We start from the raw sequence: 288,358 nt of genomic DNA, 5'->3' as shown, positions 1-288,358 counted from the left end.
TGATAAAACTTGAATGAAATACCAAATCAGACCAGACAACAGAAAAACTCTGCCCGAACCAGCACATCCAGTTGGTCAGGTCAGGCCAGCCCTGTTGATAACTTTTATTAGTAAATAACTTAGTGGCTAGACTGTAGCACAGGTACATTACGTATATATTAGCTGTGTCTCAATTCAGGGGCAGCATTCTTACTGCATTTGAAAACCGATGAGACTAGGTGTCCCATTACAAAGTCTCCTTCAACAAATCCTTTCCTGGGCAACAAAGATTCGTACAAAGCCTTGGATCCTTTGGATCCTATCCCAAGATTCATATGCCTCAGCGGTGAAAGCAAACAACACCGGCACAGAGCCACTTTTTACTTTTAGGTATTGTGTTTCGGTCCAGACTTAGCTGACAGTAAAATTATTAAAACCACAAGCCTTAAAATGTCAAGTTTTTGTGAAAAAGTTGTCAACATTGCAAGGCAACAGAAGCTACCCTCTGTGATGCCATGGTAACAGCTGGAGATGCACCGTGTAAATCGTAAAGACTAAAGTCAGTTCACCCTTTAGTGTTAACAAAAGGGGCACACTTTCGTTTATCATGTCTTCTTAAGGATTGCAGCTATAGTCTGTTTATCCACTGTATTTGACGAATAAAATACACAGTAGTGTAGTAGTGTTGTTTTTGGCGGCCTGTTTTGATTTTAGTTTTAGTCTAGTCTTTGTGCCAAACTGTCATTTTAGTTTTTATTAGTTTTAGTCACGTTCATGCTCTTTTTTGTTTTTTGTTCAAGTTTTAGTCGACTAAAACTCTGAGCATTTTAGTTTTATTTTAGTCAGAATAACCCATGACTATTTTCATCTTTTAGTTACCTTATAGACTCAAGAAGACATCCATTACAGACATGGAAGATGCTCTGCTTAACTATTTATTTTCGGTTCCCACACACTATATTAAGCAGATATTTTCGAGGAACCCACTTTACACTTTCCCTCACACATACAAACAAATACATATAGTATACACGCAAAAGTATTCATACACACACACATACACACGTTAGTCTCAGTGGTTTGACGATCCGCGGCTGCCGGCCATCGGCCCCTTTCTTTGTGTCAGACGTCGTTAACACTAACCCACCGCAGCTGCATCCTCTACTAAATAATGCCGTGAGTGGGGATTGAGGAAGTGACGTCGCTGCCTAGGAAACAGAAATACTGCAAAATAATAACGTGACTAAACATTATAAAGTTATTTTGTCTCGTCTCGTTTTGGTCAACAAAAATTAGCTAGTATTTGCTAGTTTTTGTTTTGTAAACCACATTTAGTCTCATTTTTATTCGTCAACAATATTGCATTATATTTTATTATAGTTATCGTCACATGACCACCATTTACGTTTCGTCTCGTTTTCGTCACATGATAAAGGTTCGTTGACGATGACATTTCGTCATAATTTTCGTTGATTGACCTTTACTGTGTTGTGTGTAGGAATGTATACTACTGGTTCCTAATTGGGTCAGTACCAGGGTGCCGTTAAGATTCTGGACAAACAATACTGTTATCGATACTTTTTGAACATCTACCTAACCATCGTGTAATTATGACACTACCGCGACAGAAGCCTGTCAGTCTGCCGTCTGACACACCACCTCCTGTCGTGAGTGCGTATAGTTTGTTTGAGGGGAGGGAGGAATAAGTGGAAGTGGAGCAACTAGACCTGGCAGCTAAAATGACGGTGAACGTGTGGTTAATGAGACGAGCTCGGACCCGTCAGTTCGCCGTGTTGGGTCGTCATGTGTTCAAAGCCTTGCACCGGACACCCAGCAAAGTACTGTGATTAGTGTTGGAGGCGGAGGGTTGAGTGTCCAGTAGAGCAGCAGGTGAGTAAGGAGACAGAGGAGGCTCCAGCAGCATCATGTCTGCTGCTGTGAGGAGCAGAGTGGAGTCAGAGCGACGTGATGATACGACGCTATGTAGAGGAGAAAACTCTGACTGTGAAAACACTGCTGCTTGTGTCGTTTATTCTGCGGTAACACGTCTATGTTGGCTCGTCTACGGCGTGAAGAACATGCGCTAAGGATCCTGTAGATGCAGCGTTACAGTTACAGTGTGTGTCTGTGTGTCATCGCTGTACACAGACACAAAAGCACACACAGGGTGCAGCGTCAGAGCAGTGAAGTGAAACAATAATCTGCAGATCACTTGAGCTGAGTCAGAGCAATACAACTTTAAGAGTTAAAAAGCTAAATATTCATCAAGAACCATAGAAGGAGATCCTATTTTATCATGATGATGACAGATGTAGATGTACAGCTACCTAATCCCTCTCACTGCAGGTTAACTGTTGACTTGCAAAGGGTTTAAAAGGCAGGTGTTGAGACAGCTTCCCTGCTGTCAGTTTTTTGATGATGTTGATGTTGCTGGTGTTACCCCCCTTTTGGTAATTTAGTCTTTTAACATCTTGTAACACTAAATTACATTTTGTAGTATCGATAAGAGTATCGATAAGTATCAGTACCGATAAGGAGTATCAGTAGGCCTATCGATAAAATCCTAACGACATCGCTTGTTGTGTGTGACTCGTTACTGATGTGTGTGTTTGTTCATTTCATAATAAGTGTATTTGACTATCCCTGTTAAAGAAGGGGGAGAAATTACAATACACTTGTTGATACACAATTAAAGGTGACCTTGAAAGAGGAAAAAAAGCTCATCATTGTTGAAATGTTTTATGTAGACATTACTTTTGTAACAATGGAAAGAGAGGAGAGAAATGGAAGTCTCACCTCTAAACTTTCATTTATGGTTGGGGCAACAGCGGAACAAGTCACGAGGCGGGCACATGATCTACAATAGTTGCACTGGTCCGGCCAGTGGGGTTGGGGGGTGCTATTAACTATTATTGCTATTATGATCATCAGTGCCCCATTGCTGTGGGCGTGTGTGTGTTGTGAACACACGCGGGCGTCCCAGGCCCGTGTCAGCGTGTCCAGCCGTTGTTTTAAAACAACAGCAACAAAAACCCAAAACATACTCATCACAGTGCCGGGCCCCTCTGGACCCCAGGCTGGGAGAGTACCACCCTTCCAGCCCCCATTGAAGCTCCGCCCCTGGGTTGGGGAACCAAAGGGGTTGTGCAAATTAAATGGAACTTGAATTTAAGAATCATTTTACAATGTATCAGTAAGGCTGCTCTCAATTTATTATATGGATAGATGTGCACTGCTGTATTGTTCCTATTGCATCACAGTCATACACTCAATAAAGGATTCACTCTTGGTGCTATTTCCATAGCAGACAATTGTGATTCCCCTTTGCGCTGAAAAAAAAGTGGCTTTTTTTTTTCTCCTCACCTACCATATTTTTTACAAATAGTCATTCGCTTTGAAGGTGCCAACACAAAGGCCTTTCGGTCAAAGTGCTTTTTTCTAATTTCTCTGTGGTTTAAACTAATTCGTTTTTCAACATCCTCTTGTTGATGATGATGATGATGATGATGATGTTGATGATGATGATAATCATTGTGCATAACAACCTTGGCAAGGAGAAAGCCATCATCATCATCAGCCTGACCTTCACAGAACGAAAATGAGATACAATAGCCTTGATTCTGAGCACACACTTGCTATCAAAGCCCCAGATCTATTTTGAGTGACATATCATTCATGTGGGAGTGTCAATGTGCAGATTGTAGGTGATGCAAGCAGTCTGCAATACATACTTTCAGTCCTTTGCTCGAACTGAAGATTTACAAACAACATAGGCCTCCAATGTGGTTCACTGATTGTGTCCATTTGCAGGATTTTCCCAAAATTCATTATGCAACACACGTTGTAAGCACCTCAGTAAAACCAATGTAAATACCCTTGTCAGATTTGTCAGTTCATCAGCTCAACACAATCAACAGCAATCACAACAGACACTTCACACAAAGGTTTGGAGTTATGCTGCATATGGCTTCTGTGACCACCAGAGGGTTTTGGAAGTGCAGCTGTTTTGTTTGCATCTTCAGGGATTAGCTGTACAAGGAGAATTTTGATTACCAAAGTCATCTCACCACCATGTACATCATTATCTATTTGTGAACACTGACACATGAGTGATGACTGTATAACATTAAGAGAATATTTTGGATTCATTTTGATCTCATGAATATTAACTCGAGAATTCTTCTGTTTTATATGCACGCCTCGTCAGTGCGCCTCCTAAGGAAATGCATCTGAATCAATCACAATACCGATTTTTTTGTGGAAAATATCTGCATTTGCAGATTGAATGACCTAGTTGGAAATGTTTTATCAGAGCTGTCACTGACATACATAAAAACATGAGCAGGTACCATTATGCAGCAGAAAGCTGTGGCTATTTTATCCCAGGGTATGCTGCACAATAAAGGTGGCCAAAAACAGAGAGTCATTTTTGGCCATCTGTCTCAATCCTCTCAGCAGATAATAACATTAGCTGTTGTTATTAGGCATTACACCAAGCCACTTTTAACACTATACGTGCACTTTACGGGGTTACACTGACGTCCGCTGGCCATGCCTACAGCAGAAACCTGAATGATTCAGAGAGCCTAGAGCTTGAAAGAGGTGCTAGGGCATTAAGGATTATACTCATTTATTGCCGGTGTGGTTGTTGATATTTTACCAACCCACCTGCCAACAATTGGAAGCATGTATTAATTTATTCAGCTATTCCCCCTCTTAGGCCTCATTTGGGGTATTAATTAAAATTTGTTCTCGCCTAATTCCTTTGAATTCATTCACAGTTTTCTTTCTTCTGCTTTCATGACAGCAGACTTTTCACTTGTTGTTACACGTTTGTTTCTTCTGTTTAACCCCAATGTCTTTCTCGTCAAACAAAATGTTTTTCATTGATTTCAGTAAAAGCCCATTAAAGATAAGATCGCCCATCTTTGAATGGCATTTAGGATACGACCTTGAACATTGCTGTTGGGACCTCAACCACATGTTTCAAACAAAGGACAATAAAACCAGCTAAGAACAATGGATTCGCGCCAACAGCAAGCCGTCACAAATCACACTTAGGCGCGATTCCACCCAGAAGTTCAAACACCGGCCTCCCATTAGTCAACACCTAGCCAAACTCGAGGGAACCCCCACGAATCCTGGTGACGTCAGCGAAAGTTTAATTGCCACTGCGTTGCCCCACTCCATGCTTTTTCAGGTGTGACGAGTTGCTGCAAGGAGCTCCGACTTTACCCAATGAGTTACTAAAGGGGAGCAACTTCAAACGTTGGAATTTCTTAGACCTAGGCCGCAGTTCTTAGCTTGCTGGACAAGACGGTCCCGTGAACACATCACTCCCGTCCTCCACTCTCTCCACTGGCTCCCCATCAAACAGCGCATCAACTTCAAGATACTCCTCCTCACCTTCAAAGCCCTCCACCACCTGGCCCCCCCCTACCTGTCTGACCTCCTCATTCCCCACCGCCCCACCCGTGCCCTCCGATCCTCCTCCACTCTCTCCCTGACAACACCCATATCTAAACTCAAATCTTTCGGCGACAGAGCCTTCTCCCGTACTGCACCCCAACTCTGGAACTCTCTCCCCCCATCTGTCCGCGACTCACCCTCACTCCCCACATTCAAGTCCCGGTTAAAAACATACCTCTTCTCCCAAGCCTATGACCTCCCCTACCCATAGCCGGTCTCTCCATCACCTCGCTCATTAATGTGTCACTGTGTACTGTCTCTCCCTCGTCTCCCCCTGTATGTCTCTACCCTGTTTCTTTTGTGTCTTTGTAAGCGTCTTTGGGTTATTGAAAAGCGCTATATAAATTAAATGAATTATTAATTATTATTATTAAGTAAACTGTCTCAAGTTTCATTTGAAACACCCGGATCCCATGGAGACCGCCAAGCAACCCGCCGCTCCCCCTCAGACGTAACGTGAAGATTGCCTTTCTTCACGAGACGACAGACCCCGCCGAGGACCTTGCTTTGTTTCCTGAGTTAACTCCACTGGCCCTCCATCTCTGCCACCCTTCCTGAGGACGACCAATTTATCCCGCTGTAGGACGCTACAGTCAGGTCAACAGACCTATTCAGTGTTGGTGTTCTATCGATTTCTGCTACTTGTCGCAAACTGCTACTTTGTGGTTTTGAGCATGTGCAGAGCCAAGCTTCATTTCCACGCCCATATTTTTGTTCGTTTCAAAAAAATATGGGCTTATCAGTCCACGCTGTTGTTAACGGTTGTTGTTGTTGAATGAGTTGTTGTTGTTAAAATGGTATGTCTAAATATGCTGCCATTCATCCTACAGTGGCAGTGAGGTGATCTTACATGAATGCATAGAGTAGCGGGAGCATTATTTGATAGGATGTTATTGGACTATCAAAATATGCTGCCACTGAAATAAGTTCCATTGCACTTTTTGTACATCAGACACCTTTTTATTAGACCAAACACAAACACACACCCTGCATATATAAGCTTTATTTAGAGTGTATGCCTGCGGGACTGTTCTTTATCTTTATCTTAGTAACCTTTTCTGAACTTGAGTGTGTACTATCCATGATTTGTAATAAATGCCCATGAACTAAAGTAGGAAGTTGTTCCATGATCATTTGTGTGCATTCTATTGTGACGATAAAGCTGGTTATCAGGGTCTGTGCTAGGCCTTACACCTTCATATTTAATTGATTATTGAATGATTATTGTGAATGTTTACTAATCTAAGAGATTCCTATCATTGAGACTGATAATTGAGACTGATAGTTTAGTCATTGATCCCTGCCCCGAAATTGTTTGTGGTTTGGTTTGTTCTAATAATCTAACTCTTCTGTTAACTGGTAATTATCGATCTCTATAAGTTAATTTCCCTATTAACCCCAATCAGTAATTCTAATGAGTTAATTTCTCTATTAACTTCAATAATTAATAATTAGTTGACTTATTGTTAATGCTTAATAATTATCTACCAAACTTCCATGGTAATTCCCATCATTGCTCTATGAGGTTTTCACATACAAGACTTTATTTTTGTGAGTAAAAAACTGCCCTGACCCTGACCTGACAATTCTTAAAGGCTTGAGGGAAGTAAATGTTTTGATCATTCAGGTTCACTGAAGAGAAAGTAGAGACAGGTACAGTACAGTACTATACTGTTGTAACTGGTGAAAACTTTAATGCCAGGGATGAGCAGCTCAGATAATTAGGTGCTGAGTCATTAATATACAGTATAGACCAGTCCAACAATCCGTTGTGTAACGATTGAGCCAATCTGTTGCATGGAGCAAATGGGTAGCAAAAATATGTCGGAGAAGAAATTCTGGTTCTAAAGACCTTTTATGTGTCAGATTTATACAACATGTCATTGAGATTCAGACTAAAGTCTATGTCCTTCTGTTTTGGTTCTTACAGACTAAGTGGTGACTAAGAAGGGAATGTTTGATATCATCTGCTGAAGAAATGTAGAAGGCAGAAGAAAACCCACAACAATTTCTATTCACATGTTACTTTTACATCTATCATCTTTTTGTAATGTAAACAACAAACAAAGCCTTTGTTCATTACAAGTCCACTCATAAGTCCACTCACAGGTGATAAAGAAATTGAATGGGCTTCTACACTGATGCCTTATTTGGTAAATCTTTATCACACTGGAAGCTATATAAGCTGTTCCTGTCTGGGATGTCCCTAAGAGCAAAATGTGCATTGCACTTCCTCTGACTTTGCACTCCAGTGATTGGAAATACCACATAATATCACTGTTATGAAAATGTATAAAGGAAACTGGGGGTAACTGTCACAGTACTTTTGTCCAGATAAGAGGGTTTTGACTAAATACAGAGGAATTGAGCCATTGTTTTTCAATAATCAGTCATTTTATTTGGCTGATGGGACAGTTTATACTGGAAAACACTGAGAAGGGGATATAAGCAGTTCAAGGGATGTTTTACAAAAGACATTTTACACTATTAGCAGGCAAGCTAATCAGTCTAACCAAAGTAATAAACATTTTTATAAATATATTACGGGGGGAAAAAAGGTTGTCACTTTAGACACAACAGATTATTATTCACGTTGATAACAACATCATGATGGAGACAAAGTGAGGCGCTTTATTTTCATCACACATAAGTCAGTGAAGTTGTGATAACAAGCCTCTGGGAAGACACATCTTCATGGTAAACTCCTCAAAATTGCTGCCAGCTAAGTATCTCTGTGCCAAACACTTACAGTAATGCTGAGGTTTGCCCTTTGGGAAATGTACAATTAATGAAAGGTTACATCACTAAAGACAACAGCAGGTGTAATGGAGCAGAAATTGTTAGAAATGTTCATGGTTGGTAAAGTGAATAAATGCTGCTCTAAATAAAGCTTCTGTAAGTGTCTCAGTGAAGAACAACAAGGAGACACTGTCAAAATAAAAAGAAACACTTAAACAGCCCACTGGCCTGGAAATGTGTAGCTTTTCAATTTTAATTAAATTCTATCAGAAAGTATTTTTACCAAAAATCAATGAATGTTAAGTAGTCATTCCTATCAGATCACTCACATATTAATTAAAGTCAACCGATATTTCTATCAATCACTCTCATTTAAAAGTTCTGAAATCCCACATGAGTGCGCACACACATACACACACTTTATGATTGGTTAATGGTTTATATGTTGCATTTTCATGCACCACCACTATTATTGAAGGGTGGAGCTAGACAAATTTAGACTGACAATGAAAGCAAAAATGTTAAGGTTAATCACAGTCAGCAGTCAGTTTCTTCAGCAGATGTGACAGGTATGATAATGCTGATATGATGAAAGCTTTGGACAAGAAGTAACTTACACACTGCTGCTGTCTGACGGTGACCACCAGTGTGGATGTGAAAGTGCTGTGTGAAGAGACATCAATGTACTGTACACAGCCAAAGTTCATTTAAAGTAGCTATATTAATCCTAATGAGGAGGATACAGTCTTTTTTTCTGGACTCTACCTCTGAAAGGAACAGCTCTACCTTGCACTCTCTTTGAGGCCAACCCTTCTCTCTGTTTTTTTATTTTTTGTGCCATTTTTTGAATAGATGTAGCCCAAGTGTATTTATACTCATTAGCAAATTAAATACAGGACACAGAGGTGAGTGTGTATGTGTACGTGCTTGTGCACTTTCACATTGATTGAAAGGATAAAGAAAAAAGCCATGGGATCCTATATTGTACTTATCTTTTACTTTAAAGTTAATCATGTAGGCTATTTTAAGCAAGGCTTTGTATACATCATACTACAGTACTTATGCCTCAGTTTTTTCTTCATAGTCAACATTGGAACCCATTCATTAATACTTTTAATTCACACTTAGAAGAAAGTTAATTTTGTTAAATGAGAAAGTGAATTAGCTACTACTTATACTCTTACTTAATACAGATGGAGCCACACTGGAGGCTTTTGAATGGCTTCCACTATATGATATGCTTCTTGTCGTTTCCCATAGTTTATTATGTGTTGTGTCATTTACCATGACAGGCAAAATAATTTATAAATGATTCAGTTGCTCTGAATTGTTGTTTAAACTCTTTTAGGGGGTGTCTTATTTAGTCAGACCCCAATTCTCCCATAATGCATGTTATGCTGTCTTTATGGAAAGAAAACTAACATGTGTGTACTGTTGAATCAAGCCATATCAACCTTACACCTTATTCTGAGCTTTGACTAAACGCATCAACCGATCATGTTGCATGGAAAGGAGGTCACAACCCTACACAATACCGTGACAACAACTTTGTCTCTCACCATCTTGTCTGGCTTGACACGAACATTACAAAGACAACGAAATGAAAGACAGTGTGTGGTGAAGCATCGCCGAACAGCTCAGCTGTCAGGATAGTGATCAGATAGTGAGCTGCTGTGTTGGAGGTAGAGGAGTTGGTGACAAGATGACAGTGGTGCAGCCGGTTTGGCTAACATAAACCAACGACACTACGCACTGTGCCGTTCTGATGATCCGCTTTATTTATTTATTTGCGGCTGCATCAACCAGCAGCCGTAGTGGTATTTGCCCACATTGCCCTATGGCCAATCCCTCACTGGCTAGAACTGTTAGTGCTGCACTAACACATGGAAAAGTTTTGTTAATCTGCATCAACAAGCTGTGAGAAATTTATTTTCATAATATTTCATATATTTTTTGTTTATTTGAGAATATTTTATTTATTGGAAAGGTAATTTTATACATATTTAGTTAATTCTTTGTTAATAGTTTATATAACTTATTACCAGGCAGCACTTTACAACAGTGTTCTATTTTTTTTTTTTTTTCATATTTTGTATGATGTTACGATAATTACATTTGACTAAAATGTGTAAATTGTTGGTTTACAAAAGTTCTTCATAAAAATGAAGCAAATCTATGTTTTGCATTTTGTTCTCATACTGTACGGAAAATGAACCGAACCATGACCTCAAAAATGAGGTATGTATCCAACCGTGATTTTTGTGTATTGTTACACCCCTATTGGTTTATAATTGTGGCGTCACATATTTGCATCATGTCTTATATCTGTCATTTGTGTAAGGGCCTTAAAGCTGGTAAAAGAGTAAATTAAGGACTCAAATGTACAACTTGAAGACATGAGCAGAATTCAGAGGAAACAGTGTTGCCAATAAGTTCATTGCGCAGGTAGACAGCCAATGATACAGGCAGATAAATCTGGCACAGAGCAGATAAAGTCAAGGTCAGAAAAACTTGCTAGGATCATTAATTAAACCAGGAATCTTATACTCAAGGGAATAATGCTGGAACAGTTGACTCAAAGGACAAAGACGATCTGACAGAGGAAAGGGAAACACAAAGACTAAATACACTAGGGAGGAAAGAAAATCAGTGCTGGATTGATGATCACACAGGCGCGAAACACAAATCTGTTACAAGAGGAGAGTTGAGTAAAACAAAACAATGCATGAGTTACCAAAAAAACATGACATGACAGTAAAGATTTGGTTGAGAAGTTAGGTACTAAATTCTTTCTTGTGTAGCCTATACAATCAAACAAATAAGGATACATTTTGGATCACTTCAAAATTAGAAAGCTAAATGTTCAGTTTCTAAGCTGTTTATCGACTTGTGTAAACCCTGATCATGATAACGAGGTGAATTCAGAACTGATTCAACACTGTTTGGCATCACTGTGATTAATTATTGCGTTTTTTGTTCTGTTTGGAACCAGAAACACAGCCCCACATGGTGATGAATCTACACAGAGCCGCTCTTCTGTTGTGTTGGAAAAAGCGGACCCAAAGCTTCACAAGCCAACTTACCCGCCCGCTCAGCAGGTAGGTTCATGGCTCCATCCCCAAGCCTCTCTCTAATCTCCCAGTAATACAGCTTGAGTCATGATAAAACAGCTCTGATGGAGGCAAATCCTGTTATCCAGAGGGGGGTCGGTGGTGGAAGGAGTGGCGGCCTTTGTTACAGGTGGTGGATGAGTTCAAGAAATGAACTCAAGTGTGGATTTCAGGATTAAACACCAGCAAAGTATCTAAGAGGTGACACAAGCACTTCGTATGTCTGCATGTCCTTGTGCACATATAGAACAGACTATTTTTTGCTTCTCTGTCTCTTTGTCTCTCTTGCTGACAGGCCCATGTTTCATACATGAAAGCCTAAGAGCACGAGTGGAACACAGATTTTTAAGCCAAGGAGGTTGTGTCCTAATGGAAATGCATTTCAGCAGCAGCAACACCTCATCTTCTATATTGCTTTTTCATTGAAAAGAGGAGCTCTTTGAGTAGAGGTATACAGCTTTTGTAGCCTTTTGTTCCAACAGTCTCATTTTTCAGAAGGACACATTAGCCCTTTATCCTTTAGAGAAACGCTGGCATATTATTTCTCCCTTATCCCATTTCATATGAGTCCCTCGCATTCAGATCTAGTAAAAAGAGATATGTGGAAGGTATTATGCAATCCTTCTTTTTTGTGTAAATCTAGAGGGATAGGTCATCGTTTCTTGTACACTTTAGTTTTGTTTCTTATTTGTTATTGTGTTGCAGATGAATTTTTAATCACATATGCTGGAGTCCATTAGGCATACAGTACAGACATGGACCAAAACCCACAATTGTCACTGAAATAACTTTAAAATAAGGTTGTCAATCAATAAAAATAAAAAAAACTAATTAATCTCACAATTTTCTGTAATTAATCGCGGATAATTGATCAACACATTAATTGTATTTGTCCACCTAAGACTGAAGCTTATAACGAATATTTATTAATGTTAAATCATTAATGTAGAATAAACACAAAGAAAGACTAATTTAATGGCTTTCTTTAAACTTTGAACACAGTTTCTCTCCTGTGAAGTAAACACTTGGCACAAAAAAGGCACCTTGGTTATATCCTCCAACAGAAATAATAACAAAACCCAGGTCTACATGTGTTGAAGTGATAGACTTTATGGTTGAAGTGCAGGTTGAATATCAAAACCATCAAGACCACTCTAGACCGCTTCTGTGCATGCGCCAACATTTTCTTTTTCCTTTTTTTCCCAGCTATGGCAGTTTTTCATGCTAAACATTTTTCTTGTATTCTTCAAGATGACAGGGATAAAAAAGAAAAAAAGAAACACTGTTAACGTTTAATGGAAAATGTTGTATTTGTATATCAACTAGAAGACCAGCAACCTTCCAAATGTCTTTTTGAGAATATAATATATAAAATATATTGGGTTTTTTCCCCCCACCTGTCTGCAGGTATTCCTTTGAGGATCAATACAACCCTGACAACCTTGACCACTAAGGCAAGGCAACCTGTATGTAGCCTGAGAGGTGAAAAAAGTGCTGAAAGCACTCACTACAACAATGGCCGCTTCTCTTTAGCTCATGTTCTTCAAGCACAGGCTAATAACTGAGGGCTCAGGTGTTCTTTTCTCCACTGGTGGCTGTACAGTACGGAGTTCAGAGAAACATCAGTGAGAAAATCAACCTTAAACTACTGGGGTACAGTGATTGGATGGTAAATACCTTTGTGATGGAGCAGGAGCAGGTTACACAACTGAATGAATCTTAAATACATTTTGATGACAATTGAAGATGAGTACTCTAAGACATTACATGTGTATTACATGAAGAAAAAGAGTAAGAAAGACAAACAAAGGAGGGAGGAGAGAGATAACTATTCCTAATGGAGCCTGATTGCACTGGCTCAGTCTGTTCAATTTCTGTAGCTGGAAGCTCTTTGATAGCCTATGATTATCCATGGGCCCTGCCATTCACTGACACAGGCTGCAGGCCAACCAATTAGCCTTTGGCCTGCAGAAAGCATTGCTCCGGCTGGTTTTGTTGTGGTGTAGTTATCTACAATAGCTAGCAGTGAAACCCCCACTTATGGTGTCAAGAGGCTGTTTGGTTCTTTTATACAGCCTGACACCACTGATGAGCTATGACTGCCGGAGAGTCACGACCGCAAATGCAGAACAAACAGGATGATAGCACGCCTTGTCAGTCAGCTATCCCCCCAGTCAGTCTGATTTATGGTATGCAGAGTGACTTGTTAGGTTATCTCTTAAAATCTTTTATAGGAATGAATTGACATATTTCCTTTACCTCATTTGAAGGCAGTTTTTATATATATATACATACACTAACACACATGTACTGTAGACCTGCATTTTGAAACCAAGTGGGGCTGCATTTTGAGAGATTTGAAATATCTTCAGATAAATCAGTGAGGAAAATGGTTTATCACTTTAATCCAGTTGTGGCACAAAAATGAAAAGCAGCTTACATTAAACATAATTGTTTGTATCATTTGTGATTTTTCTTTTTACAGTAATCCTAGATCAAATATTGTATTTGTATGCGTGCTGTTTGATGGAGTGAGCTTGAAATGAAAATGTGTCACCTGTTCCATAATCCTTGACCGGGAGGGGGGTTAATCCCTCGCCATTAAAAATGCAGACAACAAGAGGAGCAGAAAGGGATGGATAAATGCTGGAGGAGAATGAGAGGAAGAATTCCACAATATATGACTTAATTCTGAGGTAATAATGACCTATGATGATTGAGCTATTGTAGTGTTGTCTCTCTTTATTTCTTTTTTTTCTTATCCCAAAGCTCATACGCACCATCACAAGTATCATGTTATTAGCTTCCTCTTTTGACTCTGCGTCCGCCGAGAACGTCCGAGATTAGTCTTGGATCGGCGCTCAATGTTGCTCCCTTCTGTGGCCAATTTGTATTCACTCGACAGCAGTCTTACAAGTAAAGGCACAGAAGAAACAATTAGAGCTATAAAAGCTGATAGCTTGGGGCTCTGCAGACCAACTCTACCATTACTGAGTTATTAGATCGTGAGGGTTGTGGGGGGGGTGGGGTTAGGGGAGGGTGGCTTTAAATGACGGTATGGGTCTAGAGGAGACAGAGATAGGGATTGAAAAGCAATGCAGGGAGAGGAGAGGCAAAGGTTGCAAAAAAAAAAAGAAAAAAGAGAGAAGAAAAGGAGACGTGAGGAAAGGTGAAGAGAAATGAAAATAAAAGACAAACAGTGCAGAAGTGAAGTGGGGCTTGTCTAACAGTGGGATATACTGGGAATATGAGGCAGGTTGAGATGAGGATAACATGACAGATCAAGGGATGAACTAAGTGAAGCAGCACACAAGTGACTGCAGACAAAGAACAGCTGTTGAGCAACTTGTTTCACATGAAAAACCTCAGAAGAAAAGAGAACAGAGAGTGGAACAATGTAAAGGAGGGGAAGAAAGGAGAGGAGACATTTGTTGACTCTGAGATGTTCATTTTGTTTATTTGTTTCAAGTAAATTAAATATGCACTGTAGTACAGTATGTCTACTCTAGGATCTGTGGCCCAGTTCCCATCCGACCCCTCACAGACTCACTGACTTAGAGGCGCGTTCACGGGAAGTCCGTGAGTGTGTGAGGGCTGTTCCATTGTCAGATCAAGTCAGTGAATGAGTGAATGAGCCCTTACTGCCACCTTACCGTAAGTCAGCACCAATGCTGACTTTGGGTAAGCAAATTACCCACAGTTCATAGCGTTGTGAAGTGAAATACAGGGGATGCCGTCGGAACACGAATGTTTAAAAAAAAAAAGTAAATTAACACACGTAGCCAGAGCAAAATACAAATTAAGTAAGAAGCCTTCACTGTGTAGCTACATTATGTGACTACATGATTATGTCAAATACATACACTCAAAGTTGCAGTTACTGCAAGTGCCCTCAGATTTATTTGCAAAACTGCTTACAGTATAAGGCAGTAAAGGCACCAAGATAAAGACACCCATTTCTTCCAAGAATAGGCAGCAGTTGGGAGTTTGGGCAAATTTATTGAGCAGCAAAGTTAGAGCTTTTTTCAAGTGACCCTCAGTCTTAGATAAAAGTTAATTCTTCCCCTCCATCCCACTGAGCAAAGAGACGTCCAAACGACGTCTTTTCTAAGTCATTTTTGCACGTCTAATATTGGTCCCCTGAAGGTGCAGACTGTTACTCCAGACGACGTCTTTTTCCGACGTCTAATGAACGTCCAGTATTGACGTCCACAGGACCGCCGTATAAGGGCTATTTGTTGTCCAAATGTGGTCATTATAGACGTCTTTTCTGCGTCAAAATTTAAACCGACATCCACTGAACGTCCACAGGACCGCCGTATGAGGGCTATTTGACGTCCAAATGTGGTCGTTTCGACGTCTTTTTTGCATCAAATTTAAACTAATTTTAGACTTCGTTTTTATACTGCTTCTAGGCTCTGTGCATAACTGTAGTCCCATTTCAGAAGGTGTCGGACTGTTCCAGTTCACTTTCCTATAGCTTCATTTGGTTTTCTCAGCAGCAGATTACCTGGAAATGCATGCAAAGGTGTAATGCATTTCCAGTTCAAACCTGCTGCTGAGCCAGATGAAGCTACAGGAAAGTTAACAGGAAACAGATCCTCCACCTCCTGTAAACATATGGGACTACAGTTATACACAGGTTTACCAATAATAAATAATAAATCACAATTCAATCCCCATTCATTTATTTCCATCTTTATTTTCTTAATCACTGGCACAAACATGTCATTCTAATAAAGTTATTGGTATCTGTTGAAATTAATACTGCTGGTAAAATACTAATAAATACATAAAGTTACACAGCCCACCTTGCTTGGGTCTGTGGCACAACAACAAATATAACACAATAAAAATTAAAGTGATAAACTCAATGTGTTTTGAGAAGAATTACAAATCAGAACCAACTACTGCATACTTAACACAGAAAATACATGTACAAAAGTGATACAAAACTGTGACAAGATTCTCCACAATGGATAATCAGTCCTGGGTGACTGCTGTGTATCCCTCTCCTCCAGCATGTGTCTTTATGAAGTCCTCTCTGGCTGTGTCATCAAAATGTATGCCTCCATCTGCACAAGAAGAAGAAGAAGACAAATAATTAGAAATATGCAAAGACAACCTGCAGCCTGTGTCTCCACTACCAATACTGGATTCATACAAAACCATATGTCATAAGATATGACATATGGGCTTACCTTGTATTGCTCTATAAACCTTTGTCTTCTCCCTTGATATTAGATGTCACCATCAGGTCATTAGTGAAGAGCCTATAGGGGAAAAAAACATTTATAAATAAATGTGAATGATACAGTGCTTTGCAAAAGTATTCATACACCTTGAACTTTTACTTTACACATTTTGTCATGTAACAACAGCTTTAATTTATTTTATTGGGATTTTATGTGATAGACCAACACAAAGTAGGCTAGCGCATAAAATTGTTAAGTGGATGAAAAATACGTGTGGTGTTACAGATTTTTTTTTTTTAAATACATGCAAAACTCTGGTGGAAACTGCACAACACACCATCTTGACTGTGAAACAGCACCCAGGAAGAGTAGCTAGTGGAAGCTTGTGTGAATGACAGAGCCCAGGAGGAGCTCCGTACAGCAACTGTTAGCACTGTTAGCTGTCCTGGATGCTAGTGAGTGCAAGCAGTGGATGCTATCCGCTAGCCCGATGCTAAGAAGGTGCACGCCGCAGCGCGTCTTGTGTGAACGACACATTAAAATGGGCGCCGGAAAGAAACTGACACTATAAATGCATACAGTAAACATAAAATCAACTAAACCAACCGAACTTACCTTCCACTTAGTGGAAAACGATGTTGTTGTAACCAAGGCGTTATGTTGACCACAGTCTGCTTCTGCAGGAGAAGAAACGCGCCAGTTGCTTGGTGTATTTCCTCAGCCAACCAGAGTGGCGTTTGCTGGTGCCTCAGCCAATCAGAGTATGATCACATGCTGCCTCAGCCAATCAGAGGGCCTTTGACTAGTTTAAATAATAAAGGCTCTTATCAAAGACTGTTCAAAATTATATTTACTTCTCCCTACTCTTATGAACCATGATCGGGTGAAATTATTTTCTGAAGCCATAATCTCCCACAAATTTCATTTCAAAATATATTAATTAAAATATTAATTAATTAATTAATTAATTGAAATAAAATGAAATGAAATTGAAAAAAAAAACAGTAGGAAAAACAAAGATGTAAAATAACAAATCACATGTACTCAAGAACAACAATGTCTTGAGTTTAAATTGAACATAGAAGAGATGTCTACAATGCCCACATTTGGACGTCATCTGGCGTAACAGTCTGCACCTTCAGGGGACCAAAATTAGACATATAAAAATGACGTAGACAAGACGTTGTTTGGACGTCTCTTATAATGTTTAATCACAAACAATATATATTCGTATTTATTAATCATGTTGATAACAATATTGTTATTTGTCCACTACTACTATTACTAAAACTACTACAATCATTAATCATGTCAATTTCCTGCACCTGTCTTAGACGTCCAAAAAAAGTGACCAAGCCTGACGTCCAAATGTTTAACTGCATATTGACGTCCAAGTGGGGTCATGATTAGACGTCCAAATAGTGGACCTAGTTTGGACGTCGTTTAGGCGTCCAGAATTGGTCTTGGACCGACGGACGCAATATAGACATGATCTGCACGTCCATCAGACGTCCAATGTTTGGTGGGATAGTCCACACTACTTGACTCACACTTTGGAACGCATTTATACGACTTTAACGGGTAGGAAACTCTATTCAGTGTTTTTAAACCTCATCTACCTCAATTCCAGCCTGCAATTTACTCAAATCCCAGAATAAAAGAGCTAATAACCACAGGTATGATTACCAAAGTCAATGTCTGCTACTTTGTCTGTTGCCTTTTTTGTGTGCACACTTAGTCAAGACTGAACTAAAAAAAAAAAAAGTAGGAAAAAACTGTGAGTGTGTGTTATTCAAATAAACAATTAGCCATGACACATGCAGTATACTTAAAGTAATAGATTGTACTTGGATGCTCATTACCTCAAATTTATTGTGATGTCAGTAAGATGACTGTCTGATGCTTGTGACACTTTTCATTTTTTCCTTGCGGTAATGTAGGTAATGCATGGAGTAATTTGTGGTGAGTGATAGGATGCCATTACCTTTTTGGCTCTCCATCATGCACACTCTTGTTTTGCTTTCATACCATATGCCCACAACAGCAGAGATGATCGGGTTCAGGTTTCTTCAACTGTAAATGGAGTGCTGCCATAACAGCCATTACCCTGTTGTTCAGTCTTCCATGTGATACTTCACAGCCTTAATTACAATCCATCGGCTGCTTGTTGGAGAAATACAGACCACCCAATCCAGTTAAGTATAAGGGGTACAAATTGTGATTACTTGATAATAGACACTGTTAAGTCTGCTCCATTAACCACCGCCATTTGCATAAACAGGAGCTTGCTGACCATAAATTGCAATAGTTTTGCTGAGCTCCTTATTGGGGGAATATCTTTTGTGCTCTGCATTCACTGCTCTCACCTAAGCCAACTGAAAATAGAAAATTGTGTAGGTACTAGGGATGTAACGATAATAGAGGATAATATAATGATAAACCATGTAAAATTCCTGATGGTTAGTACTACAGTTTCAAATTTAAAGCAGAAGTAAGCGATATTTTTGTGTTAATATAAGTCTTAAATAGTTATATCTTCCGACGGCAATCACTTACATAGAGTGTTTGGTCTGAAACACGGGTCTGTCAGTCACTCTGCTCTGCTCTGAGCCGAGGAGAAAACTTTTCTTGTATCCTACAAGTTTTATCCAATGAGGAGAGAGAACGGCATGAAGGGCTGTGTGTGCAGCCCATTATATTAACGGTGCAGCCAAGGGATGCGCGTGAATGTGGTGACGTAGGGACGAGGACCAATAGATCCATGACGAGGGCGGGGGCTGCTAACTCCATCGGCTGACAAGAAGTTATGGTGCGTTCAGGGCAGCCCGTAACTCGTGTTTTTTCCGACCTGTGAAGTCGTACCAGTTCGATCTGGTACGAGTTCACGGGTCGGAAGTTACGAGTGGCCGTTATAGTGACTTTCACAGGTAAAACAGGTGCAACAGGTCGGAAAAACACGAGTTATGGGTTGCCTGGAACGCTACAAAGTCGTAAGTCGTGACTTGAAGCTGTAACTTACGGTTTCAAAAGCCTGCCTGGAACGCAGCATTAGCCCAAACGACCGGATCGCTTACTTCTGCTTTAAATGATCGTTAAAATCGTGATTGATATTTGAAAAACTCATGGTGATACTGCTCATTTCCTGGGGAAGCAGCAGCATGTAAACGGTTAATCAACTATTGATGATAAGAATTTAATCGATTAAATTAAATTAAATTAATTGCAGTTAATTGATCCTTTTCCACTGGAGTTTTTCTGCTAAATGACAACAAGCAAAGCCGACAAAATGTAGCGGGATCACTGTTTAAAACGTGTGTGCAGCGCACTGATCACAAAAGGGAGAGAGGAGGTGAAAAGAGACAACAATGTTACTGTTACCTGTTGTATACTGACCTCAGGCGTAAAACGCCGCCGACCAGTGAGTAACGAGTCAAAAAGCTGCTGACACTGATCACTGCCTGAAGAGTTTGAAAGTAGCCTATAACTTAATGAATGCAGCTCAAACCGACCCGGTGCCTCAGCACGGCGACCAAGCTTTGATACACCAGATCCGCGCCAGACAACGTGAATTTTAGGTTGCTAACGGAGCTTAATTAAAAAAGCTGAGAACAGCTGAACAGCTGTGATAATAATAACCATGATAATTTTGGTCACAATAACCGTGATATGAAATTTTCATATCTTTACATCTCTAGTAGGTACTCTAAATTGTCATGGAGACTCTGAATATGCAGTCGATTAACATTTTGTAGTTTGAAAGACTTTATTTTACTTGACAATTATTTTTCTGTTTTTGTGTGAGGACTTGGCTAGGCGTGGCTAGGCTAGTCTGTGGGCAGATGTCCCTGTGATGGCACCACTGCCATGTAAGATACAGACATGAAACTTTACAAGTGCATTTGAGCTTAAAATGAAGACTGATTTTGAAGATATGGTCCAAACAGACTTCAACATATCAGCTGCTAGATCCCATCACAATATGATATTTTTCTTTGTTTGTGTCCATACTATGGTTCTGTACACAGAAAGCACATCCCAGCCCTACTTGAGCAAAATAAAACTTTACTGCAGCTTTAAATATGAAACAGTGATAGAATAATTACAGACCAAAGCTTATGAATAAATTAACCATTGCTAAATGCAAAATTGAGTAGTAGTTTTCACATTTACAACTGAATGCAGATGAGGCACCACCTTCTGACATAATCAATATAGATAGACAGAGGGCTGCACTTTGTAAGTATTTTATATGAACAATGACATAAGAGCATGACATGTAAATTAAATGAAAAAGGATCTTGAGTCACTGAAAGGCCCTTTAGATATCTACAAGATATGAGACAAAAAATCCAAATTAGCATGGGCAAACAGTGCAGTAGTATCCGTGTCACTCAGGGACTGATGAATTATTATTGTATGCTTTGCCTCCCTACACTCTCTATCAGTATCTGGTTAAGGCAGAAGCCAGAAAACATGGCTGAACAAATGGTGTGGAGTTTTTATCTTGTAGGAAAACAAAACTTTCTTTGTTTCAAATCTGTGAGGTAATTTACAACCACACATCTCCTGCTTTATTTCTACCTGCTCAGTTGGCCTTGCAGCTCTCAGCCTCACCTTACCCTCTGGGACAATCTGGAGGAAAGCTTAGAGTAGCTCATTTTAACAATGTTTGGCTTCACCTTTTATTCCCCATCCCCTTGTGTCCTGCATGCAAGCCGAGTCAAAATAACACTGCTGGAAATCAGGTAAAGGCAATATCCCGGGGATACAGTTAGGGACGCTGTGTGTGGTGTTTTAACTCTGAAATAGCAGTTCACTCTAAGCACAGTACCTGAGTACAAGACAGTCTCTCTATGGGAAAGACAATCTGCTGAAACAAAGGCATATATACAGTCAGTAGACTTTAAATGAATTTATTGAGGCTGCAACAGTGGTTTGTTTTAAATAAATCTAACAGAGCTGTTTAATACCAATTATTATTGCTTTTGCAGGCTTGAATATTCATCAGCACCATCTCTTGGTTACATTGTTAGGCTTCCTTTCCATGAAAAGTTTGGTTTTGCACTTATTATTTCAGTTTTAACTCTCATTTGTCCCTTTCCATGACTGAACACTTAGTATCTGTTCTATGTTGAGCAGTTCTATGTGTATCTTTACTACTGGCTAGACTGAGGATGATTATGTGACCCAGGACTTCAGATTCTTCATTCAAACACTGTTAGGTTTAGGGTATGCAGTATGCAGCTATACAACACTATAACTTAAGTGCTAAATTTATAATACATTATGTCCACACTTGTAATACTTTATAAACCTTGGTATGAGTTCTTATATATGATTATACATCATTATGATGACATATGAAGCATTATAAATGCATTATAATGTCTTGTGCATGTTCTCCTAATGCATTATAAACTAGACCTTCATAGAAAGTGTTACCGAATTTTCATTCTGATCGGAGAAATGCACCAAACCGACTGAGAAAAACTGTAATATCTGGTAGACACTCTAACTCTGTCTCTTGTTCTCACTCCCACAGTTCACCTGGGCCTGACTACATCTGCCTTTTAATTGCCTGTGTTTCAATCCCTGCAGTGAAATTCAACACCTCATTAAAGCCTTCGGCAAAACCTGAATCCTTAAGGGAAGAGCAGGCAATTAAAGGGATTTTGGCATGGAGTTCCTGTTGGCTGATTTATTGATTGGCAAACTGTGGTTGGTTATTTGTGTTTCTCACACGTGGCCTTTTTTATTTTTGAGAGGTATGTCTGTCAGTGCTGTCATTTATTAAAGCAAAATGACAACTAGTCAAGTGACAAGGTTGTAAAATACAGTGGGTTGTCTTGTGGAATACTGGTGTTTTCATTTAGCATATCAACAACCTCCTGACTAACATAGACCACAGGTTTCCTGGATTGTTTAAGCAATATCACACAAGAGGGAGTGATCTGTGATTGTCCTCAGCACTCTGACCGAATCCCAGCTGTGCTGATGTTTACTTCAATATCACTCCCTATTAGAGACATTTTTGCATATTTTGTTTGATTATGATTATTATCATTGATATTATTGAACTGGAGCATATGAAGCATGATTATGTTCATGGTTTCATTAGACTGTTTGATAATTCATAGTTGTGATGAGCCATCTCCCAGGAAATGAGGACATAAAATGGGAGGGTGAGACAGGTGGCTCAGATGAGACAGGGGACAACGTAAACCAGATTTAGTCTGTGACTCAAGAGAGGCAGTGATTGTTTTTTATTGGAGCGCGTCACAACCACAGCGAACCCCTGCACAAAGAACAGCGACTAGAAGCCGGTTGCCGCAACACTATACCTCTCAGGTGATACTGGCTTTATACACAACAGTACAACAAGTACCTATCGCAATGTGATTTACTTGTTTAATTTGGCTACATTTACACAAATAGTTACGTAGCTGGACCGTTAAGTTACAAATAAACATTTCTCTGACCTGCACAATAGCTTGTTACATTGTCAACATGCTATCACAGGTGTGTGCTAAGTATCCAAGCTCATTTCCTTCCCATCATACTCTTCTGATGACCAGGGCCACACCTAATTTAAGTTCATCAGCACTATATTGGTACTCACTGAATGCCTCTCAAAGAAAAGACTTTATTTAGATATTGATTAAAGAAAGAATAAAGTCTAACCTCTTCTCACAGTCTTTTGCTCTAAAATTAATCTTAAAAGAAACATATTATAGAAATATATTATACTAGATTCCTGTGTCCCCAGCATTTGTTTTCAAATAACTTCCTTCCCATACTGAGGCTTTTTTGTCATAAACATTAAGTCTGACATCATAAAAAATACCTTAATTGGAACCAAAAAAGTCTTGTGTTTGAGAATGAGAAACAGAGCAGCATGTTTATAAAGTGGAGAGTATTTTTCATCGTGGTTTGTTTGCTGTTCCTGTGAGTCTGCAGCTCAGGCTTTAATTTGTGCTGAACCCTGGCAAAGATGATTAATGGAATTCCTATGCACTCGGATCGGTTCTCACAGGTGATTTAAAGGTACAATAATCCTGTACGATATTGCTCTGTGGTTTCCGGGCCATTAAAATAACACCAAATGTGTCAGAGGAACACAAACAGTTCATTTAAAACAGATTGTTGGCCTAGCGTGTGACTGGGACCCAGACGCCAGGGAGCTTTTGCTACGATGTCACTTCTCAGGCTGTTTGCATGGAAGAAAAATGGAAAACATTTAGTGTGGCTCATAGCTCAAATTTCCTGGATAATCTACACGCTTGCACATAAAGCATTGCCCTAGAGTAGCTGACCGTTCCTCAACAGCTTTGTGTTCCGGCATTTTTGCATGTTCTTGCTCGTGCAGGGAATTCTTTAAAAACGTTTCTCCCTGCAACCAGTAGCTAAGTGTTGTCCAGGGTAAACAGATTTTTGCACAAAGGAAAATACAGCATTTTACAATTGTCATAATAATTTGAAAAGCCATTACTCTTTGCCACCATGCATCACATATGTTATGCAGTGTTGTGCTTGTAAACACATCAAGGCTCACTGTAGACATTTTAAAACACGTGTGCATTGAAGATGTAATTGTACTGAATTACATGCTCTATCTGTACACATACATTTATTTATTTTCATTTAAAAAAGTTTTATGTGTATGTTAATCCCTGGACTTTCTTTGCCTAGTCGTATCTCCCCTTAGATTATGTTTATTTTGTGAGATTCAAGTAGCAATTTGGTTTTACTTCTTTCTCTGTTAAGCCCACCAGTGCAGTGTTTATGATATTTTTCATTATGTATTGGATTTCAGCTATTAGGCTACTGAGGACTAATTAATATTTAGACATGATTCGATTCAGCTCTATTATTTAGGAGCGCTGGTGCCTCTTACTGCTGTATGGATTGCATTAATACATTTTTAATCATTGCGTCAGATGTACAGACATTAGAAAAGAGTCAGCAAGGAAAAGGCCACAACTCCCTGCATGTCTCATTTTCTAAACTTTGGTGTTATCTTGGCACTTTTATTGTAAAATACTCTATTGACTGTTACAATACATGTAGTATAATTACATCCATACACTTAATTGATACAGAGTCTATACATAAATGAATAAATTACTGTCGCACAAGCATAACTCAGTGGGATAAAACCTGTATCCCTCTGCTCTTGCATGTAATGGAGTTGAAGAGAAGTGTCTGTCTCACACTTGGGACCTCCACTCAATTTCAGGAATCAAGATATATCCTAATTAAAGCACTTGCCACTGGTCATAATATTCAGAATAATTTACGTTCATCATTCTTCTTTTATGCCTTATTTTTCCTGCTGGGAATGATAGCAAGGCCTGGCAGTAGATATCTTCGTGGTGGGTACACATTTGTAATTCCTGTTTCAGACTCAGACTGAATCTCTGCCAGGCCTAGTTTCTGTTTGATCTATAAAATGTGGATGGAGAGGAGAGCTCGAGAGTGTCCCGCTGAGATTCATTTAAACCACAATAATACTCTGCAAGTAATTAGGAATCTTTGTTCAAGACAAAATACATTTTAACTTAATGCCATTCCTGCTCCGGAATTCCACATGCTGGTGTTCAGACCTTGGATCTAGGGGAATTCAGCATAACTGACTGGAGATTCACTTTTTACATCATATTTGAAATAGCTGAAGACATTTTTGCAGACAACTACTGGAATGTATTTGTTGTTCACATTAGGGCCTACCGATATGGATTTTTTGGGGCCGATGCCGATTACGATTATTAGGGGGGAAAAAATCCGATAATCGATTAATCGGCCGATTATTATTATTATTTTTTTATAAAGTTTTAAAATTTTATTAATTCAAGTAATATATCTACATATATTATATAATAGTCGACCAAGCACTGGTCGACCAAAATTTCATTGGTCGATTGGTCGCAGGAAAAAAAAAACTTTTGGAGCCTAAATATCCTAATGTTGGGGATGTTTTCAAAGGTACAAAGAAAAAGCAAGTCTTATTTCCTGCATTTTATTTCTGAAAATATCGGCGACAATCGGCGAGTTTTGGCCGATTACCGATTATTCTCAAATGGGCTATAATCGGCCGATTTAATCGGCTCGCTATATCGGTCGGGCCCTAGTTTACATTGGACTGGATTCAAGACATTCACATGACATCTGAATGCCTCATTATAATAATACCACTTTAACTTTCAGACAGAGACATGTTCTCCATGTTTGTAATGACATCACATATAGGCCTTCAGTATATCACAAAAATAACTCTTTGCAGCTCAGGTTGCATCTCTTGATGAAACTGACATTACTGGCCAAAGTTATACTCTAATATCTCCCATTGTTTCTCCAAATCACCACTTTATGTTACCAAAGTAACAAACTAAATCAGAAGTGTGTGGGGATATATGTCCCCTTCCCTTCTGGACTTAAAGTCTGTGTACATGGTCCCTGCTGAGAGTATTCAGTATTTCACACCCATATAAATCTGTACTCGACTTGACCTGACTTCGACTTGGCTGCTGCTGATGCCTCTCCCATACACACTCACTGCCCTTGACACTTCTCATTCTGAACTGTGGCCTGTGCACTGAAGAATACTGAAGAGACCAACTGGTGTATTCAGGGTACACATTAGTCTGTTTGCCTGTGGATATTACTCTGGATTTCTGCTACCAGTGGATTCTAATGAGACTCACTGATGTACTTTGATAGTTAGAGAAAATTCAATTTAAAATAATCAACAAAGTGTTGGTAGATTTTTGTTAATTTACTGTGAAAATACTAGACTGACTCACAATTACAGTATAGCATAATGCTCAGTACTGTAAACTAATTGTTATGAGTTATCTTGTGTTGAAAATAAACAGTGGCATATAGTGAAAATCAATCACATTTCTTTGAAGGTGCTTGAAACTTGTTCATGTACTCACTACTAGCACATTGTACAGTTTTACAGCTTTATCCACACTGGACAGTTTGCACTCAGTTGGGTGAATTTCCTCTGCGTATTTACTTTCCCTCTGTGTGGCCTCCAGTGAGTCCATTGCAATGAATTGATCTACCTTTGAAATGTTGCAGATACAACAAGTCCTCACATTGACTTCCGCTAAGAGTCTGTCACACTGTCACACACTATGTGTTACTGGCAGAAATATTTTCTAAAAGTAAATAATATTGACTGAGATATTGACTTATCAGACAAGTCTATGGGTTAACAGACACTAAATCCAACTAATGACCAAAGACAAATGAGCTGTTAGTCATTCTGCTGCTTAACCAGATCTCCAACATTTTTGCTGGCTGAGCTGGCTCCCTGCTGACATACAGTGTTTTGCTTCATTGCCACTATTTGTGTTTCTTTAGTTCCTATAATCAATATAAATTCATAAATCTGAACAGCTTTTGTCTCAAGACCCTTAAAGGAGAATTCCGTCCATTTTCTAAATAACGCTCTACAGCTCTAGGTCCTCGAGTGCTACCATAGGAAAAGTATGTGCAGCCCAGACCTAGCTCTCCTCCTAGCTGTGCAACATTGCAGTTAAACAGCGAAGTAATGGGGGCAGAACTTTATAACCGTGACTTTGGCCTCTATTATGCTCAAAATATTACTTTGCAACATCCACCAGTGCCTTACCACACAACACTGACTGTGTATAAACTCTGTTAATATGAGAAAGCAGTGCTACATGTATGTTTTTGTCATGTAGCTCTGCTGGCTTCCTTGGTAGACCTTAGTAGTCGACTGTCAAGCTCGGGACTGTTTACTGCTCCTCATCTGTATATTCTGGTTCGAATAAACACGCACAACCATCCAATTCAAAATGTTCCTCCATCTCTTCAACGTATTATATAATATTCTCCGTCTTCCACTTTCTGCACCGATGCAGACTGGGCATGCGCTGTTTAACTGCAAGTAGGAGGAGAGCTAGGACCTGGCTGCACATATTTTTCTCGGGTCTTTTCCTATGGTAGCCTACAATACATTGAAATTTTAAACACATGACAATAACATTAAGTTATATTTTCCTCTGGCTCACCTTTGCTCCGGCACTATGTGGGGAGAAGTAAATCACTCTGCAAAGCAGTGGTGTAAAGGGGAGATGCTACAGGTTGTGTGCTTTTGGCTGTCAAGCACTTACAACACTAGACACAGCTCTGAGAGAGCAGGCAGAGACAAAGCTGCTCAGTCAAAACAAAGACACTCTGCTAAGCCATTCTCAGACTGAAAGTCCTCCTTGTAAACTCTCTCAGACACCAAGAATGCACACATGCACGCACACACACAGCAATTGGTCACTCTTACATTCTGCTAGAGTTACTCATTATACAGTAAGTATAAGCAGTGGGGTAGTTTTGTCGGGTGGGAAGTGAAGGCAAAATCAAAAATCAAAAATTGTCGTATGTGCAATTTTCTTTAGCAAATTTCAGTTGAGTTAATAGTTTCTCAGCCATTTTTCTTGTGCCTAAAAATATTATTAGTCTATCTGTATTTGTTGGAAATTAATAACTGTTGTTGTTGCTGCAAGTAGAACATAATTCAAGTACATTTTTCCTCAGTTGTCATTTATTATGAAATGCAATCCTGTCCTGGACATAATGGCAAAAAAAAGATCTCAGATTCTCAGAGGGCAGAACTATGCCAAGAGCTCATTGCAGAATTGCAGTGTACTTATTGAAGTTTCATGTAGGTTTTACAGCAGCTAAGAAAGGGAAAAAGTTCTGTATATGTAAAGGGACCAAATTTATTTTGCTACTCCTTAACAATTTTCAGAGCACCAGCAAAGCACCTTAAAAACGAGCTTGTGTTACATAACCTTTATTTAATTCATACGGGCCTCTCCATCTGGTTCATTGTTTACACTGACCAATAGTGGACTAAAATAATAAATAATGAGGTTGAATGTGCTAGTAAATCTTGGTACCTTCTGAAACAGCCAGGTGAGCCATTTCCCACTGTTTCCCATCTTATGCAAAATGAAGCCAACCAGAAATTCTCACAAAAGCATATTTCAACAAAGAAAAGTGTAGGGCTGCCCCCAAATAGTCGACCAAGCACTGGTCGACCAAAAATCATTAGCCGACCAAAATTTCATTGGTCGATTGGTCGTAGGAAAAAAACAACAACATTTGGAGCCATGTCTTGTCAAAATTAAGTCAAAATCAATGACTGGGGCTTTTATTTTGAAGGGCCAGATACAGGAAGTCGTGACGTGACACTTTTTTGTTGTTGTTTTTTTTACACGGCACGGGTCTCTCTCGTATCACCGCTGTTTTCAACCATTAGCGGGTGCTGTCTGAGCCCCGGTCCCGTCCCACAGCGCTCACCGGTGGTCTTGCAGTGTCTCGGAGCGGATCCATGATAGTCCCCGCTGCAGTCAGAGACCCGCACCCATAGACATGTCTATGCCCGCACCGCTCCACGCCGCAGACCCCGCCTCAAGGGGGGGGGGTGGCGATTAGTCGACTAATCGCCATTAGTGACGACTAGTGGTCGACCAACAAAATCTTTGGTCGGGGGCAGCCCTGGAAAAGTGAATGTACGCTGAAGCTTAGTGTCTCCAAGCATGACCCAGACTTGGCCATAGCACCACTACTCAGACCTAGTTCATACTTGTGGCCAATTTTCCCCAGTGACCTATTGTGGTATTGCAGACACAAATCCTTTGTGGAACTGTAACCATTTTCTCAGAAGAAACAGCTTTCCTCAGGGCTCAGTTTCATAATTTGCTTATCACTCATGTGTGATAGTGTATGTGATCTGCAGGTGCCAGTAGTATCTCATCCCGACTGAATTCTGCTTGTCATCCGCTCGCAACACCATTCATTTTATTTTACGGCTCAGTGTGGTAAACGTTTAACTGCAACTTCAGCCTGGATGCCACCTGGATCAACACATTTCATTTGATATGCTCCACTATAAATAAGTAAATGACAAATAAGTCCTGGCAAGCAAAAATTGGAGGGACAGGGTATGTCACTTTAGGAGACGACAGCGCTGCATTGAAGGGTTGGCTTGAAATAGATGAATGCTCTTGGAGCTCAACCATGGAATAAAACCCTATAATACATCCATGAGCTCAACTCATGGTTCAGCTCCAATGAAGGTACTAATCCCGAATGTAACATGCATATAGCCACAGAGAGCAGTGAAAAATGGGTCTAAGGTATCACACAGGACATTTTGCATAACTAGAGCAGCACACAGCTTTAAGGAAAGGCATCCCATATGAACATGGTTTCAACAAAGAAAGAATGAAAATTATTCATAAAGCCTTAGTAATACCTTTATCTGACGAGTTATTATATATTTTACATAAAGGACCAGTTCCTCATTTAAAACGTGTCCAAAATGTGAAACTAAATTATTGCCTGGTTATGTTTTATTGTTGGAGATTCCAGATAATTTCATGACTCTAAAGCCTCTAATGATAACTAGTTTTAAAACATCTAAAAAAATTTTTTAAAAAAAGTTCAACACAAATTGACTTTAATCACAGCTGTAGCATTTACTTTTCTGATCTTTTTTGTTACCATTTGTATAAATTCATGGTTAGAGGACTTCCTCAGGACTTCCATTAAGTCCATAACATTCATGAACAGGATGGCCATCAAGCCCAGAGGCATGATGGGAGTAACACGACTGCACATTTTCAGTGGGCCATAACGTGGAAGTATCCCGGAAGCCAGAAATGTTTTTGGCATATGTGCCAAGCAAGCAAATTTAGTAGGATTGAGTGGACATCCTTTTTAGATCTTGCGTCATGTTTTCATTACACATCCATAGTCCATACTGAATAGGAGGAACCATCTGCAAAAACAAATCAAAGCCTGCGTGTGTGCTCATTTCTCAGCTGTGTACTTCATATAAATATTTTTTCTAAGGGCAGACTTCTACCTTCTGTCTTATCGCTGGTGAAATCATAATGAGTACAGGTGGATTCATATTTGGTTGACTGGGTTTTTTGCAGCTCTTGATTTTCCGACTTCCCTTCAGCTGTCTTTTGGAAGAGAGAGACAGATAGACAAACAGAAGGTTAAACAGATGCCAGATGTTTTAAAACATCTCTAGTGTCTTTGTGTGTGCGTTTTTCAATTGAAAGCCCAATTCCAAAACTTGCAATGGCAGCAAACATGTCCAAATTGAACAGATTATCAATAACCCACCTCTTAAAGAAGTAATGGCCACCTCTGCTCGCTCTGAAGGTGACTTTGTTTTCGTAATGGCTGTCACTAGGACCAATGTTGAAACTTGAATTGATTTGCAGTTATATTTTCCCCCTCTTGCGCTTAAAACCCATGCATCAGTTATTGCTGTATATGCTGATGCCAAGGTCATTTTGAACGTAAGAATGATAGAGTCTGACATTAGCCCCATTGCCTCTGAATGGGCAGATGCTTTGCTTCGGAAAGTAGGTTGCCAAGTGTCTGCTTTGATAACCCATCGGGGCTGGCTGAGAGGAGTTGGCAGGCTTGCGGTGGGAAACTCCCTGTGCGTTTACTCAATGTAGATAGACTGTGCTGCATTACCATTTAGAGCACAATGAACACACAACACTGTCCAGCTATATTTCACACACAGGCACACACACATCTGCTTGGAAGTGAAAACACTCCTTGAACATTTAACCTTAATACAGATACTTGGGGAACAGAGCACACATGTTTATATGGACATACTATGTTTTGATTTACCACTGATGATAAAGACTCATACAGGGTTTGCGATTTCAAAAGGCATGTGAAACTTATGGAGGCATGAAAACAGTCATGAACTGCTTTTTTTATATATAGGACCCCCACTGTTCTAACAATCCACTTAAAGGCCTTGCAAAAGTTAAGCAATGAAAAGAAAAGCGTTTGCCGAGTTATATGGCCAATTGTGATTTTTCATTATCCTTGGTTCATGATAGCCCACTTGCCAATCCACAGTAATTTTATTCCATCTGCCACTTTCAATAAAAGCTTAAAAGATTATTGCCTTTCTCCACTTCTAAAAAAATACTCATATATCATCACCTCTGCAGTTTCACAGTCAAGATAGTAGTGCATTCATATCAGCGGTTGTTCTACTCACTTGGGCTGCATAAGAACAGAGAGAGTTTGGCATTTAGGGCGTCATTTCCATTAATCCTGGTACACTCTTTGATGATTGTCAGGTTGGGTGTCTTGCCGCCTGTCGAAGTTTGTTCTTTTTATTCTTTTTATTTTCTTGTTTCCTTCATTGTACTTTTGTCTTACCCTACTCTACCCATCATGATCTTTTACACACGCACACACTCGGCCACTTCAGCTCATTTTATTTCAATTCTTTATCATTCTCACTCATTTGAAATGTTTTCCTCCTGCCCGCCCTGCTATAGGGTTAGACTACTGGGGGACATATTTGGTTACATTGGGCCCTCTCCTCTCCTTTCCTCTCCTCTCCTCTCCTCTCCTCTCCTCTATTTTGAACTGTCATCATTATCTGTTGCACCTTGTGGTTTGGCCTTGGTGTCTTGCACTCTCTCGTGTTTCCACAGATTCTCCAGAGCTCCATCCCTGTGCACCAACCACTGCCTGCATGCCCTTCGTCTCCACTCTGTCCCCCTGTGGTTGCTGACCTCCTTTGTTTCTGTAGTTAGTTGCAGTGAGTGAAGGGACAGACACACTGAGATCATAAGAGCTGACTGTTTTAGGCCTGGGCCTCTATGATGCCTGCAGGAGTCTCTGTTATTAATTTATTTCCACCCCTACACTAAATTCAACATTCAAACATTTGCTTTGTTAAACAGTGAATACACTATGGGAAAATAAAGAATTAGAATAATGTTTGAATGCTGTCCATTTTCTGTGAAATATCTTCAAAACATTCACTGACAATAGTACTTTCATTTCATTTTTTCTCTACATCTGCTCACGACAGCTAAAACAGGGCTTAGGTAAGTCAAAGTTGGAGTTAGTGTCACAGGATACAATGTTTTTGCTTTTTCAATATTTTGCAGAACCCAAGCTTTTCTGATCCTCAAGTGTTTTTGTATCCTGAACCGGCAACATTCACAGACCACAAATCTCTGTTGTTAAAGTCCTGTTGATCCATCATGACACCTGCCTACAACATGCCTATGGTTCAAGACCTTATTATGTTGAAGTATAGAAAAAATATGATCACCACAGTAAATGCACATTTTTCCCAACTAATTTGGCTAAATTATTTGGCAGTATACAAACAAACAATTGTACACATGGTATTGAAATTGTATTACTGGGCCATTTAGAGAAACATTGTGTGTGTGTGTTTTTTTTTACTTCCAGCTCTTAAAATAACTGTTTAGCTGCTTTCATTTTCTGTCACCTGACAGCTCTAATGTAACATCAGTAGAAAAGCTACAGTATGAACGATGTTAATATCAAGCAGTATGTGAACAGTGCTGACACAAAATTTTAAGATGTTGAAAAGTCCTTTGACCCTCGCTTCTCAATTTTTCTTTTGCTATCCAACTCTCTCTCTTACTGGTACAACTTATCTCGCACACAGGCTCACACGCATGCACACACACACACACTTTGTCCTTTCAACATTATTCCAACCTAAGCCTTTTAAAAGCAGCAGTTCTGGGCAGACATACGTATGTGCTGTTGTGTGCTGCAGGCTGTGACATTGAGATACAGATCTTTTGTTGTGTCAAATTAATTAGCTGGGCATAGTGCCTGCAACACAGAGTTTGACCCTGTGTGTGTGTGTGTGTGTGCGTGCGTGCGTGCGTGCGTGCGTGCGTGCGTGCGTGCAAAACCTTGTTATAAAATGTTGGGATGCTTATCTGTTGTGTTCCCTTACTTGGTTTACTCAGTATCTGCAATTTGAACTCACTATTTCTTCCTAAGGATCAGCTCTCTTGGCCTCATATATTTTACTGCTGCACCGACATTCAACCTATAACATATACTTGTACAGCCCATTTCAGATATGTGGTTATCTGTGAAGTTTTCCTGGCATTAGCTGGAGCAAAGCTCGAGAGGCTCAAAGGGAGGCTGGTCAGCCGTGTGGCCTAGCAGAGGGCACTGGTGTGTGGGTAAGAGGAGCAGGGAGACCGGGCTTGAGCTCTGTCTCTGGAGCTCACCACGGTGTTCCTACCCGTGCAGGGAAGCTACATAGTGCAGTTACAGCCGATGCGACCGATAGTGATGAACGAGCAGCAGCTGCAGCGACAACATCACACACGTTATATATAATGTGTGCACATTATTATACACGATTTTCACAATTTTCAAGCATAAAATCTGGCAAGGCTTAGCCTTCCCTAGCCTACATTACCCGCCGCCTATGGTTACCACAGAGGTAGGCCTATATGAGACTTGGGCATGTGCAATAAACAGTAATAAGTTCTTCAAATTTTCAAGTGTAAATCAACTTCCAGGATTTTTAATCAAATGTCACTGAGTTATTTTGATAAATACTCATGAGGTCACAAATTAAAGGGAGGCTGGGAAAAAGGTGAATTAAATTTCTATAGAGGTTGCCGTGTAAATGCCAGGTCACTGTGATAAAAATGAGTTTGCTTAGGGCATCATTTTTATTCACAGCACTGCTGATCTTTTCATATTTCCTCCACTTGTGCTCTCCAGAGAACCTCAAGCCTGTTAAACACATCTTTTATTTCTGTTCTCACTTCACGATCTCTTAGGTTTACAGAAACTGACTTGTAAAAACTAGAATTATATTATCTTGTATGCCTCTGCCACTTAGACTAATTGTCATAAATACTGTGTAAGGTCTTGGGTAATGGTTAAATTGTGTTTTCTGAAGTCAAACTGACCTTGACCTTTCACCAAATTCTAAAGTTTGTTCCTGAGTCCAAGCTTTTAAAAGTAAGGTAAAAGATCGAATCATGATACAGCCCCCTGCAACAACAATAACAACAGAAGACACCAAAGAACTTTGATTGAAAATGCCATGTACTTCAACTATGGCCACAACAATGGATCAAGTTCGACTTCCCACTGGCCTGTCATGCCCCATCCATATCCACTTAATCCTTTGTGTGGCTCATTTTATGGTGACCCTCCAGTGATGGTCTATAGTAGTGAGCAATAATAATCATGGTTATAGCAGAGGGGAATGAAAACAACGACATGGATGAGGTGGAGGTTGTCTTTTATTTGCTGCAAAGACCCGACTGCTCTCTGTAAGGTTCAGGTAAGACCAACATTATTAGAAAAGCTCAATAATGGAGGCAGGCCAGTGTCACTTGGATTTACAGGGGGCAAAGCCAATCATAACCAATTTAATCATACTTGTTTGTAGTCGCCTAGTGTGTGACATGTGTGTGTTCTCTGGCTGTGTGCTTGTGTGTCTTTGCCTCCTTGTCTTTATAATAGGATGCATGCTGAGTAATGCACCGATCCCTCTAGGAACAACATTTGAATCTTTGGTCTGACCCATCCATCTGTCACTCGCTCTGAGCAGACTAGGAATGTTGTTAGCTCATGAATCATGTTGAATAATATAATACACAAACCAGTCACAATACACTAGATTTACACCTGTTGCCCAGTGCATTGATGTCACAGCAAAACACTACAAGCGATGCCAGAAGAACAGCTGAGCCCTCAAATAACTCTGCTCCGGATGAAAGCATTCATGATAAGAATTTGATTAAGAATGCATTTGAACAAAAAACACACAATGAAGATACACTGATTCACCAATTTGCAATCAAAATGTCTATCACTGGCTAGTGCCACTGGAATACACAGAAGACAAGGATTCAAAACTAAAACGTATGTGCATGGTTATGAATGCTACACACGATGCAAGATCTTTCTTGTACCTTTCTCTTGTCTCTCCCGACACTCTTTATCTGATCTGACAATTAAATCAACCACCATATTGCACTTGTGTAAGAAACCTAATCTTAGAGTAGCCTTATTCTTCTTTTTTCTTTGCTTATCTTTCTCTGCCAACACAATCTGGCACGACTGCTAATTTCTGAATCAGCCTGGAGCAACACAATATCAAAGATATATTGTCGCCAGGATGCCTGCACTACAGGGAAGCCACCTCACTGGGAGAAACCAATCCGGTGATTTTTAACAGACCGATAAAGAGTCTTGAAGTAATTGTCATTCTTCAAAACTTTCTGTCTTTTAAGGTGTGTGATGGTGGAAGAGCAGCAGTAGGGGATGTATCTGCCTCTGCGACTGATAAGAAATGACTTTTAGAGAAACCTTGCGTGCTGACCAGTGGTGCTGCAAAGCAACGAGATGTTACTCAGTCACACAAACATATGCACTCACAAAAAAATACGTACACACATACAAGACTGGAGCAGCTTCACTGTTAGATTACATCTCCCTCTGATCTGGGGGAAGAGAGAAAAAAAAAACATCCCCTCCCATGGGCCGGGCGGTAAACAAAAATCACAAATGCTACACTGTCACACAACAACAAACAGACGATATCTGAGAAACCAAAGAGTCAAATTATTCTGAATCTCTCTGTTTTGGATCAGTATCAATCATTGCTGAAGTGATTATAGAGCGCAGATGGATGGGAGAGAGAGATTAGGTCAGAAAAGTAAAAGACTGGAGGAGAGATTTGATATGATAGGGAGAAAAAAAAGGAGACGGAGTTCAGCGAAAGCATGTGGGTTGATAATGAATGTAATCTGCATTTAAATGAAATCAGGCTATATGGGCATTCCTGATGTGATCTTATTAACTCTGAGTGAATACAGTATGGTATTTGGAGGGATACTTCATAGCTGCTGTTTGAGCAGGTGAGGGCACAGATGAACGTAGGCCACCTGCGCATACACAATTGTATAAAATAATTATATAAATAATTTAAATTGATATACTGTAAAGTGTAGGGATCAATGATCATTTTAATCTCATACTAAGTCAGAAGTGTAATAGTGGATACTGTCATTTAGTATCTTCGGTTACTGTACCTGAATCTGATCAATATCCCATTTATCCAGTTACTACATTGTTTAAAAAGCTGCAGAATTTGCATTTATTAGCTTCAGTTCTGGTTTTAATTGTGTAAAGTGTTTCTATCGATGAAAGCTGCAGTAGCTGTCAGCTTTTTCATAAAAAAACTGCATTCATCTGAAAAACAGACATGTATGCTGTGCTGAAGGTAAAAACCTGAGGGGAACCACTTAAAGTAATGAAAACACACTCTTCTGAGCTATAAGCTATTTATTCAAAGGGAACCAGCACTGATGCATTGTGTTGACTTTTCAACTCAATTCTTTTACAAAGACGGAAATCCTGTGATTCTCTGCTTTGTGCATTTACATCAAAATATCAATATTTCAATAATATACTGAATAAAGAGGCATGTGAAGAAGTTTGTATTTACATCTTGTGAGTGACTCTTCAAAGGAAATCTATCTGGCTTCAGGAAAATAAAAGAAATGAGATACCTACTTTATTGCATCAGTGTTGTATTTTTCTTTTGCCTCTTATATGCAACAGAATTTTTTTTTTCTGAACAGCTATGAGGGAGTCATGAGTGACAGTCCACAGCACTGAGGCCCAGCAGCTCTGAGATGATCAGCTTTATCAGGACCCATCTGATCAGACACTTGATATGTGAAGTTAACACCCAGATATTCAACAGTTTTTGATATAGGCACAGTAGATCACCATCTTGATACTTTTTTTTTTTTTTTTGTAGATGCTGTGGTACAGTAAGTGTCAGATAATATTAGTCTGCAACAAGGAGAAGCAGCATGCAGAGTGTAGACTACAGGGAAATAAAGTAAGTCTCATTTAATAGGCAACAGAGGCTTTACTGCAGGTTACACTCTTATTTAAAATTCATGAATATGTAAATTAGCCATGAATTTCTCTCCCAACAACAATACATTCATTAGGTCCTTTTTATCTTTAAAGAAAAAACAGTGTAGTATTAATTCTGCTCTTCTTGTATTAAGAACAATGTGCTTTTTTGTTGTTTAATTATTTATTGTAAATTACTCCCTAATTGTTTTTTAGCAATGGAACAGTTCAACCACTTATAATAAATAATGTCTTAGCCAAATCAAGAAAGGAGCTTTTGTTTCATGCTCTTTTAATTATCATGAGTAATTCATGTTTGTGATACATACTCTAATTTGTTAAAATAATAATGATCAGCCTCAGCTGTCTACAGAACAGAAAAAATGCATTTCACCCATTTTATAACGTCAATAAATAAAACAATTTTGGTCCACATAACATAGATTATCAATGAGAGGAGAAATCTTTGTGACCAGAATCCACTTCATTGTGAAGATGATATGCAGAAATTTATTAAATACCCTTTGTTTCAATTTCATTTTCATTTTTGATCCTTCGTTACTTTTGAGTTATTTATGTAAGTCAGATATTATTCCACAGTACAGGCATTTCACGAGATGAATGAAACCCCAAGTCTGACATCATTACAGCCGTCTCAATCAATCAGCACCTTGTTACCTTTTTGACAAACCCCCTCACTAACTGCTTGTTCCAAGAATGAAACATTATTCACTTATTGTCAAATTCTCCTGTTGTGCCTATTACTTACTGTAGCCTTTTGGTGTTTGGCTGGCGCTTATCAGAAGTCACCTCTATGCTCTCATCACCACAGAAACAAATTTTGAGTGAAAGAAATCTTTTCTTCTTTTACACACATATACTTACATTCCTGTAAAAGAGAATTCATTTGGTGCAAACAGACATAGTCTTAGTATTTCTTTGAATTTGTTCACAGTCAGGGTCATGACTTTATTTGTAATACAGTTTATGGGATGAAATCAATGTTTTCCTCTCCATACAGTGTTGTAAAGAGCTGTTTTCAGCATTACTCCGCATTAACTGCCCCTCTTTCGGTGTCTACATATCACCCCTGCAGGTTATACCAATTTTATTTTATTGCTCAGTCTTTCTCCATCACTCTTGAAAAACACATTCTTTCCTCATCAGAGCCTTAGTCTGTCTCACTGTCTTTGCCTGTCATCCCATTTCTCATACACATTCACAACCTCTCTCTCTCCCCCTCTCCCTCTGTCTTCTCTCGTTCACATTATAGCTCCTCTTCGCTCCTCACTCTGTGTAGTTGTCAATCAGTAAGAAGAGTCGGCCAGACTCACATCCTCAGAGGGTCACACAGAGAGGTCACTGTTGACAGCTTTGCGCTTGTTATCCAGAGCTGATACTGGGGACAAATTAAATCCCTGCAGTGATGGGAGTTGGTCAGAGGCTTCAGGTGTGGCTGTGTAGACAGTGAGGGTGGTCATATAAATCTATTGCCAGACAGAACATTTGATGGACAAACCAGAAAAAACAATGATCTTTCCCAAAGCTCTTCCATGCACAGCTATTGTACAAATACACAGCATACAGTCCTTTAACAACTGGAAGAAAACATTCTTCACCATTTAGATACCAACTAAAGAAATACAGCTCTTTCTTTTTGATTTGGGACAAAAATACTCTACTGATACCTGAAGGCTATTGATTATTCATTAGTTATCATTAATCATTACTCAAAGGAATTATTTAATGTGCACTGCAACACTATTATTGATCTAGTCTAATAAAGAGTATACCACATGCAGGCGGATACATCTTTTTAGGAGGAATGGGTAAAATTGCAAAACTCAAAACAATTTAATAGGGGTCTGAATCAGAGAATAACTCACAATACAATACAATCACGCTATGTTCCCAACAGTGAAACTGCAATACTTGATAGATCCGATGACGGTCACAATATCTGTGTAACCTAAGAAGGAATAACCCCCAAAAGGGGGATCAGATGTTATGTATCACTCACTTTGCATTGTGCTGTCAGTGTCAGAATCTGTCAGACAAGATGAAACAAAGTGCTTAACTTAGCTTAGTTTAACTCTATGACACACTTCATATTAAGTCAATGGTGGAATATTTCACTGTTATTTTAACGGTGAATTATCAAGAAGGAAATATGTGCCAACATATATAAGCACATGAAACATGTAGCCTACAACTGACAATGCACAGGCAGGGTGAGCTGAAAATGCACTTAGATGTTAGGATGAGGCAGGTGGAACATGACAATACAGCCTCAGAAGGTCAGAGCTTCTTTGTGACATGTTGGGTGTTGTATAACGTAGTCATGTATCATACTGTAGATGTCTCTTGCATGACACTCTGCAGAGACAGGCCTTTCTTACTACCTGGTGAATCCTTCACAGTGTTTCCATTGATCACCACAGTTTCATAAGAAACTGAGGCTCTATTCACACTTGTCATCATGCAACATAAAATATTTCTGACTCAATATGTGTGCGAATTGCATCATACAAGATATTCCCTTGTCAATATTTTGCCCCACATCTGCTGTTTAGACGACTGCAGCAGAGGTGTGAGTAAAATATAGAGAATCAATGTGAATAAGTTATAATTCTGAAATAAATTTTCAAACAAACACGTCAAGGTTTTTATGTTTTGATTAGTCATTTAACGACCTGTTTAAAGTAATTGGTCAATAAGGGAAAAAAGCACTGTTGTGACCTGTCACAGTTATTACATAATTGGATGATTCCAAAAGCAAGTGAAGGGTCTCAGCACACCTGAAGATGCAGGTGCGTAGGAGGAGGGCATAACCCAAAGTACAGAGTTCAGAAGAAGCTCCCGCACACTGTCTCACTCTCAATTAATTTATTGAGGCCTGATGAGACAGTGTGCGGGAGCTTCTTCTGATATATTAGTTATATTTTTCTTGTGTTCAGACAATGAAATCAAGAGAGATGTTACCTGCTTGACAGTTTCGACTGTGACTCCAGTCTTCCTCAGAAGCGTCATCCGACGTGTTACTGACGTGTCATTTATCAGCTGGTCGGTACAGCGGACCGACCACGCCCCCTCTGCCCTGGGTGGTCTCTGGAGCACGGAATCCCAGGTGTGCGAGAGAGTGTACGCCCCCTCGTCCCTGTTGATGGTGTCCCTCGGCCGCTTCCTGATCTCTATGGCCTCTTTTATCCAGCGTTTGAACTTGTTTGTTTCTGATGTGATGATTTTGCCTTTGTCCCAGTCCATGATGTGGTTGTTTCTTCTGCAGTGATCTGTGATTGCTGATTTTAGGTTTTCCTGTTCTGCTTTTTCTTTTTGTGTCCGTGTGTATCGTCCAGCTGTCTCTTTTTCGCATTCTTTTTTGTGTTCTTTTTGAGGAAGACTGGAGTCACAGTCGAAACTGTCAAGCAGGTAACATCTCTCTTGATTTCATTGTCTGAACACAAGAAAAATATAACTAATATATTTGAGAAAACAAAATGAACATAATTAATCTAGCTTCTTCTGATAATTGGATGATTGCAATCATTTGAGCTGACCGCAATCATTTTGCGCAATTGTTAAAATCGTTTCCATTAGGTGGGTTTACTGTAGCCTACATTTCGGGGTAAAGGTGTTCAGATAAGAAAATTGTATTTGATCCCACTATTGCTCCTAAAATTTGTGTAATCACTCATCTATCAGGCGATGTAGCCCAAACTTTGTGCAAAATTCTATTTTCGAGTAAATCCGGGGTGAGAGTGGGGACGTTGCAGATCCCTGCAGTCCAACACTTAGCCTATAGCAAGCTATAACGTAGCTAGCCTACTAGCTAACAGTTAGCTAAATTAGCTAAACACACTCACACTCATACACACACACCAAGCTGGACAACACTGTGTCCCGCCCGGTCCCGCCTGTATCCTGCCCACTCGATAATGCCTAATCAAATTTGTTTTCCTTACTTGTGTAAACTCGTACAGAAACTCGTGGAAGGAGGCAGGACAAACAGTCCAAACAGACAAACAGTCCCCCACCAGTTAGGATGCTATGGCCCGACCCCCCCGCCACAGTCTCCTTGCAAACCTGTGGGAAACACTGCTGATAAAACACGTCCGACTCCTCCTGGCAGCACAAACATTCAGTTTCAGTGGCCATGGGCAGGTAACTTCACTTCCCTTGATTGTTTTTGATCCTGTCGTCAGCACCTCACCAACACTGGTGTGCGCTCCCTTCCTGCATCTTAAATTAATCGTCAACTAAAATTTCACTATTGTGACAGCTCTAATTGTGTCTTTGTCTGCAGTTTCATTTACAACAAGATGATAAAGTGGACAATTTTTGGGTGACACTGGATCACTTACTATACTGCTCACAAAGTGGTGTCGGGGCCAAAATCTATTGAGTTCCTCTGTAACAAGATACTTCTGTGTGATTTAAAGGAAAATACTGAGAGTGATGGTGGTTCTGCCCATCAGAGTTGTTAAGATGTCATACTGTGAATATCTGCCCTTTCCTTTGATTTACCTCCCCTTCTATCTTAGAAACAAGTTTGTTTTGACAGCACTCAACAGCTGCCCTGAAGTATCTGAGGAAAACATTTCTCTTCCCAGAAGGAGGATGTAGCACAATCCAATAAGGTATGGAGGGACTGGAGGAAAGAAAACAGGACAGAGAGCAATGGGCGCACCATTAAGAAATAGCCCCTAAACTACATCTGACAATAGCCAAGATTGCACTTGAACCCAATTCATCGAGGTAAAGTGGCCATTTGAGGAGGTGTGGTGAGGAATTGGTGTCACTGGTTTGAAAGAGGAGAATACAGAGAGTCTGAGTTGTTTTTTTTTCCAATGTGTCATTCCATATGCTCACTGCTACGCATCCACACTGTGCTTAAAAAATCCACAGAATAAAGAAAAGCAAAACCCACGTATTGTATATGCACTTACACAACTCGCCAGCTGTATGCAGACTTGTGTGGACATATGCCAACAAAAGGAGGAAGCTGTGCAAGTTTCACTTTTGAAGTAGGGTATACTTAACCTCATGTTTACCTCCTGAGAAGCTTATGCTGGCAGGGATGCCAAAATCAGACTGACTCACTCAGCATTTCTCCATCAAACATTGCTACCAGCTTTATCTGAGTTCATTGCCAAAGTGTAGTTTCTAAAATTGATTTGTCCAGTTGCTAATGACCAGATCTTCGCTGAGTAAAGGCAATATAGCACTGAGACCTAAATTCAGCCAGCATATGCATCGCTTACACTCCTTTGAAAGAATTTAACTTGTGCTGCCATACCTGTAAATCCTTGACTCATGAATTAAGTCTAATCTAGGATCAGTCTGACCCAGCATAATGAAAGTAAGTCTCCTTTCCTGCAAAATACAATACATTGACACAGTGGTACTTTTAGCCAAATGCTAACATTACTATGCTCACACTGTAAACATTATTCTCAAGTGTTCATGCTCTTTGTTGTTAAACACATTCTTCCAAGTTTGGATACTTTATAGATCAAAGTGGTGGACAGACATTTCCATCTCAGCTAGTGTCATTTGAATTTAGAAGATCACAAATAAATTGATAAATGTTTTTTTTTTATGTTTATTAAAAGGGTAAAGAATTTGTGGTTGTGTGAGTGTATTACTATCTAAATAATTGTGTAGGTCTACTGTTCCTTCACACACATGCTCATGCATGCATTTGCAAGCGCACAAATTGCTGCCATGACACGAGCGTCCCTCCTTTTTTTATTTATTTTTTTCTATGCGAGTGTATTCCCTTTCATTTCACAGGCTCTGAGGCATAACAAAGACCAATGGAGCTAGTATATTGGCAATCACACAAATCTGCCGTCACCTCAATATTTAATGAGCTGAGCAAATTAGCCATACAAAGCAATCTATTGAGCCTTTCCTCCCCACTTTGCTGATACACACGCAGAGAAAAGCACCTCACAGAAAGCCTATTACAGCTGAACCAACACTTCTAACACTCGGGACTGGTGAGAAGTGTATTACACAGACAAATTTAGAGAGCTTCATGCACACACACACACATACACACACAAGGGGCAGGTTTGCAGCACACATTGCATTACACCATAGGTTTTTTGCTACATTCTGGCATCAAATGTCAGTTTGCCTTAACAAAGTACCTCAGAAACTGAAAACACTGACTTAATAACCAGCTCTCTTAATTCAGCTGTGTGAAAGAGAGATATTCTGAGAGATAACGATAATGGTTCCTTCAGTCAATCAAATAACATGAACCCTGATTAGTGATCCATGTGTGATGATGGAGCTCTGTGTTTCGTGACTGTTAATTAAAATGCAACCAGGACCTTGGCAAGCCTCTGACTCATAGAGTAAATTAATTAGCTTTTTAAAAACCTGGTTAAAGAAACATTTAACGGTGCTATACACACTGAGAGGAAATGGGATTGTGTTTGGTTTCAAGGTTTATTAGCCAATTGGTAGCTATAACATGCACCTACTGAGTGTGAACAACCAAGGCTTAAGACTGATTGTGTACAGAAATTGGTCCAATCAAGCCCTGGCTTACAGCCTAAAAAATTAAGTTCATTTAAATCAGTGTATTTAGCAAAACCGCTTCAGATACCAGACTACACTAATTAAACACTGACAAATATTGGTGCTCGTAATTGTACGATTGAGCAACTCACAAAATCTAATAAACACAATTTGATCTCTCTCTGAAACCAGAAAATGCCTTCATGATTACAATAGCTAATTTAAAAAAAAAATCACAGGGATAGCAGAACTGAAATAAACCTTAATGGGAAAATTAGGTGACAAGAATATTTTCTTTGTGCCAGACTGTGAAGCATAAGTTGTTTATGGTGTTTTCTCCATACTGTTCCTCTGTGTGAGCCTCTGTTTATGCAAAAATGACTGTGTGTCTAAGTAAGACTTGGGCATCTGGCGAAGAAATTCCTCTGTTTAATTACTATATCCCTATCTAAACAGCTACTCCATTTCAGTCTTCAGTGTAATCCCTGCACTCACTCAACTAAAGCTAATTCACATTGCTCAAGGGAGGGTTTCTCTCTCCCCCTCCACCACCCGCTCTCCCACTTTCTCTCACCTTTTATAGCATCTTAGGAATTGGGACCATTCTACAACAAGTCCTTGCAGTTATAGGACACTTTTTTTTCTTTTTCCCATGCCCTAGAGCAACACATGGAAGTGTTTTCTGACGTGATGCCCCTTTCTGGAGTCTGCAGTTTTAGGTATAAGGTAGTGAATTTACTGAGTTTAGGGAAACATTGTAGGGACCTATGTTGTCATGGTTACTATGACAAACACTTGATAGAGGTTCAGGAAATTAATATGGCTGCCAGAGGATTTGGTCATAATTATATCATAAGGCTTATGCCTTAGAGGGAATTTGCAGGAATGACTGATGTGGTGTCTATGGACAGAAAAGACAGAAAAAGACAGAGATGAAGAACAAAGTCCTTTCACTTGCACTCTGAAAACTGGCGATTACAATAAAAAAACATGTTGCCTTGAATTGGATACAGGTACAATCATCTCACCCTTTATGAACAGTGGGGGGGTCGCTGTGTGAAATACAGGGGTTTGCTGTATCCACTTTTTGATGGACCACTCATTATCATTTAACTTCAGGGCTGCAAGTGAGTCTCACTCCGCCCCGTGATGCAGGACTGAATGTTGAAAAATGTGCATCCTCTCTCTCAGTGTACACCTGCCTTTGAACAAATTACATACATTTTTCAAAGATGTGTAAAATTATATGGCAGAGGTTTGAAACTTTTGGTTTCATCGCTGCGTCTTCCTTTTGGCCTCTGCCCTCATCCTCATCTCTGTCTGGCACTCTTTTCTTACTCTGGCACCCTGTTTCCCTCTGCGCCACCCCAGTTCTTGGCGGTAGCCCTGCTCCCTGTCTCACCCATCTGTTTCCATTCATTAGGACAGGATTCGCCTCTCTGCTCTTCTGACACCTTTTCACATCGGGCTGCACAATGTAATTAAACAGGGTTTGGAGGGAATGATTTCTGAGCTGTAGCTAGCTCCTTCCTCTTCCATCCACTTTAACTCTGCCTCACTTGTTCTCATTGGGTGGAGACAGCAATGTGCTACTTTGATGAGGCACTGTGAACTTTCACCATGTGCCCCCATCTCATACATGTGGTAGCCCTCTTGTGTCATAGAAAAGTCCTGTTCTCCTGACTTCTTTTTGATGAGACTTAACAAATTCTCTCTTGCAGTGAAAAGTTTGTGTTTGCTTGTTTGTTTTTTGAATACTGCATTTATGTTACAGTAACAGATTGATACGACTTCTGCCAATGTATGCATGATTACACCAACAACTTCTTAAATCCAAATACTCTTCACCATTGCACTGCAAATACATCATACTACGCCCTCATCACTGACACACAAGTGGAGAAGGGACAATGTTTTATTTTTGGCTATAGAAGAGTTTATTCAGGTATAACTTATTAATGTATAACTGTCTGCTAAGTGTATTGAAGTAAATTATATTTTCACTGCAAGATAAAGGAATCCTTGCAGAAGAAATTAGCCATTTTTGGAGTGGAAATAGAGAAATGGTTTATTAAAGTCCTGACGTGAACATGGTCCACCCACACAGGTGTTTTCAGTTATTCTGCCTGATTTGCCTAATTGTGACTGTGTGGTCTGCACGAGTAACTGACATCTCTCTGGCTTTCCTTTAATTTCCTTACTTTTTTTGCAGTTGTTAATTGCTGCACCTGTTGTGATATGACAAGTTAATAGTTAATATTAATATTTAGTAATTATTTTTACAGGGCTGCTGGCACCGTGGTAAAACTGCTCACAAACTAACCAAAAACTACAACCACTTGCTGTGCATTATTTTGTTTTGTTTTGTTTTGCAATGAAATCAACTCTTAGGGGCCCTGCATTGCATTTGAATGGGGTCATTTTATAAGCTTACTTTATTTGGGAATATGGAAATTGCTGAAATACATTATTAACAGATGTAATATGTCCCACTAAATGAACTGATCCTGAGCACCTTTTGTGAAGAGAAGCTTTGTGGCAAAATCTAGTTTAATGCTTTTTCAATATTTCAACGGCTAAAGTGCTTATACAGTGCTTGCTTATTTTTAAAAATAACAATACCAAAATGGCAAATCAGATGCTATTTCAGCATGCAAAGCATTAACAATACACAGTGGGTGATTGTTGTGGATACAGCTGCACAAATTTGCTTTTTAAGTTAATCTTATAATGCTAGATGCTTTCTCTATCAGTAGCCACAATTCAAAAAATGTTTTACATTTGCCAGATATTCTTTTCTTTAATAACTTCAACATGTGATGTTGAATTATTGATTAGACAATTGTACCACATTAGAAAACTGTTCTGATTCCTGGCATCAGTGCATACATTTTGTATGGCTGTGTTTGCAGGTTCAGGTATCACACATACAAAGACATTTTGACTCTGTCTCAGTTGGAAATAATGAAATGATAAATGGTTAGAGTAACAATGGCTAATATCCATTTAGCTGCTTCAGCCTGATGTAACTATTATTATGAATGCTGATTCGCTGTCATACTGTCATGATCGACTATTAGTAGGCTAACACCTGGGTTTTAGCTACAATGACAGAATTATGAGCTTTAGTTGGTCTGACATAATATTTAGTTTGAGGGAAAGTCTCTCCATCCGACATGATTTCCATCATATTGTCAGAAGAAGGAACTTGCATCTCAAGTGAGATGTAGATAATGTAGGCTATAGTGAGGTTTAACCAGAATTCTGAACACATTATCCCACGTTTCACTTGTCAGCACTGTGCACAAAATGATCCCTCAAATGAATGCATTGGAGGTTTGGCAACTATATTATTATATGTTTATCTGCAACATTATGAGACGCCCTACACCCAGCCAATCCACACAAGCACAAACACACCTAGGGAGATAGAGGGATCAAGATTTAAGTGTATGAAACAGCAGAGGAAGAGAAAACGAAAGAGAGCGCTGGAACTGAGACTGAGTTAGGGTGAGTGACCTTGCCAGGGATCCACAGAAAGACAAACGCAGAGAAAAGCATATTTGTAATCAGACTCTGGGTGTTGAGGTGACTAGCAGCCAATACAACAGACTGGTGAGAAAGACTCCTGGGGTAGAAGGGCAGCTTGTGACCGTAGGAGGACTCTCTGACTTGATTTCTTCATCAGCAGGAGCCAGGGTCCCCTGACACATGGACACATGCAGCCGGCATGCACACATAATGACAGATATGCATGCATAGGCACATAACCACACACACACAAATTTGATTCCAAGTGAGGGTCTGGGACCTTGTGTCTGTGAGGCAACCCCTGAACTATCCATATGATCACTTGGATGTACCTGACATCTTTATTATTTTATTTAATTTTCTGCTCTTTTCTTGTATGTCTGAAGATCCTGTGACTTACATTACATTGTACCTAATAGTAATAGCCAATTAACTGCATATGAATGTTTTCAGTCAAAATAGGCTGCAGGCAATAATAACCATTTTATGATCCTGTTTCTCTCACATGCTGCTGCTGCTACGGTTTTTTTGGAATAAAAAATAAAATAAAATAAAAATGATTTCATAGATGAGAAAAAAAACTACTGATGCTTGTATCTGACTTATTGCTTAATAATTCAGTAACTGAAAAAGGAAGGCAAGTCATCTTCTGGCATCTCACATACTGGGTCAAAGTTCATTGTTACGAGGCAGTAGCATGAAACTAAACCAGAGGGAGACTGTTTTATCTACCCCTAAGTGCCTTTTCTCTTCTCTGGTGGGTCTAGGGACATGTGTGCACGTATGCATATAGTTATCCCAGGGGCTGACCTGACAGTTGGTTATCTTCTCTCTCCTTTGGCCTCCCTGTCACATACAGCACAGGGAGTGATGAGTGGCATTGGGAGTCCCTCAAGTAAACGATACAAACCATGCATTATGGATCTCCACGTAGGTAAACAGGACCCAGTGACCTTTTGGACCAACGGATAGGACAGCAGAGAAAAACTCCCACAGCCAAAGGGGAAGGGTGCTTTTATTTATTTTATTTTTTATTTCTGCAGTAGTTGTGCACCAAGGGGAGGGACTGAGAATATGGATTTGTATCTGGAACTCTTTCCACTGCCACTTAGGATGGATGGATGGATATATAGATAGATAGATAGATAGATAGATAGATAGATAGATAGATAGATAGATAGATAGATAGATAGATAGATAGATAGATAGATAGATAGATAGATAGATAGATAGATAGATAGATAGATAGATAGATAGATAGATAGATAGATAGATAGATAGCCTACTGCACAACTAAAAATATTGTCGCGACCCCCCAGTAATGTTCTTGTTATGATGTTTAAGTTCTGTGATTTCTGACTGACTATGAATGTGTATGGTAAGGGCAGGTAGCCAGTCCTGTGTGTGTGTAGGTGAGTGAGTGAGGAGGAGCAGAGGAAGAAGTGAGAGCTGTCAGATAAGTGTGTTATGTTGTAGTTACGTCGAGTCGGATGCTACAATATCAATAAAAATGTGTGCTTAACATAGACGTCGGACGCGAAAAAGCCGCGAAATGGAGCCGTTAACCGATTGTGTCAGATACACCAGAGTGTGCACCTCTGCGCCAGGCTCACGTGCTGCAGTGATTTGTGTTTATTCATTTTAAAGCAGAAGTAAGCGATCTAGTCGTTTTGGCTAACTTCCTGTCAGCAGATGGAGTTAGCAGTCCCCGCCCTCGTCCCTATGTCACCACATTCACGCGCATCCTTTGGCTGCACACACAGAGAGGACCGCCCCTTTATGCCGTTCTCTCTTCTCATTGGATAAAGGTTGTAGGATACAAGGAAAGTTTTCTCCTCGGCTCACAGCAGAGCAGAGTGACTGACAGGCCAGTGTTTCAGACCAAACACTCTATGTAAGTGATTGCTGTCGGAAGATATAACCGTTTAAGACTTATATTAACACAAATATTCCGCTTACTTCTGCTTTAACAGAGCGCGAGAGAGATTAACACACACATTCACACAGGCTACACACACATACGGGCTACACATACACATACCCACAGACACACAGCTGAGGGGTGGAGGCGGAGGAGAAATGTGCATCTGGTGGCGTGCCCCCCAGTGGGTGCTCAACCTGGTCAGTGGGTGCTCGAGCACCGGAGCACCCACGGAATCAGCGCCTATGAGTTTAGTAATATCTTATGCATTTATTCTGAACCATTGAAATTCTGTGATAAAACACACAAGCATTAGTATTTGTTATCAGATGTTCAAAGGAGATGGGTGAGCTTTGTACAAACCAGAGAACGGATTGGCGTCAAAATTTAATGGGACCATGACCCCAGAAATGAAATTTTGATTGGATTAATGTTGAAGTTCATTTAAACAGGTTTGAATTGTCTTCAGTTTCTTTGTGAGTGATGTGAAATTATAAATGATGTATGCCAGGTACAGACTTTTTTTTTTCTTTTTGTCTCTCAGATCCCAAGATTAATATATGCATCTATTTCTAGCATCCACAACAGCAGCTGAATTTCAGTTGTCAGTCTACGAGTCCCTGCTGGCATCCTGTTTCATGAACGTTGTGTGTGTGCTTGTTGGGATGCCTGGTCACCCCAGCAGCACTCATGGACCTACCTGGATCTCTGTAGAGAGTGGCAAGTGTTTACCTCTATTAAAATGTGATGTGAGCAATTACTGTAACTAGAGCTGGCTATGCTGCTGATTTATTCATGAATGCATGTTGAGCTACACAGCATGTCGGTTGTAAAGACTCAAATTAAAGTCAATAACAGTTTATCATACATACTTAACAAACCTTGACCTTGTTCTCTACCTCAGTTACCCCCTGTGAACAGCGTTGTTCCTTTGCAAATGTCACTCAAAGATATAGCCCAATTTCTCAACTTGTCTTTATTCCAAGTTATCCAAGCAAGAAAGCAGAGAATTGTAAAACTCCTGGAGGAGTTATAACTGGAAATTTAAAAATAAATAAAAGGTGATGTCAAATACAGGTGCAACTCATCTAAGGCTTTAAAATGGACCTGGACAAAATCCACATGGACTACTAACCCAGTTCCTAAAGATACACTAGTTTCTGGAGTAAATTTAGAACAGTGGGCCCCAGATTAGAATTACTGGTTAAAGAAAAGAAGCTAGCTGTGGGTATTTGTCATTGTCATCTGTGAAGAAGCCCCAGATCCTGGGGATTCATCATTGTTAGGTCAGACTCCAGTGGATGCACCTCCTGTACCTTTACCTAACAAAAAAGAGAAACAAAATTAATAACCCCCTGATTTAATGCGTCTATAGCACTTTCATCATGTTAAAGGGATAGTTCACCCTAGAATGATATTTCGCTCATTATCTACTCACCCTCATGTTGACTAAGGGCTGGGAGAAGTTTCAGATTCCTCCGTGGCTTCTCTGAGTTACAGGGGGTCTCGGCATAGCAGTGCATGTCCATATAACGGTTGCAAAGGGACACCGGAGCTCTTCGTAAAAAAACACACACAAAAAAACATCCAAATACCTCCATGATGCTCGTATGTAATGTCCGTCTTGTGCTGAAGCCCCAAATTGCGTAATTGTCCCGAAAAAAATTAAATAAGTCTATATTTTAAGCTTGTTTGTAGCGGAAGCTTCTCGAAGCTCCTCTTCCTGGTCCGTCCAAATCTCGCGTGATTCGCAGTAACTGCACTGACGCATGCTGACGCCGGCGCAAATCACGCGAGATTTGGACGGACCAGGAAGAGGAGCTTCGAGAAGCTTCCGCTACAAACAAGCTTAAAATATAGACTTATTTAATTTTTTTCGGGACAATTACGCAATTTGGGGCTTCAGCACAAGACGGACATTACATACGAGCAGCATAGAAATTTGGATGTTTTTTTGTGTGTGTTTTTTTACGAAGAGCTCCGGTGTCCCTTTGCAACCGTTATATGGACATGCACTGCTATGCCGAGACCCCCTGTAACTCAGAGAAGCCACGGAGGAATCTGAAACTTCTCCCAGCCCTTAGTCAACATGAGGGTGAGTAGATAATGAGCGAAATATCATTCTAGGGTGAACTATCCCTTTAACTACCACTCATGGATGTAGTGGAAAGTGAAGCCACATTTCAAATTTTAAAATAGCATCTATGAAAATCTCTTGGGCATTTTCTAGAGTTTACACTAGGGAGTACGCTCTCTTGTTCGGTCAGTGGCACTTGACAACACACACATCACAAAACTAATCCTACAACAGAAATGTAGTCACCATGGTAGCAACCATCAATGCACCCCCTACTCATGCTAGTTAGATGCAGTGCACAAAATTTTAAAGCAAGTCAACATTGTCACTTTGACATTAGCATTTAGCCACTATACACAACCACAGTGCAAATGTACAGTCTTAAAGAGTCACAACAGTCATTAGCAAGGTAGAGTATTGTTGCTCATGGGGCTAGAATAGAGCAAGATGGCCCGTACACACAGTGGTACCGGTATGGCCAACATACGAAAAAAGACACACACATCCAGCAGACACTGTGCGACATTAATAATCCGTTGGAGAAATGAGTCTGGGCACTTCACAGATTCATTTACAAACTTTTGAGTTCTCATTTAGTCTGAACCAGTTCCAGAGACTGTGAGACAAAACATTGTTCACTAGCCACTTCGGCTCTGCTGTTGTGACGCGCAGGAATGGAAAGACGCTGAAATCTGAAAATTGGAGCTCAATGAGCACTTTTGTCTTGCAACGTAATCTGCTCGTTTCTTTCATCCCTCCTTCCTTCAGCTTTGCTTTTCATCCCAGAATGACCTTTATGAATAATGAGGTGCTCCAAAGGTAACCGTGACAACGGGTCTACCTTGGAGGCGGCAAATAGGCACTGAGATAAAGTAATTCAACACCTGACAAGGAAGTGCTGTGTGTTCGCTTCATCCTCTGAACAGAGGGACGGAAGTCTGCTGATTAACGCTGACAGTCTGAAGAGCACATTGTGCCAGCGCATTAATAATAAACTCGCTTTTAGAGAAGGTTATATAGCCATGAAAGGAAGGTAAGATGTAGGAATGAAGGATGAGCGAGGGATGACAGCAGGGTTAAAAGATAACTTGGCTTGGTTTCACACACTTTATTTGCAGTGCTTGTCCTATTTAAAGGTCTTAGGAAGAAAAATTACTAATTTTTGGGTGCTAATTAGCTAATTTTTTTCAGCATAGAAGGATATTTTAGTATGTACAAAGTGCATAATTAATAAGCCAAGAAACTTAAATGGCTTCTGGGGTGTTCAGCATTAATTGCCTCTGCAAATTAACATATCCGCCCCATGATTTCTCCCACTGTGACTTTAACACTCCAGCATACTCAGTGAGAGGAAGAGGCCTCCTTAGAGGGGGACCAGAGAGCTAACCAACCTAAAAATTTCAAAACATGAGTCACAAACTGTATAGTTTAATCCTTGTCTATCAGAATGTTGTGTTTATTATCCATTATCTATTTCTTTGCTTTTCTTAAAAACAAAATGCTTTCAGATGTGTTTTTGTCTCTAGTATTGGTGTATGTGGACGTCAGAGTGTGATTTGACATTACGGTAGTGATAACAGTGATATGGTAAATGAAGCTGTTGTGGCACTGAACTGTAGGCTATTCAGTTAACATATGAATAGCAATGAGGAAGAAATGAATGAAAATTAATGGTCCTACCGCCTGCAGATTCCTACAGCGTAGGATCATATGAGGGCAGGCTTCTAACTGCTTTCTGCACTGTGCACTTCAAGACACATTGAAATAGATCCACCGACTCCCACATAGTAATGCCTATATTATTAAAATACTTTATACTGGTATTTTATACTGATATATACTGGTACTTTATTTATACGGGTTTTCCCTAGATTAATACTAATGAAATAGTATTTGTTTTATTACGTATGATTCTGCAAGAACCACTGTTTCTGGAATCATAGCCCTAAAGTATTTTGGTCTTATTTTTATCTAATATTTTGCATATCTCATGTACTGATTTGTTCAATAAGTCACATAACTCTTCTAAGATATTCTAATCCATTCACATCGAGATATCAAAAAATATTTACTGCCATGACAGTTTGGGTTAGAACTTGTGCTTTGAACTGTGTGTGCCAAATGTGACAGGCCAATGTGCTAGCTCAGTGGGTGCCATTCCCCCAGTGTCAGATGACCAGGTTGTGAATCATTGATCTGGGCAAATCAATAGTCAGCATGTCCATCCCCCGTCCACACTCAGTGGGTTGCCATCTGTGTGTGTGTCCATATCCTGTCCGAAGTCATTGCAGGAGCCCATCAGCAAACACCAGGTGGCTGCCATCTGGGTCCTGTCGCTTAACACACAGCATGGTCTCTATGTAGGAGAGTGTCGTATGTATGCATGTGTTTTCCAAGATAGAAACTGACCATTAAATGTCACATTTGTGAGAGTGTATCAGCAACTTGGTGACTGTGCTGTGTAAAAGTGTTGTTGAATTGGTTCGGTGCCTGCATGTAAAAACACAGGGTGTGGTTTGTTTGTGCAGAAAGGTGAAGAACAGTGCCAGTTGACCCGTTCCCCAGTTCTGAAGAAGGTAGGGTGATAATAAAGTGACAAGGTGTTTGTAGTCTTGGCATGCCACTATAATGGTAGCTCAGCTGGCATTGAAACATAGGCAGGATTCAGCCTGTGTGCGTGTTTTGCACACAGTGTATAAACATGGAAGTGTTAGTGCGTTGGTGTGTGCTTCTGACACTTCTTGACTATCCTCTTTTCACTCTTCAGATTCACACAGCTTTTTTTATGTGTGGGCTTGAGTCATGACACTCATTACAATCATTGCACATAAACTCATATTTTGCTGCCGGAAAGGGGACAAACTTATCTCAAAGTTGGTCAGTAAGTGTTAATTTAATATTCTTTGTGCCTTAACTTTGTTTCAAAAGGTACTGCAATGAGAAATTCACATGCTGCACTTCTGAACTCCCTGGTGTGTTTACAAGGCCATCCTAAAGCTCGCCCACTTTAAACATCACATGGTGCACAAATACATTTTTGGCAATTATAGCTTTAAAAGTATGAGACCTACATTTTATATTTTTGTAGACTGCAGATTGGTTCAGCACCTGCATGCACAGGAAGATCTAAGAAGCATCCAATGATTTGTGTCTTCCCAATGCATTGAGGTTCACAATTTGTTGCTCTCACCTGAACTTCTAAATCAGGCTTTACTTTTTACGCACAACTTCTACCTCCCAGGCTTGGATTGAAAGATGCAACTCAAAGCCATCTTTGTCCTCAAAGACAGTACCCTTCCTCCCCTGCATCCAAATTTTCAGAAAAAAAAAGGTCCAGCCGGTGACGTAACCAAAGTTGGATGTCCTGTGCCCTGCAGGTTCTCCTTTAATGATGCAGTGTTGGCACAGTCCTATGCATAGGTAAACAAAAAATAACATTTATAGTAAATAGTTATCTTTATTGCCAGTACGTGCATCTACTCTGCATCACACCACTGTTAATCCCACCTTGTGACTCTTTTTTTTATGTCCCTTTCCTCCAAAGTAAAAGAATGAAGCCTCAGGGAGTTAAGATACACTGCAGTGAACTAAGATGAGTTTTATCTATGTCCAGTGTCTTCAAAACAGGTTTTAGACCATTGCATAAATCAGCTCGAGGCATGCAGAAATACTATTGAGAACCTCCACTAAGCCCGTTTCAAAAAGTATGTTTCAGGAGGAAATAAACTAAACAAAATATAGCCTGATGAAGCCCACTGGGCGAAACGCGGTGCTTTACTTTTACTCTTAATAATAAATCAGTGTTGAAATGACCACATTGTGTGTGGTGGAACTCCTTCCTTTCTTCATAAACAAAATATAACTTTATTTAAAGTTCAATACATTTAGGTGTAAAGTTAGATCTGTACTGCTATAATGTAAGTGTGTGTGTGTGTTTTAAGAAAGTAGAATTAATGTGTACTATTCGCAAAGCCATAAGTTGTGTTGTCAGTAAGAATCCAGCTCCTGGATATAATTTGATTTCCGTGTGTGTTTTATAAGCAACCCATGAGCCATTGTACACACCCTCTCTGTACGATTTTCCTCACTGCAGCATCTATCACTGCCACAACCGACAGGAACAATGCACCATGCACACCCCTGCTCTGCTTGCGTATGCCTGCCTGAATACATACATATACAGCGCATATGTGTCCATGTGGGTTTAGGCGTTTTCAAGTACACGCATTAACAATCATGTACATACATACAGTGTGCATGTGCAGGCTTTGTCCTACATCCCCAAACAGTTGCTACTATCTGCTATCAGGGTAACAGTTACACAGGATGCACTGTGGAGCTGAAAAGTAAACACACTGTGAAAGTCCCTTGGTAAAACTAGCAGTGGCCATACATCACAGGAAACTGACCTGGAATCTTTTTTTTTTTTTTTAAAGACAGATTTGGGTGCACAGGCGAGCGTTGTTTCACCACTAAATGGAAAGGAGATGAAGCTCTGGGCTGAACTGTGATTACAGCATTTTCTTTGAGTTTCTTTTTGAGTACACAAATAGTAATACAATACAGTTAAACACTGACAATGCTACTCTTGCAGTGATAGTCTCTCAAAGCAAAGCACAATAGCATACTGATGATAACATACAGTCTCCTCTGTCCTGTAATTGTTGGTTCATCCTTAGGAGGACTTATGAGGCTCTCAGTATGGCAGTGTTGGTCCGTTTGTCTACCATTTTGGCTCTCTAATGGGCTTCAGTTTCACGCTGGGTTTTTTTTCTCCATTTTGCTGTTGTGAGTTGTTTGGGTTATTCTCTCTTTTCTATTCAGCGTGTCTTTCTAAGATGACCTCTATTTACATTTCCATGGCTGAGTAGGTCTGCCTGTCCTTCCTACTGAGTCTAAGAGGATTGTACACTGCCTATCTGTTTTTCTAAAAAAAAAATGGCATGCAGATACTTCACATGCATATATGTACAATATGAGTGACTGTTTATGTGTGTGTACGTGTAGTCAGTAGATACTGTGTCATTTTTTCCAGTTTCACAACTGCCCTCCCCTATGAAGCTGAGATGACAGGGTTGTATGTCATCTCTCCTCTCGCCCTTCTTCAGGTGTCAAACTTGGACAGGAAGTCAGAGGATTTAAGCCCTGTGCTTCCTGCCATAGTATGACTCAGTTATCGTTCAAGCACAGCTGTTTCTGCTAAGAAGTGTTGTCATCCCCCCTGTTGTCAGTATCATTTAGATTTGGGTATCTGTCACACATGCTGATGCACTTCAACCACCATGAGTGCATTATGGAAATTTTTGCAGTATTCTTACAATGCACATGCACTTAACAATATACAATTTTGTTCCTGGAAAATTATGTTTCCATTGATTCATCATTGGTTGACATTTATGCTGAAAATAGTTGCAGCAAATGTCCATGACTTTCACTTGGAAGCTCAAGGTAACATTGTAGTGACGAAAATGCAACTGTGACATTGCACTTACCTCCAAAATCTGACTGGCATTTGTGCATTAAAAGCAACTGATTGCTCATAGCCACATGGAAAAGTAAGAGAGCAGTACAAGGACTATATAGTAATAAGGGGAACTTGAATGGTAAAGGCAACAGGGAATAAAGGTTAACATCACGTTAAGGGATGTGTAACATAATGCTTACCCTTTTGCAGGTTCAATTTTAGGAACATGTTTTGTTAACTTGCATAGGTCATGGTGTCAGGGATGAAGCAAGCTACTATGCTGGACTTGTATAGCAAAACAGAGTCAAGCTGAAAATGTTGCAGTGTTGTCACTTTCATTTAGAAACGCCATTACAGTTAACTATCCTATGCTTGAGTTTGCTTCTTGCCCTATGACACACTCTAATATGCCATACACACAAAGCTAGCATGCAACGTTTTGACAAAGTGATTGTGTCTGGACAGGGTTCATCACTGGCCATCAGAACCTAATGTTAAAACAGTTTGATGGGTTTCTTTTGTCTTTGTCGTGGTGCTGAATAAATATAGAGGCATTCAGGGACAGCTTTAGTGGTTAAATGCAAGTGTTTTTCTCACCTCCACCTCCTGCCTAGATCAAACTTTTCCTCAGGTGTTGCCAGCAGCCCTTTTAAGGCACGATTTGTTTCTTAGCTTTAAGTGAATGGGTTATCATTATCAGTATCAGGCAGGTCATTTAAAACTAGCACAAGGTTAATTAATTAATCAAGTTTAATGGAGGACCTTGAAGTCCCCCATGAAGAAATATATGTTTTATAAAGGCCTTAATGAATGTGACTTCACTGTTTGCCAGGAGTTTATTGATCGGAAAACCTCATTCTTTTTAAAGGTCTTAGCAAGTCACATTTTTTCTGGAACTATGTGGGATTAACTTGTCCTCTGTTTTATACTAAAGTAGATAACAGGTATAGGAGTTGGGTGTTTTTTTTGTTTGTTTTTTAAATCTAAATATGAAAATTGTTCAGGAAATTTGAGTAAAATATATTTGTAGCATAGTTAAATAAGGCATTACAATATTAACTGTTTTGACAGCTAAACTCATTTAACACATCATAATGCCCACAAGGACTGTAATTGTGTATCCAAATATCATTCCTCAAGCAGCACAATGGCTCTTAAACTCTGTTTGCAGTAGTTGTTATGGTATTTCTTTGAGTGCTCTTGGTTAAGTGATGTAATTTAGAAGTCTTAATCAATTTAACAGCTTCAATTAATCCTCTGTGCTTGAGAGGCTGTATTCCACAAACACATTTATGCTTAAATCAAGCACTTATATCAAGTAAAAAGTATATGAAGGTTTAGTCTCATCCTTCTCAAGGATGTTATTAGGTTCTGTGCTTATTTTTCTCTCTACATGTGTCACCAGTCACAATGCACCATTTTGTTTAAATAACTGTTGTAATATTAAAGACCGGGTAAACCAAAAATAATTATGTGTTTTGAGTTTATAATGCCACAGGAGAACATATTATTAACCACCCTATCATTGTTGGTGAATGAGCAAGTGTGGTATTTTCAATAATTTAAGGACATTTATAGATCACCCACGTTAATAGCATCATTGAGGACCCTTTACAGATAAACATTAACACACAGGCGAGTAAAAAAAACAAAAAAAAAAGAGTTGTCTACATTAATGTTTCAATCTACATTTTGTAATAAACAAATTATAAGTATAATTTGATATGACCAAGAAGACACCTAAAAACAAAAACACGGCCGTTTTCATCAATTTACAAGCAAGTGGGCAACACACATACATTGGAGTGAATGGGTTTTCTAGGCGCTTTTGCAATACCCATATCCTGCCAGTCGGGGCGCAAAACCCTTACCACGGGAGTCAATGGTGGTGTTGTTACTCTCTTTTCCAGTGCTCTAGTACAGCCTCTCTCAATTTCAAACCGTTTAACCATACTGCACAACCCAAAAATGGACACGTCGTCAAGAATGAAAAATAAAGTTTAAGCTAGCTTTAGCTTCAAGTGTCCTGACAGGAGGGGTGATACGAGGAGACAGTGAAGCTTCTCTGCTCCTGTCCAGACCACAGTCCATGACAAACTGCACTGCACTACACTGAAATAGATGCTTCATATTTTGGACCATCATCTGCAAACAGTATGGAAAGTATGTGTGTCCAAAACACACTTACTGTATCCTCTAACGATTGCCCCATAGTCATTCATGTTGTCAAATTCTGAATTTTGATACATCATTGTCTGTCCAGGTCATATAAACATCAAGACCAACCTGTTAATGACAGAGTCAGTTGGAGAACCTATGAGGATTTTTTTGGGACAAACAGCAGGATTGTAAGATGATGTATCATGTTCATGTAATCTTGCAATGATGCAAAGATGTGGAAACTTGTGTGGCTATCATTAAAGCTGTCAGTAGCAATTATCCATACCTAGAGCTATTAAAGTACCTTGTGTCAAGAGGTCTGTACCAAGGATGAGTGGATTAGATGAGGGCACTTCAGATGATGTGTGGTCATGTTGATGTGTTATGTGATAGCAGGATGCTCTAGTAGCTCTGTTTGGTTTTATGGTTTGTAATTATGGTGGATCAGTGGTGTTGTGAATCCAAAAATGAGTCTCTCAACAGGGATAATAAAGTATTTTATATCTTATCATAAGGTGCAATTGGATTTTTTGCAGTCACAGCATTTGTGGAGACGCCATAAAGAGTCTAATGTACTAGTTTAGTTTGCAGCACAATCATTTACACTTCTGTAGCAAAGCTAGAAAACACTATGAACATGCAATTAGTTTTTTACCATATTATCACACAACTAAGTTATGTTGAAATGTTGGCAAATCTCCAAAACCTCAGACTACATTCTCAATGTGTCATCCATCATGCGTCATCTGTACACATTTACTGTTAGTGCAGTACATTATTGCACTGCTGCACTATAATAATGCCTTAATCCTTGATTTACCACAATCTGCTTGGCCATGGATTTTACGTGCAGATTGTCTATAATTTAATTTTTTATGTTCAACAGCAAGTTTTTTTTTCAATTTATATATTTTTTTTATCATGTCTGCTCTTGGTCCAATATCATGAGGGGTAGGAGAAACCAAGTGTCACTCAGATGTTCCTACCTGTACACATGCAGTTTAAACAGAATCACTCAAACTGTGGTTTAAAAAGGAGAGAAAGAACCAAGTATACTGTCTCAGCACTATTATATGATGCCAATGTTGTTTGAGTTAGACAAATTGGTTCTCACTTCATTGACAGAGGTGCCACCAGTTCAGATATTTTGCAGATTTCGTAAATAGCTAATTAAGCCCTGATGGTAAGGAGACACACATCATCTTCGTTTAATCCACTGGCAGGCACTCACTTGTTTCATAAACACAAGAGAGCATCCCAGCGTGAAATGAAAAGGTGTTCTTACTGGTAAATGTTTGGTTTATATTCCATATTAGTATGCGGAGCATAATTAAAAATTAAAGCAAACTACCTGCACGTGGCCTGTCATAGTGAGTGTGCTGATGAAGCTGCGGTAAAGCATTGATTTTTAATTAGAAATTCCCAGGTGTGATATGAGCCATAACGTGAGTCTGATTAAATATGTTTCCTGATCAGCACATTTATTTTACATACCTTGTCATTTTAAATTTGATGCAATTAGCATTAGTATTAATAAATACGGTGGTTATGACAACATAGCATGTTACTATAAAGCAATTAGATGTTGCTTTAAGGTCCTATTCATTTCAACTGCTCATCCTACACCAGTAGTCTGATACAGTACATTATTCTTCTGGTTTCTTTACACCCATTCCCTTAATATGATTGTTAAAGTCTTGTGACAAAAAGGGGATCGGGGTAATGAGAAAATCATACTACGCCATCTAGCAAACACTATACATCACAGTAATCCACTTCCTGCATTATTTATGTCCTCATAGCTTTGGTGACAGTGTAGTGCTGGCGTAGCATTTAACCTTTACAGTCATTTCCAAACAATGGGCTCACTGGTTTGTTAAACCAACATGTTTCCATTCCACTATTTACTCATTAAATGTTATTTTTGTTTGTTAATATTGTTTGTTTTTTCCCTTCTTCTTAACAACTCTGTCTGGTCCTATCAAATACTCAGCTGGTTTGAATTTTCAAAAGCTGTTAAAATGGCCATAAATTTCAAGCATGTGGCTTAAAATGGGTAGGCTGTAACTTCAACAAATATTTTGTATAATGGTCCACTATGAATGAATTTGTCCCCCTTGATTTGTTTATTTGTGAGTGAGGTTTATTATGTTTGCTTTGAAAATTAGATTACTTTAAAAGGTTGCAGATTTGTATTGGCAGTTCCTGACATGGACAATAGTAATGATCAAAAGCTATAGTAAAGGTATATAATGTAATTCATAGTATTGTAATACTACACACATGTATTCATTTGTTCCACACGAGAGCTTTAGAAGGACAGGTTAGGATAGTAGGATTGTGACTGATTGAACAGCCTTATGTGTTTACTGCATTGTTTACCAGTATTAAATAAATCATGCAAATCTGAGCTTGCCAGTCACAGTGCAAGTATAGAAGGGAGCAAAAAAAAAAAGTATTTTGCTGATCTCCTCACACTAACACACATATCCATACAAGCGAACACATGTGCACATAAGCACATGCACAAGTGCAGTCAGCTGGAAAATCGTTTGGTGGTGACGAGCCATGTGTGCAAGGAGAGGCAGGTTGGTAGAGAGACGTAGAGTGAAAGAAAGCAGCGGCTGTCTGCTTAAATGCTGACAAATCCCTGACACTTAGACAGTCTGTTATGGATGGATTATAAAAGTGTTGATTCAAGATCACAGAGGTTTGCAAAACAGTGCAAAATCAAGAATCTATGCCTAGTATGTAAGAATTATCAGACACATATTTGCCAATTAGGGACCCCCTTGAAAATGAGATGCTACATCTGAAGGGGCTATCCTTTAATAAATTCAAATATGTTTTAAAAAGTGGCCTGTCTACTTTTGTGAACAACCAATCTGTGCTGTACTGTTTTCTATTAAAAAAAAACTAAAGAAAATGTAGGCTATTGCTTCATCAAAAGAAAAAAGACCAGGAAAAGCAGTTCACAATTTCATCCCTTTCAGTTTGTACTGTACCAGCGTTTTTGTTTTCTTAAAGTTGGCATATGCTTGAAAAAATAAGGCACCCAGTCAGTCTCACAGCAGTTTGTGGAATAGTCACAAAATGCAATCTATTGATTCTGCATACATGAATGCAAAATTTAAATAGCAACAAAATTTAAAGGGACGAGGAGTTTTGGAAAGCAAAGTGTTTTCATACTACATTTACCATTAGCCTCTGTGCGCACAGTGAAATTCTTGGACCGGCGCAAGACGGACGTCTTGCCAAGAATGTTTTCATTCATCAATAATGAAAGTCAGAGGTTCGAAGACGATCGCATACCGTCGTCGTTCCGACCATAAACGGCGCTTCGGCGGCGTTATTCCCATGACCCGCCAGGCAGTGTCCGCGAAACCGAAAGTAAGGAAACGCTGGTCGGCTCGCTCAGCATTTCCACCATTAATTAAAATAACAAAATAACGATAGAGACAAAACGATATATTTATCGAAAATGGAGCCATTAACGAGTGTGGGTAGCGTAGATTCATCCACATTAACGTGAGACTTTTTTATAACCAAATAGAAACTCCTCGTTGTCCCTTTAATTGATTGATTTGTGTGAGAATTTATCTTTTTCATTCAAAAATATATTTCCAATTGAATTTGTTTTGTTTGAAAGATGTGCTGCTGACTGTGACATTAGGAAAGCAATCAAACACAAAATCGAAAAATAGATTACATTTTGTTTTCTTCTGCATCAGAGCTAATGCATGTTAACAGGTGACTTAAACAAGTAACATATTTTTTTGTTGTTGTTTTGTTTGTTTTTTACTGTGAACATCCAAAAGGTTTCCCTTCACCCTGTTCATAAATAAAATAACCTGCATTTACTTTCATGACTCAAGCTTTCCTGAGTTGACTCACAGTTTTCTGGACAAAGTTATTACTATGAATGTTATGGAAGTCCATCCAGTGGTTGTAGAAACATTTTTTGTCAAAATGGTGCAAGAAGAGCTAAAAATACATGAAAACAGATTTGAATAACCAAATCCCTACTTGAAATAATACATAACACATACTATTGTTGGTCATCCTGATGGTTCTAAAATGACTCATCACAGTGTAAAAATCCTCTCATTTGCTGGCTACATTAAATCACCCTGTCAAAACAAGTCTTTGATAGTGTTGTCTCCCCTTTGTATGCTCTTTCAGAGATTTCTTGCTGGAGTTTGTTACAGAAGGAATGAAGCAGAATGGTGATTTTGTGATTTTTAATTAAGGCCGTTGGTTATGTCTTCGGCTTGATTATAACAGTGTGGCACAGCCCCGTTTGCGATGGAAGAAAGCAGCAGCTCCCTCACATCGCTTCTCATTAGAGACACTCCCGGGGCCTCATCAAAGATCTCCCGCCCTCCCTCCTTTCTGCCACTTCCCTCCCTCACTTCTTCCATAATGCGCCGTTTTCCCAGTACACTGCTCCCTACAGCTCCAGGACATGCTTAACAAACACACCAGCAAAACACTCCTCCTGATGCTAACTTTTCACCATTTTGCTCCACCACAGAAAGAAAATCACAGCAATTCTCTTTCACATGCAAAGTTCACTGTGGCTTCTTTGCCATTAGAAGAGTTTTTTCAGTGATGGATGTTTGATCTGTACAGCATGAAACAATATTCAGACTCTTTACTCGTGTAGTTCTAGGAAAATGGGCTTGGGGGAGAAAGGGATATACACTCAATTGGATGATTGGCATCGTAACTATGTTGTTTAGAGATGGTAAAACAAAAAAAGAGTGATAATCAGTTGATTAACTTGTTTGTGTCATCACTGACAGTGCTGCACAATAGACACATGATCTTCTGGGCGCTTCTCTTATTAACTGTTCAATAAGGAGGGACTGACTGAGAGGATTTGATATCTTTATTAAGAAATTGCTCACTCCCTCTTGTTCTCTGGTTTCACTGACGCATTAAAGGTCTGCAGGGCATCAAGTAATGCCTGGTCTATCTATTATTTACCACCTCAGTGCCAGTGTAGCATTACAGATGTTTCATGCAGGGTTAAATAGCCCAGCTGACTGGAGAACAGCTACCATTTTGAGCTGGTGAATTAGTTCAGTAACTACAGTCATATCTAGTTGAATGGCTGAATTTTGTACAGCTAAGATGTAACTTTTAACTATCATTTACAAGACATTTTGTTTTTCATCAGGTTTTGAGTCTTTAATCAGAAACAATGAGCTGAAAGACTGATAAGTCATTCTGTTTTCTTCACACGAACACACATGTGCCTGCATGTACACGCACAAGAATACCGCCAATGTGTAAATCAAAGAAATACTTAGAAGACGGTTGTGGAGCCAGTTGACATCATCACATCCTTTATGACGTCTGCCTCTGCATTAATGTGCTATAGTAAAAGTATTGCAATTTACTAGCATCGCTGTTGTTTACACGGTATTCAGATCTGCTACCCTTTCTTTTAGCTTATTAGTTGTGGATACTAATCTAGCAACAAATGGGCTGAGCATGGCAGGCTGTAAATGCTGCATAATAATGTTAATGCCAATTCATTTTGAAAGAGCCAATGAGGAAACTCCAACTGTCACAGGCCATTTGGCCAACCAATGGTGGAAATATGATCCCTCAGTCAGTCACTCAGGGGCATTTGCATTTATGTGGCCCACTCTGCTCTAGGGCTGGACGATTAATCGAATTTTGATCGTGATTACGATTTTGGCTTCTCACGATCATAAAAACACTGTAATCGAAGAAAAACGATTATTTTTTTGTCTATTGGTGTTTTATTCTGAAAAACACACATGCGCGCTTCCGCCCCCGCGCCTGCACTGCACTCCTCTCTCAGTAAATGCTGTGGACGAGTCCACTCGTGTGTTGACGGCGTTTAAAAATCAGCGCCAGTGAAGAGAGAGCAGCGGCCACCGCTCAGGACGAATGAACGGGAAATAATCGTGATTATGATTTTTGCAATAATCGTCCAGCCCTACTCTGCTCAAGTCCAGCCAAAAAAACAGGATGTGTGTGCGGAGCAGAGACAAAAGATTCAATACAATCCACCATTTTCATCGTTTGCAAGATTTGGGGAAAATTATGTCACCTAATATGCTGGTTATTCTGACATACTGTATTTTATACTATATTACATTGTTGAAGGACTGGACTTCTTTCTTGAATGCTAGCATAAACATATGATGCTGTTGTTAAACACTATTGGTGCCATTAGGAGTGGCAAAGCTGTGAAACTAAAGATTAATTTCAAAGACATACAGTTTAATTGCTCATTGTTGGTAAGATTATGACAAATCTGAGCCCCAGCTCCGCTGTGGCCAACAGTGGACTCAAACAGTTCAGTAAAATAATTTATTTTTCAGCTTGTGAAGCTGACAAAGTGGCTCAGTTCCCTTCATTTTTTTACTTTGCAGAGGGACAAACGAGTCACAATGGGAAAGGGCAGCTGAAGTATTATTTTTTTCATTATTCACGACTTCAGTGAGAAACATTAGTTATTGAGAAACATGGCTCATGGAATAACACCAAAGGGCTTAAGAAGCAGTACTTCATTCTGCAGGATATATGTTCCCTCTTTGACTTCCCCACCAGAAAAAAAAAAAAGCTGTAAGAGGAGAAAAATCACTACCAAGACTGATTTTTCCCACTGGTTTCTTTTGGTTTGACAGGACACCACGTACAAATTCTACAAAGGTCTACCCTGCCAAGGGCAAGCCCAAACATATAAACAAACATCTGTGGTTGGAAAACACCTTGCTACCACCAAGGCCAGCACCTAATGCAATCTGAAAATGAAAGAAAAAAAAAAAAAAAAACTGAAAACAAAATAAATAAATACAATCAAGCTAATTAAATGTAAACACGTGAGAAAATGGGACATCACACCAGGATTATATAAATTGCAACAATGAATATTGAGTTAGACCTCAAAGCACCTTCAATTTGTGTAGTGTAGTTTAGGGCAATCCCGATTATCATATTTAGAGAATCGATTATTCGCAGACATTAGCCCACGTCAATGAATAAAGCTATAGCTGACAGGACGTTATGGACGGAGAAAAAATAATAGTGGACGGAGATGGAAACATTTTATGATCAAACACATTCTACAGGAGAACAAACAGAAGATAAAAAAAATCACGGAGTAATGCAACAGCAAGTTGTTTACGTTTACTTCTCACTTATACACGGCTGTTATCACATTAGCGTGTAGTTCCCCATGATCTTGGAGAAAGAGCAGAGATGCAACGTGTCCCGATGTCATCGAGGGTTTGATATGTCAGTATAGTCAGAGCTAAATCGCTACAGATATCCAAAAGTATCATTTTAGGACTCATTCATTCATTCATTCATTCATTCGATACTCAAATCTCTGTGGTCATTCTCACCTGAGGTGCACATGGGAATAGTTGAGGTCACATGTGAGTTGTAAGGTCACGCTGCAGTCGTGTGAAAATTGTCTGTGTCACATGATTTTAAGTGTGAAGTATTGTGAAACCACCAGGGAAGGTACTGTATGTTGGAATGGCACGTTAGCAGCCATACTTGTTCAGGTTTTTTACCAAAAATAGCCTCTTAAAACTCAAGGGCAGAAAGAAAGGAAGAAAGAAAAAATTGAATGTCCAAGTCCACATAGAGTTTGCAGCACTTAGTGTTTAGGGAATTGTCGCACACAATGTGGCCTAATTATCTTCCATTCGGTAGTTTGGCTATAGGGTGAGACAGGACAGGAAAAATTATTTGGAAAAGGAGGAGGGAAGTTGCCAGCAAATAGATGGCAGAAAACATGGTAACCCATCCTTTATCCATGCCCCCCCCCCCCCTCTCCTTCTTTATATTCCTGTCTTCATTCACAGCAAATTGCTCTGAGACCCTTTAAAGCTCCTCCAGCAGAGCTCTCACCTGGGAACTGGCCCGGGTCTATGATCTATGCCTCATGCACTTCTAACTTTAAGTGTGTTGCCATCAGCTTGGCCAATTAAGCTTCTTGTTCCCCCAAAGTCCTGCCTTCCCCCTCACACTAGTCATTGGAAATGAAAATAAGGTAGAAGGTTTCCCCAATCCCCAGACGACAGAGGTGAACAGTCTCCTCAGGTCGGTGGCTGCTGTTGGACGTATCAAGCCTCTGATGTGGCTAATCTGGATTTTAAAGAGTAGAAATAATGCAACCCCAAAGAACACTGCCAGTTTTTCATGATATGAGGTTGATAAATGTCTTGTCCACTACCCTTGTCACTGCACGGTCTGCAGCTATCACAAGTCTAATTATGTACAATCCCAGGCCTTGCATGGAGATGGGAACATTACAGGATGCTGACATTAACCTCTTGAATACTAAAACCTTTACAGGTAAATTGCAGTCAAGCGCTAAGGGAAAGATGAGGTGCAGTAAGCATATTAAACTGCAGATTTTTAATGGTCTCCTCTGACACTAAGTTGGAATTCCATTTGTCCTGAAAGGAACACCTACAGCTCATTTTAAATATAAATATGAAGAAACAGACATGGGTATGGCCAAACCTGTTGTATGGTTAAATAAAATATGCATATTTCATTGATCTACACTGTGCCTTTGCTGATCTGTTGAGTCAGCTGAAGAAAAGCAGGGTTAGTGAAACTGAAAATAGGCCCCTCTGAGGGCAAAATACGGTGGTCTGCTTCACTCTCTGGTGATCTGTCTATGCTTTAATCTTACTGCGTCCTGCTGCTTATGAGAGCCTGGAGAATTAAATGTCCCCCTGTAATATAGGAAGTCGTTCCTACAGTTGTGGTCAGTGCAAGTTTAATATCATGTTTAAAGGAAACAAGACTAGTTTCAGCCTCGTATAAGTGCTGCTCTCTTACATGCACAGTAATTCAGTACAGCAGAATTTCCCATGAAGCTGCTCTCATTTACATGTTTTTCTGTTTCTGTTGTTAAACAGAAAGAGAAGAAAATTGATACATTAAAAAAAAAGTCTGAAAAACAGCCCATGAAGATCTGTAGCACTTCCAAGATGAAACTCTGAACTGCTGGAATCCAGATTTTATAACTGTCTGGCAAAATCACCAAAGGAAATGACTGAGTTGGGATTTCAGCTTTATTCACTCTTTTTGTAAAATGATCACTTAGCAAGAACTCAGGGGGCAATACAAGTGAGTCTCTTCTGGAGAAAGTTGTTAGATCTGTTGCTAGTTGGTAAAGTCAGTAAATGGGTCTGAAAGTTAGAGGAGAAAAAAAACAGCTAAAGCACCAAGTTGGAAGCACTGCTTGTTGACACTAAATCATTCTGAGAAATCAACGACAAATGAGGAAAGTTGGTAGCCTAGAAATCTAGACGCACCCTAGCGGCAGCAAATATATTTGCTCCGTAGGTGGGTCTAGAAACGAGCCATAGGAACTTTTTGAGTCTCGAACACCGTTTGTGTTCACCAATCACAGCGCTCTATCTGTTTAGAGAGTCGTTGGGAGGGCTTAACGCGATGACGACATACATTTTAATTGGCTTGTGAGGCTAACGTCATGCTCTATGCTCTGATTAGTCGTAGCGCTACCCTATTGTCAGAGCGATAGATATAACAGAGTGGCGACACTCCCATAGGACTCCGTTGTAAAAAATGGCGGGCCGACTTCCGGGTTATGGAGCCCTCAATAGTTCCAAACATTCCTCCCGCGGCGCTGGACCACGTCTGTTTCTATGGCTGCACAGCAAGAAACTACTGAGCTACGTTGACGAAATACCGACCAATTTTAAGTTATAAAGTGGTAATAATCTTTCCCAAGTACAGTAACCATGTTGACTTAACAAAATAAAAATTATTAGACTGATCGGTTCATTGAAAAACATTTATTTATTTACGTAACTGTGGTGATTTCAGTCCGTAGCCCAGAAGCAGCCCTGCTCACTTTTCATTCAAACAAACTAATGCCACTGCCACAGTTGTTAAATTTCATCAATGAGACCAACATTAATCTCTTCAAAATAATTTAACAAGCCAGCGGTAAACCTCTAAAAGCATGCGGATACGTTACTTGGCTCGTTTTCTCCGACGGGAGGACGGACGGTCGGCCCCGGCAGATCAGCTCAGTAGAGCGGCTGCTGCTGCTGTGACAGCCGCCTCCCCTGGTCCCCGGTCGGGGCTCACACAGACTCTGCACTTCTCCCAGAACAAACATCGGTGCAAGTTCCTAACAAACGTTATGAACTGACCACAGACTCCGGATTAAACGGTGACTTTCTTGCATGAACAAAATATTAAAACTGTGACGTGTTGACAGCGCTAAAGCCAGGTTTTGGCAGCTTTACTGTGGCTCGGTTGCCGCAAAATGGCGATATCGATGCTAATTTCTGTTAGCCCGTCTATGAGGTTTTGCATTATACGTTAGCATTAAGCTAGCGGGCTTTATATTTAGTTGTGATACTGGCTGTGTGTGTTTTGAACGTTGTTTCAAACTGTGTGGGTTTGATTGAACATCTTTTATGCTTAAATATATATATTCCCGCTTAATATATTGCTTTACTCCTCTTCTTATGCCATTTTTACTGTAGGGCAGGCTAATCTTCACTTTAGAGTGACAAATAAAACCTTGAAGCAAGAAGATTTTGCCTTTTGTTTGAAAACTGACATTGATGTACATACAGTAATTCAGTAACAGTTGTAAATATACCTTTGTACGGTTTATTTTTTAATATTTACCGTCCAAAAGCAAGCTCAGTGCTGTCTGTCCCATAGCAGAACATGACAGCGGCAGCCTCGTTTGGAACTATTGGGAGCTACATGAACCACGTGACCGCGCTGGCGGCGACATCAAAGGCTGTCGCCACTCTGTTATATCTATCGCTCTGCCTATTGTGTGCAGAGGCAGTTTGAAAGACAGCCTTCATCCCGCCCCCTGGATTGAGCCGAGGTCTACCGGTCGTTGCCAGACTATACATTTTAATGATATAGTCTGGCTTGTCAGGCTAGAAAGTTGGCACTCCAGCTGACCAATGTATGGTGTACATTTTAGGACATCCATCCTCTTTTTATATCATTTATATACTGTATTTATTTGTTGTTCACTTGTTTGTATGACCATTAATAACTGCCTTTGTACTGAAATTATTATTAGAAAAAAAAACTCAAGTGATAGGCTGTCAGAGTGACACATCTGATTGGCTGCAGATGATCCCCTCATAGAAAATGCATTTGTGAATCGGAGTCACATCAGTGGAGTCTCAAAACACAAATGCAGCGAAGTTTACAAATTAAAAGCACCTTGTTAATGCAGGTCCAACATATATCAACATATATTGTATATCAATGTAAGAAGCTCCAATTATGTATTTGATGAAGATTGCAAATACTTTTACTGAGGCCGTTTAGTCTGACGTCTTTTTTTCTGAGGCAGTTTAGTCTGATGCCTTTTGGTCCAATTACTTTTTTTCTGAGGCTGATTAGTGTGACATCTGACAGAGGTTTTCCTGAGACCGTATGCCTTTTCATTTAAGGTCTGACACTGAAGTCTGACACCTGAGGATGTCCTAAACCGTACCAATGGTGTAACCTTATCCTCAGTTGGCTGACAAATAGTATAACTCCATCACTCACTTAACTCTACGGGCTGGTCCTGCTTCTCTTCCAGACAAATAATGTAGAAAAGAAAGACAGGCAAGTCATGGGTCAGTTGGACCTGTCTGGGACTGGGAGCTTGATTTTTCTTAAACAATGTGATTTGTCAGTTTTTAAGTATGATTTGTTGAATTTCTCTGTGAATTTAAGTTTCTTTAACAAAAGCTGAGTGATATGAAAAAGATATGAAACACAAACTGCTGCAGAAACAGGCACCAAAATATATAATATAAATAAATCATATTACTATTGTGATTATTTAATTGGCCTTCAGAGAATGTATTCCAGCATTCAGTTATTCCTTAATGCATTACATTTTTTAATTGTCATGTTGTATTACTGTAGTATTAGCATTAGAAATGTCATTTACTATCTTTAGAGGTGTCATGGTTCGATCGCAGGGGCTTTGCAGAGCTCAGTGCTGCAGAACATCAAAGAAAGTCAATCATATCTCATAAAAAATTCATAGACCTACATTAGAACTCCCAGGTAAGAACTTGTGGATTATCTAGAGATGAAAATAGTACTTTGTGAGTCAGTTGAGACCAACTGTGTTTGGGTCTACATTTATTTATCCCATAATTTCTTAATGAGTTGAAAATATGCTATTAAGCACCTACAATCCTGTGGAAAATTTGAATTTTATCACATTGTAATATCGCACATTTATTTCCAGATGCATTCAGATTGCAATTTAGCTTTTAATAACAGAGACAGTGACTTTAGAGCTTACCATATTACTTTATAGGTTACTGAGCTGAAGATTGCTAACCAGGGCCATGGCAACGCAAAATTGAAAAGGATTACCTTTGAATTAAAAACTGATTAGTACATCAGTGAGCTCTTTACATCCAATCGGCCTTGTTGAAAATAAAGATAAGGCCAGTAAAGGTTGATTTATGGAGAAAGTAAATCTGATATACAGTAGAAGAAAGTTGGGCTTCATATTATTTTCAAAAAAAGAAGGCATTGATTTATTGGAAATAAAGGAGTCTAGTATGTGTTGAATGCTTCACTTTGGTTCAATACATTATACTTGCAGTAGACTGGTCCATGCTCATTGCAGCCTGCTGTGCATCATCATCATCATCAGGTGTTTTTATACTGTAACAGTGTTTTATTGTACAAACTATAGCCTAGGCCTATTTGTGGCTTGCCAACCAATTCTATTACTGTCACTCTACTACTAACTATTTTGTACAATATGAAACTTCTGAATACTACAACGCCAAACTTTTGCTTTATTAATTCTTTAGGGAAAAAAACACATTTTCCACAGCATGTGAAAATGTAATGTTTTCACATGTAGCAGTTCGGTCTTGTTTTAGATTTAAGCTGTCAGCAAACACATTTTGTATGCCATCCTTAATGGAGAAGAATGCAATATGGAAGAAGCAAGAGCTGTGGCCAAGATATATTATTTTTATGGTACTCTTGTGTGAGATCCTCACAAGATGTACCCTTTTTTATTCTATTCATAGTACTCATGTTCAAAAATATTATGTCCATAGACATACTGTACTAACATGGTGCAGTAGGAAATTCAGTTCACCATTTGCACTGTACGCCTTTGTTCTGAGCACAAGGGTTAGGATTAAATTGTGTGTAAAAATAATTTACTGTGGGATTTAATGTATAGTTTTACTAAAGTCTACCGTTTGTTCCTGCTTAACTGTCTGAAGCTACAGTATAATGCAGGTAAACCAAAAACTTCAGAATCTGACAGAAGATATAGAAAGAGCATCATGTCTCAAACTGTCACTATATGACCAAAGAATGCAACAGGTTGACATCTGTTCAAAATTTTAGGGTTTAATGATTTAGGGACATTCACAAATTTATAAGCTGTTCATCATAATGTGTGGCTTTCTGCTAATGTTATAATGAAGCCTATAGTACAGTATTATAATTATTTATAAATATATATATATATATATATATATATATATATATATATATATATATATATATATATATATATATATCATTTCACTAAACCTGATGTTCATCTTTTAGCCTCTGGTGAATTTTTTTTGTTGAATTTAATAAAGGAGGCTCTTTTGGTGTCATGTAGAAAAAACATATTGGCACAGAATAAGCTTTCCTTTACATGCAATATCCCATTTATTTCCTCCTCTTGCCTGCTCCCTTTGCTGCGATGTTCATTTGCACCCTGTAATTAACTCAGCATATCTCTGTCATGATGTGGAAATAAACCGCAATTTAGCTCCGAAGGCAATTTAAGTGTGTGTGCGGTGTGTGTGCGCGCAAAGGGGTAATGGTAAAACAAACGATAGCAAGAGGTTAATGGGAAGAGAATTAAAAGTGAGATTAGACACTGATTAGCTGGTATAGAACCAGATGAAGTGGAGAGAGAAGTAGAGAAAGAAGAGTTCTGAGATAAAGGTGTGATACACATTAAACTGAAAGAGAGACTGAATATGAGACACTGGATATAACCTAGAGAGCAAAGCGTATGAGTATAGATGAAAGCAGACATGGATGTAACTTGTGCAAATGGCATATTATGTATAAAAATTTAGTTGTGCTACATTTGTTTAACAAGAAGAAATTGTTGTTTTGAATAAGTGGACAAGATAAGGATGATGACATCATTAATGTGCAAAGGAAATTGGTGCTCGTGTAGGCTACATTATTCTCTGTGTATAACAAAACAGTCATTGTGTAAAGTGTTAGGATGGCTGGACCCAAATGCAAGACAACAGTCCAAGACAGGGAAATGCAATGCAAGTGTTTTCAATAAAACAAAGCCCAAACAAAAACACAAGAAAACCATAGGGAACCAAACACAAGAGATCCATCTCAGAAAAAGCAGGAGCAGCAACAAACAGGAAATCTAAATGCTGAAAACATGAGGGCACCAGGGCACAGAACAGAAAACTTCCTCAGTAACAAACAGACGAACTGCCGAAGACAAGTGGAAGCACAGAGACTAAATACTCAAAGAAAAAGGCAAGGTTAATTCACATACTGTATAGGTGAGACACAGGCGCGGAGACAATCAAGGAGGAAAGGAAATGCAAGAAAGGAGGTAGACACAAGTGACCCGTCACGGGAAAATATGACTCATTGGTCTTCATGAAAGTTTGGGGGTTTTGAGTTAAAATACTAAGGAATATGAAAATAATTCACAATAACAACATAATCATGATGTAGCCTGTCTATTTAATGCTATATTCAGGAAAGGGCCCTGAGGTCTTTCACTCAGATATACCAGACCAATATAGCCTACACCTAGTCTATAGCCTAGTTTATTATTTGTTGCTTTTAAAGTTTCAAAATATTTTGAAACAATATTTAACCCTTTTGAATCCAACTAGATTTCAGATGTGGCAGTAAAACTCCCCTTGGAAAATAACACACACATGCCCATATACACAGCAACTCAAATTTAAGTGACCTTCAAAAGAAATTAAACTACTACAGTATGTGGGCCGCACTCACACACACTAAACCAGCATGATAAACCAGGGTAACAGTACGCCTAACCACATAACAAGCCTGATGTAGAGCAATGATGGAGTGCAGCCCAAAAACTTATGGCTGGTTCAATCAAACAAGGGAAATAAAACAGCAATACCTCATTCAGGTGTTTGAATCCACTGTGCAGGGATGATGGTCCCTCAGCTTCAGAGGAGCAGGGAGGAGCAGGGTGGAGGCAGGTGTAGCGGGCATGGTCTCGGCAGTGCGGCCCAAACTGTGCTGCGCAGACCTCCAGTATAGTCCAGGGACATCAAGAAATGTCTTTATGACGTCGTTTCAGCTCACTACTTCATTTTCAAGGTCTCCACGTCAGGAACAATAAACTTTAGCGCCACTGGCGTAAGCTGTTGTAGCCAAATGTCCATCAGAGACGTTTTGTGTCCATTCACTTGGCTAAGTATGCTAACGAGACATGTTAGGCATGCTAATGAGCCGATATAAAACATGAACAACTCTGCAACACACAACAATAGAAGTAGGCTCAAAAATAAGAGTAGCAAAGCTATTGTTTACAGACTCCAATAGTGAGATTAAATACCAACACTTGTTTGCACTAACTGTCCACGCATGTTTTTTTTCTGTCGCGAATCTGACTATCCGTCAAGTTATCCAACATTAACGAAGGTTGTCACTTCCTGTTTTCACAGCTTCTATGACACAAACCACTTCCTTTTTAGAACAATGAACTCTTCAAAATAAAAGACTAATTTTAACATCCTCCTACCTCTGCACACCTTTAAACTGATTTAGCCTATAGCATTTTACGCTTTTAAGTAAACTTTAACATTTTGATCGTAACTGATAAGCTACATCATTTTAACATTTTAGCCTTTTTAAACTCAATGCAATCATGTAGGTAGCCTATCTGCCATCATATCATTTTAAACACTTATGATTATTTCGTAGCCTGCATGGTTACATTTCCTATTTGAAATAGCAAATAACAAAACTGATGCTATCAGGCATCTGTAATTGTTTATAGTGTGTTTTGTTTGTCTAGTGTTTTGGGAAATTAATTTGACTTCTAGGAGTCTAGTAAAGTGTAAAGCCTGTAACCGCACTGCAAAAAAAGAGAAAAAACATTACAATGAAAGAATACTGAAAAGGCAGATGAACTGATAAACTAATTATCCACTCAACATCTAATATCAACATTTACATTTTTAAAATCACGGTTTGTCTTCAGTCCTTACATTTTGTAGGCTACAGTAGGCTACAATGGTTTTCATCACCCTAAACAGTACTCATACAGTAGTAGCTATATATAGGCTATATATATGCATATATTATATTATTTTTTATTATTATTATTATTATTATAAACATGTCGATTCAGGAGGGTTTGTATGTGTCAGGGAAGACTTTGCGAATGCAATTGTTACTCAAAGTCTATATCCCAAGCATGCACAAACAAACACTGACAGAGCATGGTGTAAGTCTGAGTCCTCTTCATTTCCCACTTCATCCTAATAGGGACTGCTTTCTCCTGCTCATGTCCACCATTGAGACAGGGAGCAGGATCAAATGAATCCCACTGTGCAGTAGTTCAGTAGTTTGGAAGAAACATTCCCAGGTTGACTCAGATTAGTCAGCATGAGCACTGATGAAGTCCTCATTGTGGTTGAGTTACTGAGCCCATTAGTGGGGGACTGAAGGTAATTGACAAAATAAAGGAAATAAAAAAGATAGAGGGCTGTATTTTCATGCTGGCAAACGTCCAGTGTTAGTGCAAATGCTGGGAGGTTGGCAGTTGCTTTTTGTTGTCCCCATGACTGTTTGGTAATTTCGTGGATCTGAACAAACCTGTAGCGAAGCTGTGTCTCTGCAGGCAGTTCAATTGAATTTTGGATAACACTTCCGCCTGTGAAGTAGCCTACATACAGTAGGCTATGTCTTAAAGAAAGAAAAGGTTGTTTCTGCATGAACAGCTAGTAGCCTACAACCCTTGTAAATTTATCAAGCGTGACATGGTGTTTCAGTTATTAATAAAAAACATTTCAAGTTATGCTTAATGTTAGGAAACAGCCTCATGATTGAGTCTCAGTCTTATTCACTTGACATTAGGCTACTATATAGCTAGCATCTTCTGTTTGTGTATGCTGTTTCTTGACTTGTTAGCTTGCAAAGCAGTGGCTGACACACTGTTGTGCTCATGTAAATTCTGTATAGACAATTTTTCAAGGATGTCCTCCACACAAGCTGTTCACCGAAGTCAGGGGTCGGGATTGGTTCTGTAGGGAGACAATCGAAGAATCCCTCCCTGTGTGATGTAGACGGATTGTCAAAGCAACGAGGATAATTTGTATGAAAAGACAAGCCTTTAATCAGTTGTCTTACAATGGTTGTTGATAACGATTTTAGCTTGACAATGTAAACAATAAAGAGCTGAATTGAGTAAAGCACACCCAAATTACTTTATACCTACACTAAATATCAAAGCTACAATTTGAACTCTCACTCTAAATGCATTTGTAGTCATAATATTATCTATATTTGCGTCCTTGTATTGAATGAACATGACAAAAAGTGGAAAAAAAGAAATACATAAAATAAGCTTGAATCAAACCTCTTCATTTACTCATTTTCTGCCAAGTTGTATTTTTTATCAAGCACATCTGAACACAACCAGCCCCAAAGCAGGTTTGTTCGTCTGGTTCTATGCATGCAACCCTCTTGTTTGTTTTGCTGTTATCTTGTTTGTTGATGGGTTTTCTTTTTTTGTATTACCAGAACAAATTTAATTAGAGCTGAAGGAATACAAATCAGTATTCACCCACCAAATGCTATTTGGTCTCCTAATAAAGGACTTGGAGAGAGGAAGGAAAGAATTACAAATGTGTTTTCAAGAGCTGGAAAGAGAATTGCTTGAGGAATGTGAGTCTTTTAACAAATGAATGTAATTTTACAAACTGGCCCACTGTCCTTTTTATTCCCAAGATAGGAATAAAGAGGACAGGTTTTTTTTTCTTGTAATATTCAGACAATGTTTTTGATATCAGAGCACAAAACCCAGTCAAACCGATAGGCATTCTCTGATGTGGTTCTATTGATTTTTAGACAAATCGTTCAATCACGTTTTGAGTTTCAGTATTTTTTCTTCTCAACAAAAATACACTGCCCATCCATAAAAAAAGTCACCACTTGGATTTGACTAAGCTAATAGGTAAGAGCCTAAAATGTAAAAAGTTCTAGTCCCAAGCTTACATATTGTATGACACAATAACAGTAGTGCAGATTGTTTAGTGCTGAATTACTGTCCAATACTATACAGTACATACCTGTTCTCCCTACGAAATGTTTGAATAATTGATTTTACAGTGGTTCTCCCAACATTTAAAATTAGTTTGACAGATTTTGACAACTCAACAATGTTGTATGTACTGTAATGACTCAAACAATGAAATGAGGACTATTCATTTTACAGGGAATGACTAGCATTCTCATAAGTATAGTTCATTTTGACTGACTTGACATACTGTAAGCAAATGATAATGTTATAAAACAGCAGAGACTTGTATGAAAGCAACTGACACATGTCCAAAAGCGTTTGAGAAATTGCTACTATGATGTGCACAAATGACTAAATGTTGTGGAGGTTTAACTAATAGTTGAGAGAATTTAATTCTTATCTGAGAAAAGCAACTGAGGAAAAACTGTAACACAGCAATATTAGAATTTTGTGGATATTATATGAGGTTGATAAGAAGAAGATGTATAAAACTAAGCACAACACACCCTGCCGAGCTCCCCTTACTTTCAAGTCATTTCTTTTGTTTTTCTTTTTCTTGCCACCTTCAATTTTATGTGTATTACACTGCCACACTCAACACTTAATTGTGAAGGGTTTCAAGGGTTTGCTTATTCACACCCCTACTCCCAACGTGGTTTGGATATTAACAGAGTGTGGCTGAGTGTGTTTGCTTGTGAAGACAGAGAGCCTGAAAGCACAAGGCTTTATCAGGACAGGCTGCGAGTGAGACACAGTATTGTTACTTTGTTATGGCAAACAACCTCAAACAAAACCAGCCAACCAGGGGTTCTCCTTAGTGTCCATTATCGACAGGAAATGCATTAGTGTCAGTTCATGATGTTCAATTAATGTATATATTCAATGTAGTGCTGAAGGATCTAATGGGGTCCTTGATCCTTTACATAGCAGTGAATGTTTAGCTTGAATCCAGGCCTGATAATACAATAGATAATGATAGAAAATATACATAATGAAGGTGCTGATGATGTAATATGAAGGCTTTCCATCAAAACAAACCTTTAGTCAACATTGAAGAAAAAATATTCTTGCGATCAGGCAAAAAAACGCAAATCTGGTGAATATTTGATTAAAAAAACAACCTGTCATTCAGTTGGAGGTGGATATTAACAGAGATTCTGAGTTATCCTTGTATTAAGCTAAAGTGAGATTTTACACATCGGAACTAAAATAGATTCATGACCACATGGACTGAGTGCTGCTTCTCTCTCCAAAGAAGCTAATCTCAGCAGTCTTTTGAACTTCCCCTACCAGTTGGTTTACTCTGTCGACCTGACCCACAGTCTCCACTGTGTCTCTGAGGTGGTCAATCCTTTGATATCAGACAAATATACTGATTGACCAACTGGTGACTGATGCTTTCTTTTGCCTGAAAAGAGCGAATGAAGCAATAAGCGCACAGTAAAGACAGATCCAATACTGTATCTGCTGCTGGATGATTAGATAAAATGGTTTGATGTTGGCCATTGAAGCTTGTATGAATGCATTACAGCACACAACATGTAATGGAGCAAAGGTAGAAATAAAGATATCATTGTGAATACAGAAGGGGGAAAAACACTATTCTACCAAAACATACAATACACAAACAGACATGTGCACCACAATGTTTTTTCTTGCTTTCATGTCCAGAAACATTTCAAACAAAACAGTCTCCTCATCTCAGTCCAGCACTATCATGTTATTTCAGGCTATGCTACGTAGAGTGGCTTTACTTTCCATGTGGTGCTCACCTCAAGCCTCTGCCATATTTGCTGCTGTGTTCATCTGTGGATGATACCATTTCCAATTCATTATACCATGCTTTGTTTAAGAGGTTCCTGCAAATTTAATACCGTTTTGTTGTTTTGCTTTATTTTTTACCCCTTTTTTCTTCCCCCATCTCTGTATATCTTTGTCTGCTCTTACATGGGAGAGTATTTTAGAAAGCATGACTTTATCTCCGACCCTCTAATATACAGCCTGGATGCTTGGAGCTCTCCACTGCGTGTGTGTGACTGTGTGTGTTTCTGTTGGAGTCCTCTGTCTTCTGCCAAGTTGAGTTCGTTCAATTCATTAGCTCCCCACCAACGTACCCTGCTAAAACAAGCACAAGCGGTGCATGTTGTTTACTGTGTGACAATAGACAACAGACTCAATAAACGACCTGATTCAGCGAATAATCACGTTATCTCTGACATGTTGTGTCTTAGCCCACACCTTGTGAATTGGTGATCACAACTAGAATGAGTTGGGTAATGTTCTGCATTCAGCTTCATTTTTTTCTCAGTGTTGCCAATCTAACGACTTGGTTGGTAGATTCAGCAATTTTCAGACCCATTTGGTGACATTTATAACAGACTGTTATCAGGCCTGTGTCGTGGCTAACAGGCACCTTCCTCTGTTTTCTGCTCTGCTCATTGGGAGGCATAGATGCAGAACAATTCATTTAATCCACATGGAAAATTATAAACATAAATGAGTGTTGTCTGACAACAGAAACAGCAAAACATTTAAATGAGAACAGCTTTAATGGAAATACAGTATGAACCTATTAAAAAAAACTGTATTAATGAGTAGGAGAGTAGTATACATGTAAAGGGCCGAAACCACCATATCATTATGTATTCATATACTGTATTTGCAACATTTACTGACTTTTCAAGCAGGCTTAGAATAGCACCAAACAGTTAGGAGTCATAAGCCAAACTATGAGATGACAGTCCTAAATAAGCGGGCTTCTATTCTTCTAGCCAAACACTGCACATTTGTGTTTTGTTGCTACTGTTTTCATTTTACCATCACCCTGATAAAAAGAATTTAACATGTTCACTGCTGATTTTGCAAATTAGCACCAAACACAAACTTGGCATTTAGTCATAACTATGGGGATGATCATCCCAAAAGAGAAGTGCTTACAGCATCCTGAGGTCTGTGGCATTTGAGGAATTACTAAAGTTTTGAATGTCTGAAGATATGAAAATACTGTGGAGAGAGAGTTTTTTATTGCTTTTGTCCACATTATCAGCGGAATTTTCATTTTTTTTTATATTATCTCCTGCTCTCTTTGCACCTCCCCACCATTTCCCTCAATAAATTTGTACAAACCACCCAATTCTGAAACCCAAATAATCTGGTTCAACTTTCTACAGAGAGCATAGGCAATAAAGTGGGGACATTCACTGCTGTGTTTTTCTTCTTGCTCTGTGTCTACAAAATCTCCGTCGTCTTTGTGTGACTTTGTAACACTGAGTCTGGCAAAGCACTGAGCATGTAACAGAGAGAGCATTTTAATCTTTGCATTTTATTCCTAACCCAAACTCTGGGGTCTTGTTAGACAGCCAATTTCTCATCATTGTGGGGCCCTCAGCATCTTCACCACAAGAGTCTTTCACCCACCGGCACGCATGGGATTTTACTGAATTTTGTTGGTGCAGTTCAACAGCAGTGGTGCTAGCAGACAGGCGTTTTAGTTAAGTGGACAGAGAGAAGAAAGGATGCTGCTGGCAACACGGTACCTCCGTATGAAATGCAAGTCAGGTCTAGCCAGTGCCGTGCTCTGGCAGAGGACATCTCACCTAATAAAGTTCTAAGAAAGGAGGGCATGAGAGACAGAGAGGCAGAGGGAACAAGGCCAAGGGAGAGCCAGTACTCTGGAAAAATCCAACAGACCAGAACATGCAAAGGAAGTAGAGCTGAGAGCCTGGAGTGAAAGAAAGAGACGGGGGAGAGAGTAAGTGAGGAGGTTGGGGCTAATCAAGGCTTTTTCTGCATTTCAAATCATGCCTCCTTGGCGAAATGTGATGATTTGTATTGATAATTTATTTCAGTTTTTAGTGGATCTATTTTTCATTTCCCCTGCGGTTGACTTTCAGGTAATCGTAAAAGCTATACTTTCTGTCCAACTTTTCCAACAACTTTTCAATAACAGAACTGAAAGATAAGCCAGTCACATTGGTGATTGTATTAACTGTTATCTAGTTATTAGCACCATCAGAGAGCAAACATACTTAGTGCAATGTTCTCTATCTGGTCCATGCTGATGTGGACTACATAGTTTATACTGATTGTGCATGTTTGTGTGTGTGTGAGTGTGTGAGCACGTTTATGCATAGAGTGTGCAAACAGAGGAACAGATAAGCAGGCAATTCAGTGAGAGTGGGTATGGGACTAATTGGCCGGTAATGAAACCACTGGCTTAATTACTCACACAGATATTTAGCTTGTCTGAAGCAGAAATCAGGGTTGGAAAAATCCGCACAAGGTCAGAAACTCTGGCTACACTGCAGTGAACCCACCATTTGTAATCTATCTATCTATCTATCTATCTATCTATCTATCTATCTATCTATCTATCTATCTATCTATCTATCTATCTATCTATCTATCTATCTATCTATCTATCTATCTATCTATCTATCTATCTATCTATCTATCTATCTATCTAACCAGTCTCTACTCAAAAAAGAACACAACAGAACAAGAGCTTATTGTTGATTACAGTATTACTGTAATATTTATTAACTAGACTACTAAGTACAGTGTAAATGTCCTGTATAATATAATGAACTGCATGATCATTTGGCAATGGTGGTGGAGAATATGTTATGTATGACAGGCTATAACATTACAATATCTATGAATGAGATGTGATGATTACAGTAAATATTGTCGGATTTCCACATCAATCCGGTCATGAGAAAAATGTTGAGAGTGGGCCTACCCTGTAACTGAAGACCCTTGGATGGATTTCAAGCAGCTGACATGATGTGGTCGATGATCTTCAACAGCAAACTCTGGGTGGGATTTCCTGGAGGCATCATCCGTTACAGTGGAAAAGGATTCTGCCCGGTGTCTCAGTGGTTTGAGCTTTGGTTTTTTCTCTGCAGGCAGTTGTGGGTAAATCATTTTATCTGCCTGCGTCTTTGTTAGGTTGATGCAAATTAAACTCTAATGCTTTGGCTATAGAACTTTAGCAGGGGTTATCATACTTAACAGCTTCCTAACACAGCTGGAAACAAAAATGGGTGGACAGATGAGAATGAATCCAAATATTACGTAAGTATGGCCAAAACAATGAGCTGTGGGTAAACATACATGTACTCTGATTTACGTAAGTAGGTGGGCTAATAATGTTACACTGGTTGTTTATTTTTATGTTTATGAGTAATTTTGATTAAAATGAAAAAAAAAAAACATTTGATAACGGAAAACATTCCATATATAACCAATTGATACATTATTCATATATAAATATTGATTACTGCCACTTGAATTTTAATATGGAAACAAAAAAGGAAAAGTGTTGCACTGTTTTACTTTTACTGTATTACAGTTGAATATGTATGATACTAATGGATATCGATCTATTATATTGAAACACAGACATTGTAGTTTCTTGGGCAGAAATCCAAAAGTGATGTTTTTCCTGTTGAATAAGAAAATATATTGATGTTCCAAAAAAGGAAAAGTTTAGTAACAGCACAAGGTCACTGTTTAATTTGTACTCATAATCACTACCTGATGTAGGCCTATAGTCTGGTGTCTGCTAATTAAAGTGGTTGTAGTGGAAGAATTACTCTTCAATGCCTTAGGAGAGAACAAAACAATGCAGACTGGTAAATACTTGCCTCTGATGTGACCTCTACTCCACTACTGAGTACAGGACTGTATTTCTTTTAAAACCATTTTCCAGACGGCTTTGAGTAAGTAGGCAGGTAGGCAACACATCACACAAAATGTAAAGTATCTTTAGGATTACTGCAACGTATAATTACTAAATTCAAGTCCAAGTTGTGTGCTGCATCATTTAACCAAACAATGTATGGTTGAAAAATTTAGAAAAATAGCCAACTCCATCTTGAGCTACTATGTCTGATCATGATATCCCAATGAAAACATTTTAGTGACATACCAGTTCTATCCCCTGACCTTCAGTATCCACCCACATGCTCTTGAAGCACACTATACATAATAGCTTTTCAGAATCTTTTCTTTTTAAATGTTTTCCCATAACACAGATTCTCTAATGAGGACTCATTACAGTACATGTTAATATTTTACTTGTGTACAGCACTTTGTTCCAGCTAAGGCTGCTCTTAAAGTTGAGTTGAGATAATAACTGAATGAAATTGAAAGGAAATTTGTAAAAAACAAAACAAAAAAACAAATCAATAACAACAACAACAACAACAAAACAAAAACGCATTTATAAAGACACAAATTTCTGAATGAACATGACATTTAATGTGTGCAATGGTTTTCTTGGCCTATATGAATGGCACTATGTGAAAGGATGCGCATCAAGGCCCCTGTGTGAATTTAGGGTTCATAGCCTCTACCAACCGCTCTGGCTGTCTCACCCTATATTAAACACATATTTAAATTTTCTTAAGATTTAATTTATAGCCACTTACCTGACCCTGACCCTGACCCTGACCGTAACCCTAACCGTAAAACACAACTTCGCCTCAAAACTTTTCTGATTTTCTGACAAAAACATGGTCCACGCAAAATGAGTTGAACTAACCTGGAAGCCAATATTATTTGTAAATGTGCCACGCATCAGAACTGTGCTCTGAATGTTTTTGAAAATGGTTTTGAATGAAAGTTTTTTTTTTGGTCCTTGGCACGGATGGAGATAATGATAGTTTAACATTAGTAATCTTTGGGCAGCTGTGGTTCAGATAGTAGAATGGGTCATCAGGGTCTGTAGTTCAAAGTATCCTGGGGCAGGATACTAAATACCTTATTGGCCCCAATGTGCCACTGTTGTGTGTGATGCTTTATATGCTTTTAGTGGTCATTAAAACTAGAAATATGCTATAAAATGCAGTTATCCACAGAATCTTTCATTACACCACTTTTAATCACATTTGTATTCCTACAACTGGGTAAGACGCCATTAGGGAAAAATGTCTTCACTCTCTCTGCAGCTAAATTTAAGGAAGTGATCTCATCAGGACTTAATTCAATTCCAGATCTCAAAAGAACAAAGGACTTCTGCTCAAATTGATCATCTTATTGATAGTGCTGCAGACTCAGTGTAAATGATACCCAACTGTATTGCCTCCATAAGATAAGGAGGATACAAAGTTAATTGTACTACCAGTGGTAAATGGACCAGCCCGACTGATAGAGAGTCAAAACTGTAGGGATCCATGTAGGCTATTTCTACAACTATCCATAGCAATGGCTTAATGAGATTCTTTAAGGACCAAATTCAACCTCAATGGCACAAATCTATATAAATGATATATATATATATATAGACACCTTTTCTCACATCAACTTTTACAGTCAACCTGTCTCTTAGACCCAATCACTAGGCTGCTTAAGGACTTTCCCCCTTACTTAACACTTCTTTTTACTAGATATGAGGATGTTATTAACCATCACAACTGTTGCCAAGTGTTTCATGAGGAAATGTCCATAAATGAAGAGTTGTCTACCTGCTATGAGAAGTTCTTTGAGAATGTTTTTATTATGATTTTAAACTTAAAAATTAAAATTGACTTGACGTGACTTTAGCCTATTTAAAAGAGTTGGTAACTTTTTTTTTTTAGAAGTTCTGAGATGTCTAACGTAAGCACTCAGGGATGTTAAATTATTATTCATCTCAGATTAATCTGGCATAACAACAAACTAAAAGTAAAATGGACAGGTATTGTTTTGTTAAGCTAAATGTGATTAAAGCTTTTTCCTGTATGGGAGCAGTTTTTGTCTCTGTTTTTCTGAGTCAGAGAGTTTCTGCTTGACCTTGCCTATGCGGTACAGACTAATCGATAGCTGTGAGTATTACAGCAACGTGAATCACTTTCATTCCCGTTAGATGCCAAGAAACATCAGTATTCATAAGTAGACGTCATATTCCTGTGTATTTTGTAATCCAAATAAAATTGTGCTATTATCTATAGTTCATCCTTGTTCTTTTACCTTTGTCCTTTCTCCATATATCATTCAACGACATCGGAGGCAAATAATAAAAGTTAATATGGTCTTATGGAACAGTGGGTGTCCTACCAAATGCCACAAATTGCAACCTCACGGCCACATCAGGGAAAATATTATTAATAAAATATTATTATTAGATGCATTATCTGGGAACGAATGCATTTAGATAGTTTTGTGTCATCACAAACACCCCAAGACATCCTAAGAAAAAACAAACAAACAAAAAACTCACACCTTAAACCTTGTGGTGCAGGAGTTAATGTTAGGGGATCAAGCTCTTCTTCATCCATGAATTTGCACATACAGTAGTACTTCTTGCCAGCAGACCCATGCTGTGTTCCATAAAAGCCCTGAGACTTGGCAATCTAAGATGTGGGTATCTGTAACATCCTGTAAAATGAAAACATTGCTCAAAACTTCTCACTTAATTTCAGAGCTCGGAGCTATTAAAGGTCAGGAAACTTCTTAAACTGAGACCAGCCACTATTCATACTCAGACACCTCACTCTGTACATCATATATTTTTATACAGAAACGGGTGTTAAATGTTAAATGTCCTGACAGTGTAAAGCCAGAAGACTCTCTCATAAAACAGGTCATGATGGAAAGTCAACACATTTTACCTTGTGGGATAAGGTTTTGTAGGTTTCCTATCCTCAACCTCCTAATTAAGCCATGACTTCTTGGACAACCAGGATTATATCACTTGTGTTTAGTATTTGAACTGAATGAAATTGTAAGGGCAAAACTATTATTTAAATGTTTAATAATTAACTGTCATCAATACTGTCAATAAACACTGGTAGAATTAACTGAACAGTGTGGTCAGAACAGCACAATCAATCACTGTTGTCAAACCGAAGCAGAAGACTTGTCTTTTCAAGGAGAAACTCGAATGTCCTCTACACTGAATTATATGTCCCCTGTTCAACTCACTGTAATTGCTCTCAGAAAATCCCGTACACAATAGACTCTCTTCACTGAGTTAGACAAGGTCATAAACTTCCACAGTGATCTCACCTCTTCCAATGGTAAATATGGTACAAATTATAACTAAATTGTCATTTGACATCTCTTAGAAATTATTTTTCTATACAATTTAACTTTAATTGCACTAATTTTTGTAGGAAACGTAATTGCTGGCACTGCAATATCAGTAGCAGGCAGCTATATCAACACAAGGTGGATGTGGTGGACAGTTGGAAAGCACACACCCTGGTGGGTTGGACCTTAGGCTTAAGGAACAACTGGTTAATGTATAGCACATGCTATTAGTGTACAAAGGCACTTTTAACTATCTCTGTATTAAACCAAACCACTAGTGCATCAAATAAACATAATCAGATATTTTGGTGCAAAACTAATTTTCAGATATTGTGTATTCACTAACATTGTGGTCTTTCAGTTCAGAATACAAATAAGGCTTTTCAATGGTAGAAGCATCATAGTGATTTTCTATTTTCTTTTTTTCCTCACACTCTTGTCTCTGCTGCTCTACTGTGATCTATGCAGCCTGTGTGCTCCCAGATTTTTGTCTGCATTTCCATGAAATAATCTATGAGCTGGTTATAAAGGGCAATTACAAATGTTTATCTCAATTCATATCTTAATCTGTATTTACATAGATATCTCTTTTTATGGAATATAGTATGGAGGCAAACACAGTCATAAAACAGATGTGTGAAAGGAAAATACGGGAGATGTGACCTTTGTTGGATATTCTGGTCGTTCAGAGTCCTTTATAGTAAATCGTTCTCTTGAGACCCTGAAATATTTATCTGAACAATTCAACATTTTACCTTCAGATTTCTGCCCATGGAGGAAGCATTTAAAGAAGCCACAGAAGAGCAGCATTTGATGAATAATGCAAAGAGGACAGTCGTAAGGATGTAGAGTTTTCCCCCCCTTTCATACTCAGTGTGTCTAGAATAAAACTCATAAGATCTCTGGTGGCAGAATATCAAACAAATGGAATTCACTCTTCAGGCATCAGAGAACGTTTTCTCTGTAAGTTTGTCACTCCTTTGAGAGCTATGCACATGTTGAGGTGTGTGTTTAACACAAACCTCTCATCCATGAGATGCATTGACTTTCTCTTGAGAAAAGAAAGGATGAAAGTAGAAGGAGACGGAGGAAGGAAGAGAAGATCTGAGATGTAGTGCTGTATGTGCACACCTTGACATGTGAGCACTTACTGTAATCAGATTCTCTCCTCTGTTCTAAATCCCATGTTTGTATGAACTTGTGTTGAGAAGCAAAGTCTTTTTGGATCACAAATTCCCCAAATACCAAATATGTAGACGATTCACAAGCCATCTAGGTATTTTTGTCTGATGTACTGTGCAGCCATAAACAATCATCATCATTTTAGGTTTGAATATTTTACCTTCCAAGAAGTAGTGGAAAGGGATAAATACTGTATGACATGCTGTCATCAGCATGGAAAAGATGTTTCCATTGAGGTATCTTGAGATATTATGGGTCTTGACCAAATGTTACATTTCAACAGCTACTTTACTATTCTTATGCTGTATGTATATGCAAAGTAGCTGTTGAAATGTATATAATACACAATATTTCTAATAATTCAATAACACACAAACAAGGAGGCAATACTTCTTCTTGTGAATAGATTGTTGCTTGTAGGTCTGATATGACACTCGGAATCCCTCTGAATACACTATCTGTGTTTTTCAACAACATCACAAAATTCTGGATAATAAATCTGTTTTTCCATGCCACATGGCCATGGCCAAGCTTTGGTTTGGGTTAAAGCAGTACTAAAGAACTTTCAGTTTTGGTTGAGTTTGGCGGCGCCTGTGGACCAAAGCGGTAGTGTTTTGCCTGAAGGAAGACTCCATTTCCCATGAACACTAGCGTGAAGCCCTGTAAATATCCTGCATTAAAATTAACAGAAGACATCAAAACTAAGTTTCTGTTTCCAGTGGATCATTTCAAAGTGAAAACACAAACATAATCCATGCCAAAGTGCCGTTTTGCCTGTTCCCTCCTTGTTGTGACTCGCAAAAGTGAAAGTGAAAGTAAAGTGAGAGCAGGGTTCCTACCATGCTCCTCAAAGCTGCTTAGTGCCAGAGAAAGAGATACAGACCCCCTCAGACCACGACAGAGGTGTCATTCAACTTGTTGTAAGTCGATGTACTGTATCATCACAAAAGTTATGAAAATATTTTATGAAGGTTGAAAAGTTACTTAGTGCTGGTTTAAGAACAAAAAACAAAGCCAGGAGACTGTGGTTTAAATGGGGGGAAAAAAGTTATAGCTACAGTAAAAGACCAAAGGGCCAATTATGGTCACACTCACACTACAAAACATTGGAAACTTTATTGATCCAATCACCCACTCTTATGCACTTCAGTGCAAACAAACAAAATGTCTTTTTGTTGCACTAACTGAAACGATTGATGGGTCTTTCTTCATGGTAGGATAATCTATGTATATTTGCTTCATTCAAAGAAACAGGAACTCAAGAAGTTGCTTAGAGTAAAGCCTTTACTGGGATATGCCGAGTCTACTTTGTCGACACAAATGTTCATAAGGGAGCATCCTGACGTCATGGGATTTCTCTAGAGCAAAGCTCGATACTGTCAATAAAGAACCCAGGCGTGGCAGCAAAGCCCCTCTCTCCTCTTCATACAAGTGCAAGACGGCTGGAGTCACAGGCTCAGCAAGAAATCCCACCTCTCCAGTGTCACAAACAACAAATGAAGGAGAACAGCGCAGCTCTGTACCATTCAGCTGACACCCATCCATCCAGCGCTCCGCTAAGAGGCAGCTCAGTGCAGAAAGCACACGTTAATTAGACTTCTATCTGTACATTTTGGCTCTGCTTAAAGAAGAGAGAGAAATGGAGACGAAAGAGAGTGAAAAGAGAAGAGGAGCGCTTCTCTCACATCTGATGCTGTGTCTTCAAGCTGGCACCTGTTTTCTTTTTCACTCTCTGCATTGTTATATTAACTGTGTCTAATGAGGAAAATACACACAACAAAAATTTAAACGTAAGGGGAAAATAATGATGGAGTGGGCAAATTGCTTGTTTTATCTTTGTTTACATTTCTCTTTCTCTTGCCACAGTCGATGTATTTCTATATTCTACTAAATTCCATTCATGAGAGTGAGCAGTCATGTCTCAGATGGACCTTGAAGGTTATTCTGAGAGGAGGAAGCTCTCTCACCAGAGGTCAAAGGTCAAACCTACAGCAAATGTCTTGAGCAATAAATAGCTGAAAACCTCAACGATGTGACACCTATCGCTTCCTCCAGCTCTCCAGACTGAAGGAGGCAAGCTAAACAGGAACAGTCGACCACAGGAAGGTCAAAAGCAGACACATTTTTTAGACTTGGAGAGTATTTTTGTCCTGTGTCTATTTTCGTTGTGAAAGAACAGATATGGGAGACAGTGAGACAACAAAAGCTGAGGGAAAATTATAGAAAAGGGGAGAAACAGAAAAGCAAATCGCAAAGCACACATAGTGGCAGTGATAATGTCAGTGCAATTGAGAAGATAATCACACGCCCTTGGAGTGTAAATGAGTTCTGATTACTGCATTTGTTGTGATGGGATGACATTGTGGTGGCATCGCTGAGGTGTTAAAGGATGGGAGAAATCTATTTGTGTGAGTTCATTACACTTTTACACACATCTCACAAATTAGGCATGCATGAGCTGGCAGCCTTGGCAGTAAAGTCATTAGCAAGCAAGTGCTAAAATTTGTTTAGTAATTTATCAGTTCCGAAGAATTCTCATTCATTGCCGGGCGCCTTGCATCTACCACACGTGCTATCTATCAACTCCACATGAGGGTCGAAGCCAGACAAAAGACACACAAAACCGTTACAGTAATTGTTCACCCAAAAATCAATGACTACCTTTCCATAAAGAAAACACCAGAGACATTCATAACATAACACAGGAGACAAACATGAAGTTACCTGCCTTTATTCTAATAGAGGAGGGTAATCAGACAGTTAAATTTATGAATGTATGCAACACCATTCATAGTTTTATTTGTTAAGTAGCGCAAACATGTTGGTCTATTAGTCACATATAATGAGTGATAAAGTGTATGCAGTAATTATTATCTTTAGGCACCAGTAATTACCCCCCTGCTGTTGTGATGTATTTTCTAGTAAGAAAGGTCACACCAGGCAGCATCTTAGCCAGTCTCAGGAGACCTGACTTGAAACACTTTGTCAGCAGTGCACAAGTCTGTAGCTAAACCTATTAAGTCTCTGTAGCTAAATGTGACTTGGCATGAATGTTTTCTTTTCAATAATGCTTCCTCTGCTTGAAAAGGACTTGAAACAAATACGTTGTTGAATAGTTCAAAATGTGTTTACCCTGAGTTAGATTAGAAGATCAACACTGCTGCCACAAGCCACATAGCGTAGTTTAGCACACAGACTGGAAACAGTCTTACTAAGGCTACTTATTGCCACATTATATGATGCTTTGTTTAATCCATACAAAAATGTAAGTGTAAAAACAGCACAGTGAGGTCTTGTCACCATGGTGACAATAGAGACTCCAGGGAGTTACTGTTCAGCCAAGGTCATAGCTCAGCAAACACAACCTCGTGAAAAAAGACATCAAGAAAATGTATGAAATACAGTATGACTAAATTATTTAATTACTGAGGAAAGCTAATGAACTTTGAGCAACAAGTACAATAGGTGTCTTGTCTTTTTTCTTCTTTTTTTTTTACCTCTGACCAAAGCTGTCTTTCCTATCTAATTTTAGCTAACTGGGTGCTGGCTTTAGCTTCATATTACGTTTCATAACTCTCACTGACTATATCTTTAAAGTATATAAACATTCCAAGAGCTTCTGTAAAAAAGAAACCATACTACAATTTTTTTGGTTTCATTAATGTTTATTTATTACTTTCAGAGTCAAATTTCAAATATATTTTTCCTCTAAAATACTTCAGTACATGACAGAGATATACAACACCCAGCACTGGTTGCTACCCTTCTCCTTTTTCTTCCCATTAAAGGTGCATTTCACATATTTTGTTCCAAAGTGGATGGAGACATTGACTGCTGTACTCTGTAAAACCTCACAGTCCACACTTGTACTGTCGCTGTGACCGGTGCACTCTTTTCTGAAACTTACTTAATGCAAAGACAATGCTTGTCACAGTGAGTTACAATAGTTAGGTGAGTCCTAAAAGGTAATTTATAAAGTTTGAAGGCTTATCGCTTGCTGCTGTTTGGTGAAACAATTTGATGCCACAGCACACAGTACATCAACTTGTGTTGGTAAAATCTAAAAAAGTCCACTGTGACCCAGGGGTTCAGTCAAACTTGTGGATCACAACCAGGTGGAGTTTTTGAGAGAGCATCACCAGTTAAACATCAAATTAAATCAATGCCTTCATAAACTAAACCAACACTGTTTTGAACCTTCTTTTAGGAAATCAGGGCAAGGATCACAGCGTTTTGTGTAAAAGGTCATGATGGTCTAAAACCAAAGCTGTAATACCAAAAAAAGTAACACTACATTACCTGGGAGTGCTACCAGCACAAACACTGATTGTATCGCATTATCTCATGTCCAACAAAACGAAAAAAAAACGTGTTAACATGTTTCTCACTTTGCGTACTGTTCCCAGGCTAAATGCTCAATCTATTGCCCTGCATTGCTCAGTATATTGGCAGCTTTTACTGTTAAGCAGGGGACAGAGGCTGAGTGTGTTCAAACAGTCTCTCACAGATCGATTCTAATCAACACAGGACACATAGTATACAGTAGGTGAAAGATTAACAGTCACTTTGTCATGCCAGTTGTTATTTACCTGCATGGTAAGTGTGTTTGTATATGTACTGCGTGTGTGTGTGTGTGTGTGTGTGTGTGTGTGTGTATGTACTGTATGTATGTGTGTGTGTGTGTGTGTAGTTCTACGGGGGCTCAGTAAACACATGAAGAGAAAGCAGAAAGAGCCAGTGGAGACTTGTGTGACATACAGTAAATAGCATCTTTTCAGGAGACCACACTAAGTCACATTGCTTCACATTTAACCTGTGCTAGAAGGTTGCAACAGATTTCAAATGAAACATTATGGAGCAGATTGGTTTTCAGATTGTAAGTAGATTAACTGTGTCACCTGCCTGATAAGACAAAATCAAATAGCACAGGTCTCATTTCCATAACTAATTTGTATGGTAAACATTTACTTAGTTGTGTTGTCTTTGGTTTGCCTTTATCAACATCATTTAAAATTGAAAATTAAGTCTCCTAAATTAAATCTGGGGGGACCTTCCATCTACTTGCCGTACAGTCAAAATGGTTTTGACTTTTGGACAGTCTATTACATTTTAATTCTCTTCACATTTCTCAGTCAACTAATAAGGCCATTATGTTTGCTGGTTAAAAACTAAAGAACTGTACAGGTATTGGGTTCTCTTCTAAGTAACTGTAGACGTCTGGTTCTATTTATAGGTTTCAGATTCATCATATGTCTGGTCCTTGAAGTTAAGTCCTTCATTTGTGAATTAATATTCTAACTGGCAGTTGTGCTACAAATCCTGACCGTGCTTAAGCACTGCGTGATGATCAGTATGTGAAAGATGTGTGTTTGCTACCAAAACATGTCATCTAAGACAGTTTTGTTTTAAAGCTGATACAATTTATTTTATCTTGTTTTATTTCAGTGCTTCTGTAAATGTCATACTGTATTATATTAGCCGATGATGATGATAAACAAAGCATATGGTTTATTTTCCAAGGAAATAATGAATATCACTTAAATTAACAGTGAAGATTTCAGCATGTAGTTTTATTCTGGAAGATATATGCAAACCTCACTTTGGGCCCTCTGTAGTTATGGTGCATGATCATTATTAAAATGGTTTGTTTTACCATTGTTAAAAAAGTTATGAAAGTTGCTTGATTTACATTCTGTTGAAAACAAAGCTTCCCATTTACATGGTTATTTAAATGGAAAACAAGTGTTGCTTATGAGAGTCAAAGTTGACTGTGATGTGCCAGTATGGAAGTATTATTCATGTTGGTTAAAAAAAAAAAAAAGGTCCTCAATCATACAGGAGTAGATGAATACAATTACAGTGACTTTCCAATGCTGCCATACTGCCACATGCCCCATATTCAAAGCTTGTTGCTTCATCAGTCAACAACAACAATAATAATAGTAATAGAAAAGCTGAGCAATGATTTGGATAAATTGCATTTGCAAGTGTGTGTGTTACAAGTACATCTTGATATTCCGCTCTCAGGTGGGCACAATAATACTTGTGTTGTCATCAACACAACCACAACGAAAGTGCTTGTGTGTGTCAGTTATGGAAACAGAACAAAGGTTACAGACAATATATATATCTTAAGATTGCCTCGTTATTGTGTCTGTTCATTTGCAGCTGTCACACATCCAAATGCAATGACAACAATGGTTTTGTCCCCATTACTACAGTCACTGAAATATGAGGCAATATGATGCATGGTCTGACAGTTAGCATGATGAAATGTCATGCACATCAATGCTTAATAATATCTCTAAATGCCTTTAGTATGGGTAACATACTGACCTACAGTGAGCTGCTCTATAGTGCTGGATAATGTTATGATACTGTACAACTTAAGCTTGTATACATACCGCATATAGGCCATTCCCTTAGCCATATGAGCGGGTGGAATAATGCTTAAAACAAACACTTTTTTGCTATGGGGTGTTTAAGGAAAGTAACAGAAAGATTTTGAAAAGATTGTAAAAGTTGAAAATATGTTAAGCTTAACCTTAGAGTACTGCATATGATGAGGAAGATACATTTACAGGAAAGCATGTCACTCTGACTCTTGACTAAAATAGTTTGTATCAGCCTGCCACTATAGGTGCCTCATCAGACCAACACAGAGACATGATAACATATAGAAACCATTTCTGCAGTTATTTCTCTTTTTTACAGTAGGTTTTAAAGGGACTCCTTTGTTTTTATCATACACTACTGTCTGTGACATTTCAGTAAGATTTGTCAAAAATGTCTTATACACATTTGTGGGGTACTAAATGCTGGCAATGATGTTGTATTATGTCTTACACATACAGTGACCATCAGTGGCAGCTTAACATAGATATGAACTCCCACACTAGACTTGGCAAATCAAATAGGCACATCATTTCTGTGTTGTAATGTACTATTTATGACTGAACACTTACAATCTGAATGGACCAGGTTGAAGAAAACAAAAACGGACAAACAAAAAAACAAGCACAACGATAAACACAACACGAAAAGATAAACAAAATTACATGAGGTGTTGAAAAGACAGATTCACATGAAATGCATATGGTAATGATCAGCAACACAGGTGCATCAGTTACTGGAGCAGTGCGACTTGTGAATGTATCTTGTTAAAGTTGAAGCTTGATGCAGACAAACTATTTCCTGAATGATGAAAATGGCCAGATTCATAATTACACTGGTAATTATGAATCAGAAGTGAATAACAATGAGAGAAGTAGCCAGTATCATGTAGTTTGTAGCAGACGGAACTGCGATCTTAATGCAATTATAAACTATTGTATACAGATCTATAGATATGAGTATTGCTTAACTTTAACAATCATATCTATGTGATTATGAAAATTGTTTACACTACAGACATTCAACATTAATTAAACAATGACAGAGAATCTGATAAGCAATCCATACTGCACACCAGCCAAATACTGACAGTCTTCTCCAGATTTCGCTTATTAGTACATGAGAAATTCTTACATGACATTCAATAACCTGTAGAGAAAGAATCGCTCTCATTATATTTCCAACTGAACTCCAGGCTATTTTCTGCCGCCTGTAAAACACCACTTTTCATATTTCCTCATCAGAGACATGTCCAGCTACTTTGTTGTGGTTGATGACTCCAGACATCTGAGTCTTGATGTCTAGTGACGGGAAGATTATGAAAAGGGAGCAGAATTATGAAAATTGCATCTACGATCCGTGGTTTTTCCCCTTCTTTGTCACTCCCAGATAAGACATGCATTTGAGGCAGAGGGTGAGCTGAGAGCCAGACTGTGATGTCGGCGACAAGAACTGAGTGTGTGTGTGTTCAGTACTGTACTGTTTGTGCGAAGAAAAGTTGAGGTTTCTTTTATCCAGGTGGCTCGGGTCATCCTCTCATTTCCCTCCACATGCTCAATTTGGGCTCTGCACCACAAATCATCTTCTCTTCCTCTCGTAAATATTAATATAATACTTTATTATCCATTGCCTTTGACCCTTATAATGCCAAAAACAAAACAAAACAAGAAATCAAAATATCAAAAACATTGAGTAGGTCTGACAAATTGCAACATCACATAATAAGTAGAATAAAACCCAAAGGAACAGCAGAGGTTGTATAAACGTTGTGCTTCTTTAATTTCACTTTGTAAAGTCCTCCACTGTCCTCGTTGTGTTTTAGTTTAAACTTTTGTTATATTTAATATATATATATAGATAAATGTACACGTATAATCCGCACTGAGGTCCGTCCCTTGTGGCAATCAGAGGGCAAGCAGAGGCTACCAGGAGCACCCTTCCTTTTCCCGTCTGTTTCTTATTTGTCCTTTCCTCACCATTCATTTGCTTATTCATTCATTCATTGAGCAGTTTCTTTTGCCATCTGTCTCTTTGTCATTCAGTAGCTCCCGTGGTCTCAAAGATTGGGACAGAAGAGAGACAGTTTCTGTTTAAAAAAAAAAAAAGATTTTCCTCACTTTCTCTCTTTCACTTTCTTCCTGGAATCCCTGTTCCCTCGTTTTATTCCCTCAGGTCCTTTGTCATCTTTGGTAGAGTGTCTGACACTTTGGTGTGTCTTGGGAATCGGGTGGAGGGGCCGTCAAGGACTGCGATTTGAGGGAGTGGAGGCACATGGGAGAGTGCGGGTATAGACGAAGAGGGTTGACGAAGTAGAGGAAAAGGTGACAAAGTGACACGCTGACATGGATAATGTGAGTCTAATAAGATCAATAAGAGTTTTAAGTTCAACTGTTGTAGATCATTAAGTATGTTCTAAAATATGGTGTGAGCATCAGGTGGCTATACTGAATGTCTGGGAAGGACGTCAAAGAAAGGGGTGAAACTAGACAAAGGATTTATGTTACCATTCTATCTAAGCAAGAAGTATGAAATGGATGCATGGAGGATAGAAGGACAACAAGTGGAGACAGGAAAGTGGAGGAAAGAACAAGGTGAGGGGTAGAGAGAGAAGTAGAAGAGCGCGAGTCAGGGCAGTGTCTGTCAGCGCAGACAAGTGATGGTCTTGTTGGGAGTGCTCATCATCTGTAGAGGAGCGACAGGAGGCAGGAAAGGCCAAAGGTCAGCCAGCTGGCCAGTGGGAGTGAGTGTGATCCTCCGATCAGAACTGAAACAAAACAGGGAACACAGCTGTTTAATTGGGTTCTACATGAAAATAATAGTTGACAAATTTGTGCTACATCAGCCAATAAAGTCAAATGCATGTGAATGTGAGGCAGATTAACATACATATTTTTGAATTACTCATATAATTAGTGGCCTGCTGTGCAATTAGGGGTTTACACTACAGCAATCCCAGGTTAATTACTCTTTACTCACTGCATATATTTCATGTGCATTTTTGTATTTTATTTTCATGTGCATTTATCAGTGGAGATCACAAGAAAACGTTCCTCTTTTTCCTTTGGAAATAGAAGGTAACATATTCGGTTAGATTAAATATATACTTTTATGTATATTCCTCTGTGCCAATTAGCATTTAATTTCTGTCTTTGTCTCATTAAAGCATTATTTTTATATATTATACAGTACAGTGTCCCCAGTGCCAAAAGCAAGAGGGAAGATGTAGAAAAATGGATCTGAAAGGATGAAGAGAGACTGAACCAAGAATGAGTGGGTGGATGAGTAAACAGAAACAGAGAGATTTACCACTGATATCCCACACATTACTATGGCAGCTTTGAGAGTTTAATGAGTAAAATAAGTTACAATTGATGCTATCATCAGCAGGATATGATGGGTTGTTTTTCTAGTTTTATCTGCAGCTTGTTATTGTTTTTGCACAGTAAGAAAATCCAGTAGACACACATATTTTATGTGGTCATTTAATTGTTCAGAGCCCTGACAGCTGCATTGACTAGATGCTTTATTGGTACTCTTTTATTTTTATTGTGTACACACAACACCTATTCTCATCCTATACATGTATACAGCATAGCTCTTTTACACGTGTCAAATTACACATGCAAGGCGCTCAAAGACAGAAAACTATAAATAAAAAGTAGGTTTTCTATTACAAAGATCAATATGATTTCATATCAAGGGTCCATCCTCCCGGCAGTAAATCAATATTTATAATAAAGCTTTGATCCGTAAATGCGTGAACACTCCCTCTCACACACACATCCATTCCTAAAGTTTGCAGGTGACAGATTGAAGTGGAACATGGCGTTTTACATCTGTCTGTCTGTCTGTCTCTTTCTCTTTCTGCTCTTGCCCCGCCCCTCTCGACACTCACACATCATGTAAAGGAGCCGTTTCTATATAATACATAAAAAAATCTGTCTGTCATGGAGATAAACTGGAATTAAAAAGATAATGGATTACTATTACAGACATACGCATCACTTATTGTGTGCATGTGATGTCAATCCTGGATTACTTCTTCACCTATGTGGAAAGTTCACTGGATATGATGAAGCGGGGGCAATGTGATACAGAAGAGCAATAAAGAGAAAAGATAACTCATGTAAGAGTAGAACAGGCAGAGAGAAACTCACCTTCCACCACCTTCTCTCCTCCTGCAAATACACTCAACTGAGCCGAGTGGAGCTCTGAGAATTTATGTAGGTGGAGTTGCACCAAACGTGTCACAGGCAATCTTCCTTCATTAGTGGAGAACCGCAGGATAACAGTCCCCTGTGCGTGCACACAGTTAACCTGAAGTAACTGTGAGTGCATGTGTGTGAGAGGGCATACACTACAGTTGTCAGATGTGTGTATTTGTGAGCTTTTGTGCATCCTTGCAGGCGTATACGTCCATACATATACTATACTGGGTCTCCATTGAAAACGCTTCCAGGTGGAGGCACATGTATGTACTATGTCAGGTGCTCTGTATGCAGTGTATGAGAGACACAGGTGTTATGAATAAGGTGTTTGATGCTGCCAGGTTCACACACTGTCCTTACACATCCATGTGAGGTGTAGGAAGCAGCAGGAAGCTCTGATTGGTGCATGCTGGTTCACATGCATCCTGAATCCCCTTCTTTCCGTCTTTCTCAGTCTTTCTCTCTCTCTCATACACACACACACACAAAGTCACAATGATAGTTTGCTGATCAAACCTGCAATTGCTGTCATGTGCTGCTTTGTACTTTTCTGGCAGCAGTGGTAAGCACCTACTCGTATGAAGCTTGTCTTACCCAAGAACTTTGGTTTGGACTCAGATGAACCTGGTATAAAATAGCTTGCTCATACAGTATATCCCATGCGTCTTGCATTGGGCGTCGATGAAGGTGTGCTCTAACTGACTTTGCATGTTCCTCTAAGTCACATTCTTTTTAAATTCATTATACATAACGAACACGACATGAGTTTAATCCTGGTCTCATCCTCGTTCTACCTCACCAATTCCACAGTGGCAATAATCTGTACTCGAGACAGATGCATTTGTGTTTCTTTTTTCTAGGACTCTTTAGTTGCCTGCTTGATAATTACCCATCTGTCTGTGCTGTGCGTCTCTGCCTGTACAAAACCTGCAGGACACAAATGCAAGCGCACTCAGAGAGCTGAAGAGCTTTCCTTCTTCCTGTTTATACCTTCATCCATTATTCACTTCATCCGCCACTGTCTTTACATGCACATATGTGTGAGACTGCACACATCCACGTGCACATATACACTCATACACATAATACATTCATTCTCATTTTCAGGTTTTGTGGAGGTAAAAGCAGGTTGTTATTATGTTATTATTATTCCATTTTCATCTTTGGATGTTTTTGTTGTTTCCATATAGCTCTGATGAGACCGAAACCAGGTTCTCACCACATCTAGCTCCTTAGAATCTCATCATGCTACACAAACCTGCAGCAATAAGTTCCCTGCTCTGTTGAGGATTGTTCCTTTTTTACCAGGAGTAAGTGTTTCTGGGAGTTTTTCTTATTTGAATTAGCTCTATCCTTAGACCCTCATCTGCTGCATTTGATTTGTTTGACTATATGAACAAAACTATAAACCAAATTAACTGTTAAACAACCAGTTACGTAATCTACCCACATGTTGTTCCATATATCTGATTCTCAGTCAGTCTCACAGTCTCAAAGTGTCTCCATTCTCAAGAGTGATGGCAGTGAGAAATAACAAAGGTGTCAACCAGCTGTATCATTAGAGAGAGAGCGCGAGATCACAATGAAGGCAATTTACTGACGTTTATATGCATATGTGTGTGTATTTGTGTATGTGCACGTCTTGGCTGGCAGAGGGCAGCTCTCTACCTAAGGCAGATTTTAGTCACATATTCTCTTTCTTCTTTTGGTTCTTATACAATATCACTCTCCCTCTTTCTCTCCATCTCTTTCCCCCTTCAATAAACCCCCTCTTTCTCTTTCTCACCCTTGCACACAAGCACACACACTTACTTTCAGTCACTCTCTGACCTTTTTCTCTGTCTTTTGTCTTTTCAACATACCCATAACCCTCAGGCTGTTTGAGCCTCCCCTCATATGCTTCCATAGGCATGCCCTCATGTGCTGAAACTCACGGTTTTAACTGTCTGGCTCATCATAAAGGAAAAGTGGACCCTCACAAACTGTATTTAGAATTAACAATGTGGTAATCTGGTAGTCTTTTCATGGACTGAAAGCTGGGTTTGACTTTAGAAATCATGGTCAGTTTATGAGGTGAAAAAAGCTCTCACTGTCGGGTCTCTCACTGTGTGGATATTGCTGTCTTGCATATTACATTTCACTCCTGGTCTTTTTTTTCTCCAAATCACACACTTCCTCACTTTCCTCCCTCTCTCTCTCTCTAAAGGGCAAATAAAAAGCTTTTAAGGATGAAGAGCAGTTTGCAGAGTAAATAGATAATTGTTGCTAATAGAGAACAGAAGGTAAAAGGACGCACTGAAGGTGGGTGTAAGGGAGGCAGTGGGGTTGTCATGTGGAGAGTTAGAAGATGACAAGATGAAGGGGAATGTGAAGTAAATGAAATGATGGAGGCTTAGAAAGGAAATGATGATGAGCCTTCCAGTTTGCCAGTGGTTTCCAGTTGCATACAACTCCCACACTGACAACACAATTTTCTCTGAGCCACAATACTACACTTCCCAAACACATAACAAGACTTTTAATTCATTTTCTCTTGTTCCTCTGAAATCTCCTTCTCTGCCACCCCTCAATTAATTTATTTTCTGCTGAAATCAATTCATTTCAGCTCAGTCTAATTCGGCTCTGTTTCTGCTTCTTAGCAAAGCGTCTTACTGTCATGTTTGCTGAAAACAACAAAGCTATCAACATTTTGAGACCATTAAGAATAATATTGCCTTCCTTAATTAAATTCTTTTGAACATAGAAAAACAATGAAGGGAGTGGAAACAGTCCATCACAAGTGATTCTTTGTGTTTGCGTGCTCACATCTCTCCACTTACGCCCGGCTGAGGGGGAACCTGAGCGTGACATGAAGTGTGACTCTCCATTTGGATGTCTAACGCTGCATCAATTTGCAGTCAAAGAGGGATATTTTTATTTCATTGTCTATCTTACCTGTCTTACCTGCGCTGGCTACAGTGTTCTCCTGTTTGCACTTCCCCATGGTGATGGACACATCGTCAATGGCAATATCCCCCTCGAAACTCGGGCCTCGAATTCCTTCAAACACAATCTGTTTGGGGAGGAGACAAAGACAGAGATGGATGCTGGGTGAGTATATCTGACAATATCGAAATGTTATGATAAAGCATTATCACAAATCTTGCAGTATGACAGATACAGAAGCATTAGTGTGTCCTTATCCCATTATAATTTGTGGACCAGGAACAACAAAATCAAACAAGAGATTGTTCTGAAAAGTTTCCAGACGACGTCTCCATTTTAGCCACCAGCCATCTGGTTTTGACTGACAGCCTAATTACTGTGGTGTACCAAGGCACCAAAAGCCCATTGCACCCAGCTAATCAAAAACCAAGTGTATTCTGTCTGGAATATCAGGAGGGAAAAGGAAAACAAACAAGAAAACATTGTTGCTCAACAATAACAACAAAGAAACTCTCACTGCTGTAGTTGTTATTGGGTATAACTGCAGACATTGGTGCTTTGTATTGTTTAATCTAAAATATGTCAGCCCAGTGCTTGCTGTGTAACATTTCTGAAGAATTTTCAATCCTACAGTAATCATTCACACAAATATTTTCTACTACAACTGCAAATTAGCTTTTGAGCAAGGCACTTAACCCTTAAGCTGCTCTGACAGAGCAGAGAGATAAGCAGGTGATGCTGGTGGGAAAACTACCTGCAAACCATTTCTGTGTACATACAGGTTAACAAGAGAGCGAGCAGGTGCATACATCAAATGGTAAATATGCATGAGTGGCCTCTCTTTACAAACTCCATCTGTTATCACGATGTGCCGTGGTGGAGTATTACAGAGAGAGTATTTAACCTATGAAAGAGGCAGAACAAGGTTGCCATCAATTTATGTGTAAATATATCAAGCCATAGCCAGGGTGGATTCAATTAACCTGCAGAGAAGCTCGCCCCAACCCCATTGTTGGTCTAAGTTAAGGAAAGGTGGTGAATGGCCAAGCAAACACCACAGTAACCATCTCTCACTGCCGAGGAATTCCATTACCCGTGTTTTAATCTGTGACTGTTGGGCTGTTAGCTCCTAACAGATGTGTCAGTTTGAAGTATCAAACAAAAATTCATGGGGCAGATACCAATAAGCCATTTATTGCCATAGACAAGTAGCCCACAGGAGCAGACTGTGTGCATGTGAAGTAATTTATCCCTTTTCTCCTCAGCAGAGTAATCGTGAAAAACAGAGTTCAATATAAAGAAACTTCGAGAGAAATGGTAATTCTGTAAATCTGCATCAACTCTGGCTCAGTTACTGTGCTCCTGCTTAAGAACTGTTTAAAATGTCATACCTTGATTCACTTAGCCTATAGGTCAACTGATCCCAGTAATAAGCAGAGTGTGAGCGTTAACTACCGTAGCACACATGCATCCACAGGTAGCTTAAATATTTTTTTCTCTCCGTCTCTCTATCCGTGTCTCATTCTCTCCTCGTCTCCAATTCAATTACATTCAGAAAGAGGAGGGAAACATAAGAGCAGTACCTCCTCTTTCCAACTTCCTCCTCTAATTTAGTCCCAGAGGGAGAAATCTTCTTTGAATGAATAAATAAAATAATTGGGAACCTTGAAGTTCACTGGGTGATGTGGTGGAGGGAGAAAGAAAAGAAATGCAACAGCAGCACATGTTTGTTTTGTTGTTTTTTTTGCTCATTTTTGCAAAAGGGTTATTAGATTTTTAGGCAGAGGGAAGACATGAAGGAAATTCAGGGACAGTAGAAGAAAGAGGCTTATTGGTCAAAAGGCCATTCTCATCTAAATTATAAACACCAGTGGTGCTATTCACTATGTGCCCATGTTTACCTTTTTATTTTATTTTTTTATTTATGTGCTTGGTTCCTTGAATTACTGTATACTCGCTCTCATTACTGTGTCGCTAATCAGCCCAGCACCCAACACTATCCTTATAATCAACAACAAACACACATTCACACAAACACACCTGCAGTGACACTGGAGCCTTGCACACTAGCCTCTTTACACCTGCAAGCACGAGACACCAGATTGTTGTATAATTAGAGATGATGAGAAAAATCACTGGGAGAGGGAGGCACGGAGAAACACTGGCCTTGACTCAGTACAACAACGCAAACAGCCATCTCCTTTAAGCTACGTAACAACACAATCATATCAAAGATTATCGAACAGAATGGCACGGCAAAGCAATGAAATGTCTCGCTCTGCAACAGAGGACGGTGAAATAATGATTTCATGGGTTTATCTTTCTGGAAAGGCTCAAGGAAATAGGCCTGTGCCCTTTCCACTTAATGTTCACTGCTGACAGATCGAGCTGAAGTGTGACCTGCCTGTGCCAACAACTGCCTTACACTTAAACATCACTGCTGGACACTGTGCTGAAGTATACACACAAGATATCGCAACAGTTTCTCAACCTTGGTAGTGGCAAGGTTGTCTGATACACAGTCACTGAAGATTTTCAAGTGTGATTTTCATTATTGATTTGTCAGATACAACTTTCATGAAAAAAAAGTATACAGGATGCAATATTTAAAATGCCTTCAGCTAAGAGGTGGAGGTTTAAATAGAAAAATCAGGTCATAGGCCACTAAACGCTCCTGTTATATCTACTGTATCTGATATTTAACTTTGACGTTTACTGAATACTTAAAACCATCATACTGTTTTGGAAAGGTAGACTTCAAAGTTTCTTTTTTCAAAATTACATTTAAAAATTCTCTCAATTCCCAGTTCATGTAGTGCGAGTCTGTGTAAGGAAGTGAAAATGAGATAGACAGCTTATGCGTGTGTGTGTGTGTGTGTGTGTGTGTGTGTGTGTGTGTGTGTGTGTGTGACGGTAGGATCAAAGGGTGTACAGTGAAGTGTCAGGTTGGAGTTGTGAATGTGTCGTTTTGTCAAGCCTTGTAACCTTTTAATGTTCCCATTGATGTGCTGTCCACATACCAGAGGGGACACAGCCGCGAGAGAGTGAGTAAGTGAGAGAGGGAGAGAGAGAGAGAGAGAGAGAGAGAGAGAGAGAGAGAGAGAGAGAGAGAGAGAGAGAGAGAGAGGATGGGGGTTGGGGGGATACAGAGACAGCTTTGAAATACCAGTGCAGAAGAGACTTGCTGCAGTGTGAGGCAGGCAAATGTGGGTTGGCCTGGTTTCCAACAAGCCCCCCAGGTACCAAACACTGCGAGGAACACAGATGGCCTCTGGGTAATCCACAGAGGAGCGTGTAGGGACACAAATAATCCACTACAACATGTTACCTCCTCTTTTTTTTTTCTTTTCCATTTTGCAACTCCATTGATTTCATCGTCTCAATGAACAACCAGAATCAGGGCCAGTAATCATTTTAATTTTTAGATGGAACGTGATTGGCTTGACAGATGAATGGGACAGATGGTGGTTCATAACAATAGAAATTACCACTGATACTGACTGTCAATGTAATAGCGAAGACACTGTGAACGGCCAGCTCTAACAAAATACTTCTGTTTCCCTGTGGATGCAATAAACACAGATCAAGAGCAGAAAAGCTCATAAAGAGGTTGTTCACATTTCAGGAATTTACAACTTGAATATACACATTAGTAATCATAGCCAGCAGGCAGTAAACAATTTAAATTCTAAAGCTTCCTTATCGGTTGGCTCTACCCCTGTTTACAATAACAGCCTTGTATTAATGCAAGCCACTGGCTGGGCTACAGCTCTTGTTTTAGAGAGGCAGGAAGGATAGCTGTTCTCAAAGACATCATTACTTTTGTTGGACAGAGCACAAAGACGGGGAAATGCTGAGCCGAGTGGCAGTACCTCAAAGACCTTCAGTGTTACGCAGCGAGCTGTGCACAGGACGGGAAGGTTTGTGTTCTCTGTGGACACACTCTCAACATGAAGCGGAAATCAAACAAGTGTCAATATACAGTCACCCCGCAGTCTGTGGAACTAAAAAACGTCTAATTCGAATGCCAGTCTCCCGAGAATTTAGTTGATTTGAAAATCACAAGAAAGGGGAGATAGGAGACAATTGATAATTGGCACAACAATGCTGTCTTTGTTTATTTTTCCAGGGAATTCAGGTTAATGCTTTCTTCAAATGGAGAGAAACAGAGTCAGTATTAAACAGCAAAGGAACATGCACAGACGCTGTTCTACACAACATTATACCTGGACCTTAATTACACTGGGTTTGCACATCACCCAACTTGGGAACACAGGTCATTGAAGTGGGAAATGAATGCTGATATTACTGCCATTCAAAATGAGCAAAACCTCCCAACTTCTCTGAAAAAAATCAAGAGAGACTGACAGTAAGGAGGAGACACATGACGCCTGGAGACGAGCAGAGACTGAAACTTAAAAGGACACCCTTTCTCAAACTGCTGAATATTGTTGTGCATGCATTTTAAGCAGAACATTTATTGTATAAAATGGAGTAATTCATTTTGATCATTTCTCTTTGTTTATTGCAAATGTCCCATCTTAAATGAAGGGCAACACTCACAGGATTATGCATTAAACTTCATGTTGTCGTAATGTGATTGTACATAATGTATGATTTAAATGTGTGTCACACTGAAGTTGCAGACTAGAGTCCCTCTGAGAGATTGTGACCAGTGATTAACCTGCAATAGCGGTCTCATGTGAATGAGTTCAAATTAAGGTTAAATATGAGCTCATCAGACTAATATTAAATACCCCTCTTCCATTTCAAAGAGGCATAAATAATTCCCTGTGACAAAACAATTTCGAGAAAACACTTGTGACTAATCCTAAACACTTGTAAAATCTACTGTGCAGGATTCATGCAATGAGTCATGCACTGGACTCTGCATAACATGGACACTGTTTGGATACTATTTAGTTTCCAAGGGGGGTACATTTTTCCATCAAATGCTGTGCTATAATGCAGCAACCAGACAGCAACCCACCCCTGTAATCTCCTCCTGTCTTTTCAGTTAAACGTATCCTTTCCTGATCCATCACACTCTTATTATGTGATCCTTTTTGTATGAATAACAATCTACAAGTGTTGTTGACCTTGTTGTCTTTGCCAGTAGCAGTCAAATAAGTGTGTTTTCTTACTTTTCATGACCATTTTGACCAAATGAAGCGTAGACTTTTTGTTTCTAGTTTCCACTGGCATGCACATTTTCACTGTACAGTGGATAGTCATGTCACATAATTTTTTATTTGTGCTGGTATGAACAGAGATTATTTCTTTTTAAAGCAGAGCTAAATGGTATTGTCAGTGTTTCCAAAAGTTACAGTTTCAGATCTATCAGGAAACCATCTTGGATGTTACTTACTGTAGCCATAGATCCAACGAGCCATGGAAGTTGGCAAATTAGAATAGAGCTACTCTTTACAATTCCAAATTCTTTCCGACAAAAAAGCTAAATTGAAGAACACAACAACAGCAATTGTGGCAGGTAATTGTCAACAGCAGGCAGCTCAATCATTATTATTGATTGTAAAGAAACCAGCCCCCCTTAGAGAGACAGCGAGAATGAGAGACAGATGAGACCCGGGGAAAGATGGGGCAGCTGGAGCAACAAGATCAACAGAGGGTGGTGGTCAGAAAGGCAGTGATAGCTGAAAGAGAACAGGAGGGACGGGCTGAGAGAGGACATTTTGACAGAGACAGACAGGTATGGAAACAGAAATGGTCTTCACCACTGGCTCTGATATTTCACTTCTTCAGTCCTTTGGAGGGGTGTGATACATAGCAGAAAATAGTAAGAGGGGAGTAAATGTGAGACAGGAGGTGAGAGAAAGTAACAAAGTATGTTTATCAGCATAGCTCCTCCGGCTGGTGCTGGGATCAAGGCTGTGTGCGCTCTCCATTATTTAACAACCCTATTTGTTACCTAGTGGTTTGTGTTGTGGGTAAGTGTGAGTGTGCGTGTGTGTGTGTGTGTGTGTGTGTGTGTGTGTGTGTGTGTGTTAAACAGATAGCACACTGAATAACTGAAATATCTTAACAGTCCATATCTTCAGGTTATAAACTACCGGTATTTAGTGCTTTTTAACTGTGCATTATTAAAGCATGGTACAGTTTACCCCTCCAACCAGACTACAGCAAAATATTTTATTGATTAGCACATGTGCACTAAGAGACAGAACTTCTAATAACCTAATACAACTGATCCTAAGTGGAACATGGCTGCAAACTTTATTGACAGGTTTGACAAATTTCCAGGGGCTCATCAGGAGGAATCAGAGAAAAGTACAAAAAATGGATACATTGAAAAATGTGAGTGTGATGGACATACTTTGCAAAGCCACACTTGCATCTCTAACCTATGTGATGTAGACACTACACACTGAGCAAACAGCACACTATGTGTATAAATATGTGAAAAGACCACACACAGAGGAGAAAGATTAGTCATATATGAGGCAACCTTCAGTTGCCAGGGAGACAAGTCCTCTCTTGCATGCAACCTTCCTTGTTCATCCATCCAGCATCACCTGCCTTTGCCTGAGTTAACATACAAATGGTGGTATTGTGTTACTGCTTTACTGATGCTCACATCTCATTCTTTCTTGTTTACATTTCTCACGTGTGCCCACAGGCCGCATTGAGATTACCCACAGGCAGGGTCCGGCCCACCTCCTCAAATGAAAAAAAAAAAGTCCATAACAGTAAATTTGAGGTCAAAGAGAAAAAATGCTGTTTAAGTTACATACTTTTCTATTTTTTCCACAAACATAACACAAAGATTTCACCTTCTCAAAAGTCTCAAAACAATGTCTTGTGCAGTCACCACAATCTTGACCTTTGCCCTTCAAAATCGAATCAGTATGTCCTGAGTCCAAGTAAAGTATTTGTGCCAAAGTTGAGGGGATACTTTAAAAGTAGCTTAATGTTAGCTTAATCTGCAACAAGGTTTACTGAGCCAATGAGGACGACTGACTATATGAGAAGAAACCAAATTAGCCACATATGCCGTACAAAGAGCTTCAAACTTTGCAAATACAATTAAGTCTTTACAGCTACGATCACAGAGGAGCCCTAAAACATACTGTATGCCCACTGTTTCAGACTTAATTTTCTCCTTAACGCTGAAAGAAACGTGGTGTTGCAGAGGAATAGTTAATGAAGAGCAAATGCAGCTTGCAGCTAAAGCCTTCAGCCCACATTCATCATGGATTCAATTTCCCCTATGCACGTACAGAGTATCTGGAATCATTACAACACAACTAGCAGGCATCCCCTGCTCATAAATAACCCTGTTAATTGACCTGTCATAGCTAATTGCTGCAGGGGATAGGAGACTGGTGTGTATGTGTGAGTTCTTCTTTATCTGTGCATGTGCCTGTATCTAACAGTGTTTATGCATGTAATTTTGTTTATGTGTGAAGATAACACAAAGAGATACAGTACATGGACAGTTCAGGTGTGTGGCGGTAAGTGTATAAACAGTTGAATGGTTGAAGACTCTCTTTCCTGAGTCTGTTGATTTTAAAGGCAGTAGTCATTAGCCTTGAAACAGGAGGGTGTGAAACGGACCAGGGCAAAAATCGACCTGACTGGTTGGCTTGTCCCAGCACTGTGCCAGAGAGAAAGAGGCATGGAGAGAAGAAAAAAAAAACAGAGAGAGACAGAGATCGAGAAACACACAGGAGGTTTGATGCGTGCAGAAAAAAACCCATCATCTTTTTTTTTTGCACTCTCCCTTTGCCCGGTTATAAACTTCCTGACACAGATACACACACACTCACAAATAGACACGCAAGTGAGTGAGAAAGGCTGGGAAAATGAGTGAGAGAGAGGAAGCATCATGTCCAGTCAGAAATGAGGACTGAGTCATCTAGTTTACTCGGCCACATCCCAGCAGGGAAGAGCTAACTGCAAGTGAAGCGACCGAAGAGCCGATGGGACCTCAATGATGTGTCAACAGACAGTGCTCAAACACAGGCACACAACAGGAGTGCAATGTCTCCAAGATTATTTCCTCTACGATTTACTGAATGTGTTAAGTTGTTTTTCTTAAACTCAAAACTTCTGTTGAATGTAAACTCCATACTACCAGGGGTCACCAACTATATTTGTTGAAGGGCCAGGATGTTTCTCGACAGACACTTTGGGGGCCGGACAGTCAAATAAAATGAAATTAGATTCACATTTTGTCTTCATAATTTAGTTTCTGATATTTATTGTTTTGACATTTTAGTTTCCTCACCAAACTGAAGGCATTTTTAGTCTTTGTCAGTTAGACTCCTATCACTCATACCAGTCAGCCACCAGACGGGATGTAGATATCTCAATATTTGTGGGTGTTGTGCTCATCACTGGCCTCTACACGAGGACAATGAATCAACTTCATATGTTCAGTATGGAGCACTGTTTTGCAAATTTGCTGTGGAATCTCAAGCTGCTCATGTTGATCTGTTTCTGATAAAGTGATTAGTTATATAGGAGTACATGAGTTCAGTCAATTTTAATGGAAGATACATTTGCAGGAAAAAAGCAAATCATAGGACAGGCTGAGAACTGGCCAAGGTGTTAGCCAGGTGTCTCCTTAAGTTCAGTGGTTTTCCACTGGTTCACTTTCTCTTTTTCTTACTCCACAACCAAGATCCATGGACCAATATCTCACAAAAATAGTGCAGTATAGTATTAATACTTTCCTGCACTGTTAAAAAAAATCAACAAAAGTGCAACTAGCGCTGAAAACCTAATTACTTATCTTGAATTAGAGGTGTATTATTTTTTGATGACTTCATGCTTTCATGAGCCAGCATTTCGCTACACACAACACACTGAGGTTTTGGCTCCTCTTTGTTGCCCTCATTGCAAGAAACCCCATATTTAATGGAGTCACTGTTGCCTCATGGGAAAGTGTAAGTACTGAAACACTACGGTTCAAATAACAACATTTCATACATGAAAACAACCACTGGTAAACAAACCAAGACTCTTGAATAACAGTAATTTCTTAATCTTGATGATCTAAATGATTGGGACTGTTCTTCTCTGTAATGTTCAGGTGGTGCAGTAACAAGTCATGCTCACAGTATGTAATGCAACATGGATACATTTTTATCAATGATATTCTGAAGGGTTTTGAATGCTGACTGAGAAACAGCATAGTGATCTCTCATCAATTCCTAATCCAGGTGAAATAGAATTGGTGTGGCCGTTGATACCAATGTATTTACGTGGTGCAAAATTAAATACACATGTTATTTACTTATCTTTATTCAGAGGTAATGGGAGTGCGTTGATACATATGTATGCTGTTTGGATCTGTGTGAAAGCTTGTTCTCCACCCTGAGATCAGCATATTCTTGATGAAGCGAATAATCCTCTGGTTACGGTGTGGATAGGCTCGGTGCTGACATTCAGCAGAAAATAAGCTGGATGTTCACTCAAAGGCTCCTCATTTATCAATAACTTCCCTCAGTGCTACAACTGCAGCATGAGCATTTATTAATAAATGAAAAATGCACCCCAGTCTCTCATATAAAAGCTTGGGGTTAATTTATGTACATCATATTTTTCATTGCCTTCATTAGTACCACTTTTTACGCGAATCTGTGAATAAATGTATGATATATTGATTCCAGTGGGCAAATGCTCTCACTATTTACATTCTAAAACTGTGGTCAGTTTCTGTTTCCCATGTACTAGCAGCTGCACTATCAGGGCAGGTGCTCACCAACAGGGAGCCTGAGATCACTCTCTACTCTTTCTGCTTAATTGCTACTAAAACCTTTGTCTCCGCCATGGAGGTGTTACCTCTGACATGACCATGTGAGGTTTTAATGCTGGGAGCTCATATCTAAATTCACTGGTGTTCTCTGATTCTTCAGAAATTCAAAAGCCACTATGGTGAATTTCCTCTGAAAAATTCATTGGATTCCAAGCAGAGTTCCGATCCCAATTCTTTGTGGAATTCCCATGATTCCTAGCAGCCACTAGAGTATAAAATGTCCCCTGTTCTAGGCTGCAACCGAGGCCTTCCTCTTAGGGGAAGACACAGTAGAGAGGAAATAGGAGCAGTAGAGGAAACGTCTAAGAGTTGACAGGGGAAAAAAAGGAATAGCATAAAAGCATACAGTATAATTCTTTGTTTTGTTTTCCTGTTGCCATCTTCTTAGAGGAAGCCAAAGCAGACCTGACAATGGTGTCAGCACGTGGTGGAAATTAACTCTCAAGAAGCAAAGCAAGCACTGGAGGCAATTCAGAGGCTGAGTTCTTTCAACATCAAGCAAAACAGTACAGAGCACTCTACAATTACCCTCAACAGTTCTGCCACTGCATGCAATGCAACACATCTCAGCTGCTGAGAGTGAGTCTGCAGGACCTGAGGGAGCTTTACTACTTTCTCAGAGAAGCACAAGCTCTTCAGTTGTATCCACTTATCTATTGTTCATTTGTTTTTCTAACGAGACAAACATTCTCCTTAAACACTATACTGCTTGTTCAAGCATTGACGCTCAAGCCTTTGTTGCTTTAGTAATTGTCTGTGTTGGGATGAAAAAAGAAAAGTAATCACCAAGGCCTTACCTGAAAGGGTCCACTGGGACTGATGTCGAAGAACGCTCTCTTCCAGTCCGGGCCTTGATGACCAGACTTCGTCCATACCACAGAGTCCACAGAGGCAATGCTTCTCACCCTCAGAAGCACATTCAGAGTGCCTGTGAAAAGTATGCACACATCAGCACACACATCCACACAAACAGTACACAGATTATTAGAAACTGTCTATGTGGGCGCAGTGGGTTGAGTGGGCTACTCCTCACTGCAGTCAGCCCCGGTTCGAATCCAGCATTGGGCGGCCCATTGCTGCATGTCATTCCCCCTGTCTCTGCCTCCCCATTTCCTGTCTCTCTCAACCGTATAATCCATGAAAGGCATAACCCCGCCACCCCCCTCAAAAAAAAAAAGAAAAGAAAAAAGAGAAACTGTCAATGAGCTATGGTAAAATTGGAACAGAGCTTATAATTTTGTGAAATATACAGGCTAAACATTTCAAACATAATAAGCCACTCAAAATTATCTCCACCAATGACCAGGATAGAGCACATATTGAAAGACTGAACAAACACAGTAGACAACGTATTAACTCACGCACACATACTCAGTCAAACAATGAATATACTGTGATTTGACTGTGTAATCAGATGAGATGCCCCAGTCCTTAATGCAATTAGTGAAACAATTATAATGTGTATCAACCTGTTTACTAACCACAGTCAGACATGTGGCCACCCAATGATAGCACCTGTATGTACAGAAGTTGTAATTAATCGTTTATAGTCACAAGAGAGACAGAAGGTAATGAACTGCAACCATCACCTGTATCCCAGTGGAGCTGCTCCATGTTGTAAAGGCCAGCAGCAATTTACAAGTCACACCCTCTGCTCTGACCCACTCTGGCAAAGATCTAACTGCTATCTAGCTGTCAGTATAAAATTCTATACAGAGAGGATTTTATCTACGAAACCTATAGGATCGAACTCTAAGAGAGAGAAGACACTGTTAGACCATTGTTGAGCACCATACAGTACTTCACATTACCTTTATACAGAAATAATGGTGGAGGGTAGATAGTGAGAAAAGATTTTTTAATTAAATGGCCTTCGATAATTAATATGTTTTGTTTAATACCCCAGGCTATAGGCCTACTCACTGCCATATAACGTTTAAATTTTAAAAAGCAATGACTGTCGAGACAAAAATCAGTTGTCTGGGAGACTGAAAAAAGACTAGAGAATGACACCATTTGGGCCAAGCAGACGTGATCCAAGTAGTCTCTCTGTCTCTCTCTCAGGTCTCTAAGGTGTGAGAGAGTCGTTCATCTTCCTAATGATCCCCAGCCAGCTCCTAATTGGAACATTAACCAACCACCAGTCTCTTAAACAAATACACAGGCAGGGGTCATGGTATCTCTGTGTTATACAAATGCTACATAAACCGTATGTATATGTGTGTGGGCACGTGCGGACTCGTAGATTTATGCTTGGGCTTAAGCACAAATGTTTATCATTAGGCTGCATGCATGCATATCATTGACTGAGGCAATGACACTCAAACCTTGAAGCAGCAGCTTGGTGGTAATTAACTTCCTGCTCTGTTACATGAGAAGTATGACTAAGGAGGTGTAGTGGTAGGTAAATAGGAGAAGTTAGGTGAGATGTTTTCAATTTGTGTGTGTGTGCGTGCGTGTGTGACAGACGCAATGGAAAGCAAACTGCTATTCCAGACATCACTCTGAACTCTGATAATAAACACACTTTCAATTAGCCTGGCGCAAACACTCAGTTAATCAAACATGACAGAAGCTAAATAGATGGATTGTATGCTACTCTTAATTGGAGGGCCTATGAAATCTTAAAGGAATATTTTTAACACAGCATGTAATAAGAGGATTGATGCCTGTTTGATATGAAGGCATCAATCCAAAACGCCAGATAGCTTAGCATAAGGACTAGAGACAGTGTTGTCTGCAGTCGTCCTCAGAGGTCAATGGACTTCAACTTGAAGAAATCACACTCACATATTGATTGTAACAGGTACCGTAGGTAGGTAACTGAAGTAACTGAATCCTCAGCTTTTTCTAATGGGATCACAAAGCTGAAACACCAAGGATATTCTGTTCTGCCTGTGACAGTGGTAGTGACCTTCTCATCTAATTCTCTGGAAGAAAGTGAAGAAGCATATTTTCTCCAAAATGTCAAACTATTGCTTTAACAGCAGAGCTACTTTGCATGCTTATCTACACTTTGGATCATGTTATATGCAAAAACAGCAGGATGTTCGTGCTAAAATACTGTAATGTACTGGTATAAGAACTGTTAAAGACACACAGAGACTTGCCTGGAACTGCTCAACACATTAATTTGAAAGGACAAGAGTGGCACTGTTATATAATGGAAAGAAACACGAGCTAATTCTGGTATGGCCAACTTTCACCTGCTCAGCCCACTCTCTTATTCTACCTCCACATATCTAAGCCTCATTGTCTCCTTTTTCACTTACCACACGTTCTGTCTCTCTCTCCGCCTCTCCCTGATGTACCCTCCCCATCATCGCCCACACACATGCACACACACACACACCTGACAGAGGGAAGAGCAAAGAGGACTCTGATAAGCAGTCCATTGATTGGACTGAGGTAAAGCAGAGTGTGTTGGTAAGAGTGTCAGAGAGGCAGAGGAGAAGGCACAGCTCTATCAAGGCTACTTGTCTGCAGAATCGTGAGTGGAGGAGACAGCAGAGGTATATTACAACACACGGACAGAAATACACACACACACAATGCTGTACTTAAGCAATACATCACAACAGGCCATGGTATAAGCTCATTATACCACAGCTAAGGGGTGTCCTTCGACCTAACGCAAAGCGGAGGGACAAAACCCCCTTAGCGTGTATCACAGACTGAAGTGATGTAGGCCTATTGCTTTTATAAAACGGTTACCAATAATGGCAGTATTAAAGAGGAGTACACAATTCATGTAGTTTTTATTAAGAAATACATATTATCTAATGGTGAAAGTTAACCGTGAACACATAAATTCAACTATTTGTTAACGTTGTCAAAACACCGGCTACCTTTTGCTACCAAAAAAAACGAAAAAAACCTTTTTCTACCAACTGTAAAGTTCGTTGTCATGGATAAATGACAACAAACTTCCATTCATACTTGCTTTTAGAATAGTAGCTGTGGCATACGCTCATTATATCACAGCAACCACCAACAACCAATCAGACTGCCGGATTTCACCTTTCCGTTTTATAATTGAACTCAAATGAATCGGACTGTTTTTCTTTTGATAATTGGTTCTCCTATCACCCTGTCCTTCATATCTGTCTAAAAAGGTTTCATGTCCTAATAAGCCAAAGCATGCTATTCAAACTTCTGAATATTCAGTCATTTCAAGGGCATGAGAGGCATATGGTAGGTAGATTGGATTTAATCAAAGCGTCTGAGGCAACAAAGTAATCATAATGTTTTCTTCAAAATGAGAATCTAAATTAAAAATGCAGAAACTAAAGATAACACTTGAGATAACATAATGTATTATGTCAGATGCTACTAACACTAACAGCCACCCCTCTCGTGCCACACAGACTTGTAAACATTCATACAGAGGGCTTGTTTAAAGCTTGTCTTTTAATAAAAGTGTTATCTAGAATAACACACAAGGACTACAACATTTAAATAACCTACAACTCTTCCATCACACTGAAGAGAAAATAAACCAATGATTCCAAGTAGGCTTGCCAGTGGCACTCTGCAAACCTGAGCCAGTCTAAAGTACAACCCAGTGCCAAACAAAACTAATTAAATGTTGTTTATGGTTGCTGCCAGCTAGCCCAAAGAGAAACACATTAAGGTGAACAAAGCAGGGAGGTCTTTATTTGCTGTGCTGGCCGAGTGCAACGCTAAAATCCAAACTAGTCGAAGGGTATCGTGCTTTCGTTCCTTAGTCTGCTAAATCCTACACAAGGTATTTTCCCCTGTTTTCTATTCAGGTAACATCAGGGTTATAAAACAACTGTAACACAGTACTGTATATGTGGGTCAGAGAGGGGTAATACTGTATCTTATATTTCTAAAAATTGCACTGTGTCAAAGTGCTTAAATGCTTTCAACATATACAACATGTTTTACACTTTACAGCACTTTAACACTACACAGTCAAGGAGATTAAAACCCGTGAAGTTTGATTAAAACAGTACTTCAGCCAAAAGCCCGGCCTCTTGCATCCTCTCAATCGCTACGAACATTCCCAGGTTGATAGACTCTCCACCAGCTGTCTGCTCCAGCTTTTATTCTTTTTCTTTCACTTCTATGTCTCTTCATACTTCTTGACCCATTCCTTTGTCTCAGTCCTTCTGTTTTGTCATATACCATCCTCTTTGCTCTCACGCTCTTCATCAACCCTCTCTTTCTTCCAAGGCTGGCCGACCCTTATTCTATCCTCCTGTCTCTTCTCATCTCATCTCATCTTATCTCACTGACCCTCCTCCCGCTGTCTTTTCCTCATTCGGTCTCTTTCTGTCATTAAGAGTCAAACTGTGTCTTCCTGGCATGAGCGTGAGCTTCGCCAAGGTAAGGCAATTAAGGCAACAACAGATTGGATGACACTGTCAGAAGTACAGCGTAAATTGAAGGAAAGCTTGTCGTAGAGCTGGGCGTAACTGGTAACAGATTGTGCTAATTGTAAGCAAGCACTGTGTGACTGATGTGGCATTGTCTTGTCTAATTGCTTTGCTGTGAAATACCCCTAAAGCCTTAGGAGAAATTGCACAACACATGCTAAAGTAAGTGATGAGGTATTTGTTGTGGTAATTCAGAAATATGTAGAAATGTGTATGAAATCATGATAAAGATTGACAATAAACTCACTGTACTGAACCATTAAAAAAAAGAAAAGAAGGAAATTAATATTCTATTAAAATAGTGGTGATGTTTCACCACTAGGGGACATAGAGACAAAAAAATAGTTAACTAAATCAAAAACAGTCTGATACTCTGTAAAAATAAATGTTGAAAATGTTGCTGTGTCAACAACCCTTTGAGTAGCAACTAGGTGCTTGTGTTTAACAGCATCTGAGTGTTTTCTACAGGGTAGGCAGTGACTCCATTTTTTAGCTCATTTGCTGGGTTCAAATAACCAAGACAGTTAGCTGAAAGTGGCTAAAAAGTGACAGAGTTAGGTCTTAATCCTTAAAGGATACAGCTGCACATCTTTTTTTTCATTATCACCATCAAAAATTGTGATAGAGAATACATATTCAGCATTCATCAGCTACATACTGTATGTTGTATTTCCAGTTATTAAATGGAAAGAGACAAGTTCTGCATAGGGTTCCATGTAATAAATCTGAAATCTGTAAGAAATCTGAAACATGTACAAATCTTTCTATGCAAATAGGCTCACAGTATATTGTCCCTGCCTGCCTGCAGGTGAGATGGTTGTGTTTGACTTTTTGTGTTTGATCTATCACAGAATATAGATGAGGCACATCACTCTCTAATCTGCTGCAATCGACTGTGGGGAGGATGTGCAGGTAGTGTAATATGTGAGAAAAGCAAACTTGTAGTGATTGAGTGACTCTATATCAGGACCTCCTGATATCTCGCTCTCACTTATACAGCTACTGTACAGAATAATTACATAATGAGTACACCCACACACGCACACAAATATTGTGCCTTTCTATACAATTAGGTGAAGGGGGAGGTCAGAAGGGAAATGAATGTCGGAGTGAGGCCTGTATGTTTGGGCGATGTGCACATAAATCATTGTCTTGTGTTGGTGAATAAACGTGATGGTGCCTTCATGTGTTTGAAAGCTTAACCATATGTTTTTTGGAGAAAATCTGTGTGTGTGTGTGTGTGTGTGTGTGTGTGTGTGTGTGTGTGTGTGTGTGTGTGTGTGTGTGTGTGTGTGTGTGTGTGTGTGCAGGTGTGTAGGCTACAAGATGTATGCATTCTTGTGGTGTGACAGAGCATATTATGATGAACAGCTCCCCCAAATGACTGATTGTGTCTTGCCACTGCCATAAATCACACACCCACTGCCCCCTCCATCCACATGCAACTGGGCACACACACACACACACACACACACACACACACACACACACACACAGAAATATACAAACAGAACTTTTCTAAAACCCCACTCACCACCTGCTCCCCTCCCCTCCCCTCTCTCCCTTCCACACGCACATACACAAGCACCTACTGTACAATGTTGTCTCTGACAAGCTCTACAAGCAAGGGTCAAGCACAGAGTTCAGATTTTGACAGAAGCCCGGTGATATGAAAACCCAGATAGCAGTATGTGTCAGCATATTCTCCAGTGTATGTCCGTGTGTCCCATTCTGTTTCTGTGGATGATTTTATGTGGTGGAAGATAATGTCCATGTTTGTATTTATGAGCATTATTCTCTTGTCTGTTACTCACCGATGTGTTTGCCCTTCATGTGGTAGTAGAAGGAGACACAATATGGTACCCTGCCAGAGCCCTTGGGGCCTCTGATGGAGGACACATTAAAAAGTGGAGACAGCAGCCGAGCCTTGTCTCCCTGAACACGCGGCCGCGATGCTTCGATGTACATGTAGTAACCTGTGACCAACACAACAACACTCTATTGTCCACAGTTTTGAATACAACACAGAACTAAATGTTATCATGAGTCTATTTATGCCTCTGATTACTGACGTTACACGGCATAAAGACCAGTCTCTGCCGCTACATATAAAATGGCTCCTCACCCTCCTTGGTTCCACTGCGGTCAGTCTCTGGGCCGGTATTGGCTGATCGCTTCGGATTCTGCGTCAGGTGATTCTGTCTCGTCCAGTCAAAGACGTCACTTCGGTCTTGAGAGAAACCACAGATCCGCTCATCTTCAAAACCACACACGTGGTCTGGGATGTGTGTATATGGGGTGGAGGAAAAAATAAGGGAGAAAAACACGTTTGATCAGTGATGTGACAGGTAGATGACAAACTGCAGGTGACATAACCTAATGTTTTTTTTTTTCCTGCCCAATCCTCCTAAGAAAATTAATGGCACTATGTACAGCAGCTGTATAGTAACCTATGCAGTTTGAATGTGAAGATCAGACAGCCAGGCAATTACTGACTAAATGATAGGGGCATTGTAGGAGGCAGGGTATATAATGTGAAACTTAAAGTGGATTCCACATATTATGTATTCTAATGTATAACTCCTACGTGCAGAAAATTCCAGAGGCAACTATTACTGTGCCAGGCTATTTCAAAAAGAAAAATAAGATTAAAAAACATAATTTTTAAATAAATCTCTACTGATTCACACACATTTCTGACAAAACAAGGCATGTAGTTACAGTATGAAAGAGAAAAAGAACAGCACAACAATAATGAGGAGGACTGTTGACCCACTGAACCATGTTTTACACTATTGAAGTGATTCAAATGAAACGTCTGTTACATCGTCAATTTGCAAAACACCAAGTATCCACCGATGCAACAATCAATGATAAATGATGTGGCACGATAATAGGAACACCAACCACTTGATACTGTATGGGTGAAGAGCTTCTTGGTGATTTTCAAGCAGAAGGAAACATGCAACTACTACCAATAAAAATAATATCAGAATTTCAAATGCAAGGTCAAACAGATGAAGTCTAATGATTTCAATGTATGGATCATTGTGGAAAACATTTTTCCTCATTAATCTGGGAATGTATGAGCCTCTTTGGAGTACCAGGCAGCACAGAGAGTCATCTGTACAGTTTGGGAGGGAGTGTGTTGTTCATGCAGTGAATTCAGAAGCATGGATCTACCTTTTCCTATCTGAGTGATTCAAGTGGCTTTTTGAATAAGATGCAGACTTCTCCCAACACATACAGTATTTGGGGGAAGCTCAGATGTGTCTTCACTTGATCAATAATCTTTTTTGGATTTTTGCATCTTTTCATTCTTTTTTGATATTGCTTAAAATGCAATGAAGGACACACTTTACACACAAACAAACACAAAACATGTTTTGAGGAAGACTAGTGAGTGATTTGCTACTCTCCTTGATGCTGACATCGCTTATTAAGACAGACAGAGGGTCATGTCTCTGTGGTGTTGTCACCTTCATTAACCCATCTGCAGGGCTCCGCTGGCATTATCACACACTCACTGAAGAAATGAAAATTGAAGCGAATCAGTATAACTATCTAAAGCCATCCAAGCTGACAGAGTCAGGAAAAGCTTCCCTGGACACACAGTCCGCTGCAGATGCATATGGCTCATGCTCCCCATGAGAATGGCTTGTGTGTGCTTCTTTTGTTTCAGGGAGCTAATCCATTACTATTCACACCCTGCTCCAGTACATGCGCTCCTTTCAATTTGTACTGTTGTTCTCGCAGTCTGTTCCAATCTGCTGTTGTTTTAATTGCCTCACCCTGGCGGAGCCAACTGCCACTCCTGCCAGAAAAATGCTGTGTGTCTCTTAATGAGGAAAATAGACAAGATGCAATTGACTGAGAAAGAGAGAGGGATGGCAAAAGAGAGGATGAGAGGCGAGGGAAGAGCAGGAGTTAGTGCACAAGGGCGAGATGGAGAGAGATGGGGCTGACAGAGTGGAAAAGGAGACACAAATTTAAGATGAGACACATACATAACATAATGCAGCTTCATCAAGGGAGTTTCAAGTTACAAGCCTATATAAGATGTCTTCACGGCCTCTCAATCACATCAGCATAACCAGTCTCGTGTCCTCCGATCACGACCACACTTTCATGACATTTAAAATGTCATGGATCTGCTTCCAGCGATCAGTTGCTTTCTCACATCTTACTGTTACCCTTCTCTCCTCCCTAGCAACAAGATTTAATAAAGGCCAAGGCTGGGCTGTGGCAAACTTCGCCTTGACAAACTTGTGCTGACATCGCTTGCAGCATACAAGCTAAATTAGCTTTCATCAAAATTCAACGTGCCTTCCTAACTTCACCACCCTGTCATCAATCAGGTCACAACAACAAGCTGAAGATTGTGAAATGTGGAAGAGCAGAGGTAATTAAGTCTCACCTGAAGGCCTTGTGTAGGTGTAGGCTGTAAGAAAATTATAATAATATTGATTACCATTCAGGGGTGTGTACCACCCAGCAGTTTTGTCCACAGTTCTTAAATGTATATGAAACAGAATGACTTATAGATATAGAGTATGCTTGATAAAAATGGCTTTAGATGTGCCTTACGTTCTGAGTACTGGATGATTCGACTGATGTAGTCCCCAGTCTTATAGGCGGTGATGGGGGCAAGTCGGACCTCATAGGACAGAGGGATTCTCAGATCTGATATGGTGTGGGATAGCAGCACACCCTTCTCTGGCTCATTCCCCTTGAGGCCTATCTGCTTTGAAAGCAGGTTCTGCTTGTTCTAGATTGGTACAGGTAAACACACACACACAGACACACACACACACACACACACACAGACAAACACACAGATACACGTAAGATGCAGAAATGTAAACATGATTATGCACAAACATGCCCATTAGAAGTCATTCAAGACATGGGAAACTCATGTCTCACCTGGACATGCAATATTCATTATTCTTACAGCATAACACATCACATAATATGTCCAGCAATCACAAAAAAAAGTCCACACTCTGTTCATATCTTATTTTTCCTAGAAGAAATATAATTTGCTCAAATGTGATTAAAGCATTATGTGTGATCAATATTTTACAGGTATTTTGTATTGTATATAGAAGTAGTAATCATTTGACAATTGGTTACTGTACCACCATATTATTTCACTTTTCCATATCTGTTTATGTTTTTTCATGATTTCCATTTATTTATTGGTCAGTAAAATTAGGTGTAGGCATACACAGTATATAACTCATTCTGGGCCTGTAGCCAAACAAAGCACATCAGAACTTGTACTTGACTGTACATATACAAAAGGTATTGAAGTTTTTAATCTTTCATCTTTTGTCCAGGACAAAGTAAACTGGCTGTTGAAAGAACAACTTGTTAAGACATTTTACCCATAAATGCTTTGCAAAGTTATATAGGTTGATCTCAGTAATGAGCTATCATCCCCTACCAAGATTTACCAAACTGAAATAAATTGGGATATCGAATATTAGAGTGAAAAATAAAAATGGTTACAATATTAATGCAGTCCAGTTCTTTTCTTTTAAAGCTAACTTACATTTTTTCTTTTCTTTTATTCACACCACTTTAAATAGAGCCATTGCTGTGCTATTCCACCCACGGAGAGAGGGATCCATTAGCTGTGTATCTGCCTCTGATCCCAGCTACTTAAAGACCCGACAGTGAGCTCAATCTAATGCATTAGGTCAGCCACTCCACCGTAACACCTTAGTACACCCACAGCATGCCATTATCAGTTTATGCATGTAGCAGAGGTGTGTACTGTATGTGTATATTGTGGTTGATGTCCAGTATATGTTTATGCATTGGGCACCCATGTGTGTGTATGATGATGAATGTCTACAGCACAGAACTGCTACATAGTAAGTAATCGATGTACAACAGGCAAATAATATCCAGACAGACCCATTTCCCCCACTTTGGAACAATTGAAATGATTTAATGTATATCCTAGGTTGTTTTATTCAGTTACATGTTTGTTTTTTTTAAGTCATAGCAAAGATTCTAGGAACAAAAGAGCAAAAAAAAATAAAAAATAAAATAAAATAATATATATATTTTTTTTTTTAAACAGAAAAAGACATTGCTCCTTTGCTTCTACTCAGCTCTTCCAATCTAAAAGGTAACAGTTTAGGAAAGCAGACATAGGCACTGATGCATCCCATAACTTTTTAAAGCACGTCTTAAAACTCATTTGTTTAAACTGGCTTTTAATATTGATTAACTTTTACCTTTTGATATGTATTTTATTGTTGTGTTTTCTTGTTTTGTTTTTTCCATGCCATTTGTCACCTGAAATGTTATTTCTTTTCTGTAAAGCACTTTGATCATCTGTCCGATGTTGTAAGGTGCTATATAAATAAACTTTATTATTATTATTATTATTATTATTATTATTATTATTATTATTATTATTATTATTATTATAACTTCCCTTATAATTGCTACAGTACCGACATTGCCACATTGAAATCTGCTTTTCCTCCTATATCCTCTGACACCCAAATTGAGGTGTGCTATTCCCATTGGAGGTCTACTCACTACCACATATTCAAACTCAGCTAGACTGAGCTGATCATTTCTATTGACAAGACCACCGGGACTCCAGCTAAGGCTGCCAAGAATTTGGTATGTCTCCAATTATTGTGCGAGCCCCACATGGCAGCCACAGCCCGATCCCTGAAAGTTTGTCCTCTGTAACATACTTGGATTCGAATCCTTCCTTCTTCACCAGGCACTATGCCACTAATGACTGTTAAAACCCCTTTTCTCTGTGCCAGTCTGGCTGTTTCCATTTCAGTTGCTCCAACTTTTCACCCTCTCTTGCCAGTCATGGAACATCCAACCTTTTATGGCAGGTATCTTCAATGCAGACTAAATAATCTGTTTCTAAACATAAACCTCTCTTTCCCCCACTGGATAATGTTCTCTCCTCTAACTCACCTCCGCTCTAACTTTTCTTTAACGACACTGTTTGACGTGAAATATCATGCCTTTGCACACTGAACTCTTGTTTGTTTTCACTGTAGTTGTGTGATTTTTTAGGTTTATCTATAATTGTACTCCTTAGGCTACAGCTCTGATGAGTAGTGTGCTTTCTGAAAATAATTTTAAAAAGGGACATAGTAGCAGGATGATGTACAAAAGCACACTGCCTCTTTTAATGAAAAGGCAGCAACGGTGGTTGGTGGTTGGTTTAAGAGACCTTCATGTCAAAGAAAGGTCACAGGGTTTGATTTCTCAGCCACTAATGTGTCTTGCTGAAATTTTATTTGTCCAAGGTCCTGATATTAGTGCCAACAGGACCTTCTGAAGAAGTAATAAATTGATTGAATTAATTAGTTGATTGATTGATTGATTGATTGATTGATTGATTGATTGATTGATTGATTGATTGATTGATTGATTGATTGATTGATTTCAAAATAAATTATATAAAAATCAAGTAATAAATAACTAAAATGGGGATGCAGATGATGTCTTTCTGAGGCTTTTTCTTGCTGTACAATACATCAAACCAAATTGTATCCACTGGGTCTGAAAAAAACAAGTTCAATTGTTATTAAACACATCTGCAATACATTTGAAACAGCACATTTAGCTGAAGTATTGAACCAGTCATTCCAAATATCGTTGAGTCAATAATGAGCACAAGAAGCATTAAGAGCAGAGCAACTCGTTAAAAAAAAGCAGAAATTAACTGTGAGCTTAGTTCAAAACTAAGAATGTGAACTATGTCATTTTGATCTGATGTGGACTGAACACTGTGTGTACACTACTGTAGGAGCTGGGTTAGGAGGGGTTTTGTCAATGGATGGTCAGTGTATCTTTTGGTCATTGGATTTTCTTTTGATGAATGAGAATTAAAAATCAAAAATCACTGGTTTATTCTATTTTCGTTTTGAAATACAAAAAATAAAATTGAAACACAAAGTGTTCTTGTTTTTGAGTGTCAAAGAACAATTAACAAAATTTTAAAAACAGTTTGATTTTAATGTTCTATGTCACATAACAAAAAATAAAATCAGCAGTCAACAGAAACAAATTAAGACCAAAAACACTTACTTTTTTTATATTTTGACACCAGATGTTGTCATTTTGAAGGCAAGAGTGCCAATAAGCACTACGGTACCTGTGTCTGTGGTTCTATAGGCCAAAATCTACTCGGATATGATTTCAGACAGTAAAACAAGGCCTGACATCTACAGAAATCTGTACGCATATCAGATGAAAGTGGGGGCAGAAAGGAGATTTTAAGATGAAAATGGCAGAAGCTTGAGTCCCCAACGTACGTCTCAGGTGGCAAAAGTTATAACCAAAGTATGGACCTGCTATGTCTCCCTTTTCCCTTCTTCTACTCTGTATGTTGTGAGTGTGAGTGTGTGTGTGAAGACTTTGTCGCCCGCCAATAGGGGGGAAATTAAATTTTAGTTAATTGTTCTTTGATACTCAAAAAAAGAACGCTTTGTGTTTCAATTTTATTTTGTGTATTTCAAAATGAAAATCCAATAAACCAATCATTTTTTGTTTTTTAATTCTCATTCATCAAAAGAAAATCCAATACACTGACCATGGATCTTACTATTTTTGGACTTTTCTTTAATATTGTCATTTGTGTGATAAATTGGGTAAAATATCATTATCTGTTTGCATTCACAAAAAGTTATTAAAATGAAACTACATGAGAAGACACATTTTCTTTTTGTAACATATTCACAAGATGCTGTGTTTAATAACCTCATCATGTATGCTATTGTTTTGTATGTAAGAACTGTACAGTGACTGTATGAGAAGTATAGTGTAATATGAGTACTACAAAATAACATGAAACTAATAATTACGTTCTACCAATGGGTGCATCCTTGCATCAACCACATTCATCTTACATGAAGCAGGCAATACATCAGTTTGTTTTGGAGGCTCTGATCCATCCTTTCATCAATATTGGATTCCTCTGTGTTTTTAATATATAATTATTGTTGATAGATGAATTGCAAAATTTGTACAAAGCTCTGTGCAGTTGCCACCATTACTCATGCAATGTCATACTGTGTAATATTTTACATGGCAGCGGTTACAAAGTAAAATGTATTGTGCCCTTTTAACACCCACTTACGCTCACATTCCCCCATATAAACATTTACACACTGCTCATACAGCACATGTATAATTATGTGGAATATTTCAGGAAAGAAAAGCTATGCTCATGTAATATGCATTAAGTATGTGTAAGCGGGGAGAAACAAGTTAATAATGCTGAGGAGTTGGAGCTTTAGAAGTAGGAGGTACTGGCTTTCTTCATGAGCGTACAGGGCCTGTGCACGTACATAATATAGTACATGCACGCACACTTGTTTGGTCTTTTTAAAGTGTGTGGGAGATAGATGACAGAAAGAAAATGAACTAGACTAAAAGCATGAACAAACACACACACACACACACACACACACACACACACACACACACAAACTGTAATGGCCTGGACACAGTTTGGATCAATGAGGTGCTGAGGTGTGACTGAGAGGAATTCAGCTGCTCCTGCTGCAGGTTAAAGTCTCTGCCTCATGTCTGTGTGTGCTTCCCTCACCAGGTCAGTGAAAGTAATATATGTGTGTGTATGTATGCATGTATATGTGTGTGTTACTGATGAGGAAAGGGGCAAGGTGAGAGTGAGTATGATACTGTATACAACATGTAGAGAGAGGATCGAGGGCAGGAGACAGTAGTGAACAGTGAGTGACTGACATATTCAAAAAGGCAGAGAGGAGGTTGGTTGATAGACCGCTATCGAAGTCCATCTACCTCTCTTTGACACGTCTGCGTGTATCTGTGCACCTGTGTGAGTCTCTGTGCCACACAGACATTTTCAGAAATCTCAGCCAGACAGTGTCTTCTACTGTGTCTCCATCAGGCGTGTCAACAAAGAGACAACAGAATACAGAATCACACATTCTTTGAAGACAAAGAATGTGTGAGAGAGGGTGAGCGTAGAGGGGCAGCCATGAGATAGAGACACAGACACAGAGTGATGTGTGTGTGAGAGAAATTCGAATTGACGGCATGAAAAGAGATGGCCTTCTTCAAACAATAAGAAGGGTGAGGTTAATTTTTCTATTATCCTCTATTAATGGATCTCTTTGACGACTGACCCAGCCGTCCAATGATGTCAGCTGTGTGTACATTAACAAGCCATCATCTGTGCATGTGCGTAGTATGTGTGTGTATCAGTGTCAATGCTTCTCTTCGAGGCCTTGTGTGTGAATATATGAGTATATGCATAGTGTGGCTGGATATGTGCATAAATTATTCATATATTTGATTTAATGTACAACTCTAATTTATCATGAATAGTTTTAATTTCTCATATATATGATAATGGGGATGTGTGTTTGCATGGGCGTGTTTGCGTGACTGTGTCTCCGTGCAGAGAGAACCTAGGTGTAGTTCTGATAAAAAAAACAGGTTGGTTGCCAGCCACACAACTTTAGTGATACACAACATATAACTTCACAGCTGCAGGGAGAAGACTGGTCGATACAGAGATGAGGTGGAAAGACAACAAGATGGGAGGATGAAGGTGTGAAGAGCAAAAAATTGATACAGGGAGGGTACCATTAGGGTAAAAAATACAAATGTTTGGGATCAAACAAAACACAAAGGTATGTAAATTCTGTCCTCCAGGAAAAAAAGGCAGTGTTAAGCTTTGAAAGCAGCTTATCAAAACCCATAGTTATGTTTTATTGTTGGGTGACCTCTAGCAGCTGTAGTAATTATGAAGGAACAAAGGAGGAAACTGCATAAAGAGCAACAAACTCCATGTCAGGAGGAGGGTGGAGGGGTCTGATGGACAAACAATGTTTGTTTCAACTTTGAAATTATCATTTTTGCGTTTGTCCATGACTGTTCCACTACCTTGACTGCATGATTATTTTTGGACAACAACAAAAATTCTCTAATTTTACTGTGGAAGTTACATTATTTTAGCCTTTCCCTAAACCTCACCAAGTTGTTTTTTGTGACAGAGGTCCACACCTGCCACTGTAGGGTCATTTTGTCAGGAGATTCTTCTATTGATCATGTAAGAGCATAGAGACAAACACCTTATATGGTCATTTAGGTTTGTTAAAATTTCTACAAAAAAAATAAAACAGGTTATTTAATTTCCTCTTCCCTTAATTTCAACTAACATTAATAGATGTGAACAAATCTGCAGGACAGAAAATGACTCTCCTAAACTGAGTAAAAAGGAATCAGGAATGACATATCTCCTGATCTTCCCTTAGATGCATATGCATGAGAAAGAAGCACTGCATTAATAAATAAAGTACCAGTGATGACAGACAACTTGAGCTTCCTTAAATTAAGGAAAGTGTCTGACATTAACCACAAACGGCTTCGTAAGTCTGTAACGTGCAAAAAGGAAAAATTATCACATTTTAATTATCTCTCGCAAATCAAAGTACTCAATTAGAAAAATGTTGGGGTGGAGCTTGTGCGGTGAGGAGAAGGTGTGTAAGGACAGTTTGTTGGAGCAAGGAGGGCCTGTCAACTCTGTTAACTCCTACACAGCGAAACCCCCTGCAGGGAGAGCGAAAACTAAATTAATAAGTGTAAACAGGGACTTCACAGCCTTGCAATGAGTCACGGAGCACACCATGTTGCCTAACACACACACACAAATGGTCATCTGTTATACATGCATGTTAATAAGAATGCATTCCTATATAGCAGTCATACGTAGAATACTATAACACCCACACCCACTTACACAGGGAAAAAAAGCAAACATTAAACCATGCTTGAGCAAAAGTTAGAAACATGTGCTCAGACCCGCAGCAAAGAGCACTGCTCTACATGAACTGATCTGAGTCCTCTTGTATCCCCCTCTGTGTCTGCATGTCTCCCTCGAGACCCTCACATCATTTTGAATGTGCTAAAAAGATAGAGTGTCAAGGTGTTAAGAGGATGAGCTGGAGAAAGTGTTGCAGAAATAGATGGGTTGTGAAATTGAGATGGTATTACATTTGAATGTTCTCGTACTCTATTTAATAGTCGAGAGGACCACTGAGATTTGCTGTTTTTCTTTAATTTGCATCTTATTTCTCTCTTTCGCACATTCACTTCTTTGCTCACTCTCACCCTCTGCTTTCTTTCTTTTTTTTCCCTCTCTCTTTCTGGTCCCTCTCTAATGCGCACATAAAGACATGGAGGTAAAAACCTTGAAATTAAATTAAAGTTTAACAACATTTAAGAAGCCCTAACCTGCCACTTAATGCAACTCATTATTTTAAGACTGTCAGCATAACAATTCACAGCAACTATTTATCAGTGCTATTTCAGTGGCCACGGCTCACTCAACATTAAATGCCATTAAGTCTCTACCAGTACAGAGTACCTCAGAGCAGGGAGGAGGTGCGAGAGAGAGAAGTGGAAGCTAGAGCAGACTGAGAGATGAGGAAGAAAGAGGATGGAATGGGAAGAGACAGGGAAAGAAATACTGGGAGTGAAATCAGGATACCGGCAGAAAGACTTAAGACAAAGGGTACGGAACAAGGGAGAGGTAGAGTGAGAGTTTTCAGAGAGCCTTAGCATGCAACCTAATGTGCATCTTAGGAAGGCCAGTGTTCATTTTGCATCTCCCTGAAGAGTCTTACTTAATAAGGTAAGCAGCCAAGTCCTAAAGTAGGAGGGGAATTAGCTATTCATCCGCACAAAAGCAAGCTGGCAGACCTTGCATTCCCTCTTTTTCACTCTCTCTCTCTCTCTCTCTCTCTCACATACACACACACACACACAGACACACAAACCCCCAGCCAGTTGTGTATAATTCACTGTTATCCTTCCTTCCTGTCTTCTTACTCATGACCCGTATATTGTGAATAGCTGTTTGAAACAAAAACATGAAGATGGGCTCTGAAACAGTCAGGAAGGGTTTGGCTGGGGTCAACTATCCAGTCTTAGAGGGGTGAAATTTATAATGTTAGGAAAGTTGTAATGATGTTGATCATCATTTGTAATGGAGCTGCTGTGTGTGGGTATCTCATACAAAAAGCATGCATGGTGTATACAGTAGCACACACAAACTACATTGAAAATAAATATATAATATCTCCTCAGCATTTTAATTTTTCAGTCTGGGAAAAATCAGAGTTGAGGTTTAAGAGGTTATTCCAGTACCTGCTTATTCTCAAGTTTGTGACTAATTTAACACCCTCACAGAGTTGTGAAAATGAAGTCACATCAATGCAAAGTCAGTAATTTTAGGACAAGTTAAAACATGAAAATACCATATTTTTGTCTTTACTGTCTCTCGATTTAACTCTGGAGACAATGAAAAGACCTTGGCATCGGAGGCCTGGTCTTGTCATATTGTGTTTGCAAAAGCAGGAGCAAACACAATGTTGACAGTGAGGTAACATGGGTATTAAAAGATGTTCATGCCTTTGAACTTAAATATTGAGAGGTGAAAATGAGGGAAAACTGAAAAGGCAGGTCCTGAGGAAGAGAAAAGAAGAGAAGAGAAGAGGCTGTGGTATTTTTAATTCAGTGCAGGTTTCCATTGATTGACAACACACGCCTGACACTAGCTAAGCTCATAAAGCCCCATGTTTACTTAAATGGACTTGTATGTGTGTTCTTGTCTACGCACGTTGAGCACCTCTTCAGTCATGATGAATCTAAACTTTTAAACAAAGGCAGGTGACTAATGTTTGCTTTAAGCTGGACTGATCAATGTCAGACTCATGAGTGACTCACTGTTTGTCCAACATGGACATGTTCACTGTTAGTGTGTGTGTGTGTGTGTGTATGCATGCCAATATGTGTAGGTCTGTGCACATGCTTAAGGAGGAATATTTTACCTTTCGAATATTAATCCAGTAGCCTACGATGCGGTCTGTGGCCTCAGGATCTTTCTGTGTCCACTGCAGATTGTAGGAGTAGTTGTTTCCTTTCAGGATTCGCACTGGGTTGGGTGTGTCAAAGTAAAACTCAGCATTGTAGGGTTGTGCTGTGGTATGAGGGGACAAAAAGAGAAAAATGAACAAAACAAAGACAGACAGACAGACAGACAGACAGACAGACAGACAGACAGACAGACAAAATTTCACTCACCAGAGACGTTAAAGGTGCATGTTGATGTCCCTGCAGTGTTGCTGACTCGGCACTCATAAGAGCCACTGTTGGCAGGTTCCAACTTGAACTTTAGTTCTGGTGTCTCCTTAAGGTCCGGCATCGGCATGCGAATGGATTCGCCGTTCCGAAACCATCGGATGTCTGTCAGACGTGGCGGGGTGGACCGTATGACCGTACATCTCAGAGTCACCATCTGATTGTTCCTGGAACGCATGTCCTGGAAGACTGGGTCCAATATAGGAGGATCTGCATGGACAACGGAACACAAGATTTTAGAGAATTTGTGTTAAATCCCCTAAAAGTCCAGTAGCTATGCATTTTCTGCAGGCGAAACATAGTGTGGCATCCCTCACGTACCAAGGAATTGAACATGTTAAACCTCCAAGACGAGGAGAGGACATAAACAGACTGTTGTGACTGTTGTTTCCTATTAATTATTTTCTGTAGATAATAATTTATTCACCTGATGTGATAGACGGATTAGATTTTAACCTAATGTTTGTAAGAAGAAAGAGGGAGGTAAATGACCTGATAAAACGTTGTCTTATCAGTAAAGATTTTTGGAGCATAATGAGAGTGCGGGCTTGTTCTTTCCTTTTGATTTTTCCCACTTAGTCCAGCACCCAAAGCAAGTGATGTGCGTACATTTTTTACAATTTTTAAATCTATTTCCATGACAAAGGGAAAGATGGAGATAAACTAAAGCAGATAAGTCATGGGGAATTTTAAGCTTAAAGATGTGAACAATGCAAAATGGAGTGCAGTCATGTATGTACATCACCATCATCCATGTCTGCCTTGTCATTTTTTTCCACTGCAGCGTAAATTTCCTTGTATCATTAGAAAACATTGGTTTCTGACAAATCCTCAGACGCAGAGCACCTGTTATCGCCCAAGGGATCAGGCATTTCAACGAGGCACAAACACACCCCTGCTGCTAACCTATCCTAACCAGCGGTAATTAACCTGTCAGCAGCCATGTGTGTTTCTGAGGTTAATGACTGACTAGCTGCTGTTGCCCTGGGTTCAGCCAAGACGCAACACAGCCAAATTACTCTGCCACAAATCACCAGTCAGCTATAGTTCACCCCTGGCTAATCATGTAGATAATAGACAAGATGCTAATGGTGGTATTGCTGTACTAACGGTGATGAGAACTGGTGTTAAAGCCCCCAGAGGTGAGGCAGCATGACTCAAGTCCCTTATGAATCAAGTATATCAGACACAGATGTGTAATTATATTCTAATCTATGTTATGCCTGTAATGCAGACAGATAGGACAGACCACATGAGCTTCCATAAGGGAAGAGAAGGAGACAGAGACACGAAGATAACATGAGCAGGGGAGAATACTGGAACAGAGAGATTGTCTTACTGTACTCTTTACAATATACTGTATAGTCTTATTATCAGCTTGTTTTTTTTTGCACTTCATAGTAATGCACTGTGCTATCTATCTATATATATAAAGTTTGATTGGTTTATAGCCAGAGTTTTTGTATTTTTCTAATGGAAAATAGTTTTTTTTTTTTTGTCATTTTAGCTTTGGGGAGCCAACCACAACAGCATATGACATTCACAGTTTACATACATGTATATAGTTATAAGTGAAGCTTCTTTTGAATCCTGAAGCTCTTACAAAAATAAATGCATCACCTCTGTGAGTCAAGCTTTTAATCTTATATTTTACTACATACTCGGGTATACAGAGCCAAACCAATTCTTTATTTGGATCAGTTTACCATTCTGTGCTTGTATTCCAGTCACAGGAACATGAGTAAGCACCTGCATGCTAAAGAGACTGGAAACAACCATACCATTTAACTTCTCAGCTTCTATGTTCTTTATTTGTTTTTTTGTCAGTAATCTGAGCCTGCAAAACTTTTTCCTACCTTCTTGCTTGTGTGACCAACTATTATTTGCAGCTGGGTGTCCAGTCATTGTTATGCCTCTGACCTCTTGGAGGCACTGTATAGTACGTAGGTACATGTACTCCCTGCACTCACAGCAGCACCATGTGGTAAAGTTGAGTGATTGATCAGCAGTCAAAGGTCCTATACTGTAATCATATGGACTGATTAGTGTATGGTCACAAACCCTGCTCATGCTTACAGACGCACATACGCATACTGATGGCTATCTGACTTTGGACACAGGTGGCAAGGGTAAAGAATAACAGACAAACTGCACAGTGGTGGTGGCTAGGGAGGAGAGGAGAGTGTGTTGTGAGCTGGTTTGTGAGCAGTTTATAAATCATCCCATCCCCAGTAGACTTTAGTGGACAAGTTATTACACTCCCTTACCCGACCATAAGTATTCATTTTAACAATTATGTACTTCTCTCTGCAGAAGGTTTCACTTTTTCAAGCCATTGGGTTACTTCAATTGCTAACACAACTTTTCAAATCTCCAGAGCATTGTTTTTGCATCTATTTGCTCCTTATTTGGGACAAACAGCTCTGCACTGCAATGTTTCATAGTCAGGAGACCATAATCCATGTAAACACGCCATTGCTATCTGTCTTATTGAATGCAAAATGGATTCCATCCGGGAATGCAACACTGACCAAGCCAAACATTTACAGTACACAAAGAGAAAATCAATTTACATGAGACCAAGAGAGGAAGGGTGTGTGTGTGGGGGTGTGTGTGTATAGGGGTGGGGGGGTACAAGGTGGGATGAAGGAAGAGAGAAAGCCCTCTTAAAGAAGCAGACAATGAGGAAGACGAATGATAGGGGAAGTGTGGTGTGAAAGTGAGAGAAGTCGATGATTGAGTATGGGAAGTGGGGAGAGAATGAGAGAATGCAGGATGCAGAAAGGGAATGACAAGACAGAGAGAGGTCCTCTCTCATGGCCAGCAGTTAGCTGATTGATGATGATGAGAATGGCAATGAGGAAGAACAGCCACCCCTCCAGGAGGGAAAGTGGGCAAGTAACGAAAAGGACACAAAGCGAAAAGAGGAAGCAGGAGAGGAAAGAGTGGCAAGAGTCTGCATAGCCACTTAATTATAGCTGCCATAAAAAATGATGACATCCTTCCTTCACATCGATCAGCGGTGCTAAATGGAAGGAGGCAAAACAAACCCAATAAATAAACAAATGGAGTAAAATTGGTCATAAAGAATGCCAGTGAGAGGAGAAAAGAAAAGTGATCTGTTTTATCTCACCTTTGTTGACTGTAAATACTAAGAAATATATCATACTTTGTGGTGTTTCCCTATCTACCAACCTGTTTCTCCTTTTTCTAAATCACACACATCCTCACCATGCCCTCCTCCATCTTCCTATTATCCCCAAACCCTGCTTTCCTGTATCAACCTCTCTCTTAACCTCGGTTCTCTCCCTCTCTCTTGCTCTCAGTCCTGCTTGTGTATTTGTCTCGGCTCACTGTTTCTCTCTCTGTCCAGAGTTGGGTGGCCACCTGGGCCATTAATCAGGGCTGGCCTGTGTGGACAGCAGAGCTCACATAGTGTTGCCCTTCCCACCCTGTCCGCATTGGCAAGCTCGGTAAATCCTTCCTGAGCAGGGGAGAGGAGGACAGAGGAGGACGGAGGAGACGAGAGGAGGCTGATTTTGGCATGTATTTATCAACCATGTCACAGTGGAAAATTGGTCCTAATGGGCCAAATATTCTCAGGCAAATGCTTACTAGTTCCAGCTTTTAAGCACAAGAGGCAAAAGCACTTCATCAACTTTTTTCCTAAAATTCAATAAAAAACATTTAGTGGCTTTTTCCTCTCTCGGATATATACCCATAATTGCTCCATCTACAGAAATAAACAATCCCTCATGCACTTTTGCTTAATTGGAATATAAATAAATAAATGCAGTTACAACTGTGGTACCTCAAAAAATGTAGTGATTGTATTTTCTTCTTTAGCCACTACATTTCTACATTGCCCTGATAAATAGGAGCCTTTTCTAACTTGACCTTGTACACAGGGCACAATGGGAGTGTGTTAAAAGGGCTGAATTGAATACTGGATTCCTGTTAACATGAAATTACTGATTTGAATCAAACACTTACCAGTGAGTGCAGTGATACACTGCTGTGTATGGGGGCATGCTTTAGCCTAAATAGTAGGACATTAGTGACTCATCTAACATTTCAGGCTAATGGATGATTGAAGTTTTTGGTAAACACTGTGTTTATGACTACACTCACAACAGATCTGATTTCGTTTTTATTTGTTTTTAATGCCTAAGTCATAAAAACCCATGGATGCAAAGCAGATAGAGCCAAATACAGTTCAGAACTGATGAAAGCTCTGGGACCAAACATCAATATCGGAACTTTGGTGTGCTCACATTTGGAAAGATCATTTTTGTAGGTTATTATGTTTGATTTTAAAACCCAGTGGTTTAAATGTGTTACAGCATGGAAACAGGGGCACTAACATGAGAAATTACAGCAGTGTATTCCATGTGACTGTAGAGTTAGCTTTGTCTGTCTGGTTTACTAATAATCACTGAGAACAGCCAATGAAGGTAGAAATGTTAACAGATCTGTGCCAGTATTTTTTGGTGTAATGTGCTTTTATAACCTCCTGATATCCATGAAGTGATGATTTTGTAAAAGCAATGGGATCTTGCTATAAAATGTGAGGAATAGTCAAGTCACATAACGTTTTCCGAGCTCGCTCAGTTTCATGGCACCACATGAAGGTAGCTGTCCAGGTAAGTACACAAAACCCCTGAAATCGTGTGTTACCTTAGCCAGACAGATCCTATTCCTCTATCAAAATTCATCCTCAGGGAGTTTTACAATGGCAGACAGGCCCCACTGGAGCGCTCACAAAGGGGAAAGGGTAGGCTTTTAAGAAATCAACCTTTAAGCCACAGAAGTGAAGTGTGTCCTTGTCTCCTTATATCTCCTTTTTTTACATTCTTTAAATTACCATACAATACCTAAGCTGTCTTTATGGTTGATGATTCTGAGCAAAGTGTCAAGATTTAGTCACTACTCAGGGTGGGGAGTAGTAAGTGTAGTGACTTGATGGGTCTCTGATATTACCATAGCAACAAAGAGAAAATCTGCTCATACAAAAGTACCATTATAGAGGACTAGTTGTTGTATACAGTACTGACATCCCGGATGAAAATAATCAGATCCACACTTACACTGCACATTGAGCTGGACCTGTGCCTCTCTGCGTTTGATGTTAAGCCCGTTGTATGGAGCAGTCTGGCACCGATAAAACCCCATCATGTCCCTGCTGACATTCCTCAGCCTCAGGCGGCCATCAGGAGTCTCCATTACAGTCTTTCCTGATGGCATTAGCAGGTCCTTCTCCGTCCTTGACCACAGTATAGGTGGACGTGGTTTACCATCCACCACCAAGCACACCAGCTCAGCGTTGCCTCCCTCTCGCACATTTACTACTTGTGCTCCTGGCGGGACTGACAGCACTGGAGGAGAGACTGGACGAAATAGGGAAAAAAAATAGTAAGAAAAGCTTTAGTCTAGTCTACATAGGTAGAAAGAAATATAAATAATACATTTGAAAAATATGAATTATCTTTGCAAAGACAAAAACTGCTGCAACAAAAGAAAATAACCTTCATATGTGATTTTTACTATAGGAATCTATAGGAAGTCTCATGCATTGTAATTTGTACTACTTACTACTGTACTACTGGTCTTTTAAAGAATAATATATTTTTAGTATTATATTTTCTAAAGAAACGTGGTTTGACTATCACTGCTCTAAATGGTGTTAATGGATGATTCTATGTTCAAGTGCAAAAGAAAAGTACAGTGTAATGGAGAAGACTTGTCCACCTCCTGACTTGTTATATAACAAGTCAGGAGGTGGACATGACTTCAAAATTACTACTGTAATTGTTTAAACTGAGAAATTAGATACCAGAGACAGACGGATAATAAAAATGCATAAAATAAAATGACATTTACAAGGACGGTCTCACAGACCTAATGCAACATGGAGACATTAAAGATTACTGCTCAGTATTAAGCATTAATATTAAGCAACTATGATTCTCTGTGTAACAAGGACACAAGGTATTTACCGAAGCTGTTCCTAAATCTATCTGCCCATCTAACCTTTGTGCAGTGGCCAGGAGAGCAACAAGTGTTGGGCGCTGGTTCATCGGTTTTTTGGTCTCCTGAAAACACTTCATCTGTCTAATTAAGAAAAGATGTTCACTTTATTTGCTTGTGCTTAGTCTATCTACATGCATTTTCTTGAGCTGCAGTGCATTGATCTCTCTCAGGTCCAGAGAACATTTGCATGCCCCTTTGCACAGTACATAGTTTTCTAATGCAGAATGCACACAGTCAATCATGACACCAAACAAACTGAGAAGCATTTTGGATTGAGGCATTACAGGAATCACAAGAAGAAGTATGTGCTGTTATGTAGTGGGTTGAATTCATTCCTGAGTCTTATTGTTTACTGTTTATTTGTTTACTGTAAAGAACTCCTTTAGGTGACATTGGATAAAAAAGAACGTATAAACTGAGTGTGGAAGAAAAAGTCAGCTTGGATCATGAATTCTCAGTGTACAATCTGAAACATCCTACTAACGTATAATCAGAGCCACCACATTTACTTTATGCTCATCACTGGCTAAACACATGATTTACATTGATTTACGGTTCATTGGATCATCTTGATTTGTTCATAATTGTAATTAGGATACTGGAAAATGTATCCACTCAAGTATTTTGTCATTTCTTTTCACAGTTTGAATTAGCTATTTCGCCATAACTTGATGGAAATTTGCCTTAGTTAGACAGAAATATGAAATAAAAAAAGAGCAGTAAAATCCCACCACTGTTCTGAGAAATGTTGACGTCCACACGAAGCTCTGGGACTCTGCTGCCTGGGAAGTTCGCCACACAGCTGTAGGTAGCCAAGTCTCTGAACTTCATGTCCACGATCTCCAAGCTGCTTGTGCCAGGCGCCATATCAGGGTCGCTGCGCAGCAGGATCAGGCTATCCGAATTGAAGACAGGTGCACCATTCTTGTACCAGGTGTAGTTGACCTTGTCCTGTGGGGTGGCATCGACGTGGCACGACAGCTTGAGATCCCGACCCATTTGGATGGTCTCGCTGTCCTTGTTGGAGTCTGGTGTAATTTGGAAGGTCAGGTTACTCATTGCTGTGTTTGGCAACAGAGGGATGAAGAAGAGAAAAGAAAGGGTTAAATTTGTGACACAGAAATGGATGGTTTGGTGGAGCTAAACATTTATAAATATTAACATTTCTCAGTTCACACATACCAATTCTTCACATTTTTATGGTACTGGCTCCTAAATCAAATTCACAAATTCATCCTCATTCACAAACTCGCATATAGCAGGTTCCACAAGAGGGTGCTACTTTTATATAGCAAAGTCATTACTAAGACTAAATGGCACAAATACATGTGTTTGCCATACATCTATATGCATATTATGCAAAAGCAACTCTCTTGTGTCTTTTGCTGTACCTTTTTCACATCTGTAGATGTTTGTATGTATTTAATATTCTTGTAATTGTATGTGTTTAATATTCTTTTTGACTTTAGTTTTACTTTTATTTTAATATTCTGCTTTACACAATCCAATATAGTTGGTCGCAAATATTAATGAATACTTTGAGCACAGCTGAGCATACTTTTTAGGACAAAATACAAGGAAGTGGTTGTGTAGTGTGAGAGTAAGGGAGAGTAAAAAAAATGAAAAAGTCTGATGGAGGAGGGGTGGGATGGCTAATACAAATCCGTAGACGAGTGTGTGACATAGTGTATGAGGAAAGAGGAGGGGGCAGCATGACAAAAAGAAACCAAAGGAGAAGGAAATTGGAGAAGAAAGAGAGAGAGGAAGTGAGAGGAAGAAGGCAATTGTGAAGGAAGGAGAGACAAAAGCAGCCAGATACAGAATAAAATAACACAGGGATAAGGAGGAGGGGGGAAACAAAATCAAGGACAAAGAGTAACTCTCACACTGTCACATTTAATTTTCAGTTTCAAAGGCTGCGTTTCCCCAACAGATTTCCATGTTGAATACAAAACAGCTCTCTGTTCCCCACCAAGGGGAGAGACAGGCGGTGAGGAGGAGAGGAGGGCTTGATTTAAACTTATTTTGAGCTTGTTAACAAGATGCTTGGGTGGAGCCATGGATATGAGGCAATGACCATATGGTTAACACAATCCTGCAACTTTACCTGCTTAGTGTGGAGAGGATACTGGGTGCAGCTTAATGTGAATGTGTAATTTGCCTTCCTGCGAACGTCTGTCTCTGTGCACTCACTGAACACACTTCTGTGTGTGTGTGTGTGTGTGTGTTTCAGTCACTGTCTTGCCACCTGTGCTGGTGTGACGATGCGTTCAGGCCCATTAAGCTAACAGGAGAAACCCATCCAGCATACGTTCTCTACAGTGTTAACTAACAGAAGAGACTGTCGCTAATTGCTTCCACTCCAGTCTAACTAATTGGAGTGAATAAAGATGATTAAAGGGCCTAAAAATAGCCGGAGGGGAGGGAGAGTGGAAGGCTTCTGTTTTAACGGCAGGGGAATTAGAAAAAGAGCGATACTTAACCCGCCTATTCTGACAAGATTCACATCAGCTCTCTCTAATGATGGATCAACTGCTCGCGTGTCATGCACCACACAGACACATACAGTAGCTTACTGTATACATACGCATACATATTTGCACACATTCACATGCATAGTCATAGTGAAGCTGGGACAGGACATTTTGACGTATGCATGGACTGATATAATAGAAAATAAAAATACTAAATGAGTAATGTTTCCAGATGCTCAGTAGGGTAGCTTAAATATTATGGACCAAGCATTTTAACCCAAATGAACCAAAGGGAGGGAGGGGAATCATATTTGAAAAAGTTCACCAATAAATCCCCCACCTCTTGCTCTTCTAATCCCTGGGAACAATCACATGCATGCGTTACTTACTCCTGACAACCACATTGACATTCTTGCGCGCAGGGTTGCCCACATTGTTGACAGCCGAGCAGTTGTAGAAGCCCCCGTCGGCCGGCGTTACTGCTCGTAAAGTCAACTTTTCCCCTCGAACTAAGGCACTGAGGGGGAGTTGTCCAGGGTAACGTGACCATGTCACATTGGGCCTGGGAAAACCTGCAGTCACCTCGCAGGTTAAACCCACATCCTGTCCAGGATCCACCACCACGGTGTCATTGACTGACAGCCGGATCATTGGGGGAGCTAAATGGGGTAGACACAGAAAAGGGAGAAAGAGAAGAGAGAAGATTTTAAGTGCAAATCAAATTTTCTGCTGCTATGCAACAAAACCAAATTGTTTTTTGCTTTGCAACTGTTCTACGGCTGTCGTTATATATGTTAAAACAAGTCTGAAAGCAATTATTTTAAGTGTCCCTGCACCTGTCACATCTGCCACATCATGCAAACAACGGTTTATCACTGAGGTTGCAGGTCTTTGCATGTGAGTGACGACATTATTTAAGTGAGAACAGGAGAAAGTGTGATGTTAATGTGCATATGAGTGTGTGTATATGTATGTGCACTGATTTATTAGGGAATGACTTTCCTAGTCAAGTCAATGAACATGAGGGTAAATGTTTCATTAATTATTTTTAGGAGAAAAACATTTTTAGGAGAAAAACATTGCTCATACTGGCAAATGTATTTACTTAATATTAAATTAAATCATTGTTTTAATGACCAAGGCAGAAGTTAGAAAGACTGAACTGGTTTGAATGTATTTTCAGCAGTAATGAACTCCCATAAAACCCTGTCTATAGAAGATGACCATTTCACTGAGTAAATCCCAAGACACACAGGCCAAGCCTCGACCTCCAATCAAAGCACAGCACACAGTAGCCATTTATAATAGTGTTCCGACTGCAAATATGATGTAGTGTGTAAACATGATTGTATTTGTTTCTCAGTGTGTGTTTGTGGTAGTGGGCCATTGTGCATTCAGAGGGTGAGGGTGTTTGAGTTTCCATCCTTTTCCCAGCACACAGCAATCAGTAAACCAAAGGTAATTCATGTCCCTGTTCCCCTGATCTCATATCGTCCCTATCTTCGCCAAGTCACTGCGTCCATTTCCTGTGACTGACCTAACAGGGAAAGTACAAGATGACCCAAAACTGCAGAGGATAAATAAATAAATAGACAAATAAATAAACCTGTCACCAGATGGAGATCGATTAAAACCCAGCAGTTTCAAAAATCCAAATAGGGCAGAGCAGTGGAAGCGATACTGAGGAGGAAGGACAGAATAAAAGACAGGACTCAAAGGGGAAAGGGCAAAAGGAAAATGAGATATTAATCATCTAATAAGATGTTTGGAGAGAGGGAGAGAAAAAAAACATCCACATTGACAGTGCACTAATTACAGTACATGGGCTCAACATGGGTTTATACCGTTAGTACCAACTGCACAGTCACTATAAAGGCTGTAAATAAAACTGTCTTGATAGTTAAACGCTTTACATTACTGTATGAGCAACTAAAGGTGTGGGTTGCTCCATAGCAATGGCCACCTGTTTCAAACAAGCCACAGACAGTCAAAAGTGGCCACATAGCACTGGTTTTTGAGTAGCTACATGTTGGTGAAGACCCAAACCAGAGAAACCAAGACTGAATTTTAGACTTGCACCCAAATGTATTGGTTGAATCTGTCAGTTTAACTCAAATTCTGCTGATTTAGGGCAAAATGTAGAAACGTATGTTCTATTAAGAAAACAAAAAAGGCAAAACTAAAAATGCATTCATCTTTTTCTCTACCCGATTAACCTTTTTTTTTTTTTTACTAAGTCTACTATAAAATGCTACAGTTTAGTAGACTAAATGCTTGATCCATGACTACAATAATTCCTGTGTGTGCTGTTAAAAACCTCTTTGTAAATCAAGACTCCCTGTGTGGTAACTATTATAGTGTGTTTCATTTGGAGCATCAAACAGAGCTGCCCAGCAGTGTAATGATGGTGAAATACATGTTTCTCATGGTTATATTGTCTGGGTCAATGTAAATCTGAGATCTTTTTAAAGTATTCAAAAAGCTTCAGATCACACAGTTGCACTACTGGCAACATCTTGTAATAGGTTTTTTTCCATATCTTGCCAGTGGGCATTAATGAGGTGACAGGAAGGTAACATTGAGAGAAATGAGCTCGCGACCAAAATGTCACCTATTTAAATCCCAAGAGTGTCTACAAAAATCTTTGTAGACACTCATCAACTACAGTAAAACACCCTGTGGCAAAGCAGTAAAGTCCCAGTTTCTGTACTGGAGATGCCCCAGTGGTTATGAATTACTAACCTGTGGTTGTACTGTTGAGCTCTCATGTGCAAATGTAACTCTGTTTCTCTAACTATTTGATCAAGTTATAACAGCAGAGAGAGGGAGAGAAACACAGAAGGTCATTCTATTTCTATCTTAAATGGGTGTGCCCTACCTTCCTCTTCTGGATTAAGTATGCATTCTTTATTAAGAGGTCATGTCACATCGTATGGTAATTTTCTTTTGTTTGTTTTTTCTTTAACAGCCCTGTAAGCTTTTATGCTATTCTGTATTGTTTAGTGTATGGAAGCATAATGACGTATTACAAAAAATAAAAAAAGAATGTCGCCAGGGTCATTATAGAGATGGAATAAAAGCAAACAATAAACTTAGCCAAGGAAGCTTTTAACTGAACTTGTTACACAGTTTTCTCCCTGTTATTCAGTAAATGAATTCATTTTCTTCTATATGCTTTTTGTTTGGAGAATTTATCTCCTCTAGGCACAAAAACAAAAAACTAAAGAAGGGCACATAGACACAGACGCACACAGACACACACATACAAAATAAAGAGCTGGAGCTACAGTGGTAAACACCTATTTTATTTGCCAATGTGAATTTATTCCAATTCAGCGGATGAAGAAAGATGAAAGAGGCTTACACTCTCTAATAGGTTTAGATGTTTGTAGAAAATAAACAAATCCAGCCTCAAAGTCAGAATCAGATGAACCTACAATAACCTGACTAAAGAATTACCTGCAGCAGTATGTGTCATCTGTCATCTAGCGCCAGTCACCTCTTTCTACCATTAGCAGTACTTTTATGGTGAATTGGAAAAGAAAATGGGTCTTGCCCAAACTGGACACTTCCATGCCCTCTCTTATATCACGGTACCACCACTTTGAAACAGTCAAAAGAGAAAGTATTCACTTGTAGAAAAGTCGGCCCTTCTCACAATTGACTCTAGAGGTGGAAATAATTGGGCTTATGTAAATTTTGGTGTGATTTTTTCTTTAACAACAGTAACAAACTTGGTCAGTGCAGGTCTTGACATACGGACCTGAGGCTTATGTGACCCTGTGCCTGGTGTGAAGTTGTACTGTCAGTTTCCTTCCTACTTTCTAAATCCAACTGCAACTTTCACTTCAGCATCATTATCAAAAAACACACAATACTACACTACGCATATTTTTTATAAGCAGGAATATGTAGAAAATGTGTATCTACATCTTCGTAACATTTCTTTCTATGTTTCTTTTTTTTATGTGGGCTCTCGAGGACAGGAAGGTGGAAAATCCAGGCTTTTATCAACCTGAGAGAGTTAAATCCTCAGTGAGAGACTGACCTCACTGAGTACAGGAAGCAATTCATTCATCTAATAGACTTTACGCAGTACATCCTCTCATCTAATCTCTTTTTTAACAGATTGCAATCGCTATAATGAAAGAGGTGCGCAGAGGCTCGACAAACTAGTTTACAGATGCGTGTTTCCACTAATAAAAGAATGCACGCAAAGCTGTGCACACACACACACACACGCTTGCACTCTCTAAAATGGATGACAAAAATGTTCATGCAAAAACACACACATGCTAATGGGATATCTCTTAAGCTAATCTCAGTAGTGATGGCTCTCAAACTGACAAGAAATTTCACTGGTATAACAACTGCAATCAGCACATAAATAGCACTGTCCACTCCAATTGTATCACAGCACCAAGTAAAGCCACGTAGGGCTGAAGAGCTTTCTAAGTATCAAATGACCCTCAATGGAAATTTTGCCTCTTTGTTAAATACAGAGGAATGAAGTATATAGATAGGGGATATCTTGTTGCTTAGCTCATAACTAATTACACTGGTACATCAAAGAGAGACTACATGTTGCTTGTGTCTTCCCTTTGAGTGTGTGTGTCATATACTGTACATGTAGACTGGAGACTGGAGGCTGGGTAATGATAGCATGTGTCTGTTTGTTTTACCCCGGCAATGCACCTGTTCAGGGTCTGTCCTGCCCCCTGTCATGAATGCTGTGATTATCTTACACATGAGGCGACAACCGGGACCAAGATGTGAATGAAAGCAGAAGCCTCATGATAAACAGGGGTGTCAGTATATCTTGAACTGCTGATTTGACTGATGGACTGATTTCATTTGCTTTTGTTGGATTTTTTTCCGTTCTTGTGTCTTTTATAACATTTCAGGTGACACACTACACATTTCAAAAGTAAAGCGATTAAGAGGATAGGACAAAGATTTGATGGCACCAGGGGAATAAATGACACTTGGTCAATGATAAAATTAACTGAAAACCAAACGTGAAAAAAAAAAACCTGTCATGCTTGAGAAGAATTACAACCCACAGAACAAAGTTGGTCAAATTCACAGGGCACTGAACAGCTGTGTCTTAATTGAATGGATGCATGACGTCAAGCACATGGTTATTTTGGCTGAAAAGAAGGACCTGTGGGTTTAGTGTCATAAACATGTCGTTCTTTTCAAGGTCAACCCTCTGGACTCTTCAATCTGATCATCGTCCTGGTTTAGATACCGCCAAACTCTCACATACTATATTTTTATTGTACTGTATTTATTTATTATATTATTCATTATATTATTATTTACTGCAGTCTGCTGAAAATCAGTAACTTGCCCAAGAGATTAAAAAAAACAAATAAATAAATAAGAGAAGAATAGGGCCACTTAGAGAGAGAAAGTCTGAGAAGAGGGGAAAAAACACAAAAGAGAGGAGGGGGGAGTAACTGAGGATTTGAGAATTATGGCTTCAATTTCCTGGGGATGTGTGGGTGATGGCAACGGTGGAATCAGCCTCTTCCCAAAGTAAAAGGATTTATGTGCGGCACAACGGTTTACAACCAGGTAACAAATGCACCTTTCTTCCACTCACACTCCCTCTATTCATTTTCTCTCTGTCACTTTGTCACATCTGTATCTTCAACATCTGTCAGTCTATTTACTCTCGTCTCTGTCTCTAGTACTGCTATCTTATTTCCCTTTTTGTTCACTCAATATAACTTGCTTTCTCTTGCTATCATGCTTGGTTACAAGTTTCAACCTTAATTCATCCATGACGTGCTTTCGGAGGGTTTAGTAGGAAGAAATAAAAGTTTGTTTTGCACAGAGCAATATTGGTGGTTACAAAAGTGTCAGTTTAAAATATGGTCATCCAGCAACAAAATAGTTGCCGTTGATTTTTGTTGTCCAGACAAGTTAATTTCCCAGGGATGATTTAGAAAAGGACTGTTGCTTAAGGCAGCATCTTTAGGTCAGAACAAATTGAACGTATTTAATCCAATACCTTGATAGTGCATTAGAAAAAAACCTACAGTACAGCACAAGACTAGCATTTTCTGGTCAATAACTAAATCATTTGTAACATAGAAACATGTTTTTAATAAGTGTGTAGTGTAAGACACAACAAGCAACAACTTCAATCATTTTTTTGTATTTTACAGAGTAATCATGTGTGTTTATTCTTGTCATTCTCTTTTCTTTAGTTGCTCTCTATTATTCCCTCTGTTCTCTCTTGGACATAGATTACAGCCTTACATAAAACTGACTCCACAAACGCAGTACAATATCCTCCCACGGAGGTTTTACACTACTAAGGGTTATTGCAGATTGTCCATTGATCCTAAGTTTTCAAGGGGGAAGTCCGACACAATAGGATCTGCCACCTATTGATCTAATCATATATATCATGCACTTGTACAACTGTCATTTTATTGTGAAGGTATACTGTGGTAAGAGTTACAGTAATCAATAAAAGACTGAATCATCTTGGCCATACTAGGGATGAACCGGCTAACCCAGTCTGCTTGTATGTCAGCAGCTTTAAATCATAGTGTGTGTGTGTGTATGTGTGTGTGTGTGTGTGTGTGTTTCATAGTGTTGTTTCATTTTGCTGTGATTCAGCATTTTTGTCACATTTATATACATTTATATGGGAGAAAAATCTTTTTGCAAATTTAGTAAATGTATGTGCTTTGACACCCAGAGCTTTCAGAGAAACTGTTAGACAATCTCTGATCTATATTAGTTATAAATCACTGAACTAAACCTGGCAATTATTTTCAGTGTGAACTGCATAGACAGTCAGTTTTGCATTTTTTCCCTGTAATCCATTAATCCATTAAAGAAAAAAAAAATCCTTTCACTACAAATGGGAAAAAACAATTGTTTAACTTGTGGATAAAGTTATATTTCTGTACTTTAGACTTTTTTCAGTAATTTGTTGGTGGTGTTCGAGCTCTTGCTCAGGGTGATGGGGGAAAGATCCTTGACATGCTTAAGGCTAATATCAAGAGGACAAGAAAGTGTGAGGTGTGACGTTACAAGTGATTGGTTAATTGACTTTTCATTTTCATCTACCCATGTACATTTTCCTTTTCCCTTAAGAAAAACAACATGTGACAGAACATAAAGTCCACATTCAGTTGTGGCAGAAGTTAATCTAATGCAATCTAATGTTTTGTTCTATCCCTGTGCATCTCTCTGCCTTATTCCATTACCCTCTCCACCCCTGTACTCCATCGCTTTAAATAACATGTCAAGCTCTGCAGTATTGCCCCCATGTTCTTTTTTATGAGCGGCATGGGAAGAGGATTTGGCGGCTGTTGGCAGTTACTGGAGGGCACAAGCCCCGTACTCAAATCCCAGGCTGAGATTATGATATAAAAATCAATCAATCCACTCGTCCCAGCACGGTGAATCAGCGGTGATGGCATGACCTAGTTGGATGAATCTAATCTAACCAGTGACTGACGCTACAAGGACAAAAGGGAGCTCAGTAGGGAATAACAAAATACACTCATTAGATAAATATTTTAGAGGATAAAAACAAAGCAGCAACTCATTGTTTGCTTTCATTTTTTGCAATCTCTCTATCTCTGTGTCTATCTGTCTATTTCTGGCCCTGTCTTTGACCACTATGTATCTCTTTCTTTTGATCTGTTTTCTATCTCTTTTTAATTTTCCTCCTTTTTTGGATTTCCCTGTCATTTCATTCTCATTTTGGTAAGCTGAGGTGATTTTCTGAGATAACAACTCATCTGAAATGTGTTGTTATTTTTGTTGTGTGGCTTGAGTTTGTCGTTTTTATGCTGTCACTATAGGGTGTCTCTGAAATATGTTTAGGATGACCTCTGACATACTGACCGTTTTTTTTTTCTGGTGTGAATGTAAATTCCCTCTCTATACAAAAAATTGTCAATGCAGAAATACTATTTAGTCACTTGGCAACAGAAGAATAACAGCTGACTAGCATCATTGGATTTTGTAATTCCTGACATCAGTTGTTTTCCACTTCAACTGGCACTTTAGTGCATTTCCCACACAAACAACCATTAATAGGGTCATACATGGAAAAATGTATAGATTGTGATTAAAGCACTGATTATATCACACAATAAGAAGGTAATGGGTGCACAGACAGTTTAACCCTGGATGTTCATGCTCTCTACTGTCATATTCCTGATTGGATTCAGGCTTAAAAAGTGTGTTAGCGTTTTAAAAGGGGCCGTTTTCCAATCATTTATGTTCTGCTCGTAGTTACCTGTAGAGTTTGCTTTCAGATAATACTGGTAATAGAGGCTCTTCTTATTAATACTGGCTGCGCTGCACCTCAGGTGTCTTTCAGAAAAAAGGAGGCTTTTTAACTAATATTGCCTGTTTCAGTCAGAGGCTCAACTGAATATTAACTAAGTACAAACTTCTCTTTGAATGTGAATCATGCCACGCTACTCTGGTGGAGTCCGGAATAGAAATTGTTGGATTAAGCGCAACAGGTCCCCTCCAATATCAGTATACAATTAGGAGTGCAGTGCATTGTGTTGAGTACAGTGTGTGAAATACAAATGTGTTAATGAGGTTTATTTTGAGGAATATGTGCACAACCGCAACAGGTGGAGGGAGATGCAGTTCAGGAAATTCCTGGAATTTCCTGAACTGCAGACTCCCTCCACCTACCGCAGAGAGATGCAGTTCAGGAAATTCCTATGTAAGTAATACATAGGAATTTCCTGAACTGAATCTCCCTCCACCCTACTGCAACAGTCTGCTTATACCATTAGTTATCTGAGCTCTGGGGAGCAGGTAGGGGAGTGTACACACACACACACGCACGCACGCACACCTACACACACACACACACACACACACACACACACACACACACACAGAGCACCGAACACTAAGGAGTACAGTACTGTATGTGTTTTCTATCACTGTGTGAAGCTGTGAGGTCCAGACAGATTGACTGTTCTGGTAAGTCTCCTTGCCCTTATGCCGGCACCAGGCAGACACTTATTGTAGTGGGGGTTGTGTATCTGAGTCTTTGTGTATTTATGTCTTTGTGTGCGTGTGTTGACTAAGCCATGGGGATACAATTGATCTCAGCCGCGGGAATCCAAAAGGGGATGAGAGGCAGACCCGGGGAATGAGAGTGAGGAACACCTATCTCACAGTAGGAGCATTAAGACTGTTTGTTTCACTTCCCTGCCTGTTGATTTTGAACTGTACAGTAGCCTAGTTACAAAAAGACAAGTTGCTTTAATGGATAAGGTGAGGGTATATACATGTATATTTTCTATACAGTAGTGTACGTATATATATACACACACAAAGGTATACATTCAAAAGCCATGCATATGATATATGCTTCAATAATTTAGAGCGACTTAATCACTCTTTATCTGCACAAGCCAAGGACTTAAAATTCACAGACATTTGACCTTTTTTTCTTTTTTGTTCCATTTCAGTCTCGCTTTTTATTTCTCTTTCACCATGATCCATTTACTATCTGTAATCCTATGTGGTGTTTGCTCTAATTATTAACATGTCAGTGAACCACAGTACATTCACCTGAGCCTGACTCATTAGTGTCGCTCTTTTTTCCAGAGTATTTCAACAAACCGTGTCCATCTTTCATTTTCTATCTGATTTATTCACAGGGTTTCATTTTCTCCTCTTTCCATATCCGTCTACGACCACCTTTTTCTCATTCTCAGTCTTTCACAGAGATGCCAAACTCCGCCTCATCTCCTCTTAACACAACATCAGTCTGGCAAGTTTTCTATATTCTCAAGTCCTCTCCACTTTCTGGGGAACTTTTTCTATTATCCAAATGAGTCCTTATTGCTCAATTGATAAGCTTCTCTTGAAACAAACGACTAAACAAACAAATATAAAAATACAGAAAATAAACTTTTGCTACAACAACAAAACAAAACAAAACACTTGTCTCTTTCCTGTGTAATGTGCGACTAGATAACATTAATGTCATTACAAAATGATAGTGGCTGGAAATTGATCAGTCAGAGTTGATTTCAACAGATTTTCTCTTCTAAGCTAATGCTGGCTATATCTTAATATTGAATTGAGCAATAGGAGAGTGGCATCGATCTTCTCATCTTACTCTGGGCAAGAATGCAAAAAAATTGTATTACCCAAAATGTCAGGCTATGGCTTTAAGGGAGCATTAATCTTTCAGTTTTACATCCAGTTTGGAAATGTAATGTTTTCCTCACAAGACTGTTATTCTAACCTACAGCATCCTTTCAGTTTAAGCACTCATTACAACTTTGCTCTTTCCACATTTTAGTTTGTATCTATCCTGGTCCTTTAACTGTGAGAAAGATGGGTTTAAACACCAAACCTTAAACAGCCTTCATATCTTCAAATGGTTCTTGAGCATGTAGAAAAAACAAACAGTACTCTCAATTTGTAGGAAAAAATGTTCCATTATGACTTTTCAACCACTGAGACAACTCAAATAATCTGATGACTGATAGGAGGGCTAAAGAACACTGTAAAAACCAATAAAGGACATAACTATTTAGCAAGGCTTATAAACATTAATTCCTGTTGGCATTTAGAAAATGAGAGAAAATAAATAGAAGGAAAGAGCAGTAAAAAAAAAACTGAACATGTAGGGGTTTTCCCTTGTGGTGTATGAGTCTGACCATAACAAATCTGACAGGGATGTCAGCAACAACGCTGTTGTAAGTAACAGAGTTGCCGGGCGGTGGCGTGGAGATGGACAGAGTGGTGTGGAGTGAATTGGAGATAACAGGAAGTGTGACAACTGAATTACAGCTGACGGCCCTGAGATGAGCTCTCAGCAACAGAAAAACAAGACAGATAGACAGTATGACACGCTGGGAGGCAGGCGAGGAGATGGAGAGACCGAGAGCGCAAATTTGAGTGGAAAGTCAAAGGGCAGAAGAAAAACCCAATTAAAGAAAAGAAGACGAAAGAGAGAGAGAGAGAGGAAAAGAGAGAGGGAGAGTGAGATTAAAGGAAGTGAGAAAATGAGGGGATGAAAGGACAATGCTATTTCCTGAACAAGTGAAGATGGGCAACATTTTAACAATGAGAGGAAGAGACATTCCTGAGCAAAGGTACAGCAAGTGTGCGGAGGAGAGTCAGATGAGATGAAAGACTCAGAGACATTGAAAGAGAGTACATAGGTCAAAGAAAGGAAAAACTGATGCTGTTGTGAAGGCATGTGCATGTCCTTTCTTTTCAAACAACTTACTGGTAGCGTTTGTGAGCCTGAAGGTGACGGACTCATCATTGATATTACACACATTGCGGACGGACACCTGGCAGGTGTAATCAGCAAAGTCCTTCGGTCTTAGGTTTTTCAGCTTCAGCACCTTGGTCTCACCCTGCAGGGGGCAAAACACACACATACCAAGACAACGTCTTTATCAACACCACATTATCAAAAAAATATCTGACCACATAATCCTTTGTGTAATTAATATGGGGGACACATATTAATCTAAACATAAATCTGATAGTAGCGCATCGCCATTACATAACTCATAATACTGCATCAGAGAGAAACTCAAATCTTTTTATTTTAGTCTTTCCTAAACTGGGTTGTAATCTTGTGTAAAAGTCACTTCAATTTTTGATGAGCCGTGTGATAAACACGGTCAACGACACACTGAGATGAACACAGACGTACACACTGACACGCACAGACACACACACACACACACACACTGTGTTTGTATGATGCCCTGATTATCAACTGAAGCATCTATCATCTACATATGAAGTAATGTGAATTATGAATTTCAAATGGATTTTGCATGAGACCATCAGGAAAATGGAAATCATCTGATTGTCAGCGCAAACACAAAAAGCTGAGTACATCCATCCACTCCTGGCCTGTTCATAAAAAACTACTGCTAGTAGTTTTTTCTGCTTTTCTCATGTAGACGCATACCACTGATGATTTTTCAGATCGAGGCTTTGGGTCTGTCTGTCTGCCACAGAGGATGATGTGCTAACGCTGTCTTAGACTTTCCTGGGAAGAGCTCTGCTGGCTGGCTAATTGAACTCTGGGGGCTCTGCTTTGTGGCTGACTGATGCTTTGATAAGTGGAGGAAAGAGAGAGCTGTTGTTTGAAGGCAACAATTGTGCGCTCAGGCAGGGAGATCAGGCCGGGGGACTGTTTATTTAGTTAGCTTTCTGGCTATTGCGAGCTAACTGAACAAGTAACTGGCTGACTAATGGAAGGGGCCGCAAATTTCAACTCGCCACATACCGACAAAGAAGAAAGAACAATAAATCCATGCCCTAATGGTGAAACATTTGATTTTGATTTTCTACGTGCAAACATGTGTTCCTTCTTTCAGTATACAGTGCATTTTAGAGATACTTTAACTCAGATGGCCAATGTGCAGTTTGGGATGATAGCAGGGTACTGTAGGTTTACCCCTCAAATGCTTTTTCTCTAACAAGACAAAATGCTTTTAGGATGAGTACTTATGTGTTGGGTGACTGTGGCCTTGTCAAGTAACAAGCTGGGTAACTGCTGCCACAACAAAAACTTCATATCAAATAAGAAAGCAGGACAAAGCAGCCAACACTCACTTTTAGAGAGCCAAAATACTACACATACTGTACAGTACATACTGTATGCAATTGCATCCACAACATTTTGTAATGTACCTCCACACTTGGCCTTGTAGATTACAAATGTCAAATTTAGCTAAACATGCTAGACAAGCTCACTGTTTAGGGCCTGGCATTTTTGCTCTTGTGGTTTTTGAGAAGCAAACAAAAAATGATGAAAAAATGTATTAAAAAAAAAAGATATGAGTGCTCATACTCTTTTAGTTCTAAATATCAGTGTAATTGAAGCCCCATGGACACCACTTTGACATTTAGAGACATTCACAGCTTGACAGACCTGCCACACCAACCGAGGTTAAAGCTTCTGAACAACTGCTGTTTGGAAAGAGGTTTTGTGAACAGCCACTTCATTTTATATGACCCCGAAGCTCCCGGGTCAAACCCATGAAGTTTGAACTGGATTTGTGTTATAAAAATAAAAAAAATGAATGTATGAAGAGAAATAGAAGGAGTAAACAAAATAAAAGCATGAGAGAGATTTAGAGTGATTTTTTTTCAAGGCTAAAGCAAAAAAGTACAGGAGTAACCAGTTCTGTGGAGGGAAAAAAATAGCCACTTTCTGAAGAGAGACACAGAAAGCATGTTGCGACTGCGCACCTGGCAGCGTGTCTGTGCCGTGCATGTATTCATGTGTACCTGGGTGTAAAGCGGCTCGTAGATGTCCACTCCGTTGTCCTTGCTCTGCTCGATGAGAGTGTTCCCACGTTTCCAGATAAATCGTGCTGGGGGGTTGGAGTTGACGGTGCAGCGCAGGAACACCGTCTTCTCCTGGTAGTAACTGCCACGCACATCGCTGATGGTCTGGTGCACCGTCAGAACTGGTGTGTCAAGGTCTGCAGAGCACAGCAAAGGAGCAAGAAAAAAATAAAAACATGAAGACTCAGATATTGCTGCAGGGGATGATTACTGGTTATTACACCCCAGAAACTTCTTCATTATGGGTTTTATTGTGCCACACAGAAAAATGAACCACATTAAGAAACTGCAAGGTTGGTTAAAGGAATGAAAACAGCCTGTAGTTTAAACAATGCTGCATCTTTTCTGTGTAAAACATTGGCGATATTATGTTTGACAGGGATGAGATTTTGTAACTGGGACACAACTATAAATGAGGGCAAACAAATGCTGTTTGTTGGCTGAAGTGTTCACCCACACTGACCAGAGCTTTCCAAACACTTGCCTATGGATCACAGTTTATTGAGCACATGTCCAAACAATCTATACATTTTGCCATTTCCTTCTCTCGCTGTGGCTCACACACACACACATACACGCACAGTCGCACACGCACACGCCATTTAGATATATTTTCTGTCATTCTTGCCTAGTCTAGTTTCCTTCATTGGAGTGTCATCTCCCGTTTCCTGCGGTGGATGGGATTTCAGCCTGCTGTCCCCTGGTTTCTGCCATCTCTCCAAAACTCACTGCCACTTTCACTCCTCATCACCATCCCTGTCTCTCGACCCCCCCTCCCCTTGCCCCTTGCCTCCATTTCTTACAGGGCAGAGTTGTGTGTAATCTCAATTCTTTGCAGCCTAATTGGACTGTTGCGGACTTCAAACATCATGGAAACAATTTCCAGCAACACCAGGGTAGCAGTTTGCTCCCTTTTCCTGACTCTGATTCATTTCACTCCTCTCCTTCCTTCTCACTTTCTCTTTTTTCATGTGTCAACTCCTCTCATGTGCTGTAGATTTTTCATTCATTAATACCATCAAATGTGAGCGTGGCCCTTTAGATGGAGAGAGACATTTATTGGATTTTGGGGCCAGAGACGCATGAGCGAAACAATGTGTGGATAAACAAGCCTGATTTTTGAGAGTGCTGTTGATAAGGGCACAGCTGTCACACGAGGGCTATGTCACACACACACACACACACACACACACACACAAGCACACACAAACACATTCATATGCATGCATACATACTCACATCTGGACCCACATCAAAGTGTGTCCAGCCTCAGCCACAGCATCAGAGCAGTTTTGTGGTTTGAAGTCCAGAGATCTGTGACAGACTGGCTCAACCAACCAAACCAGGTGTTTGACTTAAGGTGAATCACGGGGTCATTGAAAAATTGACCAAACTGTGTGATGTGATAGCCCTGTATTGCAAAGCTGGGTGAAATCCACTGTGCAAACTGTCTGAATATCATGGGAAAAAAGGGTAGAGTCGGAATGGGTGTTGAAATGCATTGACACATGCTGGCTATATCACAGCTACATCTTTTTGAAGACTTTCATCTCAGTCTTTGGACACCGCTTTATTTACAGAGTCCACCATACTCTGTTTTTGAAAAGTGATTCATCACTGGAGCTCAATGGATTCTACGATAGCTTGGGCCATGAACGACCTACCCAACCGTTGGATCCTTCGTTTCCCGAAGGACGCATTTTCTCAGTCACATTTAAAGGAGCCTTTGAAATCAGCTTGTCACACTGCTGTGACATAATCGCTCTTCACGCAGCTCTACAGCTTATATGTTGTGATGCATGTGCAAAATGAAGTAAGACAGACTATGCCACAGCAAAACAGACTGACTAGCAATGACCATAACTACGTCAGAATCCACTGAACACAGGAATCAAGAGTGTAAAAAGGGTAAGCTTCCAAATGTCAAAAAGGAAAATATGATTCTGTAAATTTAAGATCCATTTATTTGTGTGTGTGTGTGTGTGTAAATAAATGAATATTTCACTTAATATGTGACAAATCTCAACATCAACAGATAGATGGGCATTTTGGCATCAACACTGTTGTGCTTTTAACCTTTTGAGTCTATTATGAATTAATTTACATCTCCATCTTTTTGTCAAATACACCAAATTGAATGCAACAGCCACTGTGTCCAAAAAGAATCAGCAGTGGAAAAAGTCAAACTTGAGCCTTATGAAATGTGTCATGGCAATGGCAAAGCGGGATATTTTCAGTACTATTGTTATGCATTCTCACAGATTTATTTCTGTGATCTGTGAAGAGCTCACCTGTTTGCTTGCCTTTCATGTCCCTGCGGACACCTTCATTCATAAACCGACAACCCACTGCTTGGTACAAAAGGCCCTGCATGAAACGAGACAGTGAGGCAGCACCATGGTCTCTCTAAAAGCCTCTGCCAGCAACAGGCCTCCAAACCTCCACCTATTTAAGATATCTGCCTCTTGCTTCTGCCATGTGCATGTGTGTGTGAAAGAGATCTGGCAAAAGAGCAAGGACCTTTGTATACTTGGATTTGTGTGCCTGAATGTGTGTGTGTGTAGGATTTTTGTAAGCTTTTCACAGATCATTTCCAGCACAGAGGGAATCCTAGCTGACTAATGCACCAGTAGTGTATGTGTGTGTGTGTGTGTGTGTGTGTGTGTGTGTGTGTGTGTGTGTGTCAAGAGAGTGATGAGCGTGACTATCTGCTGTCACTCTGTTTTGTGACACTATGGTAAAATCTGGAGAAAGAGGAAAGTGACAGATTGACACAGAGAGGAGCAGATACAGACAGGTAGATTCTTGGGTATATGACACAACTGTAAACGGACAAAACTGTAGAGTCACTCAGAGCAGAGGTCCACATAGCTTCTATACAGCCAAGAAGATTTTGATTGGGTGGATATAGTGCTCATACATGTGTGATATGGCACATTTATGGCTTTATCTTGAAATACTGATTGGAAAAAAGTTAACTCTCCCAGTATCAACATAGTATAGTTAATCAGCGCTGAAAAGGGAAACAAAACTAGCATCAAACAAACATCCCACTGGAACACACAAAACTGTGCCAGCTTGCTTTAAACTTTCAAAATTGCTTTACTAATGTCAAGAATAAAATGATGACAATAGTTGTTTTCTATTTTTTTTTTGTGTGTGCTTTTTTCACGACAAGTGGGTTGTTAAAGCTTTTATAATCCAAACTCCCAGGGTGCGTCTAACTTTACTCAGTTTGGGCCCTTAAGTAAATAGAGACACTAGATGAAACTGCAAGTGTACAGAAATACAATATGAAACTTTAATGAAGCTTCTGATTTCCCAAAAGCCCTGCTTTTGTACACAGCTTAGATCAATTGCACTGCACTGCTTTCGTTAGCCACAGCTTTTAATGTACATGTACACTTCCAAATTTTAAGCTGCACTGGGGGGTTGGCATTGTTTGCTGCACAGTGGTACTGACACAGAGACATTTTATGGTCGTCTGCCCTCAGAGTGTGGCCCTTGGCTTGGACTAATGCATGTGGCTGAAGCACACAAAAAGACCCTTGTAAAATTATTACCGGTATATTGTGATAAAAAAAAACACCACCCACTGCAGGCCACAGGATCTAATCATGATGATTTCTGTCTGTCCTGTTTGCTTTGTATTTATTTCCACTATGTTATCAGTGAGTCAAATTGCAGATTTAATGCTTTTACGGTTTTGATTTTAGGTCTAAAGTCAATATCTCTGGTTGATGTCCAACTGGATTGATATATATCAAAAAAGATTTTAACTGAGAGGTTTGCAAACAAAGTTGTTATTGTGAAAGTATATTTCTAAGAGACAAGAAGGACATTGCTTATAAATAATCAGACCATTATTATTATTGTTATTACTATCATATAACAAGATTAACAATAGAGGACACAACCAGAGTCCCTCAGTGGTTTTACATCAGTGAGGTGAGCGAGTTCACATCTGCTATCTGCATCCTTGGAAATGATAGAAATAGATGACTCTAAAAAACTGAAAAACAGTCCTGTCTGTAAAAATGGCCAATTCATTTGGGCTGCTTTTACTTGTGTAACATTTACTTACAGTAATGGCAAACACCTGCAGTTAATTTCACACCTCATGAATAAATCTTTACCTAATTTACATTTTTTTGATAAAGAAAATAAGAAAGACAGCAAATCTCTGGTAGCCTACACTGTCTTATCTGGCTGACATAAATTAATTCAAGAGGGGCCATTCAACAGTGTTTCGTACAGTCCTGATCAGGCCACCAGATTCTGTTGGACCAGTTGCCTGTTAATGAGATTCCTTTATCAACAGAAAGACAAAAACACTATCAAACATTTTACCTCTATTTACTCCAAATACTCTCAGAACCCAATTCATCTGTATTATATTAAAGCGATGCAAAAAAGCCTCTTACACACCAGCATGCGCTTCAAAATTACCCAACTTGCTCAGCGTTTTCCCTGAAGGTTTGCCCTTGGTTCAATTTTGGTCAGGTATTCCAATTATGTTTGCTCTTGAAAATGTTTGTTGTTTTAATACAAATTTCAAAGCAAACTAACTAGCAGAAAGAAACACTCCAGTACAGATGTTGTTTGCTTGTTATCTGAGGAATCAGATGATTAGAACTGTGGTCAGAATTACAAACTTTGATCGTGTAGTGTCTACGCTACCAGCAAACACAATAAACCCAGTGGGGAGAATGACTGGCAAAAACACAGCTTTCTGTTTTCTGTCGACGTCAGGACCGTTCCAAACGCTGATCTGCTGTATTTTAAATTGTGTTTCAAACCTCTCAACAACTGTGGACAAGTTTAAATGTTGAGTGATAATATAGTAGAGGTGAGCAGCGGTTTAATTTCAAGTATGTCTATTTTACAGACTCAAAATGTGTCTGCATGCTATCAGTTCTTCATGATCGCACCTCAAAGGTCTTTCCGTAAGACCTGGAGTAACCATGGCAATGATGGAAACAGAGATTTACTCAGAAGCAATCCATCCTCCTGGTCAGGGTTGACTGAGTGTGTTTTTGTAACAAGTTGACCTCTGCTGGGTGCTTTCCGCTGCTGGAGGATGCCCTGGACTCCAAATCCTCTTTGATTTCCAATAACATGTCCTGTACTCTAATAGCTCTCTAGGAGTAGACGGCCATTAGGGGACCAAAGAGAAGATGACAAGTTCAATTGAGTGTGAGCGTGCAGTGAAGGAGAATAAGGTGTGGTGTGATGCTTCGGCAGCGCACGTCTGTGAGGGTGGGTGCATGAGGGAATGTGATTGCGTGAGTAACACTATCTATGTTCAGTATCTATTGCACAAATGTATTATCCAAGCAAACAACTGTAATAACGGTAATTCACCAACGGTTAATAATAATAATAAAAAAAACCATTATCAATCTACAAAAGAAAAAGTCAGAGAGAAACTGCAGAGCAATGTTCCTTAACAGATGTGATGAAAAGAAAAATGTTCCATTCAACACACAGCAAGTGGAGTGAATAGTGAAGTTGCACACTAAGCACAGTAATGATCAAATTAATACTTTTATAATGTGGACTCAGTCTGCAAAGTAATAAAAAAAAATTAAACTCATGGTTGCTGCACATTTCGTTTTGAAGTCTGACTAGCAATTAACACATTTTGTATGCTGAAATTTATAGCACATTTGGTAACACAAATTGATGAACAAGTGATGTTTTGCAGGTATTAGGTGAAGTCTGACTGCTTATGGTATATATTATATATATTACTATTCACCTTCTGAAAACTACGATTGTCAGTCCAGCCAAGAACTGATGGGTGATCTCACTCTGGAACAAAGTGAAATACATTTTCACCATAATCTCATGGACAGATTTAGATGGACCTCTTTTAAAAAGCAAAATCATCCCCGAGTACAGTAAACTCATCTGGAATTGAACTGACCCGCAACCCACAAGCAGATCTCAATTCAATTCAAAAGGACTCTGCATTTGTTGTCGGCTATTGACTTTAAATAATGAGCAAATCTGTCCAATGACAGGTTCAGACAGCTACCGCATGTCTTTGTTGACCTGTATTTAACCTGTGGACTTTTATCTCTGTTGAGCATAGGTTGAGATGTGATTACATCGCCAAATATTTTTGTCATCAGCATGTTAAGCAGTGATGGGTGGTCAATAGATACTGATGTTAAAGAAAATCACTGGAGGTAAATACATACATAAATACTTTTGGACAGATATTTGGATTCTAGGAAAACTGATGCAATTACACTGAAAAAGACTAAAAGTGCAGTTTCTCAGGAAGACAGCTGTCCACTAAAAACAATTTCAATATACGACAGACTCAAAGCATGCTTTAGTCTGCATTAATAAGCGACTGCAGAAAAAACAGCTCTGTCTGTTCTCTGTCTCTCTCGCGTATACAGATTAAAAACACATTCTTATTGGCTATCAACACACACACAAACACGTGTGTGCACATAGCCACACACAGGGTGAGAAAAGTCTGTGCATGTAGAGAGGCACGAACAGAGGCAGACTTGCTGTTTGATCCAGCTTCGCGTCTCGTCAATTATTCAGCATTCTGCTCATAGACATCGCCTTAAAGAGGACATAAAAAATGCACGAGGCCCACATTTGGAAATATGGAGAACATTGCCTGTGTTTAAAGTGCAATGTTCAAAAGTAAAGATTGATTTAGGTTGATTTTCTCAGCTCTTTTTATTTCAGAGGTCTTTTGTTTTTTTCTTTTCTTTTTTAACCCTACAAATCACAAGTTTGTATCTGTCTACACAAGTGGGTGACTGAGTTGTAGGGCTGTTGATGGAAAAGAGGAGGATAGGTGATGCAGGAATCATAATGCATAGACTCAAAGTTATTTGATTGACATTTTGGAAGGCATGAACATCACCAGTGTGACCGCAACTTATACAAAATAAAGCAGCACATGTTGCACTTATGTGTGGAATAAGGTCGAATATTTGTCAAATGCATGCCAGTCTTGGTTGGCTGGATGTTAAGCACAGATTGTCATATTTGTTGATGGTTTTTCTTAAAAATATAATAACAACTAAAATGCCATACATTTTGTATAGAAAATTGTCTTTTAGTTCAAACATACATAATTATTCAACTCGACATGCTGCTGGAGGTTATTTTATTTTACCCAGGGCACTCTCTCAAGGTACAGTATTAGTGGAATGCCCTTCCGAATTATGTTATACAACAAAGAAACATGGTTAGTTTTAAAATGAAACTAAGAGATTATTATTTTGCTCGCAATTTTGACCATTAGTAGCCTATTTGTAAATTGGGTCCTGGTATTCTTGTTGTGTAGTGATTCAATGTAGGAGCGGGTAACATATGTTAAGTGTTTGTCTTGGATGTTTTGTTTTTGTATTGCGTATGTGTTTTCTGTATGTATTTTCTGTTTTATGTATTAATGTGTTGTGTGTTAATGATTTGTATTTGTCATTTATTATGATGAAAAGACCCCAGGAAGAATAGCTGCTGCGTGGCAAAAGCTAATGGGGATCTAAATAAACTAAACTTGTCTGTTTTAAAGAAGGCAAAACTATTGAGTCCTTCTATTGTGAGACACAAAGGGAAAGGCGGAGGTGGGGACAGACAGTGAAAAATGACTAAATAAAAGGAGAGTAGCATATAGACAAAGGTGATGACATTGCATTACAGAAAGAGACACAGAAAAGAGTGAAAAAATGAAGAGGAGCAAAAAGAGTTGCCAAAAGTACAGTAGGAAACACCCAGAATGAAAGCAGCATTTTACAGTACTGAGCTTGGGTCTGAGCATGGAACTGAAATAAGATACATTGTAATAATATAATATTAATTAAATCATAATTACTGTATATGTAATAATAATATTATGATATTTGGCTGTTTTTGATATTGAGTCTGACTTTTCTTTCACTTGTTTTATTAAGTCTCATCATTAGCCTCAGTGAAAAACTACTTCTAAAACTGTTGCATGCACATGACATGACATGACATGACATTGACTCTTAGTTGCAGTCATCCTTTAACTTTCGAGATAATTACAAAAAGTTTCAGGAGCACAGCAGTTTACATCGAGCATGTAGCACCTTGTGTTGCATCTTGTATTGTTGTGTTTCAACAACGACACACAGGAGCGTGTGCTGAGAGAAATTACACACTGTGTCTTGTCCCAGACTAACACTTATGAATTTGCTGAAAATGTTGTATTTTTGTTGAGCCAGCGCGTTATGTACAAGCCTTAATTATGCTTTTGTCAGCAAAGAGCCTGGGAAATGGTATTAAACATTCATGGTAGTGTGACTCCATTATTTTAAGCCATAAAAATACTAATTTGGGCATGATTATTTACTGTGAGCGTGACGGTAGAGCTGCACAGCAGGGGCGATGGGAAAGAGAGTGTTAAGACAAAGAGGCAGAGAAGTTCACTCACTAAGCCCCCGGCTAGAATAATGTACACACATGCAAAAGCACACACAGAAACCCACACAAAAGACACATGCTGTTATGCAATAAAATGTGCACATACATCCAGACATGCGTAAGCCTGCAAAAAAGCACTCACCGACAAATACACACATGAACTCCTTCAGGCCAAAATAGCACATGAATCTCAGTTCCTCTACTGCAGCCCTAGAGGGCAGAAATAAGAAAGTCCCTCCATGCTTTCTGAAGTTATCAGACAAAGGATATAGGATGCCTCTCCTATGCCCTCTGTGGCCATGAAGATGTGCAGGTCACAGTGCAGCAGCTGGCTGTTTTGATGCCAGGTTTAAGAAAACGAGACAAAGAGCCGGGTGTCACTGTTCCTTAAAGTTGGCATAGAAATCATGGTGGAATTTTGGACACAGCTAGTGGACAGATGTGTAGTGTCTCACCCTTCGGTATGCTGCATATTTAATTAGCGTTGGTGCATCCATGGCACTGTGGACCATAGCAATATAGTATGGAGAACACATATAGACACACACACACACACAGTAATATAGGCTATACTAGCTCCTCTTAAAATGATTAAACTGCTTTTGTTTTATTGTGTTGTGTTGTGGGACAAAACACTACACTCAGGGGCAATCTGCACAATGCCTTTATTAAAACAGCATTGGACCACTTCTGTGGATTCCTGCTCAGATACTAAAGTGGTATTCTGGCACAAGCTCACTTTTATTGTCTCCTGGTTAACAGGGGACAGTGAACAAATAAATAAATAAGAATGAGGAGACTCCCAAGACAAGAACAAACACACAATATACAAGTATCATCACCAGTCTCAATGAGAAACTGTTTTTTTAAATCACCTAGTCGGACTAAAGAAATCAGAAGGGAGGATACAAAGTTTCAGACAATGCAAAACTAAATGCAACACAAAGTATGACAATCAGTGACAAAGTGTCATGTTGTGTTCACACTGTAACTGCAAAGTAAAATAAAAAGAAACATTTTGATGTCACTACGTATTATGTTGACCTTCAACCTTTTTTTATAAATATATATATAAAATGTTAGTAATTACCAAATGATCTCCCAAGATATAAAAATGTGTTTGTGTGGTCACAGTGACCATGACCTTTGACCTCCAGAACCTAATCAGTTCAGTCTTGAGTGAAAGTTTCTGTCAGATGTAATTCAAAATGGATGTGCATTCATACAGAAGGAGAACTGAAAACATAATGCCTCCAGCCACAGCTGTGGCCAGCACAGATGCATAGTAATATTAACTCAAGTTTTCTATTGGTCTTAATTTCTGGTATCATATCACAGTAACTGCATAATATGATACAGTAGGTCAGAGGAAGTAATATAAGTACCGTAAGTTGATATGTTCAATAATACACATTATTGAGGTCAAGATAAAAAGTCGAGATGTTGCAGTGCTGATGCCTCACCACAAGCTCTGCAAAAAATATCAATATTCAATGTTCAACTCTGTCATCACCTAACAATTAGTTCTTCAAGACACCGGCACAAGGGTATTACCCATCATCTTAACCACCTAATAGCCAATAACTGACAGGTCAAAGGTTCAGTGGTTCCCAGCTGGAGCTAATAACAAATCTTACCAACATGGCCTCCAGCAAGAAACTGAAACCCCATCTGCTTACTCAATAAATATTCAGCAGCTCTAACTAATATTGTAAACGCTTCTGAATGCTGAAAAGTAATTACAAGAATTAACAGGAACAAAAATAAATTATAAACCCCCTTTTAGGTCACTCCAAATCACCTAAACATAGTAAAGGCTGTTACAGGAGAAACATGAGGTTATATGATATTAAAAACATAGTCCCCCAGCCAGTTGTCTCCTCTGGGACCATTAATGGTCGCCTCTCAGTGAGTAGGTATTGGTTCAGATATCTCTGTGTTTCCTCTGACTACATAGCAGCAACATTAGCCATTACTTTGGAGTTCAATATATTGCCTTTATGACCTTCACTTGGCTTTATACGGTCAAAGGTCATGGAGGTTTCAGAGTTTTTCACACTAATGCAATATTACGTGAGTCGCCACAGATATTTATTTCAGAGCAAAATTCAATTAACTTGACAGATACCTGTAAGATGCTACAGTACATTAAATTGGTGCAATATATAAGGACAGTCATGGCTGGCAGAGTAAATAAATATGTGGTTAATAAGATGAAGCGAAGAAATGAAAAGCTCAGTGGTTTCGAGGGACAAACCTATACACTAAAGTGACGTAACATTTTGTCCATATCTCGTCTACTGGTCTTGCAGGTGTGGTTGAAATGTATATAATATATATAAAAGTATATAGATATGAATAACCAAAATATTTTCTTACATATGAGTCAATAACTTGGCCTGTGCAAGCCAAGTCAGTGAGAGAGATTGATATCTAATAGAGACCTCACAGAAGGACAAAGATGGGCCAGTCTCCTGCAAAAGGCCAGCTCCACCATGGAGAAAATGAGTGTTATTTAAGGATCTTTCCACAGAGAAACTCTTCAGAGATTATTAGGTGATGCTTTGAGACGGAACAACTGCACCTGCCAAAGGCTGGGATGGTTACCGCCTGCTCTCCAGTCTAATTTGTGTGGCACTCGCCACCACCACCTCTGCACTGCTGAGCTAGTCCACTCTTAACAAAATTTAACACTTCTTTGTGATACTGCACACACTTTTTTCTTTTATTTTTTTGAGATGAGTTTCGTCTCTAGTTTCCATCTTGCTTTCTCTACAGTCTCTCTTTTTTATGTGTTTGTGTCTCTTCCACTTTTTTTGTCGTCCCCTACTTTTTACTACAGAACAAATGATTTCCCGAGGCAGGAACACTTGACAGAAATGTTTTGAACTGATTTTGGGTTGGGGTTGGGATTGATTAAATTTGGACTGGAGGTTAAAAGCTTTATATCATTATTTTTGCAAAACACTCCTCCTGAGTTTAAGGAAAGAATGTGTTTTCAGTCTCCTTTTCCATCTCATTTTGGCTTAATTTAATATAAAAAGTATTTTATATTTTCAGTGGTGTGAAGGAATGGATTTGTCACATTCACTCAGGTATTCAGCCACATTTTTTAGTGTTTGCAATATCTAATTAATAGTATGGAAATCACATACTGTATACGGTATACTGTAATATGATGAGTGCTTTACAGTGGAATATAAACCAGTCCTCCTTTTCCAAAGCTATTTTTATAAACACCTGCTTGACCTGATGGAAAACAAATCTTAGGGCTCACCTGCCTCCTCGGATAATAAAGAGATTGGTTTATTTCTTGCATTGATTTGGTCTTATCTGTTGACATGTCTGACCGTTTTCTTTGCTCTTTTCATAGATCTATAGTAACATTTTTATAGTTTTAAATTTTACAAAGTCACGTAAAGAAACTGTTTTCATACCGGCAACGGCTTTCTTTGTTCCCATAATATTTTTCTATATATTTTTTAAAATCTTGGATCTTTACTATGTTTCATGGCAGCCTAATCCTTTAGTCTCTGACCCTCTGTCTTCATCCTTATCCTATTTCAATTTTTCTATCTGCCGATACACAGGCTGTGAGCCTGCCCTGGGGCACCTCCCATACTTTATAACACTGCCTTCATTACCCAGCCCGCTGCAGCTAGCCATAAATGAAAAAACTGAAGATGTGGGAGGACAGAAGGGTTGGGTAAAGTAAAGGAGGAAGTATAGGAAAGGAGAGGAAAGGGTCAAACCTCCAGAACAAGTCAATTGTGGAAGGGATAGCTAGGATAGAGAAGGAGCGAGAAAGAGGGAGAGAGAGAGTGGAATGAGAATAAGAAGGAGGTGCAGCACAGTGAGACACAGTGAAAATGCAGGAAAAAAGAAAGAGGCAGGGAAAGCCATAAAAATCTAAGTTGGAAGTTATTGGAGACTGGCTAGATGAAAAATGCCATCATCATAAAATAATATTAGAATTGGTCTGGCCTTATGGCGTTGATGAATACAGATGCCGCCCAGCGGGGTCTTAGGCTGGGGGGAGCTGGCTAATTTGAACAGCCATCCTACCTGTGAGGGCGGTAAAAAGTATTAAAGGAAATTAAATGAAAGGTTCACTGTCAGTTGTCTAGTTTATAGCCCCACATTTTATCCCACAGCCAGTTTGGGTGTTAGACAGAAGATCCACTTGCTAAGAATAGCTACCAGCAGGAGAGTTAGCCATGTGCGCGGGATTTATCGTTAATATCCCTAAATTGAAATACAAAGCAGAACAGATAGGGCCCAGCTACAACTTTCACAAAATAACATGCATGTCATAGATCAAACCCTCTCTTTACTTGCATATTGAAGTTTGAGCACACATTACCCTCATCTTATCCCAACACATCATCAATAATTGGGCTGGTGGACTGGTGACAGCTCAGTGAAAAGAGACTCGCTGAAATCTGATCAGCTGTATTGACTGAAGGCTATTGAAAAAGCAGCTGGACATCTTAATTACTGCAACGTCATGGTAATGTCATTTTATTGCAGGCGGCCATTAGCAAACCGTAAGGTCACTCTGATCACAGAGGAAGTGAATGAAGTGAAAATTACACTCTTTAATACCTCTCATGAAAGATCAATGGTAGAATTTCTACTGACAAAAGTAGATAAATTACCCAGTAGGAAAACAAAAGCCAGATGCATGCAATCTATGCAATCCAAATGTAGTAGTGCTGTTGTTATAAGAGGGTTACACAATCTGTGTATAATGTTCTCCTTTAAGTTGCCAAATGGGGGAAAAAAATCCTGTACCGCTAGTATTTTACAAATAAAAATAGAACCATTTTCCTCTACCCAAATACACACGTTGCAATATTAAAATGCTGTGATCTGCAATAGATCCTTGAATTACAGACTTATTCTTCTTGAAATGTTTCTGTCCCTTTCTTTTATGATTGGCTGCCTCCCTCTTACGTTGTCAGCAGCACAGGAAACCCACCATGAACCACTTGATTTATCCTTCATTCCAGTGTAATGGTTATTTTCCCTGAGAAAAATATCAGTGTGTGCTACAGCAACCGGTGATAAGGTCAAGATAATTTCAAGCCTGCACTGCCTTGTATAACCTTCATAGAGAAGCAAGAGTCAATAAATAAGGGATGGAAAAACAAAGGGGAAGGGGAAAAACACATTTTAGATAAAGCCAGCCACACGATGGGGACAAGTGGACCAGTCTTATCTCCTCATGGTCTGCAGGACAGCTCATAACCAAACCATAAGTCACCCTATTGCCCGTGTGCACCCATGATGTGCGTATGGATCTCTTGCTATTGAATGCTTTTCTCTTTTTAGGGTAACTCAGTTAGGCACAATTTTGTGTCAAACTGAAAAAAGAAAAAACATATTAAAACAACAACAACAATGATAAATGAAACAAAATTGCACACTTTTCTCCTGTATTTCATTCTTCATCACTACATTTACACATGACTAGTTCTGTCTGTCAGGATTCTCCATTGCTCTACCTCTCCCTGCATGTCTCTTTATAAATATCTGACGGTCAGGCTTTTTGATCAGTAAAACACACTGTTTCTTTATCTTATCTACACCCAGAAAAATGATATAAAAGCCTTACCTTACTTGACTATGTATGAGAAATTGGCATACTGCCATAAAGAAAAGGAAAAATCCACATTCCCTCCTAGCCATTTTTAATGTCTGAACCTATGGTGTTACAGTTGCAGTCACAATGGCTCACAATCATAATGCCTTAAAGATTGTGAGCCATTGTGATGTTGCAACTGTTAGTCTTGTAATTGTGCTCTTGCAATGCTTCACATTACACTCTGCTGCTTTCTTCCCCCCACTCCCTTTTTCAACCTACCCTCCTTGCTGTTTCACCTCTCTCCTTTCTTTGTCCTCCCTTCCACAACATACCTTTGTCTTTGTCAAACACAAGATATGTTTAGCAAAGCCTTCAAACAGCTTTGCTCTTAAAAGAGTTAACTGTGATGTAGTCCCTTAGTGCATGGGGGCGGGGACACAGGCGACCCCAAACTGTCATGGAAACCCATGTCACATGTTATCAGTGACTCACCATACTCACCCACCGGAAACCTGGGGTGAGGAAACTGTAAGGAGATTTGCAATAGGGAGCACGGTGTTGTCTGTGCATGCATGCATACATACAGTCACTTAAACTCATTCTATCAAAACCTCATAATTTTTACACATTCATGGAGGGATGTAAACACACATGTACATGAGCACACACACATACGCATAGCACGGATGGTACCGTAGATCAACCATATACTGTACTCCTGACTCAAGCATTGTGCTTCTGTTTTAACTGCAAGAATAGTCGAAACGTCTTTATGGTATGCAAAGGAACATGTTGACAAACAAAAACAAACCATGGGTCATTTTCTTGTCGTATGAAGTCTTTACTAAGATGATGTGTGAAATAAAGCCTTTACAAAACAATGCTTCAGACCAAAGAGAAACCCGTATATGAATAGTGTCAGAATATGAAATACGGCTTTGCATGTCATTGAGATAATTATGCAGATTATGTATATTATCTGACCTCTATTCTCATCTAATAAGAATATTATGCATTTCAATATTTAATCATATATATGACACCTGCCCTGGTTTTCTGCCACAGTGGAAATTGACACCATCTATGACCGTAGATTATTTAAAATACCAGTGTGTGGGATTTAGTGGCATCTAGCAGTGAGCTGTAAATTTACCCCTCCTATTACATCTGAGGGAGGGGATGTATGAAGAATCTACAGTTGCATTCAGTTAGGGGAACTATACAAGTCTAGTTGCTTTTTTGTTGTTTTGGTCGCTTTTTTCTCTACGGAGCTCCCCCTACAGTTTCAGAGTGCATATTTTCACTGTCATAAAGACCCACATCATACATTCCTCCCTCCCCCCGGCCATGCGCATTTTTTTTTAAAAACCAAAACGGCGAGAAGGCATTCTGTGGAGTGATGTCTAACGAGGTGGTTTTACGATGTGTATATTTGTGTAGTTTTATCTGTAACAAACAAGAGATTACAGGTCACGGGCCTTGCTTGTGTTGTAGTTCCGTCAAACAGTCCATGAGATCTGGGACATCGGGTCAGAGGCACTGATCTTGCAAGGTTGGTTTTCAGCCAAGAAGTGCTATGGTGAAGGTAAAGAGCCTCCATTCTCCCCAACCGTCACAATAACTCCAAAGCTTTTAACATTAAACTGCAAAATGTCCCCTTTAGCTGGTGTTTACAAAGAAAGATCCACTCTCTATGTAAAAATAACGATTATTTCAAGTGAAGACAAACACACTTCTTAGTTTTAGATTATTAAACACAATTGACAACATAAGTATGAATTTTTTATTCCATGTCGGCCATAAAATCTACCTAAATCCAATGCAATTGTCCTTTTAAGGAGATATGTGGTGTTTGTTGAGGCATATGGAACTAAAATCCTTGAGAGATTTTCATTGACTTTCTTAATAGCTATTATGCTAAAGAAGAAGCTAAAGAATATATGAAATTTGGGTCAGCTAGATTTTGCTCTTTCTTCAGGCAGCCTGACACAACTAGATGGCTCCTGATATTTGGATGAATTAGGCTGCATTGTGATGGTGTAATTGTAACATGCTATATTAAGCATATGTCTGGGAAGAAATTGCAGGCTGATTGTGGTTTGTGCTCATCACCTCCATCTGCTCATCCATCTGTCTCAACAAATACAGCTGATTTGCAAGCAAACTATGAAACTTCCAAGTTATACTAAGTGAGGACCTTTGGTAAGGCTGTGTTAAATTCACCCAATCAATGCTAAAACAGCTGACTGTATTTACACTTCTATACCTGCTATAGGTTATTTTGATATGAACACTGACCATTATAGCAGTTAATGATTGTTTTACTGATATGTTATCCTGATGTTGTTTTCCTAACATGCAGTGTGATTAGAAAACCCTACAGTTGTAACATTATATAGATCCAGAGTTTTACACATCTGCACCGTCTTCAGAAGGATTTGTCTCCATTGGTCTCAGGTTGTTTGAAATTCCCAAAGAGCTACAGCAACGATTACCTTTTACTTGATAGAGCGTTCTTATCTTTACCTGAAATTTGAGGATATGATTAAATCTGCTTGGATTGTCCCTAAGCATTAATCTTTGGTTGGTGTTATAAATATAATTGTGAAACACCAAAGAGGTTAAGGTAGGTGTAAAGAACAATGAGCTGCACAGAAGCTATTTCAATGCGAAGAACTGAAGTGGCCAGCAAGGCCAGGGAATCTTTCTCAATAGTGCTGTAGCTTCTCTGGGACTGTAAAAAAAAGCACACATGGTGGCCATTGCCTGCTGACTTAAATCAGAACAGCTTCTGCTCCTGTACCACTAGCATGAAACTCAAGTTTGAAATGAGCAGAAAAATTGGGGGCAGCAAGAAATGGTGATCTGCATAAAGCAGCTTTCACAGCTTGGAAGAACTGAATATATTTTAAGTCCCACTCCAATTCCTTGGCAGGTCTGATGAAACGAGCCAGTGGAGAAACACTGAGAACATCTGAGAACAAATCAGGATGACCGCGCATTAATCTAAGAACATCACTTTTTTTGACAGGAAGATAGGAAAAGTTAGAGATGCAGGGCTTCCTGCTTGGTCGTGTCATTATCAACAGAATAATAACACACAACAGAGACACCAACAGGAGGGCTTTTTTCCCTCACTATACCTGCCTGCATGTAACTTCAGGAACTTCACAAAACAAATATGAGATTTACATTATTTTTTATCTGGACTGACATGACATGAAATAAATCTGGTCTGGAATTGGCAGAGGGGGCCATTGCAAGGTCCCAAAGTTGTTAAAGGGATAGTTCAACATTTTGGCAAATTGGCCCATTGCCATAATCGCTACAGTCATAGCAGTAGGTTCGTTACCTTTAATTGTCTGTGTAAGCTATTTTTAGAATGGCGGAGCAGAGCCGTGAGCTGCTCAGTTGTTGGATTGTGTATTTGATGAGTTTGATGAGGAAACCAAGAAATCCCATTAGCCTCCGTAGCTTAGCTCTGAGCAGCCTGCTGCTCCGCTCTGCCGTTCTAAAAATAGCTTACACTGACATATAAAGGTAACGAACCTACTGCTATGACTACAGTGATTATGGCAATGGGCCAATTTGCAAAAATGTTGAACTATCCCTTTAATAGCTCGCACCGCATTGTCATCAATTTCTGAAATCACAATTCCAAAAGTGCCAAACACCAAGTTACTTTAACATCATGATGGAACTTGTTGCCAAAAGGGAAATTTAAGAGCCGGAACATACTCATCAGTCAACACAGCAGTCTCCTTTATAGTTTAAAAACTACCTCTGAAACAGAATAGAGTAGCCACATCTCTATTTCGCTCCTGGACAACCTCCTAAACGTAAAAACAGCAGCTGTAATGATGTCATAATCAGTACTCTTCTCCAAAGTTTGTGATTAATATGTCCCCTGATCTGTACCACCTAGACCATGCTGTAACAGTAAAACAAGCAGTACTTGGGACACTAAAAATTCATTGTGATAAAAATTTTTCAACATCACTCTGACTGAAGGTAGGGATCAGACTGATCTTTTACCAACATCAAATTTAGCACAGCCAGAAGTAACAGATTTATAAATCCTTGAATTTCCTGCTTGAGCTTTAAGCTAGATGTTCTTCAATTTCCAGTCATGCACAGGCCCAAGCTTTTCACAATCTAACTCATGCCTTAGCTGCTCCTGTTCATTTGCTTTAATCTCTACTTTTCCTCGTTTACGATTCCTGAGATGCATCTTTACTTCCAACCCAATCCTATTGCTCTCCCCTTATTTGATGCATACTCGGAACTCACCCTGACCCTGCTCGACTTGGTCTCCTCCCCCAGAGGATGCATAAGTATGTTCATTAGACCTGATACACTGTGCTTAACCAAAGCATTTATGATTTTTGCATGTCATTCAACTTACAATAATAATAATAAATCAAAACAAGACAACACAAAAATAATGACAACAAACTAGCATACAGCCTCTTGGATGAGAGGTGAAACGTCTTCCTAGACAAATAACTAAGTCCAGTTGCTTTCGATTTAACCTCCTTTGAGAAACTAGTATACAGTTTCGCTAACCAATCAAACATTGCATTACAGAGTGATAGCAACACAAAATGCCACAAAAATGAGACTCCAATCCAGTAAAGTGGTTACACAGAATGACAAAATAGCTGCACATGTAGGCCAAAGAGGAAAGTACAGCTAACAAATTGAACTAGCAAGCAAAAAAACAGATGCACGCCAAAACTGTACAATATATAAATAAAATCACTCACCTAAATCTAAACCTGAAAAAGGACTAGGATTACAGCCAATTATTTAATAAAGAATGTAAAAATGGACACAAACCATGAGTGGTCACTGAAGATGATTAAATTAGCTAAAATCATACACCAGGCACCTCAAAGGTGTTATTGTAGCAAGGTGGAGAGAAAGAGAAAATGAGACAGTGAGTAAGAGACAGCTGAACAAAGGATCTGCTTCTATAGGCTGAGCACAAAAAACAGCACAGGTGCTTTTCAATAGGATATACAGTATGGTCACAATCTCACCTACCTGAGTTATGCAAGGATCAGACTACACAATTTTTTATTTGGCTTTCACAATGGTCACCATAAATTCTTAGCGTGGTCGGGAGACTGGGAACACTACAAGTACGGCCCCAACCAATCATCGTCCACAACCCTGCACGAGTTCATAGGTCATCGGGGAGGCCTAACAACAAACCGTCAATCACGGCTACTGTAGCGCTGTGCAGCAAAAAATTCTAACATGCTAGACTTTCCATCGCGTTGGAGAGTGTCCTAGATGTTCATCATAAGGCCCAACGCTGGAAATGTGCCGCCCACGACAAAATCGCATGAAAATCGCCCTGTATTCGTGTAGTCTGATCCTGGTATTACAGGTTTGTTTTTACAGAATTACGATGTGGCCATGAAGTTGTCCTTTGACTATTTAGATACAAAAATGGCATCATTGTAATTTCCTATCTGTTTCTGTTAAAATGTAAATTATGAACAAAATGTTCATTTTAGGTCACAATGACTTTGACCTTTGTCCACCAAATCTAATTTGAGTTCAAGTGATGGTTTGTGCTAAATCTGAAGAAATTCTCTCAAAGCATTACGGAGAAATCGCATTCACAAGAAGGATGGATAGACAAAAAAATAACCAGCCTGCAGCTCTGGCTGTCACCATCTCTAAGACACAGAAAACAAACATTGCTGTAAAACTAAAAGAACCACTTCAAACAACAATTATATTCTTATATCAGCAGGTGCTTCAAATTTCATCACACACAATAGCAAAGCGAATATTTTTGTCTAAACACTGTTATTTGGCCTGACACTTTCGCCCAGTAGCTGAAGCAAACTGTTCACCTTAATATTCTTAACGGGAAATAGTGTTGCTGTTAACACTTTATATCACAGACTTTACTGTGGATATGGCACCAAGCTAATTACAGCAGTGTCTGCCTGACTGTCACAAGCTGTTTTTCAAGCTGCTCACCCCCAGCCTGTCAGAAGTCAATCAATACACAATACACACCAGAGTGACATACCCTCGGCTGTAGTTACAATAAATGGCATCTTAGAGCACTGCCTGTCGATACTTAAATCTCTGAAAGAAGCATGACGTTTGTTTGTATTTGACATTAGACGGCAGTATTTCAGCTTTAAATACTTGTGTTTATCATTTAACTGGAAAGTGTCCTTTCAGATGAACTGATAAATTCATCTCCTAATCACAAACATGAGTGCGCTACCATCCACAGTGCCATGTCATTCAGAAACACACCTGCCTGTGCAATGGCCACTCTCTTGGGATGTGCAATAATAATTCCTTCCTGAAGCCCTGTGTGACTTATTGCTGAATAATTGTCCCAGTGGAATGGTTCTAGGGGGAAACCAAATGACCTCTTCCAATAGAACTGCTCGGGCATGAGCAGGAGAGAGGAGACATAATTCTTGCATAATGTACTATGTAATGGGACACCATGATGTTTAAGAGACAGAGCCATTGATACAGGTAGACATTTCAGAAGTAAATGTGGAAACAACACACTTCAGATAGAAAGCAAGGTAGAAACTCTGGTACAACCGAGAGCTCTGCACTGTCCCAACCAAATAAACAAACAAATCCCTTTGTGCTTAATGAATGGTCGTAAAAGATTTCAGTGGTATAAATATTTGAAAACAAAAGTAAACAAAAATAAATTGACAAGATGCCTATACAGTACAACGTATACATAATACAATACGAGTAGGGTCCTGGTTGAGAACACTCCCTCTGAGTATAAATATTTTACAGGCATCTTCACGATTGAATATTACACATCATGAGCATTTAGTTGAAAATTACTGTCTAAAGAAACTTATGGTACATTAACCTCTCTCTTTTATGTGAATATTGCAATCTGTAATATGACAAAAATCCCAGTACTAATGTAATACAAGGAGCAAGAAAAATATCTCACACGCAAAATCGACCTTTTGAGGTTTTAAAAAGCAGAGAGGGCTGTTCCTATTCTCTTTGATGATCAAAAGAATTGTGGGATACATTTAAGTGCTTTAGACTATTTGGTTAGATTCAAATTCTCTTGGACACAGAGAAGCCATTCTCTGCTGTTGTGGCTTTCTTGATGTCTCAGTTTGTTCCTCCATCAAGGTTACAGCGCAATTGTCAGTACTGTATGTGCTTCCCCCCACCTCCAACCCCATCCCACTCTACAGCTGTATGCTCGCACACTGTCTGCCAGCAAGGAAAAATAATTAGGCCAGGGTGGCTGTCTGAGGCATAAAGATCCATTAGTAACAGATCTTACACTTTGCAGGCTGTCGTTATAAAGGTAACTGGGGAGGGATGAGTGGGGCAAATAGAAACTGCCAAGTCTCAGATGAAAAACACTTCCTCTTTCACCTCCACTGGATGTACCAGAAGGACCACTAGCAGTGACCATACTGTTTACATTTACTGGCCACTTTATTAGGTACACCTTGCTAGTGTCGGGTTGGACCCCATTTTACCATTAGAATTCACAGCATAGATTCAACAATCCTAGAAAGTTTATTTAGATCAACATGACAGCATCATGCAGTTAGTACAGGTTTGTCAATAGAACGTTTGTGATGTAATGCGATCTCCCATTCCACCATATCCTAAAGGTGCTCTAGTGGACTGAGATCTGGTGACTGTACTTAAGTACAATGAACTCACTATCATGTACAAGAAACCCAATCTGAGATGATTGGAGCTGTGTCACACAGCACCATCAGTTTCTTGTTCTTGGCTGACAGGAGTGACACCCAGTCTGGCCTTCTTCTGCTGTAGCCAATTTGCTTCAAGGTTTAATGTTGTATGGTATACATTCAGAGATGAGATGCTCTTCTGTATACTTTGGCTGTAACAAATAGTTATTAGGGTTGCTGGTACCTACAGTATCTATCAGATGTGAAAATTGATACATTGTTTCATTTTTCAGCTTGGTCCCTTTGCATTCACACATACTTTCTTCACTTGGGACCAAATGCCGCACTAAAAACCATGTGACAACGATCAGTGCTGTCATTGGTCTATATCAGGGCTATTCAACTAGCGGCATGTGGGCCAGAACCGACCCGCCAGTCAATTGGACCGCCCCCCAGCCCATCAACCAATAATAATAAAAAGAATAATCATTATCATAAGAAAGATTTTTCGGCTTTTGGCTCGACCAACGCAATATCGTTCCATTCATTCATCTACGCATAGCGCTCTTCCGCCGTTATTGGTGTGCACGCGCACAGAGAGAGAGAGAGAGAGAAGCGCGCATGCATGACCAGCAGTGCGCGGTAAAAGCAAAACTCATACGAAGCGAACTTGAGTGTGATTGCTGTGTTCACACTGACCCAAACGGACAGCACTAGTCTATGTGTGAAAACACCCTAAGGGCCGGATTTACTAAGATCCCAGATAGCGGGCGCTATATTGTTTGCGCCCGCTAAAATATTGCGTGTTTGGTTAGTGCACGCAAAACAGGTGATCTACAAAGAGTAACCCGCTAAATGAAAGCACGTGCAAACCGCAATATGTAAATGAGGGTTTTGCGCGTGGTAATCGTTTCCGCCATGGAGAATGTGGACAGAGAGCTGGATGAACGAAGGGACAGAATGACATTTGATCCGATGCATAATGACAGCACATGTGTTCATCTCTCTCGCGCTCTGTTTAGATAAATAAACACATATCGCTACAGGGCCCAACTCGTCATATAGTGACGAACAGGCAGCAGCTGCAGCGACAATCACACACCTATAATATGTGTGTGTGTGTGTGTGCCGCCCATGATCCAATGGATTAATAGAGAGCTCAGGTGGGACACATGGATCTAAACGCTCTGACCACTGACCAGAGGGATCAAAGACGGGTGAAGGCAGCGGTGGCGTGTCTCAGTCCGGGACCGGGACTGAGAGAAGGAGCTGAGCAGCCAGGTACTGGAGAGGAGAGGAGAGGAGCGCACTGCAGGACAGACGCGTAACGGCGCGTAAATGACTTTTAACACGGCTGAAATACTGTTACAGAATTACCCAGACGTGAGGAAATGCAGAGATGTAAGATCATAGGGCTCTGACAGGTATCAAATCAATAAACGCATACGTTTTGGCAAAGTTGTATCAGTTAGTACATGGTTTTCAGACGTGGTAAATAAAGATGCAAAAACAGCCACCGCAATCTCTTCCTTGTTTGGTAAATCACATTGAGCGCGCTAAATAAATCTATTTGCATCTACTCCTCCCAGTATTTTGCACGTTCTGGCAGAAACGCCCATATTTACATATTCATCTAGACAAACACGCTAAATAGATTGCACGTGCTATTCTTCCCGTGTGAGGGACGCAATCCTCGGTGCGTCCGGTTAGTAGATCAGGTTCCACATGTGTTTGCACGTGCAATCACGTTTGCACACGTTTTAATACACGCAAACCTTTAGTAAATCCGGCCCTAAGTCACTTAAATCATCTTCTTCCCCCATTCTGATGCTTAGTTTGAACTCCAGTTGATTCTCTTGACCATGTTTCCATGCCTAAATGCATTGAGGTGCTGCCATGTTCTTGGCCTAGATGTATGCGTTAATGAGCAGTTGAACAGGTGTACCTAATAAAGTGGCCAGTGCGTGTATATGCACATGCGTGTCTCATTTCTTAGTGTAACAAATGTACATTACACCAAATGCATATGTCACTGTATTTCAAACAGCAGTCAACAAATTACCATGGAAGTATATAATTCTTTATAGAAAATTATGGTTTTCCTTTTCAGGGCTCATCAGTTTCTACTTTTGGAACCAACACACCTGCTACCAATTACCAAGATGGACTGAACCAGGGTGCATTTTTGAAGGTGCTATGGCAAAATGCTACTCAATAAAGAACATACTATACTTGCACAGGTGATTTTGTAATTAGAAAATGACACATAAAAACAGACAGAATATTATTTGACATGATATGGACAGGAAATATAGATGATTCATTCAGTTCACCACTTTGTTACACAAACAGAATTTGCACTAATTTGTCTTTTGCTGCAGAATAACATCCTGGTACAGTACCTCATGTGTAGCGTAACAAAAGAAACTGGTATGATTAAGAGACGCCTGTCTATGAACACATTTCTTGTCACATATACTCACATTTGAGTGGGCAGATGGGAACCATGTAAAACACACACAATACACATTCACAGTATTGTCATGTGACCTGTAACACTAATTCAAGGCCAATGATTCCACACACAAAGGTGTGACACATTACATTTGACACACACACCTTTGTTGTGTAATGTGAAACATGCCAGAGGAACAGTAAATGGGAATACACAAAGGAAAACCAAACGAAAATCAAAAGGCCATCACATTGTTTACCTTCACAAATAATGCAAAGATAATTCCAGTTGAGCCATAACATGAGTTATCTGTTATTGAACCTCCTTATTTTAGTCTCTTTTCCGCTCTCTCTCACACACAGTTACAATAGCATTAAACAAAATGCATTATATCTATTATAAACACACCCAGGAGAGGGCTGCCTTTGCCTTCTGAGGACTGAATATAATGCCAAGGTCAGGGAGCTTCTATTAGGGATTTACCATAGCAAAGGTCTAATTAATTAGGCCTAATTTGAAACAGTGGTTGGATTGTCAGCTCCTTCCCTTGTAGAATATTATGCACTGCTGGTCTTTCAGAGGCTATTTCAGGTTAAACAAAGCCAATTCATTAGCTTTTTTTTGGGCCTTTAGTTAGAAGCCTTTACCGACTTTGCATGCTCCTTTTCATCAATACCCTCATGCTCATGGTTAGTAAAGCCACGTTACCACTGAGCAGCTTTATTGAAGCATTCCAGGGTTAAGTTCTTTGTTTGCTGATAAGAGATGCAATGTAGTAAGGGTACTGGGCGCAGATGCTATGTGACCACACCACTAGAATTACAACAGTTTTAATGTTTTTGCTTTGACCCCTTTTTCCTCAGATGAAGAATGTATTCCTCGGTTTTGTTACACCTATTATTAGGGGTGATTAATTGGTGTGACATTTGACGGACATTTGACAGTAACAGTAAACCAAAATAAAAAAAATAATTATCAGCTGCTGAATTACCTTACTGCACCTTTAATCTGTGTAGTGTAGATGTAACTTCAAAATTAGTATTTTTTAAATTCATTTTCTATCTTAGTTTTTTGTTTTAGATGTAGTCTTCAGAGTCAAAAAACAAAACAAAAACTAATGTCCACACTTGCAAATAGATGACCATAGTTTGAGTTTTTTTTTCCTACAGAACAAAGAGCTTTGGAACTTTAAAAATGTAACACAATAAAAATCATCAGTTGTCAACATTAGTCACACATCAGTCCTAAAGCTAAAGCTTACAGGACGCTATGGATGAAGAAAAAATAATAGTGTAGGTGGAAACATTTTAACACATCTGTCTTACAAGAGAATAAACAGAAAGTAAAAAATCATGTAGTAATGTTGAACAGCACATAGGCTGGCAAAGTTATCTGTTGTTTACGTTCACGACTCATTTTATACAGGGCTATTATCACGTTAGCGTGTGGTTCACTGTGATCAAACGTGGAGACGAGTGTGTTTGTAGGCAACGTCCTGTCGCCATGTTTACAACTCCTGCCACACGTTCACTGTTAGCCCAGATGGACCTGCGGTTAAATCCTGTATTGACAGCCAGTGACTGGAGGAGTCACTGCCAGTGTGTTCCTTGGTTTGTATGATGATGAAAAAAACGCAATAACAATCGTCCATTTATAACCGCGATTAGTCAATAATTGATTTTTTTCACCACCCCTGCCTATTATCCTTTTTTAAAACAATAATATTGTAACCAGCTAACGCATGCCATTTGCTTATTTACTGCAAACCTTTTCCAAGCCATGTTGTGATGTTAGAGTTTTGATTATGCTTTGTCTACCTTCTATTACTTTCCATACACTATTATCTAATTCAACCAACTTCAACCTTGCTCAATAATTCATCATTATCTCTATGCAAAAAAAAATACTTTCAGTTGTTTGAGTCCAATACAACAATAACACAATCAATTCTACTTATAGGAAGGTTAAAAGATTCATCTTTTGTTGAGATAGTTTCAGAGAGGTTTTGATTCAACTGCATGGTTGCTTTGGAGGATTATAGGTAGTTTGAAGGTGCTTTTGAACTGTACTTACATTTTACAGAGAAGTGTTTATGTTATTGTCAATATGAATAGACTGGGTAAAATAATAGAAACATTCCGGTAACACTTTCTATGAAGACTACCTCTATAGTGCATTATGAGCACATTCATAATGCATTATAATGCTCATCATAATCAGTCATAATGCACTATGACTACACTCATAAACACACATAAAGCTTTATGATGCACTATATCAACAGTTATAAATCTAGTTTATAATGATTTATAAATCCAAAGGCCTTACGAGTGCTCTTGACTGGTTATAAACTACAGACTGACTGATGGGGTTTATAATACATTATACCCCTCTATACACACACCTAACAATCAACTGTTATAAGGACTCATAGGATGCTATAATATTCCATGAAGGATCATAAGTTATCAATGTATGCTTTAAGTAAAGTGAAGTTAAAAGGATGCATCTATAATGCAGCATACCTCACCATAATGTTTCATTGTTGGTGTTAAGTAAAGTGTAACACATGTGCATGCATTTAATTTTTGACCGAAGAACATGAGACTTGTCAACGTGAATAACTGATTCACTACACGGCTAGCTAGCCGTTAGCTTCGTGTTAGCTTCGTGTTAGCTCCATGTTAGCCATGCTGACCGTAGCTCTGGTCTCAGGCTTGCACCGGACCAGGATAAATACGGTTTAGCATCTAATGACCAGAACAATGAACCGGTAGGATCGGTCTATATTTTATACTGCAAACTCCCCATGTTTATCCATCAACTTGTTATCTTGCTGGTAGCCTATCATACTGTACTGATGCACAATATATAGGGGTTCCAGGGTGCCATTCCGAAGGGCCGCCACTCCGAACGTTTACTTTAATTTGTCGGAATGCCGACCCTTAATTATTTATGGGAAAAGGGTGCCATTACGAACCTGAAAGAAAGGGTGCCATTCCGAACCTGAAAAAATCTTGAATGGTTTACGGCACGGAGTAAACAAGCCTAATTGCGGTGGTAGCGTAGTGGTCAGAGCATCTGCTTTTGACGTGGTGGATCAGGGTTCGACTCCCGGGGGAGATACATATTCACTGCGATTTTATTGGCCTCCACCTAACCTTTTTACTAAACTTAACCAACTCCTTTCTACATTGCCTAAACCTAACCAAAGCACAGAGCAAGGACATTTATTTTCAGCAGGAGTGCTGCGGCTGCATCAGACCATGGATGTAATGCATCAGACTCGCACCTGGGTGAAACTTTGGAGGGGGAGGGGGAGGGGCCGGTCGGGCGCTGTCCCCGCGGCGCGTCGTGTCAAGCCGGGCAGGAAGTCAAACCACGAGAGAATCCGGTCAATTTTCAAAATAAAACACATTCGGAACGGCGGCCCCTTGGGAAGTTCGAAATGACGGGCCTTCGGGAATTTTCGGACTGGCAGACCGTCGGAATGGCGGTCCTTCGGAATGGCGGTCGCCCCCCATATATAGGTGGGGGTTGTCATTTACTGTTGACAGTCATGCGCCTCTCCATTCATGTTTAAACTTAAGTTTTTGTGTTTTACTGTAATTCTAAGGAGCCACACTGAAAACGGAGTGACCGGTGCCAACAGAAGAAGGACATCATGGAGCTGTGATGATGATGAAACCAGGAAACCATCTCCTGCCCAGCCTCCTCTGATGAGAGATTAGACCAACTGTTGGTTTATTATTCTATATTCACATTTGACCTCCAACTTTTTAGGTTGAACATAAAATGGCAGTTAGCCTAAGTTTTTTATGCAGTTATTTTCATATTCCAATTAATACATAACTTGTATTTAGACCATGATTGTTATCGTTGAAAAAGGTGATAATAAAAAAGTTACTGTGAATAAATTGTTGTATTTCTTTTACAGATTTACCATAATCTCATGATCAATGTATAGAGTGCAAAAGCTTTGATATTCATCTCTGGATGATTTATTGTCATTTCAAGGAAGTTGAAACCCGGCTTTAATGTCATATTCCTAAGCAGACAAATCTTAATGTAATTATCTATACTTTGGTATCTGACATAATGACTTAGGATGCATCATAGATTCTTTTAAATGCATGCACATGTGTTACACTTTACTTAGTCTGGCCTGACGGAAGTGCGTTGCTGCGATTAGCCTCTGATTGGTCGGAACGAGCCACCCGGCGGAAGTCCCGCCTCCGTGCTGCAGCTTTCACAGTCCGCCCGGTAAAGGGAAACATCAACAAACAACAACAGGAACCGAACCATGGATCCGTGTCATGAACCGAACAGAAGAATACATATCTGTCAGTGGTTGCCAACCGCCCTTAAACTGAACAAAATAATAAATATCCGTCGACGGATGCCGACCGTCGTTACACCGCGGACCGAAATCCAGTTTCCAACCGGCAATATTTTGCAAGCGCGCCGTTGCTACGGCGTTGCTATGGCGCCGACCACAATGATTGTGACTGGTTGAAAGAATTCCAAACGGCCGGAGCGTTTTTTTCTCTGATCGCAGAATCATAGGCGGAGCAGCCAGACTCTCCTTCTTTTCTGGAGGAGGGTCTGGCAGGCGAGACTACACTTTACTTAACACCAACAATGAAACATTATGATGAGGTATGCTGCATTATAGATGCATCCATATAAACTTCACTTTACTTAAAGCATACATTGATAACTTATGATCCTTCATGGAATATTATAGCATCCTATGAGTCCTTATAACAGTTGATTGTTAGGTGTGTGTATAGAGGGGTATAATGTATTATAAGCCCCATCAGTCAGTCTGTAGTTTATAACCAGTCAAGAGCACTCGTAAGGCCTTTGGATTTATAAATCATTATAAACTAGATTTATAACTGTTGATATAGTGCTTCATAAAGCTTTATGTGTGTTTATGAGTGTAGTCATAGTGCATTATGACTGATTATGATGAGCATTATAATGCATTATGAATGCGCTCATAATGCACTATAGAGGTGGTCTTCATAGAAAGTGTTACCAACATTCCTTCTTTGCTGTTCCATTCTACTCTGTCCACCTTAGCCTGAAACTGTAGTATGAACGCTCTTTCTTGGAGCTGCAGCATACCAAGGTGAAAAGGTGTGAATGTGAAAAATGATTTGGGAGTAATGATGTCATTGACTCAGAGCAGATGTTGGCAAAATATCAATTTTCAATGAAAACAAATCCCTTATCTGTCCTATTTCTTTCTTGCTATCAAAAGGCACAAGTCATTTCCCAAATGTTGGAAAATGGCAGCAGGTCATAACAGTTGGTGAGAGTCTGTTCTCTGCCAGCGGTTGTTTATGAAGGAGGAGTCTCCACTTTATAAAGCCACAGTACAACCAAAATTGGTACTTTAGTAGTTACATTGACTCAGATAAGGCATGTTTCCACTACAGGAGTTCCTGGTAAAGGGAGGGGGTAGGAACCTACAGGAACCGTCCACTCTCTCGGCCCTCTCGGTGGCTGTGTCTCCACTGCAGACAGGACCCACTCGGCTCTTATGGCGACGTGCGACAGTTTCGATCATCACGCGTTCGTTGTCCTGCGATCGCGTATCTATCACACTTTTATTTTTTACTAGGTCTACTACTACTCTTGTCTTTTACTGACTTCTCTCTTTCTTCCGGCCATCTCATGTAGTATTTCGAGGCTTTCTCTTAGTGTCGCATCCTGCTTTGAGTCTGACCAATCAGCACAGCACCGGGACTTTTTCAGGGCCGATCTGAGTACCTACCGCCAGGCAGGGACTCCATTGGGCTCCGTAAAGGTTCCTGTAAACGGCCCTGTGGGGGAGGTTCCTGCAGTTGAGACACACAACAGCGGTCCCGGCCACGTAAAAATACCTCGAAGTTCCTGCAGTGGAAACACGCCTATAGAGGTTTATTATCTCCTCTCTTGCTCTTGCTTTTCAGCCAAGTCAACTCAAGAATTCACACTTTCAGTACTATTCACATTATAACAATAACACTAATTTAAGCTTGCAGTCTTGACCTCAAATATTTGGAATAAGTGCCTCATGAAAAATAAGTTATGTCAGATCTAGCAGTCTACACTTGTTATTTCAATATGCCACATACATACAGTATACATATGTAATACATAATATTCTTCATGACAGTGGTTTTATTCAGTGGACAATGCAGACTCAAGAGGCTAAATATGTAAATAATTAGCTTACTTATAAGGCAGATATGAGAAAGACCTAGAAGCTAAAAGCTGCAGGGGAGCAAAATCTCTCCTTTGCTTTTGTTCGAAAGACTTCAAATAGCCCAAAGATGAGCTTAATCAAAAATGTGTATTCATGAAGAGCAGGACAAAAGCTGTCTAACCTTTTAATACTTCTCTGCCTTCCCATATCTATGGAATATCTTTTGCCTGTTCAATGACAAAATAAGATGCACCATGGGACCAAATTTGATTTGATAGAGAGATGTATTATGTCCCTACGACAATAGTCCAACTGTCTGCTTAGCATACACACTCTAAAGCACACACACTTAGGCACACTCTCTTGGTTGCACACATATACCACAGATTTTTTTCTTTTCCCTCTGAAAAGTAGACAAACTGGATATTTTGCTCCCAAAAACACACCAACACACACTCACAAACACAAGATGCCTCCAAAATTGCACACATTCAGTATCTTCTATTAAGTCAAGCCTTTTCATGTGAAAGACATTGTGTGAATATATGTGATAGGTAATGAAATCCTCCTTAGTATCCCGTTATATTAGTTCTGAAGTGAATCTGACAACGATATGATGATAATGTGGCAGCGGTGGAGGTGATAATAATCATATTCTCCTGCATACAAAGATCAAAGTAGACTTCAGTTGCCAGGCAGGCTCCTTGTGGTGCAGGTGTATTTTTCCTCATACTGTGAGTCAAATTATTTCATTTGCATATTTGACTAGAGGTGAGATAGTGGTAATGAGAATCTTTTAGACGCACAGAGAGAGCAAAGAACATGACCGATAGGGCCCATCTATTACTGTGCATATTCTACCAGTTAATATTGAATAAAAACCGCACAGGTCTCTCTTGGATGTTCCTATAACTTTGTTTTAAATGAATTGCTATCTGGGGTTATGTCAAGTTCACATACAACTATAATATGAGTTTCTTTTTGGATGACACGTCTTTAAACATTAAAGACATTCAGCATTAAATCAACATAGCTCTAGACCAACTGTTTGGCTTTTGTTATGTGTACCTGTGATAAAATTAGATGTAACCAACAGCACAATGGCAGAGCATTTTATTCAACAACAAACCATGTATGGCTCTGTCAGATATCTAGTGGTATATATGCACTTTCTGACCAAAGCATAACAGTTTCCTGTTGAGAGAAGCCTGAAGCTGTATGCACATTATCAACACTTTACACTCAGCATAGCATCAAGGCTGTCTTTTCTAATAGCGAAAGCAATGACACAGCAACACAGTATAGGATAGCAGGTTAAATACTGAAGCACCAACCTCAAAGATGTGAGAAGAAGTGAGACATCTGTTTTTAATGAGCTTTGTAAAGCATTCCAAGCAATTGGAGAGGCTATATTTGTGCTTGTTTTTGATAGGTCTGAGCTCATAGCATGACTTCAATAATGCAGTTTTCTTGTCACAAGTAGGCAGTTTCAGCGTTGATGCTATTTTTATGTATAGGTCCAAGTTCACTGCTGCAGCAGGGTACAGTTGCCACAGAGGTGTTATGTGGGTCATGGATGTACAGTATTAAAATGATGAGCTAAGGATGTGGGATTCAACAATATTTCAGTGTCACACCAACACCATTATTTCTCTTGTTGAACATAGTTCTTGGTTTTTGACGCCAAGAAACCTTAAATGTTTTTCGTGAAACTATCACTGATTCATTGTGAGAAACTATCCTACAACTGCTCGGCTAATGCACCTCAACAAGGTTGCTAAGCAAACAATGTATTTGCCATTTTTTTCGATTTCCAGACTTAACTTAAAATTGACGCCTAGTTACAATGATCAATGTTCTGCACATGCATTGAGAAGGTATGTGGTGAATGCATGATGTACATTTTAAAGAGGAATTATTATGAGCTGCAACAACCTACTACATCTTTATTATACTATACACAATTTGTTATATGGTTTATTACAAAGAGCCTTCCTGCACTGTGAGCACTTACATTTTTGGCAGATAGGGCCTGTGGGAGCTAGACCCTTAACCCTGACAGTGTTAGCACCATATTAAACTCACTGAGCTACTGTACAGCAGTCTCATATATCACTTAAGTGAAACAGTTTTTCTTTTAAGAATGTAGCCTTTGGTAGTGACTGCCCCAGATATCTACTGATAACTCACAATGTATGAATCACAACATGGATATTCTGGCTGGGTATTCAACTGTGGCCACTAATTTAACCTGCAGACAAATAAACTAGTAATACAATGTACAAGGACAGGATTAGTGCATTTGAGAATGTACAGGATTCATCAAACAGTCTGGGGTGTATGCATCACTGATGACAACAAGGCCATTTCTTCTACCCTTTTCACACAATAGTGTGCATTAGTAACCGACTGTATGAGATGTAGATGAATGGGCTTTATACTGTATGTCTCCAAATATCAAGGCACATTCTTTTGGCACGTATTGTATTCTGCATTTACACTGTAGAGTATAGGTAAAGCCAAGTTAATGAAACAATACAACATAAATCAAACTCGTCTTTTAAATTAAATAAAACACTTGGAAAGTGAGGGGTAAACCAGATAAATAAAAATATCAAATCAAATAGCATCCTTCATGTACTGAGACAGGGGAAGGATCTCCATAAATGGACCTGAAAAAGTCCTATTAACATGGATTTGTATGCCATTGTGTTAGTTGGAATAGGTCACCATGACACTACTTCTTTTTAGAGTTTAGAAACAAATTATTTATCCAGTGATGCACTATAAAATGCACCTACTTATCTTCAAGGTATTTTTTGATGATGGTTATGTCCCTCTATTCCATCAAATTGATTACTTTTATGTTTGCCTTTGTATTTTAATTATACAAGGATGACATACTGAAACGAACAAGCCATCATGACCATGAGGAGAATAATGTCCAAACAATTAAAAGAATATTAATCAAGAAAGAAGACAAAAAAAGGTTGGTGTGGACTCATGAATACTTCTCATGCACTCTACTGTTTGATATTTTGCGTGCAGGTCCACTTAATGTTCTTGTATATGACTGAGAGTGGTGGCTTTGCATGCAACATATGCAAATGTATGACAACCGAGGATAACAGTATATTTTAACAGTCCTCAGTCTAACACCTTTACATGTACACCTGGATGCACTAATGGATGGTGAAACATTACTGTAGCAGCTCTGACATCATCCTAATCCAATATGTATTCATGAGTGCTAATCTATACCCATATAGTGCATCTGTATATTTTATAGAGTATATCTATACAAACAGCACATGTATTCATGTACGAAACAACTGGATATAGATATAGATATAGATGTAAATATATGCACTCATGGGCCAACTTTTCCAAGTCAAGTTCAAGTGTTCTCACTCAAGTGTGTAAGTCCATATTGTAAAAAACAGCAATTCCCCTTTTGAATTCTTTACTGGCATATGTCACACCCAATCCATGATGTTCAGTGAAAATCGGTTAGGTATGTTTTGCATAACTGAAAATCTAACAAGCAGACATGGGGTACAATAAACACATAACCTTCTGTCAGAGGAGGTTATGTGAGAGAAGAGATTGTTCATTTAAAAGTCTATGTCAAGACAAGTCTCAAGTTTTTTTTAGGACAAATTGAGTCCCATGGCATGGTGTGCACCGTAAATGCAACTCAAGTGCCCATGCAGTGACGGAATGGCCATAGGGCAATGTGGGCAAATGCCATAACAGCCACCTGATGATGCGGCCACTGGGCCGCAAATAAATAAAGCGGATCATCACAACGGCACCGTGCGTGGTGTCAACATAGCAGCAACAAGCAGTCATGCGCCCTCACATTCCTGCTCTTGGCACATCCGCGGCCGACACACAGGTGCTGAAGCCCGACCGAGAGAGACAGAGGAGCAACCCCCCACTGTGGGCCGGGCCGAGTCAAAATCCACTGCTCTTTTTTGGTCCCAGCCCGTCACTGTGCCCATGTCTGACAAGTTTGTACATTGACCTGAGATTTTTAACAACCATTCTCAAGCAATGTTTCCAGAGATAGATCAGAGACCATTTAAGAAAGAGATTTCTGTTTTTAGCCTTCTCTTTTGCTTAAACGCAGTTGACCTCCACTTTTGGTGCCCCCTACATAAGACAGCGAGTCAGGCCTCCTTCCATTAAGGTGAAAACATCAACTATTTACTGGACTCCATTCCACTGAAAATAATGTTAAAAGCAATGTACTGCTTGAGGAGAGAGTGAAATAAGAGCTTCATTGTATCAAAGTCCTTCTAGGGTTACAATATAGAATGTCACTGTATCCATAGAAATAAGGCGTTTTTTTTTATTTTTTTTTTTAATCAGAAGAGCTATAATTAGGATATTCCTTTTTTTTTTAGAAAAGCTTGCAATTTTTCCATCTTTTAGGAAACAGCAGCTCATAGTGTGTAGCAGCATGTGTGGCTATGCTGAATATCCAGGTTATGGAGGTCTGAGGGTGTCTAAGCCCTCTCATCAAATGCAGCAATAAGAAGACAAAGACAAAGGTTCTTTCACTCACTAGAGGCAGGGCATCAAACACCAAGCTTCAGGATGCTTCTGCTCTAGATCAGGCATCAGATCACACTAAGGACAGACAGTTACTTGGTTTGTAAACATTCTGCAATCAGTTTTACTGCCACGATTCTATACTGCAACTGTAACCTGAACGACTTTTGGATAACTGATAATATTGCATGATCTTATATAAAGTTGCCCTAGATATTAAGACATGTAATTAATAACAATTTGTCCCTTTGACCATGTATTGTAGTGAAGACTGTATCCGTGGATACCTTTGCATTCGTCTTCTCTCTCTCTGTCTCCCTCTCTCTCTCGCACACACACACACACACACACACAGCTCAGGAGTGGCATAAAAGAACATGGTGTCATGGCAGAGCAGAGCAGCCAGATAAAACAAGGGACACTGCTCAAGGCAAGCGTCACTGCACTTCATCTCACATATAAAAGTGAAGAAATGCTGTGCTCTCTTCTTAAGGATGGGAATTGTTTGTCTTTACGCTTAACATTTCCACACTGTAGATAAAGTGTATAACATAAGTGAGTCCGACCTTTATTGATGTGGTCTGCATCCCCTCTGACTGAAACTTTAGATTCATTTTCACTAAACAAACATCATACTGATTCATGAAAATTAATTCATGAAAAGTTTATATATTTCTCATATACACCGATAGAGGCAACATTACTACCAAAAAATAACATCCTGCTGCAGAGACAGTTCTTTCCTTCATTTTCTCCAGGAATAGTAGCAGCCTGGTTCTAACAGATAACAGTGTTATCTACAAGTGTAAAAGTGTTACATAAAAAGTGGGTGTACTGTCAGTGATGACAATGATACCTGAAATGACAAATGAAAGGCTGGTTAGGAGGCTTCTATGAGGGGCCATCAGGGCTCCGCTTTATTCTTGGTAGGTCCAACCATTAGTCTGGATCGTCTCTCCTAATGGTGTGTAGTCTAAATAGTATGTCGACATTAAGATTGAGAAGACCTTTATTGTAAGTTTTTGTGCGAAAATTTGTGTGGCAGAGCAGCACCACAGTATTTATATACCACTCAAACATATATATAAAAAAGATTATTTGATTTACAATAAAAAAATAAAAATAACAGTCAAGGTATATAAAAAAAACACTATGTAACACACAAAAGCTAACGATAATTCAGAAAGTCTGTACTGTGTGTGTGTGTGTGGTGGTGTATGAGGGGCTACAAGACATGATTCATTCTGTCCCTCTCACACACATATATTCCCTTTACACATACATACTGTACACTGCTCGTCCCAAAAAAAGTCACACTCTAATATTTTGTTGGAGCGCCTTTAGCTTTGATTACGGCACACAATTTTTGTGGCATCGTTTCAATAAGCTTCTGCAATGTCACAACATTATTTTCCATCCATCCTTTATTTGTTTTGTTTTTTTATTTTTCAAAGATTCTCAATGGGGTAAAGGTCTGGACTCTGTGGTCACATTGGACCACATTTCTTTCTTGAGGATGATGGTCCTCCATTATCCTTCTAGTTTTTAATAATGCGTTGGACATTTCTTAACCCAATTTTAGCCTCATCAATCTCCTAGATGTTTTATTTACCTGATGCATGTCAATAATTTGAGCCTTCTGAAACAAAACATTGTGGAACATCTTTTCCATGACCACAGGTAGTACAGCGGATAAGCATGAAAATTGTGCACTTTTTGAAAGAAACATGAAACTTCTACCATAGTTAGTTTATACCATGAGGTTTATTTTAAGATCGGGAGGGAAGTCAGATTTGACCTCTGAGGCCCGGGAGAGGTCAAATCCAAGATGGCCGCCAATAATATTCAAAAATGCCTATCGCTGGAACCAAACACAGTAGAAAAACACTTAAGGTGTCATTTCCCACTAACTTTTGGGTGCCCATTCTGTTGGTGATACCTTTGAGACCAATATAATTCAAGAAAATGCATTTAGATCAATGTGGAGGTCAAATTATGCATACATAGGGAGGTGAACGGTGCAAAAAGGTAGTTTATTTCCAAAATAATAGCCCAACAGTGATGATGATGTTAATAATGATGATAATAGTGCCAATAATAATAATCATTATCATAATAAGTTCTTTTTTTTAACTGATTTATTATGAACTCGTTGGCTGCCAGCCATTTTCAGAGCAGAGAGCTGCATACTTCCAGCCATCTTAGAGCATTCTTTACAGATCTTTCAAGACCCACAGAATATTGTGTTCATGTAAACATGTAAACACCAAAACTACCAAGAGAAAGAGAAGACTCTCTTCTTTCATTAGGAAAAAAAAGTTTGTTTCTACCTTTTTCCATTCTTTAGTAAACGGCAGTAGAACATTGGCTGGTTTCGCCAAAAACACCTGTTTTTGACCAAAACACTGAGAAAACAAGCTTTTTGTGGAAAGAAACATGTCAAGCAGAACGCTGACTTTGACGTTAATATTTTGAGACCACTAGAATTCAAGAAAATGCATTTATGAAAAGGTAAATCTGCAATTTAATAATACTGTCGCCCTCATCTTTCCGTGGAGAGAGGGGTGGTGTCCGACGCTGCGTGGAAGCATTGCGAAGGTCCACGGGGGGGAGTTGACACAATGTGATTTCTGCCCAGTACTCTGAATTAGAGTTCTCAATTTCAACCCAAACCCGAGTCTGACCCGAGTAAGGCCGATGGGTCGGGTTTGGCACAGCAGAGAGAGAGAGAGAGAAAGAGAGTGTGTCTGTAATGCTGTGTGTATCTCCAAAAAACCACAATGTTTTTGTGGCCGAAATTTAATCAGTTTCACCCGCTGATAGGTGCTGCTGCGTCACCGGCACCGTCTGCTCTCGCTGCAAAGAAAGCATCACTTTTTTAGTTTCATTTTCTTTTTTTTTGTTGGGCTGGGCTGGGTTTGGCCATACAACTAATGCTGGTTTATCGAGCTCTGTCGGGTCCGGGCTTAAAACCCATGGGCCGGGTCAGGTCGGGTTGTAATTTTCAGGCCCGTTGAGAACTCTACTTTGAATGTCAAAGTGAAGAAATTCAATGAAGTGCAGGTAAACGGCGGGAGTACCTATTGGCACTTTTCCACTACACAGTCACGGCACGGCTCAGTAAAGGTGCTTTTCCATTACAGCTGGGTTCTATAGTTCCTCCTCAGCAGTGGTGGGGGGATCGCGAGGCCGCACTGTTTCTCTCTCTATTTTCGATCTTCTCGTCAGCTCCAAACTCAACAGGGTCTTCTTTTCCCGCTGATTTTGCCAAGCCCGTTCCCTTGGCTGTGGTTTCGCTAGATAGTAGGGACAGTGGGAATCTCGTTCATCCATTCATGCGTGTCAATAATTAGATGACGAGGCATTTGGCTACTTTGGGTCATACGGCTTTCCGTGTTTACCTGCACGTTAGGCGCCATCGTGAGTACTGCAACATGATACAGCCCACACGGACCCATTTCTGCATCAGCAGCTGGTCCGCCACCTTCTATAATCATTACGAGCCCAAACTGCCCCCAGCTGACCGCCAGCCAGGCGGGGTTCCCGTTATAGAGGGCCAGCCAGCATTGTGTAAAGGTCCCCTCAGGGCACCCCCCAACATTGCGGCCGTCCCTCATCCCTTTGAAGGCCAGCTCGGCTCCCGGAGAGGGCCATAGTCCTCAATCCTGGAACAGCCATACCTAAAACGTGACGTCAGCCGACTGCCTTCCACTGATTGGGCAGAGCGTTGTCACTGGAAGAGTCGCGAGCGCGATGTCCGACATGAGAATTCATCTGTACCAAGACCGTTGTTCTTCCTTCACCCGAGTTAAATGATGCTGTGTGGAAAACCACGCTGTGGTCCGTAATCGAGGAACAGACAAGTGAACTTGACTCTAGTCTGGCACTGTGAAGAGATATGAGAGGTGTAGAATAAGACGCCTCGGCCGCCGGTGAAATACCACTCCTCTTATCATTTTTTCACTTACCCGGTGAGGTGGGGAGGCAAGCCCTGAGCGGGCTCTCGCTTCTGGTGGCAAGGGACCAGTTTCAGGTGGGGAGTATGACTGGGTTAGGGTTAGCCAACCTAACCCTAACCTGTCAAACAGTAACGCAGGTATCCTAAGGTGAGCTCAGGGAGGACCGAAACCTCCCATGGAGCAGAAGGACAAAAGCTTGCTTGATCTTCAGTATGAATACAGACCGTGAAAGCGGGGCCTCACAATCCTTCTGACTTTTTGGGTTTTAAGCAGGAGGTGTCAGAAAAGTTACCACAGGGATAACTGGCTTGTGGCGGCCAAGATCCAAGATTTGGTGTATGTGCTTGGTTGAGGAGCCAATGGTGCGAAGCTAACTGTGGGATTATGACTGAACGTCTCTAAGTCAGAATTGTAGTACCACGGATCTTCGGTTGGCCCCTGACAACCGGCTTTTGATTACAGCGAGTAGAGCCGTTGGTGACAGGGTTGGCGCGCGGCCGGATGGTGGTCGCCCCTCTCCTATCTCGCACCGTATGTTTGTGGAGAACCTGGTGCTAAATCACTTGCAGACGACCTGATTCTGGGTCAGGGTTTCGTACGTAGCAGAGCAGCTCCCTCGCTGCGATCTCTTGAAAGTCAGCCCATGATCCAAGCTTTTGTCGGTCTGAGGGCGTGGGCCCCCAGTTGGCAGTCCCCCTCATCCCTCACCGGTGGACCAGGGGCACGGTGGCAGCCCTCAGTCAGGCAAGGATAGAGGAGGAGGAGCACCAAGTGGACCAGAGCCTGAGAGCCAGGGAGAGAGTAACAAGCGGCTGTGGTGTACTAGTGCCACGAACAGAGCCGAGAGACAGTATCTCTTTAACTCATTGGCTGCCATTGATGTCTATATACGTGTTGTTTCTGTTGTATATTAACTTCAAAGTCACTGTTCTGCTTGACATGTTTCTTTCCACAAAAAGCTTGTTTTCTCAGTGTTTTGGTCAAAAACAGGTGTTTTTGGCAAAACCAGCCAATGTTCTACTGCCGTTTACTAAAGAATGGAAAAAGGTAGAAACAAACTTTTTTTTCCTAATGAAAGAAGAGAGTCTTCTCTTTCTCTTGGTAGTTTTGGTGTTTACATGTTTACATAAACACAATATTCTGTGGGTCTTGAAAGATCTGTAAAGAATGCTCTAAAATGGTATGCAGCTCTCTGCTCTGAAAATGGCTGGCAGCCAATGAGTTCATAATAAATCAGAAAAAAAAAGAACTTATTATGATAATGATTATTATTATTGGCACTATTATCATCATTATTAACATCATCATCACTGTTGGGCTATTATTTTGAAAATAAACTACCTTTTTGCACCGTTCACCTCCCTATGTCTTCATAATTTGACCTCCACATTGATCTAAATGCATTTTCTTGAATTATATTGGTCTCAAAGGTATCACCAACAGAATGGGCACCCAAAAGTTAGTGGGAAATGACACCTTAAGTGTTTTTCTACTGTGTTTGGTTCCAGCGATAGGCATTTTTGAATATTATTGGCGGCCATCTTGGATTTGACCTCTCCCGGGCCTCAGAGGTCAAATCTGACTTCCCTCCCGATCTTAAAATAAACCTCATGGTATAAACTAACTATGGTAGAAGTTTCATGTTTCTTTCAAAAAGTGCACAATTCCCCTTGATTTGAGGGCTTAACCGCTGTACTAAGGATGTGTCCTTCAACATGGTTGTGTAAGAAATGAGACTGTATCAGTTAGTGTTAAATAGGTTTTTGCCAGCTGAAACATACAGTAATCATCTATGTATAATTATCCAATCGAAGGCTCTTACCTACAGTATTACCCTTGTTAAATCCAGGAGTTTACTTTTTTTTGGACGGGCAGTGTGTATTCTCCTCTCACACATTTATTTTCCTTTCATGTTCATATATATTCTCAATTTCTCACTCACTCACATATTCATTTCACATAGCCTACATATTTCTCAGACACATACATTCTTCTTTCACATACAGTACATGTACTGTATACCTCAGGATTTAAAATTAGCAGTCGCCAGTGGCAACTAATTTTGACTCTTTGGCTGGTAAATGAAGTGGACTAACCAGCCACTATGGCGAAAAAAAAATGCATCGGTCTCACTGAACTGATACACGGCAGAACGATTCAAGATACTGTGTGGTTAACATGTCCGCATCAGATATGAAAATGACACATTGTGTCCGAATGCCGCACCACGAGCAGATTTACATGACTCGCGATTGTTTAAACGTGTGGCGTACAGTGGAGCGGAGCCGATTAAGGTCTGCCTGTGATTGGACTGCGAGTTCGACTGTGACATACTGCCGTTTTGGTCTAACTGTTGTGTTCACACTGACCCGAATGCACAGCACTACACCGAACACACTGCTGCAGGCTGCCCTGCACTGGGTCTCACTCTCTTCTCTACTGGCCAGCCAAAAGTTAGGGGTCACTGGGGGGGTTTCCTCAGGTCTCCAGGAAAATGTAGTGGTATTGTTGTGAAATGCTGGACGGAGCACAAAAATATATAAATGTTTTTTTTAAATAGTATTTGTCATGTTTTAATCATGTAGGCTACATGTGTGAGCTCATGACCACCACGTCATTTTAAATCAAGAAAAACCCTGTTGTTCTCCTCCATGGAGTTGTTAAGACCAAATTTTCAAAGATCAAATTTGACTAGGCCTAATTCTAAACAAAATTATGCTAATTACTTAAAGGGACAACGAGGAGATTCTATTTGGTTACAAAAAAGTCTCACGTTAATGTGGATGAATCTACGCTACCCACACTTGTTAATGGGCCCATTTTCGATAAATATATCGTTTTGTCTCTATCGTTATTTTGTTATTATTAGAGGTGGCGGAAATGCTGGTCAAGCCGACCAGCGTTTCTTTACTTTCGGTTTCGTGGTGAGTCATGAGAATAACGCCGCTGAATCGCCGTTTATGGTCGGAACTACGACGGTATGTGATCGTCTTCGAACCTCTGACTTTAAATCTTGATGAATGAAAACATGAGTCAACAACAGTCTGTCTTGCGCCGGTCAAAGAATTTCACGGTGCGCGCGGAGGCTCATAAATGTAGTGTGAAAACATTTAGCTTTTCCAAAACTCCTCGTTTATGGGATTATATCACTGACATAAATAACGCACGCGCAATGAGACTCGCGCGCGAGCAAATGAGATCCGAGCGTGCGGAAATCAAACACCCCCGCGCGCATTTCCTCCCCCCGAGCACTTTTCCAAGCACTCGCGAGCAATTTTGTATCCTGCATCTCTGCCCCCTGGAGCAATATTGTAGCCTGCAAGGAGAAAAACAGCTCGCGCGCGCGCAGAGTCCGCTCGCAGTACTTTCCCCTGCTCGCGCGCACGCAGACTGCTCACGCTCGAAACTCTCCTCTCCTCGCGCAGAAAACTGTCCCCTGCTCGCGCGCGAGTGATTATTTTTAGGGGGCGGTTTTTGTCAGTAGGGGGGCGGGCCTGAGGGCATGCCAATCACCGTTGTATCCCCCAATATAATTGGTTGGGTGTATTGGCCAATTGGACAGCAGGGTACGGCAACATTACTAGGACAAACGGGACAAACCACACAGCCCTGAAGGCCTGAATGACATGTGATTTTGTGTCTTGACTTCAAACTTGAAAGGAGCTGGCTTAAGTTCAGGAAGTGGCGGAGTTGTGCATATAGACTGCAGCAAATAATAAAATAAAATAAAAATAATTAAAAAAATAATAAGAAGGCCGTGGTTCCGATCCGACCAGAGGTTATCAATGTTTTAGATCTAAACTCAGCACGTCCGGACAGTGTTGTTCGGCCTGACCATCGAAAGCTCTGTGGCCGGAGCAACACATTTATTTAGAAATGTAATCACTAGTTAACTTCAATGAATGTGTGCTCCAGATCCCTCTATTACTCTTTTAAACAGTAAACATTAGTTGACTATATTATTATTTTTTTCCATCTTCGCTGAGCATAAGATTTGTTCAGAATTAAATAAAAGCCTCTCCCATATAGACACCTGTCCCAAATATAGCAGCTGGAGAAATAGCCTACTATATTGACACACATCTGCTTCCATCCCATCTATTTTTTTAAATAATTTTTGGTAACACTACATAATATGACCCGCTTCTTACTGTGTACTTACCGTTCTATTACTTTACACCAGTTCCACAGGCGCAGGCTATTCATTCTCTCTCAAATGCACATCTATGGAAGTCTTGTATTGTCATCCCAGGACGAAACACAAACAATACATGATGTAATAATATACATATCTTTAAATGCAATAATGAGTCATTCAGAGATTTATAAAATGTTTTCATTACTGAATTACACAGAAACCACACAGCAGGTGCTATTCTCTCCTCCATACTTTGTGAGTACAGTAATGTAATTAATTACTGTTTAGGTAGAGCCTACAGTAATTTCCCTGGAAGTACAGCCTAACAATGGGGAACCAGTCTGGATTATGAAATTAGCATTGCTCTCTGGTCCTTGGTGTGTATTTTGGCACTCAGATGTTTACCTCTAGAACAAAGTTACTTCAATGCTTCACAAGATAACATCATCTGAATATAATACAAAGACGAACAAAGTGTTATAAACTGTTGAATTCAGTTTTAATCCTTTATTGTGATCTTTTTCACTGGAGTGTGGCACTCAATGATGGAGACTGAAGAATGGATGGGCTCCTCTGGATAAAAGGGTGATCTTGATCCAGCTGCTCGGGTCAAGGCAGAGATCAGGGTCATGGGTGGCTCGCCATCTCCCTCGTCAGGTAGGCCTACCGTTTCCATGGGATCTCAAAAACCTCATCTGTGTAGAAACAGAGCTATTGCTATTGTGTATCACATACTGTACAGTAAATACATCACTGTAACACAAAGTGAGAAGATTAATCACTTTTAACCGTGCAGTTTTTCTCATCATGGAATAGCCTACTTTATCCAGTTTTTACCTTTCACATCATGAATCATTAGCCTTTTAAACCATAACTTGTCATTTTTAAGCATATTAATCAGTTACAAATTATACGTACTTTTTCTTAAACTATTGAGTGAATGTTTTAACCATTTATTTAACATCTTCAATGTAGGTATAAATACAAAATCAATGCTATTACCACACTGTTTCACAACTGTAGGCTGCACCAGTACACACACTGTTAACGTTACTCTTGACTGATTTCATCATTAATAACATTCATAACCAATAGTAAAGTTAGGTAATGGAGCTAATGTGTACAGTACTAACACAAATACAAACGGATACAATCTCAAAGCAGAACAACCGCAACACTTTACAGATCCCGGTTAGCCTGGTGCAGGGGAAAACACTATCATCTTTAGCACAAGCTAACATCGCTAGCTGCATTAGCATAGCTACGTAACTCACCAAGACGTTTATAAACGCGCTGAAACTGCCGTCGGTTCATCCCTCTCGTCTCCGCTGAGTGTTTGTTCTCTGTTTATATCATATCACATCGTAGACATTGCGTAATTTCCCTCATTTCTCCACTTCGTCTCCTCCTGTCGTCCCTGTGGCGGTGTCAACAAGCTCCGTCCTCGCTGTGAGGTGGGACTTTCTACCTTCTCAACAGGCAACCAATGACAGGTGAGCAGCTTCTGGTCTGACCAATGACAGATGGTCAAAGGTGAGTGACTGTGATTGACACCTTAGTTCATCCTATTTGATTCTAACCTGTCTAATGACGCTGCTATTATTGATCACATAAGTTGTCAATCACAGTCTCTCAGATTTGACCATCTGTCATTGGTCAGACCAGAAGCTGCTCACTGGTCATTGGTTGCCTGTTGAGAAGGTAGAAAGTCCCACCTCACAGCGAGGACGGAGCTTGTTGACACCGCCACAGGGACGACAGGAGGAGACGAAGTGGAGAAATGAGGGAAATTACGCAATGTCTACGATGTGATATGATATAAACAGAGAACAAACACTCAGCGGAGACGAGAGGGATGAACCGACGGCAGTTTCAGCGCGTTTATAAACGTCTTGGTGAGTTACGTAGCTATGCTAATGCAGCTAGCGATGTTAGCTTGTGCTAAAGATGATAGTGTTTTCCCCTGCACCAGGCTAACCGGGATCTGTAAAGTGTTGCGGTTGTTCTGCTTTGAGATTGTATCCGTTTGTATTTGTGTTAGTACTGTACACATTAGCTCCATTACCTAACTTTACTATTGGTTATGAATGTTATTAATGATGAAATCAGTCAAGAGTAACGTTAACAGTGTGTGTACTGGTGCAGCCTACAGTTGTGAAACAGTGTGGTAATAGCATTGATTTTGTATTTATACCTACATTGAAGATGTTAAATAAATGGTTAAAACATTCACTCAATAGTTTAAGAAAAAGTACGTATAATTTGTAACTGATTAATATGCTTAAAAATGACAAGTTATGGTTTAAAAGGCTAATGATTCATGATGTGAAAGGTAAAAACTGGATAAAGTAGGCTATTCCATGATGAGAAAAACTGCACGGTTAAAAGTGATTAATCTTCTCACTTTGTGTTACAGTGATGTATTTACTGTACAGTATGTGATACACAATAGCAATAGCTCTGTTTCTACACAGATGAGGTTTTTGAGATCCCATGGAAACGGTAGGCCTACCTGACGAGGGAGATGGCGAGCCACCCATGACCCTGATCTCTGCCTTGACCCGAGCAGCTGGATCAAGATCACCCTTTTATCCAGAGGAGCCCATCCATTCTTCAGTCTCCATCATTGAGTGCCACACTCCAGTGAAAAAGATCACAATAAAGGATTAAAACTGAATTCAACAGTTTATAACACTTTGTTCGTCTTTGTATTATATTCAGATGATGTTATCTTGTGAAGCATTGAAGTAACTTTGTTCTAGAGGTAAACATCTGAGTGCCAAAATACACACCAAGGACCAGAGAGCAATGCTAATTTCATAATCCAGACTGGTTCCCCATTGTTAGGCTGTACTTCCAGGGAAATTACTGTAGGCTCTACCTAAACAGTAATTAATTACATAACTGTACTCACAAAGTATGGAGGAGAGAATAGCACCTGCTGTGTGGTTTCTGTGTAATTCAGTAATGAAAACATTTTATAAATCTCTGAATGACTCATTATTGCATTTAAAGATATGTATATTATTACATCATGTATTGTTTGTGTTTCGTCCTGGGATGACAATACAAGACTTCCATAGATGTGCATTTGAGAGAGAATGAATAGCCTGCGCCTGTGGAACTGGTGTAAAGTAATAGAACGGTAAGTACACAGTAAGAAGCGGGTCATATTATGTAGTGTTACCAAAAATTATTTAAAAAAATAGATGGGATGGAAGCAGATGTGTGTCAATATAGTAGGCTATTTCTCCAGCTGCTATATTTGGGACAGGTGTCTATATGGGAGAGACTTTTATTTAATTCTGAACAAATCTTATGCTCAGCGAAGATGGAAAAAAATAATAATATAGTCAACTAATGTTTACTGTTTAAAAGAGTAATAGAGGGATCTGGAGCACACATTCATTGAAGTTAACTAGTGATTACATTTCTAAATAAATGTGTTGCTCCGGCCACAGAGCTTTCGATGGTCAGGCCGAACAACACTGTCCGGACGTGCTGAGTTTAGATCTAAAACATTGATAACCTCTGGTCGGATCGGAACCACGGCCTTCTTATTATTTTTTTAATTATTTTTATTTTATTTTATTATTTGCTGCAGTCTATATGCACAACTCCGCCACTTCCTGAACTTAAGCCAGCTCCTTTCAAGTTTGAAGTCAAGACACAAAATCACATGTCATTCAGGCCTTCAGGGCTGTGTGGTTTGTCCCGTTTGTCCTAGTAATGTTGCCGTACCCTGCTGTCCAATTGGCCAATACACCCAACCAATTATATTGGGGGATACAACGGTGATTGGCATGCCCTCAGGCCCGCCCCCCTACTGACAAAAACCGCCCCCTAAAAATAATCACTCGCGCGCGAGCAGGGGACAGTTTTCTGCGCGAGGAGAGGAGAGTTTCGAGCGTGAGCAGTCTGCGTGCGCGCGAGCAGGGGAAAGTACTGCGAGCGGACTCTGCGCGCGCGCGAGCTGTTTTTCTCCTTGCAGGCTACAATATTGCTCCAGGGGGCAGAGATGCAGGATACAAAATTGCTCGCGAGTGCTTGGAAAAGTGCTCGGGGGGAGGAAATGCGCGCGGGGGTGTTTGATTTCCGCACGCTCGGATCTCATTTGCTCGCGCGCGAGTCTCATTGCGCGTGCGTTATTTATGGCAGTGATATAATCCCATACTCGTTGTCCCTTTAATTATTTGTTGAAAGTTCCTTATGAGTGCATTATAGAAAACATTGAAAAATTGGGCTTATGAGCTACAAAATATATGAACCTGTGAGTGAAAATGTATGAATGTGAGTAAAATTTTATGACTGTGTGAGTGAATAAATATTAGAGAGAAATATACAGTATGAATATGACAGTAAAAATCTAGTGAAAATGTATAAATATGAGAGAAAACTATATGACTGTGTGAATAAAAATATATGAATGTGTGAGTGGAAATGTATTAATATGAGAGTGAAAATATGTATGTGTAAAGAGAATATACAGTATGTTTGTGAGAGGGCCAGAATGAATTATGTCTTGTGCGGCCCCTCATAGTGGTTTGGTCATCTCTTCCTACTCCTGTTTGTTTTGCAATCTTTGACAACAATGAGAACCTCACACATAACACCTCCATTTTCTTTGCTGTGCTATGTATTATACTACACCTTTTCTCACAGCAGATTTTTTTTTATTTGTCACTAACATGACACTAATAACAGGGGCATTCACTGATACCTATTCCAGTCACAGCACAATGCTGAATGACACACCTAAATTGACCGCAGCCTTCATTAGCCTTGGGCCTTGGGGCGGCAGTGGCTCAGGTGGTAGAGCGGGTCGTCCAATGATCAGAGGGTTGGCGGTTCGAATCCCGCTCTGTCCCGGTTGCTGCCGTAGTGTCCTTGGGCAAGACACCTTACCCACCTTGCTCCTGATGGGTTGTGGTTCGCGCCTTGCATGGCAGCTTCCGCCATCAGTGTGTGAATGTGTGTGTGAATGGGTGAATGTGATGTACTGTAAAGCGCTTTGGGTATCGTTGAGATGGAAAAGCGCTATATAAATACAGACCATTTACCATTTACCATTAGTGTTATCAGTTACACTTTTCCCTGACGAGTCACAATTTCAAACATAAGAAAGGTCTTTTCACAAAGTGCAATCACGGTAATCCCTTTCATTTTAGTAAATTGGGCAACAAGAGGTATTCGTGTCATCAACAAACAATGGTTGTTGAAAATTACCCTGACAAAGTGTGCAGTCACGGTTCTTTCAAAAGCAGCAGAGAATAAATCAACGTGATCTGGTGAGAAAGAGGAGAGTATAAAGTGCATTACTAAGTTGGACTACACAAGGCCCCCAGTCACATCAGAATTCCTTCTGAATGCATGGGAAAATCTACAGACCATGCTGAACTTTCTCTGGGCCAAGGCAAGTGTCAGGATTACCAGGAATTCAGCTTGATATGATACATTTCTAATGTACTTCTTGCTCCATGTGCTGCAGACCAAATTAAATCACCAAACAAGGAAGTAAGAATGAAAAAAAGAACAACCATATAAAGTATATATCAAAATGCACTTCTTTAAGAACAGTCCAGCATGGAGATAATGACCACTCTTTCAGAGAGAGACAGAATAAAGAAAGGTGAACAGGGAATGAATCCAACCAAAGTAAGCAGAAGAAACAAATCCTACAGAGACGAGGCCGAGCGACGCAGAAACGCAAACGAGCAAAAGAAAATCATGATGAAGTATGCAAAAACAGAAAAATATATCAGAAAAGCAACCAGGAGTAATGAAAAGCAAGGGGGCATCTGGTGTCACAGGGAGAAAGATAAACAGAGAAAGTTTAGGAGGGATGTGAAAGAAAGTTTGTGGATTTTTGTGACTCAAGAGTTTGAATCTTTCAAACTACCTGTTACAGTGTCATTTCCCTTGCCTGTCTAAAGCGCAATTAATTACTTTCTGTGTCAAAGTGTATGCACAGCCTGTACCAAATGTGTTAACGTGTGTGTGCGTGCTGTTTCCATTCAGCACTGCCCATTCCTCCTGGTCAGGCCAAAACTAGTGTCACCCTGAAGCGCAGAGCCTGTGTTGTGACAGAAGACTCTGGCCAATGGGGACAGACTAAATGCCACCTAGTCTTCTGTTTATGGGTGTGAAAGCGTGTGTGTGTGTGTGTGTGTGTGTGTGTGTTCGCATGTGCACCACTGTCAAAAAAAAAACAAAAACAATTTTAAAGCACTTGTATGACCACACTGGGACCATTTCTACAGTCACAGTGCTGGAATAATAGATTACACATTCTTCTGTTGACTCCCATAGCCAGTGACAGTTAGGGTGATAACTGCCAAAGCTGTGAAAGGTTTTTGTACATTCAGAGATTCATGGTCTTATACTGCATTGACTTAGACTGTCATTACTGACAATGCTACAGGAGGTTAGTGTCAGTTTCTTTGAAAAAGTCAATCTGGCTGGGAAATCTGCTGAAGTGGATGCTTATTTTTCACCATGGAGATTTGCTGTGACGTGAAGTTCTACATTTCTATCTTCTGGATGCACTACAATGTACTTTCCCTATCCACTGCCTGTACAGTGGATTCTGAAAGTATTCAGACCCACTTCAGTTTTTCACCATTTGCTGCTTTATGTGAAAATCAATAAAATTCTTTTTTTCCCTCATCAATCTACAAACAGTTACTCACAGCCGTTAGGTGGTTGTTTGCAAACTCTATGCAGCCTTTCATGTGTCTAGCACTGAGGAGAGGCTTCATCGAGCTTTCGTCGGGCCACTCTGTCATATTGCTCAGATTGGTGGAGGGCTGCAGCAATGGTTGTCCTTCTGGAACTTTCTCCCATCCCCACACAGGGTCTCTGGAGCTCAGCCAGAGTGATCTTTGGATTCTTGGTTACCTCTCTAACCAATGCTCTTCTCCCCCAACTGTTCTGTTTTGGCTGGACGACCAGCTCTAGGAAGAGTCCTGGTTGACCCAAACTTCTTCCATTGAAGAATGATGGCGGCCACTGTGCTCTTGGAAACAGTAAGTTTTATCCCTGCCCAGATCTGTGCTTTGCTACAATTCTGTCTATGAGCTCTTGGAGCAGTTCCTTCGACCTCATGGATCTCATTTTGCTCTGATATGCACTATGAGCTGAAAGGCCTTATTGAGACAGGTGTGTCTCAACTATTTAATTCAACACAGCTGGACTCAAATCAAGGTGAAGAACAATTTCAAAGATGAACAAAAGAAATTGACGGCACCTGAATGACATGTAAGTGTCACAGCAAAGTGTCTGAATACTTATGTTCACATGATATTTCAGTTTTTCTTTCTTAATTAATTTGCAAATATTTCTAAAGTTCTGGAGGGGTGTTATCATTATGGGTTGGTGGGTGTAGATTGATGAGGAAAAAACAAAATTTATTGAATTAAACAAAAAGCTGTAACAAAACAAATGGTGAAAAATTGAAGGGGGTCTGAATACTTTCCGTACCCACTGTATGATGCAATGTGTTATTGGTAAGTTCCTTTTGAGCTACTTAAAATTAGATTAGAAGGAACAGCACTGTTGGGTATTGCCTAACAATATGAAATTCCATTACAAAAACTTAAAACCAAAGAAAACCGCACACACCAAGGTCAACTTCAAGAAATGTAAGCCTGATCTCCATTGAATTAGGAATGCAGCAGAAATCAATTGGATAAACCCTGCCAATTGTGAAAAGTATTGTTGTTGTTTTCTATATAAATAATCTACAATGGTATTAGAAAGCCCAGAAACAAAACATCAGCAACAAGGATGTTTATCCCCACTGTCACAACATCATCAGCAACATTATCCACACTCCCCAACGCTTGTCCACTTACCTTGTCACGTCCTGAAGAGAGGACTGAATCCACGGAGAGGACTTGATCTGAGCTATGCTGACCTAGTTTTTTTTTTCATTAATAAAGCATTCTTTCCTGATCTGTGCTCAGGTATCATTAGTTGGGTTTCTGAACCAAGTCCATCCCATCAGTAGAGGTCACTTTAAGTTAAACCCGCCTGCTCACTGTCCCACTGCCTCCGTGGTTAGAGTTCCAGGTCATTGGTCAACTGGTTGAAGGAGGTTGTTTGCAGTAATGGCTGATGGGTGGATGTGGTCTTGATGTGAGTGGAAAGTATTAGTGAAGTCACTCTAAGTGGTTGCAGATTAATGGAAAGGTTGATGCATCTGCTTTTCAGTGGAACTGAAGAGCGGAGGATTTACAAAGAGAAGACAAAACAAATAGCTTCACCTGTGTTTATTAATTAAGCACATGGTCTATAATGGGCCAGATGAAGGTCCTTAGAGTAGATTCACATAGAAAACAAGCTGGCAGCCATAACCCACTCTGTACCCTATACTGATTTATTCAATTGTGGTTAATAAGTAAATGCATTGTGAATTAATAACTGACTCACAGGCAGGATTCAGAGTATAGAAATAAGAGAGGAGTGTAACGGTGGAAGGCCTGTGTGTGAGTAGTGGGGAAAAAAACAACAAACAAAGAAAAAGTTTGAAAGTAGGTGAGAGAACGGAAAGAAAAGAGGGAAGTGAATGAGTGACTTAGAAAGAGACACGGTGGTGGCGGAGCTACAGTATATAGAAATGTATGAGTGAGTGACTTATGATGTATGTGCCTGCTATTCAAAGTAGAATATCAAATGTGTCTTTGCTCCAATCCTGAAACTCTCCACTCATTTTCTCTGCTGTCGTTTCACTATCCATCTGTCATTCACTCTCTCCTCATTCTCTCCTACTGCTCCTACTGCTCTCATACACTACACTTTGAAGTTTGAGTGTGTGTGTGTGCTTTTGGACATATGTGAGTATATGTGCATGCTTGAAAGTGTATCCACAATACTGTATGCATCAGAGGGTATCCACATGGATGGGAATGCAAAAGATGTGTGTGTGTATATGTATATGTGCTACATATAAATGAGTGAGAAGAAGACATTTGTGTTTGCACATGTGCGTGCTTGCTTGCATGTCTGCTTGCCTTCATTTGACTGTGTGAAAGCAAAGCTGAAGCCGCATGCCGGGCAGATGACCTAAAGCCAGACACTGCTGCGTTTGGTTGAGTCTCACAACTGAGTGGAGAAAGACCCCAGCTGACTCGCTCAAGCACACGCACATGCACACACGCAAAAAACACACTGCTTTATCAAGCCCTGGTTAGTGTGTCCATCTGTGTGCAAGGCAGAGGAAGGCGGGACGGAAGGAGAGACAGAATAGAGGAAAACATGGTGGATGAGAGGGCAACATGAAAGAAAGATAAATAAGGGGAGGGGATAGAAGAGTGAATAGAAAGTGCAGTGCTCTGTCATTTGGGCTAAAAAGGCTAAGATGTGGAAGAAAAAAAAGGTAGGAAATATGTGAGTGAGAAAACCAGAAAGGGAGAGCCAAAACGCTTGTTTGTAGCCTGTGCAGGTAACAGCATGTTCTGCCCTCTAGTCCAATAACTGGTCTGTTGAATGCATCCAAATTGAAAAACATATGAGTGCATCTACCTTAATATGTGCATCTCTCTCTTCCTCTCTTTCCCTCTGCAAATCTATTTTCTTCCTCTTACTGGCCGTTATTTTATTTCTGCGTCTCCCCTCAACTGTCTTATTCCTTCTCATGTTATCTTATTTTTTTCCCTAGGAAATTACAACTCCTTAAAACTGAAATCTATTCAGCTACAGTGAATCACCATTCTTCTCTATTTCAGTTTGTTCTTGTACTCGCTGTTCATTATTTCCTGGAATACTCAAGTGGTCTTTAGGTAACTAGACTTTGACACGCATGTCTAATAGACAGGATCAGGGTCAGCAATCATATATGTCACAGATGGGGTAGGCAGAAATCTACAGCCATATACAGTATGCACGTGCCTCACACAAGCACACAGCAAACATAACCACAGCTGTGAGTTTTTGGCTACAGCAAGCTGAAGGAAAACATTAGCTACATTCAACATAACCACTCATCACCTGCTGTCATGATAGATTTACCTACACAACCAACCATTACAACACGGATATTACAGGAGAATTGAGTCAGCAGTCTGCCATGTGTCTAAGAGAATTACAGCCATGGTCATTATCAATGTACAGCTTCACCAATATAGACATATATCAAACTGAAGGGACATGCTTATACATCTGCATCTGCATTTTGTAGAACGGCCAGTAGGAACATCTCTTTCTGAAAAGACCTGTGATTTGTCAAAAGCTCAAGTCACAGACCAGAAAATCTATCTAAAATCTAAAAAGCAGCCATGAGTTTTCAGACCACTTAAATGACACTATTCTGAAAGGTGATGGAAATGTTGCCTATTGATGCCAAAAATGTACCACCTAACCCAGCGTTAAACAACATGGGAAGTCATATATTTAACCTGTGATCTTTCTTCCTCCTGCACAGTCCTGCTTGAGCTGCACATTCATCTGCTTCCATTGTACCGTCTCTGTTGAGAGATCCAACTATATCATCCGTGACATCTCCTGTTGGTTTATGAGAAGGCGTTTTGGAGCCTGGTGTGTACCATCAACTCGTGCAACTGCCACTCATCATAAAAGCAAACTGAACTATCTGCCTTTCCCCTTCCCTCATTCCTTGTATACCACCCCTCTTTGCTCATTCTCCCATCCATCTTCCACTTCACTTTCACCCCCCTCTCCCCTCTCTATTTCTTTTTATCTGGCTAATTGTTACATCATTCTAGCACTAAAGGCGCCTGTGTAGGAAGCATGGCTGATAGCCACTGGGTCTTACGCCACATGGGGGGTGTGGAATTGAACAAGCATTGGCCATCAGAGCTGGTTAGCTTCACAGAGCTCCTGTCACAACTACACTCACAACACAACCTGTTTACTACCCAGCCCCCCTGCAATTACCAGCTCCCCAGCAGGGGCTAAGCTATAGCACCTGGGGAAGACTAACACTATCAGCAGAGAGGGAGGAGAAGAAAGAGGGAGGGAGGGAGAGTCCTATTAAGGGGCTGAGACAGGATGGTGGGTAAGGGACAAATCCTATGGGACAAGCTTGGGGAGAGCATGTGTGTGAGTCTATGTGTAGATTTGTGTGTACGCTGGGCTGGCTACAACACTGCATGGTAGAAGAAATTTGATGCTCAAGGAGCAGTGGCAGGATGTAGTGTTGCATAGGACACAAAGAAGAACACAGGAAGAGGTGATTTTATCAAATGAAAGGGAGGAAATGAGTGTTTACTATTATAGGCTCTTTGAAAACTACCGTTTTTCTATCAGTCTATAAATTGACCATTACAATGATTGAATCAATGGAGGAAGGAACTATCTGCGTAATAAATGGATGGAACCGATGGACACAGTTTTGAGGGTACTGGGAATGAAATAAAAGTCGTATGTAGCTATGTATGTTGCATGTGAATCAACCTTTGACCATGACCTGGCCCCTGACTCACAGGGACAGTGGGGCAGTGAAACAAGCAGCAGCACGGGGCCCCTACAACCAAACACTGCTTCTCAACTGTCACATTTTGCACAAGATGGGTCCAATATAAACATAGAGATGGGGCTACGAATCAAGAATCATTTTATTATATTTCCATATTGTAAACAATAGGAATAGTAACCATGTTATGCTGTTAATATCCCTGGAGAATCTACAGAAACTAACTGTACTCTTGCCTGCATGAAAACACATTTTTGAAAGCATTATAAGTATACAAATGGAGAAGGAACGGGGACCAAGGATACCAAACTGTGGTTCCTCTTAACACATTTAGCCTATTTTATTCAACTACTGTGGCTACACAAATAACATCAATGCATCTTTTGCATTACAGAGCATAACAGCCCTGAACTTAACTTGTTGGCTTTCAATTTGATGCAGATTCTGAAAATGTTGTGTCTGTCTCCACAATGTGAATCCACACTGCACAATTACATGGCTCTGCACTTAAAAGGGCCTTGTATATATAATTTTTGTATCTTTTTGTGTGACAAAAAATAACAAGGGAGCATTGAGGAGGCCTGTCTGGACAGCTAACAACCTGATTCAATGGTTGTGACCCCCAGCCCTCCCTCTTGAGAGTAGAGGGGACATGGGTAAGTTGAGAAACAGTGGGCTAGGGAGCCCGTACTGCCTGGACTAACCGTTATAAAACTCTGGATATATTCCACAGATTCCACTTTTTTCCAGGAGTATCTGACAAAAAAGAGGCGTTTTTTTTTTTTCCCACTTATTAGCCTCACTGGTGGATTGTACACAGTGCATTAGCCATACACTGAACCAATGATATACCAATTGTATAAGCATAAAGTGCATTAAAACTAAGATATTAGTTTTTAATGTGTTGCACCCTCTTATCTATAGCCCTCCCTAATACTGCAATTTTATTTGATCCATCCTCTTTTCCCCAAATCCTCCAAATATGCTTTTCATCATCTCCACCGTAAGTCATCAGATACTCCTGGAAGCCATTCCCACCTGAAATCTCATCATCCACCCAATCTGTCTTTCATCTTTCCTGCTACAATCTTTCCATCTCTCCCCATCTTGGTCTTCTCTAAGGTGGGAATGGCTGTAGTGAAAGTCTGATGCGGTCTTGAAGTGGAAGGAGTATTTTTTTTTTTTTCAGTTTTTTCGTCTTTCTCCCTGCCCACTTACATTGCACATCTACGCGGATGGACTTGATGGCAGCCACCCCCACCCCGTTGTCGGCCTTGCAGTAGTAGCGACCCCCCTGCACCCTCTGGATGCCCTCAATGCGTAGCGTCTCATTGTAGATGGATGTTTCTTGGAACTTGTCTGATGCGCTGCCTGCCGTCTTCGTCCACCGTACCTGCGGGGGAGGGGGAATTGAGAAAGATGCTGTCAGTGAAAGCGAGGCATAGTGAAGGACAGAATCAGTCAAAGTGTAATGAAGGAAAGGCGACAAAAGGTTAAGGAAGCACTTTGGCATTTGATTGTCTTTAAAAGTAGTAACACATAAAATCCACAGAGCAATCACTCAAATAAAAAATCATGTTTATGCATGCCACTCTTAATTATAAAAACATGTGATGGTAACCTTCTGTTTAAAAGTCAGGCAGACAGGCATTTCTGTCGATTCTGACGATTTATAACCCTAAAGAACAGGACCCTAAATGAAGAGGACAAAAAGCAGAGTGTCATCATTCTTTTGTGCCGACACATCCTGGAGTTCACCTCTACATCACTGCCATAAGAGGAGTCTTTAAACAGAGACTGTCCTCTCAGGAAGAAAAAAGAGGATTAGTCACTTCAGCAAAAGCTATGATGAAATATTGTTATTACTGTTACTCTTAATGTGTCATATTTATTATTGTGACCATGATGATGAAACCCCCTAGCTTTAACAAAGGTGTAATTTAAAACCCTGACCATGATCTTTCCATTACTCATGCAAGTCACTTTGGTTGCCTGTTGATGGTGAAATCTGACTTTAAGGTTTGTTTCATGTATTTGTTTGAGTATGGTCTCCACATAAAAATGATGACTTTGTACATTTTAAGTCTCTTTAGTGGTGTTGTGGAAATTTTGGTTCTGCCAGTGGTGAGTCAAAGAACAAGACTGGAGAGGTAGCATGCACCCAAGTTTATTCTCTAGAGAAGGGAACAGCAGTTCAGAGTAGTGCCCCCAGAACAGAGATTGCAGTCCCTTCTTATACCCCACTTTATGACCCTGGTTACATAATATTTTCCACCACAGTGGAAACAAGTCACATGCTTCATGTAGGTAAGTCAGGATACTATACAACAAGTCTGTTTTCATTGTCCCTTTATCAATATACCAACAGTTCCATCTCAGCCAAGCATATCAATATTTTGTTATCTTTTTCCCACTTGGGTTTTTTAATGTGCAAACTTGAAATGTGCAATGGAAACCCACAAACTACAGAATAACAAAAAAAATACGGTACAGAAACGCTGTAAAATGCATCCTAAAAGTCACTTTGAACTGTTGTTACTGTATGCATGCATGAAGCAAATTAAGTGACAAAAAAGGCAGAGTGCATTAGTACGACAGACAGCCTCTTATTGTCACTGGGCAGGTCATTAAATTGTCTGAATTACTGATCAAAATTATAAATGTACTTATTTTTTTCCTGGCGATAAAATCACTGTATGCTCTATAGAGTGGAAGTTAATGACACTAAGCGCCGTACTTGTGGTGCCCATGATGCTAAATTCTGAACCATTAAGAGTTTTGACAAACTCTATATGGCTTTTTCACGCTTCAATTATCCCATCAGGCTGTGGGAACACTGCACAGCAGACAGCTACATGATACTTTCACTCGATTAATCAAATGCACAAACACACACACTTGCACTTGAGAGATGCATGAAAGCCTGTAAACTCATCACTGAATGTTATTCTTACATTCGTGTGTATGTGCGCACAACTGTGTGTATATAGTCCATTAATCCCTATTAACCCTTCTGTCTGTTATCAACCTCGACAAGACTATCAACCATGTTCTGTTAAGGAGGTCAGAGAGGATGATGGGCAAAAGTCACCGATACACAACGTGCATGTGTGTATTCACCCATGCAAATGTTTGTGTGTAAAAGTGTGTGTTTCCAGCTTTCATGCATAGTATCGATGTCCATATTCACTGTTGCATGTGTGTGTGTGTGTGTGTATGTGTGTGTGTCGGTTAGAAAGCAGGTTATATGGATTAGGGGATTATCAGGGCCTGTGTAAACGCTCCCTGTCTGTTTATTCAGCTCTGTTTGTGGGAGGGATTTGAAAGAAGCAGACTGCCATTTGATCAAACCAGCCAAGGTGAGCAATGAACCGAACCCTGTCTCTCCATGGTTTAGTGACTCCAGTTTGCATGCATGTGTGTGTGTGCCTGTGTTTGTGTGTACCTTTGTGAGAGACAGAAAAGGGGAGAGAGTGAAAGTGAGCATGGGGTGTGCATCTGTGTTCCCTGCTTTTGTATCCTATCTATCAAGGATTAAAAGATGAGAGAAAATCTCACAAATTATGGACATTTTGTTTGCTGCCACTTTGAAAAAGGGGGGAATTTTAGAGACATTCATAGGATTAAAGATCAGGGACATTAAGATTATATTTAAATTTAGAAGAAAAAATGTTGCAAGATTATGTGATAGGGGAACAGGGGAAAAAGAATAATAACAGATTTCAGTTAAAAGCAGTTACTTTATGTTGTGGATACTGATGTGTCCCTTTGTCATGTGTGTATGACAAGATTTTGTGGAAAAAAATGCCTCAGCATGAAATCAGGATGATGTATTGCACTCAAAAGATTATACAAAGTCAATAAGGGATGGAAGCAGCATTTGAGCTTAGAATAATACTGCAAAGAGTGGCCTATTGTTAAATCTGGAGTAAAATGCATGTAAAGAAAATAAGTGCGTAGGGAAAGAAAAACCGCACAAGTTAGTGAGTAAACCAGATGGTAAGTAGAGGGTGTGTGTGTGAGGTGTGAGGAGTGTGTAAGCGAGATATAGTTTTTTTTTTGTTACAGAGAGTAAAAAAAGAGAATGAGAGGGAATGATATATACAGTATCGCTGGCAGCTGTGTGATGGGGAGAGAAAAAGTGCATCACACTGGGAGTTGCTCCACCAGAGACGCAGATGAAGCAAAATAGAGAGAGGTGATATTGCGAATAAAGGGGATATTGTGTGCGATGCAGATGACAGCCAGGAGGCAGAGGAGCCTTTATCTGCCTGTGACACCAGCAGCTTCAAACCATCACCTGCGCTCCCTTTCTCTGACCTCTTTTGCTCTCCCTCCACATCCTTTTCTCTCCCATTTTTCCTCCACTCAGGTCCCAGCAGATAGGCCTGGATATCTCTCTTAGTCCTTTTTCTCTCCCTCATCTTATCCCTGTCTGGACGCTTTACCTTTCTCCTTCCTTTATTTCTTTACAAAGTACAGGAAAGCCAGACACTCCCTTGTCATCCCATCAGATCTTAATGCACATCCATTTGCACACGCATTAATAAATACATATTTTTCCAGACTTTCTCCCCCACATAGAGCCATTTGTTGAGTCTGAGCCTTTTTATAATAATAGCTTTTACATTTGGTTAGAAGTGTAACGCGAAGGGAAGATTTGGGTTCCCCAGGGATCCAGCTCGACATGAAATGCAGCAGGTTTTGTTCGCTCTTTCTGTATTCAGCTGGGGAGCTGTATGCTGTCTAGGACACAGATGTTTCAACAGGAAAACAGACACAGTGCAGAGAAAAGAGCAGCTTTGTTGGAATACTGCATAGATGGAAGTTAGGGAGCACTTTGTGTTTATATAGGAGGGGGGAATGCACTGAACCACTGACCAGGGCTGTGTGGGCTATACATTTTCCATTAGAGGTTACATGTTGTCTGATCATCATGTACTTTCATACATTTGCTCCTAACCAGTACATTGCTTTGTCTGCTGTTAGAGTCATAAACATAAATATAGTATCACAGTGCCTTGTTGACATTGATATAAATGAGCCCAGTATAGATGTTTGAGTGCATGGGGTATGGAGTCTGTAGTCTGGTACTGCATTTAGAACCCGTCCACACAGATAAAGGTTTAAGTGAATCTGCATAAGTTTTTTATTGTTTCTGTGTTTTGTCCAAAAAGGATCTTTTGTGAAACGATGATGTCATACCCCCCACCGCTCTTACCTGTAACTTGAGCCACGCCGCTATATGGACGTAATGTAACAACTGTCAGGTCCCTCGGACACTGTGGCTGAAAGTCCATTAAATCATCATTGATCGTCATGTTTGCACTGACACGACTCCCAGTCAACATTCAACTTTTAATGTTTGGAGTTTGAATACTGTGCACAAGCTTTCCTTCTTCTCCTTTTTTGGTGTATGTGTGTGGCAGCATTACAGCGCCACACAAGCTTCACACAGGCCTGGCATACTACAGTGTTTTGAGTCGTTTTCAGTGGATCCGTGTGTACGCAGATATTTCTTGATTTTTTTTCAAAACGAACCAGAAAAAGATCGTTTTGGGGGAAGCTCCGTTTGGACAAGGCCTTAGGTTGAATTTTATTTTGAGGCATCAGCAGGTGTTTACGATGTCTTTGGTGTTTAAGAGTCAATTTGGTTTGGTGAAATAACTCTTTCTATTTAAGGCTTGAAGCTCAAAACAGAAACATTTGGCAGTACTCCTCTCCAGCAGTATTAACACTGTTGCAAAAACGTTTGTGGTGAGGTGTTGTATAATGTATTGTGAAATACATGAATAGACTTTATTGCCAATATCAAGCATGCTGGAGACTGACAAACAAGTCAGCATCGGCTCACAGCATCTCCAGCTGTAAATGATCTGTAGTCCATGATACAGATGGACATTTAACAATACACAAAGGTCCTGGTTTATGTACTGTACAGTACATCTTACACAATCCACTGCATACCAACACAGCAGCCCTGCAATAAAACATAACTCTATGAAGCTTATAATGTTCAGGGGACGAAAAATTGAGTGTACCCTTCAATGTTCAACCTTCGACATTACCATGCAGTTGAATCAACACCTCCCTGAGACACTGTCAACAAAAAGTGAACATTATGAGCTTCATAAAGGTGGGATTTATTGCAGAGCTCTTGTATTGGATTGCTGGATTTAGCTGTGTACTGAATAAACTAGAAACAGATTCCAGCGTCAAAAGAGGCTTCAAGGGAAAGAGGAGGAAAGGGAGAGAAAGGGGTGTGCTGCTCTAGGTGGTAAGGGAGAGGAAGGCTAATGTGTGTCAACTTTACTGACAGGTCAGTGGCCTGCAGCTGTCTGTCTAAATGTCTGCCCCGCTCCTGCTTTCTTTTGTGTGTTTTTGTGCGTGTGTGTTTGAGTCAAGGGAGAAATAACCGTTGTTATTTCTTGTTCTTTCCCACTGTCCTTAAAATTGTTCTTTAACATCTCTCTCCTGTCCCTCCACACACTCAACATACAATACACACACTATTTCCTCCTTCTCCTGATCTGTCTCTGAGCCTCACGTCTTTTCTCAGAGTGACAGGACACAACTGGATCAAGCAGACATGGTCCAATGGCTGTCGGACCCTGCTGCCCTGCTGTCTAAAGTGGAAACTGTCAACACTACACAACAATACATGAGAGCCTTAATACTGAATTAGCATTTATCCTGGAAAAAGAAGTGCTAACCTGCTATCAATATTTAGCACAGTTGTCACAAACGAGAAGAATAACACAGACAACCTGGCCTAATCTGATTCTGAATTATAATGACACATTGATCATTTTGGCTGATGTTGAGTTTTGCCTGAGTCTGAGCAATGGAGAGTATAATTCACCTACCAAGAAATAGTAACTATGTCTCCCCTGTCTTGTTGACCCAGTCTGTATGGTATATATTCAATGTAATTTACCATCAACATGGCACAAAGCATGTTGTGTAAGTATAGAATACTACTATGAAAAGTTAAATCCTTCTTTGTTCAACTTCAGTGTAAGCAACGCTTAGCTTGCAAAGCTGCCCCCTCTCTCTGTACCATAGCTGCTTCCCGGGGTGTTACAGAGTATAAAGCTTTTATATTCCCTCTCAGTAACTCACCAAGAGCGTGCTAGGCCTGCCTGCTGCAATTTTTTAAAACTCTTTTCTCAATGTAACGCCAGCAGAGTTGACGATACAGTGCTTTATCCATCCAACTGGCTCACTTACCGCGAATAGGCTTAAGATGGTAATCCTGTTATCAGGGAATACTACTTGGCACAGATGCAGACCCAAACACACACAGACCCTGAGACATTTGAGCGAAATGTGTGGGGGCAAGGAAGAGAAAAAAAAGAGATGGGGACCAAAAAGCAGTAGTGCAGGTTGATAGTAGTAGATTGAACCAGTGAACAGACATTGAAAAATAATCATACCCAATTTACTTAGCAAACTATGACTGAATTGAATAACTGGAGGTGACAAGGTGTGGATGACTTACGGTATAAAACTAAACAAACTTTCTCATGGAAATATCTATTTTAATTATCTGTCACTAGGAGGGGTAGAATGAGGGAACTGAGAGGAGAGGAGGGGAAGAAAAAAAAACATGTGGTTAAAAGAATAAAAAACTGGACTGAGGAATAAATATCATTTCAAGCATCACTGCCTGAGGGGATGTCACTTTGTTGATTCATGGCATCAGGTGTAGAGAATATCAGGGAGAAGAAAGAAAGAGGGAGACATGACTGGGAGCAGATGAGAGACTTCCTTCATCTAGGAAAGAAATTTGGGAGAATAAAATATGTTGGAGAGAAAGCACCACTGGAAAGGTGTAGAGGAGAGGAGGAGCGAAAAGAAAGTGCAAAAAGAAGAGGAGAAATAATGGACTCACAAAGGAAGTAGACATGAAAATGAAACGTAGTGCGGAGCAGATATTTAACAAAGCCAACAGAGAGAAAAATGAGGTGGAAATATAAGATGAATGTTCCTTCATGCCAGTGAAATGGCCTTTTCATTATGTAATCTCCATTTATTAACATTTGTTTTAATGTGTATTCAATAGCCTATAGGTGATTGAAGAGATTACTCAACTCAAGTAGTGGGATCTGATTATTGTCAAAAAGAGTATGAGTAAGAGTTAATGTAGTCATTCTATCAGAATAAAACTGAGCAACAGATGCCATCACTCTGTTCGATATCACCGTGAACCTCCCCCATCCTCTCCGTGCAGAGATCACACAGCAAAAAGTTCAATAAAACTGACTCATTGATATTTAACACGGCATCCCTCTCCCTAACCTTGTCATCCAATATGAATGCCTTTATCGCTCTTTCTGCCTCTGTAATGTGAGACCAAGGCTGTGATGAAATTACAGGAAGCAGAGGAATCATCAGCATTTACGATAAAGTCATGATCTTTGAAAATATACCTAATGACTGCGCTCATGAGGTCACTGATGCTGATGATGGCGATTTGCATTTTGTTTGCTTGTAAGCATGGAACGTAGCTCACGTGATGCTAAGACTCAGCAGATGTTTAACAGTGCTTGGTCTTGGAAGATATCTGATTTTTCTTTCTTTTTTTTAAATACAATTTAGGGAATCAGTTTCCCTTCTGTAATATGAAAAGAAAACAGTGTTTGTTCAACATTTGCTTGACCATCAGATGGTTTGAGTCAGAGTAGAACAAACGGCGGCAGACATGAACAGTGTGTCGACAGCCGTCAGCGACTGTGTCAGCATCTACCTTACACGCTCCGCATGTTGGATGTGTTACTTGTAGTAAGTAAGGGTTCATTAGCACAAGCAACGCACAGGGGGGGTGGTGGGGGAATTTGAGCTCTCGTGTGTGTGCTGTGTGTGTGTGTGTGTGTGTGCCGAGATGATGATGATGTTACTGCTGAGTGTCACAATGCTGTCGGGCTGCTGAGAAGTAAAGATGAGCCTGACAAACATGCACCTGCAGCATCTGTGTGAGGTGCAAACTGATATCTATCAGAAAATATGTCCAAAGGTCTGCGATACATTGACCCACAACCACAAAAGATCAGATTGTCCAAAAATGATCTGTGCAAGTAACTGCTCTGCCAGTCCTGTGTCTGTAGCTTGTGTGTGTGTGCATATGTGTGTCGAGGGAAGATCTCCAATCTTATACCTTTTTCCAGCCATCCAAGACATTCTCACACTGATAGAAGCATTTGTAGCTCCATCACTCCACCTGTCTATCTATCGCTCTATGTCTAGACACTTTTTCTACTCTTTTCCACCAGTTCAGTTAACTCTGGGAGCACAGACATACCATCATTTATACCTCATCTTCATTATTTTTAGTCTCCAAAAGAGGGTTGTCTGTGAAGTGCAGTGTGTTACCACGGCAGCAGACACTCCAGAGACACTCAAACATACAGACAAGGTATAGAGGAGTCCAGCACAGAAGTTGAACCCCCCAGACTCATCACCAGCAATATTAAGTGTTTTTGTTTTTGCTTTTGAAACCTAATTTGATTTTGTCTCTATTCCCTCGCTGTCTCGTGTAGTCAAGGACACGGACACAAAGATGTGCTCACACTTTCTCCCAGACACAGCTGAAGTAGCTCGGTCCTGTTGTGTTTTTGATTTCCATTGGTAGAGAGGTACGTGGTAAGGTTGCATGCAGACACTGCACAAAAGCAACATTTTGAAGCTCTGTGCATCAAGTGCTGTATAAGTGACTGCAGTGAAAAGGTTGATTTAGCAACTGGGGTCATCCAAACTTTTCCTCGTGAAGCCGGAGGCACAGCACAGTAACAACTGTCTCTTCTCAAAGCCTCAAGTTTTTGTCTGTTACATTTTGCTTTGTCAAATGCATCTGTATCTAGCATTATAACCTTCAGAGTGACAGTCAGAGTGAAGACAAACAACTTATTCATCGTAAAATAAGCTCATTTACCTACAACACTATGGCAACAAGTCTCACTGTGGAAACAGACACTCAACAGGGAACGTAACAAAAATGTAATACATTCATAAATTATGTTTTAAGATTGAATGTCCTTTTATTCAGATAAATCAGTATTTTATCATAGAAAAAGATTTTAGCACTTCATTCAGTGCACTAAATTATTGTACATTGTAAAAAGAATGGATCAGCAACACAGCATTTTGCTTCAGTTAGTTGCATTTATGGTGCATAGTTCTCCTGAAAAATATTTTTTCCTGTAAATAAAGAAATGGATGTATGCACTGTATATGCAACTATTTGGCTGCTGTCATAGCATTTATGACTGGTTTTCTCATGACATAGCAAATCATACTCACATTAATGAATGTGTTGTCAATAATAATAATAATAATAATAAATTTTATTTATAAGCGCTTTTCCAAAAGCTCAAAGACACTTTACATACAATAAATGCAGTTAAAACACAAGACATTCAATTAAAAGCAGCAAAGACAGTATAAAACATAGAAAACAATATAAAACACACACAGAAATTATGTATTAAAAGCTGATTTAAAAAGGTGTGTTTTTAACATGGTCTTGAAAGTTGGGAGGTGAGTGCAGGTGCGGATGGGTTTGGGGAGTGAGTTCCAGAGGGAGGGGGCAGTGATGGAGAAGGCTCTGTCCCCCCAGGTTCGGTGCTTGGTCCGTGTGGGTAGTGACAGGATGTTTCCTTCGGATGAGCGGAGGTCAAAGCAATTGAAAGTTTCTCTTCTTGTTCTCTTTTCTAATTCTACTATAAATATAGTTTTCATGACTACAGTGCTGCATGTTCTTCTCATTTTACTCCATTAGCGTCTGTTCTCCCATATCGTATCAGCTCTTTTTTTCTCTTTTTCTGCTTTCTTTTGCTGCAATGTTCGATTTTTTTCAAAAACAAAAAAATGGTTAATTGAAAAAGAAATACTTCAGTTTTAAGTTCAACGTCTGGTTCCCCCTTTTTAATTCTTGGTCCTCTCTTCCATTTTTCTTTCTGTCCATCTAGTCAGGGGTCACACAGTGACCTTGTTTGTGTCTAGGTCGTGTTCCCACTGAGTGCCTGTGCAGCCTCGTGCTGCCACCCGATCAGCCTTGCTTTCAGCCTCACTATCGATCGCCTTCCACTCACCCCTCAAGGACGGAAATCCAAACCCACATTCCAGACCACAGCCCTCATCTCCCTCCCTCCATTCCTCCCCGCTTCTGTCTTTTCTCTGCCTCTCCACTTTTCTCTTCCAGGCCTCTCTCCACCTTTTCCTCTCTTATAGAATTCATACATACACACACACACACGCTGGTCTCAAGGTTGCAATGACCAGCAGACCCATGAATAAATAATAAGGAGGTAGGAATCACTTTCAGAAAAACCATTTACTCTCCTATTGTGTTCTTGAAGAAGCTGAAGCTGTGTGTGTGTGTGTGTGTGTGTGTGTGTGTGTGTGTGTGTGTGTGTGTCACGAGAAAGCTTTGTAAGACTACAGTGCTTTGTTAACTAAAATCCCTGCTGTCCCCAGAGTTAACTTGAGCAATGCTACAAGCACCTTCTGGGTGACCTCTAACACTAAGGTTCTTTCTTTTTCTCTCTCTCTTCCTCTCCCTCATCCTTTCTTTCTTTGTGTCTTTCTTAGAATATTCAGGGATGTAATCAATGAGTTTGACAGGAGGTACAGTACAGAAGAAAATCATTGCATATCATTGCCTAACCCTGCAGCCTTGCAAGTCTATACTGAAGTGCATCAAATTTCCTAAAATGGTCCAAGGTTTTTTTTTTCTCATGAAAGAGAGAAAAGAAACAGCTGTTCTGTTTTAATAATATGCACGCAAAATTGACTTTTCCCGGACCAAGCAGCTCCTGCAGGTAAACTAACTGTTTCCGACTTGATGTATGGCTTGTTCCACTTGGTCTGAAATGTAGAGAAGATAGAAGAGAGAGAAAGCTGAAAAGAAATAGAGAAAGAGGCGAGGGGGATGGAGAAATTAGGAGAGCTAGACAGAGGAATGAAGGGAGAAAAAAGATCAGCTTGAAGGTGGAGGAGAGAAATAAGACAGGGATGAAAGACATGCAAGGAGCAGAAAGACGTGTGAAGAGTGAGCAAGACAAAGTGAGGGAAGCAGAAAAAGAGACAATATGAGGGAGAAGGCGGCTACAAAAAGAGGAAGAAAGAAAGACAGAAAGAGAGGGAAATGATTAGATTTCTCTCTCCTCTGTATGGATCAGGGTGAGAGCTCCCTTTTCAATCCAATCTATCTCAGGCAAAGGTAAACAATCAGTCTTGATAAAGGATTGGATAAATCCTCAATCAGACTCATTCTCAGTAAAGCAGCTATTTATTGGGCTGGCCTCACATGGCTAAATTGGATCCTCCTTCTGAGGGAGGTGAGAAAAGAGGGAAAGTGAGAAAAGTGGACGGGACAGTCCACATGATCATTTCAGCCTGGGAAAAATAATCTATATATTAAAAATTATAATAACACACAGTACAGTAATTTTCAGTTACACACCCAGACTGAAATTGCAAAAAAAACAAAAAAAAACAGTGCCAATCAGAACTCATACATCTTATTCCTATGATCTTAAATAGACCCATCAAAATGTGGGGCGCCAGCAGTTCTCCCACAGCTACAAACCAGGCACAGATAAAAGATTCTGAACTGCTATGAAACATCTTATCTGATTAATAAATCATAAAGCTATAATGTTTTCAAAAGAGTCAGTGTGGTCCGCTCAACAGTGTGTGTGTGTTTATCAATAAATGTATTAAAATGTTGTCGGCACAAATTTGTAAGTGTATTGTTTCTCTGAAGGGTGAAAACAAAAAGCACTATGAGGACCTTCATGCTAAACTGGAGTACATCCATAAATAATAACAAAGCAGCCAGAGGACTTGAACATCTGTGTCTGCCAACACCTAGAGGCTAACACAAAGTTTTGGGTGAAAATGGGAAAAAAAATGAGAGAAGACATATCTCACTTTTGCTTGCTCTTTTATTGTTCTATTTCTTCTACTACTTTAGAAGTTCAATATGCCAAAGAATGGAGATAAAAACATACCACAACCAAGTTTTATAAAATCGTTTCAATCAAGACAAAATAAGAGTAATTGCACTGCTTTGGCAACAGTTTTGCTTTTCATAAACACCTAGTACTTCTCAAGGATCAGTACTAATGGGTCACCAGGCCTCGAACTGCAACCAAAATGGCCATATCTGCAACCAGTTGACACATGAAATTACACGTTATCAATGAACATATGTGCGAATTTTGATTGTTATTCAGCAGACCGTTTTAGTGCCATGTATGTGCTGAGTTGTGCCTGACAGCTGTTTTTTTTTCTCTTCACTTACTCCGTCAGTCTGACCAGCTGCATGTTCATCAGAGTGCAGGTCAGACAGAGACACTGAGCTAACTCAGCAGGTTACCTGTGGTTTTTGTATGAGGTCAAGACTGCGTTGGGGGTCTATGCAGGACTTTAGCTTAACTATGCTACATTTTTACCTTAATCAAACAGCTTCAGAAAAAATGTGATGGTTAAATAAATGACTACTACATGGCTCTCTGCCTTCCATGTAGCGTCTCTTGGCTGAAAACCAACCTGTCAAGATCAGCGCTGCCAACGGTTTGCCAGCTCTCCTCTCAGCAACACCACAACACGTATCTTGTAATCTCTAGTTTATGACAGATAAGACTACACAAATATACACATCATAACATGTATATTATAAATAACGTGATGTACCGCTCTATTGATTGCTTTCTCATTGGCTTTGTTGAAAACAAATGCACATGGCCAGGAGGAGGGTTAGCAAAATAGCGGAAAAAGGACTGGACTTGCATAGTGGCCTGTTGCAGACTACTCTCAATTAGTTACTTTTAGTTGTTGCACAAAGACACCAAGAAATATAAAAAGCAATTTTTAAATGATGATCTATCCAAATCTACCTGGCCCTATGTGAAAAAGTAATTGTCCCCTTGTTAAATCATGAAATAACTGAATTTTTTTGGAAAGCTGCGTTCAAAATCCACACCCAGTAATCAAGAAATGTCTTGAATATAACCTGTTTGCATGAAGTGAAGTAGGCTAAAAGATCTCAAAAACCAAAACATCATGCCGTGATTTAAGAGATTCAAGAAAAGTTAAAAAATAAATAAATAAATCATTGGCAATTATCAGTCTGGAAAGTGTTACACAGAGACATTTGTAAAGCTTTGGGACTCCAGTGAACCACAGTGAGAGCCTTTAGCCACTAATGGAGAAACTCAAGAGCGTTTGACCTTGAGGTCACAAACTGACGGCCGGACGTTCTCCTTCAGGATTTTCTGGTAGAGACCAGAATTCATGGTTCCATTCCCCATTCCATCAATTACTGCAAGTCGTCCAGGTCCTGAAGCAGCAGAGCAGCCCCAGACCATCACCCTACCACCGTTAACTATTGGTATGATGCTCTTTTTATGAAATGCTGTATTAGTTTTACACCACATGTAACGGGATTCACACCTTCCAAAAAATTCAACTTTTGTCTCGTCAGTGCAGAGAATATTCTCTCAAAAGACTCGGGATCATCAAGACGTTTTTTTTTGGGGGGGGGGGCAAAAGCCAAGCCAAAAAAGACGAGCCTTTCTGATCTTTTTGGTCAGTAGTGGTTTTTACCTTTGAACTCTCCCATGGATGCAGTTTTTGCGCCGTCTCTTTCTTATTGTTGAATCATAAACAATGACCTTAACTGAGTCAAGTGAGGCCTGCAGGTCTTAAGAAGCTATTTTAAGGTCTTTTGTGACCTCCTGTATGGGTTGCTGCTCCGCTTAATGGAGTATTTTGGTAGAGCAGCCATCTTGGAAATGTTTTCACCACTGTTCCAAGTTTTCTGCATTTGTTCATAATGAATCTCACTCTGGTTCACTGCAATCCCAAAGCTTTAGAAATGACATTGTAACACTTTCCTGATGTCAATGGTTTAGTTTTTTCATCTTTTTAAAAATTTAGTTAGCGGCATGATCTGTTGCTTTTTGAGATCTCTCAGCCTGCTTCACTTCACTCAAACAGGTTCTATTGAAGTGATTTCTTGATCCAACAGGAGTGGCAGTGATCAGGCTGGGCATGGAGAGTGAAACCGATGTCAGCTTTCAAAAGAATTAGGTTTATCACAGTTAGTTCATGATATAACAAGGGGGGCAATTACTTTTTCACATAGGGCAGAAAACTAAGAAATCAGCAATTATTTGCTGCATGTCATCCTCTGTCACTCCTTCTCCTACTTCCCTGTCTCTGTCTTGAATCTGCAGCTTATGCCAACTAACCACATGGCCTGTTCCCAGTTTTTTGAGAGTGACATCAGACAACCTCTGGGAAAACACTGGTGAAAACGCATCTCCGCCCCTACCTGTCATTTGAGATGGATGGTGATGTGAACATCTCAACCAAAGAATGTGTGATAGCTTGTGTCACTGAGATTAAATACCCTAATTTGACTTTTTTAGGTCTGATGTAAGGCATCTAATGTCTAGATGTGAATCAAATGCATGAAAATCTCCAAATTACTGTATGACTCCTTCAAGGAAGCATTTTCAATAATTCTGCCAAAACAGAGGCAAGGAAGTCACCATTTTTGAGTGGCGAATATCCTCCTATGAGATATAACTGCTATAATCTCCTCCAGGTCAATGTCACAGATTATTTTTCTTCCTAGGGCCCCCTGAGCTTCCTGGTTTGGCTATCTTTGTGTTAGTAACACACACTGGAATAAGAAAAGGAGCCTTTATGAGCTTTCTGCCTAAAGAAAATAAAACAAAAATTGTCTTAGACACCACAACTTTGTGCTATGGCAAAACTAAGCCTAAGGATGGCTGAAGGAGACCTGGGGTGACAGGGATCAGGTTATCAATACAGCAAGTGAAGCGCAGTGGAAACTCTGTATGCCCAAAGGGACTAAATGCAGAATGCTGCAGTGTGCTTTCAGCAGAAGGCACCGGAACAGAGGTCACTGTTCACTTCTATTTTATTCTATTGTATTGTAATCTACTGCTAACAGCCTACCAAGATGGTTCCAGATCTGAGTTTTCTGGCTGCTGAAGGTGATTTGATTTATATATATAAAATTTGTGCCAGGATCCAGATGTGGGATGATGTGTGACAAAGGTCAGGCAATCAAATCCCCATTTTCTGCCAGTTCTAAAATCTCTACTATAATGCCAGTGCGTATGTGCAATTGCATTATACATACATAGAATCAATACACTATGCAAGTTCAGTTAATGTACCACATATGCATGTGCAGACATGATTATCCTGACTTTGTATCATTCTTTCCTCCACTATCACAAGAAGCATCACCATTTTTTTTTCATTATCTCTCAAAACTGTCTTTCTTCATTCCTCCGGTGCCGCCAGACTTTCACTGTTCAATTTCCAATTTCTATTTTATCGCCCTCACACTGCTTTTTTCAGTTCTTATTATCTAATCTCTGTCTCTCCCTTTCCATACATGTCTGTTTGCAGCCACCTTATAGTTGACAGCCTCCTACATGACAAGTTGACACATTCATTCAACATGAGATGTTAGGCTACATGTTGCATATGTGGATCTATATTTACTGTATATGCATGCATATGCTAGCACAAGTCAATTATTGGGTCAAGGGCAGTTTTCATTGCCAAGTAAAATTTCCCAAATATCCTAACTGATTTCATATCGACACATTGTTGATGTAGGAAACAAAACCTTAAAACAATAGCTGTTGTTAAATAACAGTTCATTGTCTAATGGTTGTGTAACTGACTATTTTAAAACTGCTTCTGTAAATCCATCGCTAAAAAAAACCTGGGCCTCCCTCTCCCAAGACTACAGGCCAATCTCCAAATTAACTTTCAAAAGTTTCAGTCTGGTTTCCATAAGTATCACAGCACTGTCACTAACAACCTTCTGATGGCTGCTGATAAGGGCATGCCCTCTGGATCTCAGTGCAGCCTCTGATTCTAATGACCACAGCATCCTGCTGAACGGACTCAGACATTGGGTGGGAATACATCTGTTTTAGCATTTTTACACTGGCTCCCAGTATGTTTTAGAATTGATTTTAAGATCTCACTGATTACATTTACGTTTGCCACCTGCTACATTTCAGACCTTTTTATACCATATCGCTGGCCCATACCTTGAGATACTCAGGCAGAGGTTTCCTGTCTGTTCCAGAGGCCCAGCTGAACCATAAAGGAGAAAGTGCATTTGCTGTCAGGGCCCCGAGGCTCTGGGATGACCTGCCTGAGGAGATCAGGTCAGCTGAGTCAGTTGTATGTTTAAATCCTTTCTTAAAACAAACTTTTATCAGAAAGCCTTTCATGATTTTATTTGAGTTTTAACCTTTCATCTACTTTCTTTTTTCTATATCTTGCTTTTATGTTATTTTCCTTTTGTGTAAAGCACTTTGTAACACTGTTTTTTAAGTGTTCTGTAAATAAAGATTATTATTATTATTAATATTATAATTATTATATACATATTATATACATTATTATAATTCACACAACATGAAAAATGTGTGAAATTATCAGAGACACGGTTTCAAAGGCTCAACAGTCACCATGGTTAAATGTAATTGTATTACTATTATGTATTGTTAGTATATCAGTCACAGGCCCACGTTCTTTAGACTGGTTTTGGTAGTTTTTTTGGTTTTTTTTACCTTTACAAAGATAGCTTGTTGATGTTTTAAACAAGACATGTCATCTTAACCTCCATTTCCTTGTCCGATTGCATTAGGAACGCAAATATTTTCACAGATCCAACTCTTTGCCAAAGTCTGTTATCACCTCCTTTGTTTGTCAGTGTGTGTCTACATACACATTGTGCACACACATCGACTCCAACCAACATCTCTTTGCCAGAGGCAGTGGAAGTTTTGCTTGTGCACACTATATATATATTTTACAGTCTGACAATGTGACCAAATGTGATCATTATTCAAAATACACTTCCACCTCCGACCCAGAGAACAAGCAATCACTGACGCAATTTCCTACATGTCTGAACTGCTCCGGGGGAATGAATTTGTGTGGTATGTTTGTCCAAGTACATTTTGTGTAATGATTATTATTCTGGCACTGGTGAAAATAAAAGTTTTATGAAAACTTGGCCTGTGTTTGTTTTTGAGTACGCAGTCTTTAAATATGCTATGTATCTGTAAGTATGCATGTGTGTCTGAGAGAGAGAGAGTTACAGAGAGGGAGAGAGACGGAGAGAGGTGGATGGTTCAAATGACAATTGACAGCTGCAGTTAGTATAAGCAGGTTAGGTCAAGATTTGGTATGTAATCAGATATTGCTGCGACGTACAGATAATTAGTTTGCATCTACAATCACACGCTCTTACACATCACATACAAACACACATACACACATAAACACAAACAGAGGGAAACAAGGCCTAGGCTCCCAGGCCCTGTTTTATTCATGTTGATATGATGCCAGTGGACATGCACCCGTGGGGAACACTGCTTTTCTCGCCTCGCACACAAATACACACAAAACACACAGCCCCTTTGCAGTCACCTCAGTTTATTTTACATCTAGCTCTGTAAGTTCAGACACACACACACACACACACACACACTCTGGTCTCCTCGCTGGAGTTCAGTCCAGGAAACCAGATGTGTCCAGTGTTAAGACTACTGCTCTGTTGCTCTGTGTGTGTGTGTGTGTGTGTGTGTGTGTGTGTGTGTGTGTGTGTGTGTGTGTGTGTGTGTGTGTGTGTGTGTGTGTTTAATTGCTTGGACATCCAGGTGCGTTTTTCCTGCTTGTATGCACATTCACATACGTATATGTGTCTGTACTTAAATGCGGCAGATATATAAAAGCCACGTCTTTATAGAGAATAAAAGCCATGCTGTTTTTAAACAAACTAACTGGCTGCACTCCAACTGCAGCATGCAAGTCCTAGTCTGGGCTCTTGTATAATAGCATTTGTTCTTCTTCACTTCTTTCCAATGTGGTTTAAAAAGGACTGAAGAAATTTCAGTCACGTGCTGTAAAGTAAATGTAAGCTTATGCTCTGAGAAACAATTTCACACTGTGACTTATCATATAGCCAACAGCATCCTGTATTAATTTATGTCTTGTATTATATTTATTACACTGCATGCTAAAGATCCTCTGGTGCAGCTGCATAGTTTGCCTTCCTAAAAGGCAAAATGTGAGTAAATTGTAAGTAACTGTTTACAGCTGCAAGAGCACATTTAGCCTGCTGCTCTGGAGAATTAAGCCCGTGACCTTCAAGTCACAAAGCATATTCTCGACATACTGCTGCCCCTGCTCATCAAAACAACTTGTATAAGCCTAAACCAATTGTATTGAAGGTGTAAATAACAAGACAGAGGCCTCAGGTAAAAGCCAACTGACATCAACACCCACCTGAGACCACTGGCACAGGGCATCATTTAATGCCACTGTAAGGCGAATAAAAGAGCGAGAGACTGTGACTCAGCACAAACAGAAGCATCCTGACAGTAGAAATATGAGAAACGACTCATGGATGCATCACATAATTTATGCTAGCCAGGTCAGGGCATTTTTTGTTAGTAATCATGGAACGTGCCCACATTGCCTGCAGTCTTTTCAGTCACCAGCAAGTTTTGCCTCAACATGCTACGAAAAACAGGCACACCATATAAACAAAGTCGAATTTTGGCAGATTTAAGGAGGCGTTCATGCATTATGATAACATGAACAGCTTGTTAAGACCTTGGGCCTTGCTATATTTGTGTCAAGAGAATGTGACTCTTATTAAGACATGAGCAAGCTTATATCTGAGCCCTACACTGACAATTCACTGACAAGATTAAGGCAGAACTCTGAACATTTGTAACTTCTTGAAGATACTGTAGATGCAAATAAGTTGTGATCAGTACTCCTCAATTACATCATTGAAAAGGAGAGTTTTCAACTCTGATTGGCTGCATGATGCTCAATGAAAGCTGCACGGCTCTGATGTAGCAATGATCATCTATACCAAAAATCAGGGGCCAATTTGCTGTTGATTAATCCATTTGACCGTTGTATATATAAACGTACAGTATGTCAGCTTTAACCTGCGTAAACCAGTCTATTAAATACTTGTCAAGTATAATAATATTAGTGTGTGAAACCAAATATTTGAAAGCCTTACTTCCTTCATAAAAGAAACTGTCAGTCTCTCTTCCTATTATACAGTGTTCCTTAGAAAGCATGTTGGATTGTTTACATGTTGTTTACATGTGTACAAGCACTCTTGCCCAAATGCCCTTCAGTCTCAAGACTTACTCTTATAAAAGAACCAACATCCATAACCAACCAACAACCAACCATGTACATGCTCAGCAGGTGGCTTGTGAGCTTACCTGTGGTCGTGGGTGTCCTTTAACAATACACTGAAGCACTAGTGTGTCTCCTTCTTTGATGGTGTAGATTCTCTCACTGATGTTATCATCCTTGACGTTACATGCTGCGCCTGAGTGCACGATCTGGGCATTGGCTGGAGCTGTGAGTGAACGCATGGACACACACAAACACACACGCACGCAGAGAGACAGGCATGTAGCCATGCAGACATACACGTATACACAAACACAGAGGGAGAGAAACCACATTGCATATTTAGTAACATCTCTGCAGCACAAAAGAGGTCATTCTTTCATAGAAATACTGTATAATGTTATAGTGACAGTATTGATGACTCAGATAAATAAACATATCACATTACTCCTGCATCTGCATGACAAAGCCCACTACAGAAATGGAGTTGCACATGCTAGTGTTTCAGAAGACGTGCAGACATGTATTGGAAAATTGAAAATTTGGTCTCCATCAGAAGGTTGTTACTTTACACTTCATTTCTGAGGTATGTTAGATGGTGCAAAGAATGTCTGGTGAATGAGTGCAGCTTAAACTATAAAACTGATAAACCTCAAAAAAGGTAGAGCATGGGAGGCCAACATATTTCATCAATGATACATTGTGAGGTTGACTGACTGGTCCATACTCAGCTCATAACTGTAGGATTTTAGTACATTCCTGAAGCTCATCTTTGCTTGCCAACCCTTTCAACTGTCACAACCAAGGTTTTCACCTCATTCATGCTTCAACTGAAGCTAGGACAGCCAAAACCTGCAATGTCATGAACATTAAAGCCAGGAACACACCGGCCCGACCGTCGGGCGTCGGGGAGAGTCGGGCGGCGTCGGGTACGCGTCTGTTTGGTGTGTTCATCTGCGTCGGAAGCTGTCGGGTTTCGTCGGGCCCGATTCGACATGCACAGTCGGGGAGCGTCGGACATCGAGAGAGTAGACTCGTCGGGTACTCTGATTGGCTGTGTGCTAGCTATGGCGATTCTGGTATGCGGTGCCCAAGCGAATCAGCACGGAAGTGACCATAGTAAACAAACGGTGCGGTCTCTCCTTACTTTTTCCCTCCTGCGATGTCTTCGGGAAATAACGAGCCCGAGAGCAGATAACGCGACCATCAGCGCAGCCAGAGCGATCATTTTCCTGCCAAGCTTTGTTTTCCAAAACGTTCAAAACATCTTCTCAAAACTAATAACAAGCTAATGTTGTGTGTACTTTGTTTTTAATTTCTTTTAATCTCTCTTAATGGTTTCTTCTGTGGTTTCTCCATTACGGTATTTCCTGTTTTCATGTTTGGGATTACTGGCACGAGACCAGTGCCGCCCGCTGTTAGGGAGACTTTGCATCTCGTGCAAGTGCAGACGGTACAGGCTGCTGTGTAGTCGGCAGTAGTCAGGGCGGTGTGTTTCACTGCTTCCTTTCTCCCGACTGTGTCCGACAAGAGGCGACAGACTCGTCGGACAAAAGGCTGTCGGGTCGGGTCGCGTCGGGGCGGTGTGTGGGGGCCTTAAAGCAGAAGTAAGCGATATTTTTGTGTTAATATAAGTCTTAAATAGTTATATCTTCCGACAGCAATCACTTACATAGAGTGTTTGGACCAAAACACCGGGTCTCTCAGTCACTCTGCTCTGCTCTGAGCCGAGGAGAAAACTTTTCTCGTATCCTACAAGTTTTATCCAATGAGGAGAGAGAACGGCATGAAGGGCTGTGTGTGCAGCCAAGGGATGCGCCTGAATGTGGTGACATAGGGACGAGGACCAATAGATCCATGACGAGGGCGGGGGCTGCTAACTCCATCGGCTGACAAGATGTTATGGTGCGTTCAAGGCAACCCGTAATTCGTGGTTTTCCGACCTGTGAAGTCGTACCAGTTCGATCTGGTACGAGTTCACGAGTCGGAAGTTACGAGTGGCCGTTATAGTGACTTTCACAGGTAAAACAGGTCGGAAAAACACGAGTGGGTTGCCCGGAACGCTACAAAGTCGTAAGTCGTGACTTGAAGCTGTAATATACGGTTTCAAAAGCCTGCCTGGAACGCAGCATTAGCCCAAACGACTGGATCGCTTACTTCTGCTTTAAGACAGCAGCCAAAACTCAAATACCACAACCAAACACTGTCATGTAGAGTAGAAAAATGAATCTTTGATCTGGCTCATTTGAGCAAAGATAAATGTGAGATCTTCTTACTGATCTTCAACATATACTAGCTTACACCTTAGTCACGTCTAAAAACAGGATGCACCCTGCTGGCAGCTACAGAAATAATGGATGATAGATGCATGCTATGAGCTTTGTGCAATGGCGAAAACTACAATATCAGAGTCTGCACAACACTGACCCATGAGGAGGGCTGGCTTGCGTGCAAGTAGCCTCAGATGGCTTCACCTCCCTTATGATGAGGGGAGACAGGAGGGAGGAGGGGGGAGACAGAGACAGAGCGCGAAAAGCAGCGGGTGAGGAGGGAAAGGCCAGAGAGGAGTGTGAAACCCCAGAGAGAGGCACGGGGGACAGGGCAGCACAATGATGTGATTAGCATCGATTCACAGGGAGAACAAATCTTCACTGTTTTCTACAACTCTTATCATTCAGCAGACAGGAAGAAAGTGGGAGGCCTATTCACCTTAAAATTCAACTTGATTAGACATAACGCAGAACACAATCAGGAGCCAGAAATCAAGTCCAGAATGAGAGGGAGCTGAGAATCTGTCTCTGTGTGTTGTCCTTCGGAGAACAAGCTGCAGTCGTTTAAGGTATCAGTGACCACTTACATTTGTACAATTTGAATGACATTTCATAGATATTGGATTTTTTATCTGGAGGAACAGTAGGGGAAAGTGACACAACAGAAAATATTACAGGTCACATGTTTTGGCTGCAACCATGTGGTTACTTAAAAATTGTCCAATTTTATCCACTATAATGTTTAGGGGGGCTACAGAGTAATTACCCACTCTTTCAGTTTTTTCATTCTTCCTAAAAACATCTATGCTAAATCTATCCATTCTACCTCATGTGCATATATGCATGTTAATCCACATATTTGAAATGCTCAGTGTACACACATACACATAGTATAGCCACTGTATTGCTCTCTGTATTTAAATATGCAGCTTCTTGATAAAGTCTGGTAAATTAATGGGTAAAAACGTTCTAATACACTTGATGAAATCACCCAAAACACAAGCCAAAGCTGTACATCTTAATTGGAAGTCTGCACAATATAAAAGACATGGAGGCCATTGAGTCACGTTAATGAAGAAAAAATGTCACTTTTAATCATAATTCAACCAAGACCACTTGTCTGTCCACACTTGTTCCTTTTCATCAAAGGCTCAGCCTCAGATTCATGCAGTTACACACATTCACACATGGGATCTGCCCAGTGTAATTACAGTCTTTATCTGCTGGATTCTGGGCAGATCCACTGGAGCAATTGGGGGTTAAGTGCCTTGCTGAAGGGCACGTTGATAGCAGTTGCTGTGGGACCGGAGATCATGTCTTATTTATCTTCTCTTCCTCGTACATTTTTGCTCATTTTTGACCAATGATCTTCCAGAAACATATAAACTGTAACCTCTAGGCTATAGCTTCCCTTGTGCAAATCTCTAACAATCAATCAATGAAAACTTAACCCATGGCAGGATAAAAGGATGAAAAACACCATAGAGTAAAAGAGAAAGGATCCATGGAGGTGCAGTGCCCTAACTCAGAAAGACGGAGAGCTGATATAAATGGTGAATAATTGTCTCCTTACAACTTATTGGCGTATCAGCTTTAGTTTGCCTCTCCGGAGAGGGAGGGAGGTCGGACAGAGCGGCTCCTGCTCTCGCCTCCGGCAGCTTGGCTGCAACTGTCTGATCGACTCGAGAACAGGAGGTTGAGAGGTGGGAGGAGGCAAGAAGGGCAAGAAAGAGGAGTAGGAGAGAGAGAGGGGAGAAGAGGAGAGGATGGGGAATGGAATGGGGTATGAAAGTGGAAAGAAAGCTGAGAAGTGGAGGAATAGGGAGAAGAAATGAAAAGAGAAGGAAGAAAAAAGTGATAGTGAATGTCAACAGCAAGCAGTGAATCAGAGAGTATGAGACTGAGAGAGACAAGCAGCGACAGAGAGATGTATTGATGTAACCAGGGAGTTGATAAGGCAAGTAAAAACAGATGAATGGGAAGGGGAATTCCAGGTGAAAAATAGATTTAGAAGAAATAGAGGTAGTTCCTAATAATAATGATAAGATAGAAAGAGAAGTAGGTGGATGTAGTCAGCCAAAGAAGAGAGACTGACAGCTAGGCTGATAGGAGGAGTAGCTGGATTGGGAAAAGAACCAAAGGAGTGATGCAAACAAAGCAACCTGTTACACCGCAGAGACACTGACTCTCTCTTCTAGTCTCACTGCCATTTTTCTCATATCTAGATAGAATTGTTAAAATTGGGAAAATGCATAACTGAAGCAAGTGTTGTGGCAGTGATGATGCAGATTTGTTTTAGTATGTTCATTCATGTTAAATTCAGGATCAAGGCAGCAAAAGAATAGAGGAATCAATTACCTAAATAAGGCCAAAGGCCCCATAGCATTTAAATCCTGGCAAAGTGTTTCCATGCAGGTGCATCAATTCAGTTAGTACGGACAACAATCATCAGTCATAGAAAGCTGCTGTTTTGACAGCAATCTATCTCACTCTGATGATTCATCGATCAAAACTGTTCCTCGGGATGCTGATTGAAAGTGTTGCTCATGCATTATTGGAAACTTTCTGAGACATTCAATGCACATTAGTTGTAAGTGAAACATAACTATCGGCAAATGCCTCGTCTGATTAATTGATTTGTCGCCACCTGCCATGTTTGTTTTTGTTGAGGGGACAGGACATCTCTCACTAAAACTAATGATGGGACAGGAGAGCTGGTGTCAAACCACAGTGACAGCTTGACAGAGTGCTGAGCAGCGTGTGTGTGTGACTATGGCTGAAAGTGTGAATGTGTGTGTGTGTGTGTTGTTGAAAAGTGAGTGTATGTACGTGCATGTGTCATTCTCTCTCCCTCTCCCTCTCACTCTGTGTGCATGTGGTGTGTGTGTGTCCATGTGTCCATGTGCGCTATACTGTATCTTGCCAGAGGAATCCCACAGAAGGTCATGAATCCTGTCGAACATGAAGTCACGCAGAGCATGATTGATATGCGTAGTTACTTTATGGGAGCTGCTCATGCATGCCAATGAGCTGTCTCAATTCACTTCATTCACAAGAGACCATTTAGATGCTTTGGCCCTTCCCCTGCCATCTCGAGTAGACAGGAGAGCAGGAGAGAGGGGGAAAGGAAAGGAAAGGAGAGGAAAGGAAAGGGCTATAAGAAGATAAGAGTGGTGGAGAGTGGATACCCAAGAGAAAAGTCACACACTTTATCGATTCACTGCAATAGAGGGAAGTGTTCATCTGACCCCAAGAAACACTAATCACACCAGGACACACAAAAACAGCCCTAAGTCCGAGTGACTCACGTTGCCTCAGCATTTATCAGGATTCCTCTCTGCAGACAGGATGGAGCAAGATCAAATGGTTGATGTCATGACCCCCAGCCTTTTCATTTTGGCTCGATTTGAGCTGGATATCAAAACGCGTCTGAGACATTGATTTAACTTTTGACCTGACCGTTAAATGGTCGTTATAAATGAAAGGACTAACCTTCAGTAACCTCTTTGGTTCTTTCAATCAACTGTAAATTGCTGTTTCCCTGCTTACACACACACACACACACACACACACACACAATATGATAGAATAGAGACATACAGGTGTTATTTTTCCTACATACTCTTCAATGAGTCTCCAGCATATTTTTATAAAGACACCCAAATGTTTCAATGTTACTGATTTCAATGGCAATATCCCAGATTGTGCCTGGATAAACACTGGCAAGTTGCCTTTTTGTTTACTGGCTTGTGTCGTCTAATGTGATTCTGCCTTTGGAGCCATCTGCATTTGCCTGTAAGTTCCCTTTTACCCTTACAGTATTTCTTCAAGCAGATTCAAACATTACAAAAGAAAGGGGGGGGGAAAGAGTGATTTCACTGATCTCCATTTGCATGCACATTCTAATACTGAAGTCCAGACACTTAACATAAATGGAGAACCGATACTCAAACACAAGAACATTTTGTTAGAGCAGTCCAATTACAAAGTGTCATGACTTAAGCTGATTATAATTCTGTTAGCTACCACAGAGGCTGATGAATGTGGAAACTTTATAGAGAGAAAAAAAAAACATATAAAGAGTCCATGGTGATATGAGCAATCTTTGAATTTTTATATTTGGTTAAAAAACCGACAGCACTGGCCATGGTTGAAAAAAAAAACATCTGAGAGAGCTTTTAGAACATGTGCAGTTTCGTCAAACTAACTGTGTGATAGATGGCTACATTTGGTCTCTTGAGTTCCCACTGTCCCACAAGTGGCTCTGGCTATCTTGAAGCAAATGGACCGCCTGAACAAAGACTCCTACAAGAGGTGAAGACAGGGAGGTCGACAAACCGTCATAGGGACTCTGCTTTGTTCAGTCTGCTCTACCCGAGGGAGGCTAACCAGCTGTGATATCAGGCTGATGTCAAGAAACACAAACCGAGCGGATGAATTAGTGAAGAGACTTCGGTGCTCTATCTCTGCTGAAACGTATATTATTAAAGTGGATGTCCATGCTCTGTGCAGCTAAGCCATATCGCCCTGCACAGCCTGGCAAGAAAGCTACTAAATGACTGACTACTTCTTTAAATGCAGAACAGGGTGAAGGGAAGGAAAACAAGATAAAATGCGAAGTCTGTGGAGCTCTTTAGTCTGTCGAGAAGAAAGAGGGGGGAAACAGATATCACCTGTTCGACAACACGCACCATACTGAGAGGTATTGATTAAATCACCACTGTGAAGGAGAAGACAATAAGCCAGTTGTAGCTTGTGAATTAAGTACCGGTGCACAAACACATACACACACACTTCAGCACCAATGCAAAGTTCAAACAGAGAGCTGTTGGTAAACAATTAGAAAGGAAGAGCAGGTCAAACCTATCGGCTCAATTAATACTGAATCTTGGTGTGTCCATGTGTTAGCTCGCTCCTCATCGTTTAATCCTCACCATCTAATTTTTTTGTGTGTGTTTGTTGCATTGATGACATGCGAGTGGTCATGCACCTCTGGATTTTTTGGCTCATCTCAATCCATGCTTGTGATGTTGCTCATGTTTATGCACCTGTTTGTGGGTATTTCTTGAAGTTGTGCTTCATCACGGACTCTGTGTGGACAAGCAGCAGAGTGTATCTGCCAGTGCACTGAACCTACTACATGATGAAGCCAAATCCAGAGCCTTGATTATACCTACATTTACAGTATCCACACCAATAGAGGGTTTTTCTAGGATCATTAAATCAGCAGTGCGATACATGCCGTGATATCGACGGTACATGTGTGTATCAGTGTTTGTCAGTGAGTAACTTGTGTGTTTTCCTCCACAGTCACCGTAAGAGGGCAAAGAGATTGTGCGATCAACAAAAGTGTCAGATGACAGGAGAAGCTAATAAAGGTGGATCATTGGAGAACAGAGGGTAAATTGGAGAAACAAAAAAAAAGTAATGGAAAAGAGAAAGGGAGGGGGCAGCCGCAGTTTCCTGGCAGCACTGCAAGGTTCATATCCAAGGACAGTGAACCTTTTCTTTGAAATATTGTTCAGTATAGATTATTGGCAGACGGAGCATAAAATCTTAGAAGAAGGGAAGAAAGACCTCCATGTTGTGTGGCCAGTTTCATCTCGTCTGTTCTGTTTCAGCTCCTGAGAACTACCATGCCTCACCTAAATCTTGAAGTTATTTTTGTGCCCTGTTATTGTCTGTTGGTCTTTTTTCTTAGGATACCTCTTTCCTCTCTTTTGAAAAAGAAAAAAAAAAGATTAAATCTGGCTAACCCAGCGAAGAGGGAGGTCAAATTGTATTCCAAGTCTGCCAATGCCCCTCATATTTTACGCACACACATGTCTTATTGCAAAACAATTTTCTCACACACACAGCTGAGGCCACACAAGGCCACAGCCACATAAACAGGGAAATTTAACATGTGCATGAAATGACAGTTGCTTATGAAACACAGACAAAGAGGTGAAGAAGAAGACAGAGAGAAAAGACAACAAGTCAGAGGTGGGGGAATCTGGGTTACGTCTATGGTGGAGGACTGGAGTGATGTGAAATGATAGGGGGTTTGTAGAGCGCGGTCAAACATGACTCGTACTCTTCCATAGCAGTGTGTTTGCCGTGCTTTAGCTTTCCCAGGATGAGAAGATAAAGAGAGGAGAGGGGGAGGGGGCGTCCCCACAAAGAGATGAAAACCGCTCAGATCTTTGGCACAGACGGACAGAAGGGGAGACGGAGGGAGAACAAGGAGAGGGAGGGAGGGAGGGAGGATGGAGAAGAGGAGACAATAAAGAGATATGTGTGACTGGCATTCTCTTTGTGAGATCTTCATTCACAAAGCCCATAGAGAAGCCTGGAGAGAAGAGAAGAGAAGAGAAGAGAAGAGAAGAGAAGAGAAGAGAAGAGAAGAGAAGAGAAGAGAAGAGAAGAGAAGAGAAGAGAAGAGAAGAGAAGAGAAGAGAAGAGAAGAGAAGAGAAGAGAAGAGAATGTTTATTTCACACCAGCTCACAGCTTTATTGAGTTTCATGGGCAGAGCTGCAGGTTATGTTGATGTTCAACTCCACAGAAAAAAAGGTTCAGTTTCTTTCTTTCTTTCTTCACCTGAGCACATGGGCCTTCCAACATGGACAAGCTGCTTAATAATAGGATTTTGGTTTAGCTGGTGGATTTCCACTATCTTCAAGTTTTCAGAGGGAATACATTTTAATCTGTAATACACTTAATGTTAACACAAAACAAATGTTAGAAAATAATTCTAGTAGGTTAAAATGAATCTATATTTATATTCTATATCCCCTCCCCGTCTCCGGAGAATCCCACATCAGACGGCCCTTTCCTGCATGTCATTCCCCCTCTCTCTGCCTCCCCATTTCCTGTCTCTCTTGACTGTACTGTCAAATAAAGTCATGAAAAAGCCCCAAAAATATACTTTAAAAAATATATATATTTGGAAGGTAAGTATGGGCAACAGATCATTGTTGAGCCATGATCCGTACGGATCACTCTCTACAGTTTTGCACGCATGTGGTCCGGAGATTGGTTGATTGAAAAAATAGATAAAACAAAACAAAAAAAAATGTTTGTCTTTTTCCTGGACTTTTGGGGATTTATTCTAAAAGACATACAAATGCACGATCCCCAGAGCCAGCACTGCACTCACTCAACTCGTGACAGGTGGTATTTAAAAAACAGTGGGAGTGAAGATGGCAGCGCCGTTTGGTCGACAAGAAAGGTAGAAAAAGTGCAAAAAAAGAGCAAAAACATATTCAGGGTTTTCCCTCAACATTGTAAGACTGAGGGGCACCACTGTTTTAGCCAAATGAACTAGCCATTTAAAAAAATAACTCCTCAACAACAACAACAACAACATAATCATCTTTCTACAAATTAACAATCGCTGTTCCTTCGACCAACACGTGTCAGTGTATTCACAAGATTGAACATAATGAGTCATTGTTGGCTGGGGAGTTAGCTAGCCCTCTGACCTGTTGTTGCTCGTTCATGGAGTGGCATGCAGTGTCTGTCATCAGTGCAATCTAAAAGTACATTAAACATTTATTTTTGTGTTGCTGAATTTTGAAGTATATTATTTTATTAATCCCAAAGAAAAGAAAACTGTATTCTCGGACATCTTTATCATCAGTGTGTGCAGGTGGAGTTACAGCAGCACATACCAATACCTTGATTATATGTGTAAAGTGGTCTGACACAACCACACACACGTTGTTCTAAGTGGAGCTTAGTGCTGCTAAAAACAACAACAGCTTTCCACCAGAGGAAAATTAAACACGTCACATCTTCTTGCAGATTCTTTTGACACATTAAGTACAAAGTTACAAGTATTCATCACAAGAATCATGGTCCGGGATTGTTGTTGGGGGATTTGTTTCCTTATGATGCAGAACCAACAAGCCACATCAAACCTTTCCTACAAACACAAACTTCTCACTTTAACCTGGGGATTTTTAAGACATCGTTTTAAGACTGAGCTTAATGGGGACAACCTGATGCCAGCTATGTAATGTTTAAGCTCATCTCTGTTAATGCAGGACATCTGCCCGTCTATGCTTACTGTCCTGTGGACCGTTCACTGTGGTGTTTAATTGTACAAATAACATGTAAATTGCGCATGGTCCCTTTACAAAGATAAATACATGAAACAAGATGGAGCAGCCACTGATTCCCAAACGGTGTCTCCCTTTAGAAAACTGAAGATGTGTAAGCGATGTTTGAAATTTGCACATCGCACTTTCTACACCGTCATTGCTACCAACCTCTGGGTCTCTCAAAGCAACACACGCATCTGTTCAGACAAGAAAATACAACGAGGGCAGTGAAAAGTGTGTGAGAGAGAAAGAAACACACAGCGGACAGTAACAGCTGGCAAGGCTTCTAAACTGCTGCATAGAGTTTGCTTCATCCATGGTGTGTGGGTGTATGTGTGTTGTTTTCTTTTTATGTTTGTACAGCATATGCCACACAAATCACCTTAGGTGTAACATATGGTTATAGACAATGTGTCTCTCTGAAGCAGGATGGACATGATGAGAAGGAGAAGGAGGAGAGGAGAGGAGAGGAGAGGAGAGGAGAGGAGAGGAGAGGAGAGGAGAGGAGAGGAGAGGAGGCAGTGTGGTTGGGCATCATGTACCTCACATCATCAGTCTGCCTGACTGTCAACCTGACCTTATTCTATTCAACCATAATGCTCCAACTCACTGTAGTGGTGCACACACATACACACTTTCACACACCGACTGACAGAGCAAGAGCTGTGTGTGTGTGGGGCGTGTGTGCGTGTGTGTGAATAACGTGTGAGTATGTGCATTCCCAAGGAAACTGCAACAGAGCAGCTGGTAATGCATAGTGGTCAGTTCAGGTGAAGTGGTAGGAAGGAAAGAGGTACTATGAAAGGATGAGAGGAGAGTGGAAAAAGAGAGGAGAGCGAGAAGAAACGCTTGAATAAAAGGTCAGAGAAAGAGCTGGAGGTAAGGAGGAAGGCAGGTGTGTGGTGTGTGTGTGTGTGTGTGGGGGGGTTGTAGCAGAACAGAGGACAGAGAAAATGTAGAGAGGAGATGAGATATTTTGTATTCTCTCTGTTTTGATGGTCATGCCAATGAAATGGCAGACAAAGACAGACATGATAGAATAAGAGTCACAGACAGACAAATGCTAGGACAGACTAAAATGGGGAGAGACAGAGGGAGAAAGGCAGACAGAAAGGTCCCAGCAAGTGTGTGTAAATCGTGTAGAGAGGGAGACTAAGAAAAGGTGAAGAGGATAAAGCATTAAGAGAGAGTCACAGACTAAATGGTGACACCACAGAGGGAAAGAGACTGGGGGAAAAAGCAAGAAGGCAGCAATTACTTAATTTCTCAAATAAAACTCCCTGTGAGTTTGTCACAACAGCCACACTTTGGATCTTGGTATTGGACTCACACAGAAGCACCAGAGCCATTTTACTAATTGATAAATAATACTTCATTAATGTGTGTCACACTTAATTTCACACAAGCCTTTTTCAGCTGCGATTGGGGTTTAATGATGCGCTGGTTCACAATGAAGGCAGGTCTGAACAACAGTGCAGGGAGAACGCCTGTAATCATCTTGTCACATTCAACAAGATGGACAGAGAGATCTCAGAGAGACAGGGAGATGAATGGACAGACTGATGGATGGATTTTTTTCCAGCAGAGAAATACGAATCTAACATCATTTATAAGTGCATTGTAAAAAGAAAAAGAAAAAAAATGAATAGTTGGGTTTTTTTGGCTTCTGTGATGATGAAAAGAAAAAGGCAAATTCTGTGTTGATCAAACTCACCATAACAATCATGATCTTCGGAGGACAGAAATAAAGAACATATCCCTTCTCAGCATTTTATTTTTAACTACCTGACAATTAAGTCTGTTCAGCTTTACTGACATCACTATTTGCACTTACCACATCAAGGTAACCAAAGACCAACACAATACGCTTATAGAGCTCCAGAGTGGCACAAGAAACGGAGGATTTTTTGGTACTTAAAACCACTGATTTATCTTTTTAAGAATATCAGGATTTGAAATAAAATATGTCCCATGACACTGATCATGAGGTTCATCCATCTGTAAAAAGAAATACTCAACAAAATAATCCTCCGGTGTCTGATCCACCTCTGTATGACCTGAGATCTGTCTGGTGTCAATCATTGCCAGGCTTGGGGAGTAACGGACTACATGTAACGGCGTTACGTAATCAGGATACAAAAAAAGGGTAACTGTAGTCCGTTACAAGTACAGAAAAAAAACCCGTAATCAGATTACCGGTACATTTGATAAAAACGGAGATTACTTAGCTGATTACTTCACATTTTAAAAATCAACCACAGGCTATAGAGCGGCCGTAGAAGCCACTCGCCGTCTCGTTGTAGTTTCAGAGGAGAGGCACACAGACAGAGCACCTCTGCCTCTTCTGCCTGTACGGTGTGTGTGTGGCTGAGGCTCCGCAGCTTCATTGCGTAACTCTACTGAGTGTGAGCGGCACGTAAGTTCACGTTGCTTTCGTGAATTGTAAACACACAGACGCCCCCTCGGTTTTAGCGTCCAGCAGTTTAGCGGCTAATTCAACAGCAGTGATGGATAACTGTACCGGAGAGGATCAACAACTTAATGAGCTTCATTTGAGGAATAAACGGCAGCTTTTACCTGACGGGAGACCGACGCCTGAGCTACGGTAGCTAACAGCTAACAGGTTATTTCTCTCTCTCTCCCTCTCTTCTTTACACACACACACACACACACACACAGCCCAGGTTGTCTGTCATGTTGTAACCCTTGTAATACATAACGTCTCTGGTAATTCTAGCTTGTTGAGTACAGTTAACATTATTGTTGCTTCGGTTTGAGTGTGTATTAAAGCTTCAGTTGGTAACAATTATTCAGTCATATTTGCTGGAACTGTCACTATATTCTGATGGTCAGACATTAAATGAGTAATTTAGGACAAAATCCAACTCCTCTGGCTCCACCTACAGCCTGTAATCGTATTTGCCAAAATCCACCGCGCCCAACGATTCTCCACCAGTCAGGTAGAGGGAGCAGGAGGAGCAGCCAATCGCCGCTCCTACACGTCGTGCTATGGATACGGTACATCTTTTTTTTTTTTTTTTTTTTCTCTGTGGGTGCGTTTATGGCTACTTTGTGTGTGTCTGTGTGTGTGGGGGGCGCTTGGCAGAGGTTCATAAAGGGACCTGACGGAGTATTGTCTTGAAATTTCCGACCAAGTCGCGGAGTTTACTTTCACTTTCGTCAACTTACCAACTGGAGCTTTAACTCGTGGTTTGTGCCGCGGCTGTCACTAATGTTGATAAAGTGATGATTTACAATCGAGAGTTTATCCATTGTGTTTTATTTTGAAATTTAGCGGATGCTCGGCGTTTCATTTCCTGTTTCCTCTGCGTGGATTGATGCGTGATGGCTGCGTGACTGAATTTGCATGTAAATGCAAACTAAATGTAATCCGTTACATTACTTTAATTTTGTGGTAATTAGAGTAAGTTACTAATTACATTTTCTAACAGGTAACTTGGAATTGTACTGGAATACATTTTTAAAGTAACCCTCCCAACCCTGATCATTGCACAACTGACATGTATGTCAATCAAATAGACATGCTCCTAATTACTCCAATCGTTAAGGCTTAATATCTAATTAATCATGGAATTATTTTCAGATGGACCACCAGATCATATTTTAGGATGAGAAACTTAAACTATTTACAACCGTTGTGAGTTGTGGAAAAAAAATTAAAAATGTAATGAGTGTGTATTGGAGCCAGAGTTTTTTGGAGCCAGCCCTCAGCACTTCTCGGGGGTATCGCATGTAAGGTCACTTATGCGTTGGCTTCACTTTTCAGACCAGAAGCCTATACGTCCATTTTTTTACATACAGTCTATGCACTTTACACATTATGAGAGCATGCACTGCATACCAATCTCATTGTTGTTTGTGATATCTACTGTACCAGGCACACTGATGCATTAAAAACTCAAGCTTATTCCTTTCAGAAGAGCATTTGCAATTTTAGATAAAATAAAGGCACGATGTGATGTGATTTTCTCTCCCTGCCAACTGCTAACTGTTTCATTCACACTAAGAGAAATGTGCAATACTGTTGAGGTGTAGGCTGCGGGGAGCTAACATCTGGTGTATTTGGCAAAGTCAAACCATGATAATTACAATTGGTGGTGGTGGTGGGCTGTGTGTGTGTGTGTGTGTGTGTGTGTGTGTGTGTGTGTGTGTGTGTGTGTGTGTGTGTGTGTAAGGGAGTAAAAGAAAAGAGAAAAAGAAGAAACTGCATGTTAGCAACTGTTTTGTGAGAAACAGCTTGACAATACTAAAATAAAACGCCCCAAATGCTGCAGCATTGTCTTAGCTTGACTGTTACAAAAATCACAAATCAAAGAAGTTTACAATGCACAATCAACATGACCTCTCTGAAAATTACCCCATTTCCATCCCATGATGTCCAGGGTAAACAATGACCAGAGTTAATGGAGGGAAAGGAACTGAGAGCTACAGAGGATGTGGAAAAGATTTCAAGGATAACTGCAAATTTGTACTATGTTATGTTAAAGCAGAAGTAAGTGGAATGTTTGTGTTAATATAAGTCTTAAATACTGTAGTTATATCTTTCGACAGCAATCACTTACAGTATATAGAGTGTTTGGTCCGAAACACGGGTCTGTCAGTCACTCTGCTCTGCTGTAAGCCGAGGAGAAAACTTTCCTTGTATCCTACAACCTTTATCCAATGAGGAGAGAGAACGGCATAAAGGGGCGGTCCTCTAACTCCATCCGCTGACAGGAAGTTAGCCAAAACGACCGGATCGCTTACTTCTGCTTTAAAGACAGAATTTCAATTCAATGCTATACTTTACAATTTTTGCAATCAATCATTAATGATAATTAATATTAGAAGAGGGGTCTGATTGCTTACTAAGCTCACTGGTCACGTACAGATGCACACATACTGTATGCTATTTCTGACTGTGAGTGACTTTTATACAGTCCCTGTTAATGTACCACAGAAAGCTAAATAATTCAGTTTCCAGTGAGGAAAACTGAATTAGCAGAAAGTAAAAGTTACCTAAAATAAGTGTTCGTGTGTGTGTGTGTCTGTGTGTCTGTGTGTGTAGTACCATCAGCTTTGATGAATTATCTGCTATAGGCCTGCCCTGGATGAGCCCTTAGATGAAATTGGAGCAGTGAGCTGTGCGCTAAAACCTGACAGGGATAGCTCGTATAGTGGATAACCTTGATGTGGCTGTTTGGCTTGAGAGCCAAAGATGGGTCAATGTAAAAATAAGATTTAAAAAAAAGGCAGGGACTGCATGCTCATCTGAAGTAGGGTCCATATTTTTTAAAGGTTTTGCTTAGAAAGGAGATATAAAATGCACTACAACAGAAGGGATTTTAAATTCTTCCTTTCGTTTTCTGGAACCCTTATTCTGTTTAGAGCCGCTGGGGGCTGGAGCCAATCCCAGCATGCACTAAGGAAAAGGCAGAGTACGCCCCAGACAGGTCACCCGTCTATCACTCAGCTAATAGATACAAACACATTAACAGTCACATTCACACGTACAGTTAATTTCCAGTTCACATGAACTGTATTTGGCCTGTGGGTGAAAACCAACATAGACTAATCCACAGATGATAATAACAATAACAATATTTCTGGCAGGGAAAACACGTTGATTTTAGGAGTCACTAAAAGGAAAAAACATAGTGAATGTTAAGACTAGAGTGAGATAAGTGACACTATGTATTTTACTGGGAGGAAATTGTTTGACAAAGTGACATTTTCAAATCGACTTTGAATATCTGAATGATGTGTTAATTAGCTGTATGTGGATTAATAAAGATGTGCAGTTCTATATGTATAATTACAATTTAGTGCCATTCCTGGCAGAAAGATCAACATGCTGTCAATCATGTGGCCTTTTGTACAATGTAAAGCAAAGTATATACATCTACATACATGTCGTTGATAAAATGTATTAAAGTATTGAAGTAACTACTGAGGTCCTGTCTGTTGAATGTTTGAATGCATTTAAATCTGAAACATTAAGTTCTTCTTAAGGTTCCTCTTAACCTTAATCGGGTGGTTTGTTGACATTTAGTATATTTCATTAGCTCATAGGGGGACGATCATTAATCTCACAAGATCTCTTAAAAATGATGTCTGAAGAACTGTTGCACAAAGAGCAGCGTAATGAAACAATCCCTCCCTGATTCTGAATGTTCATAATCTTCTGATGTGTTAGAGACCTGGGAAAAACCAAACCAACAAAAAGCTATCAATCCAAATGACATCTGACAGAGTCAGGATTGTTCGGTGAAGAAAAACGACTGAACAGAATAAAGACTCTGAAGAGAAAGTTTTCCCCTGTTCATGTTAGTCTGTCTGCTGTGGATATCTTAGATCTCCTTCAATATGATAAAACCTCTGTCTTCCGTGACATATTTGATATATGATGATAATATATACAAGCTAAACTGCAACCTCCTACATAGGGAAAAACACTGAGGGCAGATAGAGATACTGATGGATTATTTGCCAACTGATGATGCATCAGATACAGACTTAGCTGACAGGAATGAACAGTAAGCCCCAAAATTCATTGCCTGAGTAGAGGCATCACATCCAATCATGGGCTTAGAGAAAATATGCAGCCAGTTGAGAGACAAACTAAAAATGGACATCTGTGCTCTTTTACTGTAATGGACTGTGTGATTGTGAACAACACACACGTCGTCTCAGTTTGTGGCAACATGTTTGTGTTCTCTCTGTCCAAGGTAACTTTGGAATTACATTCTCGTCACAGACACAAGTATTGACTGCGTGATGCAACAATCACATCTTTGAGTCTACCCATCCTCTCTTTTACTATATCTGTCTTTTTATCTTTGCAAAAATTACAGACAGACCCCATACCCTGCAGAACTAAGAGCCTTGTGTTGATTATGAACGAGGTAAGAAAAGCATGGCACAATAATTATTGCAGCAGTACTAGTGTATTTTTTAAAACTATAGTTTGGGAGCACAGCCAGGGTTGGGAAACAGTGCCTGAAGGGTCCCAGTGGCTTGCAAAGGTTGCTGACATGTTTTTCTGAGGCATTTTCTTTACAGGATGAAAAACCATATTTCTGTGATTTGCAAAATAAGCTTTAAAAAAACAAATGTATTCTGTGACTAAACATGCGTAAGAGACAGACAGTGACTCATCAACAATGAGTTATTTAACAGTTTTAATTAATGTAATGCTAACAAGCAGCTGAGAACAGTCACAGAACACCTCAGGAGGTCGGCTAGCATGACAAAGAGAAACAAGAGAGGGAGAGGTAAATGGTAGGATATGAGATAAATTAAAAAAACATATAAAAATACAAAATGAATGTAGATTTTCACAGCAGCTAACTGCTCTCCTGATCGGACCACCACCTGATGTCCTGTACTGTTTGCTTGCTCAGCCATGTGGCCAAACGCCTCCACACGTTCATTTATTGTGTGATTAAAACTGAAATAAGCTATAATGAAACTTTAATACAAGCATTCATGTCATCATATTCTTAATAACTTGTCAAGTATGAAATCAGGAACAGAAAATGCTTCTCTGAGGGGAAAGTTTCACACTGAGTGCTTCCTCTGATACTTCAAAAGGGTAGTCATTTGTTTAAAAAAAACAGTGTGAAAATGGTCATGGGTGAGTAATCAAACACAAAATTATAGTGTTTAATGAACAGTTACGTGTGGAAAAGTTGAGGAGTTGAACAATGCAGTTAATACAGATCTTCAGCTAGAGAACCTTTGCATGTCACACACCAGCCACAACAAGCCGGAAGAGCATTTCATCATTTTGTGCATGTGGGTGTACGTACAATATCTTACATTTGATTTATATAGAGATACTGTACATACTGCAAAAACACAAACAGCATTCACAATTTTTCCAGTTTTATTTTTTGGCGCATGCACACCCACACGCACACACACAAAGCATCAGGCCCTTTGAGCTCTCTGTGTTGTCATCCCAACACCTCTGTAGTTTCACTCTGGGCTTCAGAAAGAGGGAAATGGGGGGAAAAACAAGACAACAGAGTCTTTTGAAGTCTCCTCTCCCCTGTTTTGTCAAAGAACTTTGACAAGAGTGGAGGAGGAGCGTTGATGAGAGCAAGAGGAGATGGCTCCTAATTGGCTGCATGAGGAAGAGGAGAGGGCCAAGCAGGCTTCCCGATAAAGCGTAGAGTTGTGAGTGGCAGCAAGTTTGTGCACAGTTACAACACGCACAAGATTTAACTCCACAATAAACACACCTGTACTTTCTTTTTGCCAGCCAACAATACCCCTAAAGGCCAAATTAAATGGTGGAATCAATTCATTCCTGTGCAGTCCACATAATTATTTATTGGCTGACCTTTCAGATCAACTACACCCAAATGGATGACTTTTATCTATCCTCTACTGTATGGAGCAGTGGTTTGCAGACAGTTATAAGACAGTTAATACGCAAGTGTGTTTTCTAAATAAACAGCTTGAACTTGTAGCCCCATTAACAACTGTTCTAATCTAAAATAACTTTTTATTGACTTAAATGTAGAAGCCTGAAAACAGAGCAGCGAGGGGAGTAAACTGCATAGTGCTCAGTGAATAGAAACACGCCTTTAGGGCTATTCTGACTGTACACCGTTAGCATGTTGCCAGCTGGCTAATTTGCTCGCTAAAATGCCCTGCGAGTACTGGATTTAGTTGCACCACTTCAAACATCTATCTCTTTTATCATCAATGTCTATCTCTATCTTTATTAAACTTTTGAGAATGAACTGGCAGTCGTAATGCAGTATTTCATTGCATTACTAATGCAGTACTTTGCTGCAATAATAATGAAGCACAGATTGAGGATAGAAGTAGGTTGGGGGATCTCTATAATAGTCGTTACCACACACATTGTTCAGAGGCATGCAAGCATACAGCAAGATCTTGTTCAAGGACACTGTCGCGAGTAGGAGATACAGAGGGAACATAGAGCTTCTCCACTGTTTTTCTTGTACCCTGTATGTACAGCAACATGAGTGATTCAATATTTTGGATCATCTGTCAAATAGCATATTCTGTCACATGCTTACAACCGCAAGCACAATACCACACCATTGTTGAGCAAATTCCCAGGTAGCAGCTGAGCGAGCCCTGAAGCCAACTTTTCAACACAGCCATTAGAAACTGGGAAGAGTGGAGGATGCAGAGGAGACTGAGATTAAGTGACAGAGCGGGAAAGTGAGGTTGAAAAAGAAAAGGGAGAAGCAGGGAGAAAGAAAAGTAAATTAAAAAGTCAGGAAAGAATAGGAGCAGAGAGTGGGAAGAAAGAAAATGAAACAGGGCCAATACAGAAAGTGAAGAGGATGAAAAGGAAGCAAATGAGAAAGCAAGAAAGACAGAGCACGAGAAAGAGAAGAAAAGACGGTGACAAAGACAAGGGGAGAGTTGAGAAAGCGAAAGTAGAGAGCGAGCAATGTGCTGTCACTGAGTGAAATGCCACCCGGCCTGTCACATATCTCTACAATATTAATTACACTGTGCCACACATCTGAATAATGGAACAGCCCTATTTAACCAGGCTGAATAATTTAGCAGCTGCTTGGCCTAGTGTTTATAACCAGATCAATAAGCACCGAGTACAGGTAATGAAATTCCAAAGGGAACCTCAAGGAGGAAAGTTGAGTTCACCTGCACCTGGGTTAGAGCCCATCCCCAGGACCTGTGTGCCCAACATCCCTCCACAGTGTTTATTTACTGATGCATTACAACTTACTTAAGAATAGTGTCCACGGAGACAGCTGTGTGTGTTTGTGAATTAGCCTGTGCATGTATGCATTTTGCATGTATAACATAAAACAATACCAACAAACTCCCTTATAATCAAACCTGCTATATATCTGATGCTGAACTTGGGTGAAACACCCATTTAAGCCATTTTATACTTAGAAAGTTCTACTGTATATCAGATGACCATGGAAGGTGAACTGCACAGTAACAGTTCAAAGATTTATTGTCAATGTCATACTTATGAAAGGTATACAAACTCCACCTCCACTAATGGTGGGCAGGGGATCTATTTTTTCTCAAACTTTGTTCATCATGGGTTGTTTTACTGTGAGCAATGTTCTTTCCAGAAACACACAGAGCTTATTCTCATGCTCTGCACAACCAGTTTGATCTATTGGTCACTGAGGTTTTCCATTTAAGGGTATGGGGGTAAAAGTTGAGGGTCACTTTCTCCACTCAGTGGACATCCACCTACAACTGAACGGATGACCTCATCACTCCACTAACTTTTAGGCCACGATCAATTCATCCACAATGAAATTAGATTTAATAAACCATGTCCAGGAATGGTGCATTAACATTTTCCTTTCTTCATGCAAGTGCAGCAGTGGAGCTCCAGAGTTGCAGAGTGGTCAGTAAGTGCACAAGATACTATGACTGCTTGTGCAGGAGTGGGATGTATGGATACTGTACAAGCATAACTAAATGACACACAGTAGCACCCAGCAATGGAAAATTGAGTGTATCATATTTACTATGAAGTTTGTATCATTAATTGTTGAAATTAAATCCCTGGTACAGTAGAAGCTAAGCATGTCTCGAGACATGCACCACAGTATCTTGTCTGTTCAAACTGGATGCACAGAGGGTTGAAACAGTGCTTGCCCACTTTTTTGACATTTTTGCCCCTATTAGATGAGACAGTGGAGATATGACAGGAAACAGGGAAAGAGAATGGGGGAACATACACAGTAAGGCTGAATCCCATTTCACCCCTTGGCCCTACCACTTAGCCCTCCCCTACCCCTTCGTTTTTCGCGTTTGTGTGTAGGGGTAGGGATGTTCACAATTCCCGTTAGGACAGAGGGGTACAGGGAAGTGGTAGGGCTATGTACCCCTTCAAATTAAGTTTTTCAGAGGCACACTTCAAACGGAGGGGTATGACAAGTTTCCCAGTATGCATCTCGTAGCTGTAAAACAGGGGAGAAGCTGTTTTATTTCCTGCTGTAGCGCTGTTATTATGTCACAAGTTTTTTTTTCGCGAGAAAGTAAATGTTTAGATCCCAAATGTGCGGTTAGTTTATCCAAATGATGGCTGTTTAGAAATTTGCTCCGATGTTTTCGGAGAAGTGAAGCTCAACCTATGAGCTCAACCTGTGCGAGCAGCGACCGGGACCAGCAGGTCATCACAGAGGCAGCAGCCCCGTCACCTGAGGTGCTCGGCCGGTCAGGCTGCATTGTCATCTCAGGGTAGAAAACGATCGCTAATCAACTTACCTGCAGGTTTTCAGAGGTTTACCGTCGGGTGGTTAAATTCTTTTTAGGAGATAAATGTTGGTCTCATTGATGAAATCTTACAATTATGGCAGTCGCATTAGTTTGTTTGAATGAAAAGTGAAGTCTCATGTGTGTATCATTCATTCATGTTCCTCAGAATTCACCCTGTACTCCAACTTTTTTTTTAGCTGTTTTTATTAATGTTCTTTTTGTATTTTTTTGTTGTTGATGATTTCAATGTTTCATTGTTCGTAGTGTTTTGTAACTTTGTTTCTGGTTTTTGTAGCACTTATTATTTTATGAAAAGCGCTTTACAAATGAAATGTATTATGATTATTATTATGATTATTGTATTGTACAGAAGAGCAGCGCTGCCTCGGGGCTCTGTAGCCTACGTACAGTAATCACCACATTTACATAAATAAATGTTTTACAATGAACCGGTCAGTCTGCATTAAATATAATTTTTATTTAATTAAGTTATATATGGTACACGGCAACACCGTCTTTGGTTAGGGTTAGAGGTCATGGGTGCATTGCATTGTGGGATACAAGACACAATGTAGACTGGTCAGATGCATACTGGAAATATTTTCCGAATCAGTACGTCATCCGGGATTTTTTTTGCATATTGCAGATTTTGCTTTTGTTTGTATACTGCATACTACATACTGCATTTTGGCAAAATCAGTAAGTACTAGCAGTATAGTATGAGGTTTCAAATACAGTCGGTATGTTGGATTTCTGGCAAAAGCTTGTGTCTGCTTTTAAAGTATATATTTTTGGGGGCTCTTTCGCCTTTAATGGACAGGAAAGTTGAGAGAGAGACAGGAAATGGGAGGCAGAGAGGAGGGGAATGACACGCAGGATAGGGCCGCTATTTAGGGTGGTGTTTAGGTCAGTTGGTCGAGCACCTGCCCCATGTGTTGAGGCTATTAGTCCTCACTGCAGGCGACTCCAGTTCGAATCCCACGCCGAACGGCCCTATCCTGCATGTTATTACCCCCCTGTCTGCCTCCCTTTTTCTGTCTCTCCAGCCACCAATCAACTGTACAATTACCAATTCAGCACGTTTAGCGTTCATTACCCCCAGTGAGAGTCATTTCCACCAGGCCCGCCGCAGCACGTCTCGGTTCCACCGAGCGTTTCAGTGACGGTGAGCAACGGTGCTTCATTATCACCGCCGCTGCTCCGCGCCGGTCAACAAGCGCTTCTGCCCCTCAGCTGTGTGTGTGTGTCTGTGTGTGTGTGTGTGTGTCTGTGTGCGCGCGCTCGCGAGACTCAGTCCAGCTGAACTAGGGGCTGACTAACAGAGATGAAAGACGGTGAAACGCTGTTTTTTCTCTGTGAGAAACTGTGGCGGACCCATACGAGACTGTTGCGGGCCGCTACACCGAGCTGTCAAGCCTTTCACTTTTCTGCTGATATGTCCTCTAACATCAGAAAAATGCCACAGGAACATGTGAAAAGCACGAAAAACACGACTTTCATCGGAGGGGGTCTTACGAAAAAGCCCCAAAATATACTTGAAACTGAGCTAAACACCGCCCCAAAAGCTTGTGTCTGCTTACGTAAAAGCCAGTGGAGACTACTGATGTTGTGTGTGATTGTTGAAGGAGTGTCGCAATTTGTAGGGGTTGACTTTCAACTCCGTAGCTCTGTTTCAAGGGGCAAGGGCCAAGGGGTAGGGGTAAAAAAGAGAAATAGGATTGGGCCTAAGTGATCGCTCCAGTCGGGAGTCAAACCAGCAATCTCCTGCATAGGGGCCAGAGCCCATATAGGACATGCTCTCTTAACCAGGCCCCAACCAGAGCACCCTGTGATTTCTTTTTTTTAAAGGGATAGTTCACCCTAGAATGATATTTCGTGATTTGCGCCGGCGTCAGTGCGGTTACTGCGAATCACGCGAGATTTGGACGGACCAGGAAGAGGAGCTTTGAGAAGCTTCCGCTACAAACAAGCTTAAAATATAGACTTATTTAATTTTTTTCGGGACAATTACGCAATTTGGGGCTTCAGCACAAGACGGACATTACATACGAGCAGCATGGAGGTATTTGGATGTTTTTTTGTGTGTGTTTTTTTACGAAGAGCTCTGGTGTCCCTTTACAACCGTTATATGGACATGCACTGCTACACCAAGACCCCCTGTAACTCAGAGAAGGGACGGAGGACTCTGAAACTTCTTCCAGCCCTTAGTCCACATGGGTGAGTAGATAATGAGCGAAATATCATTCTAGGGTGAACTATCCCTTTAAGTTTGATGTCTACAACATAAAAAAAGGTGCGTCCTTGGGACACATGGATAGTGAGTTTACTGCTTCCTTTCAGATTTTAATTGTCAGGGACAGAGGATGCATATAGCAACATTGATGCTTTACGCATTATATACATATACTGTAGATTTACACAGATGCACACATAATATGGTCTCAGTAGAGGAGGAATGCAAGCAGCTGTGGTCAAGATTATTCATTCAGAAAGGCCAGTCCCTGTGAGAAAAATATGCTCCCTTGGAAAAATAGTTGAAGCAATCAAGGCATTGTCCTTTCAGTGAATGTACTTTGTGCTTACATTGTAGTATATGTCTGAACATATCCCTTAGGTACTACAGCCCTGTGCATGTATATACACGTGTGTAAGAATCTATTCAAATGTCTTGAAAGCTGTGTCTGTGTGTGTTTGTAAACGTAGGACAGTATGTCAGCGGGGCACAGCAACTCTCTTCACAATTAATCAGCCCTGCCATCCTCTCCTCCCTGGGAAATGGATGTAAGCAAAAAGTTAAAAGACTTAATTCATGAATAAATCACACAGTAAATAATAGGTGTTTGTGTTGCCTGAGACAGTAGGCAAGGCTGTACATAAGCCAAGAGAAGGAGAAGATTTACTCTCACATGCTGCACATGCTGGATGAGGCAAGACCACTGAAGATAATAAATATGCATCACTGGTGGCTGGTAGTGAATACAACAGGTACAAAAAGGTAAGACTGGGGAAAGAATGAAGGAGCCAGAGAGGATGGGAAAGAGGAGAGGTAAACGGGAGAAATGAGAGGTAAATATGGAAAGAGAGGAAAAGGAGGACAAAGAGGAATAAGGAGGTAGTAAGAGACAGAGGGAGGGAGGGAGGATGGGAGGCTTTTTATTATAGGATAGATAGCAGATTGTGAAAAAGCAGCAGATACTATTCTGGCTTCAACTTGTTGTAAATCACCCTGGGAAAGAAATGCAATTTTGCTCGACTGCTGTTTTTACATGAAATATTCACTACAAATTCAAATGGCACAAAAAATACATTTTAGAGAATAATACCTAATGTAATGTCAAACTTCAGGGATAAAATCCAGAGTTATTATTTTGCCTGTCAAAATGTTAAGCCTTTGAAAAACTGGACACAGCTTACATGTAGGAGAAGTACATTGGTTGAGTGTTATTTCTGTTTTAACACAGAGAAAACCACACGAAGTGCAGTCACCTTTATCACTACTTTACTTTACACGCAACACATGCTTAACACTCCATGAAATGATTAAATATTCACACGCAAAGAGAAAGGGGGAGAGATAATCACATGCACACACTATCTACTTACTCAAGCATATCTTTTTCAGTTTGCCATGAATCCTTACAGGCACTGAGCCATATTCTGTAGAGTTATTACACCTCCACAGCCTCTCACTTCCTCTCTCTGTTTCAGTTTCTCCTGGTCTCTCTTTTTCTCTGCATCTCTCCCTCTTCCTCCCATTATCAGCTCTTTCTGTAGCTCGGTTTCTCTCTCAACTCATCTGGAAAACACAGCCATCACTGAGGTCATTGTCTCTGAATGAATGGTCATTACTTTTGGGATAAAAGGCACTTCTGAGCACTGCTTGGAGCAACAACAACCCTGTCCATTAGCAGTCTGCCTTTTGTGGCCATTTCAACTGGTCAAGGTAGAATTCAAATGTAAAGTAGTGGTGCCTAATGGCTCAAGAGCCTAAATCACATCTATTGGCATTTCCGTGTGTGCTGCACTGCGCTTACAGTAATTATGTCCGACTCTTTCCATGTGATACTCATCTAGATTCTTAGAATTAATGTCCTGTAAAAAGTTTTGATGTCGATACAGCAATGCACAAATAAGGAAAATGGAGCATGTGTCACATCTACAACACAAATGAATTAATTCTACTCTGCTTCCTTTATTCTCATTATCTTGTCACCTAGGAGTGATGGAGGACGTACTGCCAGGTTAATTTAGTTCAACTCTTCACACTGTGGCAATCCCTCACTCTTTTGTAACACATCATCATATGAGCCAGATTGCACTGCAATGCAACCTGTTACTGTATGTCTTTAAAATCACTGATATGCATCTATTGTTTAGTGTCAGGAAAGGAGAATTGTCAGAAATTTCAAGTTCCACTGGAAATTTTCTGCTGCCTGTTTGTACAAGTGAGCACCAACAGACTAAATGCCTTAACAATCAGACATCTATGGCTTTAAATATACTCTGTAGTCAGCTGCATCTACACCACTGTCTTCTTCATTTCATGTGTGGCCATACAGATGTTCTTCACCTGACTGTTAGTTGTTGTCAATTGTTTTCACAAAACACACACACACACAACCGCACACACGCACACACACACTGACACACACGTCTTCAAATATCCCTCCCTATCCCCCTGCGGAGCCTGCCTTTTCCCAATGACTTTCATTTTTATTAGAGCACTTGGCATCTGATTAAGTCCCATTTGGAGTGTTAATTAGCTAAGCTGCTCTGCTCCAACTGTCTATACACTGAATAAGGTCAAGACAACAATGACAAAACCATCAGGTTTCTTAGAGAGCAACTCAGAAGTTCAGTGACTGTGACAACAGCAGCCCTTTTTCATAAAATAAGCCTATTTCGTTTGATCCTACAATGAAAAGCAGTAGAGAAAAAGAGTGACTTGCATACAATTGATTGAATTCAGCAAGGAGTCTGACTGTAGCCTACTACCACTAACAAGAACCCCATCAGCAGAAAAAAAGAGAGCCTTTGAGTATTTGTTCCAATGCTTACATTATTATTATTGCCATTTTATTCAGAACGGTAAATATAACAATAATAATAATTCTCTTCTCACTCAACAAGGCTGAGGTCTTCAACTACCACTGAACATACCATATTATTACTTGATACTATTGGAGAACTCCAACTGAGTCCCATTTCCACCAGCATTGTACTGTATGCAGGTTTCCTTTAACAGAGACAATCAACCGCATAAGTGTACAGTGTTGATGCAAATCTTACAACAAGCTACATTTCTTACTTTCTGAACAGACCTGCATGGTTTTTGCAGGATATTCTGTTTCATGTGAAGTGCAGTTAGTTGTAAATTGAGTTCAAGAGGGAAAAATTATTTTTAATTTTGGAAAAGAACAAATGTCTTCTTTTGGTGTGATACGTTAAGAAAAATAGAGCCACAGCTGGTTGGGTGAGCAGATGCTCAGCAACTAGCAGGAAAAAAATCTTAACAGAGGAAGCAGTCTTGAGACAAAAGTCTTGTCTACAGTAACAATGTGTAACAATGTCCCGCCCACAGCCCCCAATGATTGGTCACATGGCACAAGTCAATCAACACATGCAGTGCCACATAAGCAGATTGCTCCAGTGAGGCAGCGGTGAAATGGTTGAACTTGCAATAAAAACCGTGTATGTTGAAGTTTTAAAAATACCACAGCCTTGTGATCATGACGGTTGTGATGGCTCACCGCTACTTACTGTAATAACAGCACATGGCCATGGTGCTGCAACCAAACTACATAGCGGGTAGGGCTGCACAATTAATCGAATTTTAATCACGATCACGATTTTGGCTGCCACGATTAAATTAAGATGATCGTCACGATTATTAACATGTAAAAAACGGGCTGTGCTGCATATCAAATCAAGCGCTTTCTCAACCAATAGTCCGCCAACCACCAGGGGGCGAACGAGAGGTCAGGGCTCCATGAAGCTGCCTAACTAACAAGCGAGCGCATCCTCCCTTTACATGTTGTTTACAGTCCAGAGTGTGTGTCCCGGCCGGTCTGCGCCTTCAGATGCTGCTGTACTGTGTCACCTTCTGCGTCCGGTGTTACGTCTCACTCATAGGCTGTATGGATCTCACTCTGCAGTGAGAGTGAGACGATGTCGGCAGCAGACGGTGACAGTAGACATGACGTGTGTCTGTGTCTGGTCAGTCAGCACCTCCAAAGGCTGTCTACTGTCGCCGTCTCGCTCTGGATCGGATCGAGGTCGGGCTGCGGGGTGGTCTCAAAGCTGGACCGAGACCGAGACCCCGTCACCCCACGCGGCCGTTTTGGTGTTAATTACATACGTCGTGTAAATAAAACGTTCCGACCGTGATCATAACGGCCGGTAACGGCAATCTATGGCCGTTTTGGTGGCAGCACAGTTGAGCTAGGCCGACCTGCTGGACGCTGCCTGTGTGAAAACACTTGGTCTGTTCATTAAATGTTTTTAATTCGTTCCAAATTGCTGCTGAACCACCCGTGCTGTGCTTTGGTCCATGCTAGACAGACTCTTGCCCACACATCTCTGTGTATCATTGATGGCAAAAATTTATTTTTACCTATAGCCTACTTTGAAATTACATTTCAGAGCCTGTACTTTCTTACTTTTATTTGAGTAAAGGAGTTGAATCAGCAGCTACTTCTACCAGATTTATTTTTTATTTTTTGTTTTTTACACAAGTATCTGTACGCTACTGTACAGAATGACACCTCTGCACTCTGCAATGGCATTTATTTTTCGCTAGCCCTTTGTCTTGGGTAAATTTTATTTTAGGCTATTATTTATTTTCATTTTACGTTTTATTTTGAACTGAAAGCCTTGTTCACATAGCCTATTGTTTGTTTCAAATAGAAAGTGCAATAAAAACATGTTTTATCTAACATAATGTATAATCGTGATTAATAATCGTGATTTCAATATCGACAAAAATAATCGTGATTATCATTTTGGCCATAATCGTGCAGCCCTAATAGCGGGTTGGAGATCCTGGAAAAAAACGGTTTTGGCAGGCCACATTTTGAAAGTACACAGACAAAAGTCCAAGCCCTTTTCCTCAGACTTCTCTCTGAAGCCACGCCTCCAGAGCGCTGGCTGGGTTCACATCAAGGTGAAGCCTCGCTGCACGCGACGCAGCAACAGTCAGGTGAAGAACATCTGTATGCACTGGCTAATCCTGCCCCGAGTACACTTAGGTTCACCTCAAGGCTTTGGAGGCATTGCCATTTTAGCTTATATGTAAATATTTGATATTTTGAGTATCTGTCCATCTTGTGAGGGTGTTTATTGTTATATGGACCGCCTCTGTGTCTGAAATAAAGTGTTGAATTGAAAAATTGAAAAAGGCATTACTATTAAGATTTGAGTTATTCTACAAAAAGTTAAAGCAGAAGTAAGCGATATTTTTGTGTTAATATAAGTCTTAAATAGTTATATCTTCCGACAGCAATCACTTACATAAAGTGTTTGGACCGAAACACGTGTCTCTCAGTCACTCTGCTCTACTCTGAGCCAAGCAGAAAACTTTTCTCGTACCCTACAAGTTTTATCCAATGAGGAGAGAGAACGGCATGAAGGGCTGTGTGTGCAGCCAAGGGACGCGCCTGAATGTGGTGACGTAGGGACGAGGACCAATAGATCCATGACGAGGGCGGGGGCTGCTAACTCCATCGGCTGACAAGACGTTATGGTGCGTTCAAGGCAACCCGTAACTCGTGTTTTTCCGACCTGTGAAGTTGTACCAGTTCGATCTGGTACGAGTTCACGGGTCGGAAGTTACGAGTGGCCGTTATAGTGACTTTTACAGGTAAAACAGGTCGGAAAAACACGAGTGGGTTGCCTGGAACGCTACAAAGCCGTAAGTCGTGACTTGAAGCTGTAATTTACGGTTTCAAAAGCCTGCCTGGAACTCAGCATTAGCCAAAACGACCGGATCGCTTACTTCTGCTTTAAGGTAAAGACGAACTAACAGTATACTGTACTCAGTCTAATCCTAGGCGTGTTACTCTAAATTTTGACACCCAAATTTTTATTTTTACTGCAAATGAATATCGGTTCTAAATATCGGTTATCGGTTTCTTTGATTATTAATCAGTATATCAGCCCTGAAAAATCCATATCGGTTAATTCCTAGTTTTCTGTAAGACCTTCCAACAGGAAACTTGAAACCAATGTAATTAAAAGAGACATTTACCAAATGAATTACAAAGGCTTATCTCATACAGTTTGAGTCAACAAAATAGCTTGCCATCCACCAACACATCACAACACATCACACATCTGTTTCAGTCCTCCCTTCTAGCCATACCACCAACACTCACTTTAACAGCGCCTTGCGTTGCCATAGCAATTAACTAGACTTGTGAATATCAAAGTCACAGAGACAAGAGGCTTATGACTTTCACACAGAGAGATCACTCAGCTGACAAATGGATTAATTAAAGCTTGGGCTTACTACCCTGAAAGCCTTGGTTATATTATTTCCCTGATCGCAGGCAAAAACAAAAACTTCACACCAATTTCCACATTTTATGCAATCTTTGAGCAGGACATATCTTATTTTTCCGAATTGTAGAGACTCAACTTCTTTTTGGGAACAACAGTAAAATACCCATGATGCAAATTATCACATTTATGGTGAGGATGTGGTTAAGATTTAGGAAAGCAGTGATCACGGTTTGGGTAATAAGAAAGTCAGTGTAATGTCCTCTAACGTGATGAAAACAGCTATGCATACAGCATGAGTGTGTTTTTACAATAAGTGTTTTTTCTGTGCTTGTGCATGTGTGTATAATAGGTTCTGGTTTTACTCCTTTTGGCTTTGCTTAGTCTATAAGCAGAGCATACTGATGAATAATGAGGCTATTACAACCACAGCAGACCACGGAGCACCGCCTGCTCTCATTCAATAATATGTGTGGGTTGCTGCGTGTACAGTAGGTGTGTGTGTGTGTTGGAAGTGTGTGATCCCCTTAGTCAATATGCCTGATGGACCTTGTTCTATATTTTCTTTTTTATGAAAGACTCCTGGATAAGCATCACAGGTAATTTAATATTCAGTTTATGGAATGAGTCCTGAATTGGTAGACTTTGTTTGTGTCTGCAGATATTTAAAAACTAATACACATAAGCATGAGTTTATCTGAGCATTTTATTGAACTTCCATCATTGTTGAAGCACTACTGTTAAAACCTGCTATGCCTCGTCCTCAGCCTTACCTTTCCTTTATTAATTCCTATATGTAGCCCCATCCTATGCCCAGTTATATAATTTTGTGAAGTACAGCCACACCTGTGAGGTTGTAGCAATCAGCAAGGCATAGCGAGTGGTACTTGTCATACACTACTGCCCCTCAGAGTGAAAGTGAATCATTGCCCTTTGAAGTTCTTCAGCAGGATCACAGAGAAAGCATCAGGATTATAGTGCTATCCATAGCTCACCCTTCTGATAACATTACTACCAAATGTCACATGTGCCAATAGTAAAAAGGGGGAGATAATTACTGTATATTATGCATTTCTTGTTTGAGAGGTTATAATGCAGCTCCTTAGTGGCGCTACTTGTTGAGAGCACACTGCAGACACAATAGTGACTTTGTGTTGGAAAGCGATGAGACAGGCCAGCCAGGCATGGCAAAACTTAGAAATGATTCAAATAGCCCAGAATAAATAAGTGAATTTTAACTTTTTAATGTAAATAAGGTTTTTTTTAAAAACATAGAAACTATAAAAATCTGTCCTAGAAAAAGAACAACCTATAAGGCCTTACTTGCAGAGCGAAAAGTAAGAAAGCCATCCAAAAAGACAGCACATCTCTAAGTGACCTTGTCACCTCCTACAGCTTCTGATAATGGCTGCTCTGTGATCAGTTCCCCTGTGTAAAGACATCTTTACACCTCCCCAGTGGTTGGTACATCTGTCCCAGTTCTGGTTTGAGCAGCGTGAGAGGACAGTGAAAGCGAAAATCCAACCTCAAAGACAACGCACTGTGACCAACGGTTTGAGTTTCATAGGTGGGCTGATGGGCTTTTTTTTTTCTCCTGTCCTTTGCTGCAGTGGTTTTATCACTGCTCATTGTTCTGCTCTTTATTTCAATCTGCTTTTACTGCTCTGAGAAATTCAAAGTGTGACCTCTGTAATTAAATTCTGACGTTAAAGCCTCCATCTATAAACACAGTCCCATCAGTGCAATTGTCACGTTGTTTTCTGTCATTTAAGTATGGTGCAAAGGTAGTTTTTTAACCTTGAACATTTGAGTTGAAAAGCTTAGTTTAGTGGCATAGCACTCTTCCCTCTTGGCCACACAGCTTATTGTTCACACCCTTACTGTGATTTCTACCACTGGAAAATTTACAAAAAGTTGATAAGCTGTGTTCCCATGCTACTTTGATGTTTTCCTATTTTCAAGTAGACAAAAAGACATCAAAGACACAATCATATTGATCACTTGACATTTATAATGATAGCTAGACACCCACACTGAAAAAAGAAGGGGAACATAGACTTATGCCTGTGTGTGATTTTTTCGTTGCACAGTATGCAGCTATTGGTTCGCCTATTCAGGCTTAAGTTTCAATATGGATAGAGTTCATTAATATAAGATCAGATAGTAGCCAACGATGCAAGGCACATTGATTATAGCTTAGAGGAGGTGATTACTGGTAGAACCAGGGAGATAAAAACAGTAGAAGGACACTGAAAGAGAAGGAGAGAGGTGTAAAATTACCATTTGTGCACAAACACCTACAGTATAAGAATGTCCTTGATTTGTCGTTCGTTCTCAATTGACATCCCTTGCAGATGTCCCCACACACACAGTGTGATAAACAGAGGCAGATGAAAATGCTTTGAATGCAGCAACAAAACAAAAGTTCCGGACTCCTCTATGAATGGCATGGTTAGAATAATCTGATAATATAGTACACTGATAAATCCTGCATAAGGAAATTGTGGAGTTTCACTGTCTTGGTCACAGATAGACCATACTGGAACTAATAGAATTTCATTTAATGAGTGAAAGAGATAAAAGAGTTAACATGCAAAAGGTGACCAGAAAAATAGATGCACATCCTCATTCTACCTCTCCTACCTTCATTAGTTGTGATAAAATACTTCAATTAAAGATCACTTGTCAGGCTCAAGGACAACAGCTGAAGCTAAAAGTTAACCCACTATGCTCACAAACATCTAAAGGAGTAGTATCTGCTTTTAAAAACCGAGCCAATGTACATTCATCAACACTCTGGCAGGGAGCCGATACCGTGGCGAGGCGCATTTATATTGCATCAACAATTTTCAATTCAATTTGGCACCAATAAAAAACATATTTTCTTGGGCATGGATTCAAAGCCCTTGCTGCCAAACAAAAAGCAGCAATTAGGGAAGAAGGCATCTTAAGGGGAGATGAAAGTGTATAAAATTTCAATTTCAATGACCCAAACATAAAGCATACAAAAATCTAGTTTTATTTTATTTATTTTGTTTTTATGTAAACCCCTTTCAATGTCAACAATCTATTTCATATTACTCAAATTAATTGATGGTGTTCTCAGCATAAATATTTAGGTATAATCCATGTTCCTCTCCCTGTCCTGGCCAAGTTTTTCTTTTCTTTTTAGCCCCAAATAATGATTTATTTATGTTTTCCTACATAATAGAGCTGCACATAGTGTTTTGTATAATATTCATGAGTGTCTGTTGGTGCCTGTAAATGTGTTGTGGCAGGAAGTTTTGGGCAGTTTTTGGACAGCCTCACTTCATCGCCAGGATGCTCATGTAAGTTCAAGTGCAGTGCCATCCAGAGTCTGGAGTAGGCTATTTGTCAAGTCAAAATAAATGTATATTTTTGTAATGCCAGGAGTACACAAACTCAGCAGGTAAAACTGCATCAAGTAGGAGAAAAACTGCACAGAGCTGAGAGCTATTTTATGAACCATACTCCAGAGCTTCTTCTCTTAAAGTACCTATACTTGGTGTACAATTTACTGTTAAGTTAACAGCAGATCTCTACCGTTTTGCAGCAATGCCAGGAAAGACAGCATTATCTATCCAGGCTAAGAATACAAACAAACACTCTTTGTACTTTACAGCACAGCTGTTTTAGTTTAGCATGTCAAGTCTCATTTGAATGTACCTCACTACTTTTTCCTAAAGGATGAGTCAATAATAAACACTGTGTACGTGGAGAGCAGAAAAGAGCAGTATGGGATGTGCAGCAGGATGCTATTCACACCCGGAAGGTCTCTGTCTTGTCTCCAAACCATCAGGCTGTAATATGGACATTCATCAGCGGAAACACCAGTCTAATATACAGCATTGCAATGTTTGTTTTTTTTACCTATCTAATTAACTGTATGATCTACTCAACCTTTTTTGGTGGTTTAATAGTCACTATGGGAAAGCATAGGATGTATTCATCTGTCAGTGCATTTCCATCAAGTGCAAAATGAGATCAACAATGACACAATAGAGTGCATGATCCCACAAACACCGCAAATCAACTGCATGCACATCTGCACTGCCGTTCAGCCCAAACATCGCTGATGTTAGTACATCCAGATGACACGTGTGCTACAACAAAGCAGAGGTCCTGTCATATATTTATTCCCCATTCTGTGTGAACAAGCCTTAGGCCTAAGTAGCCTCGTATTATCACTGTCTCATTTGATAAAATGCTGATACATCCTTCTGAGCCGACTTTAATTTACCATTTGCTCAAAGCAAAAATATGTTTAACAGGCAGATTCTACTTTTTTTCTTCCCTGGGTTTGTCATCTAAGGCTGCATACAGGCTGCTTTTTCTAGTTGGTGGAGGCTGTCGATGCCAAATGGATGTGAATACCTGCAGACACTACCGAGGCTTCCACCACCTCTGCATGCTTTTTTTCTATTTTAATAAATAATTATTTCATTTGTATTTTGAATATTGCTGACATTCTGACATATTTGACATATTTTACAATTTATATTCTCCCAAAAATGCTTATTACAAAGATGCAAATATAGCACCGTCTATCGTCTCTAACAAGGAAGCAATACAGCAGGCATGTAAATAGAATATATTTTCTCTATTTTTTCATTAAATATATTTCAAGTTTCCTGATGTCTTCAATAAGAGCATCCTGTCTGATACACTGAAGAAAAATGCACTGCATTAGCATGAATTTAAGTCAGGAAAGAGAGCAAGATAAAGAGGGTTGCATAGAACAGACAGCTAGGGAGAGGAAGGGCACAGGAAGAAAAAGAAACAGGCAGCAACAGTGTCAAAGACAGAGACAGACAGAAACTGTTGAATGTGTGATGGCGTCTGTTCCATGACCCTGCTTTTTCAACTGAAGTCTCCAGAAATATGTATCTGGGCCCAGATGATGAGCAGCTTTTCCAAAAGCATTATTTACTAATGTTTTGTGTCTAAAATAGTTGGATAGGAACATGAATCCCAGGTGATGCTGTGTGGAAACCCCCCCACACACTTGCACCTCACTGCTCCAAACTCTACTTCATGAAGTAGACGCTGTAAACAAAAGTATATTTCTCAGCATCTTTGCACCCTGAACCCCGTCTGCATCTGTCCTAACAAATCTATCCTCTCCATTTCTTTCATCCAGTTTCATTCTTCCCTCCTTCCTTCCTCTGCGGCCCACTTCTGCACAGAGGGAACGGCAGCAGCGGCTTCAATAATTCACTTCCCCTCTGAACAGGTTGTGTTTGCATTGCAGGGTGCTGCAGGCGAGAATAGAGAGGGCGAGGAAGAAAGATTAAAAACAAGGAGGTATGAAGAATGAACTCTAAATGGATGAGGACTTTGAATAGAAAGATAGAATGAAAGTAAAAGAAAATACAGCAGAGGAGAAGGCCTGTTGTGAGTAATCATGATGTGGAAAAACAAAGAGAAAGGGTGAAAAAAATAGTTTAACAGGGACAAGTTAGCCTCGAGTGTTCTGCCGCATTCACTCTCTACAGTCAGTCATAAAAGGTGAGGAAGAGGAAGATAATGGTGGAGAGAGAAGGAATGTTGTCTTATCAGAAAATATATTGAGAAAGGCTCCCCATGCAGAAAGGGGAAAATGAGGAGATGAGGATGGTAACAGTCTGATAATAGCCACCGCAGCAGTAAGCCAGCACCTGTCACTGAAACATTTTCCTGCTGAAACCTGTGAATACTTCACAACCATGAACTCTGTCTCCGAGGTCTTTGCCTCCACATATCATGAGACCAATGCGCTGAAAAAATACTACTAAATCACAAGCTACAGTCTTGTTTTTCTGTCATGTTTATCCATTGATCCATGTGGTTTTATTAGTGTTAGGTATGTTGACATCTTATGAAACAACCCTGGCTTGTACAGCAGCTGCTCACACAGCGGGGAAAATAAGTATTGAACGTGTCAATAGTGAACATGTGAACATGCATAGAGGCCATGGCCTTTTTTTTAAACAACTGTACTTGCTAATTCCAGGTGTCTCTAAAGCTCCCTGTCAGTGGTCCTTGGCTCTTGGAAAACTCTTCTTAGTTTTCTTTTGACTGTCAGAAATCTTGTGAGGAGCACCTGCTCGTGGCCAGTTTATGGTGAAATGATGTTCTTTTCAGTTCCGGATAACGGCTCTAACGGATAAAACGGTAGATTCAGACACGTTTGTAACCGATGCCATCAGTATGTTCTGCGACATAAGTTTCTGAAGGTCTTGAGAGAGCTCTTTGCTTTTCCCCATCATGAGATGCCTCTTGTGTGACACCTTGGTGATGAGAAACCTTTTCAAAGGCGTCAATTTGGACTAAACCAGCTGATATTACTTTGCACAGATAGGGGAAAGGATTACTTTCTAAATACTGACAGACTCCAGCTGCTTTCTTGTCTTTCCATAACTTTTTGCACCTCCTTTTCTTCATGTTTACTTATTCCCTGTGTCATTTCACGTAAGTGTACAGTATTGGGTTGTTACCTACAGTACATCTGGTGAAAATTTCATGTTCATGCTCTATTAGAAATATATTTTCTGAGAAAAATGTTGATGTGTTCAATACTTATTTTCCCCGCTCTAACTGAACAAATAGACTGGCAAATATTTGATAGGTCTTGATGGCAGTACTGAAGTACTGAAATGGCTGGTCAATTAATCAATTAGTCACTTGACAGAAAGTTAATCAGGAACAATTAATCATTTAATCATTCTTTTTTTAAATCATAAATGGCACAGAATTCACAAGGTGCAGCTTCACTTATGAAAGTATTTGTTGCTTTTCCTTCTTTTTACTATAATAAACTGTTTATCTTTCTGTTATGGGCTATTGGCCAAACAGCAGGAGATACATTTTAAAACATCACCTTGGGAAATAGTAAATTGTGATGGCATTTATCCACAATGAAATTAATCACCAGCTGTAGCACTACTTGAAAAGCATAAGTATTAATTAAAATGCCTCCTTTTTTAATAAATAATTTAAATTACATCAAAGAACACAGACAAGACAGAAAAAAAGACTCCATTGCCAAAATCTCTATGAAGGAAAAAACCTGTGTCTGGCTAATGTTTATTAAATTGATCTTGTAATTAGAAAATGTGATCCACTGTAAAAAAAAAAAAAAAAAAAAAAAAAAGCTCTAAAGAAAACTTTTCAAACATGATTCTGGCTAAAAATTAAAGAAGAATAAGAAAGTTTAGGTTGCACCCTCAGCTCCACTCTCTCGCTCCCATGCACTGACTTGTACTCTCTGTTTCTTTCTCATTTTCTGAGCTCCTTGTCGGTCGAGCTCTCCGTCTCTAGGGAAACCTTTCTTCCTTTTGCTGTGCTGTATTTGGCCCTGCCCTTTTCAATGTCCCTCTTGCTGTGGCTCAGTTTTTTAATGTGCCTTTTGTGCTGCCATGTGTCCTTTTTCTCTTCTTTTGTAAAGCCAGATCATTTGCATCATCATTCTACCTGATGTCAAAGTTAAATTAAATTTTATCAGCTTCACCAAATGTGTTTATGTCTGAAACTGAAACTTGATGACAAACAAGTTTTAATGCTGCTAATGTTCTTACAGCCATGGGATCAGCTGACAAGAGATGGATGTCTCTGACTGATTCTCTGGTTTCTTTGGATGAAAGTCTGAAATGTACCTGACGCTTTATCTTCCTTAACAGCCCTTCCTTGTCAAATGGATGTCAGGAGATTTTTTTTTTTTAGTGGAGTGATGTCCTTACTCAGCCAAAGGCATCACAGTGATTGAGTTTGAAATATTATCCTCATACATGCATCTGGAATTAGCAAACTGATTTTGTACAGGACTTAAACAATGTTTTGGTGTTCCTGTTATTCTCATGCCTGTAGTGATATTTTCTAACAGCTATAGCAGCAGAGACTCCCAAACAGGGGTACTTGTACCCACGAGTGTACTTTCAGTCATCCAAGAGTACATGGAAGGATTGTGGAGTGGCTCTGCAAAAACTAACAAAAAGGCGAGAATTATGATACAAACCTGAATAACACTAAAGGCCTGATTTACTAAGAACCCACTAAACTGCAGGTTAGGGGTAACATTTTGCATATTAGGTTTTGTGGGTGATGGAGTAATAGTATTAATGATGACAGACGCAAACAGTAGTGTTTAAATTAGGGTTTTACATGTTATTGTTTCTGCTTTGTAGTACGTGGATGGAAAGCAAATAAATAAAAAAATAAAATAAAAAGAAATGAAAAAGAAATAAAAAAGCAGGATGGCTGTAGTGCAAAATAAAATTTGAGCTGATGGACTTCAGGTATTTATGGAAGAAGCAAAATAAACACTGAGCTACAGCAAAAAATAAATGTTATATGATAGGTTACCTATGAGAAAGTAAATGCAGCTGGTAAAACAAGAAGAACAACAGGAGAAGTTTAGAGAAGATGGTGAGATAGAGGTTCAGGGTTTCCCCCAGAAAACTTGTTAAGCCCGGTGGTAGGGTGGCACCGGCGGCCCATCGGCGGGCCACCGGTGCCCAAGCGTGTTTTTCTGTGACAGGGGCCTGACCCTGACCATTGACTGATGGCAGGGCCCTGTAGGTAACAGATTCATTAATGGAGCAGTAGCATTTAGAAGGCGTGATTCCATAAGGCCTTAAGATCAATGTTAAAAGTTGACTGGAAATTTGAAAATATTATAATTTATCATAAACATTTGTTATTATAAGACATTTATGTAACATATTTAAACACCTATAGCAGAGTCTTACAGAAAGGCACGCTTGAAATAGCCTACCGTTCAATCAACCACAAATTATAGCCTAAAAAACTATTTAAATAAATAACATCAACTCTTTGCATTAAAAACTAAAAAACTACTGCCTGGTGTCTCCATTGTTGAAGTGTAGCGTTATTTCTCAGATTTTTTTTTCTTTTCTCCGAGATTTTTTGTATCTGGAGTCACGTTTTGTTCTGGGGATGATTTGGGGATTATTGCAGAAAACATCACTAATGAAATGGTTAAACTTAAGAGATGGTTTGATGAAAACAAGCTTTTGTTAAATTTGAAAAAAACTAAATTTATGGTTTTTACAAATCGAAAAAAGGATGAAATTGAACTTTCATTTGCAGGAGAGATTATTGAAAGAGTGTCTGTATTTAGGTTTTTGGGTGTTATCCTGGAGGACAAGTTGTCATGGAAAAAACACATAGCATATGTAAAAGCCAAGGTGGCAAAGAGTATCTATATTTTGAATAAGGTTAAGTTTGTCTTGGACACTAACACACTAAGAATTTTGTATTGTACATTTATTTTGCCATATTTTAATTATTGCGTGGAGGTGTGGGGCAACACTTATGTAAGTAACATCGCTCCCCTGATTCTGCTACAAAAAAGAGCAGTAAGAGTAATCCACAAGGCAGGTAATAGAGACCCCTCAAATAGACTTTTTATTTCTGCAGGTTTGTTGAAAATGGCTGATATAATAGAATTACAGACCCTAAAAATTATGTTCAAAGCAAAGAACAGATCATTACCAGAACATTTACAAAGCTTGTTTAAACTGGAGGAAGGGGACAACAGACTGAAGCTTGATTTTAAACATACATTTGCAAGGTTAAGCTTAAAACAAATGTGTATTTCTGTTGCAGGTGTAAAAGTATGGCATTCACAAAGCAAGGAATTGAAAAGCTGTACAAGTATGTCTCAGTTTAAGAAAATGTTTAAAAATGAAAAGATAAGTATTTACAAAAAAGAAGAAGGAGAAAGAGAAAAAGAAAAAGATAGATAGATGAGTGGTGTTTACCGTTATTTTGTTTGTTTGTTTTTTTTTGTCATTACTATGTTTCATTATCTCTAATATTTTGAAACAGAGAATAATAATGGTGTTGAAGTAAGCCAATGACATTTGTAACAACAGAGAGGGGCAGGAACTATAAGTTTTTTCTTCATCCTGCTCCTTTTCATTCATGATGAAAATGTGTACACAATGTATATGTGCAACTATGTGAGAACCATGAATGAAATAAATCAAAATGAAATGAAATGAAATGAAACGTTACAGAGGCTACACATGACGTACTGTATAATACATCCATGACTGTACCACGCTCTTTTTCCGGTCAGTCGTCATGGAAACGTGACACTCACGGATCTACTGTTTAGACAAGAGAAGACAACGTGTGTGATCGCAAACGTTACGAGCTGAAAAATGAAACAATGGATCATTTTCACATCAGGTCAAAGCCCCGCGGCTCACAGGAGTCTGGAGCTCTGACACTGCAGGGGACGACGTGCTAACAGCTAACAGCTACCAGCTAACAGCTGCAGCAGCTGATTGAGCCTCTGGAGCCGCGGCTCGGCTCACGTTAACGTGGACTCGGTGCGTTCCTCTCGGTCAGCTGGTGAAGCAGCGGGCTGATGAGCATGATGTCCGTGACGTGTCCCGTTATGCGCGACGAAGTTGTGACGTTGTCAGGTGATGAAAAAGACACCTGATCACGTGTTTATGGAGTATCAAAACTGATTTAAAAAATTAATAAGATGCTTAGCCTGGCGGGGGGGCAAGGAAGGCCTGGCGGGCCGCCAGGCTTATAATACACTGGGGGAAACCCTGAGGTTAAGAGCAAAAGAGAATGATGCAACCTCAGCAAATGGGAAGATAGATGCATCTAACCATTGCTGAGCAGCAGGTGCAGCTCACTTTCAGCAATGAACAGTTAACTGAGATACCAGTTCAAGTGTGACACTCGACATTGATAAGGAGTCGCAACAGAAACAGAACAAAATCTGTCTGCAGTACTTTAGGATGGATTGTCATTCATTGTACCAGAGGTGCGAGTCGTCTATGGCACAAGCACTCAGGTACTGAGGCCATTGTCGCATACATTCAGCAGCTGATCAGTGCTGTATCTGTTCTGATAGCCCTAAATGCCCTGGCGAGAGGGATCAAAGCCGTGGTGAAAGCAGTGAGGTCTCTCAATCCCAGTGGTCCCAGAGCTGCACAGCCGGGAACTGGAGAGGGAGGAGAGAAGCGCAGCCTGCGTAACATTAAGGACATAGAACAACAAACCTGAAAAACAGCTTTAGGAGACCCCAACAGAAACAGCTACAGTATGTTGGAACGACCCAGGTGCAGAAAATGCGGTACTCGGTTACCTTAATGGGTATTTAGGTAACTCAGTATGTGCTTAGGTGCAAGATAAACACACAAACATGATTACCAACGACCATCTGCAACAGGCTGACTGCACAAGGCATCTCTCACACTGACAAATACCACAAGCTTAGATTAATGACAGTGCTTGGAAATGAATTGAGAATTGTGCAGGAGTCAAAAGAAACGTAACTAAAAGTAATGAATAAAAAATTTGAACATCCAGCTCCTGCCATCTGAAAACATTTGAAACATGACAGGTGGTGTGGTGTGGTATGGTAGGTAGATAGATACTATATAGATGTATAGATAGATGGATGCAACTTCACTGATCCCAAAGAAAATTCCACAGCGGTCAGCTGCTCTCACACTATAAAAACACATCATAAAAGGTAAATAATAAGTTAATAAAAACAAGTTAGAAATAAAAATGAAGGGACCTGAGTTCATTTGATAGGGCAGTAGGGGTATGTCAGTCAAAATAGTGGAGAAGCACCAAACTCATGGGCTCTCAGCTATGTAAGAATGAGTCAGATTTATTTGCCGATTTATTTGAGTAAAGCTATTAATGCAGAGTTACAAAAACATTTTTTAAAGCAGAAGTAAGCGATATTTTTGTGTTAATATAAGTCTTAAATAGTTATATCTTCCGACAGCAATCACTTACATAGAGTGTTTGGACCGAAACACGGGTCTGTCAGTCACTCTGCTCTGCTCTGAGCCGAGGAGAAAACTTTTCTCGTATCCTACAAGTTTTATCCAATGAGGAGAGAGAACGGCATGAAGGGCTGTGTGTGCAGCCAGAGCCAGTCTGGTGCAGCCAAGGGATGCGCCTGAATGTGGTGACGTAGGGACGAGGGCGGGGGCTGCTGACTCCATCGGCTGACAAGACGTTATGGTGCGTTCAAGGCAACCCGTAACTCGTGTTTTTCCGACCTGTGAAGTCGTACCAGTTCGATCTGGTACGAGTTCACGGGTCGGAAGTTACGAGTGGCAGTTATAGTGACAGGTCACAGGTAAAACAGGTCCGAAAAACACGAGTGGGTTGCCTGGAACGCTACACAGTCGTAAGTCGTGACTTGAAACTGTAATTTACTGTTTCAAAAGCCTGCCTGGAACGCAGCATTAGCCAAAACAACCGGATCATTTACTTCTGCTTTAACTATCGGTAATATAAGAAGCATTTAATTTGACTGATAAAAAAAACAACCTTTTCATTTCCATCTCCCGTTTGTTTTATCTACTTCAACCCAAATCAAACCACTCCACCTCATGATGCACCATTCTCCCGAGTCCCCGCGCTCATTTGCAGAGGTTGTTGCTTGCCCAGGTTTTCTCCTTACTCCCCGGTGTCAGGCCTCCACCCCTGCTTCCCAAAACCTGTCGGCTCTTTTCAATGACAGTGTGCGCTGCAGTATGTCCTATATGCTGTGTGTGGGGAGGTGGGTGGATGCTTGCCACTGAATCAGCATTTGATAGCAAAAAAGATGACAGGGCTTTGGAAGAGAGAGATGCTGGTTATAAAGAAAATGAAAGATCGCAGGGAAAGTGGGAGAGGGTAAACGGGCAAGGAAAGTGACGGGTTGTATCTGTTAAAAAGGTTTGGATAAAGGGGGAGAATTAGGATGGAAAGAGGATGTTACAGAGAATAGGTAGATTTTATTTGACGTTAAGGGTAGCTATATGGATGGCTGGGAAGGGAAAGGGAATCAGAGAGATGAGAGAAGAAGGGGCGAGAGGAAGATGACAGGAACATCGTTTTTGACAGGTAAAAGTTTAGTAGATGGGTAAAGACAGGATGGGGGAGGGGGAGGAGGAGGAGAAGAAGGAGGAGAGGGATCACGACGTGGAGCGGGTGGCAGGTAAATTGCTACACTGACAACATGGGGACTTTTCAACATATCCGACAGATTATACCCCATCTCTGAGCCAACTGGGATGCATGGGGAAAGATGAGAAAGCGCGAGAGCAGCAAGCTGAAATTTCAAACGTTAAAAATGCCAGAAAATTTTACTAAAACCGTCATGAGCAGAGGGGGTTGGGGGGATAGAGGGAGGCTACCACGGAGGAAGAGCAAGTCTCAGAGAGCAAGCATGAGCTACAGAGAGAGGGAGAGGGGGAGATCTCCAAGCAGCACGCATCGCTGAATTATTGAGGGCAGACGTGTGTAGGAGCAGAAGATAGATTTCCAGTGTTGATTCCTTCCTGCTGTCAGAAAGTTTAGTTGGACACGACCAACTCCAGCAGTTGTGGTTGTTTTGTTGTTGTTTGAGGGTTTTCAGTGCGCACCACAGGAAAAGACAGAACATATGTGGGAGGCGCAGCCCCAAAAAGTGTGGCTTCAGGTGTGTGTGTGCGTGTGCGTGTGTGTGTGTGTGTGTGTGTGTCTGTGTGTGTGTGTGTGTGTGCGCGCGTGCACGCTTCCTGCAACTCCTTAAGTCAGATCACCTGTGTATGATAAGGTTTTCCCAGGCAGGCAGTAGCTATGTGCAGGTTTTCTATGAAGTGACAGATCAATATGTGTCTGTGCTGCAGGCAGTGACAGGCAGCGAGAACAGCTTCCTGCATGCATGGCACTTTGCACACTGAGTGAAACTCCACCATTTGCTTGGTCTGAGTCAACAACACTGCAAATATTCTAAAGCTCTCTGAGGAGATTTACACCTAAATGCTGGCAGAGTGTGCCAATGCCAAGAGACATGGGCTGTCAAAATATCTGAATACTAAACACTGTCAAAGATAAATCACAGCAACCCTCATTAAAAAAAATCTTACATTAATGGAAATGAGGTTTTTTTGCACAGTTAATCAACTATTCATCAACTATTATTCTGTTTTATTCATTTATTTATATATATTTCTTTTCAGATCACTTACATTATCTTCTAAAAACATGACTGACGGACTGCCCAGCATGTACTATTTTGGAGTTAAAACTAAACTTTTATGTAGTTTGAGAAAAAAAAAAAAGTTTTCCAATTGAGTACCATTTAGGTTGACCTTTTGTGCAGATTTAAAGCAGTGCACTTTCAAGATGTAAGCTCAACATAAGGACTTGCTAGATTAATGAAATATGGTCAAACTTAAAAGTCTCCCTTCGCTCAAACATGTTTTATGTTATGTAACTTGTATGTTTGATCATCAGTGATGTGTGCACAGAGACATTAAAAGGCCACAAATTTATCCATGCCCGTCTTCAATATGAGTTAATACATGTACATACAAAAATTATTTGCAAGTTTGGCTGCAAATCGTAATTTAAAGCAGAAGTAAGTGATATATTTGTGTTAATATAAGTCTTAAATAGTTATATCTTCCGACAGCAATCACTTACATAGAGTGTTTGGACTGAAACACGGGTCTCTCAGTCACTCTGCTCTGCTCTGAGTCGAGGAGAAAACATTTATCGTATCCTACAGTTTTTATCCAATGAGGAGAGAGAACGGCATGCAGGGCTGTGTGTGCAGCCAAGGGACGCCGTGAATGTGGCGACGTAGGGACGAGGACTGTTATGGTGCGTTCAAGGAAACTCGTATTTTTCCGACCGTGAAGTCGTACCAGTTCGATCTGGAGTTCACCGGTCGGAAGTTACAAGTGGCCGTTATAGTGACTTTCACCGGTAAAACAGGTCGGAAAAACACGAGTGGGTTGCCTGGAACGCTACAAAGTCGTAAGTTGTGACTTGAAGCTGTAATTTACGATTTCAAAAGCCTGCCTGGAACGCAGCATTAGCGAAAACGACCGGACCTCTTACTTCTGCTTTAACATGCAAATAACATTCATATCATGTAAAATAATAATAATAATAATAATGATATTACTAATTAAACTGTTCCAATTTCAATACCTCCCATTGGTAGTAACAAAACAAAAGAACTGTGATGCAACACAGAAACCGAAAGTATCACAAAAACTCCATCAGAGTCATTTTAAAGATGCAAGAATCAATGAATGAATCCAAAGGAAGAAATAAGGGCTGAATACAAAGGAGACGAGGACACGAGAGAAACAAAAAAAAAGTGAAGAAGACGGAGAGTGACAGAGTGAGAGAAGTGCAGGAGGAGGCAGACGGTCTCTGATGTAAGCCATGTTCTCACCGCTGTTCACAACCGTCCTGTCGCCTTCATGAATAAGTTAGATGCCAAATGTTCCCTCCCTCTCACGTCCATGCATGCGAACACACACATACACACACACACACATCAACACACATACACAGATACACTTAAAGCGCTCATTCGTTCACTCTCAAGGCGGCCAGAATCAGACTCCACATACACTAAAAACAAAAAGTACGCATAACAAAACACACCTACTCTCCAAACAGCTTTGTCATTTTAGTCTCTACTACAGTATGTTAAAATATTAAGTAGCTCTGAATGAATTTCCAAAATTGCACACAACACAGAGACACACACACACACACACACACACACACACACACACACACGTGTACAGTCCCTCCTGCAGTGGTGCCAGTAAGAGGTGCTTGATAATGTCTGACAGAGTGACTGGAGTACAGAGGAGGAAAGTGAAGTTTCTCTGACAGTTTTTCCTGCCCACAGGGCACCCACGTCGTCCCGTTACGCTCTGGACCACTCTCATCGAAAAGGTAGGGGTGTGTGTGTGTGTGTGTGGGCATAGTGCATGTGCTATAACTGTGTATGTGTGTGACACTGACTAACATCCTCGTACAGAGAGAGGAGTGTGGGTGAGAGTGAGGTAACCTCTGAGTTCATCTAAAGGTAAATACAAAGTGAGATGTTTGTGCACGTGCGTATGAAAATTTGCGTGTAGGCTGTCATGCAAGTGCATTGTGCGTGGATGTGATCTGCATGAACAACAACATCAGCGCCCAAAAGAGAGAGAAACTTCATGATGGGAACAAAGAAATACAAATAAAGAGGTAGAGGGAAGATTGTGTGATGATCTGTGGGCCAAATATTTGAATAATTCCATTGACACATTTGCTGCTGGAGCAATGTTTCCCTCCTCCTCATCAAACCTCTGGCTATAAAACTTTATTAGTCTGTAAATCTAGTTGTATTTATGCACAGTAAATACTTAGGATAGTGAGTCAAGTTGTTTCAAAGTGTGGATTAGTAATGGTAACAGAAAACAGTCGAGATAAGATGGATGGCAAATATCAAACAATGATTTACAACAAGATTGTGTTAACAATTTGAATAAAACTTAGCTTAGTTTAGCTTAAAGAATGAAAACAGAGGGAAACAGCTAGCCTGGCTCTGCAAGGTTAAGAAAGGAAAAAACATATCAACCAGTGCCTGTAAAACTTAATAATTAACATATTAGATCACCTTTTTAAGTATAGAAATGACAATTCACAACACACACAGAAGTATTACGATTTCTAAGGAGATATATTAGATATATCTTATTTGGTATTATCCCACCTCATGGGATGCTCTACTGTGCCACACTGCCCACCACTACCTGCTGCCTTGTGCCCACCCCAGGCCAAGAGTGAAACTGGTGGGAAGCAGAGTGATAAATCAGACCTCTCAAGACATTGTCTTAGCGCTCTTATCCTTTACCCCCAGGTAGTGAGGCTAGTGTAAACAACAGTCAACATATCACTTTGGTCATAGGCCTATGGCTTTCCTGCTGACCTGTAGGTTAATAGAAATGTTGTCGGGCTTTAATATCCAGTCAGCCATACCGAAAAAATAGGAAACTGGACAGAGGAGAGGAGAGGAGAGGAGAGGAGGAAGTTGCGTACTGTATGGATGTATGGATGTTCTCAGGGACCTAATTAACATAAGAAAAAACTGAGAGCAAGGGGAGATAATTAAAGCACCATGTGCACTAAAATTTTAAGCAGAAGGGATAGGATCACAGAGACCAACAGATGAGTGGAGACAGACACAAAAGAGAGGGAGGAACAAGGAAACAAGGAGGAGGAGAGAAGGAAAGCAGATAACACCAGTCGCTTGTAATAGGTGTAGCAGTTTACATCTAAACTTTAAATAGTTAATTGTGGTGAGCAACACAGAATCTGATATCCTTCACAAACAATAAAGACACTTGCCAACATTCATCAGCTCTCCAATTCTGCAAATCCATTATCTCCTATCTGGTCTTTGCAAAGAATAGCTCCTGTAATTGTCTCGCACTCTACATAATTGAGCTTGCTTAGCAGACAAATCACTGAATTATTTTGGCCAAATATTGACCTGCTTCCGTCTATCCATCCATCCATCCATCCATCATCCATCCATCATCCATCTGCTGATCTATCCATCTTGTTTCCATTTGGACAGTTGGAAAACTGTTTGAGCAGAACTAATTGAATTCCAAGGACTTTAATTAAGCATTATAAGAGGGAAAGGTCACTCAACAATCACCGACATAACTGAACAAGACTGTGCACTAAAGACCAATGACCTCATTTATAATATATACGTACAAACACAGGGCCTGAAAGTGGCATGCGTCACTTTCCAGGCGAAGGTTATGACCTATAAAAATAAACCTGATGGGAAAATGTGCGTACCTGTATGCAAATTCTGAACGTAAGTAGTGCGAGATGAACGAGTGTTATTTTTGATGTCCTTAACACATTTAATTTCAATGACTTAGATCCACGTAATCACAATGCTTTAATTCAACAGCATTATTTTGCACTATGAACTGTTTCATAAACACCTTCTTGTAAAAATCCAACAGAAATCTGGAATCAAAATTCCTTCTACAGTAAATACTTTATTTCGTTATCACTGTCCCACTATCATCCACTCCCCGAGTGCACGAGGAGAAGAGGATGGTGCGGCTGCATGAAATAAAGCACCAATATGCCTAACATGGTGTTGCCAAGTAAATCTCAAAGTCTAAAAATAAAACCATTGATCTTTCACATACTCGTTACGCTCTTTTTGTTGTCATTGTTTCTACTATAATGCTGTTGATAACAAAACCAGCACAAAGAAAAATGTAACGTTTGAACACTTCAGCCTTCAGAATGTATTTCAGGGTGTTATAGATCAGTCTAATTGCTCTAATGTATAGGGCCTGTGCGTAATGCTGCGCCACGGCACTGCTGGCACTGCTGGAGGACAACACCAAAAGGAGGGTAAGGGTCTTCAGGGACCATGACAACTTTCTGGCCCATGATAATGACTGGCTATAACCTATTTTAGATTCTCTAGAGCTGTGCCCTTGGAACTACGTGCTGAACTGAGTCCAGCATTAGAGACGGCGATGCTCCGGAACAACACCATCCTGGTGCAAACACAAGACCTCACCACTCTGGGTTGCTGGCTGTTACCAGCTGGAATTGATGGTTTATGTTCTAGCTACATCCTATATATAAAGAGAGAATGGTCTATTTTCTAATTAAAGCTTTCTTCTGATTAATTCTGCCAAATTTCATCCTATCCACAAGTTTCCAAACGTCATCTATGGTCAAAACCGGAAGCCGGTTTTGCCGGTTTGGTGGAATTGTACGTTTACGTTTCCATGGTTTTCAGTCGTTGTCATAGTTGTGGTAAACGCATGGATCTATTAACGCTGGCTTTTAACACGGATGTCAATTTGTGTGATATCCACTGTTAAAAGCTGGTGTGATGATCCATGCGTTTTACAGATTTTCATTAAAAAAAAAACAAAAAAACAATGCATTTACCGCGACTACCGAAACCATGGAAACGTAAACATTTTTTTTTTTTTTTTTTTTTGGCTTTTAGGTTAACATAAAATTCCACCGGAAGAGCAAAACCGGCAAAACAGGCTTACGTTTTTAACGTTCGGAAAAAGGTGGATAGGTCTGGTATAACACAGCTGTTCCAGGGTGCCATAATGCCTGCCGTTTCTCTGTGCCACAGACTCCGTTGACAGCAGCAGCAGCAGCAGCAGCAGCATGTTACCACTCGCTCTGCTTCTTCTTGTTACTGTCTTTTTTTTTCCCAGGCCTCCACCTCCTCTATAAGGGTGTCTATGTCCATCTCTGAGAAATTTATTTCATCGTTCTTTTCTCACAGAACAGAACAACTGCACACCAGACTCATTCACATGCAGACCTTGTTCGTGAGGTGGTTTGCATTGACCATTTATGGTTAAAAAAAAGGGCGGGTACAGGGCGAGCTAGGAAGCTGATTCAGTTGTGCACACTTGTAGGCATTCTGATTTATACTGGGAAGTTTGCTTAAAGGTGTGTGTACGCAGGGTTTTGAAAATCTGAATATCTTTTGCCGCGCGCAACTTCTGGGTTTTGGGCGCAAGTACACTTTTGGTAAGGATGAATGAGGCCCCAGGTAATTGGGGACAAAAGCTTCATCCCCAGTTGAGAAAAGGCTTAGAAAAGGCTCTCTGAGTCAATTGTGCAAGTGTGTGCGTGTGTCTTTTATTACTCATGTTGTGGGTTAGGGAAGAAATGAGTAACTGTCACGAAATTTTATGCAAGTCGGGGTTACATCCAAGACTTTTTGTGCACATCTGCCAATACAGTGAAAGATAAAGCAAACAGGTAAAGCATAGGGGGAGGATCATAGGTGTTAGGCTGTGGGAGGTAAAAGGTTATCATCACCTCTAGTTAATGCTTTATCGTCTCCCTTCTACCCTCTACCCTTCTACCCTCTCCTCCCTCATTCCCTTAGAGCCAACAATAAATTATGGATGCTTATTAGAAAAGGGCAATATTCAGCATCCAAAATAAACTTAGCAGCAAGAGACATAAAAGACACACACACACACACACACACACACACACACACACGAGGTGCTGATGAGTGAAAGGGTTAAAGCCAGGAGACTATGACAAGGCCAGATAAACCTGGACTGATCTCTTTCTAGGTCACTGCCTTTAAACACAAGTGCCATGGTGGGCAAACTTGACTTGAATGCAGTCAAGTTCCACATTAGGACGACATTCAAATGTTGGGTGTTAGTCTACACACAGGCAGACTGCAAATAAAAAACTTGCAATGTATTCTAAGCCTTTCATTCTTCCTTGGGCAACATCTTCAAAGTGATGTTAAATTTGTGTGCAATTTAGGCATATTAAACTTTTTCATTTTCTGCATCTCTTGTAGTGCTTTGTTCTATGGCCATTGGCAAGGCCTCACTTCAGCTGCTGCAAGGCCCTTGCTCAAATCGAAAGAAATAAAATAAAACACTTTTAAGCAAAACCATTGATTTTAGTTCATTAAATTTCCTGGTAACAGGCGGATGATGAAGCTACATGTTACAGGCAAATGCAGTTTGGATTCCATCTACACCACGAGCTAATAGTTGTGTGTGACCATCAAGTAGTCAATAATTTGGTGTCCTTGTGAATTCTGTTGCTTCACAGATTAGGATGTGACGCAGCAACACAAAGATGGAGTTACACTTTCTCTGCTAGACTTCGTCTGGTTGGGTGTCGTAACTACTGAGCCGTTGAGATGAGAAGTCACATCCTGCCAGCAGTCTTTAAATTTTCAGAACCTCCCCTAATCCTTAAGTATGTTGAGAGTTGGCGCATGTGAATGCAACATCATGCTTGTAATTCTTAGGATTATAGTGTGTCCAGATTAAGTGAAACTTGAAAATCACTGTATACGCATGCAGTGGTGTTTGTGAGTTTGTGATCAACGTGTAGAGATGCATATAAAAAGCTTATCCAAGGAGGAGAAGAGCAGGCTGATGATAGAATTATATAAGCAACTAACTTAATAAAGCTTACTGTTGCAAAAACATATGGTGTATGGCTTTTCCTTCTCTGTACAGTATCGCATTTCCTTGGTGCACCTCTGTCCAATTGCCTTTTGATAGACAGGTGTTACAAGGTTTTTGACAGCCTACCAGAATTCACAGAAGTACAATCAATACCACACTGCTGGAAGAGAAATAGTGACTGATCGACAAGTCCCTGCTGAGCCAGCAAACTGTTGCAGTGGGGAGAAAAGTGTCTCTGCCGCACAAACATGTCCCACTCATCCATGCGTGTGCCCCCACATACACACACACACACACACACACACTTCATGTTTGTGTCTGCATTTGGCACACAAACTCACATGTGCAAACACACAGCTGACAAAAAAACACGCACGTCCCAACATACCCAAGAGAAGACTACAGTAAATGAACCTCACAGCCGTCCAAAGTGCTGACATCAATCAGGCACGCTTTCACCGTTCCACTCCCGATGGACACCGAGTCGCATCTGTCTGCTACAGCAAGTGCTAAACAATTCCAAAGTGAGGGAAACCATTTTATGCATATCTGCGTACACAGCGGGTGAGTGTGCCAAACTTGTTGGCTCTCTCCCCAATCTTCCTTATTCGTGTTGTTTACTCCAATAGTGCAAATTGTGAAATGATTTGTTCTTTCTGAATGGCAATTTTTTTTAAATCTTTTTTTTAACGACGATTTACCTACATGAAACAGTTGTTACACAGGTACGCACAGCTGAGCACCACCACCACACAGTCCACCAGGGAATGTGGGGCCTGTGAATGCTGGCATTCACACATAGCTCTGGGACTTCTCCTCCCTCAGCAGAAACTGAAAGGCTGCAGACTGTTGGACACAAAAAATTAACTATAGCACTAATAAACACATAAGTAAAAAAAATATATATATATATGTGTGTGTGTGTGTGCGTACGTGCGTGCAAGAAAAATATTGTTAGAGCTTTTACAACTGGCAGTGACCGCATAACTATCTGCTTCGACCCAGTGCATATTTGTGACAGAGCCCATGAGGCACACAAGCACAAACTCTTCATGACAATCAGTATCACCCCACAGAGAACCCAAAACTGTTTCATATGGTTATTATGAAAAAATAAATGAGGACAAGAATGCACAAGGGCAAACTGGAGATCTGAGTCTTCACAGGACAGTCAAACTAGATCAGAAAAGTCACTGCATGATTGAAAAAAAAAAAAAACTAACACACATGCCAACACAATGAGCACTGACATTTAAAGAAACTTAAAAGTTCTGTATACCATACTGTTATGCTTGAAAACAATTAATATATATATGCTGGAAATATTTTGAAGTGATGACACAGGTCACGGGTGTGTGCAAAACAGATATGTGAAAGATCCTACTGTAGCTTTATCTAAATGAGTAAGGCCTACATCAGGAAACTGTAACTGAAAAATTACAAATAAATAAATGTCCTAAAGGATCTGATCCAGTATTGTCACTGTGCACAGACGCTGCTCTGTCAGCAGCACACCATTTACAAAGGCATCAATAGAATCATGTAAACTGTGTCAACTGATGGTCAAATTACATAAGCAAAGATGTTGTGCAAGCTGATTTGTAAACTAAGAGGTGGTTCTAATTTACACTAATACTGACACGTCAGTACCAGATTGAAGTATTGGAGTGGTACAAGCTTGATTAGTTAGCAAGGACTCCTACATGGGCTTCTTTGCTTCAGCAAATGACAGATTGTCAGCGTTTCTCGGCGTGACGGCAGGCTATGGGATTGCTTATGACAACAGCACTCCGTGCTACTGTGACTTAACAGACCTTGTTTTCAATGGCTGCCACATGCCTTCAAACATCAGAATCCAAGTATCAAAGCTGACAGTTCAGTTTGTGTGTTTGCTTTGCCTGAAGGGACAAGAGGACGTATATCTGGCCAAGCGCCTGTAGCTAAAGAAACCGAGTCTTTGTAGTACAGTGAGACGGCCTTAAGAGGGGACAAATCTCCGCTTTATCCTCAAAAGCAGTGTGACTGTCCTGTTTAACCTACCAAAGACGGGCCACGTTTCAGAAAGCTCTGCCAGTCTCATCCTCAAGCTGAAACCTGTTGTATTTGTTCCATTTCTGCATGAGTGTGAGAGAGAGCAAGCAAGTGCAGCAAGGATGTGGCACAGTGGTGGATTAAACTGTGGCCGAGCTTTAACCTCCATCTTTAAAGAATAAAAGTTTGCTCATATTTGTGTCATAAAGCACTAATCTGTTGACCTAAATGTGAATTTCACCAATAAGATTCACATCATCCTAAAAACAGAGGGAGATTGGATTTGGGTGAGGTGGGTTTCCCCTTCACCTCATTGCTGGATGTTTTCCCAGCTTCCTCCTGTGACTTACAACAAGTGATATCTCCCGTACAAGTTAATTTGCTGCCGCTCTCCCTGAAGCTATTCTTGCAGAGCTTTAAAAGCTAGTTATTATAGCCTACTGCCTCCTATTAGTGCGTCATAGCTACTGTAATGCAGACAATACGTGGCACGGAGAAGCCCTTAATTAAGGTTATGGACTAATAATTGAACAAATTAACATCACTGCTGAAATGGAGCCCAGTCAGCCTGCACTAAAAGTGTGCATTGATGTTATAATAGGAATACATTAGTAAATATTGCATTCCTACCGTAAACTCCTTGTCCCCAGGCAAGAGGATAGACACTAGAAAATAAGAAAATCCAGAAAAGCTCCATGTTCAACTCAGTTCCGTCATAACCTGAGAAAAGAGGAAGAGAGACAGAGGAAAAGAGGTGAAAACAGAGGCACACAGGGGAACAGACTGCAAATGTATGTGACAAACAGGAGGCGACAGCTGAGTGATTGTTATCCAAAAGGAAGAAGAGATACTTTCAATTGTGTTTTCGTGTTCAGCAATGTCTCCTCCAACCCCTTAAGCCGTGAAAATAATATTACAGAGCAATTTAGCCCCCGCTGCACAGCCTACATCGTTTCATTCAACTTAAAGGGCGGGTAATTCAATCACAAATCATGGATTATAAAAAGCTTACACGCAGGGCTATGTGCGTTAGAGAATTGGAGATTGACAGGATTGTCTGCCGTTTAACGTGACTAAACTTCCTCCTCACTGAAACACAAAGGACGGGAGGGGGGCCAGGTGCAGTCAGGATTGAGGATTAGACTGCAGTATTCAGGAAGGATATCAGCTACAACAAGTGGGGTCATGCACTCTGGACCTCAAACACCCACACACAGGCACACCGCCTTTCTTTCCGATCAATGTAATTATTACTGTCCCTGTGGTATAGAGGGTGATAAGTCCACTGCTATTTTAAAAACACCACTTTTTTTTTCTTTTCTTTTCTTTTTTTTTTTTAAATTGTGTTGATATTTTTCGTACCCCTTTTAAATGCATGCAGGCGCCCGTGTGCAAATGATAACCTGTGGAAAACCTGAAGAGAGGGGATGGAAAGCAGCTGGAGTCAGGGGCTAATGGACCCTCTTACGCGACTCCTTTGACCGAACAAGAGGATTTCCTCCGGCGTCTGGTCCGTTTATTTGTATAACGGTTCTGAGTCTGCTCAATTGACGAGTTACATCAAACAGCGCGCCGTGATCAAAGTTTCAGTTTTACAATGTATGTGAGTTAATAGCTGCATAAACGTCAGGATGCGCTGCGCTTGACTTATAGCCCGCTGACATGTAGTAACAGCCCAGTAGATTTTTTTATTGGTTGCACAAAAAAAGAGACCGGCCTACGTAAATGTTAAAATAAAAAAAGAGGGGGAAAAAAAGGTAAATGCGAATTCTGAGTATGACGCAAATTACCTGTAACTATAGCGAGGATGGGTCAACTTTTGTACTCTTGGTTTTTTTTTAAAAAATGGTGCCTATATTTGGAGACATTCTCAGATCCACATTTCATTCCCACGGACAAATCACGCACATGAACAAGATGTTAAGTTAATAGATGAATAAGATAACGGTAATTTTTACATAAGGGCAGTCTCTGTGGACGCACGAAATCCCTGTTCCTCACTACCTTATCTCCGAGGTACCGTCCTTTGGGTCTGTCTGCTACCCAGCGCTGCGCGCACTCCTCCCGGCTCAGCGAAGCGGATTCCTCCGCTCTCCGTCAGACCAAGCAGCCTCCCAAGCCTCTGCACAAAAAATGTGTGGAGAAGTTGTATATCCTCCTCCGGTGCGTCCGATGTGAGCTTTACAATTCCCGGTGATTACAATGTGGAGTTTGCTGGGCTCCCAGACCTCTCATATAATCTCCTTGGTGTGTTAAACTTTTATTTTACGCACAGAAAAGCGGGCGGCGGAATTGCACCGCTGCTGGATTCCACAGAGTCCCTCTTTCCAAAGATGAAAACAAAACCACTTTTCCTTTGAAAAACTCAAGAAAGGCTAGCTGGCCAAAATCCTGTACTCCCAGTCTCCTCTGTGGTGGTTTATTTACTCTTAAAGGCGTGGTTGAAGTGGCTTTACTGTCTCTCTCTCTCTCTCTCTCTGGTGACAGTGTAGTGAAGCCCCTCTAACACAATCATGCGCTCTGAAAATGAGCTCCTCTCCGCTCGTTCAATCAGCGCTGTGTCTGTGGACTCCAAGTGATGCTGGCCAAGTGGAATATGTGCGCAGACTGAGAACGACCGCCCCTGTCTGCGAAGAGGGAGAGAGAGGTATGGAAGGATGGAGAGAGGGAGAGCGGGAGGGAGGGAGGACAGAGGATTGCACAGAGATGCGCTCAAGCCTCACGGCTCCGCGCTGAACAGGTTGTCAAAAGAGCAGCATTGCTCCGCTCTTTTTCACCACCCGATCACCCAGTCTTTCTGAATTGGGTTTCAGCTCTTTAGGGTTCGATAAGTTGTCTTTCAAGAGTCAGAGGGGCAGCGCTGCTTTTTGTCTTTGTTTCTGCTGTCCACTCTTTGATGGAGTTCGCCAGCTGCAGTGCCACCGATCGTCGGTGCCAATTAGAACAGAAAGGAGCTCGCAAAGTTTTTTTGGCTTAATGGAGGGGCCCCACGGACCAATTATTTATGACAGTGAAAATACAATGACTGTTGACCCCCCCACTCCACTCCACCCCACTCCCCCTCTCGCTCCACACCTCCTTCTCTCCCTCTCATATCTTATCTCTCTCACACTGATATTTGGAGTCTACTTCTCCCCTCTCTGTACTCCGCCACTCCTTCCGCCAGCGAATTTTCACTTCCCACTGTGGCCACATGGCGGCATGTTTCAACTCATCGCCGATGTTGGGGTGTCTGTGTGTGTGCGTGTGTGTTTGTGTGCGTGTGGGAGGAGGGGGGGGGGGGGTCTGAAATCAGCGTCCTTTAAAGAGCTCTTGTATTTCTGGCCTCTCCACGAGAGATGCTGGTTGATCACAAAGCAGTTACTCTGTGTGCAGCTGGATGGAGTGAGGCAAACACTTAAAATATCAAACAAGCCTGTTTATCAGGGTAGAGCCAACAATCTGTTGCTGGAAAAATAGGGTTTAAATTTGAACAGTACTCTATTACTTCTTCTATTAAAAGTTGTAATGATTTCTTTTTAATCTAAGATGTCTGCATGCTTCTCACAGAAAGCAGATAAGAACAAGATGCAGAAGAGAGAATATCAAGAACATCAGCAGTCAATGAGAATTATGGTTGTAAATGTGTTGTAACTGTATGACAGAAACCTTGAAAACAGAAAAGATATTAAACTGTCCAAGTTCAATTGGTCCAACTCATTTATTGCATGACTAGTTCCCCTTATTCAAATAATTCTGGTTGACACAGAAAAAAAAATCCAGATATTGACCTTGAGGATTTACGCATATGTGGTTATGGTTTGCTTTGGCCTGTTTGAAGTACTGAGTGGGTGGACTGAGCAATTTCAGGATAATGGATGTGTTGGAAAGTTCAGATAAAACAGAAAAACTCAGGGAAAAACACAGAGCGGAAGATAGAGAGAGCACAGAGCAAAAGAAAAGAGAACACAACACAGGCTCACACAGAGATGCATAACGAGAGTAATAATAAAAAATAATAATCATGGAAAGAGAAATAATAGTAAGGATGCATAATAATTAGTGGGTGTTGAGCAGCTACCCAGACTCTACAGTTCTGGAGACAGAAGGAGAGAGAAACCATGAAAGTATGGGAAGAGAAGAAGCCAAGTTGGTAACGTGTATTAAGGGATATGAATGCATACAGATGGAGAGGGAGTGCAGAGAGGAGCTTGGTGCATTGTGGGAAGTCCCCCGGCAGTATAGGCCTATAGCAGCAAAATATCACTAAATACCATGCAGTTGTAATCCATTACAGGCCTACAGCATAATCCCAGCACATAATGCAACATTAGTGTCCCACAGACCATTTACCTCTGTCAGGATCTGAATATTAAATAGAAAGAGACCATGTAGGTATTCGTCTTTGCTCTAAGGTCTGCAAAGGTTTTCCTGTTAATACAGTAAAGAAGATTCATCCGTTTGTTCTAATCATCATTTCATTTTCTGGAGTAAATTTGACTAGGTCTCCCCACTCAGACACATAGCCTACCTCAGTGGAGGCAGTGCATGGCATTTCTTGTTCTGTTATTCTGTTCACCAGCTTTAGTTTCCCTGAATTGCCAAGGATTTGAACTAGCAACCCTCCAGTCAAATGTCCATCTATGCGAGGGCTGCTGAGGCCTCTGATGTTTAACTTCAAAGCTGTCTGCACACTACTGTATTGTGAATGCCTTATACGCTGAGTGATTAGTTCTGTTAATAAATCTCACATCAGACTTTGAAACACAAAATATCCCTAATCATTTCTCTGGCATCAGTGTTCACATTATGTAAAACTGCTTCTTTTATGTTGGTTAGAGCCTGAAAACTTGGGTGAATTTCTTTAGGCTTTAGCACATTTTAGGTTAAGATTTGAAGTTGTTGATGCTCATGGCAACGAAAGAAATGAGAGGTACATTTAGAAAGTACTCTCTATAAATTGTTTGGTTATTCAGCTGAATTACAATGATCCTGATCACTGAAAACTTTTTAAAAAAAAGGCAAACTTTCCACACAGACGGACGCACAAGAATGTTACTACCATTGGCGTGGAACAACCATTTCTGGGCAATAGTTAGCTTTCAACAATCAGCATCTGACATTCCTAAACAGCATTGAGGCATTGAGTAATTACTTAGCACTTTAAATTCAAATACAACTTTTATTCTGAGTAAACAAAATCATTGGGATATGACTCAAGTACATGTCTCTTTGCTTCCTTCCTTTCCTTTTTGCCCCTCGTCTTGGGCTACAGCCAGCAGTCTTGGCATGTCTTGCTGAGATCGCATCATTGCTGCTTAAGGCGATGAATCTCAAAAGACAACATGTTGTAGGAACAACCTTGGGTGGCAGCCACACACAAACACACACACACACTCATCCCACGGCATGAAACCCTGGTTTCTCAAAGAACTGCAGAATGCTTCTGAGAGAAGCCATAATTGCGGTGGGTGTAGTGAGCCAACAAAAAAGTGAACACAGACAACAAGAAAACACAACACCTGCCAAATTTACTATTTTGACTCCACTGCACACTCACATGGATGCACTTCGTTCTCGCTCTTGTACAGATCCCATATACAGAGAGTGAGCTTTCCCCACCTTGATTATAGAGCAGGTCTAGGTGACTCTATGTTCTTTGAAAGTAACAAAACATTCAGTCAGGGCAGAAATACACACAATCTGTACTCACAAAAACAATTATCGCAACGTTCAGCCATGCCCCCGTCACAGCCCACCTGGACTCTCAGTCAGTCCAACCTTTTTTTTCAATGTTTCAAGTTTATTAACAACACAAAAGCAAGCAGCCAAATGTAGAGATGTTATTGCACAGGCGCTGGCCGTGGGGAAGACAATATAGCTATATATCATCACACATCCCATCTCTTTAAAACACACAATATCTGAACTGAATATAATTATGTAAACCTACAGTCACTGAGCTATGCATTATGGAAGCATGCATTGCACAATGCACACCAAATTTAGCTATCTCATTTTTGTGTCTCGTGTTTATGATACTTAAAGTAGCAAGTACATCAGAACTACATGATGACAGTGACAAGGACATTATTCTTGCATGTGTATAACTTCCAGTAACTGCTCAGCTGCCCTTAGTCAAGAAAATCGCTATCGCACTCACTGTCTTTAAATGCATGAGCCTTTCACAGAGTTACCAGCACAGCAATTCCTATAAGAACATATTCAAATCATTATATTTTCTTTTCTTTAGTATTATTTTTAGAGTATTTTTAATAAAATTGGTCATCTGTCACAGTAATAAGTTTCACCTATTCAGGGGCACATCCTAGATTCAGACACGGCACAAAGGAACACAATTTAGATTCAAGAAGCTTGGCTCGAAAGATGTCTAATCAACATGTGACAATTTCAGAAGGAACTATTTCCACACGATTGTTCATGAAATCATGTTTTTTTTATATCCGCGAGAGTAGCTCAAGACAGATCAAACCACAGCCCAAGTTGTCCTGCCCACTCGAAGAAACCTATGCTCAGAAATCAAACACCATAAGCCTCAGTCTGTCCCTGCTTGGCTTCTACATGACAAGAATACCATCACTGTAAGACTCAAGATTCAAACGGCTTTCAACACAACCTGGGACTTCCTAGAAAATCAAATATACAACATAATTTCATTCTCTCACAATTTAATTGGATTTGTTACAGAACACCAAAGTCCATACAGCCTTGTAATTTTCTTTCAGACAGTGAAAGAGAAACTGGAGATGCATTAGGCGAGTGCATTTATAGGTAACTTGCCAGTGAAATATAGCTGTACTGCCAAACATACATAGAATAACAAAACTTAAGGAGCGTCAGTGCTATTGCATTAAATAAAAAAAGAAGCAACACATAGGCTTCAAATTGAAATGTAACTTTCATGTATAGTAACAATAAAATTATTTCTTAAAAATCATACTGCTAACATTTGTTAAAAAATGGTTTGTTTTTTCACAGTTTTCAATTCTGAGTAAGCTGTCAAATTGTTACTTTCCATTCTAACACTGGCTTATCATGAAAATGAAAATCCCTATTGGTCACTTAAAATGTTCTAAGTCTTCCACATTCTTAATTTGGCAGCCGATCAGAGTACTGCAGACTGTAATATGATCTGAAGTGCTTGGTTAAAATGTTTTTTCTGGTAGCATGCTCTGTAATTGATGTTCCCATCAGTGTAATTCAATCAGAGCTCAAAGTGCTGTATATCAGCATCAAGCACTAACCCACAAAGAAGGAACTAAATGGACAGAAAAGATACACTTGAGACCGGTGATAATTCCATTGTGTGTGTGTGTGTGTGTGTGTGTGTGTGAGAGAGAGAGAGAGAGAGATACAGAACAATGGGCAATATAAACATCGTGTAACGCTGTTAAACAGTGATAAAAAGGAACCTACACTTGACTACTCAACACATCAATACGCAGATGAGAACGGGAAGTGGACAGTGCAAAGAGTTGGGGCTTCTGAGAGTTATATATGTGATGTCAAGAAAGTTGTCTGTGAGCAGAGTGTGCTGTCTTTTTCATTTTATTTTTTGTAAACACACAAAGCAAAGACTATTCTTATTCTGACCATAAATGGAGAACTAATCTCCATGTCCTTAAAAAGAACAAACACTGTTAAGAAAATCAAGTGTTATTGTCCCTCTGTATAGCAGGTGCCTCTAAACAAGTGAAATATTTTCAGTTTTTCAACCATTGGGTGTTGTTGCCATTTCGGTGAGCCAGTGTTGATAGGTAGGAGACTAGAGGAGCAGCAAGGTGATGAAGTCAGACCTTCACACATATTAAGACTTAATGGCACAAGGGACCAAAAGGGTCCAAAGGAGGGAGAGGGTCCACATGTTGGTCCATGCTAGGGTACAAGCAAGTCAGGCACAAGACACACAGTGCAATTTAAAGCATAAGTAAGCGATCCGGTCGTTTTGGCTAATGCTGCGTTCCAGGCAGGCTTTTGAAACCGTAAGTTACGGCTTCAAGTCACGACTTACGACTTTGTAGCGTTCCAGGCAACCCGTAACTCGTGTTTTTCCGACCTGTTGCCTGTGAAAGTGCACCCACTCGTGTTTTTCCAACCCGTGAACTCGTACCAGATCAAACTGGTATGACTTCACAGGTCGGAAAAACACGAGTTACGGATTGCCTTGAACGCACCATAACTTCTTGTCAGCCGATGGAGTTAGCAGTCCCCGGCCCCCTTGTCATGGATCTATTGGTCCTCGTCCCTACGTCACCACATTCACGCGCATCCCTTGGCTGCACACACAGCCCTTCATGCCGTTCTCTCTCCTCATTGGATAAAACTTGTAGGATACAAGAAAAGTTTTCTCCTCGGCTCAGAGCAGAGCAGAGTGACTGACAGACCCGTGTTTCGGTCCAAACACTCCATGTAAGTGATTTCCGTTGGAAGATATAACTATTTAAGACTTATATTAACACAAAAATATCGCTTACTTCTGCTTTAACTTTGTTATTCACTAATTTAATCAACTGTGACAAAACATAACTTTAACCCAGTTGT

The 288,358-nt window shown here is 40.1% G+C and overlaps 1 protein-coding gene across 1 annotated transcript; it reads right to left on the bottom strand.

Annotated features, from left to right (window-relative positions):
* Positions 1-94,307: 94,307 nt before the first annotated feature.
* Positions 94,308-282,784, bottom strand: mdga1 (MAM domain containing glycosylphosphatidylinositol anchor 1). The gene is made up of 18 exons (XM_085764141.1): positions 281,822-282,784; positions 280,448-280,537; positions 226,977-227,116; positions 207,868-208,042; positions 152,161-152,357; positions 150,131-150,263; positions 139,263-139,532; positions 137,131-137,460; positions 135,457-135,756; positions 130,313-130,579; positions 130,060-130,208; positions 120,767-120,947; positions 120,597-120,620; positions 118,305-118,457; positions 117,994-118,155; positions 111,575-111,705; positions 101,006-101,123; positions 94,308-96,627 (listed from the first exon to the last, which is right to left on the bottom strand). Exons 2-18 carry the CDS (start codon positions 280,512-280,514, stop codon positions 96,542-96,544), a joined length of 2,883 nt encoding a protein of 960 aa, XP_085620267.1. The 5' UTR covers positions 280,515-280,537; positions 281,822-282,784; the 3' UTR covers positions 94,308-96,541.
* Between the last annotated feature and the right edge of the window lie 5,574 nt (positions 282,785-288,358).

This window comes from Trachurus japonicus, chromosome 3 (genome assembly GCF_045865225.1).
Source record: "Trachurus japonicus isolate A0001 chromosome 3, Traja_1.0".
Taxonomy (NCBI): Eukaryota; Metazoa; Chordata; class Actinopteri; order Carangiformes; family Carangidae; genus Trachurus; species Trachurus japonicus.
Note: the sequence above shows the minus strand (reverse complement) of the source record. Positions and strands in the feature narration are given on the sequence as shown.

Bases quoted from the DNA above. Each gene is read 5' to 3' on its own strand.
- mdga1 (XM_085764141.1), bottom strand. From the start codon at position 280,514: ATGGAGCTTTTCTGGATTTTCTTATTTTCTAGTGTCTATCCTCTTGCC. The intron at 139,533-150,130 runs GTAAGTTGTTTG...TACCCCATTTAG, and splicing joins CAGGCTCACAAACGCTACCA to CTCCCCCAATGATCCGGCTG. The intron at 118,458-120,596 runs GTGAGACTTAAT...CACACATCCCAG, and splicing joins CACCTACACAAGGCCTTCAG to ACCACGTGTGTGGTTTTGAA.